This window comes from Mobula birostris, chromosome 11 (genome assembly GCF_030028105.1).
Source record: "Mobula birostris isolate sMobBir1 chromosome 11, sMobBir1.hap1, whole genome shotgun sequence".
NCBI lineage: Eukaryota > Metazoa > Chordata > Chondrichthyes > Myliobatiformes > Myliobatidae > Mobula > Mobula birostris.
Window position 1 is genome coordinate 99,955,212 of NC_092380.1, and position 219,546 is coordinate 100,174,757.

At 41.5% G+C, this 219,546-nt stretch overlaps 3 protein-coding genes across 5 annotated transcripts; 2 read left to right on the forward strand and 1 right to left on the reverse strand.

Moving 5' to 3' along the window:
- The first annotated feature begins 3,657 nt into the window (after positions 1–3,657).
- csrp3 (cysteine and glycine-rich protein 3 (cardiac LIM protein)) lies at positions 3,658–64,345 on the forward strand. Of its 2 annotated transcripts, XM_072272758.1 has the most exons (6): positions 3,659–3,757; positions 32,653–32,792; positions 40,073–40,241; positions 46,075–46,201; positions 54,348–54,441; positions 63,821–63,987. In XM_072272758.1, exons 2-6 carry the CDS (start codon positions 32,681–32,683, stop codon positions 63,895–63,897), a joined length of 579 nt encoding a protein of 192 aa, XP_072128859.1. In that variant the 5' UTR covers positions 3,659–3,757; positions 32,653–32,680; the 3' UTR covers positions 63,898–63,987. The 2 variants fall into 2 exon arrangements, with proteins under 2 accessions (XP_072128858.1, XP_072128859.1); XM_072272757.1 differs by lacking the exon at positions 54,348–54,441 and having other exon boundaries at positions 3,658–3,757; positions 63,821–64,345.
- A 25,617-nt stretch (positions 64,346–89,962) lies between these two features.
- On the reverse strand, positions 89,963–157,935 carry zdhhc13 (zinc finger DHHC-type palmitoyltransferase 13). 2 transcript variants are annotated; one of them, XM_072272760.1, is made up of 17 exons: positions 157,840–157,935; positions 141,112–141,263; positions 139,024–139,146; positions 138,830–138,907; positions 131,400–131,544; positions 130,201–130,265; positions 129,941–130,103; positions 115,940–116,071; positions 112,028–112,161; positions 107,749–107,851; positions 106,584–106,706; positions 103,957–104,019; positions 102,325–102,418; positions 100,292–100,375; positions 96,596–96,753; positions 93,548–93,642; positions 89,963–91,905 (listed from the first exon to the last, which is right to left on the reverse strand). In XM_072272760.1, the coding sequence occupies exons 1-17, from the start codon at positions 157,867–157,869 to the stop codon at positions 91,767–91,769; spliced, it is 1,881 nt and encodes a 626-aa protein (XP_072128861.1). In that variant the 5' UTR covers positions 157,870–157,935; the 3' UTR covers positions 89,963–91,766. The 2 variants fall into 2 exon arrangements, with proteins under 2 accessions (XP_072128861.1, XP_072128862.1); XM_072272761.1 differs by lacking the exon at positions 139,024–139,146.
- A 13,545-nt stretch (positions 157,936–171,480) lies between these two features.
- LOC140205563 (L-lactate dehydrogenase B chain-like) lies at positions 171,481–202,870 on the forward strand. The gene is made up of 9 exons (XM_072273184.1): positions 171,481–171,570; positions 171,841–171,989; positions 175,897–176,061; positions 179,484–179,598; positions 190,594–190,767; positions 191,301–191,474; positions 193,828–193,933; positions 195,129–195,252; positions 201,268–202,870. The coding sequence occupies exons 3-9, from the start codon at positions 175,936–175,938 to the stop codon at positions 201,430–201,432; spliced, it is 984 nt and encodes a 327-aa protein (XP_072129285.1). The 5' UTR covers positions 171,481–171,570; positions 171,841–171,989; positions 175,897–175,935; the 3' UTR covers positions 201,433–202,870.
- The last annotated feature ends 16,676 nt before the right edge of the window (positions 202,871–219,546 follow it).

Consider the following 219,546-nt stretch of genomic DNA (forward strand, 5'->3'; position numbering starts at 1 on the left):
GTAACTGATACTTGTCTACTACAGATAGCCATTAAGTACAGAAAGAGCATGAAAGAAAAGACATCAACTCCCCCTAACCAGCACAAAAAAGAAAAGAAACAAAATTCACAGACCCCAAAATTCCTCCCTTGCCTGCAGCAAAAAAACAGCCACAATAATAATCAACAATCCCCTACACATAACAATCCCTGACACCCTCACTCGCAGAAAAGAACAGGGACAGTAGCACCAAACCCTCAACCCCGCTACACACAAAATTTAACAGATCACACACCTGCCAATCATCCACAAGAAATAAAACACCGAAAACCTGAAGGAAACCAATATAAACTACAGTCCTATAATCAGAATATAGGAAACGTCTTTTCATCTGCATATGAGGAGAGCAGCCGCACAAGCTCAGTTCTTCCGTAAGGAGTGGCCTCCAACCTAGAGCTGGATGTGCCTATGCAGCTGCTGACTGTCTCTGTTGGGAACCATTGCTGACCCCCTCTGTATTCACCTCGATACTTCAATCTTCCTCACTGCTTCGAGATGGAGTCACTCACGACCCCATGCCTCATCTCTGGTATTTTCCATGAGTCAGTTTGTGTTCCTGGACCTCCTCACCATCCACCCCCACCTGCCTCCCCCCAGTCTCTGATCTCCACGAGGCAGATCTCCAGAAACAGCATGGCACAGGATCCTTCGATCGAGTTCCAAACTGTACATCACAGTCTCCAACAGCTTCCGTGATACAAGCAAGACAAAAAGAACACGCAGAAGGCATAGGAAATGAAATAATTGGAAAGATTTACTATCTGGAAGATGTCACCTGAAGAACCGTTTGCTGGCGCCATCTTGACTGGAAGGTCCGAGCCTTTGATTTGGAGTCATATTTTGGCCAGATTAGAAAGAATGGAATACTTCCTTCTCTGAAGGATGTCAGCATTTCAGATCAGATTTTGATACTGGGTGATGATACTGCGAGCATATTTTTAAATCTGTGTGCATTGTGAATCTGGTGAGATTCAATTTTGTGTCTCTGGATCAATAGTGCAGGCGTGTGGAACGTGTCCAATAAACTGAACAAAACAATACAGAAATGGTCTTCTTAGCTCATGGAGTCAACACTAAATATTAAGCATATTATAATATATTTATAGTAAGCACTCATTTACACAAATCCCATTTTACTCACCATGTTCCAATTAACTTCCCCAAATTCTACCATCTTCCTGTGGACCAGGGGCAAATTACATTGGCCAGCCTACCCAATAACTTGTATATCTCCGGGATGTGGGAACAAACCAGAGCAGGTGGAGAAAATCCATTTAGTCAGAAGGGAACATGCAACTTCCATCCAGACAGCATCGGAGATCAGGATTGACCCTGATTTGCTGGAGCTATGGGGAAGTAGCTCTACTAACTGCACCACTATGTACACCTTGTGACAGCTGAAGCTAGACTAAATAAGTAAGAAAGAAGTAGCTGAAGTTGCAATCACTAACAGTGTCATAGTGTTATGTGTTAATCTCTCCCAGCTTGTCCCATTTAACTAAGAAGTATAAAATAAGATATAAACACTACCAGTGTTAATATTGCAAACTCTCAAACATGTTGATTGATTTAGAACATTTAACTAAAAGAAAAATTTCCTGGAAGCCAAGTGATTCATTGCTCTGGTAAAAGTCTTTGGGAAATAAAACTACCCTTGAAATAAAAGGCATGGTGTTCCCTGGCTAAAGACACAATTTGAAAGCAAGAGAAGGAATTTCATCTATTTTCTGATGGACTCGAACACCTATTTGATACTGATATGACAATACTGTACTGGTGCGATACAATTGCCCAATTAGATATTAAGTGATTCTTTGACCCAAAGAACCCATGGATTCATTTCAATCAAATGAACTGAAAACACAACTATGTGATTTTGCTGACCTTACCAGAAGCCATTTTCTTAGGTAAAACTAAAGAATATCAAAAGTGTATAGAGAAGTTTATACAACAGTCTTTGGTGTCATATATTACTGTAGTTCTTTATTTTTGCATTCCAGTTAACCACGTAAAAATATTACATCTATGATCCTTCACCAGAACATTCAGACTGATGAGATACACTTTATAATAAGAGCGTGATTTCAAAGTAACTTTATTAACTAAGTACGAATATAGTATGTCACCAGATTCAATTTCTTGCAGGCATACACAGTAGAAGAAAGAAATACAGTGCAATCAATGAAAAAACTTCACACAAGGAAAGACTGATAAGCAGGCAATGAGCAAAAGAAGACAAACTCCAAATTTAAAATAAATAAATAAATAAATACTGAATTGAATTGTAGAGTCCTTGAAAGTGACTCTGTTGGTCGTATTCAATAATCAGTTCACTGTTGTGCTGAGAGAAGTTCTCCACACTGGTTCAAGAGCCTGATGGTTGATGACTGATTTTGGTTCCGGTTATTTTTTCTTCAGTTTTCAGAAACTTAATATCTTTTGTATTTTTATTCTGCACCAACTTTCAGTTTATCTAAGGCAACACTAAATTGAGATAATTAAAAACAGCAATTACCCACTTGTTTAGACTTTATCTTTGTTCCTTCTTCTACAAAACATTTACTTGCCCCATGTCAGCTCACAATTTCACTTAAGCCTTTTTCACCAGTGATACAACTCTAATGATGGATAAATGGGATTGGTCAGCTGCTTACATGAGTGTTTTGAAAGACACATGCAGTATCCTCATTAAAAAAAAAATGAATTAAAATGGAAATTCTGCATGGATGACATTTATTGCCAGCACTTAACCATATTAGTGAAAGAAACACTGTCAGGCCTGCACTTCCCGGTCCCAGCCAGCTAACAGGATCACCTGTCACTGTTTCCAACACATCTCCTGCAGCCTATTTAAACCCATCTCTCATCAACCTGTTGCTCCCAGCGTTGCTTCAAGTTTTCTTTGTTACCTGTTGTGATTAGTTTCTGGTCTCTCTTGTTTTTTGGCCCTTGTGGCTGGTTATTTTATGGTCTATTAGTAAAGTATTGTTTATTGCTAAATTAACTCTTCTGCTCTGTTTTTGGGTCAAGCCTCCTCTCCAGTTCCTGATGCCTAAGGCTCCTGTACCTCTTTCTTGATGGTGGCAGTGAGACGAGTGACAGTACTGTTTTACTCCATGAATCTATTTTAAAAAATCGATGGTTAGTTGTTATTCTTGAAATTTTTAGCTGATTAACTGTATATAAGTTTTCCCAGGTGCCATGGTAGGATTTAAATTTGTGTCTCTGGATTACCAGCCTGGTGACTTAACCTCTATATCACCACCGTACCTCTGTATATCCTCCAATGTATAGCTTAACCAACAATTTGTACCATTAGAAGATCACTTTCTCTGGGCAAATCATGTTAGATCAAACCATTCTAAAACCTAAAATAGATTTAACAATGTCCCTCAGCACTTCTCAAGAGAAATAAAGGACCTTGTAAATCACTTTCCAAAAATAACCATGCACTCACCCTGCGCCTATATTTGTTTGAGGGTCATTTCTATCTTTTACTTGGTTCATTTATAATTTGTGATGCATGGATTCATCCTGCGCTTTGTCAGTGGCTGTTTTAAGTCACAAATTTGTCACGTCACAGGTTGGCTGACTGAGAGACCTCCCAGTCAGTCGTAGTGAAGATATTTAAAGTGGCCCTTGAAGCCTTTGTGGGAAACACCAGACAATCCAATTACTTCAGCAGTGCTTACAAGAACTGCCTTTGATTCAGAGTCAGGTAAGATAAATCAATATAGTGTCATTTTCTTCAGAATCAATCGTAATGATTAATCTGATCTGAACTATTTTTATCAGCAAAAATTCAATTATAGCCATCAAAGTACTGTATATTTCCATGTAATACAATGTGCTTGAATCAGTCTTAAAAAGAAATATCTTTTATAGACAATAATGAAATATAAAATTAATAAATGCATCTAGTTATTGTTGGAAGGACTAAAATAGGAGCCAGGTGCACATGGGATGTCTACAGATATAACTTGTAAGAATAAAAGATAAAGGAGAGGAAAAAAGTCTAAAAAGTTACTTAAGATAGCTTTGCCATTCAACAAATCATAGTTAATTGAATCTTAGACTTAAATGCACTTTCCAAAAGACCTGGGGAGTATGGACTATTCAAGATTTATGGGGAACACTTGAATGCTGCAATTTCTAACATCATTCCATTTTAGTCTTGAATCCCTTCTTTGAGCTCACCTCCTGAACTTTCCGAGATGGAGTATTCCAAAGGTTCACAACCCTTGGAAAGAAGAATCTTCTCTTTATCCATCTTAAGTAGTGATCCCTCAGCCTGAAACTAAACCTTCTAATTCTAGATTTTCTCACAAGAGGAAACGTTCTCTCAGCACTGACCCTATTAAGTAACCCACTATCTTGAATAATTGAGGGAAAAATCACTTCTCATACTTAGGAAATTCAAAGAGTAATCTTTCCCCTTCAAATAATCCTTTCATCCCACAAATTCACCTAAGGACTATTTGAACTGCTTCCAGTGCACAAATACACCTCCTTAAATAAGGAGGCTGAAACTCGACGTCATATTTGAGATGTGTTCTCACCAATACCAGATCACTGGTTTTAACATATGTTTTCCATTTCCCTTGCAATAAATGCCAATAAATATACTGGTATGTTCAATAAGTAAAATTACACCTGCGGAAAATGCTTATTTTTCATCACCGCTGGTAGATTTGTGCAAATTTATGAGCTTCCATGTTGAACTCTGCGTGAAGCAACAGATTTATTAGACAAATATGGTAAATTAGGTTATCAGAGTAAATAGAGTGTACAAAATTTGTATTTCTTTTTATTGACTTAAAAACTACAAAGCAAAGGCTTGAATGCTCAGTGGAAGGTGCAGATGCTTTTTTGCTGGTGGGGGTGTCGTGGCTTTGCTGCTGCTTACGTGTGGGAGGGGGGAGCTGGGGGGACTTTGGGGTTCTAACATTTAACTGTCATTCATTCTTTGGGGCACACCTCTGTTTTTGTGGATGCGAAGAAAAAGAATTTCAGGATGTATATTGCATACATTTCTCTGTCATTAAATGTAGCGACTGAAACCTATTAAATATAGTTTAAACTCAAGTAAATTGAAGTCCCAGAGAGAGGTAGTTGGAGGGAAAGGGTGGTAAAACAACAACTTGCACTGAGACATGATTCACGCAGTGACCTTTATGGTGCTTCATGAAAAGTGAAGCTTCTGTTGTGAAATAAGAACACCAGTGGTAAATCTGAGATGCGAAACACAGAAGAGAGGGAATTTCTTTAGCCAGATGGTGGTGAATCTGTGGAATTCATTACCACAGACAGCTGTAGAGGCCAAGTCACTGAGTATATTTAACGTGGAGGTTGACAGGTTCTTAACTAGCAAGGACATTAAAGGATATGGGCAGAAGGCAGGAGAACAGATTTGAGAGGGGATAATATACCAGCCGTGTTGGAACAGCGGAGCCAACTCGATGGCCCAATGGCCTGATTCTGCTCTTGTATATTATATTCCAATTTCCCAGAAAGATCAAAGTATTATGTGTGGATTTTCTTTTAAATATTCATTGAGGAACAACTATTGGCCAAAATGAAGATAACTTCCCTTCTCTCAGAATAGTGCCATAGAACCTTTTACATCTAATTAAAGGGGAAAATGGATCTTAGTTTAATACTTCATCTGAAAGATGCCTTCCTGAGGGAACAACCGTAATTCAGTAATGCAAATTTCAGATTGCTGTTGGAATTGGTTAATGTACCAAGATACAGTCAAAACTTGTCTTGCGTGCTTTTAATACAGATCAGACTCCTTACAGATGGCACATTTTGAAGTTCAATTCAGGCACCATTTTAAGGAGTTTGTACGTTCTCCCTATGACCATGTGGGTTTCCTGCAGGTTCGTCAGTTTCCTTCCACAATCTCATTGCCTCTATGCCCCACCTTGGTTAGTTGAACAACCCATAGCTTCTTTGAAGTATCGATTTAGCTTTGTTCCTCTTTATGAAGCATTATGAAGGACCCCACGCACCCCTCATAAGAACTCTTCTCCCTCCTGCCATCTGGCAAAAGGCACCAAAGCATTCGGGCACTCACGACCAGACTATGTAACAGTTTCTTTCCCCAAGCCATCAGAATCCTCAATACCCAGAGCCTGGACTGACACCAACCTACTGCCCTCCACTGTGCCTATTGTCTTGTTTATTTTTTATTGTAATGCCTGCCCTGTTTTGTGCACTTAATGCAGTCCTGGGTAGGTCTGTCATCTCGTGTAGTTTTGTGTTGTTTTACGTAGTTCAGTGTAGTTTTTGTATTGTTTCATGTAGCACCATGGTCCTGAAAAACATCTCGGTTTTACTGTGTACTGTACCAGCAGTTATGGTCGAAATGACAATAAGAAGTGACTTGACTTGACTTGACTTTAAAGTTAAGAAGTCAAAGGATTAAATAACATTATTTTTGATATATATTGACAGTAGTCCATCAGCGCAGGGATTTTGTTGCCCAGCTGTTCAATTTCATCTGGCCTGTAACTTTACAACCATAGATTATGGCAAAGTGTTACTAAAACACTGTTGCATATCCTCTGTGTAACATGAATTAAGCCACTAACTGTAAGAGATGAGGTCAAGAGGTTATTAAAGCCCCCAAGGTAGCATTAAGATTAGTTCTAAAAAATTGGGAAGTTAGACTTTAACCATCAAGGTGGAATTTAACATTGAAGATTTACTTTTCTAATGCTTTGAAGTTTAGCTCTGATTCATATTCAGATTTATTTATCACACGCACTGTACATGGAAACATACAACACACCCAAGGATGTGCTGGGAGCAGCCCACAGGTGTCTCCACACATGCCATGCCCATCATGCTTGGCAGAACAACACAGAACACAATGAAACAGACAAAGCAACAACAGCAAAACAAGCTGTAGGTTGATTGGTCACTGTAAATTGTCCTATGATTAGGCTAGGTTGAATCAGGGGTTGTTGGGCGGCACAGGTTGAAGGGCCTATTCCACACTGTATCTCAATAAATAAGTAAATAAAATGAATCTCAGGGTAGTATATGGAGACATTAAAGTCAAAGAAAACTAGAGCATAGAAACAGGCCCTTCAGCCCATCTGGTCCATGTCAAACCATTTAAACTGCCTATTCCCATCAACCTGCACCCAGACCATAGCCCTTCATACCTTTCCCACCCATGTACAAACTTCTCTTGAACGATAAAAGTGAAATTGCATCTACCACTTGCACTGGCAGCTCATTCCACACTCTCACCACCCTCTGAGTAAAGAGGCTTCCCCTCATGTTCCTCTTAAACATTTCGCCTTTACCCTTAACCCATGATCTCTCATAGTCTCACCCAACATCAGTGGAAGAAGCCTGTTCGCATTTATCCTAGCTATACCCCTCATAATTTTGTATAAAACTACTTTGATAATAAATTTAATTTAAACTTTGAACTTTAACTCTCCTTTTACGCAGTTGTTTCAAACTTTGAAATGTGTCTGGAAATACATCATTACGTCTCTGAGGCATTTTGTCAGGTACTTACATAGGCAAATGGAATTGGTGTAATTGGTCAAAATGGTTGGCATGGATATAGTGGGCCTGGTTATGTGTTTACAGCTGTATGACTCAATGAAGACCCAAGCCAGCAATTAAAAAGCAATATACTATTCATCTTTGCTTTATTCGCAGCATGCAGTCAGATGTCAAAACTTAATGCAGAACAATATATGTATGTGTGCTGTCTGTGTTTAGTATTCAGGGAAAGTTCTTGAATTCTCACTTGCCTGCCAGTTTTTTTTAAGTCCACACTTTGCGCTTTGAATAAATCAGGAACTGTGGTCATTTCTGGAACACAGCCAAATGGAAAAGTAAATTTACAGAAGAACTGTTCAGGACATTAAAGAGCTGCAATTAAATTTGAGAAGGCCAATTTATAAATAGGGTATGGGACATATTTTTATAGCGTGAAGTATTTATAATGGGAGAATAAGAGTCATCACTAGTATTCATTATCCTATGCTTGCCAACTGTTAATAACGTGCTTGATCATAGAACATAGAATAGTACAGCACAGTACAGGCCCTTTGGCCCACAATGTTGTGCCGACCCTCAAACCCTGCCTCCCATATAAGCCCCCACCTTAGATTCCTCCATATACCTGTCTAGTAGTCTCTTAAACTTCACGAGTGTATCTGCCTCCACCACTGACTCAGGTAGTGCATTCCACGCACCAACCACTCTCTGAGTAAAAAACCTTCCTCTAATATCCCCCTTGAACTTCCCACCCCTTACCTCTTACCTTAAAGCCATGTCCTCTTGTATTGAACAGTGGTGCCCTGGGGAAGAGGCGGTGGCTATCCACTCTATCTATTTCTCTTATTATCTTGTACACCTCTATCATGTCTCCTCTCATCCTCCTTCTCTCCAAAGAGAAAAGCCCTAGCTCCCTTAATCTCTGATCATAATGCATACTTTCTAAACCAGGCAGCATCCTGGTAAATCTCCTCTGTACCCTTTCCAATGCTTCCACATCCTTCCTATAGTGAGGTGACCAGAACTGGACACAATACTCCAAGTGTGGCCTAACCAGAGTTTTATAGAGCTGTATCATTACATCGCGACTCTTAAACTTATCTCTCGACTTATGAAAGCTAACACCCCATAAGCTTTCTTAACTACCCTATCCACCTGTGAGGCAACTTTTAGGGATATGTGGTCATGTACCCCGAGATTCCTCTGCTTCTCCACTCTACCAAGTATCCTGCCATTTACTTTGTACTCTGCCTTGGAGTACCACCTCACACTTCTCCGGGTTGAACTCCATCTGCCACTTCTCAGCCCACTTCTGCATCCTATCAATGTCTCTCTGCAATCTTTGAAAATCCTCTACACTATCTACAACACCACCAACCTTTGTGTCATCTGCAAACTTGCCAACCCACCCTTCTACCCCCACATCCAGGTCGTTAATAAAAATCACGAAAAGTAGAGGTCCCAGAACAGATCCTTGTGGGACACCACTAGTCACAATCCTCCAATCTGAATGTACTCCCTCCACCACCACCCTCTCCCTTCTTCAGGCAAGCCAATTCTGAATCCACCTGGCCAAACTTCCCTGGATCCCATGCCTTCTAACTTTCTGAATAAGCCTACCGTGTGGAACCTTGTCAAATGTCTTACTAAAATCCATATAGATCACATCCACTGCACTACCCTCATCTATATGTCTGGTCACCTCCTCAAAGAACTCTATCAGGCTTGTTAGACACGATCTGCCCTTCACAAAGCCATGCTGACTGTCCCTGATCAGACCATGATTCTCTAAATGCCTATAGATCCTATCTCTAAGAATCTTTTCCAACAGCTTTCCCACCACAGACATAAGGCTCACTGGTCTATAATTACCCGGACTATCCCTACTACCTTTTTTGAACAAGGGAACAACATTCGCCTCCCTCCAATCCTCCGGTACCATTCCCGTGGACAACGAGGACATAAAGATCCTAGCCAGAGGCTCAGCAATCTCTTCCCTCGCCTCGTGGAGCAGCCTGGGGAATATTCCGTCAGGCCCCGGGGACTTACCTGTCCTAATGTATTTTAACAACTCCAACACCTCCTCTCCCTTAATATCAGCATGCTCCAGAACATCAACCTCACTCATATTGTCCTCACCATCATCAAGTTCCCTCTCATTGGTGAATACCGAAGAGAAGTATTCATTGAGGACCTCGCTCACTTCCACAGCCTCCAGGCACATCTTCCCACCTTTATCTCTAATCGGTCCTACCTTCATTCCTGTCATCCTTAATTTCTTCACATAATTGAAGAATGCCTTGGAGTTTTCCTTTACCCTACTTGCCAAGGCCTTCTCATGCCCCCTTCTTGCTCTTCTCAGCTCCTTCTTAAGCCCTTTTCTTGCTTCCCTATATTCCTTAATAGACCCAGCTGATCTTTGCTTCCTAAACCTCATGTATGCTGCCTTCTTCCTCCTGACTAGATTTTCCACCTCACTTGTCACCCATGGTTCCTTCACCCTACCATTCTTTATCTTCCTCACCGGGACAAATTTATCCCTAACATCCTGCAAGAGATCTCTAAACATCGACCACATATATAATCAGATTTTCATTTGGTTGAGTCGAAGATTTTGTTTTACATTTATTTTGTTAAGTTATCAGGATCCAGCATTGCCTTGTGGAAAATGTATCTGATTTGATATTTTTGGTATGAAATTTGCACTCCTGATGGTTACAGACACTTCACCCCTCTTTACCGGAAAGTGCATTTGTCACATAATCACAGGATTACCTCAGCTGTAATGTGCCTTTGGCCAAATCCTACTGAAATGCATGCTGTTTTAGTTTATAAACAATGGTTGCTGGGTGATGGACTGGACTGGACTAGACTACTTGTGCCTGTGAAAATGTAACTGAAGATGATGCTTTGAATCGATTCAGCTGTTCATTATGTTTTGGACTTGTCCATTGACAAGTCTATCAGACTGGTACAGGTTTCTGTACTCCTTTCTAAGCCTCGAGAAATGATTACCTTCTTGTATGCAACCTTATACTTCTCTAATTTTAGGGATATTGATGGTAAATGCCGCTGTCACGTTTTATTTTTTGTGTCCTCTTTGTTAAGTTCGTTAAAGACGGAAATCAAGAAATGGAGGGTATCCACCCCTCTGCAGAACTTGTTGACTTTAGTGTAAACTATTGCTCTCCAGTACGTGGTGAATTGTAGCAGTCAGGGCAACACGTTCCACCACCAGCGATCAAAGATCAGGTTTCAATTCCCACTGCTGGCTATAAGGAACTTGTACATTCTCCCCATGACCGTGTGGTTTTCCTCTGGATGCTCCTGATTCCTCCCACATTCCTTTTGTTTTGTAATTTATTTTTTATTGAATTTCATCATCAAACAAACATTTCCATGAGATGTATTTCAGATACTGTACATATATATCATATAATCATATTTGTCACAAATCACATAATATTTATCTGAGGTATACACTTATAGAAAAGAGAGGAAAGAAAGAACAATCGAAAGAAGAAAACTACGTACAGAGTAGGGAGTGATCTTTTTTTTTACAACATATTCATTGACTTGTGAGAATAAAATCAGACCTATGAGGTGTTATTTATATACACACATTCTTTATCTCTCTCTCTTTTTTCTCCCTCTGTCCCTCTCACTATACCCCTTGCCCATCCTCTGGGCTCCCCCCCCCTTCTTTCTCCTTAGGCCTCCTGTCCCATCATCCTCTCATATCCTTTTTGCCAATCAACTGTCCAGCTCTTGGCTCCATCCCTCCCCCTCCTGTCTTCTCCCTATCATTTCGGATCTCCCCCTCCCCTCCCACTTTCAAATCTCTTACTAGCTCTTCTTTCAGTTAGTCCTGACAAAGGATTTCGGCCCAAAACGTCAACTGTACCTCTTCCTAGAGATGTTGCCTGGCCTGCTGTGTTCACCAGCAACTTTTATGTGTGTTGCTTGAAATTCCAGCATCTGCAGATTTCCGTGTGTTTGCTATGAGGTGTTATGTAGTTAAACCATTTTTTCCAGTATGAATAAAATTGTTCCAACATATGATTAACAGATGCTGTTATCTCCTCCATTTTGTAAATGTCCATTGTAACTCCCATCAATACATTTAAAGTTGGGCTCTCCTGTGATAACCATTTCCTGGTAACGGTCTTTTTACAAGCCACCAGCAGTACATTCATTAAATATTTATCTCTTTTCAACCATTCTTGAGGTATATACTCAAAATATATGGTCTTACTCTCTAAGGGTATTTCACATTTAAACATGTCTTGTAGGGCATTATGTATCCCACTCCAATAGTCTTTGATAACAGGGTATTCCCAGAAAATATGATAATGGTTTGCATTTTGTTTTCCACAATTTCTCCAGCAAACAGGCAGGTTACTATCATAATGGGATTTATGAGAGGGTGTAATAAAATATCTTATCAAGTTTTTCCACCCGAACTCCCTCCATTTCTGTGATTTGGTACACTTCCATTGATACCTCCATATTATTGTCCAGTCTTCCTCAGATATTATTATCCCTCCATCCTTCTCCCATTTTGTTTTAATGTATGAAGTCGAATGTGTTTTAAGATTTGACAAACACTTATACACGCTTGAAATTATTCTACTACCGTTGTCTGAATTATATGCTTTTCTAAATAGCTCTATCAGACATGTACTTGCCTTGGTTACATTTTTAACTGTCCTAGTAACATACTGTCGCATCTGTAAATACTGGTAAACGTCTTGTTTTTCTAATAAGTGTTTCTCTTTGAGCATTTCAAAACTGAACAGTGTTCCTTCTTTCGTTATATTGCAAATAGCTGTTATTCCTTTAGCTGTCCAGTTCTTAAATCTAGCATCCAGTTTATTCAGCATAAAATCCGAGTCATATGCACACCATTTAAGAATTGCAAGTCTCTCTCTAGTTTATATTCTTTTATAATTGTTTTCCATATTTTAAGAGTCCATTTCATCCACTGGTTGTCAATATTATTTATGTAACTTTGTAGGTTGTTATCAGCCAAAATTGCCTGTATGGGGATGGAAAGTATCCTCTCCTCAATGTTTTTCCATTGAGCGTCATATGATGGGTTGCACCAGCATATCACGGCTCTCAACTGTGCTGCAAAATAATAATCTCTAAGAGAAGGTAGGCCCCATCCCTCCTTTTCCTTGGCTAATTGCAAAGTTTGGAGACAAACCCTAGGCCTTTTACCTTGCCATATATATCTGGATAGCATCTTGTTCCATTCATTGAATTGATTTTGGTTAATCTGTATTGGTAGGGTCTGAAAGAGATACAGTAGTCTGGGCAGTATATTCATTTTAGTAAATTCAATCCTTGAACTGAGACCGAGAAAAGTAATTAGGTTCCATCTTGTTATATCTTCCTTTTTTTATATATATAGTATAGGCTGATAATTGCATTCAGATAATTTTGCCAAATCTCTTGGCATAATGATGCCCAATTATTTGACAGACTCTGTTTGCCATGCCCAAGGATATCTACTTTCAATTTCTCTTGGGGGAATATAGTTATATGAAAGTAGTTGGGTTTTATCTATGTTGATCTTGTATCCTGATAATTGGCCATAGTGTTCAAAGAATTGCATCAATTTAATTAAAGAGTATGTTGGTTGCTCTAGGCAGATCAAAATGTCATCTGCGTAACAGACCAATTTATGCTCTGTCCCTTTAATAGTAATTCCCCTGATACCTTCATTTTGTCTGATGTATCGAGCTAATGGTTCCAGATATAATGGGAAGAGTAGCGGTGACCATGCACAACCCTGTCTCATGTCCCTTTCTAGGGTAAAACTACTAGATAAGTACCCATTGATTTTAATCCTGGCAGTAGGATTGTCGTATAGTGCCTGCATAGTTTTAATAATTGTGTCATGCAGACCAAATCTATGTAAAATTCTGTAGAGAAAATTCCAATTGACCGAATCAAATGCCTTTTCAGCATCCATGCTTATCGCTATTGCTTCAATTTCATTTTTTTAAATATGATCCATAATGTTGTGTCCTTCGTATATTGTCTTGTGTTTGGCGTTGTTGTCTAAAACCTGTCTGACCATTATGTATCAGTGTGGGTAGAAATTCTTCTAATCGTTTGGCCATGATGGAGGTAAATATTCTATAATTCACATTAAGAACAGATATTGGTCTAAATGACCCACATTCCATTTTATCCGTGCCTTCTTTTGGTATAGCTGAGATTATCACCTCCTTCCAGCTGGGTGGCATTTGCGCCTTTCTCAGAGCCCAGTTCAGTGTGAGGAGTAAAACAGGAATTAACTCACTTCTAAACTCTTTATACCACTCCGCTGTATATCCATCTGATCCTGGTGACTTGCTTAATTTAAGCCTACTAATTGCAGTTTTTAGTTCAGTTTCAGTTATGTCAGCAGTCATCGTTCTATTTTGTTCTTTGCTTAAAGTGGGTAACTCTAAAGAATTCAGGAAGGTGTCAATTTGGGTTATGCTTCCCCCTGGAACCTTGGAATATAGAGTTTTGTAAAACATTTCAAAAGCTTCTTGAATTTCACTTAGCTTATTTTTTATCACTTTTGTCTTGGATTCCTAATTCTATGAATTGTATTTCCTGCTATCTTTTTTTTCCAGTTTCCACGCCAGTATTTTCATAGATTTAGATCCACTTTCATAGTGTCTCTGTTTCAGAAACATTTAAATTTTTTCTAATTTCTTGTGTAGCCAAACTATTCATTTCATTCCTAATTTTTAAAATTTCCTCTAGTGTATCCTGTGCCAAACTCAATTTGTGTTTTTTTTCTAGTTCCTTCTCCTCTCACGTTCCAAAGACTAACTTAGGGTTAGGGTTTCTAAACTGTGAGCAGGGTAAATTGGGTCTGGAAGCATGGCAACAGTTACGGGCTGCCCCCAGCAAATCTTTGAACTGTAATGATGCAAATGACGCATTTCACTTTACGTTTCAATATTTTGATGTACATATGACAATAAATCTATTCTAAACAATCCAAACACAGAATTTTCTTATTTACTTATGTTATATAGATCTTAGAGGTAAACTGAGCTTTATCTTGATAATTAGAGAAGGACATAGTTTTCTTTTTATCAAGAATAATAATTGATGGTGAACATTTGTAAGCTTTTAATTGATATCTCTGCCACAACCTATTTGATGGGGAGATACAGAATTTAGACCCAGCAATGATGAAGGAAAGGCAATCTATTTTCCGACCTGGAAGCTAGGTGATTTGAAACCAGCAGTCGGTGGTGTTCCCATGCCCAGAGGCAGCGGTCAAGGCTTTGGGAAGTTCTGTTAAAGCCACCTTCTGCTGAACGCAATGCATGTCTGGATTATACACTAATATCTGCTGATGGTCAAGGAGGTTCATTTTCAGCCTGGGAGATGTACTGGCAATCAAGAGTGTTTCAGAATCATATTTATTATCACTGATGTATCTCATGAAACTTGCTGTTTTGCGGCAGCAGTGCAGTGTAACACATTCCGAATATTACAAGTTACAAAAAGAAATATTAAAAAATGAGTTTTAGATTTTAGATTAGATTATGAGAACACTCAGTCCTCTTTTATTGTCATTTAGAAAGGCATACATGCATTAAGAAATGATACAATGTTTCTCCGGAGTGATATCACAGAAAACAGGACAGACCAAAGACTAACACTGACAGAACCACATAATTATAACATATAGTTACAGCAATGCAAAGCAATACCATAATTTGATAAGGAACAGACCATGGGCACAGTAAAAAAAAGTCTCAAAGTCCCGAGTCGATCAACTCCCGAGTCCTTGATAGCAGGCGGCAAAAGGGAGAAACTCCCTGCCATAAACCTCCAGGCACCGTCAACTTGCCGATACCTTGGAAGCAGCCGACACTGAGTCCATCCGACCGAAAACTCCAAGCTTCTGAGCAGCCTCTCCAATACAGCCTCCCGAGCGCTTTCGACCTCTCCCCGGCTGCTGAAACGCAAAGCCGAGGATTTCGAGGCCTTCAGCTCTGGAGATTCCGGTTACCACACAGTAGCAGCGGCAGCAAAGCAGGCATTTCAGAAGTTTTCCAGATGTTCCCCTGTGCTCTCACATCTGTCTCCATCAAATCAGAATTGTGCACGGTCCCCTACTTGACAGATAACAGACATCACCACCGAAGTGGCCACGTGCGCTGCCGTCGCGCCACCATCTTCTCCCCCCACCCCTCCCGGGAGGAGTTCATTGTCCATTCAGAGAATTGAGAAAATTTTTTTCTCTTTTGTTCCATATTTATATTCCCTTCTTGCCTTTTTTTTTAAACTGTTTTTAATGGAGGTCGGGTTTGAGGACGTGATTTTAAGTTCTTCAACTCTACCTGTTTCCAAGTTAGCCCATTGCTTTGCTTTGCTTTTAGTTTAGTTGCACGGTGGGTTTTTTTGGGGGTCTTTATTTGGGTTTTTTTTTTCTTTTCTCTATTGATATATATATATATATAAATCAGTATACTATTATTTTACCATATTATTTTATGTTTAAATTGCACTGTTTGTATCAATTTTTTCTTCTGTATTAATATCTCCTGTAATTTCTAACAGTGTATTAGTGCCTTTATGGTTTACCCTTTGTATACTTATTCAATAAAAAGATTTAAAAAGAAAGAAAGAAAATTGACAGCAGAGGGGAAGAAGCTGTTCCTAAAACGTTGAGTGTGTGTCCTCAAGCTCCTGTACCTCCTCCTTGATGGTAGCAAAGAGAAGAGGGCGTGTCCTGGGTGGTGATAATCCTTAAAAATGGATAGCACCTTCTAGAACAGGGGACCCCAGCCTTTTTTTTTATGCCATGGACCAAAACCATTAAGCAAGGGGTCTGTGGACGCCAGGTTGGGAACTCTTGTTCTAGAGGCATTACCTGGTGAAGGCGTCCTCGATAATGGGGAGGCAGGTCCCTATGATGGAGCTGGCTGAGCTTATAACCCTCTACAGCTTCTTCCATTTCAGTGCATCGGAGCCCTGCACACCAGACGGTGATTCCACCAGTCAGAATGCTTTCCATGGTACACCTGTAAAAAATTTACTAGTCCTTGGTGACATGGGGAATAATAGGCAGCAAACGGAATAATTCAATTAAAAGGGTTTTTAAGAAGAAAGTGAATGCTTGCTAAATGGATGCTGATGGCAAAAGAGTGTTTAACAGTAGTGAGGCTGTTAGCGTAACACTATTATAGTGCCAACAACCCAGGTTTGATTCTGCTGTTGTCTGTGAGGAGTTTATATATCCTCCCTGTAACCATATGGATTTCCCCCAGATGCCCTGGTTTCCTCGCTCATTCCAAAGACGTACAGGTTAATTTGTCACATAGGAGTAATTGGGCAGCACAGGCTCGTAGGGCTGAAACAGCATATTATTGTGATGTCTCTTGTTTAAAAAAAATACAATTACACTTATGTTTACAATCTAAGAATGAAAGTCTAAGAATAAAAATCTCTTCGGAATTCATTTGCCATTGGCAAAATGAATGGAAAATTCTAAAGTATAAGGTCACTGAAAGTCTCTGGCCCATTGTAGGTGCAATAAATTTGCAAAAGGCAGCAAAAAATGATTTATCTTGAAGTTTAGAATTCTACCAGTGAGGGCACAGCTTGTCAGAGCATCAGTGACAATATCACTGTGATTCAGCCCAACCTTAAAAGCTATTTGCTTTGGTGCCAAGCTTGGGTCGGAGGTTGCATTAACTCACTGCTGTATTGACATAGCACCAACTGTAACAACACAAAGTGTCCCCAGGTGGTTCACACGAACACTTCAAACAAAATTTACCATTGAACTACATAAAGAGATGCAAGGGCTGATAGGCAAACGCTTAGTTAAAGAATGAGACTGTGTACATACATCTACTGATGTTTCTGTACAACTCTTCAGTGATGTTCCTGGAATCATTGGGTGTTTCAGGTCTTTCAACATCATACACCCTCCTCCAGGTGACCCAGCCGGGGCTGATCAGACCCCAGCTTGTGTCCAGATGGCTAGCTACTTATGACTCCATGGCTCCCCTCTTTTGAGCCACAGCCATCTTAAGGCCCTCTCTGCCGTATTGGTGGTACTGCGGATGGCTCTCCTCTTCCTCTCTCCCTCGATGCTCAAATTGATGAAGGCTCTAGCTAAGGAACAGGCAGCGAGTCCCCTACAACCAACCTCCACTGGGAGACACCTTGCTCTCCATCCAGCCTGCTGACAGTTGCTGACCAGTCCTGCGTACTTGGAGAGCTTCCTTTTAAAGGCCTCTTCCAAGCTATCTTCCCATGGGACTGTCAGCTCCAGCAGCACCATTTGTGACAAAGATCTAGATTTTTGAAGGAGTTGAGGGTAGATATATGACCAATAGAAAATGATGCTGGAGATTTTGTAATAAGAGACGCAGAGGTGACAGAGGAACTGAATGTGTATTTTTCATCGGTCTTCACAGTCAAAGATACCTGTAGTATACTGGACATTCCAGAGTGTCAGGGAAGTGAAATATGTGCAGTGAAAATTAAGACTGAGAAGGTGCTCAGGAAACTTAATGGTCTGGGTGGATAAATCTCCTGGACCTGATGGAATGCACCCTCAAGTTCTGAAGGAAGTAGCTAGAGAGATTACGGAGGCATTAATAATGATCTTTCAAGAACTGATAGATTCTGGCATTGTACCAGATGAATGGAAAGCTGCAGATGTTACTCCGCTATTTAAGAAGGGTGGGAGGCAGCAGAAAGGAAAGTATAGGCCTGTTAGCCTGACATCAGTGGTTGGGAAGTTGTTGGAATTGATTGTTAGGGATGAGACTATGGAGTACCTGGAGGTACATGACAAGATAGGCCAAAGCCAGCATACAAACGTTTGTAGTTTCCTGAAGGAAAATCCTGCCTAACTATCCCACTGCAATTCTTTGAGGAAATTACAAGCAGGGTAGACAAAGGAGATGCAGCAGATGTGGTGTACTTGGATTTTCAGAAGACCTTTGACAAGCTGCTGCACATGAGGCTGCTTAGCACGATAAGAGCCTATGGTATTACAGTGGAGTTGCTACCTTGGGTGGAGCATTGGCTGATTGGCAGAAAACAGAGAATGGGAATAAAAGGATCCTATTCTAGCTGGCTGCCACTTACCACTGGAGTTCCACAGGGGTTGGTGTTGGGACTGCTTTTTTTATGATGTATGTCAATGATTTGGACAATGGGATTAATGGATGTGTAGCTAAATTCGCCAGTGATACAAGGATAGGTGGAGGAGCAGGTAGTGTTGAGGAAACAGAAAGCCTGCAGAGAGATTTAGATAGTTTAGGGAATGTACAAAGATGTGTCAAATGAAGTACAATGTTGGGAAGTGTATGGTCATGCACCTTGGTGGAAGTAGTAAATGGGCAGACTATTATTTAGATGGGGAGAGAATTCAAAATGCAGAGATGCAAAGGGACTTGGGAGTCCTTGTACAGGATACCCTAAAGATTAATCTCCAGGTTGAGTCGGTAGTGAAGAAGGTGAATGCAACGTTGACATTCATTTCTAGAGGTATAGAGTTTTAGAGCAGGGATGTGAATGTTGAGGCACTATAAAGCACTCGTGAGACCACACTTGGAGTATTGTGTGTGGCTTTGGACTCCTTATTTTAGAAAAGATATACTGACATTGGAGAGGGTTCAGAGAAGATTCACAAAGATGATTCCAGGAATGTATGAAGAATGTCTGGCAACTCTTGGGCTGTATTTCCTGGAGTTCAGGAGAATGGGGGGGGGGGGGGAATCTCATAGAAACATTCCGAATGTTAAAAGGCCTGCACAGATTAGATATGGCAAAGCTATCTCCCATGATAGGGGAGTCTAAGACAAGAGGGCACGACTTCAGGATTGAAAGGCGTCCACTTAGAACAGAGATGTGGAGAAATTACTTTAGTCAGAGGGTGGTAAATCTATGTAATTTGTTGCCATAAGCGGCTGTGGAACCCAAGGCATTTAAGGCAGGGATAAATAGGTTCTTAATTAGGCAGGGCATCAAAGGGTATGGAGAGAAAGCAGGGGAGTGGGAATGACTGGAAGAATTGGATCAGCACATGATTGAATGACAGAGCAGACTTGATGGGCCAAATGGCCTACTTCTGCTCCTATATCTAATGGTCTTATGAGTAATGATGAGTTTTAGGGAAGGCATTGTTAGTCAAAAACAATTGTCATTGAAGTGCAATTAAACTGTTGATCAAGAAGCTAGAACTGGAAATGTACAGCTCTTCATTGTGCTGTAAGCAGGGAGTGGGGCCAAGAAATGATTGCAAATATGTTGTGAGAATTTTGAAAATTTGTTACAAAGCCAAAGACTCTTTTGTGGGACTTGTGCACTAGACCTGACCAGACATTAATCGAGAGATGCCAACACTCAGAAGAGATATTAAACCAAGTCTCCCAAATGGAACAAAAGCATTCTTCCAGGATGTCCCAGCCAAAATTAATTTTCTCATTCCTCAGCCAATATCACAATGTCATTATCATATTGAATGCTGGAGGAACTCAACAGGCCAGGCAGCATTTATGGAAAAGAGTTGATGTTTCGAACCGAGGCCCTTCAGCAGGACCAAAACGTTGGGTGTTTACTGTTTTCTATAGATGCTGCCTGGCCTGCTGAGTTCCTCCAGTGTTCTGCATGTGCTGCTTTGGATTTCCAGCATCTGCAGTTTTCTCATTTGCTATTGTTATATTGCTGTTTGAGGTCTGTGCAGGAATTAATGGTGACATTTTTTCACAGTGGCTACTCTTCTGAAGTACTTAACCGATTATAAATGAGATTGGAATTACTTATTTATTACAATGAAATTTATTACACAAACTACATTGTTTCAGATCCTAGGCTCATGAAGAATACATTCTTTTTCTTATCTTTTCTCATATGATTAATTAGTCAAATATAAATTGGCATTATTGTTATTTACTTTTTCTCCCCGGGCTCATTTGCTGCTCTGCACAACTAACCCAACTGATGCAAGTTCAAGTCTAATTGTCCTTCAACCATTCTTGAATAGCCATGAATACAACCCAACAAAACAGCGTTACTCCAGAGCCAAGGTACAAATCACAGTGCCAACAGTATACACAGCACAAGGCACATATAAGATATCAGTAAAATACAGTCCAAGTCCCTGAGTCCACGAATATTGGAGCAGTCTGCAGTAACAGATCTTCACATAAGTAATCAGACTTGAATATAAAATGGCATTAACACACCAATTTTGCACCTTCCCTAAAATTATCTAAAATTTGCAATCCAATCTCTCCACATCAGTAGAAGTTTCTTTTCTCACTTTAAGTCATAAACTCCTACAGCACAGAAATAGGACCTTAAGCCCACTAAAGTTCAAAATAAATTTGTTATCAATGTACCTATATGTCATCATATTTTACCCTGAAATTCATTTTCCTGCAAGCATTCAAAGTGGAACAAAGAAATACAATAGAATCAATAAAAACTACACACAAAAGACTGACAAACAACCAATATGCAAAAGACAACAAATTGAGCAAGTACAAAAAAATAAATACAGAAATATGCAAAAGTCTTAGATATATATTGCGGGAGCAAAGGAAGCTGGGAACAGCGAGGGTGGAGTGTGGCAGGAGGATTGTGGGACAGGTGGCAGAGGAGGAGTGCCAGGGGAAGGTGGGAAGGACAGGTGGCAGAGAAGGAGTGCCAGGGCCAGGGGAAGGAGGGAAGGACAGGTGGCAGAGAAGGAGTGCCAGGGCCAGGGGAAGGAGGGAAGGACAGGTGGCAGAGAAGGAGTGCCAGGGCCAGGGGAAGGTGGGAGGGACAGGTGGCAGAGAAGGAGTGCCAGAGCCAAAAGGAGGGGGAGGGATGTAGTGCAGGTGCAGGCAGACCCAAACCTGAGACACGAGGCAAGGTCATTTGATTCCAAGCAATTGGTTTATTGATCATTACAGAATGTCTCTTTGCTGCTTCCTGCTCTCTTCTCTCTCCCTTCCTCTTTTCCCAACTGTAATTTCCCTTTCCCTGCCCCCTCCCACTCTCAGTCCACAATAAAGACCCATATCAGAATCAAGTTTATCATCGCTCACATGTCGTGAAATTTGTTTATTTTTGCGGCAGTTCAGTGCAATACATAAAATTACTACAGTACTGTACCGTGGGCACCTTAGCTACATATGTGCCCAAGATTTCTGCACAGTACAGCAAATAAATAATACTGAGAATATAAATTGTAAAACCATATCTGCACTATCAACCACCTATTTACACTAGCTGCATTTTATTCTCCCAGCTTGAAAATAAAAGTCATTTCACTGTTACAAATGAAACAAAAGCCATCAGACCTTCTGCACAATTTTTAATCTGATATAAAGTGTTCTTGGAAATGGCTAGCGAGCTTCCAGAATAATCATTTTTAAGGTAAAGTCAGTATGTTTGGAAAACAGCAGAAACTCATTCCCTGCCGGAACAAGGCATCAGTGCAGTGTTCTGTAACACTTGGAGAAGCTGTTTTATATTGACTGGTGTTTGCTGTGGTTGAGTGTGGCACTCTTTCCTCTGAGTCAGAGGTTGGGGGTTTATGTCCAGCTTCTGAGGCGGCATCCTGTAATCTAAACTGACACTTTGGGTCAATTTTCCAGCCTCTTTCCAAACACTCAGTGGCACTAAGGAAAGTTCAGCTCTTTATCCTGTATAAGCCACTGCTTTGATGCTAGCCTTCGGAATTCTTTCAACCTCTCCAGAGAGAGGGTGGTGAGTCTGTGGAATTCATTGCCACAGGCAGCTGTAGAGGACAAGTCATTGAGTATATCTGAAATGGGAGTTCTTGGGTTCTTGGTCAGTAAAGGCATCAATGGTAGCAGGGAGAAGGCAAGAATGGGGTTGCAAGGGATAATAAATCAGCCATGGTGGAATGGCGGAGCAGACTCGATGGGTCAAATGATCTAATTATGCTCCCATGTCTTACGGTCTCTGATCTTCCAGTTCTACTTTTTGAATATATCTTTGGGAGAAGCTCACATCTCTGACCATGTTTTAATTTGCTCTTCCAACTTTATTTTTGCATCCTGAGAGATGAAAAATGCAAGATGCTAAGACTGAGGTCCAGGTTATGAATTTCATACAAAGTGTACCTAATTAATCAAAAGCCTTGGATAATATTGAGAGTGTTCTCTCACTCCTGAAGTTAAGACACAAGACATAAGAGCCAAACATTCTCCTACCTCCTCCCCATAACCTTAATCATGAAGGGTCTCGACATGAAACGTCAACTGTCCTCTTTTCCATTGAAGCTTCCTGGCCTTCTGAGTTCTTCCAGTTTTTTGTGTGTGTTGCTTGGATTTCCAACACCTGCAGATTTTCTCTTGTTTGAGATTCTGCAGATGCTGGAAATCCAGAGAAACTCGCACAAAATGCTGGAGGAACTCAGCAGATCAGACAGTATTAATAAACGGTCTTCAGCTCAATACGTCAACTATTTATTCCTCTCCACATACACGTCCTGACCTGCTGAGTTCCTCCAGCATTTTATTTTTTGTTTTGCTCCAGATTCCGACATCTGCAGACCCTTGTGTCTTAAACTGTGTGCCTGCCCGCTCCATCAGGGACCTCCTGCCCCATCTGTGTGGCTGCCACACTGGCCTTGGGCTACTTCAGAACCTACAAAACTAGAGTAGAAGCAGGCCATCCTCGATTCTGAAGGACTGCCTCAGAAGAAGTAAAACATTCAGTAGGTTAACAAAAACTGTGAATTTTTTTTAGATTTAGATTAAGTGGACACACAGTCCTCTTTTATTGTCATTTAGTAATGCATGCATTAAGAAATGATACAATATTCCTCTGGTGTGATATCACAGAAACACAGGACAGACCAAGACTGAAAAACTAACAAAAACCACATAATTATAACATATAGTTACAACAGTGCAACAGTACCATAACTTGATGAAGAACAGTCCATGGCACAGTAAAAAAATTCAAAATCTCTCGAAAGTCCCACATCTCACGCAGATGGGAGAAGGAAGAAAACTCTCCCTGCCATGCTCAACCACAGTCCGACTCTGAGTTGTCCGAAAACTTCGAGCTCTGATCAGCCCTCTGACACCGAGTACCGAGCACCATCTCTATCCGAACGATTCGACCTCAGCCTCAGTCGCCAGCAGCAGGCAAAGCCGGGGATTATCTCACTCACCTCGAATCTGGAATGATTCCACAACCTATAGATTCACTTTCAAGGATTCTACAGCTCATTGTCAGCGTTAATTAATTTATCTATCTATCTAAACCTACTTATTTATTTACTTTTATATATTTGCTCATATTCTCTTCTTTTGCACATTGGTCGTTTGTCAGTCTTTGTGTGTAATTTTTCATTGATTCTGTTGTTTTTTTTGCTCTACTGTGATTGCTTGCAACAAAATAAATCTCAGGGTCGTATATGTACTATGTAGAAATGTACTTTGATAATACCTTTACTTTGAACTTTGAAAAGAAAGCTGTAGAAATAATTAGATGCCTGGTGCTGCAACAAGCTGAAGGTTAAAGCACTGCTAACCTCAACTGTGAGTGAAACAACTGTACACTCCAATCACACATAATGGAAGGAGTGACTCATTTTTATATAAAGGTAACATAATCAGTGTTACTTCTGGAGTAGCCTTCTGAGGCAAAGTAATTTCAGGGAAAATAAAACACCATTATCGCAGTGTCATTGGGGCTTTTGACCCAGCTATTCCTGGATCCTTATCAAAGCATTCCAGCTAGCCCCCTTTCTTCATTCACTGATACCACACCAGAATTAGCTGTGATGTTAGAGCCAATCAGTTCAGACTGCCAGTCATTTCTATCTTATCGTGCGGGGAATTGATTTTTTTTTTCCTCTCACTGAAAGAGAACAACAGCTGGGCCCTGAAAATAAAAACTTCCCCGCAGGCTCAGGGGTTGTTACAGTAAAAATTCAAACCCATCATGTCAATTTCCAGATACTTATTCAAAACGTTTGCCTATAAAGTATACGTAAGCAAAATATAGAAGTTTCTGGTAATCTGAAATATAAAAAAGGCAATCGTGTCATAAGAGCACTACAGCACAGAAGAAGGCCCCCGGCACATTGAGTCCATGCTGACCTGTTGTTCTGCCTAGTCCCATTGACCATAGCCCTCCACACACCCCTCCCGTCCATGCACTTCTCCAAACTTCTCTTAAATATTAGAATTGGCCCACATTCGCCACTTCCGCGGGAAGCTCGTTCCACACTTGCACTTCCCTTTGAGAAAAGAAAGGTCCCCTCAGGTTCAACTTAAATATTTCACCCTTCACCTGTGACCTCTGGTCCTAGTCTCATTCAACCTCAGTGGAAAAAGCCTGCTTGCATTAATCCTATCTATATCGATGATAATTTTGTATACCTCTGTTAAATCTCCCCTCATTCTCCAACACTTCAGATAATAAGCCCCTAACCTTATTCACCTTTTCCCTATGTTAAACTCTTGCGTTAAGTTCTGCAGATGCCAGGTATCCAGAGAAAATCGCACAAAATGCGAGAGGAACTTAGCAGGTCAGGCAGCATTTATGGAGAGGAATAAACAGTTGGTATTCTTTGTCTACCTCCCAGCTTCTTACTTCATCCCCCTTACCTATCACCTGCCAGCTTGTACTTCTTCCCCCTCCTTCTTATTCTGACTTCTACCGCTTTCCTCCAGCCATGATGAAGGGTCTTGGCTGAAAACATGGATTGTTTTTCTCCCCCTCCATAGATGCTGCTTGATCTGCTGAATTCCTCCAGCATTTTGTATGTGTTGCTCCTGAAAATGTTGAAGGCACCACTGTGGAAAGATAATCAGAAATAATGTTTAGATTGACCACTTCAGAGAAAATAGCTTTTGAACCTTTCTCACCAAGTGAGTGGTCTGTGTATGAAATGAGCTCCTAGAGGCTGTGGGTCAAATCCAGGTAAGTGGGACAAGCTTAGTCAGCACGGATTGAAGGACAGGCTGCTGTGCTGTATGACTCTATGACAGACCTGTAGCTGGAAGTAATAATGTGAGAATATTTTTGTTGATTCTTCTATTCAAGGAGCCACACATGAGTCTGCTTGACAAGCTATGGACCCATGGGATTACAGTGAAGATTCTAGCATGGATAAAGCAGTGGTTGATTGGCAGGAGGAAAAGAGTGGGAATAAAAAGAGCCTTTTCTGGTTGGCTGTCGGTGACTAATGGTGTTCCACAGGGGTCTGTGTTGGGAATCATTCTTTTTACATTATATGAGGGGTGATTGATAAGTTCGTGGCCTGAGGTAGGAGAAGTCAATTTCAGAAAACCTAGCACATTTTTTTCAACATAGGCCCCTCCTACATTTATACTCTTAGTCCAGCTGTCATGGAGCATACGGATCTTGGACCTCCAGCAAGTGTTCACAGCATGGGCGATTGATAAGTTAGTGGCCTAGGGTAGAAGGAGATGAGTTACGCAGTTCTCGTTACATACATGCAGTTCAACTCTTTGAGTGATTACGCAGAAAGTTTGAAGTTAATAACTAATTTCCTTCTACCTCAGGCCATGAACTTATAAATCACCCCTGACGGGTTATTAATTGACGAGTTATTAACTTCAAACTTTCTGCATAATCACTCAAAGAGTTGAACTGCATGTGCATGTAATGAGAGCTGTATAACTCATCTCCTTCTACCCTAGGCCACGAACTTATCAATCACCCATGCTGTGGACACTTTCTAGAGTTTCAAGCTCCGTAAACTCCACGACCGCTGGACTAAGTATGTAAATGTAGGAGGGGACTATGTGGGAAAAAAAAGTGCTAGGTTTTCTAAAATGGACTCCTTCTACCTTAGGCCACAAACTTATCAATCAGCCCTTGTATGTTGATGATTTGGATGATGGAATTGATGGCTTTGCTGCAAAGTTTGCAGATGGTATGAAGACAGGTGGAGTGGCAGGTAGTTTAGAGGAAGTAGCGAGGCTACAGAAGGAATTAGATAAGGAGAATGGGGAAAAAAAATGGGAAATGAAAGTCAGTCACAGGAAGTGTATGGACTTGCACTTTGGTAGAAGAAATGAAAAGGTTGACTATTTTCTAAATGGAGAGAAAATACAAAAAACGGAGGTGCAAAGGGAGTTGGGAGTCCTTGTGCAGGATTCCCTAAAGGTTGATTTGCAGTTTGAGTCTGTGGTGAGGAAGGCAAATGCAATGTTAGCATTCATTTCAAGAGGACTGGAATATAAAAGCAAGGATGTAACGTTGAGACTTCATAAAGCACTGATGAGGCCTCACTTGGAGTATTGTGAGCAGTTTTGAGCCCCTTATCTTAGAAAGGATGTGCTGAAACTGGCGAAGGTTCAAAGGAGGTTCACGAAAATGATTTCAGGATTGAATGGCTTGTCATATGAAGAGTGTTTGATGGCTCTGGGCCTGAAACCTATTGAATGGTGAAAGGCCTTGGTAGAGTGGATGTTTCCAGTGGTGGGAGAATCTTAGACCAGAGGACACAGCCTCAGAATAGAGGGCTGTCCTTTTAGAACAGAGGGGTGTCCTTTGAGCAGCACCCAGCACTCTCAATTTAACACAAGCCCAATCAAAGGACAATTTGCAATGACCAATTAACCTGCCAAATCATAGTCTTTGGACTGTAGGAAGAAACCAGAGCACCCGGGGAAACCCATGTAGTCACAGCGAGAACGTATAAACTCCTTACAGACAGTGGCGGGAATTGAACCCAGGTCACTGGCACTGTAACACGTGCTAACTACTACACTAGTGTACCATCTCTGTCTGGGAGATTCTAACTGACTGAATAAGCAGGAGTATTTTGAGATGGTTCACTTTTTTTAAAGTGTGCAAATTGCTATTATCTAGAACAATTTACTGTTAAACTTAGATGGTAAATACAAAAGGGCTCATTTTAAATTAGATCTGTAAGCCGTTTTTCACATTTCTGTAAAGATTCCCCTGATTGTACTTTAATGGAGAGAACTCGTGAGGCAGGTTATAAAATATTCATTGGTTTATTTCTGGGAGTCCTAACTAATCTTGTTCTCCTGAACAAATGATCTCATTTGTCCTCCCCCATTAATAAAGACCACAGTTATGCTAAGCAATAGTGTGAATTCCAATTATGGATTCTAGTGGGAAGTTCAGCTGTAGCTATTGTGAGAATGAACCTGTTCTGTCAAAGCATAGCAGCAAGCCAATAATGAATTATCGGATAGTATCTGTTTGACAGACTGACATTTTATGGCATTCAATGATCAGGAGATAGAAACAAAAAGAGGATGTGGGGGGAGAAAGCTTTGGTAACAGTGGCGTTTTAAATTGTGGCAATAGGTATAGTAACAGTTGTTGTGCAACGACTCAAGTGGAGCATGATGTTCACCCATTCGGTTATTCCCTTTATAGAGACCTCCTATGTGTGACTTTATTTAACATGGGGAGGTTGAGTAACGGGCAGCCACCCCACAGTCCTTGACAGATTGACAGAGTCTTTGACTGTGGCATGGAATGCAAGACAGCTGGGGACCCCCTCACTGCCATTGTGATGTGTCATCATCTTCTGCCAGCTCCACCATTGAGGTCTTGGTTGGACCACTCTTTCTCTGGAACCTCCCCCTCAACCTTACCCCCATGGGTGACCCTACCAGTACCTAAGCTCAAGTTGGCATCAATCGTGGGATCCCAGGAACTCACAAAACTCTCCACCACGACAAGGAGACGATTCTCAGAAGATGTAAAATAACGTTGAAGGAATTGAACCATATAGGTAGTAGCAAGGGCAGGTTTTAGCCGAGATTCTGACGTTCTGTTTTGCAGTATGTTACAAGCTAATGCAAATAAATTCTATTTGGATACAAAAGTTATGAACACAACACACAATTGCTTTGCACAATGTAAATGTTACTGGATCCTAATCTCAAGAATAATTATATTATTATTTGAAAAATACAACCTGCTGCAACCGGTGAATTACATCAACTAGAAAGCAATTTTTCTCTATGTGCAATTAGTGGATTTTAGTTCTCAAGACAAGCTAGACAATACTGTACTGTGAAGAAACAAAACAGCAAATGCACTGTAACCTGAGGTAAAAAGAACAAACTACGGGAGGATCCTCTTCCTAGGGATGCTGCCTGGCCTGCTGCGTTCACCAGCAACTTTGAAGTGTGTGGCTTGAATTTCCAACATCTGCAGAATTCCTGGTGTTTAAACTACAGGAGGAACTTACAGGGCAGGTAGCATCGGTGGAGTCAGAGGGATGGTCGACATTTGGGGTTGAGACCCTGCATCAGGACTGGACAATACTCTGATTTAAGGTCATGTTTCTGCCTGTATTATTTTTTTCAGCTAAACTGAAACTGTGTTTAACCTGCCCAGATCTTTGAATCTTTCAAGACTTGCTCATTCTAACTTGTCCTTCTGTCTGCATTCACTGTCATACCCAGACCTGTTCAGCCATCACCTTTGGGCTTGCATTAGCACCTGATCCAGTTTAAAAACCACAGCTTTCACATTTTTAGCTTCATTTTTGAATTGTTTTATGGATTTTCCCCTTATTCTTATTTTGTGAGCTTTTCCTGCCTCTACACTTCTGGGTGCATTTAGAAAAACTCCAGCACCGACATTAAGACCATTGAAGTTCAAAGTCAATTTATTATCAAAATGTCACCATATACTACCCTGAGATTCACTTTCTTGCCGGCATTCACAGGAACAATGAAGTACAGTAGAATCAATTAAAAAAACTACACACAAAGACTGACAAAAAAACACAATGTGGAAAAGACAAACTATGCAAATACTAAAAAAATTAACAATAATAAATAGATGGATTGATTCACAGATAAATAAATAATACTGAGCACATGAGTTGCAGAGTCCTTGAAAGTGAGTCCTTAGGTTGTGGTTCAAGAGACTGATGGTTGAAGGGTAATAACTTTTTCTGAATTTGATGGTGTAGTGAAGAGAGCTTGATGTGGATAGTGGATGCTTTCATTTGCCTGAGCCCAGAGCTCTGGGATCGACTCTGAAAACTCAGTCTATTCCTTTTTGAACATTTTTCAAATGTGTTTCTCTGAAAAAGAACTTGTTTGAACATAGAACATAGAAACATAGAAAACCTACAGCAAAATACAGGCCCTTAGGCCCACAAAGCTGTGCCAAACACGTCCCTACCTGACAAATTACCTAGGGTTGCTCATAGCCCTCTATTTTTCTGAGCTCCATGTACCCGTCCAGGAGTCTCCGCCTCCACCACCATTGCCGGCAGCCCATTCCACGCACTCACCACTCTGCATAAAAAAAACTTACCCCTGACATCTCCTCTGTACCTACTTCCAAGCACCTTAAAACTGTGCCCTCTCGTGTTAGCCATTTCAGCCCTGGGAAAAAGCCTCTGACTATCCAAATGATCAATGCCTCTCATCATCTTATACACCTCTATCAGGTCACCTCTCATCCTCCGCCACTCCAAGGAAGAAAGGCCAAGTTCATTCAACTTATCCTTATAAGGCATGCTCCCCAATCCAGGCAACATCCTTGTAAATCCTCTCTGCATCCTTTCTATGGTTTCCACATCCTCCCTGTAGTGAGGTGACCAGAATTGAGCACAGTACTCCAAGTGGGGTCTGACCAGTGTCCCATATAGCTGCAACGTTACCTCTTGGCTCCGAAACTCAGTCCCACGATTGATGAAGGCAATAGATCAGTACAGCACAGGAACATGCCCTACGGTTCACAATGTTAGGCCGAACCAAATAAATTAGTAATCAAATGGCCAGCTAGATTAATCCCTTCTGCCTACATGTCCTGAAACGTCGACTGTTCATTTCCATAGGTGCTGTCTGACCTGCTGAGTTCCTCCAGCATTTGGCGTGTGTTACTGTCCATATTCTTCCATTTCCCTCACATTAATGTGTCTGTCTAAACACCTCTTAAAAATCCCTAATGTATCTGCCACTACCACCACCCCAGGCAGTGCATTTCAGGCACCTATCACTCACTGGGTGAAAAAAACAAGCCCTCCCCCCCCTCATTTCCTTTGAACTTACCCCTTATCTAGTTCCTGGTATAACTAAGTATCAAATTTTCTCACCTCTATGAGATACTGTCATTAATTTTAATATTGATTCAAGTTGATGCGATTTGAAAGTAACAGTTGTCACTGGTAACTTCACATCAGCTCCTTACATTTGATTCTGTGCAGTGAAGCTACAGATACAAACAACACAGTATCACAGTATTAAGTTTTATTTACTTTTTATGACTATAGTAAAATTCCTTTCGGCTTTCAAGGTAAATTCCATCAATTTCAATCACTCTCTTCATAAATCCCACAGATTCCATCCCAAATTTAGTTTTTGTTGTAATTTTTACAACTTTTTCCTTGCTGAAAATGGTGGAAAGTGATTCAAAAGCATTTCCCTGCACTGGTCAATGACACTTGCATCAATACTCCTGTGTCCAACATTTTAAGAACAGCTTCTTCCTATCTGCCATCATACCACTGAATGACTATGAACCCATGAATCTTTGGAACTATTTTTTTCAGAATCAGGGTCAGGTTTTATTACCACGGATACAGGTCATGAAATCTGCTGTTTTGCAGCAGCAAGACTGAAAATATGCTATAAATTATAACAAGAAATAAAAATAAAAAATAAATAAGTAGCGTAAATCGAGAGCAAAAATAAACAAGAAAATCTGCAGTTGCTGGAAATTCAAAGCAACACACAGAAAATGCTGGAGGAACTCAGCAGGTCAGGCGGCGTCAAAGGAAATGAATAAACAGTCGACGTTTCAGCCCAAGACCTCTCTTCAGGACTGGAAAGGAAGAGGGAAGATGACAGAGTGAAAAGGTGGGAAGGGGAAGGAGGATAGCTGGAAGGTGACAGGTGAAGCCAGGTAGGTAGGAAAGGTAAAGGGCTGGAGTGGAAGGAATCTGATAGGAGAGGAGAGTGGACTATAGGAGAAAGGGAAGGAAGAGGTGCACAAGGGGGAGGTGATAGGCAGGTGAGGAGTTAAAAGGTCAGAGTGGATAATAGAAGAAGAGGAGAGGATGAGGGAATTTTTTTTAAACCAGAAGGAGAAATCTATATTCATGCCATCAGATTGGAGGATACCCAGACAAAATATAAGGTGTTGTTTCTCCAACCTGAGGATGGCCTCATTGTGGCACAAGAGGAAGCCATGGACTGGCATGTCGGAACAGGAGAGGCAATGGGAATTAAAATGTTTGGCCAATTGGAAGTTCTGCTTTTGGCGGATGGAGTGGAGGTGCTCGACAAAGCAGCACCCCCCCCCAATTTACAATGGGCCTCACCAATGTAGAGGAGGCCGCAATGGGAGCACCAGACACAATGGACGATCACAACAGATTCGCAGGTGAAGTGTTGCCTCACCTGGAAGGACTGTTTGGGGCTCTGACTGGAATTGGGACGGAGGAGGTGAACGGGCAAGTAGTGTTCACGGGTCCATTGTCCATTCAGAAACCTGATGGTGGAGGGGAAGAAGCTGTTCTTCAAACATTAAATGTGGCTTTTTAGGCATCCTGTAACCCCCCCCCCCACCCCTCTGATGAGAAGGGGGCAAGTCCTGGATGGTGAGGGTCTTCAATGATGGATGCGGCCTGCTTGAGGCAACATCTTTTGAAGATGCCCTCAGTGGTGGCAAGCTAGTGCCCATAATGAAGTTGTCCATGTTTACAAACCCCCTCCCACTTTCATATCTCTTACCAACTCTTCCTTCAGTTAGTCTTGATGAAGGGTCTCGGCCTGAAACGTTGACTGTACCTCTTCCTAGAGATGCTGCCTGGCCTGCTGCATTCACCAGCAACTTTGATAAAGTGTGTTGCTTTACAATCCTCTGCAGCTTTTTCCAATCCTGTCAGTGGCCCCTCCATACCATTTGGTGATGTAGACAGTTAGAATGCTCTCAGTGGTACAGTCACTTCCAACACTTTAACTTACAGTAATTTTTATGTATTGCACTCTATTGCTGCCTTAAAAGAGCAGATTTCTTGATGTGTATCAGTGATAGTCAACCTATTTCCTTCTGATTACGTCTGTGTTCTTTTCTCTTCTCTAGTTCTTTGCCTTCCTTGTACTCTGGTGCAATGCCGCAGTGGGGTGGTGGAACCAAGTGTGCTGCCTGTGACAAGCTGGTCTACCACGCAGAGGAAATACAATGCAACAACCGAAGCTTCCACAAAACCTGCTTCAATTGCAGTAAGTACGCGTTGTCAGTTCTCCCCCACCCCTCCCAAAACAAAGAACCCTGGAGCAAAAATAAAACACATCCTGCAGCAGATACCCCGCCAGTGTGTAACCAGCCTACTGGTTTCCAAGGAATTGGGATCCACCATTACTCCGGTTTCCTCCCAGGTTCCAGAAGACACGCGGCTCGGTAGATGAATTGGTCACATGAGTGTACGTTATACATGGGCTTGTTGGATCAGAAACTGTGCTGTTTCTTGAAATAAATAAAATAATTCCTGAAACACCAGTACCAACTTAAAACACCTCACTGAAGGGGCGGCCTAGTGGTTAGCACAATGCTTTACCATACATACGACCAGGGTTCAATTCCCATCGCTGCCTGTAAGGAGTTTGTACGTTCTCCCCATTCCTCGTGGGTTTCCTCCCACAGTCCAAAGATGTACCAGTTGATAGCTGAATTGGTCATTATAAATTTGTCCTAAATTAAGCTAGTACTAAATTGGGGGAAAATCGCTGGGCAGTGTGGCTCAGAGTACCAGGAGGCCTGTTTCATGCTGTATCTCTAAATAAAAAGAAATTAAAAATTAGAAATTCTTTACGACATGACTACATTTTCTTAATGTATCATCTTCATCAGCACTGTCGGACTATCAATTAACAACATGCTGGTCAGATGTCGCCTTGTTTAAAATTGAAAGGCAAATCATATTTTTCACCAGCATATGCATTAAGTGTTTTTTTTGTGTGCAATCAGATTATGCATATACTTCAAGGTCTGTCTGATTTTTTTTATTCCTATTAATGATTCCAAACAAGAAATTGCTCCAATATGCTGCCCCAATACCTGGCAGGTTAGTAAATTAGTAGATTTACTTAGATTCGTAGGGAGTCGACTTTAAGCAAGGTAACTATTTACAAGTAAATGATGCTAGTGCGATCACTCGAATTGAGCAAGATGTTCTCCCGAAAGATTGTCCCCTTCATGTGGCTCAGTATCAAAGTATAGATCAAAAAAATATATCATTTTTGTTGGATAGGAATTTGTCATAGAGCATTACATCACAGAAATAGGCCCTTTGGCCAATCTAGACCATACCGAACTGTTATTTTGCCAAAGCCTATCGACCTGCACCTGGATCATAGCCCTTCACGCCCCTCCCATCCATGTACTTATCCAAACCTGTTAAATGCTGCACTAGAACCTGAGCCTACCACTTCTGCTGGCTGTTCAATCAACACTCACATCACCCTCTGAGTGAAGGAGATGTCCCTCAGGGTCACCTTAAATATTTCACCTTTCACCCTTAACCTATGGTCTCTAGTTCTAGTCTCATCTAACAGTAGAAAAAGCCAGCTGGCATTTACCCTATCTATACCCCTCATGATTTTGTGTACCTCCATCAAATCCCCCCACATTCTCCTGTGCTCCAGCAAATAAAGTCCTAACCTATTCAACCTTTCTCTATAACTTAGTTTTAGTTAGTTTTTTTCAGTCTTGGTCTGTCCTGTGTTTTGTGATATCACACCGGAGGAAATATTGTATCATTTCTTAATGCATGCATTACTAAATGACAATAAAAGAGGACTGCATGTCTTCATAATCTAACTCAGGTCCTCCAGTCCCAGCTCCATCCTATAAATTTTCTCTGTACTCTAAATCTTATTGATACCTTTCCTGTTTTGTAGGTGACTAGAACTGCACACAGTGCTCCAAATTGAGCCTCACCAATTTCTTATACAACTTCAATATAATATTCTGACTCTTGTCAATACTCTGATTTATGAAAGCCAATGTGCCAAAAGCTTTATTTACCACCTTGTTACCTGTGATACCTCTTTCAAGGAACAATGGATCTTTATTTCCATATCCCTCTGTTCTACCACACTCTTCAGTACCAGACCAGTTGAGCTTGATCTTTTGGGGGAAATGTGATTTGAAAGTATCATTTGCCATTGGTACCTAGCATTTCACATTTGGTTCTGTCAACCTCAGTGGAGCTACAGGTACAATCTTTCAAAGTTCATAGTAAATTTATTATCAAGGTATGTAGACTTCACCTTATACTGCTCGGAGATTCATTTTATTGCAGGCATTCACAGCAGAACAAAAAAATACAATTGAATCAATGAACAACTACACACAAAGACCAATGAAGACCCATTTGTGCAAAAGAAAACAAACAGCAAATATAAAAATGTAATAAATAAAATATACAAACAGACACATAAGTAATAAATAAGAAAAAAAGAACAGATAAATAGGTGGTCAAATAATTAAGCAAGTGAATAAATAAGTAGACAAATAATAAAGTAAAATAAATTGATATATAAAAAGATTTAATAAATGAAAAAATAAATAAAAATAGATGTAATAAATGGAAGAAATAAATAAATAGATTTAATAAATGGATAGATAGATAAATGGCCAATAAATACATAAATAATGCTGAGGACATAAGTTGTATTGTCCTTGAAAACAGCAACCAGTATTATATTTTACTCACTCACTCTGCCACAGAAGGAAACTACTCAATCCTTTGGATCCGAGTCAGCTTTCCACAGACTAATCTCATCAGTCCTGTTTCCTCCTTTTTCCCCCTTAGTTCAACTGGTCCAATTTACCAATAATTACCCAATTAACCAACAAGCACATCCTTGAAATGTTCAAGGAAATCAGAGCAACTGGCAGAAACTCTTCTGGTCTCTGATAAATGTGTGTTGAACTTCTGCGCACTTTGAGCACCGGCAATGAGAAATGAACTTCCCAGAGGCATAGCAGGCCTAATAATATTTCACAGTAGTCACGTAATTAATTCAAATCTTTGCCAAATGATCCTGATCTTGGAGCATGTATTAAAGTAACAAGAAAGGTCGCACACTCAGAAACTGCTCAGAGTACAAAATGAAAGGGTTTCAATGTCTCGGCAGCTGATAGCTATAATTTAACTTTGCTTTAAAAGGTGGGCGCCTCATTGCAAAATTACCCGCATGCACTCTTGTACACAATGTACTCAGACCATCATTTCTGTCAGCTATCAAAGGGCTGCCCATGAACCTGTGCCCTGATTAACTCATATATGCAAGAGGTACTGCAGATGCCAGAAATCCAGATAAAAACGCAAAAAATGCTGCAGAGACTCAGCAGGTCAGGCAGCATCTATGGAGAGGGAAAAAAAAGTCAATATTTCCGATCGAGACCCTTCATCAGAACTAACTCCTCAGGGTTCTGAAAGGGGTAGCTGAAGAGATTGTGGAGACATTAGTAATGATCCTTCAAGAACCAATAGATTCTGCCATGGTTCCAAAGGACTGGAATATTGAAAATGTCACTCCATTCTTCAAGACGGAGGTAGAAAAAAGGAAATTATAAGCCAATTAGCCTGACTTCAGTGGTTGGGAAGATGTTGGAGTCAATTGTTAAGGATGTGGTTTTGGAATATTTGGAGGTACATGATAAAATAGGCCATAATCAGGATAGTTTCCTCAAGGAAAATCTGTTGAAATTATTTGAGGAGATAAGAAGCAGAACTGACAAAGGAGAATTAGGAGATGTTGTGCACTTGGATTTTCAGAAGGCCTTTGACATGGTGCAGTATCCTTTCATCCTTTCACACTGCGCCACACACCCACTAACATCGTTTACAGACTTGCAGGCATTGCTCCGCCAGAAATCCGGAGACACACTACAACAAAAATTGAAGAAGGTAAACAGAACTTGGATCCATGGCACCCACTACATCATCACGTGCCAGTTTCCAGCCGCCTAAAATCGAGGAAAAGCTTTGCTACAGTGGAGGGACTACCGCACGGAACATCCTCCCAAACATACAGGATTGACCTCTGGCAACAAACAGAAGCCAGAACCCCACCAAACAATACAGTGCAAGACCCCACAGATATGTTACCAGATGGGGCACTGCTTGACAGACAGAAGTGGTGCACTCTCAACAGAGCGAGAGCGGGAGTTTGTAGGACGGGAGACAATATGGTGAAGTGGGGTTTAAAGACTGGCAAATCCTGTGAGTGTGGCGAAAGGGTGCAGAACATTGAACACGTTCTGCGCAACTGCCCACTCTCACCTGATTTAGCTGACATTGACCTGCTCAACGTCAACCAAACACTAGAGTGGCTGGCTATCTGGTGTGACAAGCTATGATGATGATGGTGCTGTATATGAAGCTGCTTAACAAGATAAGAGCCCATGGTATTATAGGAAAGATACTTACCTGGATACAGCATCAGCTGACTGGCAGGAGACAAAGAGTGGGAATAAAGGGAGCCTTTTCTGATTGGCTGCCAGTGACTAGTAGAGTTCCACAGGGGTCGATGTGGGACCACTTCTTTTTATGTTGTATGTCAATGACAGATGATGGAATTGATGGGTTTGTGGACAGGTTTGCAGATGATATGGAGATAGGTGGAGGGGCAGATGGTGTTGAGGAAGCAGAGAGGCTGCAGAAGGACTTGAATAGATTAGGACAGGGGTCCCTAACCTTTTTTGCACTGCGGACTGGTTTCATATTGACAATATTCTTGCGGACCGGCCGACCGGTGGGGGGGGGGGGGGTGGGGGAAGGTAGGGTTGCCAACGGACAAGAGTAGCAGTCAAATATGTTGGGTTTACCCAGAATAAGACTACAATGACCATGAAGCCTTGAGCGGGCACAAGTGCGCATGCGTGACTTGCGCATTCGTGTACGTGCCGACTTTTTTCTACAAATTGCTTTTGCCGATTCTGTTTGGGGGAGGGGGTGATAATCACGACCGGAATATAGGTGATAAGTGGCTAATACACTCAATTTCGCTTCTAAAAGGGTTTATCTAACAAATTTAATATTAAACACACAGCGCATATTTTCCTCGCATGAATATAGCGATAAGTCAATTATCAGGGGAGGACAGGGGAGCTTGAAGTAAGTGTTGAAAGAACTTCCAGTAGAAGTGGTAGAGGCAGGTTCGATATTATCATTTAAAGAAAAATTGGATAGGTATATGGACAGGAAAGGAATGGAGGGTTATGGGCTGAGTGCAGGTCGGTGGGACTAGGTGAGAGTAGCGTTCGGCACGGACTAGAAGGGCAGAGATCACCTGTTTCTGTGCTGTAATTGCTATATGGTTATATGGTTATATAAGTAAATAGCATCATAACATTTTAAGTAAAATTTGGATATTAAACACACAGCACTTATTTTCCCCGTGTGAACATATAAAATCATTGCAACACACCAGTATTGCCGAATCAGTGGGAGCTCTGGGCTTGTTTCTCCGCAACAAGACGGTCCTATCGAGGGGTGATGGGAGACAGCGATACTCAAAGGGGGTTCCTTATGTCCAGTCTATTCCGCAATTTAGTTTTCGTTGCATTCATTGCAGAAATATGTTGGAAATAGAAGCAACGTTTTTAGTGCTTTCGTGGCTATCTCAGGATACTTAGCCTTGACTTTGATCCGGAATGCCGGCAGAGATGTTATATCAAACATACTTTTCAGCCCGCCGTCATTTGCAAGCTTGAGGAGTTGATCCCCTTCGCGGGCTGACATGGATGACGTGTGCGTATTGACCTCGCGTGCGTTCAAGCTCAACAGTGCATGTGACGGGGAATGAGGAAAGGTGCAGCTGACTCCTATCGCCAAATCATATCGTTCCCTCGCGGCCCGGTAACGCATGCTTTGCGGCCCGGTGGGTGGGGACCGCTGGATTAGGAGAATGGGAAAATAAGTAGCAAATGAAATACAATCTTGGAAAATGTATGGTCATGCACTTTGGTGGGAGGAATAAAAGCATAGACTATTTTCAAAACAGGGAAAAAATTTCAAAAATCTGAGGTGCAAAGGAACTTGGGAGTTCTCATGCGAGGTTCCCTATAGGTTAATCTGCATGCCGAGTCAGTGATGAGGAAGACAAATGCAATGTTAGCAGTCATTTTGAAAGGACTAGGATATAAAAGCAAGGATGTAATGCAGTGGCTTTATAAGGCACTGGTGAGGCCTCACTTGGATGGAGTCTTGTGAGCAGTTTTGGGCCCCCGTTTAAAAAAGGATGTGCTGACACTGGAGAGGGTTCAGAGGAGGTTCAGGAGAATGACTCCTGGAATGAAAGGCCTATCCTATGAGGAGTGTTTGATGGGTCTGGGCCTTCACTTGCTGGAATTTAGAAGAATCAGAGGATATCTCATTGAAACCTATCGAATGCTGCAAGGCCTAGATAGGGTGGGTGTGCAGAGGATGTTTTCTACAGCGGGGGAGTCTAGGACTGTGTTCTGTGCAGCCTCAGAATAGAGGAATGTCCATTTAGAATAGAGTTGAGGAGGAATTTCTTTAGCCAGAGGGCAGTGAATATATGGAATTCAGTGCCTCAGGTGGCTGTGAAGGTCAGGTTAGTGGGTGTATTTATGGCAGACACTGATAGGTTCATGATTGGTCAGGGCATGAAAAGTTACGGAGAGAAGGCAGGAAAATGGGTTGAGAGGAAAGTGGATCAGCCATGATGAAATGGCAAAACAGACTTGATGGGCCGAATGGCCCATTTCTGCTCTATGTCTTATGATCTAAGATTGCTTGATGTCATTTCCAGTACACTGGTGTAAAGGAGAATGAAAGAATTGTTACTCTGGATCCGATGCAGCACACAAAAACACAATAAGATAAAAAAAACAATAAATATAAATACATAAGATAGCATATCTGCACTAGAACTTCTGCAGATGCTGGAAATCCAAAACAAAACACATAAGGTTCTGGAGACCCTCAGCAAGTCAGAAATCATCCATGTAAGTGAACAAACAGTCAACATTTTGGGCCGAGACTCTTCGTCAGGGCCCTTCATGTAGCTTATATCTTTTTCAGGATAACTTGTATACATAGATTGATTGTATGTCCATTAAGTGACATCGTGAGGTACAGTAACGCCTGTACAGAAGGTGACTGACAGGAAGTGATAAAGTAGTGGTGGTTGGGGGGTGAAGGGTGTGTTCGTCAGTGGAGGTGTTGATCAACCTCACTGCTTGAGGAAAATAACTGCTTTTGAGTCTGGTGGTCCTGGTGTGGATGCTACGTAGCCTCCTCCTTGATGGGAGAGGGACAAACAGTCCTCGAACAGGGTGGGTGGGATCCTCCATGATGTTACTGGCCCTTTCCCGGCACCTTTCTGTATACATGCAAACTGACCCTTTGCTAATTATTAACACATGAGATTCTGCAGATGCTGGAAATCAAGAGTAACACACCAAAATGCTGGAGGAACTCAGTCTGCAGTAGCTTTTGTTTCCTTTCTCTCCCTTCCGTCTCTAGTGACCTGCAGAAAAGCCCTGGACAGCACCACCATGGCTGCCCATGAAGCAGAAATCTACTGTAAGTCCTGCTATGGCAAGAAGTATGGACCCAAGGGCTATGGCTATGGTCAAGGTGCGGGAACGCTCAGCTCTGCAGCCGATGAGAGTCAACCCAGTCAACATGTGGAGTAAGTGTTAAAAATATTTGTGAACACACTGTTTCAGGTTCCCATCGTGGATCAAATTTGCAGGGACTCATTGCCACAAAGAAAAGGGGAATTTTGAGCAGTTCAACATAAATCAGTTGCGAAAATCCTTCAGCTGCAGGCTCAGACAATTGTACATATATATATTTATGTCACATTTATTGTAACCATTCAGTCATAGCATACTATTGAACAAAAGCCCTTCAGCCCATCCAGTCTATGCTGACCTATCTACACCTGTACATATCCCTCCAAACCTTTCTTGTACTGTATGTTACAATTGAACCCGTATCTACCACTTCTGCTGGCAGCTTGTTCCACACTTGCACCAACCTCCAAATGAAGGAGATTCCCTCAAGTTGATCTTGAATATTTCACTTTTCACCCTATGCCTACAATCTCTAGTTCTAGACTCACCTAACCTGAAGGAAAAAAAGCCCTGCATGCATTTACCCTATCTATACCCCTCAAAACTTTTTATACCTTTAAAAAGATCTCCACTCATTCTCTGGCACTCCACAGAATAAAGTCCTAACCTTTTTAATCTTTCCCTAAAACTCAGGACTGTGCTCCTCCATAATTTTGAATTGTGCTTATCATGGAAATTTCAACTCATTATTCATCCAATCTAATTTATTGTAATTAAGTATCTAAGCCTCAGACTACGCTGGTATATTTCCTGTCCTGAGGTGCCTGAAAGGATGAACACAGATGGAGAGGCTGGGGAAGAGGGCATTTGGGATGCTTGACTTCATCAGCTGTGGCATAAAATGTTCAGATTCATTTATTTATCATACTTACATCGAAACATGAAGTGAAATGCATCATTTACATTAATAACCAGCATAATTGAAGGATGATTTACGAGGAGCATGATGGGGAACTTCTTCACTCTGAGGGTCATGAGGGTGTGGAACGAGCTGCCAGCACAAGGGGTGCATGCGAGCTCGATTTCAACATTTAAGAGAAGTTTGTTAGATACCTGGATGGGAGGGGTATGGAGGCTATGTTCCAGGTGCAGATCAATGGGACTAGGCAGATTAAATGGTCTGGCATGGGCTAGAATGGTGAAGGGGCTGATTCTGTGCTGTACTTCTCTATGACCCTATGAGTCTTTGAGCTGGGGACAGCCTGCAAGTGTCGTCACACAGTCTGATGCCAGCATAGCATGCCCACAATGTTTGCGGAACAAGAGCAGCAGAACAATACCAATAAAACAAGCCCTTTTCCTATCTCCCATCCACCCAGACAAACTACAGGAACCCTACTCCATAAAGCAGTAAACCTCTTTATGGGGAGGGTGGGAGGAAGATGGCCCGAAGAAAATGAAGGAAGCGAGAAAAGGAAGTCACTCACCAGCCCCTGACCCGATTAATTCCCTGTTTCGTGGTCAGATGACACATATCAACGAAACAGCTCCACCACTATGGAATATTTCAGCCAGCTCAAGCGTTCTTCTGTTGGACAAGTGGTTTACTATTGTCACACATACCACGGCACTGGTGAAAAATATTGTTTTGCGCGCCATCCATACAGATGACTTCATCATATCTGTACATGAGGTAGAACAAGGGAAAACAATAACAGGATGCCAAGCCGTGTTAACAGTTACAGAGAGAGCGCAGTGCAGGCAGACAATAAGGTGCAATAAAGAGGTGGACCGTGAGGTCATTTTATTGAATAAAGATGAAGGATTAGCTTTATTTGTCTCAGGTGTGGTGAAAAATCAAAACATACAGTGAAGTGCATCATTTGCATCAACAGCCAACACAGTCCGAGGATTGTGCTGGGGGAAGCCCGCAATTGTCACCATGCTTCTGACACCAATATAGCATAGTCTCAACTCACTAACCCGAACTGGACATGTGGGAGGACACCAGAGCACCTGGATGAAACCCATGTGGTCACGGGGAGAACTCCTTACAGACAGTGGTGGGAATTGAACCTCAGTTGCTAATTGCTGGTACTGAAGCGCGTTATGTTAATCACTGTGTTACTGTGCCGACCATTCAATAATCCCTTAATAGACACGTAGGAACTGTCCTTGAACCTGGTGGTATATGGCTTCAGGCTTTTTGTATCTTCTGCTCAAGGCGATAGGGGAGAAGACAGAATGTCTGGAGTAGACAGGGTCTTTGATTATGCTGGCTACTTTACCGAGGCGGTGAGAAATGTCAACAGTGTCCATGGAGGGGATGTACTGAACTGTGCCGGGCCATTGCCACACAACATGTTTAACTAGGGGAGAAGGTGTATGTCCATAAAGTGATGCTAGATACAGGAGTGTCTGTACATAAGGTGACTGACAAGAAGTGATAAAGTAGAGGTGGTGGGATAGCGGGAGGAGGTGCTGATCAACCTTACTGCCTGGGGAAAGTAACTGCTTTTAGAGTCTGGTGGTGCTTGCGTGGATGCTATGCAGCCTTCGCCCCGAAGGCAGTGGGACAAAAAGTCCAATGCCCAGGGTGGCTGGGTTCCTTCATGACATTGTTGGCCTTTTCCTGGCATCTTTCTGTCTATATGTATTCCGAGTAGAGTTACTGATAAGTATGAGCAGTCAAACACATTGTGCTGGAATACTGTTCAAATTACATCAAAATGGCCAAGTTCTCAAAAGGTTGTTAACACACATGATGCATTTCAGTGTAAGTTCTGATGTGCATGTGATAAATAAATGAATCCGAATCTGGTTTGTTGGGGTAACTTCACAGGCTAGAGTACCTTGACAGGAAAACTCAGGAAGAAGTCCATCTTGTGATCACTGTCCACAAAGCCTCCATCCCTTTTCCGAGCGTGGGAGTGAAGCTACCACACCGCTGACGAAGGCTCGTGTAGCAACTGCAATTCAAGCAGTTGTGAGGTTTGCTCTGGTGACGGGGCAATTTCTGAAGAAATGTTTCAAGATGCTTTGGGGTGAATTAAGTGTACAGTCATTTGCCCTGAAATTGTTGGTGTGTTTAAAGGGACACTGACCCTGTTTTCTCACCCCATCCATGCAATAGTTACAACTTACAGGTGAATACAGACTGGAGAACTGATGAGTTATTTGTTGCTAGATAAGGAAATCAAATCCTGTTGCCATATAAAGTCACAGAGTCGTAGAAACAGCCATTCATCCCATCTAGTCCATTCCAAACTATTTTTCTGCCTAGTCCTATCGACCTGCACCCGGACCACAGCCCTCCATTCCCCTCCCTTCCATGTACTTACCCAAATTTCCCTTAAAGGTTGAAATTAAACCCGTATCCATCACTTCAGCGTTCTCCTGTAATAGATCTCTGCCTGTACATTTATGGAATCAGGATCTTTGCTCTCTAACCAAGGGAAATTTGAAGACTACGAATGTAAAAACACAGATAAACAAAGATGCTTTCTGTTTTCCAGCAGAGGGGGAAAGATTTTATTTATGTGCTCATGAATAATCAATCTTAGCATTTCAAAGTTAAATTTATGGGAAATGGATTTATTTTGCAAGGAATATAGGACATTTTTAAACACTTTATGGAAGATATTTATTCTATTCAAAATAATTTGTGTGCAACTATTGAGTTGGAAAATATCTTGCATACACTCAAAGTAAGGAAACTCTTTCCGTTGCCTTCAGTTTAATAGCCCCTTTTTATTGTGCCGGTTGCATTTAAGATTAAGATTAGCTTTATATATCACATGTACGTCAAAACATCAGATCCAGAATTAGGTTCAATATCACTATCATATGTCGCAAAACTTGTTGTTTTACAGCAGCAGTACATTACATTGCAATACATAATAAAAAAATAAATTACAATAAGAAATATATTTTAAAAACTAAATCAAGTAAATAGTGCAAAAAGAGAACAAAAAAATATTGAGGTATTGTACATGGGTTCATTGTCCATTCAGAAATTTGACGGCAGAGGGGAAGAAGCTGTTTCTAAAACGTTGAATGTGTGTTTTCAGGCTCCTATACCTCCTCTTTGATGGTAGCAATGAGAAGAGGGCATGTACTGGGTGATAGGAGTCCTTAATGATAGCTGCTGCCTTTTTGAGGCATCGCTGGAGAGGCTAGTGCCCATGATGGAGCTGCTTGAGTTTGCAACTTTCTGCAGCTTTTCCTGATCCTGTGCAGTTGCTGCTCCATTCCAGACAGTTAGAATACTCACATGGTGCATCTCCGAAAGTTTGCAAAAGTCTTTGGTGTCAGACCATGTCTCCTCAAACTCTAAATGAAATATAGCCATTGTCATGCCTTCTTTGTAATTGGATCAATATGTTGGGCCCAGGAAAGACCTTCAGAGATTTTGACACCCAGGAACGTGAAACTGCTCACCCTTTCCACTGCTGATCCCTCGACAAGCCTGGTGTATGTTCCCTCTACCTTCCCTTCCTGAAGTCTGCAATCAATTCCTTGGTGATACAGCTGTTAAGTGCAAGGTTGTTCTTGTGACACCACTCAACCAGCTGGTCTATCTTTCTCCTATATGCCTCCTTGTCACCATCTGAAACTCTGCCAACAAAAGTCTGTCAATGGCAAATTTATAGATGGTGTTTGAGTTACACTGTCATGGGGATAGAGAGAATAGAGCAGTGGGCTAAGCAGTAATATACTCCAGTGTTGATTGTCAGTGAGGTGGAGATGTTATTTCTGATCTGCATTGACTGTGGTCTCCCGATGAGGAAGTCAAGGATTCAGTTGCAGAGGGAGGTACAGAGGCCCAGGTTTTGGACCTTGTTGATTAGAATTGAGGAAATGATTATGTTGAAAGCTGAGCTATACTCAATAAGCAGCAGCCTGACGTTGGTATTATAGTTGTCCAGGTGATCGAAGGCCAAACGGAGAGCCGGTGAGATTGCATCTGCTGTAGATCTGTTTTGGCAATAGGTAAATTTCAGTGAGTCCAGGACCTTGCTTAGGCAGGAGTTAATTCTGGACATGACTAAACTCACAAAGCACTTCATCATTGTAGATATGAGTGCGACTGGGCAATAGTTGTTGAGACAGCCCACCTGCTTTTCTTAGCCACTGGCATAATTGACACCTTTTTGAAGCTGGTGGGAACCTCTGACTCCAGCAGTGAGAGATTGAGGATGTCCTTGAACATTTCCACCAGTTGGCCAGCACAAGTTTCCAGTGCTCTACCAAGTACACCATCAGGGCCTGACGTCTTGCGAGGGTTCCCTCTTGAGAGAGATTCTGATGCCAGGCTCCAAGACAGAGATCACAGGGTTATCAGATGCTGCAGAGATTCGCACAGGTGTAGTTTTATTCTCCCTTTCAATGAGTGCATCATGGGAGCACCGCAGTCATTCATGATGTTAGTTCTTGCCTTGTAGGAAGTAATGGCCTGCAAACCCTGCCAGAGATGACATGCATTCAACTTCAATCCAAATTGTTTTTTCACTCTGAAAATAGCCTTACATAGGTCCTACCCGGACTTCTTGTATAGTTTTGGATTACTGGTCTTGAATGACACAGATCTAGCCATCAAATCATTTGGTTCATCCATGATATGTTCATGAAGGCACACACTCAGTCTCAGAAAGCACATAGAGTGAAATGTCTGATTTGCATGAAATCAAATCAGCTTGGATTGTGCTGGGCAGACCACAGGTGTCGCCACACTTCCAACTTCAAAATAGCTTGCCCGCATCTCACTAATTCTTACCTGTATGTCTTTGGGATATACTGTTTGACAAACCTTTACCCCACAGATACAAACTTCTGGAGGAACTCAGCAGGTCAGGCAGCATCTATGGAGAGGAATAAAGTGCCAACATTTTGGATTGACACCCTTCAGCCCAATGAGTTTAAGCTCTCTTTATTTCCTTTTCCAAGGGTCAAACCTCATCAGTCTCCAAACCCCAGCTCCTCCAAGTTTGCCCACAAGTTTGGTGGTGCCGACAAGTGTCCAAGATGTAATAAGTCGGTGTACGCTGCTGAGAAGGTGATTGGAGGAGGGAAGGTATGAAAAAAATATTATTATGTATTTTGTACATTCTTATTATTGTGATCTTTATCTTATTGTGTTTTTGTGTGCTGCATCAGATCCAGAAAAATAATGTTTTTGTTCTCCTTTACACTTGTGTGCTAAACAATTTTGAATCTTGAATCTTTATGCTTAAGCAAAAGAACACCTGAAGCAGAATAGTCAGACTGAGGAAACCCAAGGGTAGCTGATATGTTTAAATATTAAAAGAATTATCTGATTATCATAGAACAAGAAGTCATTCTGCCCACTGTAGCCATTCTGGCTCTTTACACTGTATCCCAATGAGTTCTTTTGCCTCTTTCCCTATGGCCTGCAAATTTTTTAAGACCATACGGTATAGGAGCAGAATTAAGCCTTTTGACCCATTGATTCTGCCCCGACTCCCTTTTGAAATGTGTGATTGACAGACAGTCAGGTGTTTAAAAGGGAATCGGATAGTGGATGCTGCATGTAGGCCTTGTGTTGCCTCAGTGCGTGTACACAGCATTCCAGAGCTTATTGATCTGATCAACATCTTAAACACAAGAGATTCTACAAATGTCGGAGACCTTGAGCAGTACACACAAAATGCTGGAGCTTCACAGCGAATCAGGCAGCACATTTGAAAGGTCAGCAACTTTAAGTTCCTTGGTGTTATTATTTCAGAGGACCTAGCCTGGGCCCAGCACGTAAGTGCAATTACGAAGAAAGTGCTCCTACTTGCTTACGAGTTTGCAAAGATTCTGCGTCACATTTGAAACTTCAGAATCAGAATCAGAATCAGGTTTATTATCACCAGCATGTGACATGAAATTTGTTAACTTAGCAGCAACAGTTCAATGCAATACATAATCTAGCAGAGAGAGAGAGAGAGTGTGAAAAAAATGATAAATAAACTAAAACATAATAAATAAACAAGTAAATCAATTACCTATATTGAATAGAAGGTGTGTGTGGGGGTGCTGGCAGATGATAAATGAAACCAGGTGAGGGGCAAGGTAGGTGGGAGGGTGGGAGATGGAGTAAGAAGCTAGGAAGTGATCAGTGGAAGAGGCAAAAGGCTGGAGAGGGAGGAATGTGATAAGAAAGGATAGTGTACCACTCTGTTTTGCTCTGATTAGATTAGACCAGGAGTTCCCAAACTTTTTTATGCCACGGACCACTGCCATTAACCAAGGGGTCTGTGGAGACCAGGTTGGGAACCCCTGGATTAGATTTTAGATTTATACATCAAATTCAGCATCCGTAAGCAATGAAGCAGATCTTGATTCATTCAGGATTGACTACAGCCACGTGACTGTGCCAAGATATTTTACCTACCTGCACGCCAATGGGAGACTAAAGTTGTGGCTTCTATCAGCATAGACAGAACAATATTACAGATCCTCTCCAGAACATCTAACTTATGCACAGGCGATACATTTGAACGAGCATTTGGGAGAGAGGTGGGTTGGATTTGCCGGCTGCTTAGGGCTACAGGTATCTACTGCTGAGTGAGAGCCCAGTTCGCAGCTGCATTTCTTACTTGTGATTTGTTTGGGTAACAAACAGTTCACAGGAACAGAACCCTGCCCTAACCTGCACTTGACTATAAAGAGATAACGATTAGCTTTATTTATCATGTGTACATTGACACAACAAAGCATATAGTGAAATATGTCATTTGCATCAAATCACATCAGTAAGGATTGTGCTAGGGGCAGCCCGAAAGTGTCGCCAAGTTTCCAGAGCTGGCATAGCATGTCCACAACTTACTCACCCTCTCCCTAATTGTATACCTTTGAAACATGGGAGCACCCAAAGGAAACCCACATGATCATGGGGAGAACGCATAAACCCCTTGCAGACAGAGGTGAGAGGTGAACCTCAATCTCTGATTGCTGGCACTGTAAAACAACTACACTAACCACGACCACGGGAAATAGAAAAGGCATGTCAAATGGGCAATGTTAAAATAGTCATGGGAGATTTCAATATGCAGCTAGATGAGGAAAATCAGTTTGGTAATGGATCGCAAGAGAGTGAAGTTGTTGAATGCCTACAAGGAGGCTTTTTAGAACAGTTTGTTGTTGAGCCTACTAGGGAATCAGCTATCCTGGATTGGGTTTATGTAATAAATGGAGCTGATTAGGGAGCTTAAGGTAAAGGAATCCTTCGGAGGCAGTGATCACAATATGATCGAGTTCAACTTGAAATTTGATGGGGAGGAAGTAAAGTCTGGAGTAGCAGTATTTCAGTGGAGTAAATGAAATTACAGTGGTATGAGAGAGGAGTTGGCCAAAGTAAATTGGAAGGAGATACTGGTAGGGATGACAGCAGAGTTTCTGGGAAAAATGAGGAAGGTGCAGGATAGATGTATTCCAAAAACAAAGAAACACTCAAATGGCAAAATGAGTACAACAGTGGCTAACAAGGGAAGTCAAAGCTATTGTAAAAGGAAAAGAAAGGCATACAACAAAGCAAAAAGTAGTGGGAAGGTGGGGGATTGGGAAACTTCTAAAAACCTACAGAAATCAACTAAAAGTATCATCAGGAGAGAAAAAAATGAAATATGAAAGCAAGCTAGCAAACAACATAAAGGTGGATAGAAGAATCTTTTTCAAGTACATAAAAAATAAGGGAGATGAGAGTGAATATAGGACCACTAGGAAATGAGGCTGGAGAAATAATAACTGGGGACAAGGAGATGGCAGATGAATTAAATGAATATTTTGCATCAGTCTTCATTGTGGAAAACATTAGCAGTGTGCCAGGTATTGAAGAGTGGGAGGGAAGAGAAGTGAGTACAGTCACTATTACAAAGGAGAAAATGCTCAAAAAGCTCAAAGACCAGATGAACTGCACCCTAGGGTTCTGAAAGGGTTAGCAGTAGAGACTGTGGAAGCATTAGTAATGATCTTTCAAGAAGCATTGGACTCCGGCATGGTTCTGGAGGACTGGAAAATTGCAAATGTCTCTCCACTCTTTTAGAAAGGAGGGTGGCAGCAGAAAGGAAATGGCAATTCCGAACTAAACTTGAATCAATGAAGGATGCTCAATGGTTGTGGCAGGGCTTAAATACTATCACCTCTTATAAAGATAGCTCAAGTGATGTAGGCAACAACAGGGCTTTGCTTCCAAATGAAATTAATGACTTCTATGCTCACTTTGACTGTCAAAACATGGAGGAACCATCATATACTCCCACAGCTCCCAATGATCCTGGGATTTCAGTCTGTGAGGCTGACATGCAAACAGCTTTCATGAGTGTGAAGCCATGAAAAGCATCTGGTCCAGACAGAGTGCCTGTCCAAGTACTAAAGGACTAAAGACCTGTTCTTATCAACTGGCTGGAAACATTGTGATCTTTCGGTAATCTGAGGTACCCACCTACTTCAAGCAGGTTTCAATTACACCGGTGCCTAAGAAGAGCCTGGTGATCTGTCTCCATGACTATTGTCCAGTTGCACTCACATCCACAGTGAAGAAGTGTTCTGAGAGGTTGGTGACGAAACACATCAACTTCCGCCTGAGAAGCGACACGCATCTGCTCTCATTTGCCTAGTGGAACGACTATTTGGTGGTTCATTCATTGGTTCTTCACTCAACTCTGGGTTGTCTGGACAGCAAAGATGCATACATCAGGATGCTCTTTATTGACCACAGCTCAGTATTCAATACTATCATCCCCTCAAAACTAATCAATAATTTCTAAGACCTTGGCCTCAATACCTTCTTGTACAATTGGATCCTCGATTTCCTTACTTGCAGACCCCAGTCAGTTCAGATTGGGCAACAGCATCTCTTCCATGATCTCCACCAGCACAGGAGTATCCACAGGGCTGTGTGCTTAGCCCCCGCTTTACACTTATGACTGTGCGGCTAAGCCCAGCTCCAATGCCACATTCAGATTTGCTGATGACACCACTGTCGTAGGCTGAGTCAAAGGTGGTGATGGATCTGCATATAGGAGAAGACTGAAAATCTGGTATCATAACAACAACCTCTTACTGAATGTCGGCAGGACCAAGGAGCTGATTAGTGATTTTAGGAAGAGGAAACCAGAGGTCCATGCGCCAGTCCTCGTCAGAGGATCTGAGGCTGGGAGGGTCAGCAACTTTAAATTTCTTTGTGTTATTATTTCTGAGGACCTGTACTGGGCCTAGCAGGGTTGTATATGGTGACATATATGTACTTGATAATAAATTCACTTTGAACTTTGAAGTAAGATTGTGTATGGCTTGGAAAAAAACATAGGTGGTTTCATTACCACATATGGGATTGCTTGTAAACAGATTGAATAATGATGGGCAATTAGCACTTACTGTATGCTTTGTTTGAAACTTGGTTTTATATATATTTATATATATATACCCAAGATTGTATGATAAAGGTGTGTTTTATTTGACATCAGAATCAAGTTTATTATCACTGATACTGTATATGTCACTTTGCAGCAGCAGTACAGTGCAATACATTAAAAATTACTAAATTACAATAAGAAATATAAAAAATAAATAATGCAGAAAGAGAGCATAATAGCAAGGTACTGTACATGGATTCATGGACCATCCAGAAACCTGATGATGGGGAGGAAGAAATTGTTCCTAAAGCATTGAGCATGGGTCTTCAGTCTTCTATATCCCTCCCTGATGGTCGTGTTAAGAGGAGGGCATGTCCTGGATGGTGAGGGTGTTTAATAATGGGTGCTCCCTTTTCAAGATGTCTTTGATGCTGAGGGGGCTAGTGCCCATGATGGATTTGGCTGAGTCTACATGATTCAGTGGTTTTTTCTCAACCTGTGTATTGGAGGCTCCAAACTAGGTGGCGATGCAACTCGTGAGAAGGTTCTCCAGGGCACATTTGTAGAAATTTGCAAGTCTTTAGTGAGATAGATTCTGGCAAATTTCCACAGATATACCATGGAGATGTATAGCTTCATCTTTTATGAGCTAAATTAACCTTGTTTCATTCCTGATAAAATGAAAAGTCTGTTGTCCTGAGAGCGATCATAAATGAATCATATACCACTGTAATTTTTCATTCAAAAATCGATATAATCAGCATTTACTGAGTGCAACAATGAAGGTAAATTCTGCTTTTTCACTGGAATCTTGCGCTTTAATTAAGTTTTATTCACTGTGAATTTCACTCAGTCAGTAAATTAAATTGCTGTGCAACTCCAGCAAGATAAACTGTAAATTGAATTCCCAGTTGCCGTGGAGATACTTTTGTTCTGCTGTGCCTGCCAGTGGCAAGGCTAACAGGACACACCACTTCAATTGGACTTTGTCTTCATATCTACAATAGCAGCTGATATGTCTGGTAGATCAGTGTATATTGATCATCACAAGAGATTCTGTGAATGCTCAGAATCCAGAGCAACTCCCACGAAACGCTGGAGAAACTCAGCAGGTCAGACAGCATCTATGGAGGGGAGTAAAACAGTCAACAGTTCCAACCAAAACCCTTCATTGGGACAGGAAAGGAAGAGGGCAGAATCCAGAATAGGAAGGTGGGGGGAGGGAATGCATATGAGCTGGCAGATGATAGGTGAGACCAGGTGAGGGGGAAGGTGGGGGAAGGGGGTTGTGTGAGACGATGATGGGTGGAAGAGGTAAAGAACTGAAGAAGAAGAAATCTGATAGGAGAGGACAGTGGATCATGGAAGAAGGAGAAGGAAGAGGGTCACCTGAAGGAGTTGATGGGCAGGTTAGGAGAAGAGAAGGGGTGGCAGGGGAACCAGAATGGGGAATGGAAGAAAGAGAGAAGGAGGAAGGGGCAGAAATTACTGGAAGTGAGAGAAATCAATGACAATGCTATCTATGCTCCTTTCCTGGACCATATTGCATTCAATCGTTGTCCCTGTGCTTCTTTCACTACCCTGACCAATGTTGCTTTTAAAATTCCCAACCTTATTTTCACATTCTTCAAAGCCTCATCGATCCCCACCTCTAATCCTGTACAGCACAATTCACCATCCTTGCAGCCCTGTTTCTGACCCTCCTGGCCACTCCCGACAATACTGGTTCTTGCTGCAGGGTTGCCCGTGCTCCCAGGAAGCCCCCAGCCCAATTCCTTGAAAGGAGAAGCCGCTGACATCATTAAGACGGCATCCATCATGAAGGATCTCTGTCACACAGGACTTGCCTTCTTCTCATTGCTACTATCAGGGAGGAGGTAGAGGAGCCTGAAGACACACACTCAGTGATTCTGGATCAGCTTCTTTCCCTCTGCCATCCAATTTCCGAGTGGACATTGAACCCATGAACACTACCTCATTTCTTTTTTAATTATTAATTTTGCACTACTTAATTAATTTAACTAAGACAACAAATTTCACAATATTGCCGATGATATTAAACCTGATTCTGATATGTTTGGGGGCTGCATGCGGAGACCAGGAGGATGGATGAAGAGGCTGCAGCTGAAGATTCAAGATGGGACGATTCGGTGCTGCCAGCTCACCCGATCGTGGGACTGTACAGTACCTGACTGGATCTTCAGGGTCCAACTTCATGTCATATCAATCGGTGATAATAAATGTGGTGCTGATTCAAGCACAGATCCAGATCACATCCAGCTTCAGACTGGATGTACTGCATTGATTTGAATGGGTCTGTCACCATAAAACAGGCACTACACTTGTGGGTACAGCTCACTTCCTGTAGAGCACTGAGGTGCTATACTGAAGGGTACATGTCAGTCATTGTGGGGTATGCACAGGTGGGTACAGGTCTATTGCTCTTACACTGGTCTGCAGTACTGAATGGTATACGTTGTTACTATCAATGGAGTGAGTGAGAGAGCTGGGAATAGGCAGGAGCTTTTAATTGTATGTTCCAATGAAGCAAACAAGAAACATGACCGATGCTGAGGATCTGAAAGTATAACAGAAATCAGTAACTTTAAGCGTATTTGCAGCAATTACTTGGGGGGCCTTCTGGTTACTTTGAAAGGTTTGCGTCATAAGTTTATATCAGGGTCGGGTTTAGTATCACCAGCTCATGTCATGAAATTTGTTGTTATGCTGATTAAATTTAACTATTTTATATGCGTTCTGAATGGGTGTTGGACCCGTGACTTCATGGCTTTTCTTGCACGACTCATTTGTAAAGCTCAGGTCTATCGGCTCGTGTTTATCTAGGGGGAAACCCCGTCCGCCCGCTAAACCGTGTCTCACGGTTGCGTCGTTGCTGTGTAATGCCACCTGGTACAAACTCACACATCAAATATCTGACAGCACACAATGTACGATTTACAGATTACACTTTATAAATCTTACTGGAACTATGTAATTAATAGAGATACAACATAAAAGGGAAAGAATAAGGTGCCAGACTTATCAGAGTTCAACCACTTCATGCACAACCGTTGGAGCTCAATTAACAGGGTCCTCTTTCCACCATTCGATCTCCTCCGACCTCCTCGACTCGCCGCCTGGGACCAATCACGGTGGTCGACCAGAGCGCATCCAGCACACCCTTCTTCTCCGGGTCTCCTCCTGAAAAGCCCACCAAACCACCGGTTCCCAGCCATATGAAACAGAATATCACCCGCAAAAAGAATAACATGGACACTCATCGGTTCGTTCTCCCTCTTATCAATAATATAACCCAAACAAGCAGAGAGAGAGACAGAACTCCTTACATCGCAGTTATTATTACAGGAAAGACATTTTAATAACATAACAAAGAAGCCATTTTATTAGCCTTAGCAGTAACATAAAAGAAGAAACACCTTACATATTTAAGTTAACTACAGTTAAATGAAACAAGTAGTGCAAAAAAGGTAATGGGGTAGTGTTCAAGGTTTTATGAACCATTCAGAAATCAGATGTCAGGGGGAAGAAGCTGTTCCTGAATCATTGAGTGTGTGTCTTCAGGCTCCTGTACATCCTCCCTGATGGTAGCAATGGCAAGACGGCATGTCCTGGGTGCCGGGGGGTCCTTAATGGCGGGTGCCGCCTTTCTGAGGCGCAGCTCCTTGACGATGGATTGGACGCTGCAGAAGCTCGTGCCCAGGCTGGGGTTCACAACTTTCTGCAGCTTCTTTCGATCCTGTGCAGTGCCCCCTCCCCATAGGTGAAACACTTACTACTGTTTACTCAATCCATGATCCATCATTTTGGTTAAATCTTGGAACCTTCAATCCACCACAGGCCTGGCACAAGACTTGCTTCCGCTGTGCACTCTGCGGCAAAAGCCTGGAATCCACCAATGTCACAGACAAAGACGGAGAAATCTATTGTAAAGGTAAGGCCAAGCAAGAATCGGCTGCTGCTTGTAATGAAGGGGATCCATTGTACTGGGACTGCAGTACATGGCAGTGTCAATTGTATGCAGAGCTGCTTGTTGCATGTTCAATTTCCTGAGCACTGCATGGCTGAGCTGATAATCAAAATTCAACATTGTTTCATGTTATTTCTAATACACAAATGTAAAGGAGAACAAAATAATTGTTACTCAAGCTGATGCGGCACCAAAAAAAGGCACAATGTAGGAACACAATAATAATATTTAAAAATGCAATAAATGTGAATACATAAGATAGCTTTTATACATTGATTGTATAATTGATTATGGGGAGCAAGGACATGGCAGACCAATTGAATAATTACTTTGGTTCTGTCTTCACTAAGGAGGACATAAATAATCTTCCAGAAATAGTAGGGGACAGAGGGTCCAGTGAGATGGAGGAACTGAGCGAAATACATGTTAGTAGGGAAGTGGTGTTAGGTAAATTGAAGGGATTGAAGGCAGATAAATCCCCAGGGCCAGATGGTCTGCATCCCAGGGTGCTTAAGGAAGTAGCCCAAGAAATAGTGGATGCATTAGTGATAATTTTTCAAAACTCGTTACATTCTGGACTAGTTCCTGAGGATTGGAGGGTGGCTAATGTAACTCCACTTTTTAAAAAAGGAGGGAGAGAGAAACCGGGGAATTATAGACCAGTTAGCCTAACGTCGGTGGTGGGGAAACTGCTGGAGTCAGTTATCAAGGATGTGATAACAGCACATTTGGAAAGCGGTGAAATGATCGGACAAAGTCAGCATGGATTTGTGAAAGGAAAATCATGTCTGACGAATCTCATAGAATTTTTTGAGGATGTAACTAGTAGAGTGGATAGGGGAGAACCAGTGGATGTGGTATATTTGGATTTTCAGAAGGCTTTTGACAAGGTCCCACACAGGAGATTAGTGTGCAAACTTAAAGCACACGGTATTGGGGGTAAGGTATTGGTGTGGGTGGAGAGTTGGTTAGCAGACAGGAAGCAAAGAGTGGGAATAAACGGGACCTTTTCAGAATGGCAGGCGGTGACTAGTGGGGTACCGCAAGGCTCAGTGCTGGGACCCCAGTTGTTTACAATATATGTTAATGACTTAGATGAGGGAATTAAATGCAGCATCTCCAAGTTTGCGGATGACACGAAGCTGGGTGGCAGTGTTAGCTGTGAGGAGGATGCTAAGAGGATGCAGGGTGACTTGGATAGGTTGGGTGAGTGGGCAAATTCATGGCAGATGCAATTTAATGTGGATAAATGTGAAGTTATCCACTTTGGTGGCAAAAATAGGAAAACAGATTATTATCTGAATGGTGGCCGATTAGGAAAAGGGGAGGTGCAACGAGACCTGGGTGTCATTATACACCAGTCATTGAAAGTGGGCATGCAGGCACGGCAGGCGGTGAAAAAGGCGAATAGTATGCTGGCATTTATAGCGAGAGGATTCGAGTACAGGAGCAGGGAGGTACTACTGCAGTTGTACAAGGCCTTGGTGAGACCACACCTGGAGTATTGTGTGCAGTTTTGGTCCCCTAATCTGAGGAAAGACATCCTTGCCATAGAGGGAGTACAAAGAAGGTTCACCAGATTGATTCCTGGGATGGCAGGACTTTCATATGAAGAAAGACAGGATGAACTGGGCTTGTACTCGTTGGAATTTAGAAGATTGAGGGGGGATCTGATTGAAACGTATAAGATCCTAAAGGGATTGGACAGGCTAGATGCAGGAAGATTGTTCCCGATGTTGGGGAAGTCCAGAACGAGGGGCCACAGTTTGAGGATAGAGGGGAAGCCTTTTAGGACCGAGATTAGGAAAAACTTCTTCACACAGAGAGTGGTGAATCTGTGGAATTTTCTGCCAGAGGAAACAGTTGAGGCCAGTTCATTGGCTATATTTAAGAGGGAGTTAGATATGGCCCTTGTGGCTACGGGGGTCAGGGGGTATGGAGGGAAGGCTGGTGCAGGGTTCAGCCATGATCATAATAAATGGCGGTGCAGGCTCGAAGGGCCAAATGGCCTACTCCTGCACCTATTTTCTATGTTTCTATGTATATTTGTGTAAAGTGATTCTAGGTACAGGAGTGTCTATACATGTGTGTTCGTCCATCGTCGTTGATGAGGACCTCGACACCATTACGATGGTGTCGAGACCTGCGCGTGATTTGGATTTAAGTGAGGGAGAGTTGCGCAGCGTCTGCCTCACTCTCTCTTCCCAATTCCCATCTGGATCCAGTGGAAAGACAGATTCGAGACGGCTGGAGATGGGATTAGGCGCAGTGGATGACCAGGACGTCTTCTGTGTCTTGTCCTGCTCTACACGTTCCACGATGCTTGCAGAGGCCACCTTCTTGACCATTGGACCTTCCATTGGTCTCGTCCGCTCAATCCGCCAGAGTCTGTCTATCCCTGCATGTGATAAGGTAGTGGTGGTTGGGGGCTGTGGTGAGGTGGGTTGCTAGCTGGATGTGTTAATCAGCCTTGCTGTTTGGGGGAAGTAACTGTTTTTGAATCTGGTGGTTCTGGTGTGGATGCTACATAGCCTCCTCCCTGATGGGGGTGGGACCAACGCTCCATGAGTTGGGTGGATGGGATCCTTCACGATGTTACTGGCCCTTATCTGGCACATTTCTGTATATATGTCCTCAATGGTGGATAGGCTGGTGGCAATGATGTGTTGGGCAGTTTGGACTACCAGTTGTAGAGCTTTCCTGTCCTGATAATCAAGGTGGCAGTCAGTAAAAGTCAGATAATCTACTGTCCGACCATTGTATAATATACTGCCCCAGTGGTTCAGTATTCGGTTCACCAGGCAATGTTTGGAGTTCCTCTTATCCACGTGGAATGGACCTGGTATTTGCATGCTCTGTCCACTCACCGCTCCCCATCTCCTCTTTACACTGGCCATCTCCCCCTTTCTACTTCCAGTCCTGACGCAGAGTTTCAACCCAAAATGTTCACAGTTCCTTCCCCCTTCCCTCCCCCAACACAGATGACGCGCGGTTCCTCCAGCTTCTAATTCCTGCGTCTGCATTCTCTTGTGTATCCACGCTGACTTCCCTAGTTCCAGGGAAAATTTATTATAATACTGCTGAACATCTTAAGAAAAGTGTATTACTGATTAACCCACACATCACCTAGCAATATTTGATGTACGTATACGGTCAGTCTATATATACAAAAGTTACTTGTACGTTGTGTTTTATGCATTTTAAAATATTGCTTTTATATTTACATTTATTGTGTATTTTTGTGTTTTTTATTGTGTTCTTTACGCATAATGTGTTTATTTTAATGCTACATCAGATCCAGAGTAATAATCATTTTGTTCTCCTTTACACTCGCATACTGAAGATTGACATTAAACAGTCTTGAATCTTGAAGAGAAATAACAATCCAGCAAATCTGTTGGTCTGGCACTACCAAAGTCCCAATATAACGAGTTCTTGGAATTCTATTGTAGTTGAATGACTTAGAATTAGATCTATTGATCCTGGGACATACTGATAGAGAGCCCATTGTTAGAAATGTTTTTTGGATAAATGCTTTTGGACTGATATTGCTTCTAATTCAATTCAGATGACTGTGAGAAGTCTTCTTCCTTTCATTTGCAGCCAGAACAGGGAATTCATCGCCACATTTCTCCCTCTTAATAACCCTTCCAGAAATAGCTCAACTAATCAATCACCTTGCTGTTGTTGGAGAGATTATGCGGAGAGTAAAATGGCAAATGCATTTATCCATATCTATCCAGTGTCTGCAGTTCAAAGCAAATCATGTGCTGGTGACGTGAGTCAGACCTTTCTTGGAAATGTGGTTAAAGCACTGCATGTGCAAGTAATTTCTAATTTCAACACAAGATATCCGGAGAGGAACAGTTATGTCACATGCACTGAAGGTGTTAACCCACAACCCGAGCTAAAGTGGATATCTGTGGCATGACACAGGAGGAGTCCATTTGCAAGGTGACAAGTAGAGCAGTCGACCGTCAAATCTGTACCAGCTCTTACTAAAGCCAATTCAATTACTTCTGTCTGTTCTCCTTCAGGTTCTGCTTCCTGCTTAAAGACAGAATTTGAACACTTCCCTTATCTAATTTCTGAGAAGGCTGTAGTTAATTTTGGTTCCATCCTCTTATCAGCCACCAAGTTTTAGATCCTAACTTCCCACAGCATCTTTTTCTTAATTTTCCATCGTCTGGGTCTTTCACCAACAATTTCTGAATGGGGTTTAACTCTTCAGTAACTGGGAAACAGTTTGCATTTTGTCTAAATCCTTCATAATTTGAATGACTTCTCAAATATCGAACATACTGGAACAGCACATGGCTCACAATGCTGTGTCGACCTTTTAACCAACTCTAAGATCAGTGTAACCCTTCCCTCCCACATCGCCCTCCATTTTTTGTCACATATAGTCACACAGATAAGAGTCTCTTCAATGTCCCAAATGTATCTGTCCCTCAGCCTGCCTTTCACTGAGGAGAACAATCCTGTATTCTCCAATCTAACCTTCTGCTGGCTATCCCTCAGCTCTGGCAGGACTCCAGTAAACCTAGAATCATCAGCCAACCGTTAAAATTCCTGATAAATCAGTAAAGATTCCTGATAAAGTCAGCATTACAACCCACCAGTCTGGCCTCGGTCTTTTTTCCGAGATACAAGAGAAATTATGAGAGTGGAATGCAGAACTTAAGCCTTCCCTTTTTCAAATAATCCAGCCATATCAGCTGTGTAATTATTCCGCCAATTTATTATTATTATATATGTAACACTCGCTTCACCTAGCGGCTTAATATAGGGGGTGATAACCCCCTACTCGGCCAAACTTAAGAAATCTCGTTTGGGTGGGTGCTGCGCGATGTGTCCCCTGTTACAAATCAGTACCCCGAAATAACAGCAGTTCACAATATGTAAATAAACAATTAAGCTTTATAACTCTTATTTTGACTATATGGTTAGTAGAGAAACAAAATATAAAAGAAAAAGGGCCCAAATCTTATTAAACTGTTTGTGCACACAAAGTTGGAGCTCACGGTTTCCCCTTCGCTGATCTTCCTTCGATCATCGCTGCCCCTCGGACCCTCGGTCCGAGTCCACCCCGTCCGGCAGTATACCAAATCGCTCCATTCGCGTCTTCTCTCTTCATCTCTCTCTCCCTCTGGCAAAAGCCCACGAAGTCAACTGCTTCCAGAATCACAAGACACAGCCACAAATCTCGTATTGGCTACATGCATCCCATTATCTCCAGCAATAGCTCAAACATTGCTGCTACAGAGAAACCGTTACCTCAGCAGTGAACATTATAGAGAGGCCATTACGTTAGCAGTGAAACCTTACAGCGTGTTACACTCTCCCCCCACCAAATTTAGTCATGTCCTCAAGACATTGAGATAATTCGCCAACCCTTCCTGCAAAACACAAAGCCCAAACCAGGAGCAAAAAGCAGTGATATAGTTCCCCAATACAGTAGAGATCACGCCCTGTTCCCCAGGTGCTACATAGGCCAACCTATCCGGTGGTCTCCTAATTCTCTGAGGCCTCCGTACCTCCTTACCTAACTCTTCAGGCTCAGACGCTACTGGGGATACTTCGGGTCTACTTGATGAGTCCTCCCTCGAGTCCTATCACTCAGGCCCCCCTGCAACTCAGAGCCCTCTGTCTCGTGCCCAGGCCCTGCTTCCTCTCCTTCAGGGTCCTGCTGTAACCCAGGCTGCCCACAGATAGCACACCCCCACTTCACCTGACTCAGTGGGAGAAGGGCCGGGAGTCTCCTCCTCAATCAATGGGGAGTTAGCGAAAGGCAGCATGTACCACACATCCAGATCATCACCCTCCGAATCAGTATCTCCCTCACGGGTGGGGCCCAGCCCAGTCTCTCCTGCTGTGGGCCCTGCAGTCGCCCTGCGTTTTCACAGAGTACTATTACTAGGTGTAGGCTCCAAGTCAGGCTCTGGGTCTACCGGCACCTCTTGTTCCATGGGCAACAGGTGGTTCCAATGGAGAATCTTGACAGGCCCATTCCCCTCCTCTGGTTTCACCCGGAAAACCGGTAGGTTTGGCATCTGACTCTCCACCACATAGGGTGTGGCCGCCCAGCGGTCAGCCAACTTGTGTTTTCCAGGTAGCCCCAAATTCCTTATGAGGACTCAGTCTCCCGGCAGGAGTTGGGAGAACCTCACTTTCTGATCGCATCTCCTCTTATTTCCTTGATTCTTCTTGGCAGCCGCCGCCCCAGCCAATTCATAAGCCCTTTTCAGCTCTCCCCTCATATCAGACACATACTTCAGATAAGGCTTCGGTGGTAAGTCACCCTCGTCAGTCCCAAAACAAAGGTCAATGGGGTAACCTCGCCTCGCGCCCAAGCATCAGGTAATATGGCAAGTACCCAGTAGCTTCATTTCGTGTACAGTTGTAACAGTGAACCAGATGCCCAATATGCTGACTCTACCTGCTCTTCTTGCTGATCTCTAGAGTCCTGAGCATGTCTAACAAGGTCCAATTAAACTTCTCAGGCTGGGGATCGCCCTGTGGGTGATCGGGCGTGGTCCTCGATTTCTCAACTCCAAGCATGCCCAGTAACTCATGGATGAGTCTGCTCTCAAAGTCCCATCCCTGGTCACTATGTATCCACCTGGGAAGGCCATAATAAACTAAATACATCTCCCATAACACTTTCGCCACCGTAGTCACCCTCTGGTCCTTGGTAGGAAAAGCCTGAGGATATCTGGTGTAGTGGTCCGTGATGACTAAGACATTCGCCGTGTTACTGGCATTGGGTTCTATGGACAGGAAATCCATACGCACCAGGTCCAGGGGACCTGCACTCTGCAAGTGGGACAAAGGAGCTGCCCGCGTAGGCAGTGTCTTCCGCTGTATGCAGTGAATGCACAACTTGCAGTATTCTTCAACCTCCGACTTCATTCGGGGCCAGTAAGACTGGTCTCTGAGCAATCCATAGGCCCTTTCAACCTCCAAATGTCCAGAATCATCATGAAGTGACTTCAATGCAATCCTCCGATACTTCTCAGGCGGAACCAGCTGGCAATGCCAAGGTCGGTCCGGGGCTGACATGATCCGGTGTAAGATCCGGTTCTTCAACTCCAACCGAGGCCCTTCTTTCAGTAATGGAGGCACTGAAGTTTGTTTCGTCTTCTCCGCCTGAGCCATGTCTCCCTTTTCAACCGCCGACCAAATGGTACCAATGCCCAGGTCATCTCACTGAGCAGCTGCCACTTCCCCAGAACTCAATTCCAGCAGCTGATTTGTCTTCAGAGCAGTAAGGTTACAGTAAACTTGTGGTATGTCTTCATCAGAAGCCCCCAATTGATCCACTGCTCGTTCCTGCCTCGCCTTTTCCTCTGCCTTCACGGTGATGGCAAACTGACACAGGGCCTTCACCCCAGGGGCAGGAACGCTCTCCCACTTCTCGTCCCTGTCCAGTCCCTCATGCACCCGTCAGGACAAAGCATCCGCATCAATGTTCCGGCTCCCCGGCTGGTATTTCAGGCTGAAATCATAGGCAGACAACGCTGCCAACCACCAATGGCCTGTGGCATCCAGTTTCACCGAGGTCAGGATGTAAGTTAGGGGGCTGTTGTCCGTCCTCACCTCAAACTTGGCCCTGTAGAGATAGTCACTCAGCTTATCCACCACCGCTCATTTCAACGTCAGGAATTCCAACTTAGGCGTGGGATGGTTTCTCTCGGAGGGCGACAAACTCTGGCTGACAAATGCCACAGGCCTCAACCCGGTGCCCTGATCCTGATACAGGACGCCCCCTAAACCCTCTCGGCTGGCATCTGCGTGCAGTACACACGGCAATCGGGGGTCCGCAAAAGCCAGCACCGGCGCCTGGGTCAGCAACTGAAAAGCCACCTCACATTTCATGTCCCACCTCTGTCCAAAGGGCTCTGACGGGTTTAGATATTCTCCACCCTCCTGTCCTTTTCTTCCCCAAGGGAGGGTAACCACACAGAAGCTGATTCAAGGGGTGACTCACTTTGGCGTAGCCCTTCACTAAAATACACTAAGACATTGTAGAACGTTTGAATCATTCAGTAGTGGGGCTAGGGATAAGTAGCACCTCTGGTGAAGGGGCTTCTCATGTCCATTCCAGGAGAACTCTCTCACCTTTGGTCCCCACTGGACACTAAGCTCTTATCAGTGGCTCCAAGCAGCTGTTTGCCTGCGACTATGGCCACAACCCGGTATGTCACTTCGGCGAGTGGGCTAAACCAGATGAGGGTAGCCAGATGTCTTCATTCTCCGGTGAGATAGGGACATGGCTGTCCTCGCATGTGAGGTCGGCTGCGGCGGACGGAGTAGATAAGATCTACGGTGAGATCGGATGGTGAGGAAGGCAGCTCTGCAACGCTCCGTGGAGGGAGAAGGGCATGACAAGGCGCAGAAGACTCCGTGGTCACCCACTGCAAGAAAGGAGGACCCCAGTCTGTGATGCCTGTCTGTACTGCTGGCCCCGGACTTCTGAGATCGAGAGAGTGGAACTGCTCTAGTGCAATGGTTTTTCCTCTTTAAAAGCTCTCCTGCACAGATTTCCTGTCATCGTTGGACACGACAGACAATCACCAGCACCTCCAGCAATGAGAGGCACGCTGACTGGGTCTAACTTGTGTTGCATTACAGACTGTAGCCAACAAACTGATGGTAAATGTGTTTTTTTTTCAGTTTTAGTGGAAGAGAATACAGACAACCATACAATATCCATTGTAGAAAGCTAACACATTCCACCTAATTCAGAAGCAAAGAGTTATTGAGAGAGACGACACAGAAATAGGCCCTTTAGGGCATTGAGTCCCTGCTAGCCTTCAAACACCTATTCACAATAATCCCACATTAATCCCTTTTTAAAAAATTCTCCTTAACTCCCTCCAGGTTCTTCCAGTCATCTGCACAGTTAACATCATACACAGCATTCAGTGAAGCTACCGGGATGTATGCCCTTGTGCAATGGGAAGCAACTGCAACACACAGAGGAAAGCTGTTTTGTTTTGTAGCTTCAAAACATTGAACTAATTCAAAGGAAGGCATAGGAGTCTGAAAGGCCAGTCTAGCTTCGAGTTTACTCCAAGCGAGGCATGCCCATAGTAGTGTGATGACGAATGCAATTCACATATTTATACTTATAACCCGTAATTAATTATATAAGCGAACAAGAATGCTTAATCAACCAATATATATGCAAGATTACTCAAATATTTCCCCAACAGAACCCACACAGTTACAGACAGAACAGAGACAAATCATGGTTGAACCTGGGTCCTGTGAGACAGCAGTCCGAGCAGCTGTGCCGATGTGCTACTCAAATCATTACTATTTCTTTTTCCAATTGCAGCTTGTTACGCAAGGAACTTTGGACCTAAAGGAGTTGGCCACGGACAATCTGGTGGGGCATTACCCAGCGCAGACTAAGAAGCATCTTCTCACAGTGGATATGCTTTCATCCTTTAGTACCTACTCAGTTCCCTCACAACCACTGAACCATTACTTACAGCCAGTCCCTCAAATCAGGACAGTTAATTGTAACACTGGATAGACATATGTAATGTGGCTATATTTCCTAAATATTTTAATTTTCCAAACATCAGCTATATTTGCCATTATTTCAACACAGATTGTCCAGGATGGAAAGAAAACTACAAACAATGTGTACTAGGCAAACAATAGCCAGATCTATTTTTAGAAGCACTGTTGTAACTCAGTGATAAATTATTTAGAGAGTTATTTTGACACCGAATGGAATTGAGTGTTGTATGATAAAATGCCTCACCAAGCTTATTCTGTTACCATTGCAAGCCTGTAGAAGTACCTATTAATCAATGCTCTGTAGCCTTAAATAAAGAGTTATTGGCATCTAAAAGGACACTGATTATTTTTGACACATCAACTCATCCACTTTTCCTGAGGATTCATTCTCTCTGCAGAGTTTTTGGACAAATGAGTGTTTGATGGCTTTGGGATCAGAGCTGGACCCCATATCTAAGAAAGGGTGTGCCGGCCGGCATTGGAGCATTTCCAGCGGAGGTTCACAAAAATGATCCAGGGTATGAAAGGGTTAACAAACGAGAAGCATTTGATGGCTCTCAGCCTGTACTCGCTGGAGTTTAGAAGAATCGGGGGGAAATCTCATTGAAATCTACCTAATATTGAAAGGCCTAGATCAGGGTTCCCAAACTGGCATCCATGGCCCCTCATGTAATGGTAGGGGTCCATGGCATAAAAAAGGTTGGGAACCCCAAATCTAGATATGGTAGATGAGGAGAGGATGTTTCCAATTGTGGGGAATCCTAGAACCAGAGGGCATAGCCTCGGAATACAAGGACCTTCCTTTAAAACAGACATGAGGAGGAATCTCTTTAGCCAGTTTATCTGTGGAAATCATTGCCACAGGTGGCTGTGGAGGCCAGGTCATTGGGCATATTTAAAATGGAGGTCGATAAGTTCTTGATTAGTAAGGGTGTCAAAGGTTATGGGGAGAAGGCGGGAGAATGGGGTTGAGATGGAAAATAAATCAGCCAATATTGAATGGCTTGATAGGTCAAATAGCCTAATTCTACTTCTACGTATCATGATCTTCTGGATTAGCAATCCAAGTTGGGAAAGGAATCTTTGGGATGTAAGTGAATGAACATTTTTGGGGAAGATTTGGGAAGGCGGGGGAGCATTAGTGACTGGGGACAGGGAAGAAACTTATCTGGGCCTGGATGGGAGAGGCTGTGGTTGGTGATGCAAAGCTGGGCGTCCAGTAAGTAGGTTGGGACTGAGCCAAGATTGGGAGGATCAGAGAGGGTATGTTATGGCAGCAGGTGGGTGGTGAGTTGAAAGAATTAAATAAATATCAGAAGCAGAGATAGCACATCTGGTCACTCGTGCCTACTTCTCAGTAAGGTCAAGGCTGACCTTTCACCTCAGCATCACTTTCCTGGACAAACTCTTGTTTCTCTTAACATCCAACGTCTGGTTAGAGTATACTCAGTGACTGAATCACCTCAGCTCTCCTAAATAGGGAATTCCAGTAATTCATTATGGGTGAAGACATTTCATCTTATCTCATTCTTAATTGCCTGACCCTTTATTGTGAGATTGAGTTTGGAGATCAAAGTGAGGTCCCATAATTGGCAAGTCCTGGGTCAATTCCCAAAGGTCAGGAAAGTCCAGGGATCAATGAGTCCAGAGGTCAAAGCCTGAAAGTCTAGACCTCTGGGTCATCATGTCTGGAGGTCACAGATTTATGAGTCAGTGCCAGGGACGGGAGGTGGAGGCCCAGTGTCCACAAGGCTGAGAGTATGGGGCCAAGGAATGGTGGGTAGAGGCCTAGAAGTTGCCTGGCCTGGGGTTGGAGGGCTGGCTGTTTCTGTGGGTGGGTGAGAATGGGGCTTGCTTTATCATTCTGGCATGTTGTTGTTGGTTGAAAATCTGGCTGAGCAATGCCATAACAACAACCTCTCACTCAATGTCAGCAAGCCCAAGGAGATGATTATCAGGAAGAGGACACTGGCGGTCCATGACCCAGTTCTCACTGGGGGATCAGAGGTGGAGAGGGTCAGCAACTTTAAATTCCTCGGTGTTATCATTTCAGAGGATCTGTCCTGGGCCCAGCTCGTGAGTGCAATTTCAAAGAAGGCACGACTACACCTCTAATTTCTCAGAAGTTTGCAAAGATTTTGCATGTCATCTAAAACTTTGACGAACTTCTATAGATGTATTGTGGAGAGTATATTGACTAGTTGCACCACGGCCTGGTATGAAAACTCCAATGCCCTTCAATGGAAAAGCTTACAAAAATAGTGGATATGGCTCAGTCTATCACGACTGAAGCCCTCCCCACTGATGAGCACATCCACAAAGAGAGCTGTCACAGGAAAGGAGCATCAATCAGCAAGGACCCCACATTATCCAGGTCATGCTCTCTTCTCACTGCCACCATCAGGAAGAAGATACAGGAGCCTCAGGACCCGCACTACCAGGTTCAGGAACAGTTATTACCCCTCAACCAGACCCATAAACCGGACAGTATAACTTCACTCAACTTCACTTGTCCCATCACTGAACTGTTCCCACTGAACTAGACTCAGTTTTATCGACTTTTTATCTCATCCTCTCTCTATTTATTGCTTATTTATTATTATTATTTCCATTTTTCTCTTTCTTTTTGCATTTGCATAATTTGTTGCTTTTTTTTTTGCAAATTGGTTGTCGTCCATCCTGCTGCGTGCGGACTCTCAATAATTCTATTGCGTTTCTTGTACTTACTGTGATTGCCCGCAAGAAAATGAATCTCACGGTTCTGTGTGGTGACATATATGTACTCAGATGATAAATTTACTTTGATCTTAGTTCTGTTGCTTGTGTTGTTCTGCTGAACATTGTGGACATGTTACGTTGTCGCTGGAATGTGTGGCGACCCTCTGACCGCCCCCAGCTCATCCTCGGACTGTTTTGGTTGTTTATACAAATGATGCATTTCACTTTGTTTTGGTTTATCTGTGACAAATAAATGAATGTGAATCTGAATCCGACTCCCGGTTCCAGGCATCCCAGCCAGTCGGTACACTATCCCTGCACTTACCCTGTCAAGCCCAACAACAACCTTACTTATTTGTACAAGATCATCCCATTATTCTTCCTGGCCCGACTTACTTAATCTCTCCTCATAGACTTGACCTCCATAGCTGGAATCAAACTAGTGATCCCTCTGTCATGAGTAGATGTTTCCTCAGTAAGGAGAGGTGACCTGTGCTCCATATTCTAGGCCTGTGCTCCCCTCAACCCCTTCCTCCCAGTAGACGAAGAACTGATTGCTGAATCTCAAGGCAGGTCCGGCCGTATGGATTTCCTGGCTGCTGTGAGGCTGTAGGAATCACCTGTCATGTGGGAACTGGGTTCACAGCAATTTCTGAATGGTTGAGTCAAACTCCCCGGTTCAGCAACTTGTTACTATTGGTTGACCTACGTTTTTATTTAAATATATTGCTGATGGTCACTATGGCTGCGAAGTGATTAGCACAACATCATTACAGCTCAGGGCTTCAGAGGTCAATTCTGACGCCATCAATACGGCATTTGCGCTTTCTCCCCGTGAACGCGTGGGTTTCTTCCAGCTGCTGATAGGACCGTCCGACACCTGCCTCCCATGGCTTCATGTGACCCTGATCAGGAGGCTAAGCAGGTGCTACAACTTGCCCAAGGGAGATCTGCAGGCTAGTGGAGGGAAGTAGCACCTTGCACCTCCTTTGGTAGAGATGTACCTCCAATCTGCCACCCACTAAATAGGTGGCTGGATTTAACAACTGCACACATTCCTGTGATGAATGCAAAGCCATCACTCTGTGGCATAGACTATTCTGAAATATACAGTTCTCTGAGCAGCTTCAAACTTCACCACTAACTGTTTATCCCAAGGCAGTGCCAACTCGATTGTAATTGTCCAAACTGAGAAAGCGACCTCTCAGCACAATCCTCGTTGATTTGAATTGACACAAATGACACATTTCACTGTATGTTCTGATGTAGACGTGACAAATAAAGATGACTGCTGGACAGTGCTATATACAGACAGGGAACCCAGAATTTATATGGAAATTGGATGCTGCTTACAAGGTACTCCTTTTCCCATGTAGTTTAGTCACCTTATGGCACATATTAATGTGGAGACCTTAGAGCAATTTGTCCTGTAGTCACTGTGTAGTCACTAAGGTGTGAGGTTTTGTGACCAGTACTGGGTGACTTTACCTTGTCACTGAATTCACAGACTCAGCGATCCTGTCAGCAGAAACTTCCAGCATTTGCCAGGAGGAATGCTTCCAGAGTGGCAGGACACGTGACTGCTGTCATCACCACCATCGCCAAGAATTAGAATCAGGTTTATTATCCTGACTTACGTCATGAATTTTGTTGTTTTGTGGCAGCAGTACAGTACAAGACTTAAATCTACCATAAGTTACAAACATAAATAAATTAACATGCAAAGGAGGAATAGTGGGGTAGTGCTCACGAATTCATGGTCCTTTCAGAAATCTGGTGGTGGTGTGGAAGAACCTGTTCTTAAAAAAAATGAATGTGTGTCTTCAGGCTCCAGTACCTCCTCCCCAGTGGTAATAATGAGAAGCAGACATATCCCTGGTGGTTAGGGTCGTTAGTGATGAATCCCACCTTCTTGAGGCACCTTGTTTCAAAGATGTCCTTAATGGTGAGGAGTGGGGAGGGTTGTGCCCATGATAGAGTTGGCAGAGCTTACAACCCTCTGCTGCCTCTTTTAATCCTGGGCATCGGAGCCTCCATACCAGATGGTGACTCAACCAGTCAGAATGCTCTCCACCGTACATCTAAAGAAATTTGCTAGTCTTTGGAGATTTTATCAAATCTCCTCAAGCCCCTCTGGCGGGCCTTCTTTGTGATTGTATCAATATGTTAGACCCAAGGTAGACCCTCTGAAAAAGTGATGGCCAGGAGCTTAAAGCTGTTCACCCTTTCCACCACTAAACCCTTAATATGGACTGGTGTGTGTTCCCTCGACTTCCCCTACCTGAAGTCCACAATCAATTCCTTGAGTGCAAGGTGGTTGTTGAGACTTCACTCAACCAGCTTATCCATCTTGCTCTTGTAAACCTCCAGAAGGACAGGTACAAAACATGGGTAAATGGACATCTCCTGAAGTAGGGTCTCAGCCTGAAACTCGACTGTTTATTCATTTCCATAGATGCTGCCTGGCCTGCTGAGTTACTCCAGCATTTTGTGTGCGTTGCTCTGGATTTCCAGCATCTGTAGTGTTTCTCGTGTTTATCAACACAGACATCTTGGTTGGCGTGGATAAAATGGGCCAAAGGCCCTGTTTCCATGTCATAAGACTTTGACTAGCTGCCCCTTATTTATTTTGCACATTGTTGGAAGGTTAATTTCCTTTACCCAGGGAGTGGTGAATCTGTGGAATTCTTTACCACAGGCAGCTGTGGAGACCAAGTCTTTTTTGTATTTAAGGCAGAGGTTGATAGGTTCTCGATTGATCAGGGCATGAAGGGATATGGGGAGAAGCCAGGAGATCAGGGCTGAGAGAAAATATGGATCAGCCATGATGAAACGGCAGAGCAGACTTGATAGGCCAAATGGCCTAATTCTGCTCCTATATCTTATGATCTAATGCTTTTTTTGTATAGTCCCTATGGCCTACTACTGTGCTAAAGCATCACGTTCATAAAAGTGTGGGAAGAATTGCAACTACATGAGATCTCAAGCTGATGTGGAATGCACAACATTAGGACAGAAAAAAATAATGTTACATTCAGACTACTGCAAGAGGCAGACTCAAGTAACTAGCATCTTTTAAAACCTGTGTTATTAGCTAGCAGTACGGTTTTCTACAATCTCTGCACATAAAATATTTACAATAACTGTCCTCAGGTCATTGATCTAAAGGATATCTAAAGACATTTGTGGTCAGGATCATCAATTAAAGTTAAAAGTTGTTTATATTCCACATACAATTGTTTCACATCTTTTAAAATTAGCCATAGAAAAATATTTTGGGCCACAATGATTCCTTTCTGATAGTATTCAGTGATTGATTTTGAGTGGATTATTGATGAAGCCTTCACTATATTATCATCAGACTCTCAACAACTCCAAGACTGATATCATTCACACCAGTGAGAAAAACAAACAACACATTGTTTCCATTTGCACTAGAGATACCACTGACCTCAACAAAATAATGATCTACTACTTTGTGCCTTTCAGTCTCGACCCCCACTCTTGTATTTCTGTTTAGATATCCTCACATGAGCTGCTCTCTGATATTTTTAGACTGTACTAAATACACTGCTTCATGCAGTTCATCTCTTAAAATTTCTCTCCAGCTGCTTGTTGGAGTAGCAACACCTCATATTCATCTGGGTAGCCTCCAACCCAATGGCATGAACAACGACTTAGAGTCATAGTCATAGAGTCATCGAACACTACAGCACAGAATAGGTACTTCGGCCCATCTAGTCTGTACTGAACTCTTAATCTCCCTATTCCCATTGACCTTAGCCCTCCATATCAGACCCATCCATATACCTATCCAAATTTCCCTTAAGTGCTGAAATTGAATGCAGTATTTCATGTTTGCTGCTTCAGGTTTTGGTTCAGTCCTCAACAAGTCTTTTGCAAGGCAAGGCTGTTATTTTATATTAAATAGTAAAACTCTGATAGTTTGATACACTTGGTGAATGCAGAACAGCAGATTTTCAGCATTATTGTACATGAACCCAATCACCCCAATACACTTCAAGTTTACATTTTCTTTTGTAGTTGTGTTGGTTTTTAAAGCAAATGACACTTTTCACTCTGTGATTCAATGCACATGTGATAAATAAATTAATCTTAATCTAGTATAATAAATTTTCCACTGAACCCATTGTTTAAAAATAATGTTGAAAACCTGTCCCCAGTGAACTTATGGGGAAGTCACAGGAAATTGGTGGACTTCTAGTGGACTTCTGGATCGGCTGCAGTGATGTTTGGCATTGTGAACTTCAGTTCAGAACGCTGTTTGCTTGCTTTTATAGTTTGCATGTTCTGATTTTTTTTCTCTTTCTGCACACTGGGTGTTTGGACAGTTTTCTTTTGTTTTTAATGGGTTCTATGGGGTACTTTGTTTCGTAGCTACCCATAAGGAGACGAATATCAAGGGTTGGATAACAGTATACACACTTTGCACTTTGAACCCAGTGTGTTCAAAGGGTGTTTTGGAAACAGGACCCTGCTGAATTTAAAGGGTATGTCCTACTGGGTTTACTAGGAACACGACAAGTTGAACCTGGTGAGCCTGAATAGAGATTTCTGAAAAATTTAATACCAGATTAGTGATATCAGATGAACTACACTGCAACATAGGCACCAGCAACATAACATTTGAATTAAGATCAAAGTTCAAAGTTCAAAGTAAATTTTTTATGAAAGTCCATATATGTCACCATGCACTACCCTGAGATTCATTTTCTTGCGGGCATTTGCAGTAGAACAAAGTAACACAGTTCAATAGAACAAGATTGATTTTTTTTATTCCTAATACCTTGTTGGACTTGCTTCTCATCTCTTCACCAGCACTGAGCATCCCTCTCCTTTGTTAACTACAGGCACCTGACACTTGGATGTGATGATAACACATGCTTTAGTATGACTATCACACACACATGCTTCAAGTTGGCCGGGTCAGTGCAGTACCATGGCAACAATCTCCAATGAGTGAACTCCTGGAACTCTTTCTTATGATCTGTGTTCCAGAGATAGAAACTGCATCAGTGTTGACTGGCTGCAGGAACAGCAGCATTATGAATCTGAACTCTTCCTGCACTTGTTCTTCCATTATTGTACAGCAGACAGAAGGCACAATCCAACAAGTATAATTACAGTATTCAAAACTGTAGCTTCATCTCTCATTGTGTATCACCATCAGCTCCATTGATAAGATGTTACTTTGCATTTGATGGTAATTATCAACAAAACAAGCACTATTTTTGAAAAGATAATCCAACCTGCAATACTAGTCTTAATAAAAAATAACATTGCTATCATTTCATTTTCCTCCTTGTTGATGACCACCTTTGTGGACCTTGAAGTAAGTGAGTGGGGGAAGCTGCCTAAGCATTGGATCAAGAAGTCCCCTTTTTGTTTGGCATCAATCAAGCAAATGATCAATTTTACTTGAGCCAGATTGGACTATTATTTTCAGTCAGTCAAAAAACAGGATTGAACTCTTCTGTGAATGACCCATGCCAACATGCCTGACCTGTGTCCAGCATTAGATATCCAACAACTAATATCGGTGTTTGTTGAAATCCACGTCCACTCTTACCAACAAAAATTGCAACTTGAGTGTGCAATCTAAACTTGTCAAGGAACAAGTTTTAGTAACATTATGAGAACTGTGCTAATTAAAAGGAGGATTTGTAGGTATTGGGAATTCTAACTGGACATTCCCTAAGGTCTTTCATGCTCAGTTCACAAAATGTGCTTAAATTACCAGGGAGTTCTTCCTCCTGAGGCCAGGCCGAGGGACCAACCACCTCCCAAACAGCTGCACCCCTCTCGGACAGCAGGCCGGCAGACACAAAAACGGAAAATTAGAGCAGGTTTTGCCCACTTGGCAGATAGGGATCATTAGCCATGGTTGGCAGCTCATTTAGGAGAAGGAAAACTCAGATCACAAACCTCCGCTGCCTTGTGGCTATAACAACTCACAGGGAGTAAACCCCTGGGATAAAGCTGGAGCTGGTGCTCCAAGGCAGTCCTACATTGAGTTCAACACTGACTGGCAACTCCTGCAATGCTATTGGTGCCAAACTATCTTGGTCCCTGCCATTTCTATTGATTCATCAGCTGCGTGGAGAGGGGGAGCCTGCTGCAGGGGCAAGAGCTTCATCTAGTCAGCTCCATCTTGGGCACTAGCCTACAAAGTTCCCAGGACATCTTTAGGGAGCGGTGTCTCAGAAAGGCAGCATCCATTATTCTTTTCAAATCTTTTTATTATTATTATTATTATTCAAAAATAACACAAGTACATCAAAGTAAGCAACACTTACAATGTCTCAAAGAAAAAAAACATTATTTTAAAGATTGAAAAATTTTTGTGATAATAAAAAAACCCTACTAAGAAAAAGTAGGGGGGAAGAAAACCATTAGGTGTACAACCCCGGAGCCATGCATCATACAAAAAGCTTCTAAAGATAAACATCAAACCACCATCAAGAAAGAAATATACCAGAAATTTACAATTAGATCGTGGAGAAAATTATCAATTAACACAAATGACTTCTAGGCAGCGTCCATTATTAAGGACCTCCAGCACCCAGGGCATGCCCTTTTCTCACCGTTACCATCAGGTAGGGGGTACAGAAGCCTGAAGGCACACACTCAGCAATTCAGGAACAGCTTCTTCCCCTCTGCCATTCAATTCCTGAACGGACATTGAATCTTTGGACACTACCTCACTTTTTTTAATATACAGTATTTCTGTTTTTGTGCATTTTTAAAAATCAATTCAATATATGTGATTGATTTGCTTGTTTATTTATTATTATGTTTTATTTTATTAATTTTTTTTCTCTCTCTCTGCTAGATTATCTATTGCATTGAACTGCTGCCGCTAAGTTAACAAATTTCACGTCACATGCCGGTGATAATAAACCTGATTCTGATTCTCATTCTGAACAGCTTGCTCTCCATGTCGTACTGACCTGGCTGGCATAGTGACTGCACCTTGCAAAATTGACAATATTATGTTTTGCAACTCCAAAACATTGAACTAATTCAAAGGAAAACACAGGAGTCCAAGAATATGGGTCTAACTTAGTGTTTACTTTAAGCGAGGCATACACGTATCACTTCATAGCGTGATGACATATGCAATTCATGTATTTATACATATAACCCATATTGAATTACTTAAATGAACAAGAATGCTTAATCAAACAATATATATATAAGATTACTCAAATATTATTGTAATATTCAATATACAATAGACACAATTCAGGAGAAGACACTTCTTCTTTGTCTCATGGCATTGACATGACATGGGAAGCAGAGGTTACACTGGCTTCAGCAGAGGTTATAAAACTCTGGTTAGGCCACACTTGGAGTACTGTGTCCAGTTCTGGTCACCTCACTATAGGAAGGATGTGGAAGCATTGGAAAGGGTACAGAGGAGATTTACCAGGATGCCGCCTGGTTTAGAAAATATGCATTATGATCAGAGATTAAGGGAGCTAGGGCTTTTCTCTTTGGAGAGAAGGAGGATGAGAGGAGACATGATAGAGGTGTACAAGATATTAAGAGGAATAGATAGAGTGGATAGCCAGCGCCTCTTCCCCAGGGCACCACTGCTCAATACAAGAGGACATGGCTTTAAGGTAAGGGGTGGGAAGTTCAAGGGGGATATTAGAGGAAGGTTTTTAACTCAGAGAGTGGTTGGTGCGTGGAATGCACTGCCTGAGTCAGTGGTGGAGGCAGATACACTAGTGAAGATTAAGAGACTACTAGACAGGGATATGGAAGAATTTAGGGTGGAGGGTTATATGGGAGGCAGGGTTTGAGGGTCGGCACAACATTGTGGGCCGAAGGGTCTGTACTGTGCTGTACTATTCTATGTTCTATTATAAACCATTATGTGCAATCAATATAGACACTTTAAGCAGATGGGACTCGTCAGCTGTGCTAGGCAGCTCACCTAGGAGATGCTTCTGGCAGTGGAAGAGACTCTTGGATCTCAGTAGACAGCTACTGCCCGCATTAAGGTGGACAGCCCCAAGTTAAAAGGAGCTGTTCGCCACAGTCTGGCTTCCTCATTGGGTGCTTGAAGATGAGGCTTTATCTGAGACACTGCATCGGGCAAGACAACACAATGAAAGAGACCAACTCTAATAGCAGCACGTTGCAATGTTTGGACAATGATGACTGGCCTCGCTGTTAACCTTCAAGACATCAGTGATGTCAGGAAGACGGCTGTAATAAATGAGGAGCTCAAAAGACTTCATGGTAACATAGCCATCCTCCAGGATGCACGTCTGGCTGACTCGGACTCACTAGTGGAGAAAGGCTACACCTTTTTCTTCAAAGGGAAGGGCCCTGACGAGCCCAGAGAGCACGGAGTAGGCTTTGCAGTGAGGAACACATTGTTGAAACCAGGCAACAATGGATCTCAGTGACTTCGTACTCTCAGCTTCAAAACCCCTGAAGGTTCATTTACTCTTGTCAGTGTGTACGCTCCACATTATGCTCCACATCTGAGGCAAAGGATGAGTTTTATGAGAACCTTGCAGCCACCGTCAGGAAAACCATCAGCAAGGAACATCTCGTTCTCCTGGGTGACTTCAATGCCAGAGTGGGTGCAGATCATGACTCATGGCCCTCCTGCCTTGGTCACTTTGGTGTGGGCAAGATGAATGAGAGCAGGCAGTGACTGCTGGAGTTCTGCACCTGTCATAATCTACGTATCAGTAACTCATACTTCCAGACCACGTTTCAACACAAGGTTTCCCGGAGACACCATTATTGCAGACACTGGCTCCAGCTGGACTTGACTCTGGTCAGGCGCTCTATCCTCAGCAGTGTGCTTTTCACACATTCCTACTATCGTGCAGACTGTGGCACAGACCACTTAGTGTTGTGCTGCAAGATCAGACCGCCGTCAGAGAAATTCCACTGTGCTAAACAAAAAGGGAACCCTTGCGTTCATGTCAGCAAGATGTCTCACCCAGACCTTCTGGAGCATTTTACTGAGTCCTTCAAGAAAGAACTGAACACCCAGCAGCCTGAAAACTCTTGTCACAGAGAAATGGGAACTTTGTCGCAATACCATCTACAGCACAGCCTTAGATACCTTTGAGAAGAAGATCCTGAAAACAAATGACTGGTTTGAAGTTAAATCCAATGAGTTGACCCCCGTCAATGAAACCAAATGTGCTGCCCTACCTGTGTATAAGTGTTTGCCAACTGAGAGGACCTGACAGGCAATATTAGGGGTAGATATTCTCAGAGAAAATTGGCTCCCCTCAGATCCGTTGATGGGGAAGAAATCACAGACGGGGGCAAACGGATGGAGAGATGGGCAGTACATTACTCTGAGCTCTACTCCAGAGTGAACACTGTCACCACCTCGGCCTTGGACTCTATTGAGTGCCTGTTGACAGTGGAAGAACAGGATGCAGAGCAGACCCTAGAGAAGCTCAGCAAGGCCATCGGCAACTTGGCCTTAGGGAAGGCACCGGGTAATGATGGGACTCCCCCATTTCTGATCCTGACTACCCTTCTGCACCCACTGCATGAAGTGCTCAGTCAGTGCTGGCAAGAAGGACCGCGGGGTATGAGGGATGCCAAGATCATTACCTTCTACAAAAATAAAGGTGAGAGAGGTGACTGTAACAACTATGGGGGCATCCCCCTTGTGAACGTTGTTGGCAAAGTCTTTACCTGAGTCTTCTTGGTCTGCCTACAGGAGTTGTCTACCTGGAGTCATAGGATGGTTTCCGTGCTGGAAGGTCAATTGTGGACGTGATTTTCTCTCTCTGCTGATTCCAGGAGAAGGGCAGAGAACTTAAGAAGACCCTCTATGTTGTACTTGTTAATCTCACCAAGGCTTTTGACTCAGTCAGCAGAGACGGGCTCTTTCAGATCCTCTCTGAGCGACACTGCCCACCAAAACTACAGAGCATGATCAAGTCCTTCCACAACAGCATGAAGGGCACTGTGTGCTAAAACAGCAGCTCTTTGACATTTGCAGCAGCATCAGCAAGGCTGTGCTCTCACCCTAAATCTCTTTGGCGTCTTTTTTTTTGCCCTTCTCCTGAGGCACACATTCAGCACTGCAACACACTAGATCAGGTGGCAGGCTTTTTAACCTCACCCGCCTAAGAGCCAAAATCAAAGTGCACAAGGCTATGATCACAGACGTGCTGTTTGCCGTCATGCAACCCACACTCTGCAGCACCTCCAGAGCTTGATGGATGCTCTTCCCAGGCCTGCAAGGCATTTGGTCTGACTATCAGCCTGAAAAAGACAAATGCCTTGGGATTTGGAGATGGAGACATGGAGTCGCCACCAGTCATTACCATTGATAGCTACAAAATAGATGTTGTTCATCAGTTTCATCAACAACAACCTCCCCTTGGATGCAGAAATCAACAAGCGCATCGGGAAGGCCCCAGCAACTCTTGCCTGCTTCACCACACGAGTGTGAGAGAACTCCCAAACTCTCAGTCAAAACAACATGGACAACATACGCTCAGCAGAAGAAAGGGCTCAACACTTCCCACATAAGGTGCCTTTGTCGCATCTTGGGCATCTCCTCGAGAGACAGAGTACCAATAGCTGAGGTTCTCTCTCGTGCCGGCCTCCCAAGCATGTACACCCTGCTCAGGCAGCTGACTGGGCCACATCTGACACAGGCAGGATGGCCTCATCCCGAAAGACATCCTCCATGGTCAGCAGGACAGGCAGCATCTATAGAAAAGAATAAACAGCCCGGCCTGCTGAGCTCTTCCGGCATTTTGTGTGTGTTGCTTGGATTTCCAGCATCTGCAGATTTTCCCTTGTCTGTGGTCCCCTCTGGTGAGCTGGCTTCGGGCAAGAGAACCATTGGCTGCCCACAACTGCGCTACGGAGAAGTCTGCAAGAGGGACACGAAGGCGCTGGATATTACCATTGAGTCCTGGGAGTAACTTACAGCCAAAGGCACCAGATGGAGAAGCACCCTGAAACAACACCTTAAGTCAGGCGAAGTAAAATTCCTGAGAGCAACAGAAGACAAACAGGCCCATAGCAAGGAACGCTGCATCTCCAGTAGAGCTGCGATCACTTACAGAAGCAACCTTTTCAACAGAGACTGCCACCCTCGCATTGGTCTCTTCGAGCACAGACAATACTGCACCGAGTAGACAGATAGGATGCAACATCTATGGTTGACCTTGACCAAGGAGCTTCCTCCTGAATTTAATTACTCAGATACTCATTCAATGGTTACTGCAGTGGCAGCAATTCTGGTAGCAATCTGTCACTGAATGAGACGTGAGGCCATGACGGGCCACATTGGGTGGGTCAGTGCCCTCCATGCGGAAGACCCATCCTTCTGTAAAAGGTCTTCAGAAATGTTGCATCCTACCTATTACCTCCCTGACAATATGGTTTGGAGCTTCAGCTATGATCTAATGGACTGCTCCTTCTATCAATGTGAAGGTCACATTGACTTTCAACATCTTTACCAGGTCTTCTGATTCCCTGCTCTCTGTTGTAATAAAAGGTTCATCCAGGCACAGCATGCACGGAGATTAAGATGAGAAAGTCTGCAGATGCTCAAAATCCAAGCAAAACACACAAAATGCTGGAGGAACTCAGCAGGCCAGACAACATCTATGAAAAAGAGTAAGCAGTCCTCGGGCCAAGGCCCTTTATCAGGACTGGAAATACTTTTGAAGGGTCTTGGTCCGAAATGTCGACAGTTTACACTTTTCCAAAGATGCTGCCTGATCTCCTGAGTTCCTCCAGCATTTTATGCATGGAGATTATTTCAGTTAGTTTGACTTCATCGATAACTAATAGTATTTTTGGGCAGTAGAATCTGTTATAACATACACTCAGTGGCCATTTTATCAGGTACACCTGTTCACCTGCTCGATAATACAAATATCTAATCGGCCAATCATGTGCAGCAACTCAATACATAAAAGCATTCAGACATGGACATGGTCAGATGTTTTCAGACCAGACATCAGAATGGGGAAGAAATGTGATCTAAGAGACATTGAGTATAACAATTATTTTGTTCTCCTTACAGGAAATGACATTAAATGAGCTTGAATCTTGAATCTTGAAATGATTGTTGGTGCCAGATGGGTGGTTTGAGTATTGTAGAAACTTCTGATCTCCTGGGATTTTCACGCACTGAAATCTCTACGGTTTATAGAGAATGGTACGAGACGCAAAAATCATCCAGTGAATGGGAGTTTTGCGGTGCTGTTAATGAGAAAGGTCGGAGGAGAATGGCCAGGCTGCTTCAAGCTCACAGGAAGGCAACAGTAACTCAAATAATCACACATTACAAGTGTTGTGCAGAAGAACATCTCTGAACAGACACCAGACTTTGAAATAATTGGCTACAGCAGCAGAAGACCACAAACATAGAGAAATACTCGGTGACCTTTTTATTATGTACCTCCTGACTCTAATAAAGTGGTCACAGTGTGTAGAATACTACAGAAAAGTTCCAGCCCTTCAGCCCACAATGTTGTACTGATCTTTTAACTTACTCCAAAATTAATCGAATGCTTCCCTCCCTCATAGCCCTCTATTTTTCTCTTATTCACGTGCCTATCTAAGTCTCTTAAATCTCCCTAAAGTATCTGTCTCTACCATTGTCCTTGGCAGTGTGTTCCACACACCCACTAATCCCTGTGTTAAAAAAAACTTACCGTTGACATCCCCCCCCCCATGTACTTTCTTTCAATCACCTTAAAATTATGCCCTCTTGTATTAGCTATTTTGCCCTGGGAATCCCTCCTGCATTGCTGGATTCCAAGAAAGCTGCTGTTAATTGCATCTCATGCTCATTAGGGATCTGAGTAAAGTCCTAGCCTCTCTCACAGGAAACATTTCGAGTTCCTCAGAGTGCAGGTGGTACATAATTTCAAGTTCAATACCGTATTAACTGGCAACACATATAACATCATCAATCATATGGTTACCAGACTGTTGGATATTTTCAGTGGTCAGAGAGTTGAATCCCATGGAACATGGGCTGCTCTCTATCTTCCTGCCTCTCAAATACTTACGGCTCCTACCACAGCTTAATGAACAAAAGCCGCACAAATAAAGAACCTTTATGAAAAATACCAATCTTCTTTTCAAAGCAAGGTTGCAGTGGCTCCATGAATCTAGTCCTGCAGTTTACAGCATCAGAGTGTAGAGGTTTCTTCGCAGTGGGGAGCACAGTCTGCTGAAGTTAGCAGCTCATTCCAAAGAAAGAACAACAAGCATACTCAGAAGCTGAGGGCCATGTTCAAAAGCAAGGGTAGGAGATGACCACACAGGATCTCCATCCTACAGCTGAGCAGATGGGATAAAAGACTCTTTGACAAAGAGATGCTTCTCACAGGAGCAAACTGGGGCTTTTTTTTTCTTAGGAGTGGAGAGACTTCTTGGTAGAGGTGGATAAAATTATAAGAGGCATAGATAGTATGGACAGCCAGTACCTTTTCCCCAGGATGGCAATGGTTAATACCAGCGGAGGAAGGCTTAGGGAGATGTCAGAGATGGTTCTTTGTTTACACAGAGTGCCTGGAATAGCCTACTGAGCAAGGTGGTTGAGTCTGATACATTTGGGATATTTAACAGGCTCTTGGATGAATGAGTGAAATTTGGAGTGTTACGGGCTATGCAGGAGGGAGAGGGTGGATTGATCGTTGAGCAGATTTGTGCAGTATATGTTGGCAGGTAATGGCTGAAGGGCCCATACCGCACTATACTGTTCTGTATTCAAAAGCAGACTGCAAGACAAGTGGCCCTCTGTGGCACCTTGACTGTTGCGACCTACTCAGTGCATCAACAATCAGGAGGGGGTAATGGGGAAAATTATTGATCAATTATTGTGATCGACTAATTATGCAGTTACTGAAAATGGGAAGCAACTATTTTCCATGGCCTGCGCAACATCCAATTAAATGATGCAGACAACTGTGTGTTTTGGTTAACACAGGTGGATCATGAAGTCAATGGCGTGAAGGCAGCCTAAACAGTATCCGAGGGTTGTAGATACTGGTCCTGGCCAACAAAGCTCTTGAAGCAACATCAGTTTCACACACCTGGGCTATTATAAAGGTGGCATCAAATAATCAGATTTAAAGACATTACAGTGCAAGTGCATTAGGATATTCATGTTTCCTGATAGCTTGTCTTTGTAGACCTCTTTGCCTATTTGACCCATATCTGCATCCAGATACAGGGTAGCAAATAAAGACTAAATACCTGGCTGCTACTAAACCTCATTAATTAACTGCAACTTGTGTTGCTGAATTATAGATAGGTACTATTCCAGATTTGAGGCTTCATTTTCATTGCCCCCAGCTCATAATAACCTAGATCTTATGGTAGCATGTTTACTCACATTAGGTTCTTGATTCCTGTCAAGACAGAGGGAAAATACATTGGAGTATAATTCATTATTTACCTCTGCCAGCTCCAAGTACTGATTCAAGCTCCAAGCTCATCCGCTTTGTTCATGATGCTTCTTGCATTAAGATAGACATATCTCAAACCATTGGTCTGAGCATATCCCTTCTTTATCACCTGCCTATCCTCCCTCTCGCACTGTCTCCAAGCTTTCTGTATTGGTGAGCCAACCGCCTCTTCCTCCATCTCTTCAGTTCAGTTCCCACCCCCCAGCAATTCTAGTTTAAAGTCTCTCCAAGAGCTTTAGCAAACCTCCCTCATTGCCAAACCTCCCCATCGGATTCAGGTGCAACCCGTCCTTTTCGTACAGGTCGCACCTGCCCAAAAGAGGTCCCAAAGATCCAGAAATCTGAGTCCCTGCTCCCTGCTCCAATCCTTCAGCCACGCATTTATCCTCCACCTCACTCTATTCCTATACTCACTGTCGCGTGGCACAGGCAGTAATCTCGAGATTACTACCTTCGAGGTCCTGCTTCTCAACTTCCTTCCTAACTCCCTGTAGTCTGTTTTCAGGACCTCCTCCTTTTTCCCACCTACGTCGTTGGTACCAATATGTACCACGACCACTGACTGTTCACCTTCCCACTTCAGAATATTGTGGACGTGATCAGAAACATCCCGGGCCCTGGCACCTGGGAGGGAAACTACCATCCGAGTTTCTTTCCTACGTCCACAGAATCGCCTGTTTGACCCCCTAACTATAGAGTCCCCTATTACTGCTGCCTTCTTCGTTTCCCTACCCCTCTGAGCCACAGGGCCAGGCTCTGTGCCAGAGGCGCGGCCACTGTTGCTTCCCCCAGGTAGGCTGTTCCCCCCCAATTAGTACTCAGACAGGTGTACTTATTGTTAAGGGGCACAGCCACAGGGGTACTCTCTAGTATCAGACTCTTGTTCTCCCCTCTCCTGTCTGTTACCCATTTACCTGTCTCCCGAGGCCCCGGTGTGACTACTTGCCTATAGCTCCTCTCTATCACCTCCTCAATTTCCCTAATCAGACGAAAATCATCGAGCTGCAGTTCCAATTCCCTAACGCGGTCCCTAAGGAGCTGCAACTCAATGCACCTGGCGCAGATATGGCCGTCTGGGAGGCTGGGAGGCTCCCCGACTTCCCACATCTAACAACCAGTACAGAACACTGGCCTCACAGACATACTTCCTGTTTCTGTTCCTCAATTTCAATGAATTATGGACCTGTATTCCCAGATCCCTTTGTTCTATTGCATTCCTCAGTGCCCTACAATTCCCTGTGTGAGGCCTACCTTGGTTGGTCCTACCAAAGTGCATTTTTCAGGTTGGAGATGATGTGTCCAATAGTGGGAGTGTCTGGGACAGCAAGGCACAGCCTCATAATAGGATGCCTCTTTAGAACAGAGATGAGGAGGATTGGGCACTACGGTAGCATAGAAGTTAGCGCGGCACTATTAGAGCTTGGGGGGGGTCGGAGTTTAGAGTTCAATTCCAATGCCATCTGTCAGGACTTTGTATGTTCTTCACGTGAAACTGCATCGGTTGCCTTTGGGTGTTCTGGTTTCCTCCCAGAGTCCAAATACGTACTGTTGAGAAAGATGGTGGTGTGCTCGGACTCGGCGGCCACCCTGGCTCCAAACAAAGGTATATTTATTCATATTGTACATCTTTTTTATGATCGCAAGTCACTGCTGGATACTAAGAACATTAAGTACTGTAGGACTATCTCATCAATGAGTTGCTCAATAGCAATAGAGCTGTACTTATTGACTACCATTATGTTGCTGCCTGGACTTATCATGCACCATTGTGCCGAGATGGTGCATGGTCCAACAAACGGAGCAAGTGATTGTCATGGACGTTCTTGTGATCGCAAGTACCTGTTGGATTGTAGAATACTGCAAGTCCAGTTCACTGGTTCATTGGTGAGACTGGCAGTGGAAGAGCTGCTTTGCCTTGGTTGTGGCAAGGACTAGGTCCAAGCTGCAGGCTTGCTTGTGGCAGCTGACCAGGAGAGAAGATGGTGTGGTGGTGTGGGAGAGCCTCTGTGGGATGTGTTGGAATCTGTACTTGCGTTGGGTGCTGCCCTCCACTGTTTGCATGGTGGAAGAACAAGCTGGACCAGGGCAACTTAACCATCAATCCTGGTCGTGCCACTTAAGGACTTGGTCTCTACTGTATTTTTTTCTTTATGACTGTATATTCTTCTGAAATCATAACCATATGTGCTATGTGCCATGTGTAGTGTGCAAGATGTTTTGCACCTTGGCCCTGGAGAAACAGTTTTGCTTGGTTCATGTATGGTTGAATAATAATTAAACTTGAACTTGGTTCGTAGGTTACCTGGTCATTGAAAATTGTCTTGTGAATGGGCTAGAGTTAGATAGGTGGGCTGCTAGGCTGTGCACCACTTATGCCGGAAGAGCATAGCTGTGCTGTAAAATAAATTTCTTGAGCTGGAGAGAAGTGAATCTATGGAAACCGTTGCCACAGACAGCTGTAGAGGCCAAGTCATTGGGTATATTTAAAGTTGAGGTTGATACGTTCCTTGATTAGTGAGGACATCAAAGCTTACAGGGAGAAGGCAAGAGAATGGAGTTAAGAGGGATAATAAATCAGCCAGGATGAAATGGGGGAGCAGAGTTAATAGGCTGAATGGCCTAATTCTGCACCTATATGTTATTATCTCATAGTACAGGATGATTGGAAAACATTTAATTCAGCTGTTCAAATTGGTGTAAGTAACCCTTCAGTAATATATTAAAGGACATAATCTTCTTCATCAAAGTTCAAAGTAAATTTATTATCAAAGTACATGTATGTCACCATGCAGGTAGACATCAACATTAATCCCTCCAAATTTGCCCATTTTGTGAGACCCTGTCTACAAATTGACTATATAACAAAGGAATTTATTGAGTGCAAAACACTAATTAATGTGAAAGCCTTGGGGTAAATACAAATATTCTCTCACACAGCTGATGCCATAAAAACTGGATTGTGGAGCAGAAGTGAAGATCGGCATTATTGGGGAACTGCTTGAGATTTATCCTTAGTCGCTAAGGGAATCCTCTAATGTGCTTCATTGTTCAATCATTTTCCAGTACTTGTTTAATGAATGTGGATGTCTGTGGCTTGCAATGTATGCAACTGTGGATAGTTGTCCAGGATTGAGGCCCAATTGAAAACATACTGGTGCAGAATTTCCATGATCCTTCAGTTCAGAGGTACTGTTCCTTACAAGTTTCAGACTCTCCAGTAGCAGCTGGATTTATGCTTTAACAAAGATTAATTTGTTTTCACTTTAGGTAGTCTAGAAATGTGTGACAGATGCATGAGGCAAATGTGCCAATTATAAATTAAAAGCTTTATTCATTTCTTTGATTGCTTGTAAATGTCACATCACGGCTTTTAGAGTTAACTGTATTATCTGAGTAACTGAGCACTCTGTAAGAAATATCCTGGCAACATATATATGACAAAATAAATCAATACTGCAATGACTGACCTTTCACAAGTTGTGCTCTTTAATTTAATCAGAAACTGCATTTTTACTCGTATTTTCTATGATGTCTAACCAGAATGATAAACTGCACAGGCTGTGTTCGGCAGTCTTCTGTCCAAAAGGGCTTCTGTATTTAGTCTCTTGAAAGTCTATTAAAACAAGCCATTATTTTGTAAATCTAATTATTTATCACCACTGCCAGAAAATTAAAGTTATGCTGTTCATTAATTCAAGGGCATTGACTTAATCATTTTTTAAATGTAATTACAGTCCTACAACAGTGTAGCAGGTGTGATCTTGCTGCAGTTAAAAGCATAAGTAGATGATCTTCTATTGGCTTTTCTTGATTCAGAAATAATTTTTTATTAACACCAGCGTGGATAACTTCACTCACCTCCACACAGAACTGATTCCACAAGTTATGGACTCACTTTCAAGGACTGTACAGGTCATATTCTCAGTATTATTCATTTACTTATTTATTATTAACATTTACACAATTCGTCTTCATTTGCACATTGTTTGCTTGTCAGCCTTTGTGTGTAGTTTTTCATTGATTCTATTGTATTTCTTTGTTCTACTATAAACGCCTGCAAGAAAATGAATCTATGGGTAGTATATGGAGACATATATGTACTTTGATAATAAATTTACTTTGAACCTTGAAATCCTTCAACAAGATCCTGAGATACATCACTGACCAGAAACTAAACTTAAACCACTCACTAACTACTGTAGGTAGCTACTACGACTGGTTAGAGTTCTTGATATTTCATTGAGTGAGTGTCTTGTCCATTCTCCAAAGCTCTTCTATCTCCAACAAGATACAGACTATTCAAATGCACATTTCTGGGATGAGTGTAGCTCCAACAACACTCAAGCCGTTTGACACCATCAAGAACAAAACAGCTTGTTTGATTGGGATTCCATCCACCACCTTGTAGCTTCCCTCTCCTACTAGCATTGGTTCCAATACCATCTGCAAGGTACACCACAGCAACTTGCTAAGTCACTTCCCAAATATGGAATCTCTACTTCCCATAAGAAATCTAGTGCACGGGCAGGCATTACAAGTAAAGTTCTCTCCTAGTCATATACAGTAACTATTGCATCTGAATCTTAACAGCATAATGTGGGTATCTCTGCTGTATAGAAAGCAGCTCACAAATAGAAATAGACATAAAATAATGGTCTTCCTGACAAAACACACATTCTACAATTTTATAAACCAACCCCAGCTCATCTGCCCCTTCAAGAGCTACCTAACCCAAAGACTATTTAGAAATGCTTCAAAACTGGTACAAAGTTTTGCAATCTATTTGTAACCAACCACAATCTATTCTAGTTGCTACCATCTGGGAAATGGTACCGCAGTGTAAAAACCAGAACCAACAGGCTCTGGGACACCAGGCCATCAGACTGAATAACATTCACCTGCAACTTTGATGTGTGTAGACTGATTTACATGCCGATTTGAGTGTATTTCTATGTTACATTGAAATTCTATTTATTATAAATTACTATGATTGCACATTGCACATTTAGATGGAGAGATAACGTAAAGATTTTTACTCATGTATGTAAAGGATGTAAGAAATAAATTCAATTCAATTCAGTGTCGACATGCTGCAAGTAGATATTCTCATGAAGCATCTAGACAAGCAATTGAATCATCAAGGGCATGGCTGACTATGGACGGAGCTGGTAAATGGGACTAGTATAGATAGGACTTGATGGTCAACAGGAATTTGGCTACTATCAAGACGTATCTGATTCTGTGTTGTATATACCAAATATAGGCAATGCTCATAGGTTTTCAATTAAAACTCTGTGGTACTGTGCAAAAGTTTTAGGCACACATATCCGGAATTGTCAGCGTGGAGCGGAGAGCAGGTTTGTAAATCTAGCAGGATCAAAGGATGTTGGGAATGGCAAAGGTGGAGTGGTGCAGGAGGGGTGTGGGACAGGTGGCAAAAGAGTGCCAGTGGGTCGTGGGTGCAAACACACCCAGCTCTGAAACACCAGGCAAGGTAATTTGATTCCAAACAATGGTTAATTGATCATTACAGAACGTCTCTGGTGCTTCCCGCTCTCTCCCTCTCCTTTCCTCTTTTCTCAACCATTATTCCCCTCTCCCTGCCCCCTTCCTGCTTCAGTCCATAATAGAGGCCCAAATCAGAATCAGGTTTAACATTGCTCACATATGTCATGAAATTAGTCTTTTTTGTGGTAGCAGTATAGTGCAAAACATAAAATTACTACAGTACTATGCAAAAGTCTTAGGCACCCTAGCTATATATATGTGTCTAAAACTATTGTCTGTATGTAAAATAACACCAAGGTAAATGAAAGTTCTACTTCTGTTTCAAATAATCACAATCGTTAGTCCACTTAAAATAAAAACATAGTGTATAAACTACAGCCTCTCGTTAGGTTTCCATTATTTGACTCACAAGAATCTCACAAGAATGCACTGCTGCCACCTTGTGTCCAATCTGGAAATTGAGTAAAACTACAGATGCTGAAATCTGAAGTAAAACAGAAACCCTTGAAGAATTGAGCCTGTCAAGCAGAATCTGTGAAAAGAGAAATCAATGTTTCAGGACAATAACTTTTCCTCAGAATTGAGGCAAGTGAGGAAGCTTTACTGTTTGCAGTGGTGATCCCGAGCATCCTGTTGCACGCCACTTTAATTCTCAATCACCCTTTTTCAACCTGTATTTTTTTTAAATGTCCTTATTCAAGGGATGTGGGCTTTGCAGGTTGAGTCAGCATTTAACTATCCATCCCTAGTTGTGTTTGAGAAGGTGGGAATGAGCTGCTTTCTTGAACTGGTGCAGTCCTTGTATTGGAAGTATACCTCACATCTGTGACATACACTTAATGTTTTAAGGTCTTGCTTCTTCTCCACCACTACCAGATTTCTGAATGCTCCATGAACCCTACCTCTCTACTTTGATCTCTTGTAACTTATAGTAATTTTTAAATTATACAAGGCACTCTATTGCTGCTGCAAAACAACAAATTTCATGAAATATTTCAATAATAAACCTGATTCTGATATGCTAGTCACCTCACCCACTTTCATAGTGAAGATCAATGTAAACTAGCACATCTTGTCTTCTGTCCAGAAACTTCGCAACCTTCCGAAATGAACACTAAATTTCCAATCAAAAAGTACACTACTCCAGGAACTCAGCAGGTCAGGTAGCAACTGTGGAGGCAAACGTTCAGTTTATGTTCTGAGTTGTGATCCTGCAGTAGTACAGAGTATAAAGGGGTCAGGATAGAGAGGCAAGATGCAGGGGTGAGGTCAAAGTTGGGAAGTGATAGGTGGAACCAGATGAGGAAGGATTATTGGGTGAAGAGAGCCAGTGGAACTGTAAGGGGTGGAGGTAGCAGCAGAAACTGGGAGGTGATTATTAAAGACAACAGAGATCTGTAGATTATGGAATTTGATAAAGGAATGTTGTGAGGGAAACGAGATAAGGGACGGATACTCGGAGGTGAGAACAGCTAGGGAGGTGACAGGATAAGGGATCGGGTTGGTAGAGTTCACCATCTTCAGGTAAACTGCTCACACATCATTTCTGATTATTATGCTTATGTCTCTTTCTCACACTGTTTCTTTAAAATAGCTTGTTAACTTATCAGGCGATGGGGAGCATGATTACTATCTTATATCTCCATATAGTCTTTTAGACATCTGTCCTCCCCCAGCTCTGCTTTAAAAGCTACAGACCCCTCTACACTACCCACCCCTCACTTCTAAGGAAGGATCATTGACTCAAAATGTTTACTACTTTCTCTTTCTACAAATATTGGTATAGAATGGTATATTGGAATTGTTCATCCCTGACAAACCTAACTGAACGCATTTTGAAATGGTGACTAAAGCAGCAGACAAGGGAATGTCTGCAGATGTCATTTATGAAATGACATCTGTAAATTCATATATGGTCTCTAATTAGGGACCATGAGGTAAAGCTGAAGGTCATTTAAAGGCAAATTATTGACCTAATTAGGAAATTGACAAAGCAATAGCAGATCGATAAGGCACTAAACAGTTGAAAGAGATATAGGAAACACAATCACTATTCAACAGAATAACTGGGAAGGATAATAAAAGATTACTGTAAAAAAATGTAAAAAAGCTTTTAAAATATTAAAATTATTTCAGTTGGTTGGGAGGTCTGGGAATAAATCAGAGACTGACTTTCAGGAAGGGTCAGGAAACACATTTTGACCAAACTATTTTCTGCTGAAGACATATGATGCTGGGTCTAATACTTCCATTGAAGGTGTTACAGGATATCGTGCTATAAGGGACTTGGATCACAGAACTCGATGTCATTGAAAGATGGATTAGGTATCTTCCTTCATTCTGCTGGAAAATCAAATGCGCCAATCAGTATATCATGTCTTTTGAATAAATGTGGATATATTCACGATTAAACTATTAATTAGAGGTAAACAGCATGGAAACAGGCCCTTTGGGTTAGATCCTCAATCACCAACCACAAAATTACACTAATCTTATACATCAATCAACTTTTCATTCTGCGCACATTCTAATAAACTTTCCTCAGATTTTCCCACTCCGCTAAAACTAAGAGCAATTTCCAATCGCCAGTTAACCCATTAACTCACACCTTTGGGAAACTACAGCAATGTAGGGAACATGGTTTGAGGGAGAAGGTGCAAATTCCACACAGACAGTGCCAGAAGTCATATTGAACCTGGTCCTCTGGAGATGCAAGTTGCGATTCTATGAGGTGAACTACTGTGTGGTTTAAGGTTTCCTATTTCAATTTTTAAGTGACGTAGAAGTTAACAAAAAAATTATGTTTTATAATGATAAATAACTTTTATACCTAGTTTGAGGGAACATTAAGGTTGAGGGAACCTTAATAGTAAGGAGATGACAAACATACTGATGCTCAAAACTGAGCATCTGCAGTCCTCTATCCCACCCCGCCCTCCCCCACACCACCACTCACCTTCATTGCATCTCTCTCTAACTCTTTCCATTCCTTCCTGGTCTTCACATTCCTGCCTCAGCTGATTTATTCATTTCACTGGACCAGCTTGGGTCTAAGAGCCTAACACATTGCTTGTCTGCTTGTGTGATTACTCCATGAATCTAATGTTTAATTTGCTGCCTCCTTGTTTCAGGAATTTGCTCAAAAGTACAGCAATTGTACACTCAGGCCAATAGAGCAAATGAAGGTTCAGGCCGATACTGTAGTTTTAACCCTTGATGAGCAAAGGTTACATCACTGCAGTCAATTAACACTTTTGTTTCAAAGTTTTACTGTATTGAGACGTCTTGCATAAAAATACAAATTATGAAACATTCTTAAGTCAACTGTATATACATGTCATTCATTTTAATTGACAAAACTGTTTCATATGACTTAAAAGTTCATGAGGACTCACTTCACAGCGTCTCAGATTTCCAGCAAATATATAAAATTGCTGAGAATAGCTTTCGTATCCTCGAAATGCAGCTGGTAGCTGGCTGTATTAAGTCTTTGTAGACAGCAATTCATTGATCATCTTAAAATATATGATGCATCATGCTTAATTATACCAATGGACTCAGTTAACTGCTCAGTTATACTAGAAAAGCCATTTTCAGACATTTCATCTCAGACATTTCCTTTCTTCATCTTTGCACGTTAAGTCTGACCTCTACAAAATCTGAGCCTTCAGGAGTTTACTGTTCCTCCGGGTCTGAATTCTTGTAAGCTGTGCGTTCAATCACTCATGCCTCCAAATGTCTAGATCCCAAGGACGAGAATTACCAAAAGTTTTCAAACCTCTCCCCGTGATTTAAGAAGTTTCTTAAAAACACTATTTTGACCAAGCTTTTGGCCATTTAGTCTTAACATGTCAAATGCTATGGAATAGCATTCCCATGAAGCATTGCATGACGTTGGGTTTTGCTATATTAGCCAGATCTGTTAAAAGAAAAAACTGTCTAACACAATACTCAGGGGTAAATTGAAACTGTTTAACTGAACTTTAATGACCATATTTCTTTATTATCTTTAGTATTCCCCCTTAAAGTTTATTAAAATAAATAAGCTTTAGGATGAGAAACACAAATGCTTGGTGATATGCTTGATATTATAATTAGCCATATGCCTATACTTCATCTCCTTTCTATGGTTGAATATGTAAAGATGAAGCAAAATAAGAGCTCCAAGCAAATTTAAATGTGGTACATTGAAGCAAATATAATCACAAGTCTGTAAATTTGCAGTTTCTTTGTCTAAATAAATGAGACAGGAACCACTGCTGTGTAAGGAACTTCATGATGTAAATGGTTACATAGTGGATTAGTTTACTGTAGGTGTTAGGCTCTAAATTAAAGCTCCATCTGTGAGAAACAAAGAGTTAATGTTTCAGGTCAATAACTTTTCCCTGTCTTAGGACGTGGGTCTGGAAAGCAAATTTCATTGTCTTCTCAGAAACCGTCCTGCTTTTAGAACTAAACACTCTGTTTTTAATTTCAGATTTCCAGGATCCGCTGTGCTTTCGCTTTAGTATCAGAGGTTTACTTGCTGACAGCAAGTCTGGATAAAGATAAGGGGACAGTATTTTCCTCAGTTTGTGGTTACAATAATTATTCCTATACAACCAAATCAGATTGTCTAAGTGTTGGTACAGTTGGAGACAAGAGAGAATGCAACGAAAAGTTCAGATATGTCCAGAGCTAACTTATAGATGACGATGGATTTTTGAAATAAAAGCAATTAGTTTTTTTAAACAAGTAATCATTGTAAAAATACATATTTTGTTAAAAAGTGTACAATTTAATATAATTTATAATATCAATTTGATTTTAATCTTATTTCACAAATATTTGACTATATTTTGCCTCCAAAATATTACTTTCTTTGGACTAGTACCCCATTACTTAATGAAGTTGAACATGACTTAAACAATTTAACACAAGTCACAATTTAAATTACTGAAATCACATCACCTGAGATATACATGAATTATACAACTGATAAGAACCATCTGCCAACTCTTTTATCTTCTGTCAAAAACAAGAAATCTATACATAAAAAAATTATTACAATTCCCCCACATACACTTCTCATATAAACTGAAACTCATTTGTCCTTGGTTGGTCAAAGCCCATTGTGTACTGCTGACTCCAGTCAATTTTGCTTGGCTTGAGCAGACCAAAACAGCGGCATTGGAAGAAGTCCACTAGGTTCTGGAAACAGCCATGACTGCAATAAATACAATTTTCAATTACAAACTAAGATTTGATAAGAAGCATAATACATCCCCTCTTATGTTCCACAAGCAACATGGCTCTACTGAAGCAATGCTGGATATATCAGCAATCGAACTTCATCGCAAAACACATACGTGTTTCTGAAGTCATGCCCTCACCTGCAGTTGAACACAGGAACAGGCTAAGCAAGTGAAAAGGCACCAGCAAAGAGGTCTCTCTACCTGTCACAATATTAGTGGTTGCCTGGTGTCCAATGGGGACCGGCAAAAATGCTGGGGGTTAACCTCGTGATAGATTGGCGTCCTATCCGGGGGGGGGGGGGGGGGGGAGAGAGGGAGGGGAGTCTCGTACTCTCAGTCGCTTCACACCACGGAAACCGGCATAAGCACCAGCCTGATGGGCCACGAGGCTCATGACAGACTTTAATCTTAATCTAATTTAACAGTTTATTCTGGACCCTTTTCAGCATATGCTGCACTGGATTAAGAGCCAAAACTTTGCTGCAATAATGAAATTTTGTTATCCTTGTGCACAATGCATAATTCTCTGGTATAGCTGCTATCGTCTTCTATTTTGGCTGTGGTGCTACACATGTTTTTGATTACAATAATTGCTGGTCAGAGATAAAAATGATGGATTACTCTTTGTGCAGAAATCCTGGGACTTTGTCACTTCAAGGGCAGTTTCTGTAGATTTTATGGCAACTCTATCAATTTTCTAATGCAAACATTAAAAGATGTAAACATCCTGTATCCTTGAAACAAGTGGTAAGCAAGCAAATTGATAGACATTGGAAAATTGATATAATGAACATATCCATGGAAGTATTTTGTTCTCTATCACAAGCTATTAAACCTCAGTTCCAAGATTTACACAAGTAGCCAAGGCTAGTTGTAATATATCCTAAATCCTGGGTGAAAAAGCTGTTCCATAGGTTCCTATTAAATCTCTCTCCTCTCACTGTAAAGCTATGTCCTCTAATTTTTGATTTCTCTAATGCTGGGAGAAGGACTATGCACATTCACCCAATCTCTGCCTCCCATGACTTTATACGCTTCTATTTCCCCTTTAATTCTCCTAAGCTCCAATAAATAAAGTCCCAACCTCTGTAACTTCTCTCTACAACCCAGGTCCATGAGTCCTAACAACATTGTTGTAAATCTTTTCTGCACTCTCCTCAGCTGAACGGTATCCTTCTTACAGCTGTGTGGCTGAAATTAAACAAAATATTTCAAATGTGCTGTCATAAATGTCTTCTTGTACAACTCTAACATAATATCCCAATATTGAACCATGATGACCAACATGCCAAAAGTCTTCATCACTACTGCTTACCTGTGATGCCACTTTCAGGGAACCATATACTTCTATTCCTACGTCTCTCTGTTCTATAAACAATCCCAGGGCCCTGCTGTTCACTGTGAAAATTCTACCCTTATTACTCTTCCCAAAATGCAACACTTCATTCTTATCCAAATTAAACTTCTCTTTCCGTTCCTCAGCCCAACTACCCAACTATCAAGATTCCTCAGTAGTGTCTGATACCCATCTTCACGACCACCTACTTTAGGTGACATCTGCAAACTTGCTAAACATACCTTGTACATTCTCATCCATATCACTAACGTACTTACTTGAACGGATTTTGCTGAATTCCAACAATACGTCCAGAATGTGCACGTTTGATCAAACTGAGCCGTTCATTGGTTGTTAGACCCAAATACAAAATCTAAATTTAAAACAAAAATCGGTTTTAAACTGTCATAAACTTTCTTTTCCCCATCTGAACCCCCATTTTTAAAAGTATATTAAAGTAAAGATTGACCATGAAATATCTATTTTGTGATTCAGCAGCTCATGCTGTCACATTGCATTATACGATGCTTTATACAGTGAACCCAATCTTAATCCTGCCACTTAATTGTCTTGCTAGCCAAAAGGACAGGCACTAATACTGCCAAAAGAGCCAGATCACAAGAATTACGTCAAGATTTAGTGAGCTTTGGCAGAATCCTGCACACTTAACTCACTCGAAGCATGTGCTTACTTTTAAAAAGCTACTTTTCAAAGGCTGCTTCCCTGACGTAGTTGCACAATAACTCAGCAGACTAGCGTGCACAAAAATTAAATACACACGAAATGTATAAATGATACAGAATATTCTCTGCATGAGAGGGTAAATTTAAAAAAAAGTTCTGCCATTTCAACTATTAAGCTAAAAGCATAATATCTTCCCCTTGTTACTTTCAGAATGCTTTTGTGAATGTGATACACTTTGTAATTGCAGATTTTGTTTAAGTTAACAAAAGCCTCAGTTTGTAGTTACACTATTTCAACAAAATATACTTGAGGCGGACTGCAATTACTGTAAAAACAATGTTTACATTTCAGAACTTTTTATGATAGATCCAAATTAAGATTACAAATTAAACTAAAGTACATATTTGGAGTACCACCTGCATGAGAAAATACCAGGATAGTGAAGTGTGAAACTGTATTTGAATCTATTTTAGAATTTTATAAAATACTGTGCAAGAAGCGTTTAGGGTGAGAAGCAGTGTCAGATCACTGCACTGCTCCAATTGCTGAAATGAGAATTTCAACAGCTAGAAACAGAGTTAAGGTTTTGTTTTTAATACGTGCCTCTTCATCTCTGACCAGATACAAGTGTGAGTTCATGCCTTCAGATTTTGAATTCAAGAATAGCTTGACAAACCCTATCAAGACCAATGCAATTGGGCTCGGGAAAATAATTTTAAATGCTCATTTAAATACAGTAAGCTGATTTGTACAGGAGCAGTGTACTGTATCATGATTGCAAGAAGTCATGCTGAAAATCTGCTATTAATTTTTCTAGGTTTTAAACTTGACAAACCAAGCTTATGGCTAATAATGCACAACAGTGGATAAATAAATTGATCCACTTTACCCCCAGCAGGCTGAGGGTAGCAGACACCAACAGAATCAACAAACTCATTCGTAAGGCCAGTGATGTTGTGGGGATGGAACTGGGCTCTCTCATGGTGGTGTCTGAAAAGAGGATGCTGTCCAAGTTGCATGCCATCTTGGACAATATCTCCCATCCACTACATAATGTACTGGTTGGGCACAGGAGTACATTCAGCCAGAGACTCATTCCACCGAGATGCAACACAGAGCGTCATAGGAAATCATTCCTGCCTGTGGCCTTCAAATTTTACAACTCCTCCCTTGGAGGGTCAGACACCCTGAGTCAATAGGCTGGTCATGGACTTATTTCCTGGCATAATTTACATACTTACATATTACTATTTAACTATTTATGGTTTTATTACTATTTAATTATTTATAGTGCAACTGTAACGAAAACCAATTTCCCCCGGGATCAATAAAGTATGACTATGACTATGATACTTTTATTTTTCTATTCAAACTTAATGCACAGGCTAACTCCTAGAAAGCAGAGATGACAAGAAAATCAAAGTGAATTGTTACGAATTGTTAATTGTATTAATCAAGAAATCTAAGTGTTCCTAATAAACAAACTGACATGGGATGTTTATCTTCACATAATATCCTATGCCAATATTTATAGGACATTGAAAGGTGAAATTTCAGATAAATAGAATTTCAAAACGTTCTTATATTTAAAAGAGAAACTGAAGCTATTGGCAACCACCTTCTTCCTATAGAATTGATACTCTGCCAAACCTTTTAGGCTTGCTGATTTTGACCACCCTTGAAGACTCATTCTCCATTTCTCACTGCCTCAGTAAAGCAGCCAATATAATCAAAGACTCCACCTACCCCAGCCATTCTCTCTTTCCCCTCTCCCACCAGACAGAAGATGCAAAAGCCTGAAAGCATGTATTGCCAGGCTCCAAGGAAAACTTCTCTCCCACAATTGGTTATCAACTCTTGAACGGACAAAAGATGGACTCTTTGGCCTCACAATCTATCTCATTATGATCGTCACCTTGTTTACCTGCACTACACTCTTTTGGTAATTTTACACTTTATTCTGCATTATACCTTATTCTAGCTCAATGCATTTTGGAATGATTTGATCTGTATGAAAAGTATTCAAGAAAAGCTGTGCCATTCTGGATCTGTATCTTGATACATGTGACAATAATAAACCAATACCAAATATGAAATTTCATGCCAGCTATATACTCTACTGCCTGTAGCTATCAGTTAGTCATTAACTGCACAAATTATTTGTCACACTTGACCTTCTGTTATAATAACTGCATAAATTCTTAACCCACCGTCAACCTCATTAAATTGTATTCGTGCAACAAACAAAGGCGTTGCGGGAACTCATGTATAAAACACACAAGTACCAACTTTGTGTGTTGCTCCAGATTTCCAGCATGTGTAGTCTTACGTTGCCTTATTATATTTAGCTGCCACATAGCAGTAACTGAGGGTGATTCATGACACAATTGCAGTTCAAGGGTCCTTAAAGAAAAACAAAGGTAGCAATGGACTACTTTTATAAATATATAGAATGTATATTAGTGCTAAAATGTTAAGAATTCTCAAATTTCAACAGAGTGCATAACTGGGCAACTTTCCTCATTTTTACCAGGTGTCTCAGTAAAGTGTGCCACAATTTTATATTGTGACAAGGGGCAGGTTATTGCATCTTTGGCACAGCACTAATTAAATTCCACGGATAATTGGAAATTATTGTTTACCTGATAGAGCTGGTTAAATAGCAGAAATATGACCCATGAGGAATGGAATAGCACTAGCAGAAAAATCCAAACTATCCATGGGGAACATGAAATAATTTGGATCAGAAGTATCCATAATCCATCCTTCTCATAGCTGGTTACACAATGTGAGGACCAGTCTGTAATCATGTGAAATAACAGGGTTACCTTCTAGAACGCTTGCAATACATGCACTCATCACACCCAACATTCCTGAACGCAATAATACAAATCGAATGACTCGTTCACCAGACTAATCACTATACTGACCGCGCTTAAATTTAAATTGTGAATTATTTATTTGAAGCTTTTTTTTTTGAAAACTTACTAGCAGTTAGGATCTCAATATCTAGTTGGCTAGCTTAGAGTACTAATGCTATTGAGGCAAACAACATGATGAGCCACTGTTCCCTCTTATTGGAGAACCCAGGACTGGGGTCATTTAAGGAAAAAGGAAAAAATTCACTCGTGGGTTGTGAATTATTGGAATTCTCCAACTGTCAATATTTGTGAACAAAAGGAAAAGAAGGATATGTGAAAAGCACAGTATTTTGCCATTGAATTTGATATTCAACCATGACCCTAAATGACAAAGCAGGTTTGAGAAACCTTCTGGCCAATTCCTGCAGCTGTACCATATACCCTCACTTTAAGGTATTCTTTTGAACAGATGATCTTATGTAATTATTTATTTTATTTTACTTTATCTTATTTAGATACAGCACAGAATAAGCCTTTCCAGCTCTTTGAGCTGTACTGTCCAGCATCCCCCAACAATTTCAATTTAATCCTAACCTAATCATGGGACAATTTATAATGACTAATTAATCTATTAACCGGTATGTCTTTTGACTCTGGGAGGAAACTGGAGGACCCGGAGAAACCCGTGCATTCCACAGGGAGGATGTACAGAGATTCCTTATAGAGGATGCCGAGACTGAATTCTGATGCCCTGAGCTGTAATAGCAGCAAGCTACACTATACTACCATGGCACCCAAAAACAGACCAAATAGTCAACTGATTAATAAACCTACAGTTAACTTAAAGCTGTGAAACACAGTAAGAAATCATCTTAAGCAGCTGTACCAGTGCAGAAACTTCTCCACATTGTACTTCTTTATTTCACAGGAGTTAACCGTTTAGTCCATTAATTCTAGTTTTCAAAGCACATCCATCAATTTAATATGCTCACTTATCTCCCATTCCCTCACATGCTCATCAGCTCTCTCCTATTTTCCTACACCCACTTACACTGGAGGCAATTTACAGGAGCCAATTAACCTAAGAGGTTCTTTATAAGCCACCTTTAGGAAATAAATTAATTAAAATATACTCAAAGAATTCTTATTAAGGTTCATACAGATAAAAAGGTGTCTGATAGGTAGCCACTCCAATATTATGAATTTTATATTCATTCTCTGAAGAATATGCATCCAATTAGTCCTACTGAAGGAATCTAACTTAAAAGCCATTGCAAATCTTGTAGACAGAAGGAGCCAATGTAGGACAAGGGAAATACGCTCTTCTTGAATTGGATCAAAAAACATTTCACAGTAACATATACAAGATGATGGAGGAACTTAGCAGGTCAGGCCACATCTACGGAGAAGAATAAACAGTCAACATTTCCAGGCAAAACCCTTCATCAGGACTGGAAAGGAAGGGGGAAGAAGCCAGAATATGAAGGTGAGGGGAGGGGAGGGGTGGGAGACGAGAGATGAAGTAAGATGTTGGGACGTGATAGGTGGAAAAGATTAAAAGGCTGAAGGAGGAATTTGATAAGAGAGGAGAGTGAACCATGGGAAAAAGAGAGGTGATAGGCAGGTGGGGAGAATAGATAAGAGCGGAGCCAGAATGTGGAATGGGAAAAAAAAAGAGGTGGAGGGAGGAGAAAACACTGAAAGTTTGAGAAATTAATGTCATCCAGTTGGAGGCTACCCAGACAGAATATGAGGTGTTGCTCCTCCAACCTGAGAGTGGCCTCATTGAGGCAACAGAAGAGGTCATGGACTGACATGTCAGAATAAAAATAGGAAGCAGAACTAAAATAGGTGGCCACTGGTAAATCCTGCCTGTTGCTGACAGTTAAGCCTGATTTATACTTTTGCATCAACTCGACGCCATTACCTACACGCATCGTAAGCATTTATACTTGTGCGTTGGTGTGTCTGCATCGCTCTGCAATTCGCGCAAGTCACGCATGCGCACACACCTGCCCGCGCAAGGCTTCATGGTCATGGTAGTCTTTCTCAGGGTAAACAAGCAGCGAGCGTCTTTTTTCGTAAAAGTGAAATGTGTCCTCCATAATTTCAGAGGTCTGTAAAGCTTTATGGAAAGCATTGCAGCCAGAGTTCCTTCCCTGCCCTTCAGTCGCCCAATGGGAAGCTATTGCAGCGTAGGATGAAATGCAATGTTACCAAGCGGACCAATCACAGCTGCTGCGTTCTGCATTGCCGCAACGCAGTTACATTTTGGGAGAGGTGCGCATCAGGCTACGCGTAGGGATCCACGTCAGCTCTGCGTAGGGTTTGCAATGACGCAGTACTTACGGCGTCGAGTTGACGCAGAAGTATAAATCAGGCTTTAATGTGCTTGACAAAGCATTCCCCAATTGACATTGGTCTCACCAATACAGATAATCACTGGATATATTTGATGATCCCAACAGACTTAAGGTAAAGTGTTGCCTCAACCTGTTTGGGGCCTTGAATAGTGGTGAGGGAGCAGGTGTAGCACTTGTCTCGTTTGTAGAGATAATGCCCGAACCAGACTGCAGATAGTTTACTATCACCCAAACATAACATTGAAAAAGAATATAGTGCTTTCCCAGTATACATGACACATAAACTCTTTTCGGGCTTCCATCCGAGTCCAGGTATCGATTTTAACCACCGCTACAATAACAAACCCCGCCATCTTCATCAGGGATGATGCCTAAGCCCATCTAGTCCGGTGGTATATATGCTCAACTCCCGTCATCCATCCCTCCTGATTGGTTAGTTCCCAACAACTCAGGTTTTCACTGTCTCGCCTTGTTTAAAATCATATTCCAGTTTTTTGTTGAAATTCTTATTCTCTAGTCTTATTTCAATGGCTTCCTTCACTGGGCAGTCCCAAAAACTGCTGGCACAGCACAGCAGTTTTGTGCCAAAGTCAATCCTGTGGTCATTGTGTATGCAATGTTCTGCAACCACCGATTTCTCCAGGTAACCCAAATGGATAAACCTCGGCCCCTTGAAGTAAGACTAGAGTTTAAGAATTTCAACAAAGACAAAGGTCTCACTCTACGTAAAAACTGGAATCCAATTTTAAACAAGGCAGGACAGCTGAAACCTGACCGGTTGAGGACCTACCAATTAGGAGAGACGGACAACTGGAGTTGAGTATATATACACCGGACTATACAGGCCTAGGCATCATCCCTGATGAAGATGGCGGAGTTTGTCACGTTCGCTAAAATCGATATTTGGACCTGGCTGGAAGCCCAAGGATTTATAGCTGACACTGTTTCAATAAGAAGAAGATCAATCTTGCACAAATTATATCATTAAGATTTTTGCTTCAAGTGCAAGCAACTGACTGTTCACTTGAAAGGGAACATAATTCAATTATTATTTAAAATAACAGGTGTGCTTTTGAAAGGCAATTAATAGGACTCTTGGAAAAAGGCCACTTACACACAATCGTTCCATAGCTCATCCAGAGAAGTACAGTGAACACGAAAAACAGGAAGCTAACAAAATATCGCTGATTCCAAGCACCTGTTTTCAAAATAAAAAAATGTGACAAGGGAAATGGTTGTTAAGATTTGGTATTATTTCTCACTAGATTCTTTTCCTTTGAGACTGTGGTTAAATATATCTCAACAATTACAATGTTTTTTATTTTACCAACTTTAATATTATATTGTGTGTAGAAATACTATATACTGTTATTATGAGGCAAAACATCTGCTCCAAAATGGCGAAAAATAAAATTTAAAAAGTGCCACAATTATCAAAATAAACAGATTCACGTTACTAACTAACTTGCAAAATATCTTCATTAACCTGTAATAAAGAAAAAATAAAATTGTCAAAAAAAGAAAATTGAACTACTCCTCAGCCGAAAGGACCATACGGCTGCAATAGTATTCAAATTTGGTCTATTTTACTGGAAGACTTCAGAATTACTTTGACCAGGGGAAGTGAGTAAGCAGATGGAGTTTTACTTTATAACAGTACAGCTATCATTCTGCAACTAAAAAGCCCCTGGACCAATAATAGTGGGAAGCATATAGGATGGTTGCAATATAATAGTTGTAAATAAAAGAAATCCTAAGAGTAACATACAATATCAAACAATACATAGTAGTATTGATTACTCTTGATTAAATCTCTCTAATTTAAAATACATTGCACTCAAACTACACTCGGTGGCTTCTTTATTCCATACAGAGGTGGAACCCGGCGTGGTCTTCTGTTGTATAGCCTAGTCTCTCCAAGGTTCAACGTGTTGTGCGTTCACAGATGCTCTTCTGCACACCGTTGTAATGCATGATTATTTGCATTAGTGCTTCCTGTCAGCTTCAACCAATCTGACCATTCTCTAATGACCTCTCTTAATTCATTAACAAGGCATTTTCTTCCACAGCTACCATCCTCTGATTTTTTTTTTGTCTTTTGCCCCATTCTCTGTAAATTCTAGAGAATGTTGTGCGCAAAAATCCCAGATCAGCAATTTCTAAGATACTTAAACAATCCTGTCTGGCACCAACAATTATTCCATGATCAAAGTCACTAAGATCACAGTTTTTCCTCATTCTGATGTTTGGTCTGAACAACAAATGAACCTCTTGACCACGTCTACATGCTTTTAAACATTGAGTTGCTGCCACATGATTGGCTGATTAGATATTTGTATTAACAAGTAGGTGTACAGGTGAACCTAACGAAATGGCCACTGAGTGTATTTTACAAGGCTCCATCTGCAAGACAGTGGACAATTTTTGTTGAGTTTTGTAGGAACCAACAAGAAAGCTAGCTATGCGGTAGTCTTGGCCTTGATTTATGCTAATAAAAGAAGCTTCAGTGGTGCTACACACAATTTCAGCATTGTAACCACTCAAACCCTCTACTAAAGATTACAAAAGGAAGGTGTGAACTTGGCATTATCAGTGAGAAGAAAAAAAATAGAAAAAAAATAGCCTTAAGAAACACACCCATATTCCATATCATATAAAGCACACAACATAAAACCATTACTCATGCTTTACAAAGAGTAGAATAAAGGTAAACACTCTGACAAATAATTTGCCAACCATGCATTCTTATATAGAAGCACCATTTCATTATAAAGAAACCATATCAAATTATCAAAAACAAAGAAAGCAGATTATTTGGAGATACCTGTAGAAGTGTAATAATTACCATTACGCAGCCCTCACACAGGAAACAGCAGTTAGAGAAAGAAGATTGGTCTGACCCAGCCTTAATATTACTAGCGTTAATACAAGACGACTTTATGGAAACATCATCATCTTGTAACTCACTGACAATGATCAGTGTAACTTTATTTACTCATTCACAGACAATGAAATTTGCAGTACCTCAATACTGATTTCTTGTTGAGAGCTCATTTGGCAGGTTTAGTTTAAGCTAGTTCCAAAACTACCATTCAGAAGTCTGATCGTTTATATATTGAGACTGCACTGCAACAAAAGGTGACTCACCAATACACCGTGCAATCCATAGACAATGATGATCAAACTTGGCTACACAACGGTCACAAACGGGACAGTGTTTAGATCGGAGAGGTTTGCGCACCTGGAAATATTGTCATTAATTTGCAAAAATTATCCACATTCAGAATGTTCAACAGCCATCATAAATGGCTTCAAGGGAGACAAGAGGATCACAGCTGCAATAAAGTAATACATTCACATATATACGTTTGTATTTTTAAAGAATTGCAAACTAGAAAGACGCTATGACAACCAATATTTAATCCCGTAGACACAAGAGACTGCAGATACTGGAACCTGGAACAACAAGACTCAGTGGATCAGGCAGCATCTGTGGAGGGAAATGAATAGTCGATATTTTGCATTGGGATCTACTGCTGTAGTTGTCACAAAGCTCTCTCACATAAATTTCTCAAAGATCAATAATTAATTTAAATTGCGTGTTATTGAAGACTAGCTTCTTTGTCAGCAAGGTAAAAACTACAGCAGCTGTGGAATTTTGAAGATAATTATAGCAGAAGGCTGTTAGAGCCATTTGTGGGTTATTAGTTGAGTCCTACATTTGAAAATTACATTTTGTTCCCACAGCAGTAGCTGTTGATGACCAAGCACGTCAGCAATTCAACTGAATATCTCTGAAGACATACTGATACTTTAGCTGGCAAGAGCTTTTTTTTTTAAAAGAAAGAAAATTACTCTTAGCTTTAAGCTAACTTGGTAACTAGACATAAACTCAGTCGGTAGTGATTCTGAGGATTAAGCAAATCAATATTGCATTTTTCTTCACATGTCTGAATATAAAACGAATCAAAGGGTAAGGATTATTTCAGGGAAGTCACACGAGGTGAAAGATGAGTTATGACAAAGGCTGATTGGCATACTCCTGCAACGAGTATGTACTATAAATCATTCAATCATTATTTGGTTTATCTTTGTTTCTTGAAAGACTTATCTTACACTAACACTTAATTTCCACTCTCAATAAATTAAGACTTAGTTTATGGATACAGAGATTATTTTGTTTTCTGAAGATGATGAAAATTCAATAAAATATTATCTTTTCCTATGTTTCAATATGGTGAAAAATGTACCTATTAAACTTTGAGCCAATATGACCATATCAGATAGTCACATTGTAACAGCTCAATCTACTTTTGCAGGAAAGCTCACCAATGAATTACCTTTAGCAGTGATCATGGGAGAAATAACAATGGGTGATCAAAAAATATTTTGACGGTAACATGCTGCTTCAAAATTTTTAAAGTGCTTGTGAGGTGTAGCCACACAAGCAGAAAGGGAATGGGGCAGGGGTAATAAGAGCATAAATGAACATATTCTACCACAAAAGGGACTGGGTCAGGGAAGAGAAGGTTGGAATGAAACAAAAATCCAGTGGAAGAGGTGGGTGGAGGGAAGAAAAGCAACTCAACTGTAAACTAATATAGTATAAAGTAGAAATGACAAAATATTTGATGTATAAGAAATTAATTAGTAAAAGCAAAGCATTTGTCACACAATATTAGTATTTTAGCCATAATTATAAAATTGCCACTAAGCTTGGCAAGTTAACTTTATTGAAGAATGGACAGTGTTTCAGTATAAACAATAATATTCACTTACAAGACACATAGTGCAGAAGATCCTTGGGTCCAAGCAATCAGCTTCTGCAAGTGATATAACAGTCTGGAAAATAGATTAAATAGTTTTCAAAGATCATTGTTATACAATTAACATAAGTTATTTTATTTTGCATTGCTTCATCTGGCATGGCATACCAAAAAGATGCAGAACATTTTCAAGCTGAATGATTGAGAAATGCAGGTTAGCATCTTTCATATCACTTTCAGGATATCATACAACCTGAGGTACCTTCTGAAATTTTATAGTATAGCAAAATGCAATGGACAATTAACTCATAACAAGATGTCATAGAGCACCATGCTAATGATTGGATGGTATGATTTTACGTTGATGCCATATAAAATTAATTACAGAAAATAAATGTTTACGGTGTAGGTTACAACAAATTGGATGGATCAAAGACATTGTAGCCAAAATGACACAGAATGAGCATAAATAAGTCATCTTCTGGTTGACAAGATGTAAAGACTAATGTGCCTTAAGCCTGGTTTATACTTCTGCATCAACTGGACGTTGTAACCGATGCAAGAAGCCTACGCGCGTTGTGAGCATTTATACTTGTGCGTTGGTGTGTCTGCGTCGCTCTGCAATTTGTGCACGTCACGCATGCGCACTCACCTGCCCGCGCAGGGCTTCGTGGTCATGGTAGTCTTTCTCAGGGTAAACAAGAAGCAAGCGTCTTTTTCGTAAAAACGAAATGTGTCCTCCATAATTTCGGAGGTCTGTAAAGCTTTATGGAAAACATTGCAGCCAGAGTTCCTTCCCTGCCCTCCAGTCGCCTAATGGGAAGCTATTGCAGCGTAGGAGGAAATGCGATGCTACCAAGCGGACCAATCACAGCTGTTGCAGTCTGCATTGCCGCGATGTGCGGTTACATTTTGGGGAGCTGCGCGTCGCAGCAACGCAGGCTCTCGCGTAGGGTTCCGCATCAGCTTTGCGGTGACACAGTACTTACGGCGATGCGTTGACGCAGAAGTATAAACCAGGCTTTAGGGATTTCTGTGGGGCCTAAACTTCTTAGAAATTGCATAAATGCTTTGGACAAAGTCAAAAATATTGTTGGAGTATTTGCACAAATCGCAAGTTGTGTAGAGAATAAAGAAACTACAAACGGGATATAGACAGGCTTACCAAGCGGTCAAAGATCTGGTAAATTCCAGAAAATGTTAAATTGTCCATTGGATAAGAAAAACATAATAAAAAAGGATATTATTTAACCATTGAAAGATTGCAGAGCTCTGAGATGCAGAGGAATCTGTAGGTGGAACTGCCTAAACCCAAAAGACCAGTATTCAGATACAGCAGGTAAGAAAGAAAGTGCACATTATTGCTTATTGCTAATTGCTAAGCAAAGTGAATGAAATGCGAAAGTAGAGAGATGATGTCTTGGTTATACAGAGTATTATTGTTATTTAAGGCTGGTTCTGAATAAGCTGTAAGCAGATCAGAGAGTGTTTCCAAGATTAATACCTGAAACGGACCTGGTGACTTACGAGAACATTATAGACTAGGTTTCTGTCCATTGGTGGTCAGAAAGTGAAAGGCAACTTGACTGAAATATAAAATGAGCTTTAAAATCTCGATAATGTACTCTAGGAGAGGAGCTTCATCTTGTAGGAAAGTCTGGGAAGAAGGCTGAAATGCTTAAAAATAAAAGCTCATTCAATTAAGACGATGAGGCAAAATACTCTCTGAGAGTTGTCAATTCTCAGAAGACTTCTACAACTCTTTGAGGAAGAGTAGATACATGGGCAGAAGTAGGTGCATTCTTGATAACCATAAGGTGAAGAGTTACTGGAGTAGATGAGAATGCAGAGGTCAGGTTGCAAGCAGCAATGAATGATCTCATTAGCAGACAGAGGAGCTAAGTAGTCTGCTTGTACTCTGAACTTCGATGTTCATATATTCAATTAATTAATAAAATCTGGACAGAACACAAGGCATAATTCACCTGCTTTTCTCTGAAATGACACCACTGCAATTCTGGCATCCAAATGAACAAACAGATGGCCCTCTGTATAGCATCTCATCCAAATAAAGCCATAACTGACATTGAAGGATTTCGAACATACTCTGCTGAAATGTTAGTTTAGTCTCGTGCCCAATATGTGAAACCATAACTTCCTGACATATGGGTATGCTGATCAATGGAGTCCAGGTGACACTGATGGAGGCACTGTTTATGCCCAGTGTGGTTTAAGTCATAACATTTTTACTGCACTAATATATGAGTTTCATCGGTGCAAAGAAATATCACCACAACTCTGTAGCCTATTTTCAATTCTATTCTTATTTCACAAAATTAACAGGTTATCTACTGTACCCCCATCACCTAAAGCATATACCACGGTAACAGCAAGTTTTTCCCCATCTGCAATTTAGCAATTCCATTAGTTTTATAGCAAATTACACATTAATAAAGCAGCTGTGATCTTCATATTTGAATTTAAGAAATTACTAACATTTTCTGTGGAGTTTAGGCGAGAAAGAAAGCAAAAAGCAAGTCAGCTAGAAAATGCAAGAATGAAAAATTGTGAAAGCACAATTAAAAGCTTAAAATCTTATTGAGGAACATCTTTTAATATAAGATAATGAAGTATCATTACCTTTTTCTTGTCTTCCTCTGAAGCTCTGATGTATCCAGGGTCTGTTGTCCAGGTTTTATAGAAGTAATAGATACAACCTGTTATGCTGACAGCAAATGGAATCTGAAATACTGAATCCGGAAAATGTAAGTTCCTGGTTAAGGAAATTTCAAAATACATTTTTCATGCCATATAAAATCAGAAAACAATGACTGTAAAACCATCCACTGAGGAAGATGACATATGGTAAACTGAGGATTTCATGTACATGGAATTTTTAAAATTGATAAAAGGACATTTCAAATCCTGCACAACATGCAAATATATACCAGATAAAGCAGACAGAAAATTTATTATCAAGATAATATAAATCAAATTCTTCTAACAGAACCATGACTGTGGAAAATAGTTGAAAAAATAAAATCCCTTTGGAATAAAACTAAATTTAGTTTAAGTGTAATCCAGTGTCAAATCCATAATAGCATTACAAACAAGACAAAAAATATATTTTATACAAACCAAATATTTAAGGGTAGCAATCAGTTATTATTGTTCTTTACCTATATCAACATGTCCAAAATTAAACCACTAGTGGGGTGGATCTTCAAAATGAAAGCTGACAGTTCTATGACTCACAGGTCATTCAACCCAGCAAGTTCATGTAGGGTAGCACATGGCTATTTATTTATTTATTGAGATACAGTGTGAATAGGCCCTTCTGGCCATTCGAGCCACTTTGCCCAGCAATCCCCCGATTTAATCCAAGCCTAATCATGGGACAATTTACAATGACAAACTAACCTAACAACTGGCATGTTTTTAGACTGTGAGGAAACTGGAGCATCCGGGAGAAACCCACGCAATCACGGGGAGAAGAACTCCTTACAAGCAGCGGTGGGAATTGAACCCAGATCACCTGTATTGTAAAGCGTGGGCTAACCACTGTGCTACCGTCCCACCCTAATAAATTCCAATTAATTACAGAACAGATCCCAAGATCCTGTCTGACAGTCATCTAATTATATTAATCTTACTTCTGGCCAAGCAAAACATGATATTAAGGTTGTGAAATGCACTTTATGGGAATACTAAGGTAAACTTGTCATTCATCAATGGAGACATGAGAGATTGCAGATGTGGGAAATCATAAAGAATACTATTTCCATACCCAGATTAATAAAAGGATATCAGGCAAGAACCGGATGAACCACGTGACGACCATCCAAAAAAGTGATGCTGCCAAAAATGCTAGAGGAATGTAGCCAAAAGTCTGCATACTCAAAAATCTCCTATGGAAGTAAAACAATAACAAATAATGAGTTACTGAACAGCAACTTCCCTCATTTTTTATTCTATTAGTCTTTTACTCTGTCTTTACGAAGGTATCAAGACTTATGTTACAGCCCAGCATGCCCAGCCTCAGCAGGTCTTTATAGCTATGCCTCAAGAGACTTCAGGAAAATTAGCTTATTTTCCTTTCCTAACTTGAAGATATGTATTACTACCCTTGCACAAAAAAATTGCATAGTTAACATAGATTTGGGTTTCCACTCTGTGTGGTTCATCTGAATTGCCAAAGCAGTAAAGGTTTTGCACATGCTCTCATTATTTTAGTTTGAAAAGATTTTCAAGAGAATATGCAAAAACATTACAGATTCCAGGCACCCCTTAAGAAAAATTAACATTAAAAAGAAAAGCAATAGTCGACCATTTAGCCCTTCAAGTCTGTTCTACTATTCATCAGGATTATGGCTGATCATCCATCTAGGCTGCGTTATTTCCACATCCCTTTTAATATCAGGAAATCTATATGTTTTGAGTCAACCTTCAACAGGATAACTACAACCCTCCAAGGCATGGAGTTCTAAAGAATCACCACCCTCTGTGAGAAGAAATTTCTCATTTCAGACCTAAACAATTTATTTCCTATTCTGACTCACCAGCCCAGGGAAACATCCTCCCTCACCTTGTGAAACCACAGAATTCCAAACTCCAGAGAATACAGGCCGAGCCCACTGTGTACGGAAAAACTTCCAACCCTAGATATATATAAATATTTATTGAATCATATGAAAATCTGGAAAATGTTCTATAATCTGCGTTGATATTCTACTGCTCTCTACTGTCAGTAGCTACAGTGAAAATACTCTGAAAGTAAATTCTGAAGGTCGCCTGATTCTGTTGTTATGCACCAGCACACACAATAAAACTTTAAATATGTGTGTGTGTGTATATGTTAAAGTTAAGTAGTGGAAAAAAAAAGGAAAAAAAGTAGTGAGGTAGTGTTCATGGTTCAAAGTCCAATCTGAAATTTGATGGAAATAGTGAAGTAAACACTGCCCTCTCCTGGTTACATGAGAGAAATGAGTAACAAATTGTTCAAAGCAAACCCTTTTTTAAGTCCTATAAGGCAGGGGTCCCCAACCTTTTTTGCACTGCAGACCAGTTTCATATTGACAATATTCTTGCAGACCGGCCGACCGGGGGGGGGGTAAGGTTGCCAACGTACAAGAGTGGCAGTCAATTACGTTGTGTTTACCCCGAGAAACACTACAATGACCATGAAGCCTTGCGCGGGCACCAGTGCGCAAGCATAACTTGCGCATGCATGTACAAGCCGATTTTTAAAAAAATCATTTTTGGCGATTCTGTTCGGGGGAGGGTGGGGGGGGGGGGGTGGGAGTGCTAATCACAACCGGAATATAGGTGATAAGTGGCTAATACACTCAATTTCGTTTCTAAAAGGGTTTATCTAACAAATTTAATATTAAACACACAGCGCATATTTTCTTCGCATGAATATAGCGATAAGTCAATTATCAGGGGAGGACAGGGGAGCTTGAAGTAAGTGTTGAACGAACTTCCAGTAGAAGTGGTAGAGGCAGGTTCGATATTATCACTTAAAGTTAAAGTGGACAGCTATATGGACAGGAAAGGAATGGAGGGTTACGGGCTGAGTGCAGGTCGGTGGGACGAGGTGAGAGTGGCGTTTGGCACGGACCAGAAGGGCAGAGATGGCCTGTTTCCATGCCGTAATTGTTATATGGTTATATAAGTCACTTATAATAGCATCATAACATTTTAAGTAACATTTGGATATTAAACACACAGCGCATATTTTCCTCGTATGAACATATAAAATCATCGCAACACACCAATATCGCTGAATCAGTGGGAGCCCTGGGCTGAATACTTGTTTCCCGGCAACAACACAGTCCTATCGAGGGGTGATGGGAGACAGCGATACTCGAAGGAGGTTCCTTATGTCCAGTCTATTCCGCAATCAGTTTTCGTTGCATTCGTTGCAGAGATATGTTGGAAATGGAAGCAACGTTTTCAGTGCTTCCGTGTCTATCTCAGGATATTTAGCCTTGACTTTGATCCAGAATGCCGGCAGAGATGTTATGTCAAACATACTTTTCAGCCCGCTGTCATTTGCAAGCTCGAGGAGTTGATCTCCTTCCCGCGCTGACATGGATGACGCGTACGTAATGACCTCGCGTGCATTCAAGCTCAACAGTGCGCGTGACGGGGAATGAGGAAAGGTGCAGCTGACTCCTATCGCCAAATCATATCGTTTCCTCGCGGCCCAGTAGCGCATGCCTTGCGGCCCAATGGTTGGGGACCGCTGCTGTAAGGCTGAGATTTAGATTTATTATCACTGACGTCATAAAGCCTGTTGTTTTGCAGTAGCAGTACAGCACAAGACTTTAAAAATTACTATTAGTTACAATAAAAAATTATACAATATATTAAACAACTATTGCAAAAGAGGAAAAGATTTTAGGAAAAGATTTATTGACCTTTCAGAAATCTGATGGTAGAGGGAAAAATTGAATATGGGTCTTCAGACTACTGTACTTCCTCTGTGATGGTAGGAATGAAAAGAGAGCATGTCCCAGATGTTGAGGGTTCTTAATGATGGATGCCATCTTCCTGAAGCACAGCCTTTTAAAAATGTCCTCACTGATGGGGAGACTTGTGTCCATGATGGAGCTGGCTCAGCCTGACCCTCTGCAGCCTTTTCTGATTCTGTGCATTGGAGCCTTTGTACTAGGTGATGTAACCTGTCAGAATGTTCTCCACAGTACATCTGTAGAAATGTGTGAATCTTTGGTGATTGTATCAATGTATTAGGCCGAGGATATTCTTGAGATGTTGATGCCCAGGAACCTGAGCTGTTCACTCTTTCTACCAATGACCCCTCAATGAGGACTGGTGTGTGCTTTCCAAAATTCTCCTTCCTGAAGTCCATAATCAATTCCTTGGTCTTGCTCACTTGGAGTGCAAGATTCTTATTGCCACACCAAACAGCTGATCCCTATCAGTCGTGTACGCATCCTTATCATCATCAGAAATTCTGCCAACAACAGTGAGTAATTTATAGATGCCGTTTGAACTGCAGCTAGCTACACAGTCATGAATGTAGAGACAGTAGAGCAGTGGCTAAGCACACATCCTTGATGTGTGCCTGTGTTGATAGTCTGCGAGGAAGAGATGTTATTACTGATCCACACTGACTGTGATCTCTCAATAAGGAAGTCAAGAAACCAGTTGCAGAGGGAGGCACAGAAGCCCAAGTTTTGAAGCTTGCTGATTAGTGCTGATGGTGTTGAGTGCTGACCTGTAATTGATAAACAACAGTCTGAGGTACATCATGCTGCTGTCCAGGTGCTCCAGATCTGAGGGGCAAGCCAGTGAGGTTGCATTAGCTCTTGACCTATTGTGGCAGTAGACAAATAGCAGTGGATCCAGGTCTTTGCTTAAGCAGGAGCTAATTCTAGCCATGACCAACCTCTCAAAACAATTCTTCACAGTAGACTGAGTTCTGCCAGCCCACCAGGGCTTTGAGGCAGCCCACCCTGCTCTTCTCAGACACCAGTAAGATTGAGCAGGTGAGAACCTCTGAATGCAGCAGCCAAAATTACCAGCTCCCAAGATGTAATTTTAGTCATTATTTCTTGCTATATTATATTAGTTATTGGACTTCAGACATTACCTTCTATGATCATTCTCCATGTATTATTTTGTTATTTCAAGCTCCGTGCAATTCCAGCTATTAGTAAGACATGACAGTAAGAACATGTCAACCTTCACTGAAATTTCTCAGCTGGACATCTTCCAATTTAGCAAGCATAAATGAAGAACAGTAATTTTATGTTGCTAAGTCCCTAGAGAGCCCTGAAAAAAATGTTGTACCCTGATCACAAGATTCCCTCTTCAATATATAAACTGAAAATATTAGGTTGATTAAAATTGTTTTGTGAAAGATTACTTGTTCATTTTTAGATTCCATGATTAATTTTCCTAGCTGCCCAATATAAAAATCTTGTTGCAATAAGTTTACAGATTAATTACCTCATACCAATTCAAGTAAATGTGCTTTTCAAAGTTGAATGACCAGCACTATATTCCATTAAAAAAAGACAGACAGTTAAATCACATGTGTAGACAAAGGTGCATACCTTATTATAAGCTGTATTATGAGCCAAGTGGAAACAAACAATATGCCTTTCAGAAGCCAGGAGTCAGATTCCAAGTCTGCTATGTAGCCTGTAATCCATATTACTCCCACTGACAGCAAAAACAACAGGAGAAGCTGCCGATCAAAAGACAAATCACTGACAAATCAATCAATATTTTTAGTTTATACTTCTTACTCCAATATTTAATGAGACCAGGAACATGAAAGTGTGAAAGACAAAGAAGGGAAGGGATTCTCTTAAGGGTTTAGGAGAATTTTCTTGAGCAGTAAGCTTCCTACTCAGAGGAAGATGTAGCACTGGATCTAATTCTGAAGACTGACGTAGGGGAAGTGGGAAGGATTTGGGAAACAACGATTTTTCTTTTATTTATTCACAGGGTTTTGAGCACCAGACTTATTATCCATCTTTAGCTACCCTTTAACTCAATAACCTATAGGTAATTTCATTTAGAGAAATTAAAAGTCAACCATGTTGACGAATCTAGTCACATTTGGACTCAGTGGCCACTTTATTAGGTACCTCTTATACCTAATATAGTGGCCACTGAATGTACGCCCATGGTCTTCTCCTGCTGTAGCCATCCACTTCAAAGTTCAACGTGTTGTGTGTTCAGAGATGCACTTCTATGCACCACTGTTGTAATGAATGGTTATTTGAGTTACTGACACCTTCCTGTCAGCTTGAACCAGTTTGGCCATTCTCCTTTGACCTCTTATTAAGGTGTTTTCACCCACAGAACTGCCGCTCACTGGATGTATACTTTTTTTTTTGTACCAGTCTCAGCAATTTCTAGAGGCTATTGTGTGTGAAAATAGCAAGAGATCAGCAGTTTCTGAGAAACTCAAGCCATCCCGTCTGGCACTCAGAATCATTTCAAAGTCAAAGTCATTTAGATCATACTTCTGCTCCATTCAGATGTTTGGTTTGTGGTCTGAACAACAACTCCACCAGTTGACCATGTCTGCATGCTTATATATATTGAATTACTGCCAAATTATTGGCTGATTAGATGCTTGCATTAATGAGCAGCTGTAACTAATGAAGTGGCAACTTAGTACGTCTTGAAAGAATGGATGAACTAGAAGGGATATCAACAATTACCGAAGATTAAATGGTAAAACATGATGACAATATAGGTAGTTTTGGTTAAAGTCAATTCTCTGAAATGTTAATTTTGTTGGTACTTGATTCACTCAGTGCTTACTATGAAACAGGAGGTGGCACTTAGCCCATCAGGTTTATGTCAACTCTTAGCAGAACCGTTTAATAAGCCCAAGTCCCCCTTTCGCTCCCTGGCTGCAGGTTTGCAAATCATCCTTTTGCAACTTACTTACACTAAGGGGAATTTGCAGGTAGAAATGGAAGCACTCAGCAGAAACACGGAGAAAATGTGCAAACTCTACACACACAGCACTTGATGTCAGGATTGAACATGGATTCCTGGAGTGGAGTCTGTCTACTACACACTACAGTATTTCCAGCATTTTTTTCTTTATTGCATATTTTAGCCTTGTACAATATTTTGCTTGGACAACGCTGGATAAGTTCCAAGAGAAGGATTCTCATCCAAAGGAAGAGCTCCCTGGATGACTCGAATTATAGGAAAGAAAGTGAAAACAGGTAAAAATAGGCTTATGGTAAATAGAGAATCAAATTGAATACAAGCAGCTCAGAAGATTACAAACAAAAGCTAAACAGTATTATAATACATATGTGGGCGACCAAAATGGAACCCAAAGTCTAAAAAGGAATCTAAAGAAAAAAATAAAAGTTTGTCAAGAGGGCACTACCAGTTAATGACTCAATGATCATCACATTGAGGTACGAAATGAGTATTTGGTCTTGTCAGCGTCCTCTTCTTCAGTGAATGCTAATGTCACAGTAAAGAAGTATTTGGAAAAGAAGTTAGAATAAAAATAGACTGTAGAGATAAAGATTGGCAATATTCAAAGGAAAATAAAACAGATGTCAAACTAGACAGATGGAAAGCATTTCATGCTCCTTAAGGACTATGTTACAAGATCTCTGGTCTCAAGACTCTTGAATTTCAAGATGGACTCTTGGCCTCACTAACTACCTCATTATGATCTTGCGCTCAATAATTTACTTTTTCCAATAGCTTTTACACTTTATTCTGCATTGTTATTATTTAACCTTATTCTGGCTGAGTGAACCATGTAATGATTTGATCTGCACAGTAGTATGAAAGATAAGCTTTCAACTGTACCTTGCTACATGTGACAATAACAAACAATACCAAATACCAATCTTCCAGTCCTCATCCTTAGATACAGGTCATGCCCAAGAACCAGGTGATTCTAAATGTTCATTTGAAGAAAAGGAAAGAATGATAAACCCAGTAACAGAAAGGCCAGTAGGCTGGTAGGGAGACAATAAAAAACAAACGAAATAAACTGTTATTTGAAAAAAATGTGGGCTTATTAATGAAACTAAGTACGAGTATATCCGTAAAAGAGAAATCAAAATTGGCTAATTTGACTGAGTTTATTGAAATAACAAACTGAGTTGATCAGACAGTGTTGCTAATATGCATATGAAATTTGAAAATGTTTATGATTAGCAAAAAAAAATCATCAAAATTGAAGACCATAGTTATAGGATAATGGACATATGGATACAAAATCTTTGAAGATAAAAGCAGTCTGTTAAAAATATACAGGATCTATCACTTTGAAAATAATAGCATAGACAAAGGTGGTGCAATGTTAAACCTTAATTAAATATTGATCAGTGGATGCTCTACAGACAATTTTGGCCAGCTTGTTTTAGGAAAGCACCAGGGCTCTGAAGTAGGTGAAAAGATCAACAGAAATGGAACGAGGGATTTAAAAAAAAACTTGTAACATGCAAGAAGTGGACAAAAAAAAAATTAGGGTGAGATTTAATAAGCTGTTCAAAATAATGCTTCTGAAAGATTAGATAAGATACTGTTTCCAGTGAAACAGAATGATAGAAAATGCCAAATCAACCTCTTCAGACTGAAGAGGTCTAGAATTCAGCAGCATAGAAACTAAATTTGGGATCAAGATGAGGTTTTCTTTTCTGCAATTCCCTGTGAAATTCCGCAGTTTCTTGGGGTCACGTGCAGAGCAGTTGCTATATCTAGCTTTTATTCATTCAGATAGGATGCTTTCTATAAGGCGTCAATAAAAATTGGTCAAGATGGAGAGATACATGTCAAATTTTTTTGCCTACTCAGGAAAGTAGAGGCATTGGTAGGTTGTTTTGCTGTGGCTTCTGATGCTGATGACTCCTGGGAACTTGAAAGCTCTCAACTGCAATATAACCGATGAAGACAGGAGCATGTGCACTGCTCCTTTCTGATATCAATGACCAGTTATTTTGCCATTAAGGGAAAGATTGCTGTCAACGCACCATGTTACTAGGCTATCTCCTTCCTGTACCATGACTCATTGTTATTTGAGATACAGTGGTATCATTTGCAAACTTGTAGATGGAGTTACAACACAATCTTACCATGCTTTCTGGCCATTTCCTACTTGCATAGGAAGAACAAAGCTTAGAAAAGCAAGCAGCAATTAAAAGATGGCAGCTGGATCTCCAATTCATGGTACATCCAAAACAATACGTCACTGTCATCAATTAGACCATAAATCAAACAATACATTCACAATCCATTATGATCTTATACCTTTAGGTTTAGCTACACTGCACTATTTTCAATAGCTTTTACACTTTATTGTGCAATATTATTGTTTTACCTTATTCTAGCTCAATTTGCTATTACGATTCGATCTGTATAAACAGAAGCCAAGACAAGCTCTTCACTATATTTTGGTACATGTGACAATAATAAACCGATTCTAATTCAATAAAAACATTCAAGTGTAAGTATTCTCAGTGACTTACCTTGTATTTTTCAAAACTCTTGAAAAGCTTCAGCACAAAAGAGCTTCTACTTCTAGAAGCATTTGTGTCAATCAAACTATGGATTATCCAAGGATTTCTGTTTTGCTGGGCCAGCCCCAGAGGAGTTTCACCCTGTGAACAATTTAGTACATTTTAGTTCACCAGCAAGTGAACAGTTTAAAAAAAATTAAACTGTTAAAAAATAGAAACATTAAGCTCAGAAATACAACAACATGCAGTAACACATATTTGTAGACCTGGAAAGTTAGGCCATTGTAATGTAAAAATAGCAAAGTTGCAGTCAGCGCAGCAGTACTGGTCCAAATGAAAACCACCCTCCCTTCAGTTCCACAGTGGACACTTGATGATGAAACTTTTAAACTGCAAGTAAGCTGCAATACAAGATGTAGAACAATACCTCCCTGCTCTCTCACCTAAACAACTGGGCATGGATATTTCACAGGAGTTAGCCCCAGCATTCTGATTCGATACTTATCTCTCATTTATTATTACTATAAAAGATGTTGCATTATTATTGTGAACATGCAAACCCCAAGTAATCTGCCAGTATCTCATATATCACAATAATAGCTAGACTTCATAATTATTTACATTTACCGTGACATATTGTGCTAAGTCTTGAAAAGGAATGGAAAATTTTATTTACTTCTTTATATTGTCATAGTCATACTTTATTGATCCCGGGGGAAATTGGTTTACATTACAGTTGCACTATAAATAATAAATAGTAATATAACCATAAATAGTTAAATAGTAATATGTAAATTATGTCAGTAAATTATGAAATAAGTCCAGGACCAGCCTATTGGCTCAGAGTGTCTGACCCTCCAAGGGAGGAGTTGTAAAGTTTGATGGCCACAGGCAGGAATGACTTCCTATGACGCTCTGTGCTGCATCTCGGTCGAATGATTCTCTGGCTGAATGTACTCCTGTGCCCACCCAGTACATTGTGTAGTGGATGGGAGACATTGATCAAGGTGGCATGCAACTTAGACAGCATCCTCTTTTCAGACACCACCGTGAGAGAGTCCAGTTCCATCCCCACAACATCACTGGCCTTACGAATGAGTTTGTTGATTCTGTTGGTGTCTGCTACCCTCGGCCTGCTGCCCCAGCACACAACAGTAAACATGATAGCACTGGCCACCACAGACTCGTAGAACATCCTCAGCATCGTCCGGCAGATGTTAAAGGCCCTCAGTCTCCTCAGGAAATAGAGACGGCTCTGACCCTTCTTGTAGACAGCCTCAGTGTTCTTTGACCAGTCCAGTTTATTGTCAATTCCTATCCCCAGGTATTTGTAATCCTCCACCATGTCCACACTGACCCCCTGGATGAAAACAGGGGTCACCGGTACCTTAGCTCTCCTCAGGTCTACCACCAGCTCCTTAAGTCGTTCTCACATTAAGCTGCAGATAATTCTGCTCACACCATGTGACAAAGTTTCCTACCGTAGCCCTGTATTCAGTCTCATCTCCCTTGCTGATGCATCCAACTATGGCAGAGTCATCAGAAAACTTCTGAAGATGACAAGACTCTGTGCAGTAGTTGAAGTCCGAGGTGTAAATGGTGAAGAGAAAGGGAGACAAGACAGTCCCTTGTGGAGCCCCAGTATTGTTGATCATTATGTCGGACACACAGTGTTGCAAGCACAAGTACTGTGGTCTGCCAGTCAGGTAATCAAGAATCCATGACACCAGGAAAGCATTCACCTGCATCGCTGTCAGCTTCTTCCCCAGCAGAACAGGGCGGATGGTGTTGAACGCACTGGAGAAGTCAAAAAACATGACCCTCACAGTGCTCGCTGGCTTGTCCAGGTGGGCGTAGACACGGTTCAGCAGGTAGACGATGGCATCCTCTACTCCAGAAAGCACATTGAAAGAATAAGCAATACACACCAGACCAAATTCCCTTCTCCCTTCCCAGTCATTATGGCCAATAATAAGAGGCCTTTTACATTTAGGAAGGAGGGTTTTGCAATCTCAGGAAAAAGAACAACTGCTATCTTGTTGGGCTACAGCGGTGTGATGGTTATGTTATTGAACCGTGCTTCAAGTTCAGAAAAGCTGAAAATTCAACAGAGATAGGAGACCAAAAGTGGGAAATTAGAGGCCCATTAGCCTAATAACTGTTATTGGGTTAATGCAGAAATCCATTGGGGTGATAGAGAACACAACGGAATTCATAAGGCAATTAAGCAGAATTAATTTGGCTTTATTTCAAGGAAATAGTGTTTGATAAATTTGCCTAAATTTGTACTTTGAGGATATAAAGATGGACATGATGTTGAGCTCTGTTCATTTGGACTATGTAATTATTTAGTATGCATGCGCGCTCTCCCTGTTGTGCCGGTGAGCGTGGGAGAAAGTCCTTGTTGTTTGGGTGTTAACAGAGGTAGCAGAGGATGGTTCCCAATTGTAGGAGCCCACTGGCACTTGACGAGAGCAAGCCTTACAAAAGCTGGTAAAATGAAATTGCAATTCGGACTCATGTTACGGAACTGGAGAAGATGAAGCAAGCCTTGGTTGTTGCATTGTCACTTTCGGGAAGAGACAGAAAGACCACAATGAGAATTTTGGTGGAAGACTTGAACAAAGACGACAGTATGAATACATTAATAAATACATTTGACTGTTTTTTTTGAAGGAAGAAAAGGATCAGATTTATGAGGCATTTTCAGACTTTGACAAAATTTACAGAGACAATTCTCAAAATATGGCTGATTATATTATTGGTTTTGAACAAAAGTACAATCTCATGTGTGAATACAAAATGGAATTTCTGGATGCTGTATTGGCTTTTAAATTGTTGGATACTGTGTATCTAGACATAAAGGACAGACAAACAACAGGAATTCTGCAGACGCTGGAAATTCAAGCAACACACATAAAAGTTGCTGGTGAACGCAGCAGGCCAGGCAGTTCCTAGAGATGCTGCCTGGCCTGCTGCGTTCACCAGCAACTTATAAAGGACAGACAACTAGTTCTGCATTCACAGAACTTACATTTGCATTTATGAAATCAGCAGTGAAGAGGATTTTTGGAGAAAAGGCTGTAAAGACAACAGCCGGAGTTAGTTTGAGACAGGAAATAGCATACTCGACTGAGCAGAAACAAGAGTATAGCAAGCGTAGATCCCAGAGGGATCAGACAAGGGTACCATTACCTGGCACAAATCCAATTAATAAGTACAGTAGGAAATCGAAATGTGTAGTATGTCAAAGTATTTACCACCGGGCAAGAAATCGTCCGCACGGAACCGAACAAGTTAGGCTAACTGAAGAAAATAGCAAATCTGAAGATGTAGAAGAGTGCCATATCGCATTGTTTGTGAAGGAATCATTTACTAATGCAGAGAGATCTGAGGCAGAAATTTTGATGATAGAATCTCAAGGACCTGCTGTTATTGATACAGCATGCACATGCACAGTGCGTGGAGAAAAATGGCTTCAAATCTATGTAAGTGAACTAAATCAGAATGAAGTTCAGAAACTGGTGAATGTAGATACACCTAGTTACAAAGCATTCAAATTTGGAGATGGAAAGATTGTACATTCCACTAAGAGTGAAAATTTCTGCAAAAACAGAGCAGACAAAATGTTAAATTGCAACAGAAGTGGTACCAGTGAACATTCCTTTACCCTTGAGTGAATCTTCCCTAAAGAAAGCAGGAGCAGTACCGGATATGGAGAATGACCAGGCAACGATGTTCCTTCTTTTTTTTTTAATTTTATTTTTATTTGAATAAGGAATTCACAAATATCATGTACTTTTTTCACACATTTTTTCATTTCCATTTTTTTATATGTATAAAACTACAATTATTTATACATTCTTAAGTACACATTGAGATGATATAAAAGGAAAATAAATATTTAAATAGATAATTATGTACTGTGGTAAATCTAACCTATTAGGCTAAGTAATGAAATTAGTTGTTAAGAAAAATGGTAATAATAGGTTCCACACAACCCTTCTGGACCATTTCCACTGGTCCAAAATGTTGTATACAAGCCTATATACCAACCATTGTAGGTGTTTATATCCTAATTTGTTCATGCTTGCTCCTGCCCGCAGACATAATTATCCAATCCCTATGTACTTATTTACTTAATTTTTTCTTTTTTTTTTATCCCTTTCCCAAATCTTTCCCTTTACTTGTGTTAATTCTCTATTTTCCAAAAAAAACCAAACATTTAGACTAGGGGTGCTTACGTTAGCAATATTACTGTGTTGATGAGAAGAGCAATATAAATCATTAGGAGAGTCATCTAAAGTCTGCTCGCATTGGGGTTATATATTGAATCCATTTATTCCAGATTTGATAAAATTTTTCTTTTTGAGTTCTCAGGGAGTAAGTCAACTTTTCCATTTTAAATATTTCCAAGATAATTTCGTACCAATCTTCTAATGTAGGTGGTATTGGATTTAGCCATTTTCTAGTGATTGATTTCTTACTTGCCGCTAAGAGGGCCTGCAGCAACTTTATATCTTCCTTCTGTTCAAGGAACAATACATGCCCCAAATAGAGCGTCTCAAAGTTCAGAGGTATCTGGGACCTAAGTACCTTAACTAATGTTCTATGAATACCTTCCCAAAATAGACTTAATTTAGGGCAATCCCAGAAAATATGAAAATGATTTGCCTCCTTGGAGCCGCACCTTCTCCAACACATCACATTTGTATCTTTATATTTTTCCTGATATGGGGTCTTGAAGTATCTTATAATGTTTTTCCAACAATGTTCTCTCCAAGTCAAAGAATTAGTCGAGGACCATTGAAAGCTGCAGATTTTCCCCCAAGCCTCCTCTGAAAGTACCAACCCCGCTTCTTTCTCCCACTTCTCTTTAATATACAGTATATTTACATTTTTAGCATGGGAGAGTGCATTATATAGGTGAGAAACTGATTTACTAGGTATCGAACTGCAAGCCGAATTCAGAATCTTGAAAAATTCTAATTCTACTGTTGATAGGTCTGTATATCTACAACTCTGGTTAACATAGTTTCGTATTTAAAGGTACCTAAAAAAGTCATTATGTTCTAGGCCATGTTTGTCCTGCAGGATTTGGAAACTTTGTAATACTCTTTTATCTATAAATGAGAGGTAGGTTGTAAGACCTTTCTTTATCCATAGCTCAAATCTTTTATCTCCCCTGTTGGGAAGGAATTTGGTATCATATGCACACCATCTAAAGAGTTTTAACATGTTGTTAATTCCACATGAATTAACCACCTTCTGCCATACTTTTAATGTAAGATTTATCCAAGCGTTATTAAATTTTTCCAACTGGGCCATCAATCCTTTGTCAGCTATTGAGGCCTGAAGAGGAAAACTGTCAACTAATCCAAATTCTATTTCCTTCCATCTAGCCTTACATTCCCTATTACACCAATATAACAGAGGGGTTATCTGTGAGGCATAAAAATAATTTCTCAGGCAAGGAAGAACCATACCTCCTCCTTCCTTCCCTAACTGTAAGGTGTTATATCGAATTCTAGGTTTCCTTCCTTGCCAAATGAAGCGGGAAATCCATTTGTCCCATTACCTGAATTGATTATCATCCACCTCCACCGGTAAAGTACGGAAAAGATACAATAACCGAGGAAGAATATTCATTTTTATAGTATTTATCCTTGAATTTAAACTTAAAAAGGGGATAAGATTCCATCTATGCATATCTGCTTTTATCTCTGAGATTAATGGCCCATAATTTACCTGTGACAGTGTTGAAAGATCCTTCGGCAGGGTTATTCCTAAATATTTTAATGATTTAGCTTCCCACTTAAGATCGTATGTATCCTGCAATTATTTGGATGGTGTATAATTTAGGGACATAACCTGCGTTTTCTTTACATTTATTTTATAACCTGATATTTTCCCAAAGTCATCCAACAGTGTAAACAATCCTATAAATGATTTTTCTGGTTCACTCAGATAGACCAAAACATCATCTGCGAATAACACCACTTTCTGTTCAATCCCTGCCACCTTGATACCTTTTACGATTTCGCTCTGTCTTATTAGTTGGGCAAGTGGTTCAATATATAGCGCAAAAAGGAGAGGAGAAATTGGGCATCCCTGTCTAGTGCCTCTCTCTAAGATGAAGGAGTCAGAGGGGTCCCCATTTATCTTAATTCGAGCTGTAGGGCTGTCATATAGAGTCTGAATTACTTTAATAAACCTTTCTTGAAAGCCGAATCTTCCTAACACTCTGTATAGGAATGCCCAACTAACCGAATCAAAAGCTTTTTCAGCGTCCAATCCTACTACCGTTGTCTCTGTCTCGTTCTTATTAACCTGTTCTAATATGTGCAGAGTTCTCCTTATGTTGTCCTGTGTTTGTCTTTGTTGAATAAATCCAGTCTGGTCTAAATGGATTAGGCCAGGTAAAAGCTTTTCCAATCTGCGCGCTAATATAAATAGTTTGTAATCTAAATTAAGAACACTAATTGGCCGATAATTGCCACATTCTAGTTTATCTTTACCCTCTTTAGGAATAACTGAAATAATCGCTTCTGTCCAGGAAGGTGGAGTTTCTCCTCTCTGCAAGATCCAATTAAAGGTGTTAAGTAGTAATGGGGCTAACTGTGTCTTCAGGGACTCGTACCACTCTGAGGTAAACCCATCAGAACCCGGGGACTTTCCAGCCTTTAACCTAGAGATGGCTACGTTCAGTTCTTTGACAGTTACTGGTTCTAACAAACATTCATTTTGTAAATCTGTAAGTTTAGGTAGATCTAAAAAATTCAATACACTGTCTATATAGGGCTCATTGGGGGCCCGGGGTTGGGAGTACAGCTCTCGATAATATGTTTCAAAACTCTCTTGAATTTTCCCTATTGTACTCTCCACAAGCTTTGTCTTTGGATTCTTTATTTTATGAATTGTATTGTCTGCTTGTTGTTTTCGTAATTTATATGCTAATAATCTAGCTGATTTACCTCCTACTTCATAATTCTTTTGTCTCAGGTAAAGAAAATTTCTTTGAGTTTCCAACGTATAAATATCGTCAATTTCACTTTGCAATTTCCTAATTTCCTGTTTTCGATTTGAATTACTTTTGTTGCTATCTACAACTTGAAGTTGTTTTAATTTTCCTTGAAGGTCTGCTAATTTTTGTGCATTGATTTTTTTCATGTGAGTAGTAATGGAAATAATTTTCCCTCTCAGTACAGCTTTCAATGTATCCCATAAAGTCACTGGTGATGTTTCTCCCGTGTCATTAAGGTCTAGATATTCTTTGATTTCTCCCCTTAATCTCTCCATTACTTTCGGGTTATTGAGTATATGTGAGTTTAGCCTCCATAGTGTTTTCCTCCTTTTCCTTTCCAGGATTAGAGACATAGAGACTGGGCTATGATCCGACAGATCAATTGTTGCAATATTACAGTTTTTTATCCTGAGTCTATCTGTATTAAAGATAAAGAAATAGTCTACCCTTGAATAGGCTGAATGAGGGAAAGAGTAATATGTATAATCTTTACTAGTAGGGTGTAATTCCCTCCAGACATCTATAATTCCCAACTCCTCCATCAATGAATTCACTTTCCGAGTCAGAGGTTTATTCTGAGTAACTATTCTTGAAGAATCTAATATAGGATTTAATCTAATATTAAAATCCCCTCCACAAATTACTACCCCTTGAGAACTGACCATTAGGTCAAAAATGTGTCTATAAAATGACCATTCACAACCTGGAGGAGCATAAAGATTCAGCAATGTTATTTCTGTACCTATTCTTCCTGTGATTTTTACAAGCCGTCCTTCTTTGTCTCTAGTCTCTGAAATATGTTCATAATTAAGAGTACTTGATATTAAAGTAGCTACCCCTCTTTTGTGACTCAATTTATATGATGAATAAAATACATGCTTAAAGCCCATTCTTTTTAATTTTCCATGTTCAGATTGGCTCATATGTGTTTCCTGGAGGAAAGCTATTTGTGCCCTCTCTTTTTTCAATTTAGACATAATCTTATTTCTTTTAATTGGATTCAAAACCCCATTAACATTATAGGAAATTATTTTTACCAATTCAGTTTGCATTTTTCTCTAGTAGAAAAAAAAACACTCTCCTTTTCTAACCAAACAGTAAGCAATCCCTTCTCAACAGTAAACCAAGACATATAACCACACCCTAGACATTTGAAAATTTTTCCCGACTTCCCACAGTGAGGCCTGAGCACCGACCCGCCTCAGTTCAGAGGGATAACCTCTATCTTCACCGTGTTAGAGGGCCCTCAGCAGTTTGAATAATCATAGAGAATTTTCTCCTATTTATGTCTCGATCAAATTGCTATCATTCAAGTTATTCCGCCTAGTTTATTTTCAGTTACCAGTTTTCATTTTACTTTTAAGTCCAATTTACTCTTTTCAGTCATTTCTCTTAATTAATCTGTATTCTCTGTACATTCGCGTCTGAATATTTGCAGCTTTTCCTTGTAGCTTGACACTCTGGTTCGAGTGGAGCATCCTTGCCCCACTGACTGCCACGACTTCTGCCGAATCCTCTCCAGTAGCGACTCCGGTTGGGTGATAACTTTAATAGGTAGTCCCCGGTCCGCCAGGTCCAACGTTGCCTCCTCCACCGTAGCGTAAGTTTTTGTCCCTTCGTCATAAAAGACTCTCAGCCGAGCTGGAAACAGGGTCTGGAACCTGATGTTGTTTTCCTTCAGGACTCTCCGTGTTTCCGTATATTCCTTCCGTCTGGCAAGAATCCCCGGTGCGTAGTCGTGGTCTAAACTGATTTTACAGTTGTTCCACATGAAACCTTTATTTTGCCATGCCCTTTTAAGCACCTCTTCCTTCGTTCTGTAGCTGAGAAATCTGACCAGAATCGATCTGGGCTGGGCGCCTGCCGGGGACTGTGGTGCCAACGTGCGGTGAGCCCTTTCTACCTGTAGGTCTTTTGTGGCCGGTATATCAAGGTTCTCTCTAAGCAGCTTCTCCACGAAGGGAATCATCAATCCGGGTTTACCTTCGGTTCCTTCGGGAACTCCGTAGATCCTCACATTTTCCCTTCTCGAGCGGCCTTCTTGATCTATTAGTTTCCACTGGAGCTGGTCTTGTAGCTTCAGCATTTCTGCTATCACCTCCTCTGTGTTTTGTAGCTTCTCTTCAATTCCAACAATCCTCGCTTCGGCTTCATCTATCCGCGAGTTAGTTTCTACTATTTCTCCTTTAATATCTTCCAGCTGTTTGCTGTTATCTTGTCGGAACTCGCGAATCTCTCCGAGAATCAAGGACAGAGTCACCAATTCCCCCTCATTATCTCCGTCCTGGCTTGCCGTGGGGGAGCTAGGCCCATCGCCTTTCTGCGTCTCTTTATGTTTATCAGCCTTCGGAGCGGACTTTTTAATCTTGTTCTTAGACATCATCTTTGCCCCTTTTATTAATATAGTTATGCAATATTAAGTATTTGTCTAAATTCGATTTTGGGGCAGTTTACCCTCTTTTTTGTCGAGAGACCTTTTCCTTATGCTGCCATTCCCTTGATGACCCGGAAGTCCCCCCCCAGGCAACGATGTTTCAACTGCCAGTGTCTCTTGAGCTCACCAGCTCTGGACATTACTCTGTGAACTTTCTAGACAAAGACATTACTGAGAATCAATGTGAGAATGAAGTGCTAACTGCTACACAAAACATATCCATAGATGAAAAATGCAAAGTGTTGTTCAAACTTCACAAGCAGTTTAGACACACTTCAATTGATAGTCTTCAGAAACTGCTCAGGAGTTCAGGAGACAAAGGTGTGGATTATTTTTCCATTCTAAAGCAGATAATTAACAGCCGTGAGACATGCCAAAAGTTTGGAAAGCCCAAGTTGGTCTGCCACTAACAATGAAACAGTAGCCATAGACTGGAGCAAGGAGTATGGTATCTCCACATCATTGATGAGTTCACATGCTTCAGTGCTGGTAGCATTGTAAATACAAAGAGACCCTCAGAAATAGTAAAAAACTTCATCCATTCCTGAATAAGTGTGCATGATTCACCTTGGAAAGTAGTCAGTGATAATGGTGGCGAATTTAATAATAAGAGATATGGCAGAGAACTTTAACATTGAAACAAAGACAACAGTGGCATATCATCCCTGGAGTAATGGACTTCTGGAGCGACACAATTTGCCGATGACACTACATTGATTGGCCTTATCTCAAACAATAACGAGGTGGCCTACAGGGAAGAAGACATCTCTCTGACACAGTGGTGTCAAGAAAACAACCTTTCCCTCAATGTCGCAAAAACAAAGGAGCTGGTTGTGGATTACAGGAGGAATGGAGATGGCCTAACCCCTATTGACATCAATGGATCTGGGGTTGAGAGGGTAAACAGCTTCAAGATCCTCAGCATCCACATCACTGAGGACCTCACGTGGTCTGTACACAACAGCGCCTTTTTCACCTCAGACGGTTGAGGAAGTTTGGTATGGGTCTCCAAATTCTAAGAACTTTCGACAGGGGCACAATTGGGAGCATCCTGACTGGCTGCATCACTGCCTGGTATGGAACTGTATTTCCCTTAATCGCAGGATTCTGCGGAGAGTGGTGCGGACAGCCCAGTGCATCTGTAGTTGTGAACTTCCCATGATTCAGGGCATTTACAAGGACAGGTGTGTAAAAAGGGCCTGTAGGATCATTGGGGACCCAAACCATCCCAACCACGATCTATTCCAGCTGCTACCATCAGGGAAAGGGTATCACAGCATAAAAGCCAGGACCAACAGACTCCGGGCCAGCTTCTTACACCAGGCCGTCAGACTGATGAACTCACGCTGATTTGAGTGTACTCTATATTACATTGACTGTTCTATTTATTATAAACTACTATGATTGTATATTGCACATTTAGATAGAGACATAACGTAAAGATTTTTACTCCTCATGTATGTGAAGGATGTAAGAAATAAAGTCAATTCAATTTAATTCATTCAAATGCTTACTGAAATAATGCTGAAGGTAAAGAAAAGCAATGGCTGTGATTGGAACACAGCCCTGGACTGGGCACCTGAGGTGAAGAATACCATGCACAATGTACATGGCTATAGCCTGTATCTATTGGTGTTCGGCCAGAATCCAAACCTTCCCTGTCACCTGTTCTAGAGGGCACTACGAGGAGTGAGTGGGTTGGGAAACATATTTCGACACTGCATGCATCAAGGAAGGCGTTCACTGAAGCAGGGTGTTCAGAGAGAATTTGAAGAGCACTGAGGGCACACGTCTGTCCTGCAAATGACAAATACGACACAGGGGACAAAGTGTATTTCAAAAGGGCGGACTGTACAGAATGGAGGAGTCCAGGAGTTGTCATTGTTCAGGATAGAGTTGTGGTATTCGTGAGACATGGAGGAATGTATGTGAGAGCACATCATTTCAGACTATGTGAAGCACAAACTGAAAACCACCAGAACTCCATGGAGAATGACACAAAAAATGAAAAGCACCTACCTGGCACACGGCCACATCACACAGAAAGGCATGAGGAGAGTGCAGCTAAAGCCCCAACGAAGTTGCTCAACAGTGGCATAGACAGGATAACAGAGAGTGCAGTTGGGAACTTTTTTGCTGCGGGGGGGGGGGGTCATCGCTTTACTGCTGCTTATGTGTGGGACGGGGGAGCTGGTGGGGGCTTCAGGGTTCTAACATTTAACTGGCATTCATTCTTTGGGGCACTCCTCTGTTTTCGTGGATGTTTGCGAAGAAAAAGAATTTTAGGATTTGTATTGTATACATTTCTCTTAAATTAAATGCACCTATTGATCTATTGCACAGTCTACAAATAACTTGTATCACAGACAACCACTATTTGGTTGATGCCATCAAATCACCAAGTCAGAGAAGAGGCTTCATCTAGACATAAGCAGCATTAAAGAACTTGTCCAAGCACAGAAAGATCATCACGTGCTATGGTCAACTACAAAGGGACAACGAGCAGACTGGCTCACCAAGAAGGGAGCTCCAGCTCTTATGCTCTTAAAGGCACTTAGTGCAGGCATTTGGTACTTTAAGAATTGTATTAACTTCAAGGGTTAGAACTAATTCTCATATCTAATGGACATGTGAATTGTTAGGACATTTGAATTGTCTTTAAATTTTTTCAAATTTCATTTTTAATATACATAAAAAGAATGAGAGATTGTTGCGTTCTGTTAATTTAGACTATGTAAGTATTTAATACGCATACACACTCTCCATGTTATGCACGTACACACAGGAGAAGAAGGGGGGAATTGTGGGGGGAAATGTAAAGGTGGTGGCCTTCAGGTATTGAATGGAAACATTGAAAGTAAAGTCGTTTGAACAAAACAAAAACATGTCCTTTTTTAGCACAAGGGAGAACAATCAGACAAGCATGTTTAGATTTTCAGAAGACATAAAAGCACATGGAACTAAGGGAACACACATGGACTGGAAAGTGGCTAATTAAAAAAAGAATTAGAATTAAAGAGTCATTTTTGGATTGTCAAGTTTCTTCCCCTGCAACATCAAATTTCTGAATGGTCCATGAACACCATCTGGTTATTTGTCTTTTACACTACTTATCTTGGTAATTTATAATGCAGGTGGAGGGATGGAGATGCATGCCCCCCAAAAGAGGTCCAAGTCGCTCCTTCTCTCTACTCCCCTGCAGGTCACCCCTCGGAAAGATGTAGCACCTACTTAGCCCCCCACCTCCTGATCAGGGTTACGTGAAGCCATGGGAGCAGATGGTGGATTGTCATATGTGCAGCTGGTACATATCACAAAAGTCCTGATTATGTGACCACTGACACTGGCTGACAATCTCTGAAGAGTATTGATAATGGGTGGAGTCACCCTTCTTGCAAAGACACTGCCCAGAAGGCAGCATTGGCAAATCACTTCTGCAGAAAATTTGCCAAGAATATCATGGTCACCAATGTCATACGACATGGCACATGATAAGGATGATAAATAGTAATTATTCTTGTCTTCCACTGTACTGCTACTGCAAAATAACACATCTCATGATATATGTAAGTGATGATAAACCTCACTCTCATCAGTGCTGGGGCCAGAACAATTTATAATTCATATTAATCACTTAGATGAATGGACTAACTGTAGCATTGCCAAATTTGCAAATAATGGAAAATTAACAAGTTGGAAGAATACAAAAGAGCACAAAAAGGGATTTGGGTGAGGCAACTGGGCGTGAAGTTAGTACATGGAATGGAGTGCGGGAAAATTATTCATAAAAAGCCTGACTTGCTAATTGCCTCCATTATTTTGTTTTTATTTCAGATTCAAAGACGAATTGATGAAGTGGAGGTGGTAAGGATGTTTCTCTAGAGTAGGCAGATCTAGAACTAGGAGCAACAGTTTCAGAATAAAATCCATCCAACTAAGGAAGAAATTAGGAAGAATTTCACGTCTCAAAGATTAGTGAATCTTCACAAATCTCTACTTCAGAGGCAGAATCATTGAATATATTCAAGGGAAAGACTGCAAGACATTTAAACTACAAAAAAGACAACCGGTAGTGGGAAGAGAGTGGTCAAATTGTGTTGAATACCAGATTTGATCAGCTATGATCTTACTGAATGGCAGAGCGACGGTTATTGACATACCTTTGATTCTACTTCTTAAGTTCTAATATGAAAACATTTTTACCTGGCACTGATGCACTGAAACTGCTTTCTGAACTATCTTAATACTGTTCCAAGGATAGTCCTGATTACTTATTTTTGAAGGGTCTTCAAAGCACGCTATTACATCACAGAATTGTTCAGGTAGGTATCGGCTAATTCAGCCAAATCTGCTTACACACAGCTGAATGTACTTGATAAAATTGATTGCGGATTCACATTCTGTAGATTGCCCAATTTCATCCATACTGATACTACGATCACCATAACTATATAGCCAATTGTGGACACTTCATCAAAACAGAACTCAACTGAATCTGAAACCAACTTAAGTCTCCTGACAAAAATTATACAGAACAGAGATATGCACTTACCATTGCGTTTTTAACTTCAACATTTGCACCAGCAGCTAGCAGTACATTCAGTGCTGCCACATTTCCTGATAGTACTGCCCAGTGCAGAGGTGTGTTCTTGTGCAATTTATCAACAGCATTTATTGAAGCATTTAATTTTATGAGGAATCTGGTAGGCTCAGGCCTAAATGAGTGAGAAGGAAGCAAAAGGAAACTGTAATACTGGTTAACTATGTACCATCGCATTTATATAAAGCCTTGCATAAATATTCTACACTTACCCTATTATTCGGGAAGCTGCAAGCATTAATGGCGTTTGTCCATTCATATCAGCAGCATCTACATTCTTAAACAATGGAAAACATCATGTTTAATTAAAACATGAAATATTTTAAAAAAAGAAATGGTCCACCTATTTATGACAGAGATGCAAGAAGAGGACGGCTGGCACGGACTTGAGGAAGGCCATCACCTTCATCAAAGAGGGAGCGAGGCCTTTCGTAACCAAACAACCAAAGCCCAATCTGCTGCTAATGGCCAGGTCCTGGGAGTTGAGGGTCGATGTGGGAAGGAGGCTGCAGTTCCCAGATGTGGTGCACACAACCCTATGCCCGGACATTGTACTGTGGTCAACTGAAGACAGGAAAATAATTCTGGTTCAGCTGACTGTGCTGTGGAAGGAGGGATGGGAAGAGGCCCACGAGAGAAAGGCCTTGAAGTACCAGCCCTTAGTATAGGAATGCAAAGACAAGGGATTGCAGGCATGGTTGTTCCCTGTGGAGACTGGCTGCAGAGGTTTCCCAGCCAAGTCAGCGTGGGATTTATTGTCAGCTCTGGGCCTGGACGAAAGGAGCAAAAAACAAGCAGCTCGTAGGATGGAGGAAGAGGCAGAACGAGCCTCTTGTTGGATTTGGAGTAGGTGAGAAGAGGGAAGATGGAAGCCAGGAGCAGATGGGCAGTGATCTGGCCACAACTGCCGGCCCACCAACTGGAGAGTGTCGTGGTTAAGGGTCGAAACACTCTGTGAAGGTTGGGAACCACCTGATGACATCTGCTCCTGGCTGAAGGCTATGGTTACCTTATAAGGTATCTGGAGAATACACCCTAACAGGTGTATGTAACAAGTAAGATTGAGCCCTGCCCTAGCCTATATATGTTAAAAATGAGTCATTTTACAAAAAAGTAGAGGAAGACTATGCTGTCCACAAAGAAATAAAGTTTCGCTTGGAAATTCTGAACCTCTTTACCAATTCACTAAGAAGTAATGAATGGATGGTAACCTAGCAGGAAAAAAATATTCAGAGAAACACCATCTCACAATAGTACTTTCAGTTTTCATGTCTTATATCTTCATATCTCAGAATAGATGCATAAGTTGACAGTGGGTAGGAACAGTCCATATTTTGCAATTGCATTATAGGTAACCTATTAACTTGAAGTAGGGCCTAATCAAGACAAAGAAAGAAAAAACTGAACATACCTGACCTTTTGCTACAAGGTAAGCAATGATTGGCATTTGATGGAATTGAACTGCAAGATGAAGACAAGTGAATCCTTCCCTATCGACTAAGGAGGGATCTGCTCCATACTTAATCAGCAACACCACCATAGACAAATGGCCTTGTCTGAAATAAAAAAAAGGTTTTTATATTGTTTATAAAATTCCATTAGATTATCTTACCTACCACATCAGCTTTGGAATTTCTACCTATAACTTGTAGAGCTAGCAAACAGATCAGTTCTTTGTCAAATAGAGATTAAATTTCACCCCGTTATTACATACCCTCTGACACATTTCATAATTTTGTCATTTTAAATGGAATATGAATGTAGTTTCTAGCTTCAATTCAAGCTGCAGCAGAAACAATAGCTCCTTGGTTTTTCATCCACAACTTCCTGCCTAAACTTTTACTTCACTCTCACCACCTTAAACTGAATCATGAATTGAATCAGAATCAGGTTTATTATCACTGCTTTATATGACATGAAATTTATTGTTTTGTAGCATTGTAGTGCAAATATGTAAAAGCAGACTTAGTACATGTGTAAGATATAGGCATAGAATTGGGCCATTTGACCCATCGAGTCTACTCAGCTATCTCATCATGGCTGATCCAATTTTCCTCTCAGCGCAATCTCCTGCCATCATCCCATATCCCTTCATGCCCTGACCAATCAAGAAATCTATAAAACTCTGCCTTAAATATATATAGAGGCTTGGTCTCCACAGCTGCCTGTGGCAAAGAATTCCACAGATTTACCTTTCTGGCTAAAGAAATCCTTCATCTCCATTCTAAATGAATGCCCTTCTACTCTGAGGCTGCGTCCTCTAGTCTTCGACTCTCCTACCATAGGAAACATCCTCTCCATGTCCACCCTATCAAGGCCTTTCAATAGGTTTCAATGAAGTCACCCCTCATTTTTCTGAATTCTAGCGAATACAGGCCCAGACCTATCAGATGCTCTTCATATGACAATCTATTCAATCCGGGAATCATTTTCGTAAAACTCCTTTGAACTCTCTGAAGCTTCAGCATATCCTTTCTAAGATAAGGAGCCCAAAACTACTCACAATACTTCAAGTGAGGACACACCAGTGCTTTATAAAGCCTCAACATTACACTCTTGCTTTTATATTCTAGTAGTCTTGAAATGAATGCTAACATCTCATTCACCTTCCTCACCAGATTCAACCTGCAAATTAACCTTTAGGGAATCCTGCACAAGGACTCCCAAGTTCCTTTTTGTACTTTCTCTCCATTTAGAAAACAGTCAACCCTTTCATTTCTTCTACCAAAGTGCACGACCGTACACTTCCCAACACGGTATTCGATTGGTCACTTCTTTGCTCGTTCTTCTAATCTGTCTTAAGTCCTTCTCTAACCTACGTCCTCTAAACTACCTGTCCCTCCACCCATCTTTATATCATCTGAAAACTTTGCAACAAAGCCATCAATTCCATCATCCAAATCATTGACATATAACATTAGAAGTATCAGCCCCAACACAGAACCCTGTGGAACACCAGTAATTACCAGCAGTCAACCAGAAAAGGCTCTCTTTATTCCCATTCTTTGCTGCCTGCCAACCAGCCACTGCTTTATCCATGCTAGAATCTTTCCTGTAATACCATGGACTCATAGCTTGTTAAGCAGCCTCATGTGTGGCACCTTGTCAAAGACCTTCTGAAAATCCAAGTACACAAGATCAACCAATTCTCCTTCATCTATCCTGCTCGTGATTTAGATCATAAGACACAGGAGCAGAATTTGGTCATTCAGCCCATCGAGACTGCTCTGTCATTTCATCATGGCTGATCCTGGATCCCATTCAACCCCATACACCTGCCTTCTCACCATATGCCTTGATGCCCCAACCAATCAAGAATCTATCAACTTCAGCTTCAAATATACCCACAGACTTGGCCTCCACCGCAGTATGTGGCAGAGCATTCCAGAGATTCATTATTCGTTGGCTAAAAAAAATCCTCCTTTCTTCTGTTCAAAAAGGTCAACACTCAATTTTGAGGTTGTGCCCTCTAGTTCTGTATACCCCACCAGAGGGAACATCCTCTCCATACCCATTTCTTCAAAGAATTCCAACAGATTTGTGAGACAGGATTTTCTCTTGAGGAAACCATGCTGACTAAGGCCTATTTTATTATGTGCCTTCAAGTACTCCAAGACCTCATTCTTAATAATTGACTCCAACATTTTCCAAACCACTAAGGTCAGACTAACTGGCCTATAGTTTCCTTTCTTCTGCCTCTCCCCTTTCTTGAAGAGTGGAGTGACACTGCAATTTGAAAGATCATTACCTCGTTCAGAACACTTAGGTGTACATCATCTGGTCCAGGTGACTTATCTACAGTACCTTCAAACCTTGCAGTTTCTCAAGACCATTCTCTCTAGAAATGGTAACTTCACACACTACATGACTTCTGACGCCTGGAACTTCCACCATACTGCTAGCGTCTTCCAGAGTGCAGAATGATGCAAAATACATACTAAATGTGTCTGCCATTTCTTTGTCCCACCCCTCCCCATTACTACCTCTCCAGCATCATTTTCCAGTAGTCTGATATCCACTCTCACCTCTCTTTTACACTTTATGTATCTGAAGAAACTTTTGGTATCCTCTTTAAAATTACCAGCGAGCCTTCTTTCACATTCCATCTTTACCTTGCTAATTACTTTTTTAGTTGCCAGTAAAAACTTTTTTGGATTTTAAAAAGCTTCCCAATCCTCTCACATCCCACTAATTTTTGCTCTATTATATACCCTCTCTTTGGCTATTATGTTGTTTTTTACTTCTCTTGTTCGCCACAGTTGTGTTATATTGCCTTTAGAATACTTCTTCCTCTTTGGAATGTATGTATCCTGTGTCTTCCAAATTGCTTGAAATTCCAGCCATCACTGCTCTGCCATCATCCCTGCCAGTGTTCTTTTCCAATCAATTCTGGCCTAATCCTCTCTCATGCCTCTGTAATTCCCTTTAGTCCACTGTTATACTGATATATCTGACTTCAGCTTCGCTTTCTCAAATTTCAGGGTGAATTCAATCATATTATGCTCACTTGCCCCCAAGGGTTCTTTTACCTAAAACTCGCTAATCAATTCTGGTTCATTGCACAACATCCAACCCAGAATAGCTGATCCCCTAGTGCGCTCAACCCGAGCTGCTCTAAAAAGCCATCTCGTACTCACTCTAGAAACTCCCCCTCTTGAAATCCAGCACCAAGCTGACTTTCCCAATCTACCTGCATATTGAAATCCCCCATGACTATTGTAACATTGCCTATTTGGCATGCATTTTCTATCTCCTGGTGTAATTTGTAGATCACATCCTTACTACTGTTTGGGTATCTGTGTACAACTTTCATCAGAGAGCTTTTACCCTTCCAATTCCTTAGCTCTATCCACAATGATTCACCACTTTCCGACCCTATGTGACTTATTTCTAATGATTTAATTTCTTTTTTTTAAACCAGCAGAGCAACTCTGTCCCCTCTGCCTTCCTGCCTGTCCTTTTGATACAATATGTATCCTTGGACATTAAGCTCTCAGCTATAATCTTCTTTCAGACATGATTCAATGATGCCTAAATCGTACATGCCAATCTGTAACTGTGCCACATGTCCATCTACCTTATTGAGTTCTGTGCGCATTCAAATATAACACCTTCAGTCCTGCATTCACCCTTTTCAATTGTCCTCCTTTAACATTGCAACTGTAAAGGTTGACTGCAATTTTGCCTTATCTACAGCCTCTCCTCACTATACAATATGTCACCATATACAGTCCTGAGATTCATTTTCTTGCAGACTTACTCAATAAGCCCATAGAATAATAACTATAACAGAATCAATGAAAGACCGCAAAGATTCAACCAGTGTGCAAAAGACAACAAACTGTGCAAATACAAAAAGAAAATAATAATAATAATAAATAAGCAATAAATATCAAGAACATGAGATGAAGAGTCTTTGAAAGTGAACCCTTAGGTTGTGGGAACATTTCAGTGACTGGGCAAGTGAAGTTGAGCGAAGCTATCTCCTTTGGTTTAAGAAACTGATGGTTGAGGGGTAATACATGCTTCTGAACCCGGTGGTGTGAGTCATGAGGCTCCTGAACTTTCTTCCTGATGAGAAGAGGGCACATCCTGGGTGGTGAGCATCCCTGATTGATGGACGCTGCTTTCCTGCGACAGCATTTGGTATAGATATGCTCAACAGAGGGGAGGGCTTTACTGGTGATGCACTGTTCCATATGTACTACTTTTTGTAGGATTTTCCATTCAAGGGCATTGATGTTTCCATACCAGGCTGTAATGCAATATCAACTGAGTCTGCATCCCTTATGACTTTCAGTATTTAGTTCCAGTTTTGAAGCATCGTTCAAAAGTTGTTTCTGAATCATATACTCACTTTTAATTTAGTTTTTTTTTTTAAATCGAAGCTTGGTTTGCTTATTTATCTCATGGGTTAGTGATGCCAAAAGTGATACTGGTTTATAACATTCATTTGTTGGAGTACTGCACACAAAAGGGATAGGCAAATCCTTCCATCATTGATGAAGCGGACAAAGATAAAGCTCGAAATTACATTAAAACACTACTAGGGGATTCCAAAATCAATTCTGCAAAGCTTGCTAAGTAGTGAATACTACAAACTTACAGCAGTATGATTTACAACCAAATATAATTTTCTATTTAAATTATTTAATAAAAAATAAACTTAATTGGTAATAACCATTTTGAAAAGAAAAAGAAATGCAATCCAGTCATTTATTATTTGTAACTCAGTGGAGATATGTAAACAAACCATATTTAATTAACAAAATGAATCACCTCTCTGGTTCTGACATAACTACCATGAGAGTGGAAATATGATATTTAAAGCACATAATTAATTTCGACAACCCATTTAATCAAAGTACTGTTGATTAGGCTGACATTATTTTGAATATAAACTGTTCAAATTTAAGAGATTTTCAGCAAGAGTTTACTAACGAAAGATTGGTATTTGTATCAACAAATAGTTACGGCAGAGGAAGAGGCCAGTTGTCTCACCATGTCCACAGTGGCTCTATACCAAAGCAACTCACTCAATCCACCCCAATTTTTTTTTCTTCACCATATATTTATCCAATTCCGATTTGAAAACTTAAACAGAACCTGTCTCCACTATGTGTTAAATGATTATTTGACTTTGCAATTTAAATCATACGATGGTTGCAGAGCAAAAGGCAACATGCAGCCTTTCAGGTATCTGTCAGTTTGCTACCCAAGCAGCTTACCAGCAACTGCCCACACCCATGCACAGCACATACTCATTCGAAATTTGAATATATTTTGTTATGCAAGGACCTGGGCCCACTGCATTTTGCCTATCGCCACAATTAGTCAACAGGAGATGCAATCTCAATAGGTCTTCACACAGCCTTAGACCACCTGGACGATACAAACATCTATGTCAGGATGCTGTTCATCGACTATAGCCCAGCGTTTAACACCAGCATTCCCACAATCCTGATTAATAAGTTACAGAACCTGGGGCTCTGTACCTCCCTCTGCAATTGGATCCTTGACTTCCTAATCAGAAGACTACAACTGTGCAGATTGGTGACAATATCTCCTCCTTGCTGACGATCAACACTGGTGCACCTTAGAGGTGTGTGCTTAGCCCACCTCTCTACTCTTTCCATACCCATGACTGTGTGGCTAGGCATATTCAAATATCATCTAGAAATGTTTGTATAAATTTGTTGATGATACAACCGTTATCGGTAGAATCTCAGATGGAGATGAGAGGGCGTACAGGAGCGAGATATACCAACTAGTGGAGTGGTGTGGCAGCAACAACCTTGCACTCACAAGACGAAAGAGCTGATTGCAGACTTCAGGAAGGGGAAGACAAAGGAACACATACCAATCCTCATAGAGGGATCAGAAGTGGAGAGAGTGAGCAGTTTCAAGTTCCTGGGTGTCAAGATCTCTGAGGACTTAACTTGGTCCCAACATATTGATGCAGCTATAAAGAAGGCAAGACAGCGACTGTACTTCATTAGTTTGAAGAGATTTGGTATGTCAACAAAAACACTCAAAAACTTCTATAGCTGTATCATGGAGAGCATTCTGACTAGTTGCATCACTATCTGGTATGTGGGGGCTACTGCATAGGGCCAAAAGAAGCTGCAGAGGTTGTAAATTTAGTCAGCTCCATCTTAGGTACTAGCCTTCAAAATACCTAGGACATCTTCAAGGAGTGGTGTCTCAGAAAGGCAGCATCCATTATTAAGGACCCCCAGCACCCAGGGCATGCCCTTTTCTCATTGTTACCATCAGGTAGGAGGTACAGAAGCCTGAAGGCACACACTCAGCGATTCAGGAACAGCTTCTGTCATCCAATTCCTAAACATGAACACTACCTCACTTTTTAAAATTCTGAGCGAGAATGGGCAAACTTTACACAGACTGAACTGGCGGTCAGGATTACAACTTGTTTAGCTGTAACTACACTCAGTAGCCACTTTATTAGGTACACCTGCTCATTAATGCAAATATCTAATCAGCCAATCATGTGGCAGCAACTCAATCCATAAAAGCATGCAGACATGGTTGAGAGGCCAAGTTGTTGCTCATTAGAATAGGGTAGAAATGTTATCGCAGTGAGCACGACCGTGGAATGATTGTTGGTGCCAGACGGAGTGGTTTAAGCATCTCAGAAACTGCTGATCTCCTAGGATTTTCACACACAACAGTCTCTAGAGCAGGGGTTTCCAGCTTTATTATGCCATAGACCAATACCATTAAGCAAGGGATATGTGGACCCCGGATTGGGAACCCCTGCCCTAGAGTTTACAGAGAATAGTGCAAAAAACAAAAAATATACAATGAGCAGCGGCTCTGTAGGCAAAAATGCCTTGTTAATTAGAGAGGTCAGAAGAGAATGGCCAGACTGGTTCAAACTGACAGAAAACTCAAATAACCACACGTTACCACAGTGGTGTGCTGAAAAGCATCTCTGAATGCACAACACCGAACTTTGAAATGGATGGGCTACAGCAGAAGACCACACCTGGTTCCACTCTTTCGCCTAATAAATGGCCCCTGAGTTTATGTTTCTATTAGCAAAAGCCAAAACTGCGTATGCTCATACATTTGGAAGATTCCTTAGCTTTACAATGGTTTTCACTCAAAATGGTGAGGTGAGAGATCAAAAGGTTACGGAAAATAATGCATGCAATTGTCCATTCTAAGTACTTGGAATTTATGGCAATCTTACAATATATGCTTTTGAAAGTGACATTAAGGTAGAACATAGAACAGCACAGCAGAGGAACGGGCTCTTTCACCCGCAAAGTTGTGCCAAACTAATAACAAAGATATTGAATATTTCGGGAATGGTACCTGGTTGCCCAATGAAGAGCTGTTGAATTTAAATCCCCACCCAGCTGATCCACAATCGCACCTTTTGAAATGTAATATCTGTAGAGGGAATTTGTTGAATTTAATACAGTATGAAAAGTATAAATTTTATTAGTATATTATACAATTTAAATAGAATGCAAGGAGGATAATACCATCCCCAGAACAGATCTTACTTCACAAGCTCTGTTCGGTTATTGATGGCTGCCCAGTGAAGTAAGGTCACATTTTCTTTGTCAGGCTGTCGGACATCATAACCAGCTTCAATCAGCTCTTTACATCGGTCGATTATTCCATATCTGTAAGTGTAAAATGCACTTAAACAATAGAGATAAACATGAACCTCATCCAAAGTGATGAAAAAAATGCTTTGTAGTCTTTTTTTTCCAGTGTGGTCTCTGCTGCAAGGTTAGAATACAGGTAACTCTGCTATAACATGTTTCTATTAAGTGAATTGCATATGACACATTTGATGAATTAGGGAACACTATATTACACAGACCGCAACACACACAAAAAATGCTGGTGAACGCAGCAGGCCAGGCAGCATCTATAGGAAGAGGTACAGTCGATGTTTCAGGCCGGGACCCTTCGTCAGGACTAACTGAAAGAAGAGTTAGTAAGAGATTTGAGACGGGGAGGGAGAGACCTGAAATGATAGGAGAAGAATTGTCGACAGTTTGGGTTGAAACTCTGCCTCAGCTCTGATTTGACAATTCCTTCCCTGCCACAGATGCTGCTTGACTTGCTAGAGTTCTTCGAGCAGATTGTTTGTTGCTCAGGATTCCAGCATCTGCAATCACTTGTGTGTCCTTCTTCCTGTTTGTACAATTACATTTTCCATAAACCAAGGTTTCTTTGGAACTCAACTTCCACATTATAGCAGACTGCCTGTACACGACTGCTGGTTTGGACAGACAAGGTCCCAAGCCAACTATATACAAAAGCAGAAAAACATAGTCACAAAAAAATAATATAGCTCAAGTCCCTGAGCGTCATGGCCTGTAGATTGATGGTGCCTGGGATGTTGTCCTGTAGCCATGTTTCTGCTGGTAAAGACTTCGGTGATAATGAATACAAAATGCCAGGAATGTTCATTTAATCGATATTTATGCAATATTATATTAAGCAAACAATAACTATATTATGCAAAAAATTCCATATTATATTCAAAAAGTAAAATGAATAATAAATAAAAGGAAATACAGTGGATTTCAGTGAATTGGGCCATTGGTTAATTGGGACAATTCTTAAGGAACAGAAACTAATCGAGAAAATAGAGAGGAGTCCCTTCATTTATTTTGGACACTGCTGCTTAATTGGGACAGGAGACTGCTGCTGAACAGTTTCTAACTAGCATCAGTTGTGTGTACTTGTGTGGCTGTTAGACACTATACCGTGTTTAGAGCAAACAATTTTTAAATAATGTTAGTTGCACCTGCTGATATTGTTATCCATTTCCATCACCGGATACCAATTCAAAAAGCAGTCATGCTTGATCATCTTGTTTTTTTTTATTTTAACTTTAAAAATTTCAGACCTTTGCTAAGATAGCTTCAAAAGATTGGACACTTGTTGAAAAATTAGTGACTACACAGGATGCCAGAAAATTTATTGTTGGATTATGATACTATTTCATACTACGTTCATTTACAGTCAATCAAAAGAACATGGCAGAGTACACTGAATGAATTCCTCCACTGATAACTATTAGGAACTAACCCACAGTTTTATAGTACCGTAGTAGTGTTCCAATTTGTAATGTATTTCATTTATATACATAATTTGTTACTCAGTTAAACAGCAGTTTATCTGTTTTTTATAACTTTTCAGCTAGTTCCATGAAATATGGCTAAAGGGGCAGCTGCTTAATTGGGCCGAAATGTACTGGTCCCGATGTGTCCAATTAACTGGAACCCACTGTATTTAAAAATACAAAAGCAAAATACTTTGGATGCAGGAAATATCCAGCTGGTCATGTAGTGTCATAAACTACATAAAATAACTTTCTGCTACTTCACATTTCATTCATATCCTCACCTTAATCACCCCTCTCTACAATAGCATATTATCCAGTTTCAACCTCGATTCAACAAAGATGGAACATTCAAAGAACCTCTTTATTTGATTTTTAAGACATGCAAAATCATTTGAAGCTTCTGTTTTTGTTTTGCTGAAAAGGGCAAAAAAAATTTCAGCACCATTGCAGCCCAGACAACTCAAATTGATACATAACAGGCAAAAGCAATTCCCGCTAAACTTACTGTGTGGCTCTTACAATATCCCAGTTACTATAGTCATCTATGAAGGTAAGATCACCGTGATGTTTATCAGGGCTCTTGCTTTGACTTGAATTGTTATATTCCTCCTGGTGTTTTTGAGTTCCATGATATCCATGAGGACAATTGACTTGACACTGCAAAAAAACGTTAACAGTTTAATTATGCAAAATTAGGTCATTCAACCCATTGAGTCTGCTCTGCCATTCCATCATGGCTGATTTCTTATCCCTCTCTACACCATTCTCCTGCCTTCTCCCCATAATGTTTGGTGCCTTTACTAATCAAGAACCTATCAACCTCCATTTTAAATATACCCAATGACTTAGCCTTCACAGCCATCTATGGCGATGAATACCAAGATTCACCAGCTTCTGGTTAAAGAAATTCCAGCTTACTTCTGCTCTAAAGGGACGTCCTTCTATTCTGCTGATGTACACTCTGTTCCTAGACTTTTGCGCTATTAGAAACATCCTCCCCACATTCACTCTACCTTGACCTTTCAATAATCAATAGGTTTCAATTGGATTCCCCCTCATTCTTCAAAAATGCAGTGAGTACAGACCCAGAGCAATTAAACACTCCTCATACTTTAATCCATTCATTCCCGGGATCATTCCTGTGAACCTCCTCTGGACCCTCTCCAATGTCAGTATATGCCTTTATTCCTTTGACCAAAGTGCATGACAACACACTTCATTGCATGATATTCCATCTATCGCTTGGCCCATTCTATGAATCTAAGTTCTTCTGCAGATTCCCTGCTTCCTCAATGCTACTCCAAACTTGTGTCAAGATAAGACAAACATTTTAACACAGCAGTGTAATAACCTGGTACTGTTGGGTGCAATATTGCATTTGTAGGGAGCCAAAATATTATTTGCCTCTGCCAGGCTATTATTTGTTGAAAAAAAAGAAAAAAACTCTTTCTATGCCAAGTAAATTACACCTGCTAAAAACTACAAAAAATTGTCAAATTGACCTATTCTATCTTCCAGGAATATTCATGTAATTTTCTTCCAAAACCAAAAACTGAAAAACTCTAGAAATACCTGCAGGTTTAAGAAACAGCTGTGGAGAGAGAGTGTTAACACTTCGGGTCAATGACATTTCATCAGACCTCTATTATATCTGTTCTGAGACTCTCAGCACAGATGCACATCTAAATTCAGGAAATAACAAAAATGCACAACCATATAAATGCGTATTTTTGTGAAAGTATTAATGAATACTGAATAAGGAGCCCACCTTTGCTAGCCCCGTTTGTCCTAATTTGACCCATATTCCTATCCAATCCCTGTAGTTATCCAAATGTCATAAATTTTATCATTGTACCTGCCTAAACAACTGTCTTTGGTAGCTCATTCCATATATACATCTCTCCCTTGTGTGAAAATTTTCCCCTCAGATCTCCCCTGAACCTTACCCTCTCACCTTAAACATATACCATTCAATTTTTGGTTCTCTTTCCAAAGTCAATGTTAAGTTTATTGTCATGTGCACAAGAGCATGTACGTACAGCTGCAATGGAAAACATATTTACAACATCATCAAGGCACATAACATAACTGGCACAATATTCACAAGAAAAATATGAATTATTCAAAATATAACATATAACCCTCTCATTGGGGTTGTATGCAAACTTGGCTCAGAGCTAACTCGGCTAACAGCCAGGGTACCAAGTGATGAGAAGGCCACCTTTATAAACAAGATGCATCCAGGGTTGGTGTGATTTGGGGTTTAACCAAACAGAAAAGTTGAGATGTTCCAATTAATGGAACTTCGATTTGAGCGAATGCTGTGTGAAGTTTCTCCATACACAATTATACGTCGGCAAGAAATAACAGGTTGTAGGAGTATCGACTAAAATTGATGAAGTTTAAATACTTATTACTTTATTGAAACCGCCAACAAATGGTGATGTCGGGGGGTGTGTGTGTGTGTGTATATATATATATATATATATATATATATATATATATATATATATATATATATATATATATATATATATATACACACATATACATATATATACACATATACACACACATATATAAAAAAGAAAAAACCCACCCCCAAAACATATACACTGCGAAATTAACCCTTAACAGTCTGGGCGAATTCTGTCTAATGAAATTAAGGAGTCCCTACAAAGTTGTACATTGCATAAAACTATAAGGAAAAGATAAACAAAAGGGCCCATAACAGTTAAACCAGCCCAAAGTGCACAAAACCATTGCAGCTCATACTGGAGTATTCGGGGGTGTATCTTTTACTCATACGCTGGCACATAGTCCGCGCAACACACCTGCCACATTTTCAAACTCTCTTTGAAGAACATCTCAAGCAAACTGGCTCTCTCTCTCAGGAGTGTTGCCTTTCCTCCTTGGAGCCATTCGTCTACACAAAGCACTTCCTGCAACAGGGACTTTCCTTCCAACGGCATTCTGCGGCATCTTCCCTTCTGTCCCACTCCGCAGCTCCTGCCAGAAGAACCCAAACCAGACCACTGTCCTTCAGAAAACTCTCTCTGCCTCACTTTCTCTAGAACTGTCTCCAGATCCCAACATCCTGATTGGCTGAGACAACATTCCTAAGTTAAACAACAGGCTTCTTACCTTTAGCCGAAACCAAAACATTCTACCAGCAGGACACACTGCTTTTGCAGAAACCTACTAAAATGAAATACCGACAGCATAGCAGTAGAACTCTGAACTAGGGCATTACAAACACAATTAGAACAAAGAAAACAAAACCTCCTGGGCAAAGGACTGTCTGCATTCACCCTTTCTATGCCCCACATGATTTTATACACCTCAATACAGTCACTGGGTTGGTGGTGGAGCTATGTCTCTCGTCGTCGTTGTGGCTATCCCTCGAGGTCGAGGATGATGGTCTTCGTTCTGTTGATCTACTTCTGGGCTCTCAAGTGGCTTATGAGTCCAATCTTGGCTTTGAAAGTTCTTCCCCATTCAGGACAGGTAGTTCCAGATGGCAGATTGGGCTTTGGTTGTTGCTGCCTCTCTTTCCATTTTCTTCTCTTTTCTTCTAATTCTGCACATCTGTTGGCTTCGAAAGTTGCTGTTCCTTCTCGGATGATGGTTTGCCAGAGTTTCCTGTCCTTGGCATTGGTTTCCCAATTGTTGATGTCAATGTTACATTTCTTCATGTTGGCTTTTAAGACGTCTTTGAATCTCTTCTGTTGTCCGCCTCTTTAACATTTGCCTTCTTTAAGCTGGGAGTAGAAGATTTGTTTTGGCAGACGTTCATTTTTCATCTGAACAACATGACTGCTCCATCTTAGTTGGTTCTTGATGACATAGGCTTCAATGCTTGTTGTTTTTGCTTCACTTAGCACACTGACGTTGGTTCTTCTATCTTCCAGCTGATATTTAAGATGTTTCGAAGACAGCATTGATGGAACTTTTCAAGTGCCTTCAGATGTCGTCGGTATGTTGTCCAGGTTTCTGATTCATACAGGAGCATTGGGATTACCACTGCTTTGTACACTAACATTTCGGAGTCCGTTCGAACGTCACTGTCATGAAAGACTCTTGTTTGGAGATGTCCAAAAGCTGTTCCAGTGCATTTAAGACAATGTTGAACCTCGTCATTAAGGTCGACATTGGAGGAGAGGTGACTTCCAAGATACAGAAAGTGGTCCACATTTTCTAGGGTTGTTTCGCCAAGTTGAAATGATGGTTCTCTGCATACTATTCTATGCATACACGAAACTTGGACTCACCGTCAATTCCAAGAAGACTCAGATCATCTATCAACCGTCACCAATTGCTATGTCTCTACCAAAGGAAGTGTAAGGTACTCCTTCCCTCTACTAGCCTGCAGGTCACTCTGCTTAGCACTACTCTCCCTCCCACCCACCCCCAACCAATCAGGATCATGTGAAGCTATGGGAGCAGGTGGTAGATGGTTGAATCAGCAACTCTCTGAAGAGTATTGATAATGGCTGAGGTCACCCATCTTGTGAAGAAACTGTCCAGAAGAAGGCAATGGCAAACCCTTCTGTAGAAAAATTTGCTAACAACAATCATGGTCATGGAAAGACCATGATCACCTATGTCATATGACACAGTACATGATGAACAAGCAAATAACACAGACATATTAGATTCAAGATTCAAAAAACTTCATTGTCATTCTAACCATACATCAGCTCTGCAGGGCAGAATGAGACGGCGTTCCTCAGGGGCAGTGCAATCATAACATAACAAACGCAATGCTAAATAATAAACATAACAATAAGTAGTAAAACACAACACATGTCAGTTAAATCAGTTATTAAGTGTCCAGTGCAAGTTAAAAGTGTCCAAAAGCAGAGTCAGGTAGAGCAGCTATTTAGCAGTCTGACTGCCTGTGGGAGGAAGCTGTTTAGTAGCCTTGTGGTTTCAGTTTTGATGCTCCTGTAACGTTTGCCTAATGGCAGAAGAACAAACAGTTCACGGAGAGGGTGTGAAGGGTCTTTAATGATGTACCATGTCTTCTGGAGGCATCGACTCTGAAAGAGGTCTTGGACAGAAGGTAGGGAGACCCCAATAATCTTCTCTGCTCCCCTAACCACCCTCTGCAAGGCTTTTTTGTCGACAGCACTGCAGCTGGAGTACAAGGTTGTGATGCAAAAGGTCAGCACACTCTCAACCACGTCTCTGTAGAATGTAGTTAAGATGTTAGTGGGGAGTGATGCTTGTTTAAGCTTCCTCAGAAAGTGCAATCTCTGCTGGGCCCGTTTCACAATCCCAGTGGTGTTCCTGGACCAGGTGAGATTGTCCGAGATCTGCACCCCAAGGAACTTGATGTTTTCCACTCTCTCCACTGTGGAGCCACTGATGCTGAGGGGTGTGTGCTCAGGCTGAGACCATCTGAAATCGACGATCATCTCCTAGGTTTTGGTGACATTAAGCATCAAGTTGTTATCCCTGCACCAGCTCTCTAGGTGTTTGACCTCCTCCCTGTACATAGTTTCATCATTCTTGCTGATGAGCCCCACCACTGTGCAAATTTAATGATCAGGTTCTCCTTGAATCTGGCTGCACAGTTATGTGTTAGCAGTGTAAACAGCAATGGGCTAAGCACACAGCCTTGTGGGGATCCAGTGCTCAGTGTGATGGAGTCAGAGATGTTCCTGCCAACACGGACTGACTGTGGTCTCTCTGTCAAGAAATCCAGAATCCAGCGACACATGACCTTATTATAATTAAATTTAAAGGGATTGAAGCTAAAATTACAAAGTAACTAAAATACCCCAGTTCTGTACCACTCAACTGTCATATGGTTATCCATTGTTACAAATATAACAAAGAGTAACTAATCTGGGACTAGTATTGGAGGACTGGCCTCCCATACAGAGTTCACAAAAATCTGATCTACTAGTTTCAGTAGGAAATACGTTTAAATCTGAAACTAATTCTCAAGGCAGAAAACAGAAAATATTGGAAACGCTCAGTAGGTCTTTTGAGAGAAAAAGGGAATTAACATTTCAGGTCCATGACTCTTTGTCACAACAGGGAAATGGGATGGAGACCAGGAAGAGGAGGTGACAAGGTGACGCCAGAGTTGCCATGGGGATAAAATATATGAGGTGAAAGGACATGATGTGGACTACATTCAGTCTCTTCTAAGAAGAAAACATACGCAGATGGGTGACTGATTTCTTGATCATATAACAAACAAGAGAAAATCTGCAGATGGCAGAAATCCAAGCAACACACTAAAGCTAGAGGAACTCAGCAGGCCAGGCAGCATCTATGGAAAAGAGTAAAGAGTTGGCGTTTGGGCTGAGACCAATGTTGATTGTTTATTCTTTTCCATAGATGCTGCCTGGCCTGCTGAGTTCCTCCAGAATTCTGTGTGTGTGGTTCTGAACATATGAGCTAAGTTCACAGTACAACCATAGGCTTTTGGCACCTGAACTTTAATTCTCTTTCCCAAGCTGACTTCTGATAACCTGACTTGCACGACATTTCCTTCACATTTTACACCTTTTATGTTCTTGCTTTTTCTGTCTCTTTAATTTTCCTTCTTAACCTATCAACCATGTAGTTTAAACAATTGCCCAACTCCAGTACAATCCATAATTCACTCAAACAAAGATGTACCTTTTATCTTATCCACCTTTCCCTCACACAACTGAATTGTTGTCGCAGGAAAATAGCATCCATGATCAGGGACCCCCATTCAGGACATGCACTCTTCTCACAGCTGCCATTAGGAAGAAGGTATAAGAGCCTCAGGACTTGCACCACCCCTCAACCATCAGGCACTTGAACCAAAGGGAATAACTTCACTTGCCCAATCATTGAAATGTTCCTGTATCCGATGGACTCACTTTCAGGGACTTTTTATCTCATATTCTCAATATTTATTGCTTATTTATTTAATAGAACCATAGAACATTACTGCACAGAAACATGCCTTTTGGCCCTTCTTGGCTGCGCCGAACCACTTTTCTGCCTCGTCCCACTAACCTGCACCTGGACCATATCCCTCCATACACCTCTCATCCATACACCTGTCCAAGTTTTTCTTAAATGTTAAAAGGGAGCCCGCACTTACCACTTCATCTGGCAGCTCATTCCACACTCCCACTACTCTGTGTGAAAAAGCCCCCCCAATGTTCCCTTTAAACTTTTCCCCCTTCACTCTTAACCCATGTCCTCTGGTTTTTTTCTCCCCTTGCCTCAGTGGAAAAGGCCTGCTTGCATTCACTCTATCTATGCCCATCATAATTTTATATACCTCTATCAAATCTCCCCTCATTCTTCTACACTCCAGGGAATAAAGTCCTAACCTATTCAACCTTTCTCTGTAACTCAGTTTCTCAAGTCCCGGCAACATCCTTGTAAACCTCTGCACTCTTCCAACGTTTATTAATATCCTTCCTGTAATTTGGTGACCAAAACTGCACACAATACTCCAAATTCGGCCTCATCAATGCCTTATACAACCTCACCATAACATTCCAACTCTTATACTCAATACTTTGATTTATAAAGGCCAATGTACCAAAAGCTCTCTTTACGACCCTATCTACCTGTGACGCCACTTTAAGGGAATTTTGTACAGGTGTCCTCTGCTTTTCGAACGTTCACTTTACGAAACCTCACTGTTACGAAAGACCTACATTAGTTACCTGTTTTCGCTAACAGAAGGTGTTTTTACTGTTACGAAAAAAGGCAGCACGTGAAAAAAAAGCAGCGCGCGATAAAAGGCAGCGCGCACCCCAAGCAGCCACTCCTCCCCCAGATTCGGAACTGTATTCTAGCGGGCATTGCTTAAACATGTGCCTGTGAGCATCCGTTAGCAAGATGAGTTCTAAGGTATCAGAAAAGCCTAAAAGAGTTCGTAAGGGTGTTACACTTAGCGTAAAACTAGACATAACTAAGCGTTTTGATCGTGGTGAATGAAGTAAGGACAAAGTGAGTTTGGCTTGTGGAAGTTGACGAAGATGATGTTGAAGAGGTTTTGACATCCCATGACCAAGAACTGATAGACGAAGAGCTGATGCAATTGGAAGAGGAAAGGATAACAATCCCCAAATGCAGTAGCAAACGGACCGAAAGTGAATTTGTCCAGGAACTGAACGTGAAGCAACTGCGTGAGATTTTCGCTGCAATAATGAAGTACGACTTTAATTTTAAAAGGGTACGTCAGTTTAGGGCATATTTGCAAGATGGTTTGAGTGCTTACAAAGAACTGTATGATAGAAAAATGCGCGAGGCTAGCAGTCAAGCATACTGTCGTTTTCAAGCCTTCTACATTAGCCACAGCAGACGACGAACCTCGACCTTCAACATCGAGGCAGGCAGTCATAGGAGGAGATGAGCTGCCTGCTCTAATGGAAACAGACGATGATGAGATGACACCCCAGTGCCCCACCACCCCAACACCTGGGCCCCCGGACAGATACCGATTCGCGGAGAACGCAGCGGTAGCCCGGAGGCACACAGCACATCTTTAAGAAAAAAGCCAAAATAAACATGCTGATTAATTAGGCGCTGCCCGGCACGTAATTGATGGCCCAGATCATAGGCAATGTAATTGGCAACCGCCTCTGATCTGGGCCGACAATTATGTGCTGGGCAGCACCTAATTAATTAGCTTGTTTATTTCGGCTTTTTTCTTAAAGATGTGCTGGGTGCATCCCGGCTACCGCTGTACCCCTGCATGCTTCGCAGATTGGGATCGGTCCATGTCCTGGAGGTTGGGGGCCACTGCACCACCCCAACCTCTGACGACTCAGCCTAACACACCATCCTCAGTGTGCTCTGCACTGTCTTCCCAATTCTGGTAAGTGATATTACACTGTACATACATTATTTCTACTTTATATAGGCTGTGTATTTTTATGTGTTATTTGCTATGATTTGGCAGCTTCATAGCTTGAAGATTACTGGACAGAGTGTTTTTGCCAACAACGTTTGCGTGAGATTTTCTGCCGAGAGCGCTTGCACCGTGTTTCTGTCAAGAGTGCTTGCGTGAGATTTTCGCTACGGAGAACAGTGCAGGCAATGATTGTGGAAAAGTATTTCTACTTTATGTAGGCTGTGTATTTATCATATCATTCCTGCTTTTACTATATGTTACTGTTATTTTAGGTTTTATGTGTTATTTGGCATGATTTGGTAGGTCATTTTTGGGGTCTGCGAACGCTCACAAATTTTTTCCATATAAATAAATGGTAATTGCTTCTTCGCTTTACAACGTTCTGGATTACCAACCATTTCATAGGGACGCTCTACCTTCGGATGGCGGGGGAAACCTGTATCTGTATTCCCAGATCCCTCTGTTCTATTGCACTCCTCAGTGCCTTACCATTTACCCTGTATGTTCTACCTTGATTTGTTCTTCCAAAGTGCAATACCTCACACTTGTCTGTATTAAACTCCATCTGCCATTTTTCAGCCCATTTTTCCAGCTGGCCTAAATTCCTCTGCAAGCCTTCCTTACTGTCCACTACACCTCCAATCTTTGTATCATCAGCAAATTTGCTGATCCAATTTACCACATTATCATCCAGATCATTGATATAGATGACAAATAACAATGGACCCAGCACTGATCCCTGTGGCTCACCAGTAGTCACAGGCCTCCACTCAGAGAAGCAATCCTCCACTACCATTCTCTGGCTTCTTCAATTGAGCCAATGTCTAATCCAATTTACAACCTCTCCATGTATACCTAGCGAATGTATCTTCCTAACTAACCTCCCATGCGGGACCTTGTCGAAGGCCTTACTGAAGTCCATGTAGACAACATCCACTGCCTTCCCTTCATCCACTTTCCTGGTAACCTCCTCGAAAAACTCTAAAAGATTGGTTAAACATGACCTACCACAACACACAAAGCTATGTTGACTCTCCCTAATAAGTCCCTGTCTATCCAAATACTTGTAGATCCTATCACTTAGTACTCCCTCCAATAATTTACCTACTACCGACGTCAAACTTACCAGCCTATACTATCCCGGATTACTTTTAGAGCCTTTCTTAAACAGCGGAACAACATGAGCTATCTTCTAATCCTCCAGCACCTCACCTGTAGATACCGACATTTTAAATATATCTGCCAGGGCCCCTGAAATTTCAACACAAGTCTCTTTCAAGGTCCGAGGGAATACCCTGTCAGGTCCTGGGGATTTATCTACTCTGATTTGCCTCAAGATAGCAAGCACCTCCTCCTCTTCAATCTGTATAGGTTCCATGACCTCACGACTTGTTTGCCTTATTTCCATTGACTCCATGCCAGTTCCTTAGTAAATACAGATGCAAAAAACCCATTTAAGATCTCCCCCATTTCTTTTGGTTCCATACATAGCCGACCACTCTGATCTTCAAGAGGACCAATTTTATCCCTTACTATCCTTTTGCTCTCAATATACCTGTAGAAGCTCTTTGAATTATCCTTCACCTTGACTGCCAAAGCAACCTTATGTCTTCTTTTAGCCTTCCTGATTTCTTCCTTAAGTTTTTTTTTGCACTTTTTATACTCCTCAAGCACCTTATTTGCTCCCTGTTTCCTGTACATGTCATACATCTCTCTCTTCTTCTTTATCAGAGTTCCAATATCCCTTGAGAACCAAGGTTCCTTATTCTTATTCACTTTGCCTTTAATCCTGACAGGAACATACAAATTCTGCACTCTCAAAATTTCTCCTTTGAAGGCCTCCCACTTATCAATCACATCATTGTCAGAGAACAACCTGTACCAATCCACACTTTTTAGATCCTTTCTCATTTCTTCAAATTTGGCCTTCTTCCAGTTTAGAACCTCAACCCAAGGACCAGATCTATCTTTATCCATGACCAAGGTAAAAGTAATGGTGTTATGATCACTGGAACCAAAGTGTTCCCCTACACACACTTCCATCACTTGTCCTAACTCATTTCCTAATGGGAGATCTAATATTGCATCTCTCCAGTTGGTATCTCTGTATATTGATTTAGAAAACTTTCCTGAACACATTTTACAAACTCTAACCCATCTAGACCTTTAACAGTGTGAGTCCCAATCAATATGTGGAAAATTAAAATCCCCTATCACAACTTTATGTTTCCTGCAGTTGTCTGCAATCTCTCTGCAGATTTGCACCTCCAATTCTTGCTATTGGGTGGTCTATAATAGAACCTCATTAATGTGGTCATACCTTTCTTGTTTCTCAGCTTCACCCATATGGCCTTGGTAGCCAAGCCCTCTGATCTCTCCTGCCTGAGCACTGCTGTAACAGCAATGCCCCCCACCCTTTATTCCTCTGCCTCTATCATGCCTGAAACATCAGAACCCTGGAACATTAAGCTGCCAGTCCTGCCTCTCCTGTAGCCAAGTTTCACTAATGGCTATAATGTCGTAATTCTATGTGTCAATCCACGTATGCATTTCTAAATAACAATAAAAGAGGACTGAGTGTTCTCATAATCTAATCTAATCTAATTTATAATCAGGGGTGCAGTGCTGCTGGAGCTCACCAGAGCACCACTCCGGCACCCCTGTAAAAATAAGTCAAAATAAACAAGCGGGGAATTTAACAGCGGCTGCATATTAAATAGAGGGAATTTTACTGAAGCGGGGGTTGCGGAGAGGGGTGGTGGCTGGTGGGGAAAATACCACTAATAACTTTAGGATATTTGATCATTTTTGGTGAAATCCTGGAGCTGTGACTGTTTTTTATTTAGGTATTTGTGAAATTCCTCCTTGCTCGACCCGTTGTCCCAGCATACCTTGCTGTAACCTCCCGCCATTTCACAGATCCTCAGTCTCTGCAGCATTCGTTGTTTGAGCATTGTTCGCCAAGAAAATATATACCATATAACAATTACAGCACGGAAACAGGCCATCTTGGCCCTTCTAGTCCGTGCTGAACTCTTACTCTCACCTAGTCTCACCGACCTGCACTCAGCCCATAACCCTCCATTCCTTTCCTGTCCATATATCTATCCAATTTAACTTTAAATGACAATATCGAATCTGCCTCAACCACTTCTGCTGGAAGCTCATTCCACATAGCTACCACTCTCTGAGTAAAGAAGTTCCCCCTCATGTTACCCCTAAGCTTTTGCCCTTTAACTCTCAACTCATGTCCTCTTGTTTGAATCTCCCCCACTCTCAATGGAAAAAGCCTATCCACGTCAACTCTAGCTACTCCCCTCATAATTTTAAATACCTCTATCAAATCCCCCCTCAACCTTCTACGCTCCAAAGAATAAAGACCCAACTTGTTCAATCTTTCTCTGCAACTTAGGAGATGAAACCCAGGCAACATTCTAGTAAATCTCCTCTGTACTCTCTCTATTTTATTGACATCTTTCCTATAATTCGGTGACCAGAACTGTACACAATACTCCAGATTTGGCCTTACCAATGCCTTGTACAATTTCAACGTTACATCCCAACTCCTATACTCAATGCTCTGATTTATAAAGGCCAACATACCAAAAGCTTTCTTCATCACCCTATCCACGTGAGATTCCACCTTCAGGGAACTATGCACCGTTATTCCTAGATCCCTCTGTTCTACTGCATTCTTCAATGCCCTACCATTTACCATGTATGTCCTATTTTGATTAGTCCTACCAAAATGTAGCACCTCACATTTATCAGCATTAAACTCCACCTGCCATCTTTCAGCCCACTCTTCTAACTGGCCTAAATCTCTCTGCAAGCTTTGAAAACCTACTTCATTATCCACAACGCCACCTATCTTAGTATCATCTGCATACTTACTAATCCAATTTATCACCCCATCATCCAGATCATTAATATATATGACAAATAACATTGGACCCAGTACAGATCCCTGAGGCAAATCACTAGACACCGGCCTTCAATCTGACAAACAGTTATCCACCACTTCTTTCTGGCGTCTCCCATCCAGCCACTGCTGAATCCATTTTACTACTTCAATATTAATACCTAACGATTGAACCTTCCTAACTAACCTTCCATGTGGAACCTTGTCAAAGGCCTTACTGAAATCCATATGGACAACATCCACCACTTTACCCTCGTCAATTTTCCTAGTAATCTCTTCAAAAAATTCAGTAAGATATTTCAAACATGACTTTCCACACACAAATCCATGTTGACTGTTCCTAATCATACCCTGTCTATCCAGATAATTATATATACCATCTCTAAGAATACTTTGCATCAATTTACCCACCACTGACGTCAAACTCACAGGCCGATAATTGCTAGGTTTACTCTTAGAACCCTTTTTAAACAATGGAACAACATGAGCAATACGCCAATCCTCCGGCACCATCCCCGTTTCTAATAACATTTGAAATATTTCTGTCAGAGCCCCTGCTATTTCCACACTAACTTCCCTCAAGTCCTAGGTATATCCTGTCAGGACCCAGAGACTTATCCACTTTTATATTCCTTAAAAGCGCCAGTACTACTTCTTCTTTAATCATCATAGTTTCCATAACTACCCTACTTGTTTCCCTTACTTTACACAATTCAATATCCTTCTCCTTAGTGAATACCAAAGAAAAAAAATCGTTCAAAATCTCCCCCATCTTTTTTGGCTCCGCCCATAGCTGTCCACTCTGATTCTCTAAGGGACCAATTTTATCCCTGACTATTCTTTTGCTATTAATATAACTGTAGAAACCCTTTGGATTTATTTTCACTTTACTTGCCAAAGCAGCCTCATATCTTCTTTTAGTTTTTCTAATTTCTTTCTTAAGATTCTTTTTACATTCTTTATATTCCTCGAGCACCTCATTTACTCCAAGCTGCCTGTATTTATTGTAGACCCCTCTCTTTTTCCGACCAAGTTTCCAAAATCCCTTGAAAACCATGGCTCTCTCAAACTTTTAACCTTTCCTTTCAACCTAACAGGAACATAAAAATCCTGTACCCTCCAAATTTCACCTTTAAATGACCTCCATTTTTCTATTACATCCTTCCCATAAAACAAATTGTCCCAATCCACTCCTTCTAAATCCTTTCGCATCTCCTCAAAGTTAGCCTTTCTCCAATCAAAAATCTCAACCATGGGTCCAGTCCTATCCTTCTGCATAATTATATGAAACTAATGGTATTGTGATCACTGGACCCGAAGTGCTCCCCAGCACATACCTCTGTCACCTGCCCTATCTCATTCCCTAACAGAGATCCAACACTGCCCCTTCTCTAGTTGGTACCTCTATGTATTGCTGCAGAAAACTATCTTGCACACATTTTACAAACTCCAAACCATCCAGCCCTTTTACAGAATGGGCTTCTCAGTCAATGTGTGGAAAATTAAAATCTCCCACAATCACAACCTTGTGCTTGCTACAAATATCTGCTATCTCCTTACAAATTTGCTCCTCCAATTCTCGCTCCCCATTAGGTGGTCTATAATACACCCCTATAAGCATCACTACACCTTTCCTATTCCTCAATTCCACCCAAATAGCCTCCCTAGACGAGTCCTCTAATCTATCCTGCCAAAGCACCGCTGTTATATTTTCTTTGACAAGCAATGCAACATCTCCCCCTCTTGCCCCTCTGATTCTATCACATCTGAAGCAACGAATTCCTGGAATATTTAGTTGCCAATCACACCCCTCCTGCAATCATGTTTCACTAATAGCTACAACATCATATTTCCAGGTATCAATCCATGGTCTAAGCTCATCCACCTTTCTTACAATGCTCCTAAATAAAAATCTTAGATCTTTTGAAAAGTGGCATGTCGCTTGGCAAAGTGGGCCGTAAGGTCGGTAAGAGCACTGCATGGACTGAAAGGGCAACCTGGTACAAAAACTCTAGAAGCTCAAGAGGCAGTTGAAAAGGGGAAGTTTGGAAAAATTACCTTAACAAGCAACAACAAAATTGCCTCCATTAATTATCTAGTTTCTTACTAGTCTTATAAACAATTTGCAGCACTGTATGTTCACAGCAACATCTTTGCAAGGTTCTCAAACTTCTAAACCTTAAAGTATGTATAAATCTCTGCTAAGTGAAATGTGTGTCCTTGATAAAGATAACTGGCCTGCTGAAATACCGCCTAGTTATGGAGAAGCTGCAATATCATCTCTCTGTGAGAGGTTTAAGCTTTCTTCCTCCTCTGTAATAAATGTCTTCAGAGATTGTGTGGAGGATCGTGGACACCGCATCCCCGAAGATTACGTCCATTACTGAGCTGTTCACAAGTTATTCCTATTAGTACTGCTGAGTGTCAGAGAAGATTCAGTCACATGAACTTGATAATAACAACAACACGCTCAAGAATTCTCATGAATCATGTATCATCACTTATGTTTATTAAACTACACAGTCCTCCTCTAGTTCAGTGGAATCCTGAGCCATAGGTCACATCATGGCTGCGGTACCACAGATCAGCAGATGACACCAGGACAAGAATTGTTTCAGACCCCCAAACACATATTACACCTGACCCTTTGTGGAAATTATTGTGAAACTTCCCATTGGTGGCATTTGGTAAGTAGGTAATTACTTTTAAATTGGTAAAATACATGATTACCATCTTTTTCTTTACTTGCTTGATAATTATATTTTATGATAGTTACTGAGTGCAACCGTGTATTATTGAGTATTATATGTTTTATTGTACCAGCTATACACTGAAATGTAGTGATAGGCTATAATCTTGTTAATGTCTCACAAGTGTGAGGTGTTGCATTTTGGAAGGACAAATCAAGGTAGGACATACACAGTAAATGGTAGAGCACTGAGGAGTGCAGAGGAACAAAGAGATCTGGAAGTTCAGATACATAATTCCCTGAAAGTGGTGTCACAGGTGGACAGGGTTGTAAAGGTGGCTTCTGGCATTCTGGCATTCATAAATCAAAGTACTGAGTATAGGAGTTGGGATGTTATGGGAACATTGTACAAGACATTGGTGAGGCCAAATTTGGAGTATTGTACACAGTTCTGGTCACCTAACTATAGGAAGGATATCAGTAAGATTGAAAGAGTGCAGAGAAGATTTACTAGGATGTTGCTGGGTCTTCAGGAGTTGAGTTACAGCGTTAGGACTTTATTCCTTGAAGCGTAGAAGAATGAAGGGAGATTTGATAGAGGTTTACAAAATTATGAGGGGTATTGACAGAGTAAATGCGAGTAGGCTCTTTCCACTTAAAATAGGAGAGATAAATACGAGAGGACATGGCTTTAGGGTGAAAGGGGAAAGGTTTAGGGGGAACATTAGGGGGAAACTTCTTCACTCAGAGAGTGGTTGGAGTGTGGAACGAGCTGCCATCTGACGTGGTAAATGCAGGCTCACTCTTAAGTTTTAAGAATAAATTGGATAGGTACAAGGATGGGAGAGGTCTGGAGGGTTATGGCCTGGATACAGGTCAATGGGACTAGTGGAATAATGTTTCAACACAGACTGGAAAGGCCGAATGGTTCCATGACATTTCTGTGGAGCTCTGGAATTCAAATATTTCTTACATCTTGGTTTAGTGCTTGACAAGGAAGTTGGCAGTACATGAAATGAGCAGGTACACAAATTGGGTTTGACATAGATATAGATACTAAGAGAGAAATATAGAGGCGGGGGGGGGGGGAGGATATAGGAAATGGTAACAGCTCCAGCACCTAAAAAATTAGCCTGCACCCCTGTTTATCATTGTCAGTAATTTGAGAATTAGGACAAATGACACCTTGTTGGGGAAGTGAGTGCAGGAAGTACATTTGGTCGCCAGCCTCCAAGATTACAAACGGAGATTGAGAAATGATAAACTACCACCTTCAATTTCTCATACTTAATTTCTTACTTAAGATTCCCAAACCTATTAGCATCCACCGACACCCATCCTAAAAGTCAGTTCTCTTCCAAAGGTGCTCCCTCAATAATGCCAGTTCCCTCCCCTAATAGTCCATTCAAAATATCGCCCCTCAACAGCACTTTTAACCCATATACCAACCCCTATACCCCCGCCCTTTCTCTACTCCCCTGATCTCTTCCTACTTCCATTTCCTCCCAACCCAGCCCTTTCTCGCCCCGTCAGGCCTTACAGATTTCCCCGCTCCATCCCTGCAGATCTTCACCCTGTCACAACTCCCAACCCTTGGCTGTGGGTCTAACTTCATTTACCACCACCTTCGCTGTTCCGCGAGTGCCTCGTCACCCCGGAAGGGTCCATCACTCCTTGTTCACCCACAGACCCCTTCTCTCTACCCGCTCCCCGTCTCCATGGTACAGGAATGCGGGTTAGGGGCGCTGGTATTCACCTGACGGCCCCGATCGGGCCACTCCTCCATCGCCGGCCCTTCCGATTTCCTTCCACGCGCGACCCAGCGGCCCGTGGCCGTGTGCAGCGTTGTGCGTCACCGCGCACCGCCCACGTCTCCACGGCGACGGAAAGCGAGCGTGCCTCCGACTACCTGCACGGCGGTGCGGCGGCCCCGGAACCTGTATGCATCAATACCATGGCAGCCGCGTTGCCGCCGTCAGGTAAATTTGCCCCTCTCTTTGCAAAGCAAAAAAAAAGTTTATCAGCTTTTTTTCTGGAGGGCCAGTTTCAAATCTGAGGAGAAGACGCCAGACAAATGGGAAACCTGCCCCAATCAGCTAGTAGATAACTTGCTTTCCAACATAAATGTCTTCCCTCTTCCTTTGCAGTTCTGAGGAAGAGTCTGGGCCTGAATCGACTATTTATTCATTTCCATAGATGCTGCCTGCCCTGCTGAGATTGCCTAGTGTTTTGTGTGTGTTGCTTTGAATTTACACCAGCTGCAGACATTCTCTTGTTTAATAATTGCGCAGTGTTAGTCATATTACGCACTCCTAGAAACAGGCCCTTTGGTCCACCATATCTCTGCTGACCATTGGTATTAATCCTCTTTGCCAGAACTTAGTCCGTAGAATACCTTGGTGAGTCAAGTACTCATCGAGGCGTTTGGAATCATGGCACAGAAAATAGCCCTTCAGCCTAACATCCAAGGTGCCCTTATGAGTGAGTCCTCTTTACTCCTGTGTGGACCATTGTCCTCCAAACCTTCCCTACCCTCCAATCTGCCCCAGTCTCTTTTAAATGCTGTTATTGTACCTGCCTGCATCACAGTCTGGTATGGAAACACCAATGCCCTTGAATGGAAAATCCTACAAAAAGTATTGAATACAGCTCAGTCTATCACGGGTAAAGCCCTCCCCTCCATTAAGCACATCTACATGAAGCGTTGTTGCAGGAAAGCAATTTCCATCATCAGGGACCCCACCACACAGGTCATGCTCTCTTCTCACTGCTGCCATCAGGAAGAAGGTACAGGAGTCTCAGTACTCACACCACCAGGTTCAGGAACAGTTATTACCACTCAAGCATCAGGCTCTTGAACCAAAGGGGATAACTTCACTCAACTTCACTTGCCCCATCACTGAAATGTTCCCACAACCTATGGATTCACTTTCAAGGACTCTTATCGCATGTTCTTGATATTTATTGCTTATTTATTATTATTGTTATTTATTTCTTTTCATATTTGCAGAGTTTGTTCTCTTTTGCACATTGGTTGAATGCCCAGTTGGTGCAGTTTTTAATCGATTCTATTACAGTTATTATTCTATTATGGAGTTATTAGATATGCCCGCAAGAAAATGAATCTCAGGATTGTATATGGTGACATATATGTACTTAGATAATAAATTTACTTTGAACTTTGAATTTTGCCTCAACTATTTCCTCTGGCAATTTGTTCCATATATGCACCACTTTCTGTGTGAAGAAGTTGCCCCTCAGATCCATTGTCAACCGTTCTCCTCTCAGCTTAAACCTATGCCCTCTTAATGACATTTCTCCTCTAACAGGGTAACCAATACTTTAGACTTTCTTAAACCTTGTGTGACTCTCTGCTTCAACCACATGGGCAATATATTCCAGATTCCAATCACTCTCTTGGCGATAATGTTCTTCCTCAAGATCCCGCTAAACTTCTTATCCCCTTGCCTTTAGTCCTTTAGTTGAAGATACCTTCACTATGGCAAAAGTTTCCTTCTATCTACTTCTTCTACACCCCTGACAAATTTGTAGAACTTTATTAACACCTTCCTCAGCTTTTTCATCTCCTCAGAATGAAGTACTCCATTCCTGGAGAATCTCCTGTGCAATGTCTCTTGTGCTATCATATCCTTCCAAAAGTTCATCCCTGAAATAAAATCTAAACATTTTCCTTGAAGGATATGTCTCTTTAAAGAAGATGAAGTTTTACATCTGCCAGGGAATTAGCTAGAAATATGATTGCATTATGCACTACAGATCTCTAATCTGCAAGGCCTTTCTTTGTCAGAAGTCCTAACTACTATGCATTGCATGTACTTCCCTATCTTTTTCCATCCTATCTTTAAGTATCTGTTAATGACGGTGCTATTAACCTGAACTTACCTACCAACGTGGTGCTCACTGGAGTCCAAGTGGATATCTGATTAGCACTAATTGTGGGGTCGTAATTTTGAGAATATTATTTCTCATGTTGTCGCTCAACTGACACCGATGTTCCTTTGGAATTATTATGAATGAACTATATTTACATTGGAGTCTGTCTTTCCTCTGTATATTGTGACACCTTGTCCCAAACATGGGTGAAAGAATACATGGATGCTACCTGACCTGCTGAATTCATCCAGCATTTTGTGTGTGTTAAAAGAACCAAATTCCAGGCAGGAGGCAAGAATGACAGTCCATGTTATCAAGGCAACGTATAACCAAATGTGACACCAAGAAACCCCTGTATAATTTAGCTCACTGGCTATCAAGAGCAATGCACTCCAATGGTTAGAGTCATACCTTGTGCAAAGGAAGGTCATTATCATTGTTGAAGGTCAATCATCCCATTCCTAGAACATCACTGCAGGAATTGTTCTGTACCCAATCATCTTGAACTGCTTCATAGATTCATAAAGCATGGAAACAGGCCCTTCAAAAGTGGGCTCGCTGCCTATGGGGGACCTATAACATAATCCTATCAAAGTGACCTTGTTTCTAATATGGTCCCTTCGAAATAACCCCTCTAATGACCATTTCTACATACTCTTTCATCAGGAAGACAACGCCAACTCTTTTCTTACCCACACCTCTGTCACCCCTATGGCATCTGCATGCTGGAACAGTGAGCTGCCAGTTCTGTCCTTCCCTCAGCCATGTTTCTGTTTAGGTTTTGATATCCCAGTACGCAAAGCCAGTCCACACACTGAGGAAACCATTTTACCTCTTGCATTGAAGTAAGTGCAATTCAAACCTTTACTCTCCTTTTATTGTACATGGTTGGGAACATTGTCATATATGCCATTGTTCTACATTTTCACATCCTGACCAGCGTCATATTACACTCTGACCATGGTCTACTGAAGTCCTAGAATGGTGTAATCATACATGGACACAGGCACTTTGGCCCACCGTATTTATACTGATAGTAACCAGCCAGTTCCCAGCACCTGACTGTTGACGTCTGTACCACAGCATTTCAGGGTGTTTGTCTAACTACAGTGGATTCTAGTTAATTGGGACACAGGATCAGTACATTTTAGCCCAATTAAGCGAAGTGCCCCAATTAGCTGAAGTTTCATGGAAATTGTTTAAAAAGTATAAAAGAGACAAACTAACATTTAACTGAGGAACAAATGAAATACAGAACAAATTCAAACACTACCAAAACTATTACAGTACTACAAAACTGTGTATTAGTTCCTAATAGTTATTGACGGAGGAATTCATTCAATGTACACTGACAAGTTCTTTTGATTGACTGTAAATGAACAAAACCAGCACAGACAGCTAATGCAGATAATGGACTGCCTTCAAACAGTGCTTTTGTTGATTGCGTCCACCAAATCTTCATCTTAGTTGTAACATTCAAGATGATTGTCAACACCTTTGAATTCTTCATAGTTCCCAACTTGAGAAAGTAGTGAAATTATTTTATTCTCACTCCTGGCCATTTCTGGCATCGCCAAGCCTAAATGCTTGAAACCACAGTGAGCAAAATAATTCTCAATTGTCTTACAGTTCACTACTTGCCAACTATCAGTGACAAAAATCACTGGTTTTTGAACACAAACTCACAAGTGATGCTATTTAAAAACTGTTTTCTCTAAGCCTTTAGGCATGGTCTAATGTCTAATGGCTACATGACATGCACACAACTGACACTAGTCGGAAAATGTTTGGCAACAGTCTCCTGACCAATTAAGCTGCATAGTATCCCAAATAAACAAAGGGAATTCCGGCTACTTTCTTACTTTCCTAATTTTTTTTGTTCTTTAAGAGTTGTTCCAAATAGGCGGCTGCCATGATTAACTGCTGGCCCAGTTATACTTCTTAAATGTTGTGGAAGTGCCTGTCTTCACCGTTTCCTTTGGCAGTGCATTCGAGATTTCAATGATCCTGTGGTCATCGCTTTTTCCCTCAAATCTGCTGTAAATTTTCCACCCCTCATGTAAAAACAATGCCCTATTCTATGATAAAGCTACTTCAGTCTGGATGACTGAAATGGTACAGCCAGGAAAGAAAGTGACTTTATCCCTGCTCTTGTAATTGACATCAGTGAAAATGGAAAATGGTTAGCATCAATATAGATCAAGGGTCCACGGACCCTTTGCTTAATGGTATTGGTCCTTGGCAGAAAAAAAGATTAGGAACCCCTGCTGTAGATGATTGGACATTACAAGTATGGACAGTGCAAATCTTGAAGACTTTAGTCAGATCACATATGTAGATTCTATCAAACTCTGGTTAGACTACACATGGATATTGTGTTCAGTTCTAGTTGCCTTATGAATGTGGAATCTTTAGAGAGCAGGTAACCTCCAACCTCCAGCATTCTCTGTATGCCTAAGCACTATGAACCATAACTTTGGCAACAATGTGGTAAATAATGATTGTATTCTCACCATTCATAAGCCCAATAATGTCCAAGATTGCCTAACTGTATCATAAAGCTTTAACTACTGGACAAATGATGTTACTGCTCATGATTTGTACTGTTTGTTGCATCGAGATTTGGTTAAGAGTGAACACACCAGACGCAACAATCTGACCAGAAGGTTTTACGATTTTCAGAATGGATCGAACTGCGAACTCTGGTAGGGAAAAAGCTGGCAGTGTGTGCTTTTTAGTCAATTCTTTTTGGTGTTCGGACAGGGGGGTTATGTCAGCCTCTTGTTCCCCTGACTTAAGGCACCTAACGATCAAATGTAGACCATTCTATTTGCCTTGTGAGTTCTCATCCGTGATCCTGATGCAGCTTATATACCTCCAGTACTGATTATAAGCAAATACTTGTGAAACTGCTCGATGTCGGCTGCAGGCAAGAAACAGACCATCCCGACACATTTCAAATTATAGTCAGGTACTTCAACCAGGCCTGTTTGAAGGTCACCAGTTTGTAACCTGTTCTAACCTGTCCCAACACACTAGACTACTGCTACACCACAAAAAGGAATGCCTATCGTTTCCTTCACAGACTGCATTTTGGCAAGTCAGATCATTTCACTGCACTCCTACTACCTGCATACAGACAGAGCCTAAAGACAAGGTTCCAGAGATCAAGACAACTAAGAAGAGGTCATGGGAGACAGAGGAACTATTGCAGGATTGCCTTGAGTCATTGGATTGGCCATGTTCAAGCACTCATCTAAGGATCTGAATGACTACACCAGGGTTCTAATAGACTTCATTAAAACAGCTGTAGATGAGTGTGTCCCCACGAAATCGTTCAGCATTTACCCTAACTAGAAGCCCTGGATGAACCATGAAATCCAGAATTTGCTGAGGACCAGATCAGAGGCATTCAAGTCTGGAGAGAATGCTACAAGAAGTGCAGATATGATCTCCAGAAAGCCATTTCACGGGTGAAGTGGAGATTCTGGATTAGACTGGAGGGATGCTTGACAGCTGTGGCAGGGTTTGAATGCCGTAACCTTCTACAAAATTAAATCTAGTGACATGGTGGACAGCAAAGCTCAATGGGAGACAGCAGAGCTCAATGCCTTTTATGGTCACTTTGACCATCAGAACAGGGAAGAACCAACGCATATACCCATGCCTCCCAGTGATCCTTTGGTCTCAGTATCTGAAGATGACAGGCTGCCTTTAAGAGAGTGAATCTAAGGAAAGCAGCCAGTCTGGACGGAGTACCTGGCCAAGTACTGAAGACCCGTGCTGACCAAGTGGCTGGTGTGTTTACAGATATCTTTAACCTCTCACTCCGGCAGTGTGTGGTACCCACCTGCTTCAAGCAGGCTTCAATCATACCGGTGCTCAAGAGGAGCATGGTAACCTGCCTCAATGACTATCGCCCATTGGCAGTTGCATCCACAGTGTTGAAGTGTTTTGTGGGGTTCTGACTTCTGTTTGTTGCCAGAGGTCAATCCTGTATATTTGGGGGCATGTTCTGTGTGGCAGTTCCTCTACTGTAGCAAAGTTTTTCCTCGATTTTAGGTGGTTGGAAACTGGCACCTAGTGATGGAGGACTTCAGGCTTCCATACCTCCTGTTCAATGGTTAACTGAGAAGATGGCATGGTCCAGGTTGCGAGGATCTTTGTTGCCTTCTTGAGGCAGTGCCTTCTATATATACACTGTATAACCAGTAGTGAGGAGTGATGTTCCTTTGTTAATGCTGGGTCAAAATGTTAGAATTCCCAACCTAACAACATGGTGTTGTAGTTTCTGAGGAGGATCGATCAATCACTTTGTCAAGGGCAGGAGACAGCACAGTTGTCTGATCACTCCTGACCTCTGGTGGTGTATATGTGGAACTTGCATATTTTCCCTCTGGCTGTATGGATTTCCAACAGGCACTCAAGCTTTCTCCCAGAAACCAAGGATGAGAGGTTAGTGAATTGACAAGCCACTGTAAATTACCCCATGTATAGGTGAAGTAACATCCAGGGAAAACTGATGGGAATAAAATAGGATTTGTGTAGGATAGTTTAGGAATTTGTATAAAAGTTCAAAGTAAAATTTATTATCAGAGTACATACATGTCACCATTTACCACCCTGAGATTCTTCTTCTTGTGCGCATACTCAGCAAATCTACAGAATCATAACTGTAAATAGGATCAATGAAAGAGCATAGAAGACAACAAACTGTCAAAATGCTGCAATGAATAAATAACAAGAAGGGCCAAAAGGCCTGTTTCTGTGCTGTAGTTTCTATGGTTTCTATGGTTTCAAGAGCATGAAATAAAAAGATAAAGAATCCTTAAAGTGAGATCATTGATTGTGGGAACATCGCAATAGATGAATGTAATTATCTTCTTTTGTTCAAGAGTCTGATGGTTGAGGTATATGAGCTGTTCTTGAACTGATGGTGTGAGTCCTGAGGCACTTGTAACTTCCGCCAGATGGCAGCAGTGAGAAAAGAGCATGTATGCTTGATAATTGACATTGACTCAGTGGTGTGTAAACCTGCACACATCCTGCGTGACTACGCCTCTAAATCCCAAGTACAGAATAATCTCTGTCATATTCATCTTCGAACTGCAGACAAAGCCCTTCATAAAGACATCAGTGAAAAGACATTGCAATACTGAAGTTCATGAAATTGGTACTACTCATTCAGGCTGTCTTTATCATGTGATAAAAACAGATTCTATGTCAGAGAAAATATGAACTGCAATGGAAAACAGGAGACTTACATAAATAGTATATGTGGGCTACTGGAGCAAAAAGAACAGAGCACAGTGTATGAGACTTCAGCTTCAGCATCACTTAAAGGAGACTTGTCTAAGCTTTCCCAACCCATTGTGTTCAGTGCTGAGATTACCATAGTCAGGTCTCTTTACATATACTTTCAGATCCTCAGTCGTCCCCATGCTGTGTCCTTTACCCACCAAATGCCAACCTGATTCCTTCTCTATCAGCTGACCTGATCTCTCAAGTCACTTCTTATTGTCATTTTGACCATAACTGCTGGTACAGTACACAGTAAAAATGAGACAATGTTTTTCAGGACCGTGGTGTTACATGAAACAATACAAAAACTACACTGAACTATGTAAAAAAAGCACAAAAACTGCACTAGACTACAGACCTACCCAGGACTGCATAAAGTGCACAAAACAGGGCAGGCATTACAATAAATAATATACAAGACAATAGGCACAGTAGAGGGCAGTAGGTTGGTGTCAGTCCAGGCTCTGGGTATTGAAGAGTCTGATGGCTTGGGGGAAGAAACTGTTACATAGTCTGGTCGTGAGAGCCCGAATGCTTCGGTGCCTTTTGCCAGATAGCAGGAGGGAGAAGAGTTTGTATGAGGGGTGCGTGGGGTCCTTCATAATGCTGTTTGCTTTACGGATGCAGCGTGTGGTGTAAATGTCTGTAATAGTGGGAAGAGAGACCCCGATGATCTCAGCTGAGATCACTATCCGCTGCAGGGTCTTGCGATCTGAGATGGTGCAATTTCCGAACCAGGCAGTGATGCAGCTGCTCAGGATTGCTCTCAATACAACCTCTATAGAATGAAAGGTGGGGGAGTAGCATTGCTTGTTAGGGAAAATATTACAGCAGTGCTCAGGCAGGACAGATTAGAGGGCTTGTCTACTGAGTCCTTATGGGTGGAGCTGAGAAACAGGAAAGGTATGGCCACATTAGTGGGATTGTATTACAGACCACCCAATGGTCAACGAGACTTGGAACAGCAAATCTGCAGAGAGATAGCAGGCAACTGCAGGAAACATAAAGTTGTGGTGGTAGGCGATTTTAATTTTCCATACATTGATTGGGACTCCCATACTGTTAGGGGTCTAGATGGTTTAGAGTTTGTAAAATGTGTTCAGGAAAGTTTTCTAAATCAGTATATAGAGGGACCAACTAGAGGGGATGCAATATTGGATCTCCTGTTAGGAAACGAATTAGAGCAAGTGACAGAAGTCTGTGTAGGGGAGCACTTTGGTTCAGTGATCATAACACCATTAGTTTCAATTTGATCATGGACAAGGATAGATCTGGTCCTAGGGTTGAGGTTCTGAACTGGAAGAAGGCCAAATTTGAAGAAATGAGAAAGGATCTAAAAAGCATGGATTGGGACAGGTTGTTCTCTGGCAAAGATGTAGGTTCTCTGGTAGGTGGGAAGCCTTCAAAGGGGAAATTTTGAGAGTGCAGAGTTTGTATGTTCCTGTCAGGATTAAAGGCAAATTGAATAGGAATAAGGAACCTTGGTTCTCAAGGGATATTGCAACTCTGATAGGGAGTTGTATGAAATGTATAGGAAACAGGGGGTAAATCAGGTGCTTGAGGAGTATAAGAAGTGCAAGAAAATACTTAAGAAAGAAATCAGGAGGGCTAAAAGAAGACATGAGGTTGCCTTGGCAGTCAAAGTGAAGGATAATCCAAAGAGCTTTTACAAGTATATTAAGAGCAAAAGGATTGTAAGGGATAAAATTGGTCCTCTTGAAGATCAGAGTGGTCGGCTTTGTGCGGAACCAAAGGAAATGGGGGAGATCTTAAATAGGTTTTTTGCGTCTGTATTTACTAAGGAAGCTGGCATGAAATCTATGGAATTGAGGGAATCAAGTAGTGAGACCATGGAAACTGTACAAATTGAAAAGGAAGAGGTGCTTGCTGTCTTGAGGAAAATTAAAGTGGATAAATCCCCGGGACCTGATAGAGTGTTCCCTCGGACCTTGAAGGAGACTAGTGTTGAAATTGCGGGGGCCCTGGCAGAAATATTTAAAATGTCGCTGTCTATGGGTGAAGTGCCGGAGGATTGGAGAGTGGCTCATGTTGTTCCGTTGTTTAAAAAAGGATCGAAAAGTAATCCGGGAAATTATAGGCCGGTGAGTTTAACGTCAGTAGTAGGTAAGTTATTGGAGGGAGTACTAAGAGACAGAATCTACAAGCATTTGGATAGACAGGGGCTTACTAGGGAGAGTCAACATGGCTTTGTGTGTGGTAGGTCATGTTTGACCAATCTGTTGGAGTTTTCGAGGAGGTTACCAGGAAAGTGGATGAAGGGAAGGCAGTGGATATTGTCTACGTGGACTTCAGTAAGGCCTTTGACAAGGTCCCGCATGGGAGGTTAGTTAGGAAAATTCAGTCGCTAGGTATACATGGAGAGGTGGTAAATTGGATTAGACATTGGCTCGAAGGAAGAAGCCAGAGAGTGGTGGTAGAGAATTGCTTCTCTGAGTGGAGGCCTGTGACTAGTGGTGTGCCACAGGGATCAGTGCTGGGTCCATTGTTATTTGTCATCTATATCAATGATCTGGATGATAATGTGGTAAATTGGATCAGCAAGTTTGCTGATGATACAAAGATTGGAGGTGTAGTAGACAGTGAGGAAGGTTTTCAGAGCCTGCAGAGGGACTTGGACCAGCTGGAAAAATGGGCTGAAAAATGGCAGATGGAGTTTAATACTGACAAGTGTGAGGTATTGCACGTTGGAAGGACAAACCAACATAGAACATACAGGGTTAATGGTAAGGCACTGAGGAGTGCAGTGGAACAGAGGGATCTGGGAATACAGATACAAAATTCCCTGAAAGTGTCGTCACAGGTAGATAGGGTCGTAAAGAGAGCTTTTGGTGCATTGGCCTTTATTAATCGAAGTATTGAGTATAAGAGCTGGAATGTTATGATGAGGTTGTATAAGGCATTGGTGAGGCCGAATCTGGAGTACTGTGTTCAGTTTTGGTCACCAAATTACAGGAAGGATATAAGTAAGGTTGAAAGAGTGCAGAGAAGGTTTACAAGGATGTTGCCAGGACTTGAGAAACTCAGTTACAGAGAAAGGTTGAATAGGTTAGGACTTTATTCCCTGCAGCGTAGAAGAATGAGGGGAGATTTGATAGAGGTATATAAAATTATGATGGGTATAGATAGAGTGAATGCAAGCAGGCTTTTTCCACTGAGGCAAGGGGAGAAAAAAACCAGAGGACATGGGTTAAGGGTGAGGGGGGAAAAGTTTAAAGGGAACATTAGGGGGGGGCTTCTTCACACAGAGAGTGGTGGGAGTCTGGAATGAGCTGCCAGACGGGGTGGTAAATGCAGGTTCTTTTTTAACATTTAAGAATAAATTGGACAGATACATGGATGGGAGGTGTATGGAGGGATATGGTCTGTGTGCAGGTCAGTGGGACTAGGCAGAAAATGGTTCGACACAGCCAAGAAGGGCCAAAGGGCCTGTTTCTGTGCTGTAGGTTCTATGGTTCTATGGTGAGGATGGGGGGTGGGAGATGGACTTTTCTCAGCCTTCGCAGAAAGTAGAGACACTGCTGGGCTTTCTTTGCTATGGAGCTGGTGTTGAGGGACCGGGTAAGATTCTCCACCAGGTGAACACCAAGAAATTTGGTGCTCTTAACGATCCCTACGGAGGAGTCATTGATGTTCAGTGGAGAGTGGTCGCTCCGTGTCCTCCTGAAGTCAACAACCATCTTTTTTGTTTTATTGAGATTCAGAGATAGGCCTCCTCACTGTATGCTGACTGATCGTTTTTGCTGATGAGACCCACCATGGTCGTGTCATTGGCGAACTTGATGATGTGGTTCGAGCTGTGTGTTGCAGCACAGTTGTGGGTCAGTAGAGTGAACAGCAGTGGACTGATCACACAGCCCTGGGGCAATTTACCAATCTATTATCCTCCAACTATCAATTATCTACCAAATACTGATCCTCACTCACCAATTGACTCTCTGAAATAAGGCAACCTCCCCCAACTGACCAGCAATCTCCTCTCATTATAAAGCATCTGAACCTTCTTATTCAGTTAACCCTAACATCTTTTCCCAACATCAATCTTTGTACTGTTTACAAACCACCCCTACCTCTCTGCTCAACTTTTTGTGATTCTTACCCAAACATGCCATGTCCAACACCCAAACTTACAGTATGTCTTCCAGATCCACCACGCCAAGGGGCACCTGGCCAGAAAAGAGTTTACATTTCTAGTCAAGAATCAGGTGGGGAAAGTTTGTGAAAATCAACCAAAAAGACTGCAGGTACTGAAAAGCTGAAATAAAACACTATGCACTGAGTTAGTCCTGACGAAAGGTCTCAGCCTGAAACATCGATTGCACCTCTTCCTAGAGATGCTGCCTGGCCTGCTGCGTTCACCAGCAACTTTGATGTGTGTTGCTTGAATTTCCAGCATCTGCAGAATTCCTGTTGTATGCACTGGAAATATTCAGCATATCAGGTAGCATCTGTGGAAAGAAGTATGAGTTAATGTTTCAGTTTGATGACCCTTTATGTGAAGTTTTTAAGATACCGGGAAAGGGGTTGAGCAATTCTGTGTGGAGGTGACATGCAAAGTACATTAAATGACAAAAGTGGTGGTTCTTCCTTCATTTCCCTTACCTCATTTCCTGCACCAGCGTGAATAATATCACCCACTGCAACACTGAACTGATCGCTAAACACAAACTATGGACTCACTTAGAAGGACTCTACCACTCATGTTCTCAATGCTGTATGTTTGTTTATTTATCTATCTACCTATTTGTCTATTTGTTTACTTATCTTCCTATTTATCTTAATATTGTTACTATTATTTGATTTTTTTAAATATTTGCACAGTTTGTCTTATTTTGCACATTGGTTGTTTGTCATTGTAATTTTTCATTGATTCTATTCTATTTCTTTGTTCAACTGTGAATGCCTGCAAGAAAATGAACCTCTGGGTAGTATATGGTGACATAGGTGTATTTTGATAATAAGTTTACTTTGAACATTTGTCATTTGATTTCTCCTTTGTTCCATTATTATATCTACCATTCAACCTTTGACCCTCTCCCCTGCTCTGCCCTCTACCTTTAAATATCTGGATGAATGGTGCCACAACAGCCTCTCATTTAATGTCAACAAAACCAAGGAGTTGGTTATTGACTACAGGAGGATGAAACTAGAGGCCCATGAACCTCATCAATGGATCAGAGTGGAGAGGGTCAGCAACTTTAAATTCCTCGGTGTTATCATTTCACTGGGTCTAGCACGTAAGTACCATTACTAACAAGGGATGGAAGCACCTCAGCTTTCTTAGAAATTTGCGAAGATTCGGCATGTGATCTAAAACTTTGACAAACTTCTATAGATGCGTGGTGGAGAATATACTGACTGGTTGCATCATAGGTTGGTATGGAAACACCAATGCCCTTGAATGTAAAAACCTACAAAATGTGATGAGTGCTGCCCAGTCCATCACAGATAAAGTCCTCTCCTCTATTGAGCACATCTACAGGGAGCGCTGTTTCACAGGAAAGCAACATCCATCATCAAGGACCCCCACCATCCAGAGCATGCTCTCTTCTTGCTGTTGCTATCAGGAAGGAGGAACAGTAGCCTTGGGTCCCACACCACCAGTTCAGCAACAGTTATTACCACCAGGCTCCTGAACCAGAGGGGATAACTTCACTCAGCCACATAACTTCCACAACCTATGGACTCAACTTCCACAAACTATGGACTCACTTTCAAGGACTCTACAAATCATGTTCTCAATATTTATAATTATTCTGTTTTAAAAAAAAATTGTATTTGCACTATTTGTTGTCTTTTGCATATTGGTTGTCTGTCAATCTTTGTGTGCAGTTTTTCATTAATTCTATTACGTTTCTTTGTATTTACTGTGAATGTCTGCAGGAAAATTAATCTCAGGTTAGCATATGGTGACATATATGTACAAACGTACTTCTTGGTGTCGGGGTAGAGATATGTCGCTACCAAAGGAAATGTAAGGTGCAGCTCCCCTCTGCTAGCTTGCAAGTCATCCTCGGACAAGGAGTAGCACCTAGTTCTCCAATCCTCTCCCATCAGGGTCACGTGAAGCCATGGGAGCAGGTGATGGCTGGTCGTATGAGCAGTGACGCCGGGCAGACAATCTCTGAAGAATATTGATAATCGCTGGGATCACCCCTCTCATAAAGACACTGTCCAGAAGAAGGCAAAGGCAAACCACTTCTGCAGGAAAAAAAATTGCCAAGAACAATCATGGCCGCTCACGTCATACAGCACGGCACATAGCGAACAAACGGTATGTACTTTGATAATAAATTTACTTTGTACATTTTTCCAGTTTTGCTTGGAAGCCGCCCGGTCTGATCAATATTTCCAGCATTTCTTGCCTTATGGCGCCTCGCCGTGTATTGCCTCCTCACGAGTGTTACGTATGGTGTGTCAGGTTAGTCGTGACAATCGAGGCGGTTAGAGTACTGGTAGGCGACACTCTTCCCAGTGCTGCCTTGTGAATAGCGGTTACTGTTAACTGGTTCGGTGACTTGCTCTCCATTTTCGTGTTTCAAAGTTCATCGCAGACCATTGATGTGGGACTGGTGACGAGCTAAGGGCGAACTTTGGTTGCAAAGTTTTGAGAGGGGAAACGAAGAAGGAGCCCCCGTTGGGAAGGAAATAAAGACTTTGCGGAAAAGTGGAGGAGACGACTAATCAAAACAGGTCAGCCGTGTTAGGTGTAGTAGAGATGACACTGAATGAGTTGAAGCAAATTGGGAGAGGAGAAAATTAAGGTAGAATTCGGAGCTCGGAAAAGAGCATGGTTCTTATCTCCAGAACGGTTTATGTAACTGAATTGGAACTTCGTTAAAACAGAGTGGATAGTGGAAAAATATCTACGAATAAAATCATATCACGTAAATTTAAAGACAGCGTTTCCATTTTTTATCACTTTGGGGTTCTGGAAATCGCAGGAAAGTGTATATTTACTTGCCCACCCCTGACTGCCCTCGAGGAGGTGAGTGGTGAATAGTCCCTGTGTTGCTGTAAAATCTGAGTTCGAGGATTTAGACTTGGAGGTCCTGAGATATTCAGGTTAGGATGGCGTACTTACAATAGCGGAACCTACAAATGCTGGTGTCCGCATACTTGTCTTCTTTGTCAGTGGAGATGGTAGCTTTGGAAAATTCAATCGGAATAGTCTGTAGTTAACTCAAAAATCAAAGTCAAAAATATAATTTATTATTAAACATGTGTACTGTGTTAGAACATAGAAATCTACAGCACATTACAGCCCCTTCAGCCCACAATGTTGTGCCGACCGTGTAACCTACTCTAGAAACTGCCTATAATTTCCCGAGCACGTAGCCCTCTATTTTTCTAAGCTCCATGTACCTACCTAAGAGGCCCTTAAAAGACCCTGTCGTATCCGCTTCCAACACCGCCGCCGGCAGAGCATTCTACACACCCACCACTCTGAAAAACTTACCGCTGATGTAAGCACCTTAAAACTATGTCCCTTTGTGTTAGCCATTTCAGCCCTGGGAAAAAGCCTCTGTCTATCCAGCCGATCAATGTCCCTCTTCATCTTATACATATGTTGCATGCTAATTAATTGGTCAAACATGATTTCCTTTTTGAAAAAAAGTGGCATTGACTTTGCTCGATTGCCTTGAATTATTCTTAGTGCTCAGTTTAATCTTTAATAATTGCTTCTACACAGATTTCGCTGCATCTCCTTTTTACCCAATCTTCCACTGTAATCGCTGTTTTTAGAACCAAAATGGGTATGTTCACATTTATCCATGTCTATGATCTTGAGATTCATTTTCTTTACAGGAAATTTAAAAATATATTTTTGGAAAAAAAACTGTACATAAAGACAGAATATGTAAAAGAAGACAAATTGTGCAAATAATTTAAAAAAAATAATTCTGAGAATATGATTTGTAAAGAGTCCTTGAAAGTGAGGCTGTAGGTTGTAGAATCAGTTCAGGGTTGTGGTGATTGAAGTTATTCCCTCTGGTTTAGGAGCCTGATGGTTGAAGGGTAATAACTGTTCCTGAAGCTGGTGTTGTAGCACTTAAGCTTATGTGCCTCCTACCCAATGGTGGTTGAGGGAAGAGGGCAGGACCTGGATTGTGGAGGTCTTTGATGATGGATGCTACTTTCTGTGACAGTGCTTCTTGTAAATGTGATGAATGGTGGGAGGACTTTGGCTGTGAAGGACTATGTCTCTACCATTTTTTGTAACCTTTTCCTGGGCATTTGTGTTTCCACACCAGGTCCTGATACAACCAGTTAGGGTACTCTCTGCAGTGCATCTATAGATGTTTGTCAGTGTTTTAGGTGGGCTTGCTGAATCTACACACACTTCTAAGAAACTAGAGACATTGCTGTACTGGCTTTGTAATGCCCCTTTGATGTGATAATGGCAAGGAATTTAAAGCTACTGACTCTCTCCACCTCTGATCCCCCAATGAGGACTAACTCATTGACCTCCTATTTCCTACTGCTGTGCCTGTGTACACTGCATCTGGCAGAGGAAGGATGGTTGACTGGGTGATTGATCTGTTGATGGTGGCTTCCCTCAGGTTACTAATGAAGGTAGAGAGATTGGACGGCCAGATTGGATTTGATTTACTTTTTATTACTAGGATGTACCTGATCAGTCTTCCACATCAGGAAGATGACAGCATTTGAACTATGGAATAGCATTGTCAAAGGCACAATTAGAACATAAATCACCACAGCACAGTAAAAGTCCTTGAGCTCAGGATGATGTGCCAACCTTTTAACCTACTCTAAGATCAATCTAACCTGGGGTCCATGGACCCCTTGCTTGATGGTATTAGTCCTTGGCATAAAAGGGGTTGGGTACCCCTGATCTAACCTTTCCCTCCTACATGGCCCTTCATTTTTTTTATCATCCAGTATTAATTCTCCAGTAATACACTCAAGCTGCTAGAAGAACTCAGCAGGTCGTGCATTATCTATGGAAGGAAATAAACAGTCGACCTTTTGGGTCGAGTCCAAAAGAAGAGGGAAGAAGCCAGAACTTTGAGTGCAGGTTTTTTATATTGCAGCTGGAATGAAGTCTGATACTTTAATCTTTGCTTTATCCATTATTGATGTTAAGGATACTTATGAACTCATTACTTTTCAATGGTGAAATAAAAATAAAACAATTTTTATTTACAAAACAATTTACTTAGATTTATGTATTTTGCATACTGTCTGATATGGAGGAACTATTGCACAGGATCAGGAAAAGCTGCAGAAAATTGCCAATTCAGCAAGCTCCATTATGGGCACTAGCCTCCCCAGCATTGAGGACATGTATTCAAAAGGCAATGCTTCAAAAAGGCAGCATCCATCATTAAGGACCCCATCACAAAGGACATACCTTCTTCTCTTTGCTATCATCAGGGAGGGAATACTGGAGCCTAAAGACAGGCACTCAGTGTTTAGAACTGCTTCCTCCCCTGCTCCATCAGATTTTGAATGGACAATGAACCCATGTAGACTGGCTCACTATTTGTTTTTCTTTCTTTTTGCACTACTTAATGTATATTTTTAATATACATCTCTTATTACAATTTATAGATTTTTATAGCATTGCAATATACATATATATAGGCATCCGTTAGTCCCGTGATACCATGGATTTTGGAAGGTTTCCAGGGCGCAAGCCTGGGCAAGGTTGTATGGAAGACCCACAGTTGCCCATGCTGCAAGTCCCCCCTCTCCACGCCACCAATGTCATCCAAGGAAAGGGCATTAGGACCCATACAGCTTGGCACCGGTGTCGTCGCAGAGCAATGTGTGGTTAAGTGCCTTGCTCAAGGGCACAACATGCTGCCTCAGCCAAGGCTCGAACTAGCGACCTTTAGATCACTAGGCGACTGCCTTAACCACTTGGCCACGCACCAACACATTGTGCAATGTACTGCTGCCACAAAACAACACATTTCATGATATATGCCAGTGATACTAAACATTATTCTGATTCCCGCTACTACCTTCAGTTATTTCTTAACCAGCCTGGCCTATGGACTTTACTCAGTGTCCTTTCACTATATGTGCTCTCCCACTCTGGGATAAATTACTTTCCTAATATGCACATCTCCATGATGTGAGTTAAAATACACGACCTAACATGTGAACAGAAATAAAGCAGAAGTTTTAAAGTTTCTTCCAGGCCCATGTTCAGTAAAAAAAACCCACCAGTTTCAGGAATAGTTATTACTCCACAACCATCAGGCTCCCGAACCAGCGTGGATAGCCTCACCCACCTCAGTACTGAGCTACCCACTGCTATCTATGCACTCAGTTTCAAGGACTCTACAGCTTAGTATTAATTATTTACTTAAATTATTATTTGCATGATTTGTCTTTTGTACATGCATTATTGTTATTTTCAGATTTTCATAAACTGTATTGTATTTTCCTGTAATTGCTGCAAGAAAACGAATCTCAAGGTAGTATATGTCGACATATACAGTACATACTTTGATGAACTTACTTTGAAGTTTGATCTAGAGTATGTCCCCAATTGTAGTATTTTTTAAAATTAATGTTGCTCACCTTTTGTACTACAGAAACCAAAGTCTTTCTTTCCCTTCTTTAGATTTCTTACCATTCCAAATTGACAGCAGAAATAAAGGCAATGAGTCTGCAAGAAAATCTAATGAAACAGGTGGCCCCATTAACGTCTGTCAAACCTTCTTCAAAGATCTCAATAGTGGGCACTGGGAGAGTTGGTATGTCATGTGCCATTTGCATTCTGGAGAAGGTAACGTCTCACTTTCATTAGTCATTGTTGAAACTCTATTTTTCTTTCCTTTATGTTAAAGATCCAGATGTAAAGACAAAGTTGAGTTTATTGTCATACGCACAAGTACATGTATGCAGAGGTGCAATGAAAACCTTACTTGCAGCTGCATCACAGACACAACATCATACAAGTAGCATTGATAAGAAAAACGTGAATATGTGTTGTACTCAATTCTTACAAGAAAACACAATTAGAACAAATAAAGATCATTTTAGTGTAAAGTGGTCATCATGTTGCTAACGTAAAGTGATTAGGATTTTGCCGGGTTCCTTCAAGAACTGACTAGTTGAAGGGAAGCCTGAGAGTGGTGAATCTGTGGAATTCTTTGCTACAGGTGGCCGTGGAGGCCAAGTCATTGGGTATATATAAGGTAGAGGTTGATAGATTCTTGATTAGTCAGGGACTGAAGGGATACTGGGAGAAGGCAAGAGATTGGCGCTGAGAGGGAAATGGGTCAGTCCTAATGAAATGGCAGAGCAGACTCGATGGGCCAAATGGCCTAATTCTGCTCCTGTATCTGTCAGTCTTATGAAAGTAGTAATTAGTAGCAATCCAATAGTTGTTGTGAAAAGATGGCATGGCCCAGATTTGATAAAGAAATTAATCAACAAGCAAAGTGCATTTATATTGAAACTTTCTGAATCTTGTATATTGAGACTAATCAGGGAACACCTGATCCTAGATAAACTCAAAGTGAAATCACTTCGGTCTTCAAAATAGACTCAAGCCTCTGACATGATGTATATAGGAATATCTGATGTAGTTAATGAAGGTGAGGGATACCATTCTGATACAAGGCATACTGCTTCTTAGATATCCCAATTGTCACTATGGCTTTGGGACTGACTGACTTTCTAGAGTACAGTGTTACCGATTAAGTAAGTTTGCAGAATTAGACCATAAGACAAAGGAGCAGAAGTAGGCCATTCAGCCCATCGAGTCTGCTCCGCCATTTTATCATGAGCTGATCGATTTTATCCTATTTAGTCCCACTGCCCCGCCTTCTCACCATAACCTTTGATGCCCTGGCTACTCAGATACCTATCAATCTCTGCCTTAAATACACCCAATGACTTGGCCTCCACTGCTGCCCGTGGCAACAAATTCCATAGATTCACCACCCTCTGACTAAAAAAATTTTTTCGCATTTCTGTTCTGAAAGGGCGCCCTTCAATCCTGAAGTCATGCCCTCTCGTACTAGACTCCCCCATCATGGGAAACAACTTTGCCACATCCACTCTGTCCATGCCTTTTAACATTCGAAATGTTTCTGTGAGGTCTCCCCTCATTCTTCTAAACTCCAAGGAATACAGTCCAAGAGCGGACAAACGTTCCTCATATGTTAACCCTCTCATTCCCGGAATCATTTTAGTGAATCTTCTCTGTACCCTCTCCAACGTCAGCACATCCTTTCTTAAATAAGGAGACCAAAACTGCCCACAGTACTCCAAGTGAGGTCTCACCAGTGCCTTATAGAGCCTCAACATCACATCCCTGCTCCTATACTCTATTCCTCTAGAAATGAATGCCAACATTGCATTCGCCTTCTTCACTACTGACTCAACCTGGAAATTAACTTTAAGGGAATCCTGTACGAGGACTCCCAAGTCCCATTGCATCTCAGAACTTTGAATTCTTTCCCCATTTAAATAATAGTCTGCCCATTTATTTTTTCTGCCAAAGTGCATAACCATACACTTTCCAACATTGTACTTCATTTGCCACTTCTCTGCCCATTCTTCCAATCTATCCAAGTCTCTCTGCAGACTCTCCGTTTCCTCAGCACTACCGGCCCCTCCACCTATCTTCATATCGTCAGCAAACTTAGCCACAAAGCCATCTATTCCATAATCCAAATCATTGATGTACAATGTAAAAATAAGCGGCCCCAACACTGATCCCTGTGGAACACCACTGGTAACCGGCAGCCAACCAGAATAGGATCCCTTTATTCCCACTCTCTGTTTCCTGCCAATCAGCCAACGCTCTATCCACGTATGTAACTTTCCTGTAATTCCATGGGCTCTTGTTAAGTAGCCTCATGTGTGGCACCTTGTCAAAGGCCTTCTGAAAATCCAAATATACAACATCCACTGCATCTCCCTTATCTAGCCTACTGGTAATTTCCTCAAAAAATTGTAATAGGTTTGTCAGGCAGGATTTTCCTTTAAGGAATCCATGCTGAGTTCTGCCTATCTTGTCATATGCCTCCAGGTACTCTGTAACCTCATCCTTGACAATCGACTCCAACAACTTCCCAACCACCGACGTCAAGCTAACAGGTCTATAATTTCCTTTTTGTTTCCTTGCCCCCTTTTTAAATAGCGGAATGACATTTGCAATCTTCCAGTCTTCTGGAACCATGCTAGAATCTACCAACTTTTGAAAAATCATCGCTAATGCCTCCGCAATCTCCACAGCTACTTCCTTCAGAACACGAGGGTGCATTCCATCTGGTCCAGGAGATTTATCAACCTTTAGCCTATTCAGCTTCCTGAGTACTTTCTCTGTCATAATTGTGACTGTGCACACTTCTCTTCCCTGCCACCCTTGAGTGTCTGGTATCCTGCTGTCTTCCTCAGTGAAGACTGATGCAAAATATTTGTTCAGTTCCTTTGCCATCTCCTCATCTCCCATCACAATTTCTCCAGTATCATTTTCTATCGGTCCTATATCTACTCTCACCTGTCTTTTACTCTTTATATACTTGAAAAAGCTTTTAGTATCCTCTTTGATATTATTTGCTAGTTTCCTTTCATAGTTAATCTTTTCTCTCTTAATGACCTTCTTGATTTCCTTTTGTAAGGTTTTAAAAACTTCCCAATCCTCTGTCTTCCCACTAATTTTTGCTTCCTTGTATGCCCTCTCCTTTGCTTGTCCAAAAATATGACACACTGTTAACACATAAAGCTTTTCTCTGACAACAGTGGCTTTTTCTCAGTAAGTAACCTGTTTAGTGGTGTTAGTTGTGAGGAGTTGTCTGATTGTCAGTCTGTTGAGGAAGTTTCTCAGCAAGGTAGATTGGTATATAGGGAGCATGTGAGCAAATTTTATTCATGCAACTTAATGCCTCAGAACATCTGATTAAAATGATATTAAAATTCTCTCTGACATAATCTAAAACTATAAAAGCAACTTCCAGTCTCTGTACGTGCACAGTTATATATAGAACAACTGCTCTACTCATAGGGCATCTTAAATGTAGAAGCTGATAAATGATAGTGCGTGATGATGGCCTTTAAGTGCTGTAGATGGATGATACCCATCGTCTTTGAGCTAATGTTTGGATATTTCTGATTAAAGGAAGCTCTGAATGCTGGATCACTTAGAATCACCTCCATCACTTTAAAGCCAGAGTTTTCCAATTTTTCCTTTTACAGAGTTTAGCTGATGAATTGGTCCTTGTCGATAAGATGGCAAACAGAGTTAAGGGGGAAGCGATGGACCTGTTGCATGGTAGCGTGTTTCTAAAATCCAAGATAACATCAGCTACAGGTGTGTAACAGGCTGTGGGATTTATTATGACATAATTTAATCAAAGATTTGAAGCCTAATTAAATTTAAAGCTTGTCTCTCTGTCTATCAATTGTCCGCTGGCATTTCTAACAAGCATCATGTATTAGAAAGAGTACAATGAAATCCCTAGCAGCACATTCATATTCCATGTGCCATTTTCATTGTACAGAAGATAATGTCTTGCGTTCATTATTCATTGTCAAAGTTCTAACTTTATATCTTTTTAAAAAAAAGATACAGATGTAATAAATTAATTAATGAAAAAGCAAAGTGCATTTGTATTCCAGATCCCTGAACTTTGTTCATTGAACCAAACAGGAAGGCACCCAGTCCCCCAGATGTTAGGACCTAGAAAACTCAAAAGGAAATCACTTGGGGATTTTCAAAATAGACTCAGTTCTTATTATTTTGACAGGAGCTCACTGGTCATTTCAGATGCATTCAGCAAAGAGGAGGGGTGCCACTGGGTTACTCTGCCTTAATTCATCTCGATACAAGGCATTCTGCCCGTATCTAGGATTTCATAATAGTTACAATAGCCCTGGGACTGACTGCCTTTCTGGATCACTGGATAGCTGATAAAATATTTTGACTGTACAAAATATTTGCCAGAGGAGGAATCGTGTAGAATGTGATCAACAAATGCTCATTTTAGCTTGTTCCATAATCTCCCAGTCTAATCAAATAGGGTCACCCTTCGACCCAACTTATTCATGCCAACAATTGTGCATACCTAATTAATCCCATTTGCCTGTGTTGGTTCTGTATCCCTCTAGATCCTTCCTATCCATAAGTCAATCCAAATATTGTTTAAACATTTTAAGTGTTCCACCTCTACCACTTCCTCTGGCAGCCTGTTGTGTATACCTATCATCATCTGTGTGGAAAACAAACTTTCCCCTTGGATTTCTTTTAAATCTTTCCCCATCAGCTTAAACCTATGCCCTCCAGTTTCAAATCCCCTACTCTTGGAAAAAGACTATCACTATCCATCTTATCTATGCCCCTCTCATGATTTTGTAAACCTCTATTAAGTTGCAGATTTGGGAAATTGGCCCTAGCCTATCCAGTCTCTCCTTATAATTCAAGCTGTCCAGTCCGACTACATCCTTGTGAATCTTTTCTCCCTCCTCCCTAGCTTAATCGCACCCTTCTATAATATAACTATACACAATAATTCAAATATCGTCTCACCAACAACTTGTGTAGCTGTAACATGATGTTCCACTCTCGTACTTGGTGCCCTGATTGATGAAGGCAAGGTTTCATGTTTTCTTCACCTCCCTGTTTTACCTATCTGTTCTACAACACTCCCTGGGGCCTTACCATTCACTGTGTGTCCTGCTCTGGTTCAACTTCCCAAAATGCATCACTTCAACCTGTGAGTTAAATTCCACCTGCCATTTCTTTGTCCACTTTCCTAGCAGATCTCGACCCTGATGTAGGTAATCTTCTTCATTGTCTACCATACAACCATTTTTTTTCCTGCTAACTCCAAACTTACTAATCATGACACCTACATCCAAATCAATATGTGAGAAATAGCTGGGGAGCCAAGACTGATCAATGCAGCACATCACAATGATGCTAAGCAATCAGTTTAGCTGCACTGGTGATGCTCCTACAATAATAAAATTGCTCCATTTAAAAAAATGCACCAAACTTGAAGGAAAGCAAACACAGTTAGTTGGCCTCCAGTGTGAGAAACAACCTTCCCATGCCACCCCTGACACCTTCCACCGGGCCAAATTTGTATCCAATTGTCTAGCACACCCTGGGTCCCATGCGATCTAACCTTCCAGACTAGCCTACCGTGCAGGGAAAAAAATAGACAGATTAGCATTTGTTTTGTGTATTTTAAAACCTAAGTGTAGCTCACAGCTTATTATGTCAATAACAGTATGTTAGAAATGTGGTTTTAATGCAGGAAACTTGACAGCCAAGTTATAATAAAAAAGGTTAAAAGATAAAGAATGGCTTTATTTGTCACTTGTACATTAAAACTTACACTGAAATGCATCGTTGCACAAATCAGATCAGTATTCTTTGTGCTGGGCAGCTCACAAATGTTATGTTTCCAGTGCCATAATGGCAGATGCAGTTTAATGTGGATAAATGTGAGGTTATCCACTTTGGTGGCAAGAACAGGAAGGCAGATTACTATCTGAATGGTGTCAAGTTAGGAAAAGGGGAAGTACAACAAGATCTAGTTGTTCTTGTTCATCAGTCACTGAAAGTAAGCATGCAGGTACAACAGGCAGTGAAGTAAGCTAATGGCATGTTGGCCTTCATAACAAGGGGAGTTGAGTATAGGAGCAAAGAGGTCCTCCTGCAGTTGTACAGGGCCCTGGTGAGACCACACTTGGAGTACTGTGTGCAGTTTTGGTCTCCAAATTTGAGGAAGGACATTCTTGCTATTGAGGGAGTACAGCGCAGGTTCACGAGGTTAATTCTCAAGATAGCGGGACTGTCATATGTCGAAAGATTGGAGCGACTGAGCTTGTATATACTGGAACTTAGAAGGATGAGAGGGGATCTGATTGAAACATATAAGATTATTAAGGGATTGAACACGCTAGAGGCAGGAAATATGTTCCCGATGTTGGGGGAGTCCAAAACGAGAGGCCACAGTTCAAGAATAAGGGGTAGGCCATTTAGAACAGAGTTAAGGAAAAATTTTTTCACCCAGAGAGTTGTGGATCTGTGGAATGCTCTGCCTCAGAAGGTAGTGGAAGTCAATTCTCTGGATGCTTTCAAGAAAGAGTTAGATAGAGCTCTTCAGGATAGCGGAGTCAAGGGACATGGGGAGAAGGCAGGAACGGGGCACTGATTGTGGGTGATCAGCCATGATCACAGTGAATGGTGGTGCTGGCTCAAAGGGCCAAATGACTTACGCCTGCACCTATTGTCTATTGTCTATAGCGTGCCCACAACTCACAAACCCTAACTGTACATTTGTGGAATGTGGGAGGAAACTGGAGCACCCAGAGGAGATCCATGTGGCCATGGGAAGAGCATACAAACATACAGACATTAAACATTGTTCTCACAGCCAATGTTGGAAAGTGTTCCTCTTAACCTCACTTACCACCCCATGAACCTCTGCATCCAACACATCATTTTCTGCAACTTCTGCCATCGTCAACAGGATCTTACCATCAAACACATCTTTACTCCCCCCCCCCCCCCCCCACACACCCACTCTCCGCTTTCTGCAGGGCTTCCCTTGTCCATTCATCCTTCCCCACTAATTGCCCTCCTGGCACTTATCCCTGCAAGTGAGAGAAATGGTACACCTGCCCATTCACCTCCTTCATCACCTCCAGTCAGGGCCCCAAACAGTCCTTCCAGGTGAGGCAACATTTCACCTGTGTATCTGTTGGGTCGTCTGTTGTAATTCGGTGCTCGTGATTCGGCCTGCTCTACATTGGTGAAACCCGATGTAAATTGGGGGACTGCTTTTTTGAGCACCTTGACAAAGCGGAATTTCCCATTGGCCAACCATTTTAATTCCTATCTCAATTCCCGTTCTGACACGTCAGTCCATGACACTTCTGGCCATGATGAGGCCACTCTCAGGGTGGAGGAGCAATACTTCATGTTCCATCTAGGTAGCCTCCAACCTGATGGCAAGCACATTGATTTCTCCTTCTGGTAGTTTTCCCCTCCCTCTTCCCTCTTCTTCCATTCCTCACTCTGGCCTCTTATCTCTTCTGCTCACCTGTCTATTACATTCTTCTGGTACTCTTCCTTCCTAGGGGGACCAATATCCTGGCAGGGAGATTAGCGAGGGCTACTGAGGTGACTTTAAACCAGAATGGTTGGGGGGTGGGAATCAAATTAAAGAGACTAGGAGAGAGGAGGTTAGTTCACAACAGGGGGATGGGAACCAGTGCAGAGAGACAGAGGGGTGTAAAGTGAGGGTAGAAGCAAAAAGTAGTAAGGAGAAAGGTAAAAGTGGCAGGCCGACAAATCCAGGGCAAGCATCAAAAAGGGCCACTTTTCAACATAATTGTATAAGGGCTAAGAGAGTTGTAAAAGAGCGCCTGAAGGCTTTGTGTGTCAATGCAAGGAGCATTTGTAACAAGGTGGATGAATTGAAAGTGCAGATTGTTATTAATGATTATGATATAGTTGGGATCACAGAGACATGGCTCCGGAGAGACCAAGGATGGGAGCTCAACGTTCAGGGATATTCAATATTCAGGAGGGATGGACATGAAAGAAAAGGAGGTGGGGTGGCGTTGCTGATTAAAGAAGAGATTAACGCAATAGAAAGGAAGGACATAAGCCGGGAAGATGTGGAATCGATATGGGTAGAGCTGCATAACACTAAGGGGCAGAAGACGCTGGTGGGAGTTGTGTACAGGCCACCTAACAGTAGTAGTGAGGTCGGAGATGGTATTAAACAGGAAATTAGAAATGTGTGCAATAAAGGAACAGCAGTTATAATGGGTGACTTCAATCTACATGTAGATTGGGTGAACCAAATTGGTAAAAGTGCTGAGGAAGAGGATTTCTTGGAATGTATGCGGGATAGTTTTTTGAACCAACATGTCGAGGAACCAACTAGAGAGCAGGCTATTCTAGACTGGGTTTTGAGCAATGAGGAAGGGTTAATTAGCAATCTTGTCGTGAGAGGCCCCTTGGGTAAGAGTGACCATAATATGGTGGAATTCTTCATTAAGATGGAGAGTGACATAGTTAATTCAGAAACAAAGGTTCTGAACTTAAAGAGGGGTAACTTTGAAGGTATGAGACATGAATTTGCTAAGATACGCTGGCAAATGACACTTAAAGGGTTGACGGTGGATATGCAATGGCAAGCATTTAAAGATTGCATGGATGAACTACAACAATTGTTCATCCCAGTTTGGCAAAAGAACAACTCAAGGAAGGTAGTGCACCCGTGGCTGATGAGAAATTAGGGATAGTATCAATTCCAAAGAAGAAGCATACAAATTAGCCAGAAAAAGTGGCTCACCTGAGGACTGGGAGAAATTCAGAGTTCAGCAGAGGAGGACAAAGGGCTTAATTAGGAAGAGGAAAAAAGATTATGAGAGAAAACTGGCAGGGAACATAAAAATTGACTGTAAAAGCTTTTATAGATATGTAAAAAGGAAAAGACTGGTAAAGACAAATGTAGGTCCCCTACAGACAGAAACAGGTGAATTGATTATGGGGAGCAAGGACATGGCAACCAATTGAATAATTACTTTGGTTCTGTCTTCACTAAGGAGGACATAAATAATCTTCCAGAAATAGTAGGGGACAGAGGATCCAGTGAGATGGAGGAACTGAGCGAAATACATGTTAGTAGGGAAGTGGTGTTAGGTAAATTGAAGGGATTAAAGGCAGATAAATCCCCAGGGCCAGGTGGTCTGCATCCCAGAGTGCTTAAGGAAGTAGCCCAAGAAATAGTGGATGCATTAGTGATAATTTTTCAAAACTCGTTAGATTCTGGACTAGTTCCTGAGGATTGGAGGGTGGCTAATGTAACCCCACTTTTTAAAAAAGGAGGAAGAGAGAAACCGGGGAATTATAGACTGGTTAGCCTAACGTCAGTGGTGGGGAAACTGCTGGAGTCAGTTATCAAAGATGTGATAACAGCACATTTGGAAAGCAGTGAAATCATCGGACAAAGTCAGCATGGATTTGTGAAAGGAAAATCATGTCTGACGAATCTCATAGAATTTTTTGAGGAAGTAACTAGTAGAGTAGATAGGGGAGAACCAGTGGATGTGGTATATTTGGATTTTCAAAAGGCTTTTGACAAGGTCCCACACAGGAGATTAGTGTGCAAACTTAAAGCACACAGTATTGGGGGTAAGGTATTGATGTGGACAGAGAATTGGTTAGCAGACAGGAAGCAAAGAGTGGGAATAAATGGGACCTTTTCAGAATGGCAGGCTAGTGGGGTACCGCAAGGCTCAGTGCTGGGACCCCGGTTGTTTACAATATATATTAATGACTTGGATGAGGGAATTAAATGCAGCATCTCTAAGTTTGTGGATGACACGAAGCTGGGCTGCAGTGTTAGCTGTGAGGAGGATGCTAAGAGGATGCAGGGTGACTTGGATAGGTTGGGTGAGTGGGCAAATTCATGGCAGATGCAATTTAATGTGGATAAATGTGAAGTTATCCACTTTGGTGGCAAAAATAGGAAAACAGATTATTATCTGAATGGTGGCCGATTAGGAAAAGGGGAGGTGCAACGAGACCTGAGTGTCATTATACACCAGTCATTGAAAGTGGGCATGCAGGTACAGCAGGCAGTGAAAAAGGCGAATGGTATGCTGGCATTTATAGCGAGAGGATTCGAGTACAGGAGCAGGGAGTTACTACTGCAGTTGTACAAGGCCTTGGTGAGACCACACCTGGAGTATTGTGTTCAGTTTTGGTCCCCTAATCTGAGGAAAGACATCCTTGCCATAGAGGGAGTACAAAGAAGGTTTACCAGATTGATTCCTGGGATGGCAGGACTTTCATATGAAGAAAGACTGGATGAACTAGGCTTGTACTTGTTGGAATTTAGAAGATTGAGGGGGGATCTGATTGAAACGTATAAAATCCTAAAGGGATTGGACAGGCTAGATGCAGGAAGATTGTTCCCGATGTTGGGGAAGTCCAGAACGAGGGGTCACAGTTTGAGGATAGAGGGGAAGGAGCCTTTTAGGACTGAGATTAGGAAAAACTTCTTCACACAGAGGGTGGTGAATCTGTGGAATTCTCTGCCACAGGAAACAGTTGAGTCCAGTTCACTGGCTATATTTAAGAGGGAGTTAGATATGGCCCTTGTGGCTACGGGGATCAGGGGGTATGGAGGGAAGGCTGGTGCAGGATTCTGAGTTGGATGATCAGCCATGATCATAATAAATGGCAGTGCAGGCTTGAAGGGCCGAATGGCCTACTCCTGCACCTATTTTCTATGTTTCCCTTTCCCCTGTGGTCCACTCTCCCCTCCTATCAGCCACCTCCTTCCCCATCTCTTTACCTTTCCCACCCACCTGGGTTCAGCTATCACCTAGCTTATCCTCCTTCCCTCCCCCACTTTTTTTTATTCTGGTGTGTCCCCCCTTCTTTACCAGTCCCGATTAACGTCTCGGCCTGAAACGTCGACTGTTTATTAATTTTCATAGATGTGGCCTGACCTACTGAGTTCCTCCAAGCATGTTGCTCAAAGTACATAAATATTACCATATGCAACCCTGAGATTCATTTTCTTACATGTACTTATAGGAAAATAAAGTAATACAATAGAATTTATGAAAAACTATACATTAATAATGCCTGATTATTAATTGCGAAAGAACAGGACTGAAGCTTACAACAGTGGACAAGATGAGTGAATTGCAGTAACTAGTTTTCAACTAAAAGAAAAGCCAGCAATGTTCTGTTAAACAGATAGTAAGCTCTTTAGTAGCTTATTTTGCATTTGAAGAGAAGAGTGTTAATGTGAATACTGGAAATCCCTGCATATCAATGAGCTGTGCCCCAGGATCTTCTGCATTCATTCAAGAGAGAAGGCAGGGCTTCTGTTTAGTATTTCATTCAAACCACAGCATCTCTGATGATGTGGCACTCTCTCAGCAAGTACAGGAAGCACACTTTAATTTTCAGCTCACCACCAACGTTGAAGAGGTAGTAATGGGGGACAACAAAATGGTAGACGAACTGAGTAAGTATTTTGCATCAGTCTTCACTGTGGGAGATAGTAGCAGTATGGTGGAAGCTCCATGTGTCAGGGGTAATGAAGTGCATAACTAGAGAGAAGGTTATTGGGAACCCAGATGGTCTGAAGGTAGCTAAGTCACCTGGACCAGATCATGTACACACCATCTTTCTGAAAGAGGTGGCTAAAAAAGATCGTGGGAGCATTATTAATGATCTTTCAAGAATTAGTAGATTCTGGAATGGTTCCAGAAGACTGGAAAATTGCAAATGTCACTCCACTCTTCAAAAAGGGAGAGAGGCAGAAGAAAGGAAATTTAGGCCAGTTAATCTGCCCTCAGTGGTTGGGAAGATGTTGGAGTTGATTATTAAGGATGAGGTCTTAGGGTACTTGAAGGCACATGATAAAATAGGCCATAGTCAGCATGGTTTCCTAAAGGGAAAATCTTGCTTGACATATCTGTAGGAATTCTTTGAAAAAATAACAAGCAGGATAGACAAAGGAGAGTCAGTTGATGTTGTGTACTTGGATTTTCAGAAGGCCTTTGACAAGGTGCCATACATGGAGCTGCTTAACAAGCTACCAGCCCATGGTATTACAGGAAAGATTCTTCCATGGATAAAGCCGAGGCTGATTGGTAGAAGGCAAAGACTGGGAATAAAGGGAGCCTATTCCGGCTGACTACCGGTGACTAGTGGTGTTCCACAGGGGTCTGTGTTGGAACCGATTCTTTTTACGTTATCTATCAATGATTTGGATGTTGGAATTGATTGCTTTGTTGCAAAGATTGCAGATATGAAGATAGATGGAGGGGCAGGTAATTTTGAGGAAGTAGAGAGGCTGTAGAAGGAATTAGACAGATTAGGAGAATGGGCAAAGAAATGTCAGATGGAATACTGTGTCAGTAAGTGTATGGTCATGCACCTTGGTAGAAGAAATGAAAGGGTTGACTATTTTCTAAATGGAGAGAAAATACAAACAACTGAGGTGCAAAGGGATTTGGGAGTCCTTGTGCAGGATTTCCTAAAGGTTAACTTGCAGGATGAGTCTGTGGTGAGGAAGGCAAATGTGATGTTAGCATTGATTTCAAGAGGACTAGAATATGAAAGCAAGGATAAAACTTTATATAGCACTGGTGAGACTTGACTTGGAATGTTGTTATCAGTTTTGGGCCCCTTAGAAAGGATGTGCTGAAGCTGGAGAGTTCAAAGGAGGTTCATTAAAATGATTCCAGGATTAAATAGCTTGTCGTGAACAATGTTTGATGGCTTTGGGCCTATATTCACTCGAATTCAGAAGAATGAGGGATGACCTCATTGAAACCTATCAAATGGTGAAAGGCCATGTTAGAGTGAATGTGCTGAGGATATTTCCTATGGTGGTAGAGTCTAAGACCAGTGGGGACAGCCTCAAAATAGAGGGGCGTCCATTTAGAATGGAGATGAGGAAGAATTTTTTTAGCCAGAGAGTGGTGTATCTGTGGAATTTGTTGCCACAGGGTTCTGTGGAGGCCTAGTCTTTATGTATATTTCAGGTAGAGTTTGATTGGTCAGAGCATGAAGGGATACAGGGATAAGGCAGGAGACTGGAGCTGAGAGGAAAATTGAATCAGCCATGATGAAATGGTGGAGTAGAGTTGATGAGCCAGATTGCCTAATTCTGCTCCAATATCTCATGGTCTTGATTTGAGGGCAAGAATTTTACCAGCAGAGCTCAGCCAACACAGCAAGTGTTTCAAAAGCAACACTAAGCAAGGTTGTTAAGTACACATTAGGCTACTTCTTGGTTGCCTGAATATTTTGAGTTAGGAGCCAATGCCCTAGGTCAGGTTTTTTTAAAAACAGTGCATAGTATTAAGTCAAATGCGGTTCTTGGCAGCTGGATAAGCAACTGACTACAATGCTTGCTTTTTGCTACTTGCAATAATTTAAAAAAAAATTGCTAAACTAATTATACAGATACTGCCTTTTGCGCAATTATTTTAAATTCCAGAAGTGTTTCAAAAGTAACAGCTCCTAAAGCATAACAAGTTACGAAAGAGCTTGCTGATTGTTTAACAAGAACATTACTAGTTTTTCTTTACTTGTAAACCAGTTGTGTCAAATGCATTCACATTTTTCTATGTTGTAACCCCGATGAATGGTCTCAGCCCAAAACATCAATTCTTTATTCTTCTCCATTGATGCTGCCTGACCTGCTGAGTTCCTCCAGCATTTTGTGCTTGCGGCTCTGGATTTCCAGCATCTACAGAATCTCTTGCGTTTTTGTAAGCATCAGTCCGTTCTTTCTCTTGAGTTCAGCAGTTCTCAGGCCATTGGGATAATATTACCAAATTTGACTTGTATAACAGAGTTTGCATTTCAATGCAGGTTTAATTAGTGGTGGCCAATACCGTGCAGATCTGTAGTGCTGAGGAATGATATTGTACTGATAGTATTGGCGTAAAGACTTTGCATAGTGCAAGTTTGGCTGCATTCCATAAACTTAAAATACCTGCCTTTCATCAGGGATCAATTCTATTTGCCGTATACATTTACATGTATCAGGAATTAGCTTGGTGTGTTGGTGCAGTGTGCAACAAAAACATTCAATAATTATAAAGTACAGGTGTCCTTCGCTTTCCGAACGTTCTCTTTACAACATTTCGCTTTTACAAAAGACCTACATAGTTACCTGCTTTCGTTGACCAAAAGAGGATTTTCGCTTTTACGAAAAAAGACGCTCACTTTAAACTTGTGTTTACCCTGAGAAAGACTACCATGACCATGAAGCCTTGCGCGGGCAGGTGTGTGTGCATGCGTGACATACGTGTACATGCGAATGCGTGACGTGCACATGCGTGTACGTCCCGGTTTTTTTCAACGAATCGATTTTGGCTCAAGCTTCCCGATTCTGTTAAGTGAAACTACATTGTACATACATTATTTCTACTTTATATAGGCTGTGTATTTATCATACCATTCCTTCTTTTACTATATGCTAGTGTTATTTTAGGTTTTATGTGCTATTTGGTATGATTTGGTAGGTTATTCTTCTGGGTCTGGGAACATTCAAAAATTTTTCCCATATAAATTAATGGTAATTGCTTATTCGCTTTACACCATTTCGGCTGACGAACGGTTTCATAGGAACGCTGTACATTTGGATAGCGGGGGAAAGTAATATGTGAAATATAAACTTAGAGATAAAAATATGTGAATGGAATAAAAAGTGCATAAATATCAGTGTAATTTACAGTGTAAGCAGCATTATAATAAGTGGTTTAACTGACTTTCTTTTTCAAATGATCGTTCATTCTGTAGATTATAAAGCAACGCAAGACTCTAAGATATGCATCATCTGTGTTGGTGAGGTGGCAAAAGATGGAAAACCAGATAAGTGTCTGCTGGAGAAGAATATTGCTATTTTCAAGGAAATTATCCCTCAAGTGGCTAAGCATAGTCCAAATGCAATTTTGCTTATTGTTACTCAGCCAGGTAAAGTTGATTGATTAAGTATTTCAATGAATGCCATCAGCTCCATCTGTGCAGTCAGGGGGAAAACGTAAAACTACTTCCAGGCAGTGGTGGAATTGAACCCAGGTTGCTAGTGCTGCTACGCTACCTAGTAGTTCCTATTTGAATACAATAACCATTGACTGATTTTGATCAAAAGGCCAAGTGGTTAGACTTGTATGATAAAACAATATAAGTGATAGAGTTCACCACTTCCAGGACCATTGGATAAATGTCCAATTTTGACAAAAAAGTAAACTGCTATTTAAACTTTTAAAATAATTTTTACTCATTTTTGTATTTAATTGTGGGCATCTTCTAAAGACCTCTGAAGATTGCAAGGAGAGTAAACCTGTCTCTAATTAAAATAATTTTACATTTTAACTGGAGAACACTTATAATAATAGGACAATCAACCATACAAAAAAAATTGTTTTCACCTGGTCAAGTTTAATTTTAATTGTGTTGCATGATTATAGTTCGATTACTTTCTCCTGGATTGGTTTACTTTGTAGTGGATCTATTAACCTACGTTGCCTGGAAACTCAGTGGATTTCCAAAGAGCCGTATCATTGGTACCGGTACTAACTTGGACACTGCAAGGCTTCGTTATTTACTTGGTGAAAAATTGAAAATTAATCCAGTGAATGTTCATGCCTACATTATTGGTGAACAAGGACATAGAAGTGGTGAGTGGATATCTGTCAATTTCATCAACATTGATGAAATATAGTTGAAGATATTTTATGCTGGGCTATGAAATGCGCAATTTCTCAACAGAAATATCACTTTGCATTCCAAGTTGAATCGTCTAAAGTGACATGATCAGAGTAACAAATGGAAAACTTCTAATCAAATTGTTCATGTCATTGATGCCTCATGTAACGTGGTAGATTTTTGTGAACAAGGTATAGCTGGATGAGTCTCCAGCTTAAAAGAAATAGAGCAATGGATGAAGAATATCTCCCCACTTTCATTGCACCTACTGAGAGAAACAGAAATTCCAATCATTTGCTTACCTATATCATTCTTTCAGCATAAATGCCAATGTTGTAACTATTACGAGGGGTGATTGTTAAATTTGTGGCCTAAGGTAGAAGGAGATGAGTTATTAACTTCAAACTTTCTGCATAATCACTCAAAGAGTTGAACTGCATGTGCATGTAACGAGAGTTGTATAACTGATCTTCTTCTACCTTAGGCCACGAACTTATCAATCACCCCTGCTGTGGACCACTTTCTGGAGGTCCAAGATGCCGACTTCTACAAAGAAGGGATCCGTATGCTCCACGACCGCTGGACTAAGTGTGTAAATGTAGGAGGGGACTACGTTGAGAAATAAATGTGCTAGGTTTTCTAAAATTGACTCCTTTTACCTTGGGCCACGAACTTATCAATCTCCCCTCGTATAACTGTTCGACTAGAGGCATACCTGGCTCTGGAGAGCAAGTCTTCAATGTGTGGGTTCAGTTATTGTTTGCTCCCATAGACTGGAGAGTACTCAGTACGTTAAAAGCTTTCTCAACATCAAATGTATTTATTTTATTTAGAGTTCCTTCCAGCCTAATGATCTTGCAACACCCATTTACAATCACATGACCAACTAACCTACTAACTGGTACGTCTTTGGACGGTGGGAGGAAACCAGAGCACCTGGAAGAAACCCACGTGGCCAAAGGGGAAAACTTACAAACTCCTTACAAACGGTGGTGGATTTGAACCTGGGTTGCTGCTAGTATTGTGCCACCACATGTGTGTGAAGACTAGTGAACATGATGATTATGCCATGGATTTTCTATGTGGCATGCTGGCCGAATGGGATCGTGACTACTTCAGCCTTGTCTTTGGCACTTCCATGCCTGCCCTTCAGTTCACAGGCTCCCTGTCCTCCATCATTCACCACTGGGCATGGTAGGGTTATAAAAGGTGGATCTGATTTCTTGGTTGTAAGATCACTCGGCTCAGTCTGTTGCACATCAGGCATTTGCCTTTCTGCACACATGTAAATCTGTGTTAGTATGAGACGGGCAGGAAACTGAGACTGGAAGGAGAAGGGCACCCTTAGGGGTAGAAGACCTTGAATGGGTTTGGAGGGAAACGTGTTGAGGTAAATAGATGTGGCAGAATATTTGTCAGTGTACATTTGTGTTTGTGACTGAAGTGAATGCCCATGGAATTCGTCACCATAGAGGGCTGTGGAGATCAAGTCATTAGATTTATTTTAAGGTAGAGATTGATAGGTTCTTGGCTGGGTATGTGGGGGGGGTGAAGATTGAGAGTTTATGAGGAGAAGATGGGAAATGAGGAGGGCAAACAGGACTTGAAAGGCAGAGCATGATCATTCTGCTCCTATACCTCAAGCATCCTGTGCAGCAGAGCCTGGCCTTCACCCATCTTAATCTCTTTGCCATCGGACCTTTGTGTGGTAGGTGAACTGCAATGGCCCCTCAACTACACCTGTCCCCACATTCCCAGTCACACCTGAAGATTCTAGACCCAGGAACGTTGAATCGCTGGCCTTGCATTTCTCTCGTCTTACCGCTGTAGTAGGTAACAGTATCATCTTCACACGTGTCTGTCAGCGGTGACCCTTGGTATTCTTGCTAATGAAGGATTTGGTGACAGAAACTCATTTACTGAACAGTTTTCTGTAAATATCCATCAATATATTGTAACAGTGCTCTTACAACATGAAAACAATGCAATCTGTTTTTCTTACATTACTGATTGTTTACCCCTCCCACTTAATTATTTTGCAAGAACAGCTTTTTCCAGCAGATAATAATGGAAAACTATGGCAACGGTTTCAGTTTCAATGATAATGACAGAGTAAATGCAGGGAAGTGCTTAAATGGAAAAATTACTTTTCTTGATCATTTATTTCTTGACATTATGTGACGATAAATATATTTTTGATTGTCTGAGAAGCTGTTGATATCCCCTGTAATTAGTTTTGCCTTTATTTATTTAAATTACTGCACTTATTGCTTAATGGTGCACAAAATGTGTGTCTGCTACCTAATGCTGTTTTTTTTTCTGTAGTTGCTGTTTGGAGTAACACAAATGTGGCTGGTATTAATCTAAGCAGTTTGGTTGGAGGAGATTCAAAGCAAGATGTAAATGAAATTCATAAAATGGTCATTGAAAGGTAAGTGTTAGTGGGTTCTTGCTAAAGCCTACTCATAACAACAGATTATAGCAGGAATATCCCTGGTGTAGAGCTCTGTGTTACAATAGGGAAGGGAACAACAAATGTTTTTTTTGTTTTTAACTTTGTTGTAAAATGGTCTTGTACTCCTTCTGCTCCACCATTTCATCAGAGTTGATCCATTTCCCCGTCAGCCCCAATCTCCTGCCTTTTCCCCATATCCCTTCATACCCCGACTAATCTAGAACCTATCGACCTCTGCCTTAAATATACCCAATGACTTGGCCTCCATAGCCACCTGTGGCAAAGAATTCCACAGATTCACCACTCTCTGGTTAAAGAAATTTCTCCTCATCTCCATTCTAAAAGGATGTAAGGGTGCAATCTCAGTGATTCTTCACACGACCTTAGATCACCTAGAAAATACAAACACCTATGTCAGAGTGCTGATCATTGTCTATTCCAACTGAAATAGGTCCTACCAAATCTATCATCTTGCAGCTGTAGCAGAAGTTCTAGACCAGAATGCCATAGCAGTATTTCTGGACCCAAGATTCTTCAAGGATTTTGGGAGAACATTAAGCTCTATCTTAAACATTATTTGGAGTTTTGTATTTGGTGCTGGATGACCATGTAAAACTGATATGGGAACACTGCCTTCAGATTACATAACTTCACATTCACACAGGATTATAATTGCCTATAAAATGTAGTGTGGTAATTTCATCATGGGATTCAGATAGAATGAAGAGACAGAAAAGCATAAGTGATTTATGGATGAAGTAAACTGAGAATTTCGATTTATTAACTGTGAAAATTCCCCGTTTTACATTGTACCACTATAATTAGTAAATCCTAAATTGTCACAGCAGAAAAGGGGATTCAACTCATTTGAATCAAATCCATGCTGGCATCAGGGACTGAAATCTGGCTATCCCATTCTCCTGTTCTTTCTCATTGACCTACAAATCATTATACAATTACCTTTTTTGAAAGCCATGATGGATGAATTCCACTACCTTTTCATTTAGTGAGTTTCAGCTCCCACCACCACACTGTGTATAAATGTTTTGGCTTTACATTTCTGGAAAGCACAAAAAGGCATCTGACAGTTGATAGTAGAATGATGTGATTTAAAACTTCAAAGGAGCAGTTGGGATTTAAGTGTGTTTTTTATTTCCTTTCCTTACCATAGTGCCAATGAAGTTATAAAGCTAAAAGGATGCATTTCCTGGGCGATTGGTTTAAGTGTGGTGAATATTGTTAATTCAATTTGTGGAAACCTCAAGAACATCCAACTGGTGTCCACTAATGCAAAGGTAAGTTTTAACCACCTGTCATTCATGTGAAGACCATGTATTATTGTGTCAATATTGGTGAAACTCACACAAGGAATAGCAGTTCTGTGGGTGCCAATTCCTCTGTTTAAAAAATGGTATAGAAAAATCATGGATTATCCAAATTTACTGTTGGAGAGAAAAATTTCAGGTATCTGCAAAAGATCATCTGGATGAAGTATTTACTTAAAGGCATCTACTCACTAAACATTTTAAATGTGATTATAGTACAGATCCAGGTTCAGCTCGATATATTATTCTTGAGCTTGACAGGCAACGGTCATCATATCAATGGTGCTTCTTCCAGGGCAGAACCCACACTGTGTCTCAGGCAGGATCTTTGCTGATTAGGTGGTTGAGAATGGTGTGGACTAGGATCTTTCCAGCCATCGGCAGCAGCGAGATGTCCCGGTAGTTACTGCAGTCAGCTTTGCTGCCTTTGTTCTTGAAAAGAGGTATGATCGAAATGTCTGTGAATTCATTGGAATGTCATCTTCTTCCTGAATGCTCGTTAGAATGTCATGGAAGGCCCTTAGTGCAACTGGACCCATTGACTTGAAGATCTTGGCAGGGATTCAGTCCTTCCCAGAGTCTTCTCCAGAATTTAAATGAAGAATGGCTTCTTTGAACTCAACCATTGGAGGGCGGAGATCGAGGCTGTCGGCAGTGGGTTTCTGGAGGATCTGCTCAGGTGCAGCCTGGTCTACAGTAGAAGGCCTGTTGAACAAGTTGCTCAAGTGCTCATTCAACCTGTCATTAATGTTTTTCTATCTGAGTAAGATTGTGTTACCTGCTGACAGAGGGGATGTGGGCGTGACTTGTGTAGTCCATAGACTAATGGGACCAAAGAGCATCTTAAAGATTTTGGTGTCAGCGTAGCACTGATTTCTGCCTTTCTCTCCCACCATTCAGTTCACGTTCCGCGTAGTGCGGTCTGTGCTTGACCTGTGAGGATGTTTGAAGTGATCCAGTTTCAGGATTAGGTGGTTGAGAATGATGCGGGCTCTGCTGCCTTTGTTCTTGAAAAGAGATACGATCGAAACGTCACTGAATTCATTGGTATTGTTCAAAATGGGGCCAGTGAACTACACAACTAGCGACAACTTCCTGCAGACCATTCATGAAACTACCTTTACTTCTTTCAAGTATGATTCTGCTATTCAGCCGTGCGTGATTGGAACCTGTGATTTACATTTTGACCTTGTGTTTTTGAGCCAATAGAGTGATCTGGTGCTTTGCTGTCCCTGAGGGAGCTTGGTGAGGTTGGGAGCAGAGTGTGTGGCCTTGAATGCCTGGATGCAGACACTCCATTTACAGGCATGCATGACTTACTCATTGCTTCTCTCCAGTTGAGGTGTTGTGCAAGGTTGAAGTCAACGAAGAGCAGAGCGGGGATGGGTTGGTGTTCCACCTTATCTACCTGCGTTTGATCGGTCTTCCTCTACTTCTCGCTAGCTGCTGTCAGAGGAAAGTGCAGGAGTGTTGGGATGCACATTGCAAGGATTGATCAGCGAGGCTTGTGATTGTGGACTCGTTCTGGAGGACTTTGAGGTTCATGGTGTGTGTGTGTGTTTCTGGATTCTGGTTACTCTTTTTTGCTGCTTTTGAGTGGTTTGATCGGGATGATCGATGTGGACTGGGGCGTTTCAGTGGAGACTGGCTCTGTGGCTTGCATTTGGCTATCAATGCAGAAATGAACTAAACGGAATATTCCTGAAGCCCTAGTTCAATGTTGATACTCTATGCGTTGTTCACTTTTTGCTGTTTGCACAATTTGTTCTTTTTATTTCATGCGTTGGGTGTTTGTTTTTCTTTGAACGGGTTCCATAGTATTTGTTTGTCTCATGGCTGCCTGCAGGATGACAAATCTCAGATTTAAATTCTGTATACATACTTTGTTAATAAATGTACTTTGAATCTTTAGGATGGAAGAAGTATCATTCAGCCAGGTGAGAAACGCCTTCTACTTCTCCTTAAGTAACGTGATGATGTTGTCATCATTTTTCATCAAACCAATCCTGATGTTTTATTTTTTTGGTCCAAGGGCTAATTTTGCTGATTTCATCACTAACATCTTGTATTGATCCCACTTCTGTGCTGCGCTACCTTTCAGGGGCCTATAGGACACCAATGCATCTTTGAAACTGTTTGCAAATTGCTCTTGGTGCCGCAACTTGTTGGTATTAAGAGCTTATCGGATTAATTTTGGTTTCTTTTGGTGGCAGGTGGGCGATGAGCATTGAGAGGATTAATCTAACCAGGTGACAATCAGTCCAGCACTCCGCTGCTTGCCTCGCTGTAGTGATCTTAAAATCACGAGTGTCCCACATTGATCAAGTGCCATTGCTTGGATCTGGGGTGTATCCATGTTATTTTGTGTTTGTCAGCCTGTCTAAAGAAAGTGTTAAGTGATAGCCATACTGTTCTGGTATAGAAACTGAACAGCAGTAAGCCATTGGTTTGAGTTTACCAACACTGTGATGTCCTGGTACCCCATTCCAGTTTAATTGGGGTATTTGCCTACCCTGGCATTGAAGTCACTCATCAGGATGAGCTCGTCACTTGGATGTGTTTCTTTCACGATTTGACCAAAATTGGCTTAGAAGTTTTCTTCGATTCCATCACTGCATGTCATAGTAGATGCATAATTGATCTTATTGAAAACTGTTGAATGATGTGGAGAGGATGTTTCCTAAAGCGGGGGAGTTTAAGACCAGAAGGCACAGCCTCAACGTACAAGGACATCCATTTAGAATGGAGATGAGGAATTTCTCTTGCCAGAGAGTGATGAATCTGTGGAATTCTTGGCCACAAGCAGTATATTTAAGGCAGAGGTTGATAGGTTCTTGATTAGCCAGGGCATGAAGGGATACAGGGAGAATGCGGGAGATTGGGGGCTGAGGGGCAAATGGATCGGCTATGATGAAATGGCAGAGAAGACTTGATGGGCCAAATGGCCTAATTCTACTCCTGCATCTTATGATCTTTTAGCACTGAAAACTGTGATGTGACGAGAGCGATTGAGCAGAAAGCAAAGTGTGATTAATCGTTTATTGACACAGGTTGGCAGTGTTGGTACTTGAGGAAGGAGTGAAGTCTTGATAGCTAATCCTACTCCATGATCTTCACTTACTGGTTTGCCTTTCCAGAAGAGGGTGTAACTGTCCTCAGACTCAGAAATAGAATTTTGGTCTGAAAGCCTGGCCTCATTCAACAAAGCAGTTTCGATGTTGAAAGGTGCCATGAGAGCTGTTCTTCACTCAGGTATCACTATTATCATTGTCCAGCAGAGTTCAGATGTTCCAAACTCCAAAAATCATTTATATTTTCATGAATTTTCGACCCCTGTAGGAGTAAAACTGCCAGCCACGACATGCTGACCAGTTGTTTTGGGACACCTTTTCTAGTCGCCTCCCTTGTTGGAGGGTGACCAGTACTGATCCTATTTAGGGCTAAATAGGATCAGTACTAAATAGGGCTGCTGAATAACCTGGGATGTGTCGTTCTCCTGTGCTGTCCTGGAATCAGAGCCAAATGGCTTGAGTTCGCAGGCGACCTTTGTGCAGGCTTGGAACTACATTACCTCCACCTGTTGCTTCACCCATTGCTGCAGGACCTAGTAAGCTTGAGTAATGATGTGCCACACAAAGGAGCACATACCGGAAAACTTTTAAAGTGGAGAACCTGTCGCAGTGGGGAAGTTCCACTCTCTCAACATCAGAAGTCCTATTCCAGTGGTACGAGTGATATTCACAACTGGAGACCTCCTTGGTTGCAGTGGATGGCCGTGACGTCTTCTGTGCCTTGCTATGCCCTTCGCTGTCCGCAGAGCGCTGCTGGACTGCCTTCCTGGCTATCCGCTGTCACTGATGATCTCATCTGCTTTGTCCACTGTAACCAACTTTGCATGCTGGGATAGGCATATCCCTGTCTCACCGGGGTTTGAAGCCAGCCACCCTCTTAGTTTAGCCCATCTGTCAAAACGGTGTACCAGGGTGTAGCCACTGTCGCATGCAAACAGCTACTTGGAGCCACAGGTGAGAGTTGAGTATCAGGTGAGGACTGAAGGTGGAAGAACTGTCCTGGAGGGAATACAACAAGCCCCTGCACCAGAGCTGCTACCCCTCCTTGGACACCCCATACAACCATGTGATTAATGTAATTATAGAAACCAGAAATGACTATTTAATTTCTTGCAGTGACTCACTTGTAACCTGACAAAATATGCATTCCTTTACACTGATTAGAGTCACAACTATCAATTACAAGAAAAAAAATGAATATACTTGCCCTAGAAAGTGGCAAGACAAGTTAAGTCTGTTTAGAAATCATTTAGGAACCATGGCTTTATTATTTGAGTTATTTAATCCAAGGAAGTTATGGTGAACCTTACAGAACAGTTAAACCAGCCAGTGTTCATTGTACCATAGAAAATAAGAAGAGGAGTGGGCCATTTGGCTCTTTGAGCCTGCTCTACCATTGAATGTGATTGAGGCTAATTATATCTCCATACTTTCTCCATTACCCCTTTATGTCTTTCACATCATTTTCCTTCGCGAGTACAGCGGGCAAATCGACCTCCGTAAACCTCTGATTGTGATTTTTGTCAATTCACACCCTTCTGTGTGAAGGCTCTTCTTGCTCTGTTTATCTGTGACTATAACCTTGCCCCATCCCCCAGCTTGTATTAAATCCTTTACCAGGGACAATGATTCCTCCCCCTTCCCTTTCAGTCTGTCTAGCCCTGTTAGAATTTGTGATAATGAGTCTGGCTGAGACACTTGGCACCCTATGGTAGATTTCCTATATGGAGGTAAAGTTAAAGAGAAAAAAATATTCTCAACCAAATATTGTAAGGAAAGAGTTAAAATTCGCCAGAAGTCATTTTGGATTCCTCCTTGGTGTTTGCACAAATGTGCAACCCAAGACAGTTGTAGTAAGATAAAATAGTATTAGCTTAGACTGTGGGAACCACAGCCTTCACATATGACAAATACTTAATATTAATAATTGTAATTAAATGAAAAATGTAAATCTTGTGCAGTTCTGCTGTATTGGTGGGATCTAATATCACAGAGACCTTTAACTTTCTAATACAATGGTGTAAAAGAACTCTTCCTATCTTTACTGCTGGGAACATTTTAGAAAGACATAATCATAGTAGTCCCACCAAGTCCTATAAATGTTGCTTCAGTGAGTTTTAGAATACAGGGCTACACCAAATTTGAGGAAGGACATTCTTGCTATTGAGGGAGTGCAGTGTAGGTTCACAAGGTTAATTCCTGGGATGGCGGGACTGTCATATGTCGAAAGATTGGAGCGACTAGGCTTGTATACTCTGGAATTTAGAAGGCTGAGAGGGGATCTTATCGAATCATATAAGGTTATTAAGGGATTGGACACGCTGAAGGCAAGAAGCATGTTCCTGCTGATGGGTGAGTCCAGAACCAGAGGCCACAGTGTAAGAATAAGGGGTAGGCCATTTAGAATGGAGTTGAAAAACTTTTTCACCCAGAGAGTGGTGGATATATGGAATGCTCTGCCCCAGAAGGCTGTGGAGGCCAAGTGTCTGGATGCTTTCAAGAAAGAGATGGATGAAGAAGGGCCGAGACCCTTCATCAGGATCGGAAAGGAAGGGGAAAGAAACCAGAATAAGAAGTGGAGGGGAGGGAAGCTAGGTGCTAAGTGAAGCCAGGTAGGTAGGTAGGTGGGGTTGAGGAGGAAATGAAGTGAGAGGGAGGTGATAGGTGGAAGAAGTAAAGGGCTGACGCAGAATGAATATGATAGGAGAGGAGAGTGGATTTACCTATTAGGTAAATTTTCAGTGAGAGTTCTTGTTCAGCTCCAGAGAAATGAGGGAAAATCTCAGAATGATTATATATTAAGATACCTCTTTTACTGATTTCCTTTTATTGAGTAATTGCGCACATCTAGACTTGTATCTTCATACCAAATAAAGTCTTCTGCACTGTTATATTTGTTCCACTCATACTTCAGGATGAACACAAGATCAAAGCTGACGTGTTTCTGAGTCTTCCCTGCCTTCTGGGTGCCACGGGAGTGTGTGGAATCATCCAACAAAAGCTGGAGGAGGATGAGGCAAAAAAACTGAGATGTAATGTGGAACATCTCTTGAAGACCCAGCAAGAAATTGTACTTTGAACAAAATGACAAATGCTGGTTCTCTTTGCACCATTAGATTATTTTTGGAACATTCATGATACATGAATATTAGTCAAGTGGTTTGCTGATTCAGAATTGTATGAAAATTAAACGTTGCTTGCTAAAGTTAAATGAAACCAATAACAGATAAAATGAAAATCAATATTACAGGTATGGTAACGTATTGTGAATTCCCTCACTCAAAGATACCATCCATGTCATGATTGTGACAAGGGTTAATAGCGAAGGACAACACTGGAGCAATGATAAGATTTCCCTCCTTCCTCTCTGGAGAAGCACATTTCCCAACTGAGGAGAACAACAGCTGCACGAACAATAAATTAATTAGAAATGGTCAGTGTCAGAAAAGGTTAGGAGATATATTATGAAAGCAAAGGTGATGCACTTTGGCAAGTCAAATGGTGTTAAGACATATACTCTACTGCCCTCACAGTGCATACGTAGAAAGCTATGCAGTAAGCGAATCACCAGAGAAGAAAGCTTCCTACAGGGTTTTGAATGAGATCTTACTTGTGAAAGATATTGTTTCATGGCCAAATAAAGAGAGGATGAAGATGGATGCCTTTTCATCCTGTGCTTCGAGTCATATCCAAGTTACCAAGGGCATCAAAGGTTATGGTGAGAAGGCGGGGGAGTGGGACCAAATGGGAGAATGGATCAGCTCATGATAAAATGGCAGAGCAGACTCGATGGGCTGAATGGCCGACTTCTGCTCCTTTGTCTTATGGTCTTATGGTCTACCTGCACATGAAATGATATATAAAAAAAAAACAGCTTATGTCCATACAAAATCAACTCTGCCTCTAGAGGCCAGAGCACTCCCCACTTGGCATCCATAGGATGTCAGACTTAACCTCTGAAACGAAAAGTCAAATGATCATTTCATGAAATCTTTGGTAAAAGAAGGATGGTGTCAGAGATTGGTCTTAAAGTCTTACTACACCGTCTTTAAACATTATCACTTTGAAAATACCAACCTTGATGTCGTTCCTGGTGGGGATCAACAAGAAATGCTGGACCAGTTAACCATGAGGAAAGGGTGAGCTGATTAGCTTGTAGCCCTGTTTGGCACGATCAGTCAGAACATAGTTCCTTAAGATGTTGGAAAGGATTTGTAGCTCAGGTTGAGGATGTTGTTGAGTGGCTTGCAGAGCTGGCTTGTTAGCTTGTTTTGTTTCACTACCTAGCTAGGCAACGTCATCAGTGCAACTTTGAATGAAATGTTGGTGATCTACATTGTTTGTCTTTTATGTGTCCTGTGATTAGTCAGTTTGTGTGTGTGTGGGCGGTATATGTGCCAATTGGTTACCAATTATGTAATCCGCTATTGATTCATTAAAATCAAATCAGGTGATAATTAATGTCCAGGCTGTGCTAGTCAACCATTATGTAGGATTAACATTGTCCTCATTTATTGACGTTTGTAATCAGGTGTGAATAGGGTCTTGGCTGTGGACACACATACACACACACACACACACACACACACACACACACACACTCACTCTGTCTCTCTCACTCTCACACTCACTCTCTCTCACTCACACTCACTCTCTCACTCACACTCACTCTCTCTCACTCACACTCACTCTCTCTCACACTCACTCACTCTTAACACAGTCGATATCAAGCCATATTACATAATGGGTCTTTTGACATCAGTGACCTGGAAAACAAGGTTGTTGGTAATGAGGCCCCACCCAAGGCCCTGACTGTACTGCATAGGAGGGAGGTCCTGTGTGAGATTTTGTAGACCTTTGGCCAGGGCTTCAGATGGGAAATGTTGCATCACGTCAACATGGTTGGATGCGATTGTATGCAGTCTGAGATTAGACTGCACCAACATGTCTTGCACTGTTTTCAGCATGCTGATTGCTTCTACTGCACTAGAAAATTATTTAAGATCATTATTGGTAGTCCTTCGGATTCAGAGAAGACACAAGTTGAGTTTGGATTGGGATGAATCGCACAACAGAAACCTGTGTGTGATGGAGTTTTAAGTGGAACAGCCGTTGCACAGGAGCAATCCCACTCTCTCGGCAGAAGAGACCTTGATCCAGTGGCACGGATGACCGTTACAGCTGGAGACCTCTCCTGCTGCGGTCGATGACTAGGAAGTCTAAGTGTCTTGTGCTCTTAGTGCTCCACAACGCTTGCTGGGCCTGCCTTCTTGACCATTGGACCATTTTTAAAAAATTAATTTTTTTAATGATTTCTACAATACAACAGAAAAAAAACCTAACAGCAAAAAAGAGATTTATACAGTGCAAAACAAACATGTAATATACAATTCATAACAGTAAAGAAAAAGCACCCAAAATAAAATCATATATAGTTAGTATCCTCCCCACCCTCCCACTACGCAACTCCAAGCCAACCATTTCGATGTTAAAAAAAAAGTTAAACAGAGCTTTTGTCACCACAGAACTGTAAATATTTTAAAAAAGTATAATGCCTACTACCTAAACTGTAATATATTTCACATGAAAAAAACTGTAAAACTTAACCAGAAAAAAAAGCTGAAAGTAAGGGAATAAAATACAAAAAAAGGAGAATAAATCTTTAATCTAAAAGGGAATTATGAAAATACTCAAGAAAAGGACCCCACACCTTACGGAACTTTATGTCTAAATTAAGAATTGAATAATGAATCTTTTCAAGATCTAAGCTGGACATAATGTCTCTAAGCCATTGAGCATGAGTGGGTGGGGCAACATCTCTCCACCTAAGAAGAACTAAACGTCTAGCCAAAAGAGGGGCAAAAGATAATGTTCGACGTTTAGTCAGACTCAAACGTCACCCAAGGTGCCAGAAAGAGCAATCAAAGGGTTAGGTTCTAAGTGGCAATTAAGAATATGGGATAAAGTTAAAAAGACTTCTCTCCAAAATTTCTCCAAACTAGGACAAGCCCAATACATATGGATAAGAGAAGCCTAAGTGTCTTGTCGTGCTCTTAGCACTCCACGACGCCTGCTGGGCCTGCCTTCTTGACCGTTCTTGACTGTTTGATTATTAATTGATCTCCTCCGCTCAATCTGTCAAGGCCAGACTTTGCACGCTGGGATAGACAGATCCCCTACCTCACTGAGGGTCGAAGACCTGTCGGCTGTCCTCACCTGGTTTGGCCCATCTGCCGAGACAGTTTACCAGGGGTGTGGCCGCTGCACATGTTACAGCTACTTGGAGCCACAGGTGAGAGCTGAGCGCCAGGTGGGGACCAAAGGTGGAAGAACTGCCCTGAAAAGGGCACGGCAGGCCCCCCCACCAGAGGTGCTACCCCACCCTAGACACCCCATACACCCCATTTAAGATCATTATCAACATAGAAATGTCTCTATGTACCTCTGTGCTTCAATCCTGAATTCCTTCTCTCCCTTGATTTCTGCCCGTTTAATGCCATGGATTGCACACTTGATGAGGGACAGTTACCAAATGCATGAACTCTTGTGCAGTACTCCAGACTCTCATTGTCTAGTTGGTGGCGATGAAACCACAAAAATTTGGGGTAGTCTCCATGATTCTCTCTCACGAGGAAGCTGTGGAACATTTGTTCGATGTCTGCCATCACTGCGATGGACTCAGTTCTGAAGTGCATGAGGACACGAGCAGACCAGTTCTGAGGTCTGGATCCTGCAAGAGCACATTGTTCAGTGATATGCCTTTGAACTAAGCACCTGAATTAAAGATGTTGCATAGTTGTGCAGGTTTCTGGGGGTGGTAAATTCCAAAGATGGGCAAATACTAGTTTTCTTAGTCGGGATCTGGTGGAGGTGCTAACTCAGCATGATTGTTCCTGAAGGCACTCTCCATGTAATGATCCTCATTTCTGGTTTCCTTCTCAATGTATGACTAAGGGACACGAGTCGGCAAAGAGTCTGCTCTCTGTTGTTTGGTAGTAGTTGTTGTGGGGAGTGGAAAGGAAGGGGTGCTACCCAACTGTTTGACTTGTCTTTGCTAAGTTCTTTGTTCATGATTCAAAGGAAGACCTCATCTTCGATGAAAGGTGCCAGCTTATAATCATCTACTTATTGACTGAAGACCAATTTGCCTTAATCTGGTTGAGCAGAGGTAAGTATGCCAGGGCACTTGGTTTGCTTGCGTACAATCTTCTCTTTGATACTCTCACAGGGTCCGAAATGTCTTGGGTGACATTAGTCTTAAATGTGTGACAGTGAGCTGATAAGCACCATCAAGGTTTACTGTACCCACTATAACCCAACCCAGGACCAGTTGTTGGGCATAAGGTGATTGTGCTGATCATTGTGCTGCTCATGTACCTTATGTGGACGAAATAGTGCCTCTTGCCAAGCAACTGGAGAATCTCCGCAGAAGAGACAAGTGGGGGAGTCTTGTCAGCTATGGCCTTAAGATGTGAATGAACATGTGCAGCTTCAGGAGTTGACATTTCATCCCTGTTGTTAGGAAGGTGGTCGCACTCGGTGAGGGTTGATAAGTGTAAGGAGGGTCCCCCTCCCTTTAACTCCATTTCAAATGAGAGTACTGGCTCTTCTTACAACTTCTGATGTTGCAGAACATGTCTTTAAAACATATGGGGAAACAGAACTTTGACTACTGAATATGTAAAAGAATGTTGATTTTACCAAGGACACATTGCTCATATCATCTAATATCACCTATGCCATTATTTTTTTTTGTTCAGGGTGATCTTTTGGGTAGATATTGGCTAGACACATTTTAGAGCAGCATTTGCCTTGGAAGATTTTCCCTCATACTGGTAAATTCAGGCCACTCTGCTGTCCTTCAGAAGTACAACATCACCTTCTTCAATGTTAGAGCATGACTCTTCGCCATTTATGGCAAGCTTGCACTGACTGCAGAAATTCTTGTTTCCATCGCTTCCAGAATTGATCAGCTAAATTCTGTACTTGACGCCTTTGCAGTTTATAGAGGTCCTTTTCTGTACAGTTTCCAGCTGGAGGTGGTGCACTGTGTTTCAGTGTGAGAAGTATAGCAGGAATAAGAATCAAAGGTAAATCTGCATCTGCTGAGACCTGAACGAATGGGCTCAAATTGATAATTGCCGTTACTTCTTCCATGAGTACATGGAACTTCATGACTCAAGCTGGAAAATTCTGTGAACGTCCGAAAAGGGGCCAAGATTCTCCTTCATGTGCTCCCATGTGTCGCCCTTGTGTGAGATGTGTGGTGGATTAAAGTTCTAAGTGCAGCCTTGGCTGTTGATATACCTCTGCACCTTAGAGTCCTTCACTGCATTTCACACAGCTGCTGGCTCATTGGGAACCACATGGTCTACACAATACACTGTGTTGACACTTCCTCCATGCACTGATACCTGATCACACCGTAGTTCTTCTACGTACCGTTTGCTTCTTGATGGCTGCCTGGAACTGGGACCAGTTCCATTAGTCTTTGGAGTTTTTCCGCCATACCCTGGATTTGCCCTGCAGTTTTGCCTAGAAATTGGGCGTTGGCCAGAGAAACTGCGTTTAGCTTGTATCATACACCAGGGTGCTCTCTTCAGTTACCTGATGAGGTAACCATAGCCTTTGGCCAAGAGCAGATGTCATCAGGTGGTGCCCAACCCTCATAGTGTTTCAAACCTTAACCACCAGACTCTCCAGTTGGTAGGTCAGTGGAGGTGACCAAGTCACTGCCCATCTGCTCCTAATTTCCAGCTCCACTCCTCTCACCTGTTCCATATCCAGCAGGAGGCTCTTTCTGCCTCCTCCCCCCATCCTGTGAGCTGCTTGGTTCTTGATCTTTTCATCAGGGGCGTATCTGTGGAAAATAGCGCCTATGGCAAGCACTGAAATTGTACCCCGGTCCAAACATCTGACACCTATCTTTTAGATAACTTTACCATAACATCAGCTCAAAAATACAAGTCAAGCTTGTTAATCTTTTAGTTAACAAATTATGGCACTACATGAAAATGATAACTGCACCTTCCTTGCTTTCACTGATGCAAATTGGTCTATAATGTGATCAAAATACAAGTCAAGCTTGTTAATCTTTTGATTAACAAATTATGGCACTACATGAAAATGATAACTGCACCTTCCTTGCTTTCACTGATGCAAATTGGCCTATAATGTGATCAAAATACAAGTCAAGCTTGTTAATCTTTTGATTAACAAATTATGGCACTACATGAAAATGATAACTGCACCTTCCTTGCTTTCACTGATGCAAATTGGTCTATAATGTGATCAAAGTCAGTTTTTTCAGTTTCTTCTCTTTCTACACTCAGCAGAGCAAAATCACAGAGTCTGCCTTGACCCATGGAGACTCTCAAATACGAAAGTATTAGTTTTAACTTGCTGAATGATCTCTCACAGCTAACGATGGAAACTGCGATGGTTAGCATTATCTGAATAGCAATGTGAAGACTGGGGAAGACGCTCTCATCTCCGTACTGAACAATAAATTCAAGAAACTCTTCAGGTCTTGATATTTTCATGTTGACCCACCTTGATAGCAGCATTCTGCAATCCAGAATTTCTTCATTTAGCTGCTGTCCATCAAAATCAGAGCTGTACAATTTGCCCAAATTTTCGCACTTCTTTAGGTCGTTACTGTCGGCACCGTAACACAGTCCCTCAACATTGAGAAGGAACCCAAACTTGGCACCCGTGTCATGCAAACGAGTGAATTTCTCTGTGAAGACAGTCGAGTGTTCCCTTCATGACTCTTTTCATTTCAGCGTTTCTCGAGTTTTCATCAGCCATTCGTTTCCTTCATCGCTGACGTCTTTCAACTTCAATATTCTATTCTTGACAGAGACCGACTCCTTTTTCGAGTGACTCACTGACCAACACTTCTCTTTCATCATAAAAATGATCTCGGAGGGCTTTCAAATCCAGCGCGGCATTGTGGAAGTTCATGCTAGGATCCTGCAGCCTCTTTTGAATATGGTCAATGCGAATGAGTATTTTCTTCCAAAATCCTAGCAAAGCAACTCAACGTGCGGTTATTCAGCTGCCTTGCATCACTTCTTTTTTCTCTGGTTTCGTTTTCATTTTCTAACATGTCCTGAAGAACTTGAAGTATCTCCTCAAGGTACTTGTTGACGGGCTTCACTGCTTCTGTCCTTGCACTCCACCTGGTTTCAGACTCTGACTTAACAACCACAGGCACGGCGTTTTTGAGTTTTTCCCAGTGCCGTGTTGAACAAGAGAAAAACATGTAGGGAGCTTCGATGGTTCCAAAACACGTGACCATCATTGTATCCTGCTTGGCTGCATGTACACCCACCAAGTTGAGTGAGTGATTGTCGCAATTTACAAACACTGCCAGGTTGTTTTTCTCACTTATTCTTTGATGAACACCACTTCTGTGTCCAGCCATCACAGCAGCGTTGTCATAGCTCTGTGACTGACAATCTTGTAGCTCCATTTCATCCTTCTCTAGCTGTTTCAAGATGTCTTCAACCAAGCTCTCAGCTTCCTTCTGGCTTATCTGGACAAAACCAAGGAAGGACTCTCTAACATGGACTGTTTTCCTCTCAAAATCGACTTCCACATACCTCACTACTTTTGACATCTGCTCACGGTGTGTCTGATCAGGAGTCGAGTTGCACATGAAACCATAGTACTTGGCTTTACGAATGCTTCTCAGTAAACTGTGGCGAACAGTGGATGCCATCATGTGGATGAATTTGTTCTGGACACCTGGTGAAAGATAAGACGTGGATCCAGGATGACTTTCCAAATGAGTGAGGTGTTCTTTTATGACAGGGTCAAAGATGGCCAGTAGTTTCAGTAAGCCAAGGAAATTTCCCACATTGGAGTCATCGTCTAGCTGAAGTGACTCCCTGTGTCATCGCAAAGCCAGGTTCTGAGTTGCAAGGAATTTTATGCAGTGAATGATTCTCGTCAAGATATCACGCCACTTCTGCTTTTCCTTCTCAATCTGTGACTGGAATACTGCATCAATAACTCCTCTGTTTCGAGGTAAATTTCTTTCCATTTCTTTTCACTGTGTGAAACATTCCGGATGATTCTTGGCATTTTCATGAACACTAATCCTTTCAGGTGCTTTCCGCTGGTTGAATCCACTTTCCTGCTCCAATGAGTCTGACTGGGAACAGATACAAAATGCAGACTTTTTAGATGGGGAATGGACCGGCCGTGAGCGAGTCACTTCCTCACCATGACCATTTCCCAATTTCCTCTTGAACCAAGTTTTGTTCATTGAGCGGTTATTTGTTGGTAGGAAAGGTCCCTCAATGTTCTGGAAATACTTCGAACCCAGCTTTATTATTTCTGTTCTCAATGCGTCAGGCAGAATTGCTTTTCCAGTATCCTTGTCAAACTTCAGAAGTCCATTGTAATGCTGTTCAATCACTTCTGGTATGACAGTTTGAGGCTCTTTGACACCATCCAGTTCACTAGGTTCAGTGTCGTCAGGTTCAATCTCATCAGGTAAAATCTTGTCAATAAACTCAACATCACCACCACCACCATCGCCTTCTCCTCCTGCCATGTCCATGTTCTCTGTGGCAGCCTCACTCTTAATTTCCTCATACTCGGATTTATCTGACTTGACTTCCTCCTCGGCTTGTGATGCATTTGTACTTGATCCACCTTCGGTTTCTTACAAACTTGTAGCAGGTGCAGGCAACTCCATGGAACTTGTCAAACTACTTATTCTGGGCTTTTCAAAGAAGGGCATGAAGAACTTGCTCGACTTCTTGGCTTCCTCCGCCTCCAACTTTCGTCTCTTCTGTCCTTCAGCTCCACTTTCCTTCTTCGTGAAGAAACATTTCATGGTCGTCTTACACAATGCTCTGAAATAAGGCCATCCTAGTACTTCTCACCCATGATAAACAAAGACAGATCATACATCTGAAGAAAATTCTTTTTTCACTATCTGGATGGCTTGTCTGACTTTAATAGAAACTGCTTAGTGGCGCCCAGGGCACCTGCCATACCTTAGATACACCACTGCTTTTGATCAAGGCCCAGCGCAGACAGCAACCTCCATGCTGACCTCGCTGGGAACCCTCCACAGCTGATCTTTGCAGTGAATAGCCATGTCCTCCATCCTTTATCCCTGCACTCCTGGTCTAAGGACTGGTACTCCTTGCATCCCTCTCCCTTCCTAATTCTTCTCTAACACCAAGTCCAGCGTCTGCCACATCTACTTCAGGAGGCAGATTATTTTGGGACATTCCACTGATACTGATGCTTTGCAAGAGACCTTGTTGAGGCTGTGAACTGGAGTTTACCTTCTCTTTAAGGTTAACATGGTCTCTATTGAACAGAGAAGATCTCCATTTTCCAGAATGTTTGTTTTAAAGCTGTGAACAGAAGGTCTGTGGATATTTCCCTAAACACATATCACCACAGGGACCCATTGTAGGCCCAGCTTCTGTGTGAAGTATGCATTAGTAGGACCATTGATAAGCTTCCTAACCACATGTGCTGTGAAGATATCTCTCCCAAGCAGAAGTAGGATTTGTGCTTTATCATCTGGAGGTGGGATCTGTTCAGCAAGACCCTTGAGGTGAGATTTGGAGAGAAGCCTCAGGAGTTGGTATTTCTTTGCGATTGTCTAGAATGTCATTACACTCAATCAGTGTTGGAAGTGTAAGAGTAATGCCACCATCTCACACTTCAATCTGATAACCTGTCGCTCTTCTTCCTGATCTCTCCATTACACCAGCCCAGGTCTTCAAGATGTAGGATGATGAATCGCCATGAATGCCAAACAGATCAAAGAACTCTGACAGGGCTGAAGATGTGTCGCTCAGGTCATCGAGCATTGCATATATCTGGAAAGCATTCTCTCGTTGCCCTTTATGGTATACTTTAACTAAGCACATCTTCGATCAGGATTTAGTGGCCAGACAGCTGTTACAAATCTCTGTATATAAAAAGTTCACAGATGGTAAAGTTTCTTTCTCTTCCTGCCCACCACGCTCTGAAGTGTGATCTAAAACGTTGGATGCCTGCAGAGGAGGACTAGGATGTTGGGCCATAACATGACCGTCACTGTTGCATTCATCACACCTTGATGTGGCTATGCAGCTATGTGTGAGATGGGATGATGAAGAACAGTATCTGAAGCAAATCCCTTGCTCTATCAGGTAAGTCTTTCGTTTGTCAATGGTTTTTAACCTAAAGCCACGGCTCTTTCACAATGGGTGAGGTTTATAATGGATGGGACAATGTTTGCTGGGTTATCTGTAAGTAGAGATTCGTTCTGAGTTGTAAATTGGGAGACATTGGTTTTAGGCATTGACACTGGAGTCCTAATGTTTGTGTGCCTCAGATGAAGCTTCTTGCTCCAAGATGAGCTTGTGGCTGGGAAGAGTGAAGTAGGCGTCATTTCTTATTTTAGCTTGACGGCAGACAAAATCAGTGAAGAAGGAAAACGGGGGATATGTGACTCCATTCTCTTTTTTTGTACCTTGAACCTTGAGAAATCCATTTCTCTTGCAAAAGCTGTGGCAGCAAAAGGACTAACGCTGTGGGCAGTGTCTAAGTAAGCCAAGCCAGGCAGATAACCATTGCTGAAAGCAGCTCCATTAACATATCCCCAAGTTCTCTTAACTTCGCATTATCCTTATTTGAAAACTTTGGAATGCTACCCAATTCTTGAAAAGTGCACTGTCTATTACCAATGATGCACTGTAACATCTGTCAAGTCTGTCCCAGGTCATTCTTTAAGCTGCAGCTGGGTTGCCTGTGTAAACTACTCTAAAGCACCCAACATAGCCTGAGGATTCCATACCAAGCCACAGTGACAGCACGTCCAATTCCTCACCAGTTGTAAGATTGAGGTCTTTGGTTGTACTATTAAAAGATGACTTCCGTACTCTATAACTTTCTGGATGGTCATCAAAGTATGATAGGCCAGTGCTTGTGAGCTCCTTGCATGCCAGACATTTTGCCACATTCATCACGATTGAAAACTCTGGTCGGCCTTCTGCTACCTTTGTACCATGGGATATTAAATCTTGGCGGCCGATGTGGATCGTTACTGTCAAACCTTGGCATTCTCTTTTCTGTTTTAAACGTAGCTGTGTTTCTTGTTTGGTGCTGGACAGGCAAGTAAGAGTTAAAGTGGCATGCAAAAGTTTGGGCACCCCGGTCAAAATTTCTGTTACTGTGAATAGCTAAGCGAGTAAAAGATGACCTGATTTCCAAAAGGCATAAAGTTAAAGATGACACATTTCTTTAATATTTTAAGCAATTACTTTTTTATTTCCATCTTTTACAGTTTCAAAATAACAAAAAAGGAAAAGGGGCAGAAGCAAAGGTTTGCGCAGCCTGCATGGTCAGTACTTAGTAACACCCCCTTTGGCAAGTATTACAGCTTGTTAACACTTTCTGTAGCCAGCTAAGAGTCTTTCAATTCTTGTTTGGGGGATTTTCACCCACTCTTCCTTGCAAAAGGCTTCTAGTTCTGTGAGATTCTTGGGCCGTCTTGCATGCACTGCTCTTTTGAGGTCTATCCACAGATTTTCAATGATGCTTAGATCGGGGGATTGTGAGGGCCATGGCAAAACCTTCAGCTTGCGCCTCTTGAGGTAGTCCATTGTGGATTTTGAGGTGTGTTTAGGTTCATTATCCTGTTGTAGAAGCCATCCTCTTTTCATCTTCAGCTTTTTTACAGACGGTGTGATGTTTGCTTCCAGAATTTGCTGGTAGTTAATTGAATTCATTCTTCCCTCTACCAGTGAAATGCTCCCCGTGCCACTGGCTGCAACACAAGCCCAAAGCATGATCGATCCACCCCCGTGCTTAGCAGTTGGAGAGGTGTTCTTTTCATAAATTCTGCGCCCTTTTTTCCCCAAACATACTTTACTCATTGAGGCCAAAGGTTCTACTTTGCCGTGAGCAATTTACTGGAGGGTGACCACTAGTTACAGTGTGCTGATTGCTGTCTTTTTCCAAAGGGCAAGGTGTAAGAGGTAAATTGAATAAGACCATAAGATATAGGAGCAGAATTAGGCTATTTGGCCCAGCAAGTCTGCTGTACCATTTTATCATGGCTGATCCATTTTCCCTCTCAGCCTCAATCTCCTGAGTGTTGTGACTTTTGATTCTGTGTTGTGTAGCAGACTGCTGGCTAAGACATTGGCTTGGTCTCTGATGCAATCGCTCACACACTCATGTGTACCCTGTATTATTGCTGGCAACACACATAAAAGTTGCTGGTGAATGCAGCAGGCCAGGCAGCATCTATAGGAAGAGGTACAGTCGATGTTTTGGGCCAAGACCCTTCGTCAGGACTCATTATTATTATTATTGCTGGGTAGCATTTTTTTTTTACTGTGAAACTCCTCAATCAAGTAAGAGTAAAACTGAGAATGAACCAGAAAAATGCCGGCCAGCTGGTGGCGCAACGACATCGGCACCGGACCCAGGAGCAGAGGTTCCCGCGTTCGAAACTAGTCGGGTCTGCCCCCGAGCACGCTTTCCATCCGTGCTAGGTTGAGTGTCGAGATCGCAACTCAACCTCGTAAAACAGAGGGAAAATACTGAGAAAATGTCTGTGTGAGGAGTGGCGTGCCGCACAGTCTCTCTCTGTGTGTCTCTCTCTCTCTCTCTCTCTCTCTCTCTCTCACTCTGCGCCTTGGAAAAAGCCATAAAAAATCCATCATCACGGACGCACGCACGGAGGGACATGCAGACGCGCATGCATGCAGGCACACGCAAAAAAAGAGAACCAGAAAAATGCTGTAAATATTTAATGCAGCAAACGTACAATGATTAAGTCACAAATTTATTAGAAATTAATATATGAAGCTAGATGTGCATGTAAAATATCCATAATACGGTGTTGACACTCTCTTCACTCACAGCTGTCTGATCACACAGTTGTTCTTCTACATACCTTTTGCTTCTTGATGGCTGCCCAGATGTGTTTTCATTTCTGGGTTCATTTCCATTAGTCTTTGGAGATTTTCCACCATACCTGCCCTGTAAGAACTTACAAATGATGACGCATACAAAGGAAAGACAACACAGGATCGTATAAATCTGCTTCAGTCTGATTGAAAAACCCCGTCGAAACAAAATGGCTGATCTTCTCACATGGTCCAACTGACTTTCAAATTTAAAGGCGGCCTCACCATTAGAATTAAAGCTGGCACCTCAATCAGAATAAAAGTTGGCAGGGCTATATTTCAAAGTAAAAGCCCAAACAACTACTCTAACCCTTGTAGTGACTTCCTATCAAGCCACTTACAGAGAAGATCCAGCTCTTCTCTAGGTTTGAGACTTAGTCCTTCCATGGCAATGGCAAAGCTTGATAACTGGGAGACTGGCTGTCGAACACTTTTAGTCCTGCTGTGACCAGGTCTCGACAAGCCAGATACCAAGCCAATGCTCATGCACCTGCAGCTCCTGAATGGGAGCATTGTGGAAACTGGTTTGCCAAATGTGTGCCCTGAGATGGATGCAAGTAGCAACTCACTGAGGTTTTTGCTGTGGTAGAATTACAGAATGGGGGTGTTGTGGATCTTTGCTGCCACAGACTTAATTTGTCATTACCTGGACTATGTGGAAGGCATTTTGGCTGTGTGGTGTGGACAACTTCTCCTTGTAGACGTGGAGCACACTTTTATAGCCAAAATGTGCTTGGACATATTCTTTGGTAAGATACATTGGTTGTTACGGCAAAGCATGACTGGTTCTGGTTATAGATTCACCACTGTCTAAGTCAGCTGCTGCTTCACACAGCTCTGCCTCTGCTGAGGCTGCCTTAGCTTCACATTTTTCCTTGTTTAATATAGCCTCGACACATGCTGTCTCCACGTTTCTCCATTTGCGTTTCAACTTTGAGCTTAGTGTAAGCCTTTTTCATTCTTCCCACTTCTGCTCCAGCACGGGCTCATACAGCAATTATGTTAATCAAATAGAATTTTGTCTAATTGTTATTCAGACCATTCATGGATGCGGCAGAATGCTACAGCATTCCTCTGGGGCCAACGTGCAAAACATACACGCACGTTCAAAATACTGACAGAGAAAAAAAGAACATAGTCGCACAAGAAAACACGTTGTTAGTCCAAGGCCCTGAGCGTTAAGTCCCGCAAATTGATGATTCTGAGCAGTCCAGCCTGTAACCCTACCGATCTAACACTGGAAGGCAGCATCAGCAGGAGAGACTACCCCAACCGGGCACAGACACCACACTACACTACCTCCATTGTCTAACCTCACCTGGACTGCAGCAGCACCCATCCCATTGCGACTCTCCCAACGTGGCCCGGCAGCCCGACTGTCCTCCTACAGCCAGTGGCCGGCCTCACCTTCTCTGAACTCCCGGCCACTTCTACAACACCCTGGCCAACTCCTACGACATCCCAGCCGGCTACTCCAAACAATGAGCAGCTCATTGCTCTGGTAGACCTGCTGTACTCATAGTTATTGGAGTCCAGTGTAGACTTATGATTAAAAAAAAACACATTTAATAAAGAATAAAGCGCCTTTGGTTAGCCCCTGAGAGGCCGCTGTGTCTGCATGTGCTGCCATCTTACCAGATGCTGTGCACTCATTCGAGTATCGTGACAACATGATTGATGAGCCACGTTCTGATGTCACTTCCAGGTCTTGGCGATTGACTTTGCTTGGGTCACAAGCCCACATAATGGTCTATGGCATTCAGACATGTCTCCAGTCCACGGGCAATGCCTTAGAAGACAAGTTACCTATTCACTCTACTGCCCTTGCAGTGCATATGTATAAAGCAATGCAGTGAGTTAAGCACTTTCTCAAAAATCACCTGAGATGGAAATTTCCTTCAGGTTTTTTTGTGAAAGGGTATTGCTTTTTCAAGGGCAAATAAAGAGATGATGGAGATGGATGCCTTTCTACCCTGTGCTTCAAGTCAAATCCAAATTACCTGTGCAGGAAATGATATTTTTTTTAAAAACTTGCGTACAGGAAGTGATGTCAATACAAAATGCATTGTACCTCTAGAGCCCAGAACATGTATAGTTAGGATGTTAAGGAATGTTGATAAATAGAGAGACGTGGTCCAAGTCCATAGTTGCCATTAATGGTTGGTGGGTCTGTTTAACTTTCCAACGTGCATCATCTAATATTAGACTAGGATAAATTCCACCTGCCAACACTCTGCCCAACTTTCCATTTGATCTACATCCTTGTACAACCTTCCTTGTCATCCACAACATCACCAATGTTGGTTTTCTAATATATTTCATGGGTGGAAATTAATAGGTGACTGACGTTCTAGAGCACTTTCATAATATACCCAATGGTTATAGAGTAATTAAATTCTGATGCTGTCCATTTCTAATTAATAGTATGTTTGCCTTCATAGGTCAGGGCATCGAATACAGGAGTTGGAACATTATGTTGCAACTTTACAAAACACTGGTAAGGCCACATGTTGAGCATTATGTGTAGTTCTGGTCACCACATGAAAGGAAGGATGTGACTCACCAAGATGCGACCTGGTTTGGGGGATTGGAGTTAAGAAGAGAAATTGAATCAGCTGGCTTGCCCAGGAGCAAAGGAGACTGAGAGATGACCTGATAAGATATACAAAATTCCAAGAGGAACAGAAGGGGAGATGGTCAAAGTCTTTTTTTCCCCCATAATAAGGGTATCAAAAACAGAAGGGCACAGATTTAATTTGAGACGAAGAGGATCTAAGGGTTAAGTAGTTTCTTGCACAGTGTGACTGATATTGGGAACGTGCTGTCAGAAGAAGTGCTGGAAGTTAAATACAATTAGAACATATTACAAGCTTTGACAATTTAGTTTGAACTTTGAGCATTAAGACACACACTTAAATGGGAAAGGAATATTTCCAATGGGGGCAAATGGGATTAGTGCAGGTAAAACGGTCGGCAAGGATGTGATGGGCAGTGGGGCTTGTTTCAATGCTGCTGTGATTCTATGAACCACTTGTTGATGGGAGTGTGGTGGGTGCCTATGAACCACCTGTTGATGGGAGTGTAGTGGGTGCCTGGACTATGTTGCCGGGGTGGTAGTGGAGGCAAATATGATAGAGCTGTTGAAGAGGCTCTTAGAGAGATGAATGCTCAGGTAATGAAGGGATATCAAGGTTATGTAGCCAGAGGGATTCATTTAGTTGGGTCAGTACAATATTATGGGCCAAAGTGCTTGTTCCTGTGCTATGCTCTTCTATGTTGTATGAAAATGTTTTCATTTCTCATTACTAGATTGATAACTGGTGTTTCCTTTTGGCCTGCTGTCAAAAATCTTAGCTTTGTACACTTTTCAGGTTTTTGCTTGCACAGTTTATTGCATAAACTCGGGGCTGGGGAAGATAAATCTTTGCTGACACAGTTTCCATTTCAGGAATGAATGTGTGAATCTTCAAAAAATTTAGTTACATTTGTGTTTGAGGGGAAAAAAAAGACAATTGTATTGAAGAAAAATCTTGAGTACAATCAAAAACATTAAAAATAACTGGTATTCAAAGTCCCTTTTGTATTTTTTTTTGAGTGACACTTAAGGAAAATCAGTCTCCAATCATGGCTGGGTCCAAGTACATACAATGTTTTATTGCATATTTATTTTCCAAAACAGTAGCATCTTCCCAGGTAGGCAATTTAGAGATTAGGATTAGAATTATTTCATATAAAAGATCTAAAAAGATTAGACTATGAGGAGAGGGGTTTAGACTATGAGGAAAGATTGAGTCGCCTGGGACTGTACTTGCTGAAATTCAGAAGAATGAGAGGAGATCTAATAGAAATATTAAATTATGAAAGGGATAGATAAGGTAGAGGCAGAAAAGTTGTCTCCACTGGTATGGAGTCTCAAAGTAGGGGACATAACCTCAAGATTTGGGGGAGTAGTTTTAGGACAGAGATTAGGAGAAACTGCTTTTCTGAGAGAGTGGTGAATCTGTGGAATTCTCTGCCTAATGAAGCAATGGAAGCTACCTCAGTAAATATATTTAAGACAGATTGGATAGATTTTTGCATGGTAGGGCAATTAAGGATTATGGGGAAAAGGCAGGTAGGTGGAGATGAGTCCATGGCCAGATCAACCATGATCTAATTGAATGACAGAGTAGGTTCGACAGGCCAAATCACCTACTCCTGCTCCTATTTCTTATGTTCTTATTTTTACTTGATGGATAATAATCATAACTAGATATGGTAAAGAAAATTGCTGCACAATTCTCTCAAGTAGTTGAAATGTCTGAAAAATAACAATGGAAACCGCTCCCTTTCTCACAAACCAAAGTGAACCTCCCATGTCTAATCATCATTGGCTTGAAGCGTGAGGTTAATTGGTACGTTCTTCTGTTCAAAAGTGATTATCTGACAATAATAGCTTTTCTTTTGCCAGTACTACTGGGTTCAGCAATTGAATCATCAGACTTTTTCAAGCCATTTAGTTCCTCAATACACACCCCAGTTCACATGGTGAATGAGGAGTTGTTTTTCTCTTCTATTGGCCTCTACCGCTCAGATGATTCATTCAGAAGATAGGGTGCAGAGGAGATTTACCAGGATGGATTAGAGAGCACGTCTTATGAGGAAAAGTTATGCAAGCTATAGCTTTTCTCTTTGGACAGTGAAGGAAGATGAGAGGTGACTTGATAGAGGTGTATAAGATGATAAAAAGCATAAACAGGGTGCAAAGCCACTGATTCCACCCCCCCCCCCCCCCAGGGCAGCAATGGTGAATATAAGGGGGCATAATTTTAAGGTGATCAGAGAAAGTACAAGGGGGATGTCAGATGTGAGACTTTACTCCGAACATAAGTGGTAAGCACTGCCAGCAGCAGTGGTAGAGGCCACCATTGGGGACATTTAAGAGACTCATTTCTGTGCTTATCTAAGAAAGAAAAATGGAAGGCTATGGTGGAGAGATGTGTTATATTTATTTGGAGTAGGTTAAACGATCATCACAAAAATTGTGGGTCTGTAATGTGTTGTACTGTTCTATGTTCTATTATGATCCCCAAAGTTTTCAAAGTGTGTGTAGGTTTTACAGATTTTAGATGAGAGGAGAGAAATCTATAGGATTTTTAGGAGTAGGTTTTTCAAACAGTGTTGAATATCTGAAATGAGCTGCCAGAGAAAGTATGCTGGTGGAGACAGGTTACGTTCTGAACATTTAAGAGATGCTTGGACAAGTACTTGTG

Excerpts from the sequence above, each read along its gene's own strand:
- zdhhc13 (XM_072272760.1), bottom strand. The coding sequence starts at position 157,869 with ATGGAGGAGTGGCCCGATCGGGGCCGTCAG. Across the intron at positions 130,266-131,399 it reads ACCTTGTAGCAAAAGGTCAG|AATGTAGATGCTGCTGATAT; the intron begins GTATGTTCAGTT and ends CCATTGTTTAAG. Across the intron at positions 112,162-115,939 it reads AGAGTTTTGAAAAATACAAG|CTTCTCCTGTTGTTTTTGCT; the intron begins GTAAGTCACTGA and ends TTTGATCGGCAG.
- csrp3 (XM_072272757.1), top strand. The coding sequence starts at position 32,681 with ATGCCGCAGTGGGGTGGTGGAACCAAGTGTGCTGCCTGTGACAAGCTG. Across the intron at positions 32,793-40,072 it reads CAAAACCTGCTTCAATTGCA|TGACCTGCAGAAAAGCCCTG; the intron begins GTAAGTACGCGT and ends TTCCGTCTCTAG. Across the intron at positions 46,202-63,820 it reads AGGTGATTGGAGGAGGGAAG|CTTGTTACGCAAGGAACTTT; the intron begins GTATGAAAAAAA and ends TTCCAATTGCAG.
- LOC140205563 (XM_072273184.1), top strand. The coding sequence starts at position 175,936 with ATGAGTCTGCAAGAAAATCTAATGAAACAGGTGGCCCCATTAACGTCT. Across the intron at positions 179,599-190,593 it reads CAAGATAACATCAGCTACAG|ATTATAAAGCAACGCAAGAC; the intron begins GTGTGTAACAGG and ends TTCATTCTGTAG. Across the intron at positions 195,253-201,267 it reads TGGTGTCCACTAATGCAAAG|GATGAACACAAGATCAAAGC; the intron begins GTAAGTTTTAAC and ends CTCATACTTCAG.